At 42.8% G+C, this 262,541-nt stretch overlaps 2 protein-coding genes across 9 annotated transcripts in view; both read right to left on the bottom strand.

Annotated features, from left to right (window-relative positions):
- Nucleotides 1–36,086: 36,086 nt before the first annotated feature.
- mtcl2 (microtubule crosslinking factor 2) lies at nt 36,087–141,658 on the bottom strand. Of its 4 annotated transcripts, none has more exons than XM_080204792.1 (14): nt 140,862–141,658; nt 131,801–132,025; nt 123,967–124,125; nt 104,523–104,585; nt 101,360–102,649; nt 87,252–87,419; nt 83,668–83,793; nt 81,535–81,765; nt 79,707–79,871; nt 78,010–78,177; nt 57,508–57,759; nt 52,564–52,634; nt 49,937–51,392; nt 36,087–47,270 (listed from the first exon to the last, which is right to left on the bottom strand). In XM_080204792.1, exons 1-14 carry the CDS (start codon nt 141,639–141,641, stop codon nt 47,133–47,135), a joined length of 5,292 nt encoding a protein of 1,763 aa, XP_080060918.1. In that variant the 5' UTR covers nt 141,642–141,658; the 3' UTR covers nt 36,087–47,132. The 4 variants fall into 4 exon arrangements, with proteins under 4 accessions (XP_080060918.1, XP_080060919.1, XP_080060921.1 ...); XM_080204793.1 differs by having other exon boundaries at nt 87,252–87,416; XM_080204795.1 differs by lacking the exon at nt 57,508–57,759.
- Nucleotides 141,659–228,514: 86,856 nt separating this feature from the next.
- LOC145353875 (receptor-type tyrosine-protein phosphatase T-like) overlaps nt 228,515–262,541 on the bottom strand; it is a 1,296,999-nt gene continuing 1,262,972 nt past the window's right edge. For all 5 annotated transcript variants that reach the window (XM_080204786.1, XM_080204787.1, XM_080204789.1 and 2 more), the window contains 9 exons: nt 258,782–258,936; nt 258,358–258,493; nt 253,158–253,307; nt 250,753–250,926; nt 249,114–249,245; nt 246,744–246,869; nt 239,015–239,178; nt 236,678–236,813; nt 228,515–231,540 (listed from right to left, as the gene is read on the bottom strand). In XM_080204786.1, the coding sequence (XP_080060912.1) occupies nt 231,487–231,540; nt 236,678–236,813; nt 239,015–239,178; nt 246,744–246,869; nt 249,114–249,245; nt 250,753–250,926; nt 253,158–253,307; nt 258,358–258,493; nt 258,782–258,936 (1,227 nt within the window). In that variant the 3' untranslated portion in view covers nt 228,515–231,486. The remainder of the gene's footprint in view (nt 231,541–236,677; nt 236,814–239,014; nt 239,179–246,743; nt 246,870–249,113; nt 249,246–250,752; nt 250,927–253,157; nt 253,308–258,357; nt 258,494–258,781; nt 258,937–262,541) is intronic.

The following is a 262,541-nucleotide window of genomic DNA, read 5'->3' as shown; positions in this document are numbered from 1 at the left end:
ATCATTTTCACTGATTATTTTATGATGGGAACTGAACTCCAATTTCACTACTTATCAATAGATTTTATTACTTTGAAGAAATGAACTCCTTCTATTGTGATACAATTGTCGAGCCACTTCAATCCATCATCACAGACTGATAGTATTGTGGAGAGACAGTGTAGCAGCGAGATACAGTGGTAATCAGAGCCAGTATATTAATCAATTATGCTGTCTTAAGATACCTTTTCTGGAACCATATTGCCAGCAAAGGCAACCAGCCAGAAAAAAAACAATATCTCTGCTGACAGGTTCTATTCTTTTGATGCCGCTGGAATGGGAATAATTCCTGGCCTCTCCTGGTAGGACATCAACTGCTTCCAGGCCACCCCCCAGTGGGTGGGATCTGATTCATGTCAGACAGGAACATTTTCTCAGTTTCTCTTGGTGGGATAGGATCTTTCTATTCCCGTCTCCCTGCTCAGTTTGCCTGTGGCTCTCCCAGCATAGCTTCGGCTGGAGCTGGGCTTGAGGCCGTCTGCAAACAGTTGGTAAAAGTGCCGGGTTTCTGGGCCCAGCGGTGACCCCAAATTCCAGGCTCGGCACTCACACCGCACAATGTCTGCAGCAAGTTGCTGGGCTGAGACAGAGGCCAAGACCCGATAAACTCTCTGTTAAAGCCAAGTGAACTGGCAACAGACCTCTGTTTCTGACAGAACGAGCATCAAGAGTCAATAAGCTCACATCTGTGGTCAATGGTGACCCCAAAGCTGTGGCCATTTATTTTTGGGATTTTTTAAAGCTGATGAAAAGATGTCGTAAGTTTATTAGTTTATTTATTAATGTCACATGTAGGTTTACATTAATGCTGCAGTGAAGTTGGCGAGGTGATGGTCTAGTAGTATTATGGCTAGACTATTAATCCAGAACTCAGCTAAAGTTCTGGGGACCTGGGTTTGAATCCCACCACGGCAGATGGTAGAATTTGAATTCAATTAAAAGAAGTCTGGATGAAGAATCTATCGATGATCATGAAACTGCTTCCTTGGCAAAGCAGCCAACATAATTAAGGACCCCACGCACCCCGGACATTCTCTCTTCCACCTTCTTTCGGGAAAAAGATACAAAAGTCTGAAGTCACGTACCAACTGGCTCAAGAACAGCTTCTTCCCTGCTGCTGTCAGACATTTGAATGGACTTACCTTGCATTAAGTTGATCTTTCTCTGCACCCTAGCTATGACAGTAACACCACATCCTGCACTCTCTCGTTTCCTTCTGTATGAATGGTATATTTTGTCTGCATAGCGCACAAGAAACAATACTTTTCACTGCATGTTAATACACGTGATAATAATAAATCAAATCAAATCATTGTCAATTGTCGTAAAAATCCATCTGGTTCACTAATGTCCTTTAGGGAAAGAAATCTGCTGTCCTTACCTGATCTGGCCTACATGTGAGTCCAGAGCCACAGCAATGTGGTTGACACTGAACTGTCCTCTGAACAAAGACAACTAAGGATGGGTGATAAATGATGGCCAGCCAGCGGTGCCCATGTCCCATGAATTAATTAAAAAAAAAATTTTAAGTTTCCCTGAAAATGCCCTAGTCACCACACTCTGGCGCCTCTTCGGATACACTGAGGGACAACTTACTTGGTCAATGCATCTAACCAGCACATTTTTCGGACAATGGGAGGAAACCAGAGGTCTCAGGAAGCCCACACGTGAACGGGGAGAACATGCAGATTCTGCACAGACAGTGACCCAAGCTGGGAATTAAACCTTAAAGTGGCACCTTAACAACAGCATGAACCTCCTTCCATATTGGAGGGCTCCCTATTGGTCCTTCAGTTTCGACAGCCCGTCCACCATCCTTAATTAATGAGGGGCCCGTATGGCCACTAATTGGCCAATCAGATCACTGCTAGGTGACTGCCCCCTACACAGTGCGGGATCGGAATGCAAACCCAACACCAGGATTGTGAGGCAATAAACAAATAGCTGTCCCAATATTGTAGAGTTTTATAAGCATTAAATAAGCTTTAAGAGTTTTTATATTGATCAGTTTTATTCTTTTATGAGCTATGATACCTTTGTATTTCGTAGGCCATCTGTTTCTCTGTGTGTGTTGGGTTTTATTAACTGGATATCTAGTGAGTTTTCAACAGTGCATAACTTAATATTAATTCACACAATGTCAAGATTTTTTGTGTATTTGCCCAACTAATTAAATAGGTGAGAGGTTCATGTCAAACCATAAAAAGATTTGGAAAAAGTAATCATTCATCAAACCCCAAATATAGGAAGTTGATTGGAAATTATTGTTAATACATCACAGAGTTATAAAGTACAATACAGAAAATGCTCATGATTTTGGACACTTCTATCACATTTCCTCTTAACCTTCTCTGTTCAACTCCCAACCTCTCCAGTCTCTTCAATAACTGAAGTCTTTCAAACCTGATACCAAAGTTAGGCTGCCCCTTTCAAAGGCTTTTGTATGTATAGCGGCACGGTGGCATAGTTAGGTTGGTTAAGTGTTATTGCACATGGTCAGTGCACCTAACTCGGTGCATTGACCTGAACAGGTGCTGGTGTGTGGCGACTAGGGGAATTTCACAGTAACTTCATTGCAGTGCTAATGTAAGCCTTGCCTGTGACTAATAAATAAACTTCAAACTTTAAAGTTTTTAAACTTAAACAGTGGTTAGCACTGCTGCCTCACAGCATCAGGGATCGGAGTTCAATTCCGGCCTTTGGTCACTGTCTATGTGGAGTCTGCATGTTCTCCCTGTGTTTGTGTGTGTTTCCTCCGGGTGCTCCAGTTTCCTCCCACAGTCTAAAGATGTGCAGCTTAGATGAATTGGCCGTGCTAAATTGCCCCTTATTGTTAGGGGGAATAGCAGGGTGAATACGTAGGGTTGAGGAGTTAGGGTTTGGGTGGGATTGTTGTCAGTGCAGGCTCAATGGGCCAAATGGCCTCCTTCTGCACTGTAGAAATCTATGACTCACCACCAGGTCTCTGTTCCTGCAGCTCCTTTAACATTGCACGATTTAGTTCGTATTGTACCCCTTCAATTTTCCTATCAAAATGTATCACTTCATACATCTCTGCATTTAAATTTAAATCTGTTATGTTTGTCCATTTTACCAGTCTGTTTACATCCTCCTGATATCTGTTACTAACCCTATCATTAATTGCTGCATTTCAAGGTTCATGCAATCTATAAACTTTGAAATTATGCCTGTTATGCCCAATCCAAGTCATTAATATATGTCAGAAAGGTAGATGTCCAAATACTAGCCCCTAGGAAAGAGCATTGTAAACTTCCCTCCAGTCTGAAAAACAATCATGCACCTCCACTGTCTCCTTGAAGTCCCTGAGCCAATTTTGTCTCCATTAATCCCATGAGCTTCAATTTTTGCTAACAGCTCATCTGTCTTAACGTCTCATTATGTGGCTTGGTGTCAAATGCTTTTGATTACAACCCTGAGAGGCATTTTGGGACTACTTACTACATTAATTGTGCTATATAAATGCAAGGTGTTGTTGTTGATGTGGTGGTCTCAAGCTTAGTTGTCACTCGTGGGAAGCCAGCCCATGCTCTAAACACCATGTGTATGGAGAAAATGTCAGATTCTCCCTGGTGGTAAAATGGAAATAATTTTTCACTGTTTTCCATCATTTTAAAAGCCTTTATTAGAGGCCGGCTGCCCCTTAATCTCCTTGATTGCGGTGGAACTAAATTTTCAAGCCTTGCTTCATAATTGTATCATCCGTTTCCTGGAATCATTTTACTGATTCTTCACTGTACAACTACCACTGTTCAAATGTTCTTTGTATAACAAGGTGCCCAGAACTGTAATATTCCAACGATGGCCAAACCAGGATCTTAATAAAAAATCTACATGGTTTTCTCACTTGTACGTTTAATTCCCCAATCTATAATCTCATTTTTAAGGCTGCGAAAGCTCTGCTGCAGTGGTTTCAACTTGAGGTAAGAATCAGGCAGGAGAGGTCAAAACCTCTACCCCCACACCCCAAACACGTCATCAGTATTCAGCTCAGAGGCTCATCGAAGCCAATACCAAAAGCAGGAATGCAGCTGCCAAATTGAGGTTCCTTTACATTTGTGCTGTAGGCAGTAATGAGTCTAAAGCTTTCCCCTTGATAATCTGATACCTCTCTAGGTTCTGCTGGGGGTGGTCCGGATAGTGAGAGAAAGAATGTTCCTCTCCACTATCCTGAGGGAATATCTGACAAGGTTGGCCAGCAGCATTATCTCCAGTATATGCGCTCATTGTAGGAAAATACTCAATTCATCTCTCTCTTTCTACAGTCTCTGTGAACACCCCTATCCTTCTCAACAATTCTGAAAGACATGCTGTTTAGGTGCATTGGCCATGCTAAATTCTCCCTCAGTGTATGGGGACAGGTGCCGGAGAGTGATGACTAGGGGATTCTTACAGTAACTTCATTGCAGTGTTAATGTAAGCCTCCTTACATTAATAAATAAATTTAAACTTCCCTCCCTTTCACAACATCCTTTAGTGTATCATAACAAGGACATACTTTAATACCTCATTTTTTAATTTCATGTACACCTCTCCCTTTACTATTTTATCCTCTTATATCTGAGCGTTTAGAAGGCAGAAACTCCGCCCAGAGCTGCCTCTTCGTTTCACATTCCGCAGACCTGGCTTCCCATTGATTACCTCCCATCCTGAGTTCAGCACTCAACCCAAGCACTATACCCACTAGCTCTGCACATATTCACCTTCTTGTTCAAGGACCATTCACTAACTCTATCCAGACTTCCCATGGAACAAAGCAGCACACAATTCCAGGGAGAGATCCAAGGCAGGAAGGTATTGGCTCACCTCCAAATGGAGCAAGAAACCCTAGAGATTAATAGAACCATAGAATCCTACCAGTGCAGAAAGAGGCCATCCGACCCATCGAACCTGCACCGACTCTCCGAAAGAGCATCCCACCCATGCCCTCCTGTCTGTCCAATTCCTGGAAACCCATGCATTTGCTATGGCCAATCCATTTAATCTACACATCTTTGCATACTAAGGGGCAATTTTGCATGGCCAATCCATCTAAACTGCACATCTTTGGACTGTGGGAGGAAACAGGACCAGCCAGAGGAAACACACGCAGACACGGATAGGACTTACAAACTCCACATAGACAAGTCACCCAAGACCGGAATCGAACCTGGGTCCCTGGCACTGTGAGACAGCAATGCTAACCACTGTGTCACTGTAATTAACCAGATAAAGCCACAGGTATTGGAGTAAATAATGTTAGTGGCTTATCTGAGCAAGAAGTCTGTAAGCTACTTGCAAGCCTTCGTTCATTTCAGCAAGTGTTCAGTCAGATTAGTGGCTTTAAGTCACAATCTGAAGACTGTCAACTGCTAACACCCTGAGCTCCGTGGTTCTTCTCAGCAGCTGGACTCTGCAGAAGATGATGCCTCAGAGGACAACCCTCTGGAGGATTGCATCATCACGTGCTTCACCCATCTCATATCCCGAGACTGATATTGGTTTGCCAGCTGCCCAACCAGTACGTATCAGAGGTCAGCTGGGCTGACGCACCCTGACAGAAGTTGACGTGTACCAGTTAGCAGCCAAGCTTTCTCAGACTGAAGCATTAGTCAGAAGCATCTCTGGGTTCCATATGAACACAGTAAAAAGTCTGACAACACCAGGTTTTAGTCCAACCTATTTATTTGATAATATACTCACAAGCTTTCGGGTTAGCCCCTTCGTCAGGTGAATGGAGAGTTCATATTCCATATGAACAACAGTAGCCTTTCAATAACTTTGCTGAAGGATAGGAAAACACCTTGTGGGAGTAGCATACTCAATAAATCTTCTCACAAGAAGGGTACCATGGGTTGACACTAGGCTGCAATATAATTCAAGTCAATTATTGTGTTTGGGTTTGAGTTTGACATCTTTATCATGTGTTCTGGAAATAGCTTATAAAAGATTTGCTGTCGACATGTTTGATGAATATTTGCCTGCTGTCTTCAGGAATTCCAACCTGTGCACAAATGAAGTAATTATTCAAGGTACAAAGTACAATAATGCACAGTTATTGCTGTCCAATGAAAATAGCCAAAATACAAAATATGGTCTCCTTAGGTTGGATGTTCGACTGCATAATACGACAACAGTTTCATGAAAGCAGACAAAGTGAGTTTGATGTTTTGCTGTTACTGCTTCTCCTTCCATTCCTACAGGGCTGCAAAGAAATCATGTTGCTTCCAATTTCCATGGAAAAATAGCCTCACTGCTTGTATTCATATTCTCAAAGTGGTTACAAAGAGACCACCCTTGCAGTTCAGTGTTTTTAAATATATTTCTGGAGTTGTTTGTGCTTTCTGGTGTTGCTGTAAGTCAAACACTGCTTGCAGTGGCTGGCTGCGCATTATATATCCACAACAAGATTGAATACTATTGATTTTCATTTCACTCTTGAAGCACTTGCAGACTGTGTCTTATTTGCAGCAAATTAGCACAGGGCTTCTGAACTGCATTGTGAGTCAATTCCAGGAAGTATTCTCTCCAGTTGGTCTATCACTTAGGAAGTCAGCCTGTTTAATTTAAATAGAAGTGTAAGATTATATTTATGAGTAGCCAAAATGCCCAAGGATTTTCCATGACTGACATTTCCAAGTGATAATTATCCTCATTTCCAGTATTGGCAATGGCACTGGCTTTATCTTCACCACAAACTGTCAATGACTTCAATAATAAAATATTAACAATGAACCATGATGCTACCATTGAACTTTACTAATAACACTTCAGCCTGAATATAATTAATTATTCTCAAGTAGACCTCCTGTGGAATCGCTCATCAGTAGTCCAGAAGATGAGATGAGGATTGAAATACGCACTGTGGTCTCACTGCAAACTAAGGACTCCAGTTGTTTCCTATTGTTGTAGTGCAGCAAACTGACAAGCAATTCATCACATGACTGATATAATCACTCACTTTGTTTCCCATCATTAATGATTCAGCAAAGCCTGGTGTCAAGAATACTATTGGGTTGTGAATGGATTGGAATTAATATTATGGTTGGATGCCAATTAACCTTTAACAGCCAGCACAGCCTAGCAACATCACGCTGGGGGAAGCCTTTTGATTTGACTTAGTTTATTATTGTCACATGTATTAGTATACAGTGAAAAGTATTGTTTCTTGCACTTATACATACGAAGAATACTGTACGTAGAGAAGGAAACAAGACAGTGCAGAATGCAGTGTTACAGTCTTAGCTAGGATGTAGAGAAAGTTCAACTTAATGCAAGGTAGGTCCGTTCAAAAGTCTGTTGGCAGCAGGGAAGAAGCTGTTCTTGAGTCAGTTGGTATGTGTCCTCAGACTTTTGTACCTTTTTCCTGATGGACGAAGGTGGAAGAGTGAATGTCCTGGGTGCGTGGCATCCCTAACTATGCTGACTGCTTTGGAGATTCAGCAGGAAGTGTAGACAGAGTCAATGGGTGAGAGGCTGGTTTGGGTGATGAATTGGACTACATTCATGACCTTTTGTCATTTCTTGCGGTCTTGGACAGAGCAGGAGCCATACCAAGCAGTGATGCAACCACAAATAATGCTTTCTATGGTGCATCTCTACAAGCTAAAGGTTGGACTTCTGCCCCTCAGTCAAATGACGTTCCACCCTTGAAAACTACTTACTAATCTATTGGTCCCACAGCACTTTCCATCCCAGCAACACCAGAATGGAAAAGTGGGTGCTAGTGGGACTACAAGGAGGCCATGGGATGAAGAGGACATTGGCACCAGAAAGAGGCAGGTACTGGCTTTGGAATTGGGGACCCTAGGATGGGGTGCAAGAAGGGTGGGGGTTGTTAGTTTTGAAGGCCAGGCAGGGAGACACAAAGTGGAGGGGTAGTATCATGGGAGGGTGGATGCTTCTGAGGTGCTGAGGGTGAACACATAGAAGGTAACTCCTTTCCTTCCTGCTCTTTCACAAAGTTGCTCTAGACCACTGTCCGTCAGCTGACATATTGTGGGTGTTTCTATGCATCTGCTTCGGTGAATGTAGCTTGAAGACCACTCAAGTGACTCAACAGCATCTAGGACAAAGCAACTTATTTGATTGGCATCCCATCCACCTCTGTAAGTAATCATTCTCTCTATTACCAACGCAGAGTGGCAAAATGTGTGTACTATCTGCACTATGGCAACCCAAAAAAACCCGAAGGCAACACCTTCCAAACTTATGACCACTACCTACTAGAAGGACAAGGGCAACAAACGCATGGGAACACAACCACCTGGAAGTTTATCTCCAAGTCAAGGTACCGCATGGTAGATTGTTGTATAAGATTAAATCTCACAGGATCCAGGGTGAGGTAGCCAAATAGATACAAAATTGGCTTGATGACAGAAGACAGGGTGGGTGTAGAGGGTTGTTTTTCAAACTGAAGGACTGTACCAGGGGTCTATCTCAGGGATCGGTTTTGGGTCCACTGTTATTAATCATTTATATTAATGATCTGGATGAGAATTTAGGAGGCATGGTTAGTAAGTTTGCAGATGACACCAAGATTGGTAGCGTAGTGGGCAGTGATGTAAGTTATCTAGGATTGCAACGGGATTTTGATCAATTGGGCCAGAGGGCTGACGAATGGCAGATGGAGTTTAATTTAGATAAATGCAAAGTGATGCATTTTGATATATTGAACCAGGACAGGACTTATTCAGTTATCAGTAGGGCTTTAGGGAGAGTTATAGAACAAAGGGATCTAGGGGTACATGTTCATAGCTCATTGAAAGTGGAGTCACGGGTGGACAGGGTGGTGAAGAAGGCATTTGGCATGCTTGGTTTCATTGGTCAGAACATTGAATGCAGGAGTTGGGACGTCTTGTTGAAGTTGTGGAAGACATTGGTAAGGCCACACTTGGAATATTGTGTGCAGTTCTGGTCACCCTATTATAGAAAGGATGTTATTAAACTAGAAAAAGTGTGGAAAAGCTTTACTAGGATGCTACTGGGACTTGATGGTTTGAGTTATAAGGAGATGCTGGATAGACTGGAACTTCTTTCTCTGGAGTGTAGGAGGCTTAGGGGTGATCTGAAAGAGATCAAAATAATGAGGGGTGTTGATCAGCTAGTCAATATCTTTTCCCAATGGTAGGGGAGTCTAAAACTAGAGTGCATAGATTTGAGGTGAGAGGGGAGAGATACAAATAGGTCCAGAGGGGCAATTTTTTCACACAAAGGGTGGTGAGAATCTTGGACAAGCTGCCAGAGGTAGTAGTAGAGGTGGGTATAATTTTGCCTTTTAAAAAGTGTTTAGATAGTTAGATGAGTAAGATGGCTATCGAGAAATATGAGCCAAATGTAGGAAATTGGGATCAGCTTAGTTGTTAAGAAAAAGGGTGGCATGGATAAGTTGGGCCAAAGGGCCTATTTTTCATGCTATAAACCTCTATGACTCTAAGTCACCTATCGTCCTGATTTGGAACTATGTCACAATTCCTTCACTATTGCTGGACCAAAACCCTGGAACTCCCTTTCTAACTCACTGTCAGAGCTGGCAAAGGGTCACCCAGACTCAAAACATTGGCTCTATTCTCGCTCCACAGATGTCAGACCTGCTGAGACCTTTCAGTATTTTCTGTTGTAGTACAGAAAGAGACGTTGTTTAATGAAAAATAAAACTCCTGAATGGTAAGCTATACATGATGAAAACTCTAGTTTTTACTGAACGACTGAAGTAGCTTTTAAGTCATTGCTTGGGTCATCGCGGAGTGTGTTAACTGTACCACCCTTCCCATTGCACAGCTAATCTTTCTGTTAATCGGTTAATCAAGTGTAGGTTTACCTTTTTATCTACCTGTGGACTGGCAATGACATTCGGATCAGTGCGAATACAGAAAGGCCACAATGTTATGTTATGATGTTATAGAGAGCATGGCAATTAGGGGTGCATTGTAAGGTCGTACATGATCTCATCATGTATACACACTGCTGCCAGGACAGCACATTTATTGGCCCCATGAAGACCAGTGGCAGTCACAATGGTCCAGCAGGAAATTAGACTTCTTGTCTGCGCTCTTAAATGAAATGGCGATTTTAAAATCCATATGACTGTTGGGCAGCAGGGGGTCTGTGCTATGGGAAGCAATGGTTAAAGATCAGCAGAAAAATGGTTTGACTATTTCTATATGCCTTGTTGATGCAGAATATTGAGGAAAACCGCGAAAAATACATTTGCTACACAAACACTTTGCTCATTGTCGGCAGAATTAACATCAAAGAAAACTGCTGGGCTGTGGTCACATGACAGTTGGGCACTTGCATGTGTTGTTATGGTGATGGAGAGCAAGAGACTTGTTCAGCTGGTGCGGGGGGAGGGAGCGTTAAGAGATTGAAAGGCAACGTTGGCTCTTAAAGCTGCCGTATTCGTCTCAGGTGATGCCTTGTGAGACTGTCGTTGCTGGAAAATGGCCCCAGTTCAAGGATAGACGACTTGGCAGCAGTCTACACAGGCAGCACAAATTGTCTTCAAAATGCACAGCATTCTGCATTCAAATATCTCAATGATTTCATTTCCAAATTCTGATAAAGCTTTGTGCCGAATTGCTCCAGTTTTGATACCTCAGGTTACCGCTGAAGACGTGCGACAGAAGCACTTGCTCCGTTTTTATTAACAGCAACGCTCCTCCGGCTCACCCTCGTTCTGTATTGCACCATGGCAACAGATAACCGATGTTGTAAACGTGTTAAGTCGGGAGAAAATGTATGAACCTTCTCAGCAATAGATATACCCACCAGTGTGAGGAGGTTACCATGGCAATGAAACTAGAATGAACCATATTCTGGCACCTTCTCAGTTAACACACTAATCAGCACATCCTTTCAGTCCAAATTTTTCTCGGTGCGAATACAATTAATTACAAATATGTTGCATACTTCCTCTCTCGTGTTCCTGGTTGAGAGGTCAATTTGTTTGGATCCCAAAATAATGGAACGTTATGCTTCAAACCATTGCTCTGCAAAAATTCTATAAAAATATTTTTTTAGAATCGCTAAACTGGTACATACTAAACTGAGTACAGAACCAATTATAATTACAAAAAATGGTTAAAAGTACATCCAATTATAGCAATAAATATGTGTACCCGCAGCTTTAATAATTAATCTTTTAAAGAACAAAAACAGCCTGGGAAACAGGCCCTTCGGCCCAACGAGCCCACGCCGCCATTTTAACATTACCAGTCCCCCCCTCCACCCATGACCCTTATCTAATGTTTTATGGCATTCCACATTGAGGGAAACTAATTCAGGGACAATTTATTACCTCCAATCAGCCTAATAGCACATTTTTGGGGTGTGGGAGGAAACCGGAGCACCCGGAGAAAACCCACACAAGCACGGGGAGAATGCACAAACTCCCACAGACACTGGCCCAAATCCATGTGTCAGCACAGCAAACAGTGATAATTAACATGTTTGGTCACCCTAAGCAGAACTTCCCGATTGCAGGAAATTGTGTATTTTAGTTAGTAAAACTTCAACTCAAGGAAGCACATTGAAGAATTCAGGGATAACTTTTATAATATAAACAAGTGTACCCTCTGTAAAATGCATATTGGGATCTTGGGCTTAAAGGTCAATGTAGCTGCTTTGTGTCTACAAATATCTGCAAATTTAACGGATATAAAAAATCTTGTGGAATACAAACTGAGTGAACTGACCTTTGCACTTGCATTTCTGTACGTACATCTTTGGCACCGAGTTCCGCGATGGGAATGCTATTTGCAAAAATGAATCCCTCGGTGCTTAACTGGACCACAAGCTAAAAGTTAACTGTCAAAGTGTTGGTTTCCAATGGCTGCCAACCAAGGACTAAGGACAATAACAGTTTGTTGTACACTCTGAGCAGCTCTCACATACTGTGTATCTGCTCGAGATCTTGTGCAGAACCAACACATGACACTCCGCCCCCCCCCTTATGCACCCGCATGATTGCAGCATCCACACACCCACCCGTTTAAGTTGGGGCATTTGGTAGCACTGAGGTGTAACAGTGTGCAAGAACAGTCACTGGATGCAAACTATTTACAACCTACTAATGGAACAGGCTAACAACACGTAACTATTTACATTGTGTGAAACACAAGATGAGGCTACCATAGCTGATGCGTAAGCCCATTGCATCTCCTTCCCCTTAATCCAATTTCTTAATAAAAACAAGGCCAGTTACGTACCAGTCTATGACATAGTACTGGAACCTTGTATTTGGTTTTGTCATATACTCTGAGTGCTTGTTGGCAATGCTGTCAGGTTGGTGTCCTCAGCATGGATGTCTTCAAGTGTCCTTTCGGACTTGCTTTGTTGACCTCTGTACAAGCCTCCATTTCCACTGGTGTGGGGGAAGAGGGTGCAATTAGATTGTAGGCTGTGTGCCTGGGGTACTGTACTTGCAGCACAGCAGGATTAAAATGTAGCATGGCCTATTCTGCCACCAAGGGTCTATTAGAATATGCATTGGAATGTCAAAAGCTTCCAGTGCCCCAGTAAGTATGAGAACGGATGGCAGTACCACCCAGCATAGTAACATCAGTGACAATTTGCTGCAAGTGACACCTCTTTGGAAAGAGGGTTCCTCAAAATCTAGGCTAAATCTCTATAATGCAGTACTGAGGAAGTGCTGCACTGTCGGAGATGCCATCTTTCAATGCCATCTGCCTGTTCAGGTGGATGTAAAAGATTCCATGGCACCATTTTTGAAGAAGAGTGAGCCAGTGTCCTGGCCAGCATTTATTCCTGAATCAACATGACAAAAAACGATTGTCTGGTCATCATTATAGAATCCTACAGTGCGGAAAGAGGCCATTTGACCCATCAAGTCTGCACCGACCACAATGCCATCCAGGCTCTATCCCCATACCCCGTACATTTACCCTAGCTAGTCCCCCCTGTCACTAAGGGGCAATTTAGCACAGCCAATGCACCTAACCCACACACACATCTTTGGACAGTGGGAGGAAATCAGAGTGCATGGAGGAAACCCACGCAGACAAGGGGAGAATGTGCAAACTCCACACAGACTGTGACCCAAAGCTGGAATTGAACCCGGATCCCTGGTGCTGTGAGGCAGCAGTGCTAACCACTGTGCCACCATGGCATCATCACATTGCTGTTTGTGGGAGATGGCGTGTGCAGATTAGCCGCCACATTTACCATAATTCAAGTGACTACACTTCAATAACATTTCATCAGCCGTGAACCGTTTTCAGCTATCTGGTGACTATGAAAAGAGTTGTATAAATGCAATTCTGCCTGTCTTTCTCAAGTGAGTTACAAAAAATGAAAGAAAAGTGTCACTTGTGGGAAATGGTGCAATGGAACACCCTCTGTTTTCAACCTGAGGCATTTATATTCAATTCATTCATGGCCCCTTCTGAAATTTACTTAATCTGTTCAATATATTCCCTACCTGTTTCTGAGAATTGCTCATGCCCACAACCTTATGTGTTTCCATCAAAGCACACATCTTCTGTTCATCCAGAAAGATAAAGAATAATATAGGAGTGCCAAGCCTGAAATACAGGTGACCAGGTTCATCTTGGTGGTGAAGGAATGATTTCTCTTTTCACTGAAGTTAAATATAGAGTAATATGAGGATATTTGCAAGGAAGCTGATTGTACTGTGTAATGTAAAGTAAAAGGCTGTGTTTGATGACACCAAAGCAAGTACATAAAGATGATGACAGATAATCCTACCAGATCAATAAATGCCCAGATGTGCCTTTCAAGAGGTAGTAAACAGGTAAGGTTGAAGGAAAAAGGTTTGGATTGACATGCAGGGAATGGCTATGGACATCTTCTGCAGGACAATCTCCAGTTCACTGTCAAGAGAATCTAGAGCTGAACCCCCAACTCCGGCTGCTTGTCATCTTGTGCTAGCTCGGAACTTCAGAAGGGATTTAAATTCTCCAGAAGCATGAGATTTTCTTCACCCCAGTGCCTCACAATTGGAGAGCCTATTCCTGGAAGTATTGATGAAGTAAGCACATCCAACATTATTTAAGTTCATTTGGGGAACTTGGCTGGAATCTATAGTGCAAAGTTGGGATGATGGAAGTCCAACTTGTTGCTATGTGGGGCTGAAGGAGGATCCGCGGCTTAAGTTAAAACAGGGAACATTTTTTAAATCAATTATGGGACATGGGCGTTGCTGGCTGACCAGCATTTATTGCCCATCCCTTGTTGCCCTTAAGACCGTGGTGATAAGCTGCCTTCTTGAATCACTGCAGTCCATGTGTGTGGGTTGACCCACAACACCATAAAGGAAGGATTTCCAGTGTTTTCACCCAGCAACTGTGAAGAAACGGTGACATAATTCCAAGTCACGATGGTGATTGTCTTGGAGAGGAACTTGCAGGATATGGTGTTCCCATGTATTTGCTGCCCTTGTCCTTCTAGATGGAAGTGGTCGAGGGTTTGGAAGGTGCTGTCTAAGGATCTTTGGTGAATTTCTGCAGTGCATCTTGTTGATAGTACACACTGTTGCTATGGAGCGTTGGTGGTGGAGGGAGTAGATGGGGTACCAATCAAGCTGGCTGCTTTTGTCCTGGATGGTGTCAAGCTTCTTGAGTGTTGTTGGAGCTGCACCCATCCAGGCAAGTGGGGAGTATTCCATCACACTCCTGACTTGTACCTTTGTAGATGAGTGGAGAGGCTGTGGGGAGTCAGGAAGTGAGTTACATGCTGCAGTATTCCTAGCCTCTGACCTTCTGTTATAGCCACTGTGTTTATGTGGTGAATCCACTTGATTTTCTGGCCAATGGTAACCCCGATGACTGAAGAATTGGTAAGGAAGTAATGGGGAAATGTTCACCAATGATGACTACATGGTTTTCAAAATGCTGTTTGGCATTCTGCACTGTCCGGATAAACCGGATGCCTGCCGAATCTCTGAGTTATTTGCCTGCATGACCATGGTTAATGTAATATGTGGCACCACTATCGTTTAAATCCCTCTCCAGCCGCCCAACACTGAATTTTGCCTTCCACTTCCAGCAGAAAATACGAAGTGCTGAAAAACGGCCCATGTCCTCTTGTCATGGGCCCACCGTAATTCACCACCACTGTGCCACAACTAGTGTAAAAACAGTTTCTGGACAATAGGAAATCCTTCCCCTATTTAGGCAATTTAAAATCTTTGCTTTTTAGCGCAGTTTAGGATTGCTATTCCAATGCATATCCATCGCTTCACTTGCTAATGAATCATAGTCATAACCAGCTAGAATAAAATGCATACGTGAGGAATGTATTCTGCCTCTTAGGAAATTCTTGTATTGTGTTCTCTGTGTGCACACATGCAAACACAAGTTTGATAATTGAATCTTTTTGTTTGTTGATGCATAAACTCCTGAGGTTTAACTTGGACTTTCTGCACTCCTTCACTGCAGGATGCGAAGAATACTTACTAGTTTTACTGATGGATTTCTGTTAAAGTAGTTAAGTCTCGGAGTCTTGATAATGAGGCTGGGTTGCCACCCACCACCAAACAAAAATGCAAATAAATTGGTGACCTCGTATAGAAAACAGCCATTTGTTTGACATATTGAAAAGTCACTTTTCCTGTTCTACCGGAGTTATATGGACTCTGAGCAATGTGACAAATTACACTTGGCATTTGGTTCAAATCTTCCCCACCCCTTTCAATTCATGGTTGCAGATTATATAATAGACACTGACACTAATACAATGATCAATCTCCACAGAAACCTGCTGTGGGTGATAAAGAGGCAAACCTCATCCATCAGCCCAATGAATGGGTTTTTGCAGCTGTTTTGCTACTTTTGTTTTATTTCCCCTGTCCCAACTCGCATTTAATTGCATCTGCCTTTTGTTCTGCTCCTGAGTAATACCGAACAGGTTCTGGTCATTGGGTCAGATGTTTAGAACAAAGCAAAACTGTTCATTAGCTTTTTTATTGAGGGTCAACATTCCAAACTGTGTTTTGTTTGCAAGTTAATCTGCAGGATGGTCCAACATGCCGAACTCCACATGATGAGCTTTGGGTTACAAATGTGGCAGCTTGGATAGTTGCCAAGTGACTGTCGAAAGGAATAATACAGCTACTAAAGTGTTTTAAATATTAAAGTTTATATATAGTCACAAATAGGCTTACATTAACATTGCAACTGTGAAAATCCCATACTCGCCATACTCTGGTGCCTGTTCAGGTACTCCGAGGGAGTATTTAGCATGGCCAATGCACCTATCCAGCACTTTTTGTGGATTGTGGGAGGAAACCGGAGCACCCGAAGGAAACCCATGCTGATACGGGGAGAATGTACACTCTCTGCACAGACAGCAACCCAAGCCAGGAATCGAACTCGGGTCCCTGGTGCTGTGAAGCAGCAATGCTAACTACAGTGCCGCCTACATGAAATCTCTACTTGCTGTGGAAACATGGGGGTAGCCCATTCTTCTAAGCTGTTCCTTTACTTGTCTCTCTTGGATGGGTAAAAAAAAGTGAACATCTTGATTCTTGACTCTTGAAAAATTCCACAGATTACTAGACAGTAAATAAAGAACAGATATACTCAGGGCTGGAAATGGGGGGGAAACAAAGCAAGAATGTCACTTGGCCTATAAAAACAATTATTTCCTGTACTATGAACTGTTGATCCTGTTTGCTAAGCATATTGTACAAAGGTTTGATTTATGGTTAATGCTTGGGGGTGATTTTCTGACCTCGCCACACCTGGCATAGATTGCACCAATCCCAGAACTTAGCATGCGGGGCTAAAATTTGCTGTGCCCAGCATCAAACGGTTTCCAATTGCCCCAGTCCCTTCCTCCTGTTGCAAATCAGGTCCCGCCTACAAAGGGCACGAGGCTGATTAGCATAAGGTTAACTTGATTCCAATTTCATGACCGAGTTCGGCACACAATCCTTGCCCTTCTCCCGGAATGTTCCCATCTCTCTGACAGGACGTCACATGGGTGTGAATTAGTTACTGGTTTTCACAAGTGGGGACCAGGTGCGACGGCCACACCAGGGATCTCGGAGGCCATTGAGACTTCCAGGTGGTCAGAGGCATGGCTGGGCAGTGCCCAAATGGCACACTGGCAGTACCCACTGGACATCCCGGCAGTGCCAGTTGAGCAGTTGTGCCAGGAGCAGTTCCAAGGGGGTGGGGCCTGAGTGGGGGTGGGCCTGAGTGTGGGGTTATGACGGGGCGGGGGTGGGGTTCTATGCAGTCTCACTGGCGTGTTTAGGCACCCCCTCCCTTCCCCCTCCCTCCAGCACTGGTGGACAACCCACCAGTTTCCAAAACGGTGACCGAGTGTGGAACAATTGTGGCCCGGAACAATGTCTGATGGACTGGATCACTCTGGTATTCCTGCCATGATGACAGTAAAGCTGGAATCCTCCAACCGTTCACACTCCACCACCGCTGCAAGCGAGGAAGGAGAATTTGGTGCTCGACCAACTCTCCGATCACTGCAGCGGGACTGAAGAGTCTTGCCAGCGTGAACAGTTGGAGAATTCCGGCCTCATTTTATCTGGGGGAAGTTCCGGGGGGGATGGGTGGCTGGTGGCGGAGACCAAGTTCAGCGGCTGCTCACCTCCTGGGGTGCCATTGTGCAGGTGCCACGATCTCCCAGTGGAAGATTCCAGGAGGCCAGAAGGTGCCGTGCAGGGAGCAGGTGAGCTCTTTTAACTCTTGCAAATTGTCTTCGCATCCTTTATGGACAGAGGTCCCGTCGGAGGGAATAGCCAGAAAGCTTTGACCTGCATCTCCAATTCCCTTTTGAATGTTACCATTGGACGTATTTCCATTAGTCTTTCAGGCAGTGTATTCTACAAATCACTGCACAAAACAAATGATCCTAATCTCCCCGCTGGTTAAGGGTATGAAATGCACACATGTACAACATGTACTTAATTAGCAAGTCCCATTAGCTTATCCACTCAGTTACTTAGCTGATTGTGTAAAGTAAGTTGAAATAAAACCCTTTGATCTGTGTGATCTAATTTGAAGACAACCCATACAATCTCTTCTGAAAGCTTTTGCATGTCAGAAATAAAATTGCTTTAGACACTTTAAACTTAGTTCGTAATCGATGGAATGATGGGTGAAAAAAACTGTCCCAGAATTTGAAAATCTTTATCTCAGGAATGTTATTTGGTTAGGGAGCGACAAAGTATCAATAAAATACTGTGCTCACATACTGAAGCAAGTTGTCAATGGTTGCAACGGGATCTTGTATTGAATCTGCTTTTTACTCTATTAACCTGAATGTAAGTGACACATTCTAGAGTTCTTTTTTCTGGAGGATGTGGAAAAGATTTAAGTTATTTCATTATTATTGTCCCTGTTGCTGCTGTCACCATCAGAATCAGCACTGGCAACAATATTTACATAAGACCATAAGACTTAGGAGCAGAATTAGGCCATTCGGCCCATCAAATCTGCTCTGTCATTTAAGCTTGGCTGGGGTGGCATGGTTGCACAGTGGTTAGCACTGCTGTCTCACAGTGCCAGGGACCAGGGTTCGATTCCGGCTTCGGATGACTGTGTGGAGTTTGCACATTATCTCCGTGTCTGCATGGGTTTCCTCCAGGTGCTCCGGTTTCCTCCCACGGTCCAAAGATGTCTGGGTTAGGTTGACTGGCCATGCTAAATTGACCGTAAGTGACAGGGGGTTATCAGGGTAAAGTATGCGGGGTTATGGGAATAGGGTCTGGGTCAGGCAGACTCAAAGGGCCGAATGCCCTCCTTCTGCACTGTAGGGATTCTATGATAAGTTTTTCAATTCCATTCTCCTGCTTTTTCCCCATAACCCTCAATCCCCTTACCAATCAGGAGCCTGTCCATCTCTGTCTTAAATATCCACAATGATCTGGCTTCACAGTCTTCGGTGGCAATGAATTGCACAGATTCTCCACCCTCTGGTTGAAGAAATGCCTCAGTTCTAAAGGGTCATCCCTTTATTCTGAGGCCGTGCCCTCAGGTCCTAGGCTCTCCGACTAATTGAATTATCTTCCCCATGTCCACTCTATCCAGGCCTTTCAGCATTCAACATGGAAAGCTCCCCAAAATGAACTTGTTTCTTTGGAATGATTCATAGAATATGTGTCACTGTGAATCCTCCTGAATGCCTGCACTTGTGAAAATGCTAAGGTTTGTGAACAAGCCTGCCAATTTGTAGTTCCCCAAAATACTCCTGATGAATGAGACGCGTGCAATCCTCTTGCTGGTGGCATTCCTTTTACACACTGGTATGGATTTGCATTCCAGACATCCTAATATTTCTTTTCATGGTTGATAGCCATCTGCTGATAATTAGGAATCAGGAAGGCTATAATTAGAATCTGTCAGGCGTGAAATGAACCATGTCTATTTTTAATAAAGTTTTCATTAAATTTCTATTGCATTTAAAAATATTTCTGAAACTCTCAAACTCTGTTGAATCCCATCCTGAATTATTTAAACAGTGCATCAAAGGTTCCATTCGGGAGATTATGAGCCAAATGCACATATTCATTTCACATATTGGTGAAAAATGAACATTTTAGTGTTGTAATTGCTTTAGGATTCAGTGTAGCAATGCACCGCACTGCACATTACATACTGATGGTAATTGAATGAAATAATAGCTGGAATGACTTCTCACACCAGAGCAGTTAGTTCGAAAATCAAACATTTGAACAGAGACTTTGTTTTAATGATTCCTTAGTCAGTGTGGTGAATATTTCGTACCATCACAATTCTTGGCCAACCACCATTTATTATTCTTATAATTTGTTTAATTTGAAGTTTTAAACAAAGATAATCCTCAATGTAATTGGGAATAAATCAGTTAAAAATTCAGGACTTGGACAATTGGGAAGATCAAGAGAACAGGATTTCTAAAATGTTAAAATCAATAAATTGAAGTTGATTATATTAAACGATGGTATTTATTTTTGTAACTGGGGCGGCGCATTGGCACAATGGTTAGCACTGCTGCCTCACAGAGCCAGGGACCTGGGTTCAATTCTGGCCTTGAGTCACTGTCTGTGTGGAGTTTGCATGTTCTCCCCGTGTCTGCGTGGGTTTTCTCCGGGTGCTCCGGTTTCCTCTCACAGCCTGAAAGACGTGCTGGTTAGGTTGATTGGCCAGGCTAAATTGCCCGTTTGTGTCAGGTGGACTAGCAGGGTAAACAGGTGGGGTTGAGGGGATGTGGCCTGGCTGGGATGTTGGTCAATGAGATCTGATGAGCCAAATGGCCTCCTCTGCACTGTAGGAATTCTATGAACTTATTCCCCAGTTTGCTATTTGAATAGGTGTTAACCTATTTGTTATCAGATGTTGATCAAAAATAGTGAACAGAGTCATAAAAAACACTTCATCTGCTAACATTTTGATTTGGTTTGATTTCATTTGATTTACTATTTTCACGTATTAGTATACAGTGAAAATTATTTTTCCTTGCACACTACACAGATAGACATTGTTAATGGCTATCTGTAAGCTTTCCAATTCTTAACCATAACAGGTAAACAAATGGACTGTAATTGGGACTAAGATGATTTTCTATTTCAATTATTATGAAATAAATTTTAAAGTTAATGACCATGCAAGAAATCTCAGCTTTGATAAAAATAGGAAAGTCTTTGGGATGTCAAAAGTTGTACTTTGTCATCACTGGCTTTGGAACAATGTTAATCTGCTGCTTTTATCGTTGTTATAGTGTCTGAGTGTGGCTGAGTATTTGCTGCCAGGGCAATCCCAATATGAAGCAGAAGCAGCTACGCGTTTACTTATTTACAGCTGTGCTGTAGAGGCTGCCTATGGAATGGAAAACATGTATGGTATCTATTCAACTGTCATGCCATTGAGTCAGCAATAAAGACCTTGGGAAGTGCTTCACATTTATCTTTAAATGTAATGGGTGGAATTCTCCCAAGCTCCCATGCCGGTGAGTTTGATGGCGGGTGTGGGGAGAGAATATGGCGGAATTCCCAGAAATCAGTTTACAGCGGGATCTTCCACTGGTGCCTGCCATGGTGACTTGGAAAACCTGTCTGAGACTGGCGCGAACCTCATTTGCATCCCCTTAATTGGATGTAGATGAAGGCCCAACGCCCCACGCCTGAGTCTCCGTGATGCCAGCAGGCATGAAACTCGTTTGGAACAATGTGGCCTGGAGATGTAGGGATTCGCCTACGCCTCCAGAGTTCATAATGGAAGCGGCCAGCAACTCTGAACCTTGTAGAACCGTAGTAATGGGCCAGAGATCCATCTGCAGGTGGACCTTCCCGATTCAGAGTCCATCTTCCAGTATCAGAGATCCATCTTCATCCTCAGGCGGTCCCTCTTCTGTTCTTAGAGTGCTCCCAGAAACTAGGAACTGTCTTTGCATTCCAGAATGATCCTGGAACAGTCAGCAGGGACTAAAAGCAGGGACCTGTAATGCTTTATCTGGTCCAGCCATACCTGGTGGTGAATGCCTAAACGATTCACTTAAGTCTCTATCTCTTGGACTTTAAGAGAGTGGAAATGAGGGCCTTACTGGAAGGAATGTATTTATTGGAGACGAGACTATCAAATGTGGAGGAGTGGGTGTGGTTGAGTAAATCAGTAACTGAGAAATGTTATGGTGAATGGAAAACCAAAGGCTAAAAAGCCAATATTTTGAAAGTACAGTTGGAAGTACATTAGGAGTGAACTTTTCCAGGGACAGATGCAGAAGGGGGTAGTTTTAGGAGAGGAAAAGGGGATGAATTGGAGAATGATACAAGGAAGTGATCAGCGATGACTTCATCTGTGATTCATACAATGGGAGTAGTTAGGCCATGTGAAATGGCAAGGTGGTGATTCTGAATATGGATTGGGGAATTTAAATGGAGGGAGAGATTTAGAAGGATAAGAGGGCAGTGAACTTAGGGAGAGAAAGACAGAGGAGAGAGAGATAAAAAAAACGAGCACGATGGATTGAAATGGAAGTTGAAATCACTGAGAAAGAAAAATTGCATGGTGCAGAGAATGAGAGAGGAAAGCAGTAAAGTTCTCTCGGTGAGAGCATTATTAGGGTACTTGGGTGGGTAGTGGAAAACGATGAGAGGTGAGAGTTGTGGAACAAGTAGGATGCTCAAAGGAAGAGTAAGTGTCAGGGCAGGAATGGGACAGACCAAGATGTGCTTTGGGGATAGGAGCCATCCTGCCATTGTGATGACTTTGGCAGGGGAAGTGATGGAGGGTAATAGCAGATAGAGAAGTTTCATTTCAGGGGAAAGGTGTCATTACCCCTCAGCCAGGCTTAACTGTATTTATTTACTTATTTATTTCAAATATTGTACTATGTTTTAAAGATGATTGCAGCAAATTAGGTACAGTGCATCATTGCTATTCAGAATAGTTTGAATTTTACAATGGGTTGTACTGTGCAGAATTGTAAGAAATTTTTTAAATGTAAGTTGGTACAGGATGATTGAGCAGCAGAAGACATGGCTCAAGGTTGTTGACGCTTATGTGAAAGAGGGTTGAAACCCACCGATACTAGATGGTCTAAGGATTCACAAAACATCGGTTCAAAATAAAAAGAAACACAGCAATCTTTTAATAGTCAAGAATAACTATTTGTACTGAATATCCAAAACGTAATGTGACTGACACAGGAAGCAGCATCCTTTCTGTAACGTAGGAGTCAGCATGGGGACGGCACAAACTGCTCTTATATTAGCTGCTGTTGCTCACTGGCAAAGAGCAGGAACAGCTGGTGGGAGCACAATGCCTTTGCTTGAGCTGGATTAGCAGGCAGTGAATTGTCTCACATTGCTTGAATTTGACCCCAAGCACTAAAGAGGAGATTGTTTTCAGAGTGCTTACTGGTGAATTCTATTCTGCTAAGGCTGTAAAAATTATGTTTTTTTCAAAAAAAAATAGTGCTCTATTCTCCAAATAAATTCACTGACAGATGTCAAACTGCAGCCTAGACCTGGTGATTCAGATAAATTTAAAAGCTATTTGAAGAAGATCAGGGAGCATTGATCCTTCTATAAGCACTGCCATCAGAACAGTTAAATGGAGTCCTTCATTCTAGTGACGTCTGTCAAATGTTGATAGTGCAGAACGGCAGCCACATTTAATGTTTATTTATTTGCGTCACAAGTCTGCTTACATGAACACTGCAATGAAGTTACTATGAAAATTCCCTATGAAAATTTTGCCACATTCCGGCACCTGTTCGGATACACTGAGGGAGAATTTTAGCTTGGCCAATGCATCTAACCAGCACGTCTTTTAAACTGTGGGAGGAAACTGAAGCACCTGGAGGAAACCCACACAGACACGGGGAAAGCGTGCAGACTCCGCACAGATGGTGACCCAAGCTGGAAATCGAACCTGTGTCCCTGGAGCTGTGAGGCAGCAGTGCTAACCACTTTGCCACTGTGCACCGTGTTAGTGATGCAACAATTATCATCACTTCATGTGAAACCCATTGAGATAGTTTGACATGATGTAGTGCTTTTGAAATGCAAGAATTAGAGGATTATTCAGAAGAATGTAGTGAAGGGGACTTTGCCCCATCCCACTTTGCTGTCTGCAGTAATTTACAACAGGAACTAGTGTTCTAATCCTCTAATCAACAGTATTACAAATGGGGAATTGTGAGCCTATCGCCAATACAAAATGATGCTCACTTTAAAAGAGAAATCTTATTCATTTTTAGATTATTGGTACATCATCTTTCCTCAGATTTTGACCATTCTTGTTGCACTTTGCTAAATTAAATAAGGTGTGGATGGTTCATTAAAAACATCACACGCTGCTTCCAGTCAATGGTAGATTGGAAAAGGAATGTGGATTGATTTTTTTTTTGAGGGTTGTAAAATCCACATATTTACATTCTTCATTACCTCAAGTTGGAAAACGAACGTACGTTTTCATTCTGCAGCCTGTCAATAAAACACCAATGTTGCAATAAATAGGTTTGAAATGTCAGTGAGAAAGTTTATATTCATTTGGTTCAAACTGGAAGGGAAACAAAAATGTGTTTGCCAGTTGAGTTGAATACTGGAATTGTCAGCAAACAAACACTTTCATACAATCATATGACATTCCTGCTGTTCTAACAACATAGCTTAATCCATCCAGTAGATAATGGCAACCAAACTTTTTAAGCAACCCCCATTATCATCACCAAGCATAATTTCTAGCGCATAACTTTTTGGGAGTGTAATTTTTCTCTTGAAAGAAGTTTATGAGCTTATATTCAGAAATAAAATTTACCCATTAACAGTTTAAAACATGCTTTAAAACACTTCCTTATATAACACTCAGATAACAGCAAGATACTACAGATGCTGGAAATCTGGAATAAGTTGAGTAGTCATAAGATCTGTGTCCAAATAGTGGTTAGTGAAATGGAACAGCACAATAGCCTGTAATGGAAAGAAATCTAGTCTATTTGGCTGGTCATAGAGTCACAGAGGTTCACAGCATGGAAACAGGCCCTTTGGCCCAACTTGTCCATGCCACTCCTTTTTCTAAAAACTTCTAAACTAATCCCAATTGCATTTGACCTATATCCCTCCACACCCATCGTACCCATGTAAATATCTAAATGCTTTTTAGAAGATAAAATTGTACCCACCTCTACTACTACTTCTGGTATCTTGTTCCAAACACTCACCACCCTCTGTGAAAAAAATTGCACCTCTGGACACTTTTGTATTTCTCCTTTCTCACCTTAAAATTATGCCCTCTAGTTTTAGACTCCCTACCTTTGATAAAAGATATTGACTATCTAACTTGTCTATGCCTCTCATTATTTTATAGACCTCTATAAGGCCACCCTTCAGCGTCCTACGCTCCAGAGAAAAAATCCCCAGTCTATCCAGCCTCTCCTTATAACTTAATCCATCAAGTCCTGGTAGCATCCTAGTAAATCTTTTCTGCACTCTTTCTGGTTTAATAATATCCTTTCTATAATAGGGTGACCAGAATTGCACACAGTATTCCAAGTGTGGCCTTACCAATGCTTTCTACAACTGTAACAAGACATCCCAATTCCTGTATTCAACATAATAGATTCCCTCCCTGAAATATCCATCTAATTCTTCTCCAGCATATAAATACCTTCAGCTTTCACTACCTCTCTGAGCAGCACAAATTCAGCATCCTCTGCATAAACTTGCAGAAACTATTGTGCCAATACACCTTCAAACTTTTAAGCTCGAGTCTGTGTCTTCTGGTTCTAGAGTTTGTGGCGAGAAGAACTTAAGAGGTAGGACCAAGCAGAATCATAGAATTCTTATAGTGCAGGAGACCATTTGGTCCATTGAGCCTGCACCCACCACAATCCCACCCAGGCCCTATTCTTGTAACCACTCAAATTTATCCTGCTAATCCCTCTGACTCAAAGGTTAATTTAGCATGGCCAATCAGCCTAGCTCACACACCTCTGGAATATGGGAGGAAACCGGAGCACCCGGAGGAAATGGTGGAGCTGTGACTTTTACGGAGTGTCCTGACAAATACATGAATAGAATGGGAATGGAAGAATATGGTCCGCTGAAGGATATGGGGTTTTAGTTCAGTCGGGCAGCATGGTCGGTGCAGGCTTGGAGGGCCGAAGGGCCTGTTCCTGTGCTGTAATTTTCTTTGTTCTTTTGAAACACACATAGACACTGAGATAATGTGCAAACTCCACACAAACGGTGACCCGAGGCCAGAATTGAACCTGGGTCCCTGGCGCTGTGAGGCAGCATGCTAACCACGTTGCCACCATACCACCCGTCATTCAGCCTCTTGAACATGCTCCACCATTCAGTGAGATCATGGCTGATCCAATGTGGCCTTAACCCACTTTCCTGCCTATTCCCCATATTCTTGACTCCCTTTGTCAATCAAAAATCCATCTAGCTCAGCTTTGAATATATGCAGTGGCCAAGCATCCACTGCTTCCTGGAGAGAATTCCAAAGTCTAACGATTCTCAGAGGGAAGATATCCCTCATCTCTGCCTTAATTTTGAAACAATGATCTCAAATATACTTCCTTCAGCTCAACGTATCTGCTTAAGAATGTTTAGGTAATACTTTCTCTTAGCTTCCTCTGCTCCAGAGTAATATTAAGTGAATGGGTTGAGCATATGTTCATTAACATTGCCAATAGTAAGTCTAGGCTTTGAACGTCAGGACCATAGCAAATCAGAGGAAGACAGCAGGGAAATTTCCCAGAGAAAACAGCCTCTGAGTGAGCATGCTGTTGGAAAAGGCTATTAATTCTAACAACAACTTGCATTCATATGGCATCTTTAGTGTACTAGAACAAGGTAAGAAACTCAGCTACAAACAAATCTATCTGTATCCCATTGATCTCTTCCTTGTATTATTCTCCAATATGTCCCCTTTTCCCCTCCCAAAGCTATCCCCTTACTGGAATGCACTGCCAACTAGGGTGGGGGAGGCAGACATGCCAGGGTTGTTTAAGACTTACCTAGATAGGCACATGAGCACGCTAGAGATGGAGGGATACAAAAGAATGTTCTAGTTGAGGATAAAGAGCCTCAGGACGTTCCTGGGAATTAATAGATTTCTATCAGCCGTCCAACAAATTTTATGGCTCACCTGTTTCTTATGTTGGAGCTATTGGGAATCTTCCGTGAATGTCTGTATAGGCTGTTGTATGTTTGCTGATGTCTCTTTTTTACATCCACAGGCGACTCGGTCTGCCTAGTTGGTCAACAAGGGGCATACACGTGATGGGTTGTGCGAAGGCTGATCTTGGATGTTGCTTCGAGAGTTGCCTAGCGCTTCATGTCGTTAGTATACGCTTAAACTGGACCAATTGACGGGCAACACGACAGCTCAGTGACTATCAGTGTTTGCTGTGCAGTTACAGGGACCCGGGTGGGATCTCCGGCTTGGGTCAATGTCTGTGGGAGTTTGCACATTCTCCCCGTGCTTGCATGGGTTTTCTCCGGGTGCTCCAGTTTCCTCCCACACCCCAAAAAACGTGCTTTTAGGCTGACTGGTGTTGATAAATTGTCCCTAAATTGGATCTCTCTTAATCTGGTGTATATATAATTCCCTAAATTTGCACCCCCTTATTGTGGAGTCCACTAGATGTAGACGAAAGTCGTAGGTAGAAGAAGGATTGGAATGAGGCACTCACTGAGTGTTAAAATGGGCGGCGCGGGCTTGTAGTGCCTAAGGGCTTGTTTCCTATGCTGTGTTGTTCTTTGTTCTTTGCATCTGTCCCTGGGAAAGTTCACTCCTAATTCACCTCCAACTTCAAAATATTGGCTTTTTAGCCTTTGGCTCTCCATTCACTGGAACATTTCTGAGTTACTGATTTACTCAGCCATACCCTCACCTCCACATTTGATGGTCTAGGTACATTCTTTTCTCTCACTGTCTGTGTGGAGTTTGCACATTCTCCCCATGTCTGCGTGGGTTTCCTCCAGGTGCTCCGGCTTCCTCCCATTGTCCAAAGATGTGCGGGTTAGGTTGATTGGCCGTGCTAAATTGACCCCAGTGTCAGGGGATTAGCAGGGTATATAAGTGGGATTGCGGGAATAGGACTGCGTTCAGTGCAGACTCGATGGGCCAAATGGCCTCCTTCTGCACCGTAGGGAATCTATTCTATGAAATGTTCTGAAATGCTGAGAATCATTGACCATTGTTGACAAATCACATTTACAAACACTGCTGATTATTTCCTTTCACTGTACGCAGGTGTTTCACTGTTAATGAAATGCGCCCTCCATGACACAGAACAGAATTTCAAATGAAAACCGCTCCATAAATTTATGCGTGACAATGTGATCCCTTGACCACCTTGAACCCTCATTTCTGCTTAATAAAGAAACCACTCTCAGAATGGCACGTGAACATGCGGACAATCTTACCGGTGGCTTGCATGTTGCTTTTCCTTCAAATGATCGCATTGGCACTCGGGTGGGCGACTGTAGGATATCAATGTTTTTTGAGATGGTAAAATGAGAATAAGAATCATAGTGGACGTACCAAATTTATGACAAAGTAGCGGCGTTGATGGGCTTTCTTAACCACAGTGTTGGCACCTGTCCCTGAAATCAGTCCCTGAAATCAGTCTCCAGCATTTGAGTAAGGCAACAGATGACAGAATTCACAAAGCCAACAAAAGATTAAAAATTATAGTTAGATCATAACCAACAGTGATTCATGTGCATAGTTTGAGCCTGTATGATTTATTTCGGGGTAAGTAGATTTCGTATATATATTGCTTGCCCGAGTGTTCTTTTTCCTCCCAATTTCCCCAACAGCTTTCTCCCATCGCTGCTCCTCTCTAAAAAACAGAGCTCATTAATGGGAGCTGATTCCACAGAGACCGCTGTCTCCCCCTCCAGAGCATTACACAGCTCATGCGTGACAAAGTCACAAGTGAGCTTTGTCAGTCTCCTTCACAGTCTGCCAAATGTTGTCAGTTCAATTTTGTCACAAAAGTGAATAGATTTTGTTCTGGTTTTCCTTTGGCCACGAGCAGTTCTGTGACATGCGAAGCAGCTTGGTATGGCTCTTGCTGTGCCTAAGACAGCAAAAAAAGTACAGAGGATCATGAACGAAGCCCAATCCATTGCGCAAACCAGCCTCCCATCCATTGACATTGTTACACTTCCCGCTGTCTCAGAAAAGCAGCCAGCATAATCAAGGGTCCCACATATCCTGGACATTTTCCCTTCCACCTTCATCCATCTGGAAAAAGATCCAGAAGTCTGAGGACATGTACCAAACAACTCAAGAATAGCTACTTCTCTGCTGCCATCAGCTTTATGAATGGACCTAACATGCATTAAGTTGATCTTTCTCTATACCCTATCTATGACTGTATTACATTCTGCACTCTCTCCTCTCCTTCTCTATGTACAATATGCTTTGTCTGTACAGCATGCAAGAAACAAAACTTTTCACTACATACCAACACACGTGATGATAATAAATCAAGTCACATCCAATCAGCAACATTTATACATAAACATTTTAATATGCCTGTATTGTATTCTTGAGCATGCTATTTTAAGTTTAAAGTTTATTAATTAGTGTCACAGGTAGATTTACAGTAATACTGCAATGAAGTTACGGTGAATATCCCTCAGTCGCCACACTCCAGCAAGTGTGTGGATACACCGAGGGGGAATTTAACATAGCCAACACACCTAATCAGCATGTCTTTCGGATTGTGGGAGGAAATCGGAGCAGCCAGAAGAAACCCAAGCAGACATGGGGAGAATGTGCAGACACTGCACAGACAGTGACCCAAGCTGAGAATCGAACCCGGGTCCCTGGAGCTGTGAGGCAACAGTGCTAATCAATATGCCATCGTGCCGCCAGGTGTGAAGAAGAATGCACTATAATCACAGTGAAAAGTTGTACATGAAATTTGTCAGTTGGAATTGTGATTCTGATACCAGTTATGATGCAGTAAGTAAATCATGGAATTTCGCAATCTTTATTCAACATCAGATTTTTTTGAACATGTATACAAAATGTAAAAGGAATCAAATTGTTTTTCTTTCAAGCGCAAGTATATAAACAACATTACAGGAAATTTGCACTCCCGTGTACAACTTTGACTGCTGAGCCCACACATTCAGGAACATGAACATTACAATCTTCCATCAATTAAAATAAATAGACAAAGAAGCTTCTGAACTCATGTGTATGAGGAAGTGGGTGGTTACGCACATAATTACAGACATGCAGTCTCAGCATTATTGCTGAGTGTCAGCCTAGATTTTATGTTGTTACAAGTCTCTGGAGTGGGATGTGAACCCACAACCTTCTGATTCCAAGGCAAGAGTGAGCCGAGACCTTCTTTCAGCAGTTCATTTCACAGAGTGATTTTCTTAATTTGCTGCAAGTCCCCGTTTCCTTTCGTGATTTTTGTTTCCTTTTTTTCACCATAAAGGTTATTATGTTCATGTGAATCTTGCCTGTGTGTGTGAAGAAGCTATTTGCCACTGGGACAACACTGCCAAGCCTGACTCAGTTCTTAATCTCACAACCACATTTCATGTGATCGGCAGCAGAAGATGCTGTCTCATTTTTCCCTATCTGAGATAAGGGTCATTGAGGTCAATTGCACTGCTATTGACGCATTGATGGAAAAGGAAAAACACTAGGTTACATGCAGTATCTCAAACATATGTTGAGACAGCCATATGTTGCCTTTAGCTTCATAACTCAATGAGACTCAAATTTTGTCAGTGAATCATAGAATCACTCCTGTGCAGATGGATGTCATTCGGCGCATTGAGTCTGCACTGACAACAATCCCAGCCAGGTCCTATCCCCACAACCCCACAGATTTACCCTAATTCCCTGACACAAAGGGCCAACTTACAATGGCCAATCAACCTAACACTTGCACATCTTTGAAGTGTGGGAGGAAACTGGAGCACTCGGAGCACTCTGCCTGTTGAAGTGGTGGAGGCTACCTCGCTGAATATATTTAAGTCACGGGTAGATAGGTTTTTGACAGACAAGGGAATTAAGGGTTATGGGGAGAAAGTGGGAAAGTGGAACTGATCCACTTCAGATCAGCCATGATCTTATTGAATGGCGGGGCAGGCTCATAAGAACATAAGAAATAGGAGCAGGAGTAGGCCATCTAGCCCTTCGAGCCTGCCCCATCATTCAATAAGATCATGACTGATCTGAAGTGGATCAGTTCCACTTTCCTGCCCATCCCTTATCTTGAGGCTGTGCCCTCTCGTCCTGCTGTCCTTTCTAAGTGGGAAGAATCTCTCTACCTCCACCCTATCCATCCCTTTCATTATCTTATACATCTTTATAAGTTCCCCTCTCATCCTTCTAAACTCCAACGAGTACAGGCCCAGTCTATTTAGTCTCTCTTCATAGTCTAACTCCCTCATCTCCGGTATCAGCCTGGTGAACCTCCTCTGCACTCCCTCCAAGGCCAAAATATCCTTGTACAAGTGCGGCGACCAAAACTGCACACAGTACTCCAGCTGCGGCCTCACCAGTGCCCTGTACAGTTGCAGCAAGACCTCCCTGCTTTTATATTCTATCTGCCTCGCTATAAAGGCCAGCATTCCATTCACCTTCTTGATCACCTGCTGCACATGCAGACTGGGTTTTTGCGACTCATGCACAAGGACTCCCAGGTCCCTCTGCACCATAGCATGCTGCAGCTTTTCGCCCTTTAAATAGTAATCCCTCCTACTATTATTTCTGCCAAAGTGGATAACCTCACACTTGCCAACGTTATACTCCATCTGCCAGGTCCTCGCCCACTCGTTCAGCCTATCCAGATCAGCCTATCAAGGCTCGAAGGGCTAGATGGCCTACTCCTGCTCCTATTTCTTATGTTCTTATGTAACCCATGCAGCCACGAGGAGAATGTACACACTCTACACTTACACATTGGAATTGAACTTGGGTCCCTGACACTGTGAGGCAGCAGTGCTAACCATTGTGCCACCCAGATCTGTGATTGCTCATGTCATTGTATTCAAAATAATAAGCTTTTGTCAGAAAATAAATGATCATTCAGAAACTAGGAATACATGAGTTAACCCTTTGGTCTTTCATTTCTGGAACCCAGTTTGAAACAAGGCCAGAAAGAGTTGACAAACGTGCTCTCTCTCTTGGATGGCCGCAAGTGCTCTGTGCTAAATCAGCAAACTGCATTACTCTGAAGTCTCAAATCAAAGAACGCACAAGGATCTCTGGCACAGAGAAAGAGAGGGAGAGAAAAAAAAATCACACATCTGAGGCTCAGCAAGTTAAAACATGCTTGATCAAGGAGGAAGCTTTACATTGCATTCGAGCAGAGAATGCTTGATTCTGACACCAAGTGTCTGAAGTGGAAAAATAATTCCTTTCCCAAGAAAAGACAAGCACCAAAAACCACTTCAAATAAAATGGAGAATGCTGCAGACTACAAAGTTGATTTTATGATCATGGTGTGGCTTTTGATTCTTTTGATGTGGATTGCTGGGGATCTGTTGGCCTGAAAATTTTGTGCAGTGCCCATTTATAAGGTCAGTAGGAAGGTGGTGCGCAGGTTTGGTTTGAATACATCACCGCCGTGTTGGGAAGGATTTGAAAAATATTTTCGTGCCTGAAATTTTGCATAGACAGAGGGACTTGGGCTTTCTTTGCAATCTTTCTTGGGAAGTTGACATCATTGACAAGGCCAACGTTTGTTGCCCCCCCCATGAATAGTTTGCTCGGCCATTTCAGAGGGTGGTTAAGGGTTAATCACATTGCTGTGGGTCTGGAATCACGTGTAGGCCAGACCAGGTAAGGATGGCAGATTTCTTTCCCTAAAAGACATTAATGAACCAGATGGGTTTTTACAACGATTGACAATGGTATCATCGTCGCCACTAAACTTGTGTTTATTTAATTCAATTTCAGCATCTGCTTTGGTGAGATTAGAACTTGAATCCCCAGAGCAGTAGCCTGGGCTTCTGGATTACTTGTCCAGCGACAAAACCACTACGCCACCACTTGTTTGAGGCACCCCTCTTAAAGATTGCTCATGGAAATCGGACTGAGGAGTAGTGCCTGCTGGAATCAACCATTATAGTTTGCCACGACCGCACAGTAGAACTGTCCACATTCACTCCCTGCCTCAATCATAACTGCTCTGACTTCCACACTTTTTTGAACTTTGATCCTGGATTCAACTCTATTTACTCGAGGACCACAGTGACAGCAGCATCAGCTCCACCTTGGGCATGATGGGCTCCCATTGCTGCCCTTGCTCCGTTATTATGAGGTGCAAGTCCACAGTCTGTGCAGCTGCAGGTCTCCGAGTCACGCATGCACAAGCCTCTAGACTCATGAAGAATTAAAGCACTAAATGAAGGCAAAGTTCTCTTATTTTTGTTGGACTATCCTCAACTTTAGCAATAAAAATATCTTCCATCAGAGAGAGAATCTTTGCTTTCAATTTCTAACTTTTGCATTTGATACGTTTGAGGCACATTCAGATTCTTGTCAGGTTCGGAATCAAGCCTTTTCAGATTCACGAGGCTTTAAAAGATCCTGCCAGTTTAATTTGGATTTGATCTCTGGGCGCATAAGTCTCATGCTCCTGGAACCAGTGCTGGAAACCCATGAAATGCACCTTAACTAGGAAGATATAGAATCTTACAGTGCAGAAGGAGGCCATTCAGCCCATCAAGTCTGTGCTGACCACATTCCCACTTAGACCTATCCCCATAACCCCATGTATTTACCCTGCTCGCTGCCCCCCCCAATCTGCCTAACCTTGGACTGTGGGAGGAAACTGGAGCACCTGGGGAAAACCCATGCCGACACGAGGAGAACTTGCAGACTCTGCACAGACAGTGAGCCAAGTTGGGAATCGAACCTGGGTCCCTGGTGCTATGAGGCAGCAGTGCTCACCACTGTGTCACCGTGCCACCCCTAATGACTTTTCTTCCCTATCAGATGCACATCACATCTCACCCCTCTTTAGTATGAGAACAAAATACCACAAATTCTGGAAATCTGATGTAAAAACAGAAAATGGTGGAAATATTCAATGGGCTTGAGAGCACTTGTGTGGGGAGACTGGATTGTGGTAATGTCACTACACTAGTAATCCACAAGCCCAGGCTGGGATATGGGCCCAAATCCCGCCATGGCAGCCGGTGGAATTTCAATTCAATTAAATCTGCAGTTGGAAGCTAGGCTCAGTGATGGTAGCTATTTGTCACCCAGAATTGGGAAACCGGCTTTCCTATCTGTTCTGGCCTACATATGGCTCCAGACCCACATCAATGTGGATGATCCTGAACTGTTTTCTGAAATGGCCTAACTCAGGATAGGCCTTACCAGTGACCATACATCCAACGAAAGAATAGAAGAAAACAGAGCTCAAGTTGAGGAACTCTGATGATACAATTAATCCTTTAGGGGAATTCCCTATTACTCTCTCCACCGATGTAGCCAGAGCAATACCGCACCTCCCTAGTTTCTGCAGCAACTTTATTTGATTATAGATGGTGCAAATAATTTCAGAATCCTGTTTTACATGAAGGCAAACTTACTATTTAACTAGAATGAACTAATTTTCCATCCTGCTATACTTGTAATTACACTACTTGGCTGATTTTGATTAACAATAAACTGCAACTTATAAATGATAAGTAGATTATATATAAAGAAAACTGGAATTCTTTCTATGTACATCCTATCCTGGCTCTAATTTAGCATTTGAACTACTGAAACTACAGCGTACTTCAAATGGGTATCTTTACAGCCGACTCTTATTAAAAATACAGAAGTTGTCAGCAAAATGTATTTAGGAAATTTGCTAATTCACCTGCTGACTAACAGTCGCACGCCAGACACAGGGCTTCTTTACACAAGCGATTTATTTTAAATCTTTGAAATGATTATATGCTATTCAGGGGTTAATGTATTTTTAAAAAATGCGACTTGGGAATCTCAAACGTATTACCAAAATAACAGGAAGCAACGCCAAACCATTTAAAAAAGGCAGATTGCGGTTGCTATGGTGACGTAACCTGGTGAGTTCACTTCCTAAGGCTCAGCTGCATCTTTCTCTTTATTTCAATGTTTTCAGTTGAAAACACTCTGGATTGTGTTCAGAAATGTGCTGAAGCCCTATCCTTGCTGATTGAGGCACATTAAATAATCCCTTTGTTGTCAAGTTCCACTTGCCAGGGCTACAGCTATTGCGTCAGACACAACACACAAGCATCCTTCATTAAACTCTTTATTCCGAGATTTCTCTGAGCATTTCAGTTCCACGGCACTTACTATTTCAAATCACAACATCCATTTCCAGAGTCACAGAGTGAACCAGAGTCAAGTTCTGCTTTTCTTGTACAGAATTTCTTGTTTTCCTCTGGTTTGCAAAGAGGATGCTGTTTGAATCCAGGCCCACTGGCTGACACTGACAAAATAGGTCACCACAATTTTCATTACACAGGGTTATGAGGTTCTCCAGAATTGTTTTTATCAGTGTTTTGACTAACTGATAATAATCAGGATCAAATAAAAGGTATTGCATGAGGGGTAATGGCTTAGCCGTAAACTAAAATTGTCCAAGAGGGTATTTTTGTCCTGCTGCATCTATATTATTTGGAATCAAAGATTCCCTACAGCGCACAAGGCCATTTGGCCCATCAAGTCTGCACAGACTCTCTGACAGAGCATCTTACCCAGGCCCTAGCCCATAGTCCCACTCTTTACCCCACAATCCCCCCTAACCTATATATTTGGGATATAAGGGGCAGTTTAGCATGGCCAATCTGCCTAACCTGCACATCTTTGGACTTGGGAGTTGATTAAAAAAAATTCTACACAAATAAATTGGATCACGGGTGAAAATTTGTGTTGGATGTTCCATCAGATTTGGTGAGAGATTGTAAAGAGCAAGCTCTTGTGTTAAAACAAGCTTGCACTTACATCTATTCATTTAACAGGCTCTGCTTTTGGCCTATTTAATAATTAAACTGTGGTGACTGGACAAAATGTATGTATTTGGTGTCAAATAGGGCATTGCTTAGCCGCTATTTGCATTTTGACTCCCATGATCCATGTAGATCAGAAATAAAATGGTGATTAAAAAAAGCCTACCACGGCACTGAAAAATATCTGTACATGGCAAATTGCTCCTTAATTGAAGGGACATTAGCAAAGACGTGAGGTTACAGGGATAGGGAATGGTGAGATTGGGCAGACTTGACAGGCCAAATGATATCCTTCTGTATCGTAGAGATTCTATGATACATATCTCAGCAGGGAAATGGAGAATGATGCAATAGTTATTTAAATTATGTAAACTTAACATTCAAGAGGTTAGTAGGACAGCTATTTCTTAAGAGTGAGCAGAATGCTTGTGTTTTGGAAAACACCCTTTTAGAAGGGGGATTACCTACTTATAGATTTACTGAGACTAAACATTTCTCAAAGGAAAAGCTGCAGCAATAAACATTCAAACCCTGCTGACCAAAGCCTTGCTTGTTAATTATGTGCAGCAAAGATTCCAGCATTTTAATAGAAGCAGTTCACAAAAAACAAAAAATACCTGATTTTCAACAGAAATATTTTATTAAGAAAACACATTACATCAGTATAAGTTCTTGTACTGTGAACTCCTTGAATGTAGCGATCTTTACACGAGCAGAAATATCTATGGCTCTAAAGCAGCTGCCATCAAATTCTACTCCAAAATACCCGGATTCAAAGGTTTATTTCCTTTTTTTAAAAAGAATGCTTCTTTGATTTTTTTTCCCCAAGACATCAAAATAACATCAATCACAAATTTCACAAAGAGAACACAACAATTAATACATATTAAACAAATTGTAAACACTTCAATGTTATGTTGCACTGTGTTCCTGAAAATACAGCAAAATGTTAAGTTAGCTCTAACTTGTTTGTGCAAACAAGCCTCAATCTGTTTAAAATTTACAGGCATGTTTAAATAATTCACCACAAATTGACGTGTCTTGGAAATCATTTTTAACAACAGTTTTGAAATTAATCGTATTGTTCAGTTCAATGTCATTTCAAGGAGGTGACAGGGTACTGAGGACACGTGTGCAAGCAAAAACATGCAGGTGAAGTATTAGGCCACCATACAAAGACCGTTAAACGCTGGCATGGGCATGAATGACCTTTGGGCTTGTCTTTCATTTATTCATTTTCAGGTGTAATTTACTGGATTTTTAAAAATCCATTACAGGAATGACTTCTCCATAATTATCTGTCCTTTTGGGGGGTAAACATATACTACAAACAAGAGGTCCATACACAACCTCTTACTTAAAAAAAAAAGTAAGTTCTTAAAACATCCCTGCTGCAAATAAAAAGTCACAGCTTCCACTATACAGCTTCAAAAATACTGAAGTTTGTGCATAGAGTGTAAACTCAAAAATGTATAGAAAACAGCATTTTATAATATCTTTTTTCCCCAGTAAATGCTGCATTAAATTAATTGGTACATATTTTTATAATAATTTAGAATTTGAAAGCAGTTCACCCAAAAGCCACTGGTGTCTACGCCAGGATCCTTTATCTCTCCTGCATTCTCTAAATGTATAAACTAAGTACAAATGCCTAGATATATGTCTTCTTCAGTTATTATACACAATTTATTTTCTATGAACAGTATAAATAATTAAAAGGCATCTTTACAAACATATGCTGAACTTTCATATTAAAAGGTTACCTAAAAACAAACAGTTTAAAATCTAGTCCTACATTACAAAAATTAAAAAATACTGATGTTAAAAAAAACTTAAATATATCAAGAATTGAGAATGACCATCAGATATTTTGGAGTTTAAATAGTTTTCATATATATATGTACACACAACAAAGACGTAGAAAACAATGAAGCTTATAAAACTGATATACATTAATAACTTTTTAAATCACATAATAGATGTATGGAAAGAGCAGGTAAGTTGATATTGTCCCACTGCTTTGAGAAGGGCATTTGTACTACACCCTTTCTCACCTCATTCACTTAAATCACAGTTTTATAATCCAACAATATTCTTGACCATGTGCAGTCACTTGTCAATTAAAAGTGTCATCTAAAAACAGATTGAATCAGAATGACTGTGAAGTTGGATTATTAACCCTGATTTAACCAGCTGAAACTAGCAGTTGGTTATCTCAACAAACTGCCCCTTTTTTTCTTAAATGTTGAACCCATGTGTCTTAAAAGTTATCCAAAACGCTAAAACAAAGTTTGGGCATAATGGGATCCTTCCCTGTGAGTGCAGAAATACAACTTTAAATAGATGCAGCAATATCCAACTGAAACAATGGCCTTTGAGTTCTTACCAAAGATCTGGTGAACAATTGGTGAAGTGGTTAAAACGATAAGTTAAAACCATTGTGGGATGTCAAGAAGGCAAATTTAATTGCCTAAGTGGTTAAGGTAAAATCACTCCTTGACCAATCTAAAAAAAATCTAAAAAAAGATTAGTTTGGGAATGTTAAAGGGAAAGGGAGAAGACAAATTGGGAGAGGAAAGGTGAAAGGAACCCCTAGGGAAAAGAGGCAATGAGTCAGATTGGGAGCTGTAATGGGAAAGTGGTTGGGTGGGGAGTGACATGGGAATAAACATTTGCATTTGTATAGTGTCACTCATGGGACACCAAGAGGTTTCAAAGTGCTTCACAGAGTGAAACACCATTGAAGTGTAGTTGCAGCTGTAACGCATGGAAGCCACGGCAGCCAATTTACGATGTGGTGATGCCGGTGTTGGACTGGGGTAAACACAGTGAGAAGTCCCACAACTTCAACCTGGTGTTGTGAGACTTCTTTCTGAACCAATTTAAACACACAGCAAGTAAATGGTGATTTTGGTTGAGAGAGACATGTTGCTGAGAAAATCAAGTGAAAACTTTGGAGTGTTTCAAAAGAAAGTTCGAGATCACTTAAATGCGAGAGTGAGTTGCATTCTTAGTTTGTCAGAAAGATGGAATTTCTGATAATGAAGTGCCCCTTGAGTCCTGCACTAAATTGTCAGTCAAGCTTTTATGTTGAAGTCTCCAGAATGGAGATTCGGTACATAATTTTCTGACTCAAAGGAATCAGCGCTTCCACTGTGTAAAGGCTGATACCTGAAGGAAACAGAGGGGGAAGAGACATTAAAAAGAAATAGAGCAAGGTAGACTGGGAGAAGTAAACACCATGGACAGCAAGGAAATGTCAGATGGGGAAGGAAACTGGGTAAATATAACTGGTGGAGAAACCAGAATGTAACAGTTTGGAATGGGAAACTACATTGAGTTAGATTGAGTGGCCATAGTAAGATTGAAGGTGGGGGGGCGGGGGGCGGTGGTTGTTGTAGAGAGAGAGATGGATAATGAAAAACTGGGGTGGGGAGGGGAGAAATTATCATAACAAGTAGTTAATGAGAGGTGTGATAGCAAGGGAAGGCATCTTTAGAGAGGTAATGCAAAGGGAAGCCAGAGGAAGATGGACTGGTGGAAGTATGCATCATGAGAAGAATAGGCTGGTGGGATGAACACTGGGGAAATCAGGAAAGGTCATTCTAAAAGAGGTAAGGTCAACAGAGCTAGATTTGTAAGGCAAGGATCGTAAGAAACCAGGCTGAATGGAGGAAGCATGATGGGAAGCAGAGGACAGAATGGCAATGACAAGGATTCCAAGAACGAGCTGGAATGGGAGAAATAGTGGCAAGGGAGGTCAAAGTAGGTGGGCAATAGGGTGAACAGCCAATAGAAAATAAATAGGGAAAGGCAGTGGCAATGAAAACCAGCACATCACAAGCTGGAGGGGAACTAGCCAGAAAAGATGGATGTCAGGTTAATAGTAAGCAAGTCAGTATGAGAGTCAGAATGGAAGACATAAAAGGAAGGGTAACTAAAAACGACAGATGATTAGTATCATGAGAAGCAGAGACATTAGAATGGAGAGGGCAATGACTAAGAGAATTTTAAAAATTCATTCATGGGATGTGGCCATTGTTATCTAGGCTAACACTTATGCCCATTGCTAATTGTCCTTGAGAAGGTAGTAGCGAGTTGTCTTCTTGAACTGCTACAATCCATGTGGTGTAGGTACATCCACAGTGCTGTTAGGGAGGGAGTTAAAGGACTTTGACCCAGAGACAGTGAAGGAATGATGATATATTTTCAAGTCAGGATGGTGAGCAAGTTGAAATGGAACCTCCAGGTGATGATGCTCCTGTGTGCCTGCTGTCCTTATCCTTCCACATGTCGGTGGTCATGCATTTGAAAGATGTTGACCAGGAGCAGTTCTTGCAGTACATCTTGTAGATGGTACACACTGCTGCTACTGTATGTTGGCAGTGGAGGGAGGAAATGTTTACTGATGGGGTGTCAGTCAAATGGGCTGCTTGCTCTGGAAGATGTCAAATGTCATTAGAGCAACACTCATCCAAGCAAGGCAGAGAGTATTCCATCACACTCCTGACTTGTACCTCGTAGATGATGGACAGTCTTTGGAGTCAGGAGATGAGTTATTCACCACAGGATTCCCAGCCTTTGACATGGTCTTGTAGCCATAGTATTTATATGGCTAATCCAGATGAGTGTCTAGTCAATGCTCATCCACAGGATGTTGATAGTGGGGGTTCAGAAACAGTCATGCCATTGATTGGCCATGTTAAATTAACCCTAGCGTAAGGGCAGAGTTAACGAGGGTTACGGGAATAAGGTCTGGGTGGGATTGTAGTCAGTACAGACTTGATGACAGAATGGCCTCCATCTGTACCGTAAGTATTCAATCATTCTATGTATGTTAATGTAATGGATAGATTTTCTCTAGTTGGCGATAATCATTGCCTGGCACTTGTTTGGTGTGAATGTTACTTGTCAGCCTAAGGCTGGATATCATCCAAGCCTTACTACATTTGGATATGGACTGCTTCAGTATCTGGGGAGTCATGAATTGTGCTGAACATTCTCCAATCATCAGCCAACATCCTCACTTTTAACCTTTTGATGAAAGGAAGATCATTGATGAAGCAACAGAATAAGGTCAGGCCTAGGACACCACCCTGAGGAACTCCTACACCAATGTCCTGGAACTGAGATGATTAACTTCCAACTATCTCAGCCATCTTCAGTTGTGCAACGTTTAATTTTCCTGATTCCCACTGACTTTAGTTTTGCTGGGATTCCTTGATGCCAAAGTGGCAGAGTTAGTAGGGGTGGGCACAGAGGAAGACAGATTGGCAGGGATAAAAATCATAGAAGACAGAAAAGAACAAATGGGTAGAAATAATGGAAAGGGGAGAGAGATTAGTGGAGCAAACATTATAGAGGTAGTCACATTATGATGAAAGGGACAAAAAGGGAAGTTAGAGGTAAACAGAAGTTACGAATCAAGAGATGAAGGGTAATCAAAACGGGATGCCATATGGAGTTAGGCAAGGCAAAGAAATAAGGGAAGAGTATGAGCAGGGAATGGAATGGAATACAGTCTACAGAGGTCATGGCAAGTGACACCAGAGGAAGACAGAATATTCCATTAAACATCAAAGAAACACTAGAGTAGTATAATAATGAGGGCAGTCAGACAAGGAAGTGTAATGGGAAAGAAAATCATATCAGGTTGAGCAATGAAAGGGGAATCAAATTGAAGAGGTTAAAAAATGGAGAAAGAGTAGAGGAGACACAGAGAACCAGAGCTACATTGTGAGGGGTAAGGGGAAGGAGGGATAGGCTGAAAAGATAAATTGGAAGGGCAGTCAGACTGGAACAAGGAAAAACAAATTGGGGTAGATGAAAAGAACATAAAACTTCTGCTCAGTGAAGAATTCTTATTGGTTCAATAGAGGAGAAGGTGCACAATTTGGTTCCATCAGGTTTCCACCCCCTTACTTTCCTCCGGATGTAGAAAGGTTACATACCTCTGCCTGCATCAATCACAGTGTCTTAAGGAATTCAGGAATGTTTCTGGAGCTGTTCAGGACAACCCCAACAACGTTGCCTGAAATTTCTGATCTTAGCAGAACCCATATCTGCTGAGAGCAGGTGTAGGTCTCATTTAGAACTTACTGTGGTGGGCAAAGGGCAAAGCCACTCCTAAAAATGGAACAGATAACTCTTGATACAGAGCACCCATCCCAACAAAGTCATGAGGTAGCTAAAGTACTGAATGGAAGTCCTGCTCTACACAATCACCATGGCCCACAGAAGTTTTAGGCTGAGATGTGATATTAGATTGGGTTAAATAAATGAAGTAGATGAAAAAAGTGTGAAAATTAATGAGTGGAAGGGGGGAAACAATTGAGAGGAGAAATGGGAAGTCAGACTGAGATGGGAAGTCAGACTGAGATAGACAGTGGGAAAGATGCCAGATGAAAAGTCAAATAAAGGATGGACTGGGTGGGAAAATGGGGAGGGAGCCAACTCTGTACATGAACCAGACTGAAGGGAGTAAGGGGAAGAAAGACAAGTGAGACACAACTTGAAAAGGGAAACTGACAGTCAAACTAAAACAGAAGGGCCATGATGGGCTAAACAAACAAAAGGGCAATGTGATGGTTGACAACGTTGCAGTAAAGGTGATAAAAGGAAATAAAATAAGAAAGATGATAAGGAAACTGCACCAAACAGAGGGGGAATAAGTTTCGGAATGGGCAATAACAAAGATTGCCAGATTGAGGCAGGTCACATGAAGAGGAGCTGAAAGATGTAGATGGAGGAGCAGCAATACCAAGGCTATTAGATAGGAACAGGAAATGTCAAAGAAAGTCAGACTGAAAGGGTGAATGAGAAGAAAATACAGATTGGAAGGAAAATGGAAAGCGGGCACAGACTGGGAAGAGTCAGATCTGCAAAAAAGGGGATTGGGAATGGGAGGCAGACAGGTTGGGAGAGGAGAATTAGAGAAAGTTAGAGTTGATTGGATATGAAAGGTTGAGATAAGCAGAAGAAAGAAGGAATATAACAGAAGAGAAAAGGAATAGGGTCAGAACGGGGACGAATAGGCAGATACAGTGATGTGGCTAGAATGGAAAAATAAACAGGGAGGAAATGAAGAGGAAATAGGACAAAGAGGAAGATAGGCAGATATATTAGGAAAGGAAATTGGAAGCAGAGAATTTTTGGAAAACGAATGAGGTTGTGGGAATGTGAAACAGGTTAAAAAAAAGTGTGGAAGGGGGTGTGGTCTCAATAACAGATGGTGACACTGTGAGATGTGTAAATAAAGGGGAACAGACATAAGAAATATAATCAAGGAAGCGGAAAACTTTCAACTTCATTGTTGACCAGTAATCGAGGTGCAGCAGATCTGCAACCAATTGTAGAAAAAAATTCATTCCACTAAATCAAGGTTCTACAACAGCTGGCTGATTCACTCCCCTAGGGTAATAAACACAGTAAGGCAACTAATCTAATAATGTTATAAAGATATAGGGCTAGAAATTTATCTCAGGCTGTGGAGCTTGCGGTTGGCATTAGATCAGCAATATGCAATGCCCGATATTCAGTTTCACGGCTGTTAATGGAATTAAATATCAGGTGTCATGTAGAATGGGTCGCTGATGCAAAGGCACCAGTTTTATGCCACCGCCTATGGTGAACTACTAGTCTTGGATAGGAGGATAGGATTGGGGGAGGGGAAGGGCACTTTTGACATCTAGCACAAAGCCAGTCGAGGAGGATATGGGGTGGGGAGCAAAGAGCAGGTGTACATCTCATTTAGAACTGACAGTGGAGAGAGCAAAGCCATTCCTAAAAATGGAACAGATATCTCTATTGATACAGAATACCCATCCCAATAACGCCACAAGGAAGCCAAAGTACCGAATGGAAGTCCTGCTCTACTCAATCACCAGGGTCCACAGAAGCTTTAGGCCAAGATGTGATATTAGATTGGGTTATACAGATGAAGTTGATGAACAAAGTGTGAAAATTGGTGAATGGGAAGGGAGAACAAATGAGAGGAGAAATGAGAAAGCCAGACTGGGATGGACGGTGGAAAAAATGCCACGTTGGGAGTATTAGGGAGCAAAGTCAAATAAAGGATGGATTGGGTGGGAAAATGGGGAAGGCAGTCAATTCTGTACATGAACCAGACTGGAAGGAGTAAGGTGAAGAAAGACAAGTGAGACACAACTTGAGAAAGAAAACCAACAGTCAAACTAAAACAGAAGAGACATGGTGGGCTAAACAAACAAATGGACAATGTGATGGATGACAATGTTGCAGCAAGGGTGGTAAAAGGAAACAAACTAGGAAAGATGACATGAAGGAAACTGCACCAGAGGGGGAACAAGTTTCAGAAAGGTCAATAACAAAGGTTGCCAAATTGGGGCAGGTCACATGAAGAGGGCATAGATACAGGAGGAACGATATCAAGGCTATTAAATATGAACAGGAAATGTTAAAGAAAGTCAGAATGAAAGGGTGAATGAGAATACAAATTGGCAGGAAAATGGAAAAGGATATCCACAGGCTCACAGACTGGGAAGAGTCAGATCTGCACAAAAGGAGAATGGAAATGGGAGGCAGATAGTTTGGGAAAGGAGAACCAGAGGAAGTTTGAGTCGATTGAATATAAAAGGTTGAGATAAGCAACAGAAAGGAGGAATATCTACAGGCTGCATGCCATTGATGCTGTGCGGATGGATGCTCATTTACACAGACCCAGCAAGCTGCAGGGAGCACACTGGGGTCCAGTAGACCTCCATGTTTGTGGAATTAGTCCAAGCTAGGTAGGGTGGTGGGAGCACAGTGGGCTGGTTGGGCTGCATGTGGTCCAGCAGCAGGCTGAAATATTTATACGGTGTAAGGAGGAACATTGCTTCTTACCCCACAAAAATCAGAATCCCTGCAGTGCAGAAGGTGGCCATTCGTCCCATTGAATCTGCACTGACACTGCGAAACAGCATCTTTCCCTGGCCCACCCCTTGCCCTATCCCCATAAACCAACGCATCTTGGGACACTTAGGGTCAATTTAGCAATGGCCAATCCACCTGACCTGCACATCTTTGGAGTGTGGGAGAGACTTGGAGCTCCCAGAGGAAACCCACACAGACACTGGGAGAATGCACAAACTCCACACAGACTGTCACCCAAGGCCGGAATTGAGCCCAGGTCCCTGGTATTGCGAGGCAGCAGGGCTAATCACTGTACCACCATGAATGATGACAAGGCTTTGGGCAGTTTTATGAAAGAATGCCAGTGGCTGTTTTATGCTTCATTGGTTAAACCCCCACTCACTGCATCATGAGAGTCCTGGATGGTAGAAATGCCACCTCCAAACTCTCAGTCAAATGCCAGCAGCTGGTTTTTCAGATGACAAACAGGCTGGTGGCAGTTGAAAATCACTTGCTTGGATTTTCTCAGCATTCCTCTGTTATGGGACCCAACTGTTAAGAAAATGAAGCCGCCCCTCCCTCCTCAGGTGTTATACTGCGACTTGGACTACTCTGGGCCCATTTGGGAAGCTGAGGAAATCCTTGCACTGCATATTGTGGGAGATCAGCATTCCTCAGTTAATTTTTCCTTCCTCATGCAACAATACTGAAATTCAGCATTCTATACAATTTATTCTAAGTGTTGTTCAATAATCTCCCTCAGAATTTGTTTTCTGGATCATATCCAGGGTAATACAAAATGAACGGATGAAAAAAACAAATGGTCTTGAAATCTGAAGGTGCCCATAAATGTCCCTCACACCTCAAGATCATCGTGATAGTGAGCTGTGGACACCTAATGGATTTTCTTAGGCAACTCTTTAGCAAAGACAATGCAGATGCTGGCCAGCATTGGCTTGCGTGGTTCTCATGTGGAATACAGGGGAAACCCTTGTTCCTCCCAGTGCTACATGCAGGTTAAGTATATTTGAAGTACTTATCATTCATTATGAATGTGGCTTGCAGCTGTCACTTTTAGATCAACCTGCAAGGTTGAATAGAGACCTTGTTTTCCTGTACTAAGAGGTTCAGCACTGGCTGCATTCAGGGCAATCTAATACTGTAGAGGGAGCCTCAAACCGGCATTAGATCCCTTGAATATACCAAGAGTCTAACACCTGCTTCAGTTATGGGTCCATGCTGTCAATATTATTTTGCCAATGTTGATATTAATACTCATTATGAGTATTCACCTTCTGCCTTGTCTATTATAGGTTCAGAATTTGGCCATAGTCTTCACTGGTCATTTTCACCCCCTCCCCCTTACTAAACCTGCACAGGTACTTTTATGCCAGTGACCTCTGATTATTGCACAACCTACAATGCAATGTGGGTATATGGAACCTCTAATATACACTGTCACAAAACAGTAACATGAAACAGCTCAGATATAGAAAATTATGGAAGCAAATTTCAAATGGTTTCTTTAAACTAATTCAATTTTAAGGGATGTTCCTGCTTTGTAACACAATGGGCTGCTTTGTTCCTATCCAAGAGGAATATTAATTCCTCTTTTTCCAGTTCAGTGGTTTCCCTTTAAAGAGAGTTTTCAAATGATAGAATGCATCTTCAGGAATGGTACTGAATGACTAGTCTGATGTGGGCACCAAGTGCTTGGGCCAGAGGTAACATGGGGAATTATTTCACTATCACATTCAAGATATTTATCCATTGGACAAACTACTTTATTACAGGTGAAAAACAACTCTGAACACGAGAGAGAGGCTGATCAGAAGCCTGAACCTTGCAAGTTCTTTCAAATCTGCAAAGCGATCAGCTAATCAATGGCTGCACTAATTAATTAACACTTATATCCAATGCACACTGCGAGCTCTGCACAGTGGACACAACAATTTGGAAAATTCTGCTCTGACCGCTCACAACTATCTCTTTTGAGACACCATGCGTACTTGTGTTGCCAGACAAGGGAAATTTACATCCTGCACATTCCAGTGCACACTGGAAAAAATTTAGAGGGGATATTGCTTATAAGTCTTGTTCCCTAAAGGCACCCTGCCCCACCTTTGAGGAGCAGGGTGTGTAACAGGCAGCCCATGCAATCCCATTCACTTAGCTTCTCCACCTAAGTCAGATTTCATCCTTCAGACTTCCTGACAATAATGCCTCAGAGAACGCTACTAGTTTGTGATAATCTTTCTACACATTAACAAAGTGCAACTCAATTTAAGATGCTTGGTGAGTGAAAACTCTCCAGGTTTCCAAATGCGCAGTTTGAAATGCGCATTGCGAGTTTTGATTTCTTCTCAGTTAAATATATCTGTGGAGTGGGGGGATAATGATTGCGGTCCCAGATACATCGACAGATCACAAATGAGAATCGGAAGAAAAGCAGCACAAAGGTTGGAGGGTGCTTGCTAAAAGAAGCAGAGACTGCCAAAGATCACAATCTGGCTTAACAGTTGTCTTGCTGAATGAATATCTGCGCACCTTTGTCACAGTAGTTATTCAACCACACATGCGGTATAACCTAGACCGCTCAGATTCTCTTGATTAAAAACCAATCAATCCCCTCCAGCAGTTTGTACTTTGCAATCCACAGTGATCGCAACAATAAAGCCCCAAACATCTTTTCGAAGTGTCTCTGAGAATTTCACTTATGCTGTCAGATAGAGCAAAAGTTGCAGAGGTTATGTGAGCACACACAAAGCTGTCTCTTTGCCCCAGAACGTGGCATAGTTCTCATGATTCAGCCTGATTTTTCATCTGACATGTTGGGATCTGAAGGCAAAGAGCGTGATTTACACTGCAATAACGAATGGCGGACGGACGATCTGGATGGAAAGCAGGAGGTGAGTGACTGAGACGTACAATCACATGACGTTTCCTGCACAAGAACATGAACGAAAGTCAATGTGAATATTTACATGCCAAGCAAAAACAATCTTGCCAAATAAATGCTTTCAGAACTGAGAAAGAAATTCCTTAAATGATAAACCTAGAAACTACCGCTGGCGATGACAAGACTCAGCACTTCAACAGGCTGACGCGATGCTTCTAGAGCAACTAATTTTGCAGAGCTACTAACCTATTTAAAATAAACGTGTTCACGCTTGTATTGAATCAGCAGACAGAGAAATGCTGGACAAGCGATGCTAACATCACCAGCGGCAATTCCTTTATCAAGTAAAAAAAACTAACTGCTCATTAAGGTGAGGAATGAGAGCACTGGGCAAAGGAATGCCTTCCATTTCATGCACTCAGTGTCAGCTTCATCACCCCAGGAAACTGTGGGCACGAATAAATTCCCCAACTCTGCTCCCACAACATGCCTCAATCTCAGAAGGATGTATCCAAAACTGTGACTTCCTTCCCCTCCCCATTCCACACCAGCCAGTGACTTTGCCGTGATACTGGCAATTAGTGCTGATGTCAGGACATTTCAGGCTCATATTCCATTGAAATCATCCAAACATATTGTAAACTCGTTGGAGTTTAGAAGGATGAGGGGGGGGGTCTTATAGAGACATATAAGACAACGAAGGGAATGGATAGGGTAGAGGTAGAGAGATTCATCCCGCTTAGAAACAATAGCAGGACTACAGGACACAGCCTCAAGATAAGGGGGACGCAGTTTAGATCAGAGTTGAGGAGAAACTTCTTCACTCAAAGGGTGGTGAATCTCTGGAATTCTCTGCCCGTTGAAGTGGTGGAGGCTACCTCGTTAAATATATTTAAGTCACAGGTAGATAGGTTTCTGATAGACAGGGGAATTAAGGGTGATGGGGAGAAAGCGGGAAAGTGGAACTGATCCACTTCAGATCAGCCATGATCTTATTGAATGGCGGGGCAGGCTCAAAGGCCTACTCCTGCTCCTATTTCTTTTGTTCATAGGACATATTCAGTACCATGCAGAAGAGCCTTTCCTCCTATCTCAGGGTTTAATTTCTAACCAAGGCTGGAGTTTTATGTGGAGGCGGTGCCCCTAGTGCTCCCCATTTTAAAGGTCAGAGGTGAGCTGGCCTCTGCAAGGCCAGGAAGTCCCAAGCTGATTTTACTGCCATCAGGCTGTTAATTGATTCAGGGGAGACATCTGGGAGGAGGTTCCATCTCTGGGAGGTCCTACCAATCAGATTAAAATTTACTCAGAATTAAGGATTATCGCGAGTAGGTGGGTAAGTGGAGCTGAGTCCACAAAAAGATCAGCCACGATCTTATTGAATGGTGGAGCAGGCTCAAGAGGCTATGTGGCCTATTCCTGCTACTAGTTATGTTCTTCTTGTTGGTGCATACTCGATGGATCAAATGGACTACTTCTGCACAGTAGGGATTCTTAAAGTTTTAAGTTTATTTATTAGTGTCACAACTAGGCTTACATTAACACTGCAATGAAGTCACTGTGAAAATCCCCTGTCGCCATACTCCGACACCTTTTCGGGTACACTGAGGGAGAATTCAGCATGGCCAATGCGCCTAACCAACACATCTTTTGGACTGTGGCAGGAAACTGGAACATTTGGAGGAAACCCACGTGGACAGGGGGAGAACCTGCAAACTCTGCACGGGTAGTGGTGACCCAAGCCGGGAATTGAACCTGGGTCTCTGTAAGACAGCAGTACGTAGGTTGCAGATTGCCACCGTGCAGATAGCAATTAACATTCAGATGTCACCCCTGAATCAATTAACAGCCTGATGGCAGTAAAATCAGCTCAGGGCTTCCTGGCCAAGCAGAGGCTGGCTCATCTCTGACCTTTAAACTGGGGAGCACTAGGGGCACCATCTCCACATAAAACTCCAGCCTTGGTTAGAAACTTAACCTTGAGATAGGAGGAAAGAAGCTGTCTCCAATGGCAATTGTTGCTGGAACCCAATTAGGAGGCGACGGGGGCCTCCAAATTCCAGAGAGGAAAGGCCATTAACAATATAGTGGAAGTGCTGGTATCTGTATATCCGAATCAAAGAGCTCCTGAAATTTTCCATCAGGTCCAGGCTCATGAGCAACTTCAGCTGCCTTGACTTATTAAATACCTCCCTTCAGAGTTTTAAAGGCATTTTTGATTTACATTAATTCGATTTAGGACAGGATTTTCTGGCCTCCCTGCAGAATGTTGCCTGTGGTGCGAGGTGACCTACCATTTGCCGGTGAAGACATCTTCCAGTCCTGCCGCTGTCAACCAGATTTCCCACTGAAACCCACAGAGGGGGTGTGCCATCAGGAAACCAGAAGATTTCCTCCAGCATGAACAGCCAGAAAATTCTGGCCTTAATCTGTATTGTAACAAACCTGCAGTTTGTTGTATATATTCAGCTAGCTTCTTTTACTGTCAGTAACAGTAAATAAAAATGTTTTTTTGACATTGATAAATCTGAAAGGCACCAATTGGAAAGCACTCTAAAAGGGCTGACATGGGCAAAATGGGCTGAATGGCCTCTTTCTGTCCTGTAACATTCTTTTGATTTTACATTAGTGCATGTTAAATAGTAGAAGATCTAGAGTACAGAGTTTTAAAAATAATTTAATGACACATTTTAATGAGATGAAACTTCAGCTACCTCAAGTAGACCAGATGTTCCACAGGCATCCCGTGTGTCTGGATCTTTAGTTCCCTGGGCTGGATGGGATGTTGGTTTTTGGTCCTCCTTGTTCGGTTGCTTGGGAAGTCTTTTATTTACAATTCTGGAAATACTGTCCACCTGTGTCTGGCCCACTGGAGCAGCCAAATCTGTTTTTCTGACACTTTCTTCAGAGACAAGTTCTTTCCATGGTTTGTCGGCTCCATTTGTTGGACTCTGGGATCTGCCACAGACATTTCTGAAAAACTCCTGAACAATCCCATATCGTGATGTATCGCCTTTTGTCTTTGTTTCATGCTGGCTCGATTTCCAAACCGAGTCAACACTTCCAGATGTGTGCTCAACAACGTTAAATAAACTGGACAGTCCATCGTTGATCGAACTAAGCACTGGACTATCCCTCGTGGTTGTCGACCTAGCCCACGCCGACTCATTTTGTCCTCGATGAGACATGGCCCACGGACTTCGCTCTCTTGTGTGATCTATTTTTGATGAGCTTCTTCTCTGCAACTTTGGTGAACCATACTTGGGTGAACAGCAAGGTCGTTCAAATTTAGTCGGCACCTTTTCCAAAGATGAAGAGAGCTGTTTGCTACGGGAACTCTGGGTTGGCATCAGTAAGGAGCCCCTCGATGCCCATGACCGGTGCAGACTACTAGAGATAGATCTTGGACTGTCAGTTTGCAACCCAACACTAATACTTTGGGTCGTTTGAGTACCAACACTGATGAGTCCAACGGTCTGACTTGCAGTATTAACCTTCCTTTCCAATGAGCTGGTACAAATAACATTTCTGACACAATTGGCCACCTCCTTCATGTCATCACTCATGTTACCTGATATTTGCAGATCATGCAGAGCAGATGGAAACCCAGTAGTGGCAGCAGTAGCAGAAACGGAAACAGAATGTTCTCCAGTGCCACTTTCCAGCAGATCCCGGTGCTTGGAAAGGTTATTGAACCACTTGCTGCACACATTCTCAGAACGGGGCTCCGAATCCCCCGTTTGTTTGGGTTTCGCCATGGTGAACAAGAAGCCTGGCTCAATCATAACCTTTCCTTCATTGTTTTGAACCACAGAACCATCCATCCTGCGCACTACTGGTGGACTGTAATAAATCCGAATGCCGGTTCTGTCTGGTGCTGTGTAACTCCTCTGCATTTGTTTTTTATTGAGATGTGGGTTAACTAGATTTGCTGCCATGGTGAAGTCCCAAGATGAAATGACAGGCACTTCCACATCTGACTGCTCGATTAGTGTGCTTTCCGATTTTTCATTTAACAACTCCCCATCTTTGTTCATGTGCTTCCAATTTTTCTTGTTCAGCTCCTCAAGGTCCTTTAAACCTTTTGACAAGGGTGCGGAGGTGGGAGGTAAATATGGAGATGTGTCCAATAGGCTCTCAAACTCAGACATGGAAGAAACTGACTTGGCCCTAAAAATAATGCATTTAAAAAATGAGTTATTTGGTGAAATTAAAAAAAAAGGCAAAACCACAACATCCATGGTAACAAGAATGTTTGACGAAGAGTCAGCCAGACTGGAAACATTGGCTCTATTCTCTCACCACAGATGCTGTACGACCTGAGATTTTGCAGCATTTTCTGTTTCAGATTCCAGCATCCGCACTAATTTGCCTTTATTAAGCAAGAATGTCAACCATACTAATTTTCTAGTTAGGATGAAAGTCTTTGTCTGACATTTTAATATACCTAGAATTCAGACATTTAACAGCTTTGGAAAAATGTAACTTCACTGGCTCAATACCAAGAAACATCTGGGCCAATCATCAAACACAGATCACAAATTATTCTGTTCTTATTGAGGGAGGTGCCGGATGCATGCGTGAAACAGAACAAATAACAAGGAAATGCAGGTACCATTCACATCTGTATGGGATTGGTGTTAATGAATAAACTACAGGGAAATGAGTTGTGCTTGACTCAATGTCCAATGGTTGCTTCATTCTCCTTATCAATCCTCGATTCAGAGTTATTAATATCTCACTGCCTTCTCCAATTTACATAAAGTGGGGGCTGCTATTGTTCCTGCAATAGTTTGAGAGGTGAGTTAATTAAGGCTATTAAAAAGATTAAATGGATCAGTATAGAGAAACAAATTCTTCTGATAGGGAAAATCCAGAGTAAAGGGAGCATAATTTTAAAATTAGTCCAAAGGAAACACTTTTTCTGTAGAAAAGGTAGTAGAAATCTGACATCCCCTTCTGCAAAAAGCTGTGGCTGCTGTATCAATTGGAATTGTCAAGACAATGATAGATTTTGGTTCGGCATCGAGGAACATGGAGCAAAAGTGAGTAAAATGGAGTTGAGATACCAATTATCCATGATCTAATGGAGGTGCTGATTGGACTAACCCTGTTCCCTTCTTTCAAAAACGTCAATGTTTTGTCTGAGAAACAGCTCAAAGAATTTGAGATTTAAAATAGTTAACTTGTATTTTGATCAAACCTTAAAACTTCAAACAAAACTAGAAAACTAGTAAAGAAAAGGCCAACTAGAGCCTAATTCATGTTAAATTCTTATCACAATGAAATTTCTTGCTGGGCAACAAATACTTCATCTAAATGCAGATAATCTGATTTTTACCGTTGCAAATTAGTTCCTTTGGCCTCTAATTCATCTGAAGTTTCCTTCTCATTGCTTCTGTGTTGCAGCATCTGAAAAACACAAAGGATTTGACTTGTAAACAATTATGTGGGAGTTCGCAGGTTCTGGCGAATCTGTTTTAATTTCCTCATAAATATACCGTCTGTCACTCCAAGTCACTCCACCTTAACATCTGGAAAAAAACACAATCTGTCCCTGTACTATCTTAACAATAACACATTTCTTTGTCCCAATGTCACTGGATTATCACAGGTCTTTGATCTTCTGCGCGATGTAGTTGCAACAATGAGATGTAGCAGAGGTAAAGGGGCCAAGATTTCCCTCATAGATGTTTCACAAAGCCTGTAAACCATTCAGAAAGTGCACAATGCAAATTTTCCATCACGGTTTTAGTTAATTTTTAAATCCCTTGAAGCAGATCATGATACGCTCACTAAACACACTAAATTGCTGCAGGAATTTAATTTATTTAAGATCATGTGATTTGTGGGTGAGGGGATGCAATTCCAAATTTAATGATAAAAAAGGGAATGTTTGTTTCTCTCCTAAACTAATGAGCTACTAACAAAACTGCATTCTCCAAAATTTCAATTCGTTAGAGAAAAATAACCTTTTTTTTAAAAAAGAATCTCTAAACAAACTTAGAATCAGCAATATTCTGTACATTGACTGTGTCTGAAGTTCAAAATTGCTATCTTTTTGAATTAACAATCTGCACTTAAATGAAGCCCAATTATAATTTTACTCCTTTTCACTCAGTGATTCAAGATGGTGGCTCACCACCACCTTCTCAAGGGTAACTAGGGATGGGGAATAAATACTGGCCAACTAGCAACACATCTGTCCCATGGACAAAAAAATTCTCCATATTGTGCAGTTTGAGGAATGATCTCTCATTTTGCAGTTTCCAGACACAGGAACGAAGGAAAAGGAGTGAAGGGCATCAGGTCATTTCTCTGCCTCCAATACACCAAGCTGGAATTGCTATTTCAGTTGCAGCAATACAATAAGTGAGCATGAATCCGGGGTAAGTGCAAGCCGCGGATACTCCACATTTAAAGTTACAAAGCCAATGCTCAGAATGGCCCAGGCAAACCCAAATCCATTCCTTGCTTGCTCCAAAAAACAAATTCAAAATCCAACTGCATCAAATTCAAGGTCTCCCACAGGGGAGACAAACAAGATCCAAGCTGACAAGATGAGGCATTGTACCCCATGCTGAGCTTGATCTGAGCCAAAAGTTCTGGATACTCATGGATATGAGGCAGGAGGGATGATCTCAGATTGCTATCTGCTGGGTGCCACAAGATCCCAGAGGAAACAAGGCACTGGAGTCTGCCAAAGATCAAAAATTACTCTATCTATTGATAGTTACAATTTGCTAATCTTGCCTTCATGACAGTCCTTAGGTCTCACAGCCTTCTAATTGCTACTTTCTATCAGCAGTTGGAATGCTATGATTCCAATGCCAAATGCAGTGTATTCTTGCTTTCAACCGAAGTCCACGACATAGCTGCTTATATATATTTACATAAAAATGGTGCTTCTGCCAAGTACTTCCTGTTCAGAAGAAAGTGCACTATCAGATCTCACTGCAACACTATACAGAGCTACTGTCCCAGCTACCTGGGAGGGACAGTGCAATATGTCTGGACCTGTGGCATCTATGTTATTCCTTTCAGGAAGATCTCCAGACAACAGCCAAATGACCAAGAGAGTCACTTGTCCCTTCTTATTCAAAGTAATAATAAATAACTATGATGCACAATAAATTCAATTGTTCTGCCCATGATGTGGTGTCTAAATGCTGTCAGTTTGATATAACGTTGTGTTGCCCCTTTTTGACTTGAAATTTAACCTATTCTTTAGAAATTAGTTCCACGTGGTAGGGTAAGTGAGTGACCTGGCTGCAGGAGCTTGCTCAGTCTTCTGGGATATTGGTGGCCTTGTATTTCCTTGGGCTGTGCCCGGTGAAACTGAATCAGCTCCATCTGCTGCCAAAGTGATTGAATGGTCTTCCCTTGTATCTCCACCTCCTCCCACACCTACTATACCAGGCACATGTAGAGACATGACAGTCCCGTGTGTCCCTCCTGCATCCAGACTGTTCGCAGTATAGCTTCTAGTGCCTGACAATAATTATAATGCTCTAAATTTCAAATGTGGATGAGCCTCCATTGTGCTCTGTCAACCACTCCTATTTGCAATCAAATATTAGGATTATTGCCAATAAAAACTCTGTCTAATGTGGTGCCACTTACAATTTAAGCATTCTCATCCTATCCAAGCCGCCATTTCCCCACAAAACTGTGAGCACAGAGAACCAAAATAGCTCTTAATGGTCCTAAAAAGAGTGAATACATTCTTGGGTAGAATTTATAAACTAAGTGCTCTCCACTCAGGGCTTCATACCATGGCAGTGTTTTCTGGAAGCAAGTACATCCCACATGATTTTTTATTCATTGTTTGCAAATTGTGCATCCCACATTGACCTTCATAACAATTCCTGATACATGTTCCCTTTCTGTGAGGCTCTGTGTGGGGAACACTCATTCATTCGAAAAGTTTACCAAAATAACAACTGTTACTGTGAATTAGAAATGGATTTACTTTTTAAAAAAATCCTTAGAAGAAATGATAATTGTGGGCGGCACAGTGGTTAACACTGCTGCCTCACAGTTCCAGGGACATGGGTTTGACTCCCGGCTCGGATCATAGTCAGTGTAGAGTTTGCACGTTCTCCCTATGTTTGCATGGGTTTCCTCCAGGTGCTCCGGTTTCCTCCCGCAGTCCAAAGATGTGCAAGTAAGGTGGATTGGCCATGCTAAATTGCCCATTAGGGTCCCAGGATGCGTAGGTTAGAGGGATTAGTGGGTTAAATATCTGGGGTTATGGAGATAGGGCTTAAGTGGGTTTATTGTCTGTGCAGACTCGATGGGCCAAATAGCCTTCTTCTGCTCTGTAGGGATTCTATGAAAAGCAACTAAATTAACTGCAAAGAATCGGCAGTTTTGGATATTATGTTTATGTGCCTGTAAGACTACTATCGTGGGAGATGAATTAATGAACTTTTCTGTGAGATGGAAGTAAGGTTATCAGAATAAATACACAGATTTTAGATCAAATGTCATATGGAACACGACATGAATGAATTCTGTGAATACAACTGGCCACTGTTGAATGACCGGAATTATAATGCCACTTTAAACTTCCAGCTATTTTACTACAGGGAGACAATTTACAAAGCCTTATTTTCCAGAAAGTCTAATTTGTCACAGGAGCGTATACAAGTAGAGCTAGGCTCATGATACACAGTGCACATGATAAAGGAAATGAGCTTGGGGCACTGAATGATCTTTTATTCATTCCATTTTTATTATGTTTCTCTAAAGAAATATGGATACAGTAATGCTGAGTGGGTTCCATTTGAAGGATTATACTAATCCAGTGAATTAAATATAGATGAAACCACCAACGCTTCTGTTGATACCTTAAAAGCTGAACCTGGAGCAGGTCAGCACTAACGGCATCAGTCCCAATAGGAGAGAGAGATTTTACTTTTAACGAAAGGATTTCTCACTTAAGTAGTTTGTTGCTATGGAAAAGATTTAATCTTGTAAATCCCTGGTGTTGGATTGTGATGGTGATGTCACAAACTAAGTTATGAGGTTCCAGAGCACAGCCTTGCACTCATAATGCACAATAGCTAGGCTGCACGGAAATACATTTTTCCACAGGAGACAAAGCTTGGGAGTTAAGGGGTGATCTTGACCAGACTTTCTTTGCCTTTAACTTCTATCATGACCTACTGAAATGGGAGCTGGTCATCTGCCCACCCACTCAACAAAAAATAAACAAAAAGGATCAAAACAAAACACTGCATTTTTTGAAAGCAATACAAAAGTAATGGCAACATTACAGCATTCGCTGTAATGACATTAAGCAAGTTAAAAGAAGTGGGTGTCTTTAAATGGTGACAATAAAAAGTGTTATGCATATCTGACATTGATGCTAATAGTTGTAATACTGGGGCAATTGCTGAATACTGGCTGCAAAAATCCCAGGAGTTGTTGGAGTTTGCAGGGTCAGCAAAAGGGCATCCCCAATGTGCATACGGCAGGAGGTCATATCACCATTACTCATTTGCTCCATGCACCCAGCAGATCTGGCATCTGCCCTCCATTACAGGGAAGTTGCCAGGTTTCACTATAGAGCCTGGCCAGCTCACCTGTAGGCCCCTGTCTAAGGGGAAACAATCAATTTCTGTTTCACCAGAATTTCCTTTCTTTGAAGGTCCAGGATGCTTATCCAGCTGAGCTGAATAGATGCACCCTATCTCAAACAGTAACCCACAACATAAACTGGGTCCTGACGGAGGCCGTGACATTGGAATTCCTGGTATAGGGAATTCACGTTCTTTGTGCTACTCTCTCTCGTCCAGCATGATACAGAGATCAACACAGCCGCCTCATAGGGACCCTGGTTCATTCCAGCATTGGGTGACCGTCTGTGCGGAGTTTGCACATTCTCCAGGTGCTCCAGTTTCCCCTCAACAGTCCAAAGATGTGCAGGTTAGGTTGGTTGGCCTTGCCCCTTAGAGAGATTAGTAGGGATAAATACATGGCGTTACAGGGATAGGGCCTGGATTACCAGTGCAGGCTTGATGGGCCAAATGGCCTCCTTCTGCACTGTAGGAATTCTATGAATGATTCTAATTCTATTCTATAGCCAACATTTGTCTTTTAAAGGGGAGGTACTTTCCCCGCACGTGTCAGAAAATCCAGAAACCTTGCAGGGGGCAGGGTGGGGGGGGGGGGGGGGGGTTGGTGGTGGTGTTGGGTACTCACGTGCACTCGTACGATGACAGATTTAGAAACAAAATAAAAATGTTCAGGATATATTGAGAGGTTGTTTTGCATGTACCTGATTGATCTTGTGCTGCATTTCCTTCAAACGCTGCTCGCTGTGGTTCCGCTCAGTGTTAAATCGGTCCAGTAACTCTAATTTCTCCTGACTCCAGTTCTTTTCACTGATTTGAAGCTGCTGTGTTAGATCCATAACTGCACTGTAGGACTCTGCGAGGAGCTGCTGATGTTCTTCCCGCTCCCATTTCAAAGCCGTCTTCAGATCACCTGGAGATTTCTCAGAGGTCATTTTGCCAGCCTTACCTTCCAGCTGTTGTGGGAAATCAGTATCTTAGTTTGAATTTCCAGCAAGTTTCATAATTTATTTTTATTCACGGGTTGCCGAGAAAGCTGGCATTTACTGCCCACCACTCATTTGTTCAACTGATGACCTTTGAGGCCACTTAACAGTCAACCACATTTCTTTGGGTTGGGTCAAATAAAGCATGGTCTAGGAGAGGAGAGCAGGTTTCCTTCCTACTGTTGATACTAGCCTTTTAAATACAATTAAATAACTCTGGAGTTAACTACTTAGTGTTGGGATTCAAATTTATGTCTCCAGATCATTATCAAGGCCTCTGGATTACTAGTCCAGAAACATACTGCACCTACTGGGAGTCTTCTAGCCTAATTCTGAATGTTAATAATGCAACTGCAATTTTTGTAGCTTGATAAAAAAACAGTCATCTTGAGCTCAAGTTTATTTCTTCTATAAGGAGAGAAAAGAGCTGACATTTCAAGTCCAGATGACCCTTTTATCAAAGATCATCTGGACTCGAAACATCAGCTCTTTTCTCTCCTTATAGATGCTGCCAGACCTGCTGAGATTTTCCAGCATTCTCTCTTTCGGTTGCACATTTCTTCTCCTGTACTTCTGGCACTTGTGAAAAATATATCTTAAAAAGTACTTTTTTTTTTACTGTTAATATTCATGAAATGACTTCAGGGCTCAGATAAAAATGGAAGTATAAATAACAGTTCAAATACAACTAAAGGGGAGAGCACAGTAACAGTCGTAAACTTTGTTTTAGTTTTTTTTTTGTACAGGGAAAACTAGAAGATGGAAAGGAATTAAAGCGAGCTGAAACAAGCGGGCAAACCATTTCACCAGAACGGGGAGTCAGGGTGTGTGGCCCAGCTAAGTATTCTTTATATAAATCCAAAGAGAACAAATTGAACAAGCTCTAGGGACAAATACAAACTTGGAGAGTAGCCATTATGAAGACATAACTATAAGACAGGAAAGGTGCAGGCTTGATGCACTAAGTGATCTCTTTCTGCACTTGGATTCTATGAATGTATAACAGGGTTACAAGTCTTTAGAAATAAAGATAATAAAAATAGTAGAGTGAGAAGAGTAGCCTTAGCGGTTAAGGATTAACATTTTTCAATAAGAGAGGATATAACAAGAGATAAATGGGTAGTGGAAGCTTAATTAAGAAATGAATTTAAGGTTATTGAGGGAAATGTCTACAGCTTCCTAATAGCAATTCTGAAGGGGTAGATGCAGAGATTAGTCAAGCAGGTAGCAATGGTAGAATGATTTTAATCGGGGAATTTAACTTGCATAAGGACTACCCTAAGCTGACTAGCACATTAGAAAGGCAGTGATATTTCCCGAGAGTGTCCAGGATTGTTTTGAGTATGCATGTCCAAGAACCAACAAAGGGAGAATGCCTTATTACCTAACCAATATGTGGAAAATTGCCCAGATACATCCATTCCACAAACAGCAAGACAAATCCAACCTGACCAACCACCACCCCATCAGCCTCCTCTCAATCTTCTGAAAATTGACGGGAAGGCGTCACTGAAAGTAATGCTCAGTTTGCTCACTGATGCTCCCCAGGACCAGACAGTTTCCATCCCAGCATTTTAAAGGAAGTAGATAAGAATCTGGCTAAATTCCCTTAATTCAGGAACTATTTTTTTAATTGAAAAACTGTGAATATTATTCTGCTATTTAAAGGTGGAAGACGGAAACTAGAGAATTCTAGTTATTTGAACAAATATGTCAGCGATTACAAGAGTTTACAATTAAAGATAGAGTAACTGAATACCTTAAATTGTCAGGTAATCGGGGAGGTAAAGGGTAGGTCATGCCTATAAATTTGAACTTTTGAAGAGGTGATTCAAGGAGTGGAAAAGAGGAATTTTAAGAAGTTATTTCATGAGGTGTAGGCTTTGCAGACTATGCCAACATTTATTGCCCATTCCTAATTGCCCAAGATAGACAATAGTGAGCTGCCTTCTTGAATCATTGCAGTCCATGTGGTGTAGGTACATGTAGAGCTGTTAGATAGGGAGCTCCAAGATTTTGATCTGGCGACTGTGAAGGATATGGTTCCAAACCCGGTTGGTGTGTGGCTTGGAGAGGAACTCGCAGCTGATAGTGCTCCAATGTGTCTGCTGTCCTTGTTCTTGTAGGTGGGAAGGCTCCTTCTAAGTGAAGAAGCCTTGGTGAGTTGCTGCAGTACATCTTGTGGATGGTACACACTGCTGCCACTGCAAATTAGTGATGAAGGAAGTGAACGTTTAAAGCGGTGGATGGAGTATCAATTAAGCATGTTTCGTTGCTTTGGATGGTGTCAAGCTTCTTGAGTGGTCTTGGAGCTGCACTCATCCAGGGAGGTGGACAGTATTCCATCGCACTCCTGATTAGTGTTTTGTAGGTAGCGGACTGGCTTTGGAGGGTCAGGTGAGTTATGCTCTGCTGGATTCCTAATCTCTGACCTGCTCTTGTAGCCACAGTATTCATATGGCTGCTCCAGTTCAGTTTCTGGTCAATGGTTAATAATGGGGGATTCAATAATGGCAATGCCATTTAATGTCAAGAGGAAATGGATTGTTCTTTGTTGGAGATAGTCATTACCTGGAATCTGTGTGGCATGAATGTTACTTGCTACTTATCAGCCCAAGCCTGAATGTTGCCCAAGTTTTGTTGCATATGACATGGACCGCTTCAGTATCTGAGGAGTTGCAAATGGTGCTGAACATTGTGCAATCATCATCAAGCTTCCCCATTTCAGACCTTATGGTGGAAGGAAAACCACTGATGAAGCAGCTGAAGGTGGCTGAACCTAGGACACTATCCCTGGGACTGAGGAACTCCTGCAGTGATGTCCTGGGACTGAAATTATCGACCTCCAACAACCACAACCGTCCTGTGCTAGGTAAGGCTCCAACCAGGTGAGAATTTCCCCTTCAATTCTCACTGACTCGTTTTGCTAGGGCTCTTTGATGTCATCCTCAGTCATATGTTGCCTTGATATCAAGGTCGGTCACTCACAGCTCACCTCTGGTGCTCAGCTCTTTTGTCTACATTTGGTCAAAGGGTGTAATGAGGTCAGGAGCTGAGTGGCTCTGACGTAACCCAAACTAAGCATACGTGAGTAGTTACTGTTAAGTAAGTGCTGCTTGATGACACTATTGATGATGCTTTCCATGACTTCAGTGATGAACAAGAATATGCTAATGGAGTGGTGATTGGCTGGCCTATTGTGGGGAGGGCCCAACAGGGCAATTTTCTGCATTGTCAGGTCAAATCCAGTGTTGTAGCTGTACTAAAACAGCTTTGCTGGGGGCGTGGCAGAGCATAGGTCTAATCCATTGGTTGCAAGATCACTCTCCGTCTGCTGCATACTGCTTTCACAGTCTGGCATGCAAGTAATCATTTGTTGTAGCTTCATCAGGTGGTCACCTCAATTTTAGGTATGCCTGGTGCTGCTCCTGACATGCCCTCCTGCACTCTTCATTGATGTGGATATGCCAGTGTTGGACTGGGGTAAACACAGTAAAACATCTGACAACACCAGGTTTAAGTCCAACTGATTTATTTGATAGTAAACTCACAAGCTTGAGGTTAAGCTCTTCTTCAGGTGAATGGAGAGTTCTCCATTCACCTGAAGAGCTTAACCTCAAATGCTTTTGAGTTTACTCTTCATTGAACCAGGGATGATCCCCTGGCTTGATGGTAATGGTAGAGTGAGGGACATGCTAGACCACGACGCTACAGACTGTGGTTTTGTACAATTCTGCTGCTACTGATGGCTCACAGTTGTTGGATTTGTTCGCAATCTATTCCACTCAGCATAGCAGCAATGTCACCCAACATGATGGAGGATATCCTCAATGTGAAGGTGGAACCTTTGTCTCCACAAGGACTGTACAGTTCTCCTAAAATTGTCCAAGACAAATGCATCTGTGACAGGTAATTTGGTGAGAATGAGGTGAAGCAGGCTTTCCCCTCTTGCTGGATCCCTCACCACCTGCCACTCTAACAGCTATGTCCTTTGTAATTTGGGCAGCTTGGTCAGTGGTGGTGCCACTCATCTACTCCTGTTGATGGATATTGAACTCCCCTCAGTCAGTGTACATTTTGTGTCCTTGCCACCCACAGTGCTTCAACGTGGAGGAATACTGATTCATCAGCTGAGGGGTGCTGATGAATCTGAATGTACGTTATTTGCATGGACTTCTGCAAAGCATTTGTTAAAAGCAAAGATACTCAGGGGGGTGGTGCTGACTTGATGGAATAATTGGCCTCCTCCTGCACTGTAGGGATTCTATAAAAATATTTAATCATAAACTGATAGCTAATGTTGAAGCTGGTGCAATTGCAGACCTGGATCAGAAATGGGCTGAGCTAGGAGACAGAAAGTAGGGATAATGAGTATGGTACCTCAATTGGCAGGTGTGACTAATAGCGCCTTGCAAGGACCTGTAGTGAGGCCTTAATTATTCACCATATTTACTAACAATTTAGATGATGGAATAAAAAATCATTAGCGAACTAGCATACAAGGGATGGATGTTGTGCTGCAGTCGTGGCCGTCACACCTTAGGGAAGACATATTAGCCATTGAGGGAAGACAGCACAGATTTATTAGAATGATAGGTAGATTCCACAGGTTAAATTATGAAGAGAGATATGCACAAACTAGGGCTATATTCACCGAAATTTGGAAGGTTAACAACTCGATCAAACTTTTAAAGTAAAATGTTTGCTATCTGGCATGCTGTGGGAATCAGTGTTGCCGATTAATTAGTAAAGCTGATTAAATGCTGTGGAATCAGCCTAGTCAAAGCTGTGTTAAAAATCAAAATGTCGCTAGATTTGCAGTTCAGAATACTGACTGCATGAAACCACAGAGGGATCTGAACCTGGGGAGAACTTTATCAAGATGATCTTTCTCAATTGTGTGTTAAATACACGAGAAAGTACCACTCTGGCACTCAATCGCTGGAATTCTACCACTCCGTGGCCGTGGGAATTGGAGCGGGCGAGGGGAGGACAATGGGGAGGTCCGTTGACCTCCGGCAGGATTTTCCAGTCTCAGGTTGAGTGAGGCCGTAAAATTCTGCCCAATGTTCCCCACTCCCTGAACTCCACTGTTAATCACTGTTGTTTCAGCAATACATTTAATGTAATACATTTCCAAATTCTGCCTCAGACCTCTCCTGTTTTTAAAATCCTCCTGAAAAATCATCTTCCTAGCCATTCGTTCAGCCCACAACTGTATTGTTATTTAACTCTGTTCCTCTTCTGCCTGGTGTCACCTTTCTGCAAAGCACTCTGAGACTATGTTTACCATGTATGGAGCAAGGGCTACCAGCATCTCTACCAGAAGCTTGGCATGCTATGCAAGGATGTCCCGACAGCACATGTACATTTTATGGTTCTGGATGACTTTCTGGTAGCTTTTGGTTGATAAAGTGACAATTTGCATTAGGGAGAATATCAGAAATTCTGGTTAATATAGCATTCTAGTTGGTACAATGCCAAGGAATACAAAGTTTAGACAGATTGTATCTACTATTTCTGTTCTCGGCGGTTGAGTGTGTAGCACTAAGGCGAAGGGTAAGTCTAAAAATTGCAGCCAGATCTTTCAGAGATGAAACGTGAAAACAGGTGTACACATGAAAGATGGTAGAATTTTGAACTTCTTCTGTAAAAGGCAATCAACAGTTGCTAATTTGAAATGAGACTGGTGGATTTTCATTATCCAAAGAGTAATGGGACAAAGGTGGATAGGTGTAATTAAAATGCAGAATACCTGTGATTATAATAAATGGTGCAATATATTTACAGACTCAGTGACCTACTCTTGTTCCTATCTTCAAATAGCAATACCCCCCAATTGCAAATTATGATTTTCAAATGGGGCAGGGAGTTAGGGGCTGTTTTTCACTCAAAAGTTCTAAGTAAAACTTTAAATGATGTACCTCCCTTCAGTGGCTAATTATGTTCTATTCCTCAGACTTAACTTCTGAGCTCTACATATTAGTCCTAAGAGATTGAATGATGAATATGTTTCTAACCACTAATAAGGATTTAGTCATGTCTTGGCAACTTAGTATGATTTATATTCTTCTGTCTCAGGCTCTTACAATAACACTTTTTGAACACCTGGAGATGTTTAAGTTCCACATTTGGAAGTACTAAATGCTGGAAAAGAATTATAAACCACAATATATTGGTGGCTTTGCATTACTATGGATAAATGTGTCACTTTAGACTCAAACTGTTTTGGAGGGGAGAGCAGAAGGCGAAAACAAATCGATACTATCACAACGATTCTGAGAATAGAAAAAATTCTATGAAAATGGAGACGCAATGTTATGTTACTTGAAGGAGATCTTGCAACATTTGCACTGTTTCATATGACATGAGGGTTAGGATTAATGAGAGTAAAACTAGATTTTGCAAGACTAAAATTACTGCAATTAACATTAGAAGCCAAACAAGAAAATGTGCTCGATAAGCATAACCTTGCATTTCCACTCTGATGGGAAATATATACTTTTTTCCTTTGCCAGAATTGTTATGGTGGATGAATTCCCACTAACTATCCATCCCCCAACATAATTGGTGTTCACTCCAATATGAAATGAAAAAGGGAATATATTGTGTTCACAATGATGTAGTTAAATAGCACTTAGTTGTCATGGTAGCTGAATCTGAGAAATCCTAGATTATTTCATCTTCTGACAATTGTATTCTACCATTAGCTGCTATTAAGGTACACTACAGAGGGAAAAGAAAAGAGTAAAATGGGGAAATAAGAGTCTTGGTCTGAATTGACCTTGTATACTTTAAAATGGAACACCAGTTAAACAGAGCAATAAGATACTGGACCAAACTGTTTTTTTTTCCCTTCTAGGTGCACCCAGATTTTTCTGTTGAAATAATGGTGAGACTAATGTTAGAATTATTTATACACAAAAGTTACAGGAACTTCAGAAGAATAAATGCACATTTATCCTAGATCTGCAAAAGTTGCTGACCGAGTTATGCTGCTCTTCCATTAGCTTTGTGAAAACAACCTTTTGCTGCCTGCTTCATCATTCAAAAGCTTTGTACGGTGTGAAGCTAGCTGCTGTATTTGTGTGGTAGGTGTCAACTAAACTCTCAGACTGAGTTTGTCGATTTTAAATCACAGCACCCTGTAAATGTTGTGATGAGTTTTAACTACTGACAACCTCTTAGGCATTGAAATTGAATTATTATAATACGGAGTCTCATTTCTTCAGGTTTTAATTGTTAAGACATTTTCAAAATGTAAAACTTTTATTAAACTTGCCCTGTTAGCCTTTTTTTTCAGTTCTCTCTCAATCCAATCTCTCTTGCCCTCACTTCATTGCTCTTTCTGTACCTGATTTGACATTGAATTCACCCACTCCACGCTTCCTTCCAAGTCCGTGTGCTGTTAATTTCACAATCCTGCAATCTGATTGATTTGATTTATTACTGTCACATGTATCAGGGTACAGAGGAAAGTATTATTCCTTGCACGTTATACTGATAAAACATGCCCTTCATAAAGTATGTAGGGGAGAAAGAAAGGAGAGGGTGCAGAATATTGTGCTGGAGTTACTTTGATTTAATTTATTGTCATGTGCATTGGTATATAGTGAAAATTATTGTTCCTTGCGCTCTATACAGACAAAACATATCTTTCATAGAGTATGGAGGGGAGAAGGAAAAGATAGGGTGCAGAATATAGTGTTGCAGTTCCACATAGAGCGAAAAGAAAGATCAGCTTAATATATGATAGGACTATTCAAAAGTCTGATGGCAGCAGGGGAGAAGCTGTTCTTGAGTTAAGTTTAGTTAAGAACACTGGTCAAGTACACTTGCTTGCTTTGTTCACTCAGGTCCCAGGTAAGTTTTTGCTTCATTGTGATGTTATCTTTTTGTACTTTCAGCAACTTTCCAGGAATAAAAATTCAAAATCCAATCATGCAAAGGCACTGCAGACATCGTTAGATGCCATGCACTCACAAATTACGCTGCATAACTTCTGAACTGGTGTCTCCAGCACAGACAGAGGCGGCATAGCACAGTGGTTAGCACTGCTGCCTCACAGCACTAGGGACTCAGGTTCAACTCCTGGCTTGGGTCACTGTCTGTGCGGAATCTGCACGTTCTCCCCGTGTCTGTGTGGATTTCCTCCACATGCTCTGATTTCCACCCAATATACGAAAGACATGCTAGTTAGGCACATTGGCCATGCTAAATTCTCCTTCAGTGCACCCGACCAGGATGCTAGAGTGTGGCGACCAGGAAAGCTTCACTGCAGTGTTAATGCAAGCCTATTTGTGACAAATAAACAAACTTTACTTTTAGACAGAGCTTTGCTGGATGGCCACAGCAATTGAAATGAGGGCTGGGTAAACTGCTATTTAAATGCAAAGCTTTTTTCCCTTTTATTTTTCTATTCAATACTAACTGAAAATTCACAAATATCAATGCGTTTCTGTGAAAATATGAATATGATCTCTCTTTAGAGGGTTATTTCTCATGAGAAGGGTCATGAGACAATACATGGATTACACATTTCCATCTGAATCATAGCATTTTCATTCCCGGGGGCAAACATGCAGCTGTGTCCTGAGGTCAGTCTGATAAAGGAAACTGTGGTTTACTGAGCTGAAGGGTTGTAATGGTATGGCTCAGTTACATCAGCCACATCTGCGTGTCAGAGTGTTCAGCAGCTCAGATATTAGAAAGAAAAAAAGGAGGGGGAGGCAATTCCATGAATTGAGCTGCCAAAAATCAGTGATCCCCTTAAAATCAACTATTTGGTTAGATGTGCAAAAGCTTTGGAATTTTAGATTTGAATTTGGATCCTGAACACAGACTGATTGTTGCCACAGGTACTGCAATCAACAATTGTCAAGACCGCTCGTACTGTTAAAGTTATTTAAGTTGTTCCATCATTCTACAGCAAGTTGCTGCAAAATTGTGATGGTCTGAGAAAGATGGGGCCAGATCCTTCTCTCTAATGAATGAAGGGGCCAATGGTGCTCACCAACATTGGTACACACATGATACAGCAACTTCACTCGGGGGACTGATGCACAGTTCATCGTGAATGTCCAAAAGTACCACTACTTCACCACTGGCAACAGGAAAAGGTTATCTCACTGCTTGCCTCACAATTGAAATGCTTTGAATGATGAGAAGTTACTGCATTTCTGTGATTTTGGACTCACCGCAGAAAGTGAAAACCTGACATTTCAAGTCTAAGCTTCCTAATGATGTGATGACTGTTAATAACTAGCACTAACCTGCCTGACACTCACAAATTAATTAGTACAGGGATGGATTCTGACTTTATGAGGTGGAGATTTTTAAAACGTTAAACTTAAAACGTGACATTTTAAAAAAAAACTTCTCCTTTGTCTTTGTTTTTCATTCCCGGAATCCAATTTTTTTCCTCTTTTCATTTCTCTTTGTCTCTGGTCGAACATTGAATTCGCCCACTCATCTACACCACAATCTTTCGATTTGATTGCTTAAGGAGATAAGCAGCTCCTCTCGCTGCACCATTATCCGCTCAAATTTTCTGGAATTTGTCACGCAAAAATGTAAAAAACTGAAATTTGTAAGGGCAAGTCTAATAGCAGATATCATTACATTTGCTTTGACAGTATAATCTGGGCCATGGAATCAGTATGTTATTGTCACTGTCAGTAAGTGCAGTCCTGAGTTTTGATGAAAGGATATGAACCTGAAAAATTAACACCGTTAGTCTCTTCACAAATGGTTTCTGAGCTGCTTCGAGTATTTCCAGCATTGTCTGTTCTTATTTTTGATTTCCAACATCCACAGTATTTCACACTCATTTAAAGCTTGGTCTGCTAAACGGGGCCAATGGAGCTACCAGAGCAAAATATTCTCACGAATCACGTGTCACACATTTAATTGAGTTTTTTGAAGGAGTGACCAAGGTGGTAGATGAGGGCAGTGCAGTTGACGTTGTCTACATGGACTTTAGCAAGACTTTTGACAAGGTAACGCGTGATACCTTGTTGCATAAAGTTAAATCACATGGGATCCAGGGTCAGGTAGCCAATTGGATACAAAATTGGCTTGACAACAGAAGACAGAGGGTGGTTGTAGAGGATTGTTTTTCAAACTGGAGGCCTACGACCAGCGGTGCCTCAGATCACTGCTGGGTCCACTGTTATTTGTCATTTATATTAATGATTTGGCTGAGAATTTAGGAGACATGGTCAGTAAGCTTGAAGATGACACCAAGATTGGTGGCATAGTGGACAGTGAAGGTTATTTAGGATTGCAGTAGGATCTTGATTAATTGGGCTAGTGGGCTGATGAATGGCAGATGAGTTTAATTTAGATAAATGCAAGGTAATGCATTTTTGTCAATCGAAACAGGGCAGGACTTACTCAGTTAATGGTAGGGCATTGGGGAGAGTTATAGAACAAAGAGATCTAGGGGCACAGGTAGTAGCTCCTTGAAAGTGGAGTCACAGGTGGACAGAGTGGTGAAAAAAGCATTTGGCATGCTTGGTTTCATTGGTCAGAATACTGAATATAGATGTTGGGATGTCTTGTTGAAGTTGTACAAGACATTGGTAAGGGCACACTTGGAATACTGTGTATAGTTCTGGTCACCCTATTATAGAAAGGATATTATTAAACTAGAAAGAGTGCAGAAAAGATCTACTAGGATGCTGCAGGGACTTGATAGTTTGAGTTATAAGGAGAGGCTGGACAGACTGGACATTTTTCCCGAGCGTAGGAGACTTAGGGGTGATCTTATAGAGGTCTATAAAATAATGAGGGGCACAGATCAGTTAGATAGTCAACATCTTTTCCCAAAGGTAGGGGAGTGTAAAACTAGAGGGTAGAGGTTGAAGGTGAGAGGGGGGAGATACAAAAGGGTCTAGAGGGGCATTTTTTTTCACTCAGAGGGTCTGAGTGTCTGGGACAAGCTGCCAGAAGTAATAGTAGAGGTGGGTACAATTTTGTCTTTTAAATAGCATTTAGACAGTTACATGGGTAAGAGGGATATGGGCCAAACGCAGGCAATTGGGACTAGCTTAATGGTAAAAACTTGGCAGCATGGACAAGTCGGGCTGAAGGGCCCATTTCCATGTTGTAAATCTCTGACTCTACAACTCTTATTTGCATTTGAAGACAATTACAAACGACTGAACAATTTAATTCAGAACTTTATGCAAATAAAAAACTGAGATTCTACTAAATATACTTTACCCTCAAAGCTACACTAACATTATCTCAGAACTGATTTAGTCATAGAAATTACTCTTTCCAAAATGAGTGAATGGTATTTAGTGGGGTGATATGACATTTCTCCTCTTGCTATTTTAACACAGATGATAATGACTTGTACATTTTAAGTAAATTAATGTTGTGCTAAAATGCACATTACATATTCCCCTCTCCAATAAAATCAGGGAAAATGGTTCCTTGGCCACAGATATTTGTAGAGTCATTGAAAGGAGTTAATGGCTTGCTGGGTGAATCTACATTAAAGGTTTATTTTTAAAACAAACTGAAATACTGATTCAGATTTCAAACATAGCCTCAAAATACAGAAAATTAAAAGCACAAAACACAAGAGCATGCAGATTATGTAACTGGACTACATTAGTGAGCAGTAGTGGTAAAAGGAAACATTGCTGATGGTGTCCTCATCGCAGCACCAGTGACCTCCCTTACGTTTGCTGTTATCTGTGGATTAGTTCTATAATTGAACTGTAAACAAATGCATAGCAGTTTGAGAAATTGGATTCAGTTTTAAATATTTGTAAATAGAACATGAGCAAAGGTGAAACCATCAGACAGCAGGCTAATTTAAACAATACTAACTTCTCCTTTCACCACCCATCTGTAAACTGAAAGGTGTTTTTGGCACATTTCCCTCTTTAGAAGTGGGGGCACATTGCCCAACCTCTCAGCTTTGGTATGATCCAATTTTTGCATTAATAACTCCACAGCAAACTTAAAGTAGGATGAACTCAAAAGATTAATTTATTTGCACACACTCAAAATGTGGGAAAAAATAGGGTTTGTGATGCCTCCCTCACATACAGGTAGTAAAGAGAGAGGGATAGAGAAAGAATAGATTTACAGTTCAGAAACCACAGGGAAATATGGTTTCACATGGGTTACAGAGTCCAGAATCAAAGTCCAGTCAGGTATTGCTACATAGAGGTCAGTGGGCTAAAACCCAATGCTGAATAATTTACTCTTCTGGTGGTGTTGATTCCACATGCTGAGAGTCATGCAGGGATGAATTGTCGATGATTTCCAGCACAGCAGTGTAGATGGAGCCACGTATTCCACCAGGGCAGAGCTCCTCGTCAGTGAGGCTGCTAGTTAGATGGTAAAGAGCAAGCTGAGTTCCGCAGTTCCGCAAGGCAATGTTATTTTTTCCACAAGCCAGAGGTCCATGTCAAATGACTTCCAGCTCTCCACCAGTTCTTTCAGAAAGGTTGCAAAATTCATTGCCTGAATCCCTAAGACTGTCAAGTCTCTGCTATTAGGAATTGACAGGCAGGTTGCGGGGCCTTTGTCCTAGTAGATGACCCATCTCCTTCTGGCAAGGTCTTTCTTGGTTTAATAATTTGCCATTCCTCAGGCTCTTTGACAATGTAGGGCATTTCCCTCACTACTTTTTCTCATGCTCTGGGACTACTCTGGTATCTGTGTAATTCTGAGATATTCTGAGAATCTTGGCTCTTCCTGGTCCTCTTTTAACTTCACTGTCTGGCTTCGACCTTATTACATTCAAGCAGCCCTCTTTCAATGGTTAAATTTTACCCATTTGGGCCCTTAAACATTCCCCAGCCTCTACATTCCTGCTGGCTGATGTTGGCCTCTTTTTGCTAGCTAACATTTTGGTGCCAGTCAAATTGTTTCCAAGGAAGAAAGAGGATCTTTAGTGACTTTACCCATTTCAACTTACAATAGGTTGGCATGGGGTTCTTGCAAACGTTCCAGAATTGCTGGCGATATGCCTCCAGGACTAACTGGTAAACACTTAGGGTGGCAGGCCTGGTGAGCTCATAATTCACGGACACATCAGGAGCCAACCCTCTTGGGCTCTTCCGGACAGCTGCCTTTGAATGATAGGGAGTGGGATAGCTTGATCTTGGATTTGGACATAGCTCAGCACAACATCGAGGGTCGAAGGGCCTGTACTGTGCTGTACTCTTCTATGCTTCTATAATTACAAAGGTCCAGATAATTGATGGTCATTTTAGCAGTCCTGCTTTCTCAAAAGGGAAAAAAAAAACCCATACCATTCTTTTCGAACCTGGGAATGAATGTAGCATACTTTGAGGGCCTCAGAGTGTGGGTCTGGGTTAGTGTGATAGGGATGCCATCAAGAGAGGGACATTTTCCCTTGCAGTTTTCAGTCGTTTGGTCTCTGTCTCTCTTTCCATTTCCAATTTTTGGAGCTGGGATTCTTCTCTCTCTCATGCCCTTGCTCTCTCTCTTTCTTTGATTTTCTTGAAATTCTTGCTGTATTCTGAGTTTTGAGAGTTCAGATTTGCCGAGGGGAGGATATTCAGAGTTGCAGTTGAACACTTTATCTACCTTCACTAAGATCCAAATGTTCTACCAACAAATAAATCAGTTTCCTTCACTTTACTGGGTAACGTTTGCTGTACCTTCCTAGCTGCAGCTTTCAGCTCATCTTGTGCTAAGGGATGCTAATATTCTGCCATTCAGATCTCTTTGCTTGGCTTGCATCCAGGCATCAAAAGTTGCCAGTTTCTTAGGGAAAAGGAATTTGCTGCACAAAGTTACTTGTGCTTTAGAATTTGATCCAATCACCGAGTTTTAATTTTTGATTTCCAGTCAGCTCTTTTATATCAGATTTGGCCTGTGTCCTATTTGGACTCCTGTCAAATTCAAATGGGTGTTCCTGGATTTCTGTTACAGGCAGGCGTGGGCTTAATTTAAGCAACCTTAATTTCTCCCCTTGCCACTCATCCATAACCAGAAAAGGTGTTTATGATTGGTTTCCTCTTTGTAAGTATTTGCAAACGCTTAAAAATTGGTGCGACCTAATTTTTTTTATTAATTGTCCTAAAATTAACTCAAGATGGAATAAACTCAAGGGGTTAATTTATTTCCACACACTCAAAACATGAAAAGAAGGCTTGCAACATCCTCCTTGTATTCAGATTGTAAAGAATGGGAATGAAAAAAGTAAAGATTTACAGCACAGAGAAAGCAAATATGGTTTCCTGCGGATTCCAAAATCCAGAATCAAAGTTCAATGAGATATTCCTTCACTGAGGTCAATGGGCTGAAAACCGCTGTGGGATAATTCACTTTTCTGGTGGCGTTGATTGCATATGATGAGGTAGCATGCAGAGATACATCATCTTGTACATGATAGTACCAAGCTTCCAGCAGACGCAATATAGATGGAATCCGGGTGTTCCACTGAATAGAGCTCAATGTCTGTGAGGCTACTAGTTAGATAGTATAGAACAGGCCGAGGTATGCAGTTCCGCAAGGTGATATTATTGATTCCACAAGCTGGAAGCCCACGTCACATGGCTATCATCATTGCACTCGGTTTTTGATCCGTCTTCTGGGTTCCAATGACTGTTAAGTGGTCTCAGCCGTTACAAATTGAAAGGACGGTTGCAGGACCTTGTCTTACAGATGGTCCATCTCCTTCTGCTTAACTGGAATTATTAATTGCAGATGGCTTTTGTTCAGCTCCCTTTGAAGTTGGGATGTAGAGTCTCCACAGGTGGACATTCGTGGCTCCTTCGAGATAACGAGGTGCACAGTTTTTCCAAAACTGCCAAGTAGCTTCTTTTCATAGAATCCCTACAGTGCAGAAGGAGGCCATCGAGCCTGCACTGACAACAATCCCACCCAGGCTCCATCCCCGGAACCCCATGTATTTACCTTGACCCTGTGGGGCAATTTAGCATGGCCAATCAACCTAAACCACACATCTTTGGAGGAAATCGGAGCACCCGGAGGAAATCTATGCAGACAAAGGGAAAATGTGTAAACTAGACAGTGACCTGAGTCTGGAATTGAACCCGGGTCCCTGGCACTGTGAGGCATCAGTGCTAACCAGTGCGCTGCCCCTACAACAATGTCTAAAGTGGGGCTTTAAAATCGCATTTTAATCAGTAATCTCTAAACTGTCTGTGCTTTATATGCTCTGTCTGAGGCCAGAACTCTCCATTCACCTGACGAAGAGGGTAACCCCTCGAAAGCTTGTGAGAATATTATCAAATAAATAGGTTGGACTAAAACCTGGTGTTGTCAGACTTTTTACTGTGTTTACACCAGTCCAACGCCGGCATACCCACATCATGGAGGTCTGTCACCAGTGGTGTGCCGCAGGGCTCAGTACTGGGACCTCTTCTCTTCGTAATATACATAAATGACTTGGAAGAGGGCGTACGTGGTGTGATCAGCAAGTTTGCAGATGACACCAAGATGGCAGGATTGGCGGATAGTGAGGAAAATTGTCAGGTGACACAGCAGGATATAGATAGGTTGGTATACTGGGCAGATAGATGGCACATGGAATTTAATCCTGACAAATGCAAGGTGATGCATTTTGGAAGGAATAATGCAGAGAGGAGTTACATGATAAAAGGTAGACCAATGAAGAGTATAGAAATGCAGAGGGACCTGGGAGTGCAAGTGCACAAGTCTCTGAAGGTGGCAACACAGGTGGAGAAGGTTGCAAAGAAAGCTTATGGAATGCTAGCCTTTATAGGAAGGGGTATAGAGTATAAAAGCTGTCGCCTAATGCTTCAGTTGTACAGAATGTTGGTTAGACCGCATTTGGAGTACTGCGTCCAGTTCTGGTCACCTTACTACCGGAAGGACGTGGTGACCCTGGAGAGAGTGCAGAGGAGGTTTACCAGGATGCTGCCTGGTATGGAAGGACTGGGTTATGAGGAAAGATTGGGTAAACTGGGGCTCTTCTCCTTAGAAAGACAGAGATTAAGGGGGGGATCTGATAGAGGTGTATAAAATAATGCAGGGAATAGATAGAGTCAACAGTGGCAGGCTTTTCCCTAGATTGGAGACAACTATCACGAGAGGTCATGAGCTAAGGGTGAGGGGGGAGAAGTATAATTTGGATACTAGAGGGAGGTTTTTCCACACAGAGGGTCGTGGGGGTATGGAATGCGCTACCAAGTAAGGTGGTGGAGGCAGGCACGCTGGACTTGTTTAAGGTTTACTTAGATAGGCACATGGCTGAAACAGGGATGGAGGGTTATAGAAGACGGTTTTAAAAAGGGTCAGAGCCTCGGGACGATACTGGAAATGTAATACTCAATGTTAATGTTTTGTCTCTTTTAATCACAGGTGTGTCAGTCCACCTTGTTGTCAAACGAGGGGCATGCACACGGTGGGTCGTGCGTGGGCTGCTCTTGGATGTTTCGAGAGTGGCCTAGTACTTCATGTCATTGTGTGTGCTTAAACCTGGACCAGCAGATGGGCATCACAACAGCTCAGTGACTATCACTGCTAGCTGTGCAGATACATGGATTTGGGCCTGTGTCTGTGGGAGTTTGCGCATTCTCCCTGTGGTTGCATGGGTTTCCTCCGGGTGCTCCGGTTTCCTCCCACACCCCAAAGATGTGCTCTTAGGCTGACTGGTGTACCAAATTGACCCTACACTATTCTCCCCTGAATCTGGCTACAATAGGGGTACCATTTGCATACACATGGGGCAAGGTAGGTGTAGGAAAATGCTTTGTTAAAATGGCAGCGTGGGCTCGTTGGGCCGAAGAGCCTGTTTCCCGTGCTGGGTTGTTCTTTGAAGGGTACGGAATGGAGATCCTGGCACCTTTATATCTCCTTTAGATTAACTGAGGCTGGGAAGGAAAGTGCTCTTCCCCAGGTTTGAGCTTGGTGTCTCTACCAATGCTAACCATACCTGTTCAAACATGAAGTACTATAATATGAAGTGTAATATTGGAATCACCTTGGGGGTAATTTTCCAAGTTTACACTGAAGCATAGGCACAGCATTGTCTCGCTGGCTCTGCGCATCAGGACACACAACGTTCAAAAAGCTACAAAGCAAATTTCCTGATTCTTCCACGCTGAACAACACACAAAGCACACTTTAACCATTAACAAAAATGAAATCTTACACAGATGCCAGAATTGTTTTAACAATCTAAAACTGTAAATGCAGCACCGTAAGTAAAACTGCTAATCAACATTCTATGCATGAAAATATGGACAAACCACCCCACGTTAAAAGAAACTAACAAGCTTTTCAAGATGATGAAGTAGTCCTGACCCTGAATGCACACCAGCAGAGATTCCAAAATATAGGGAATGCATTCCAATCGAGCAGCTTCACTCACTATTTCAGTTAATCTGGTTCGAACATATCACATAGATCTGATACCAACTGACCTCTACCTAACTTTACTACATCACCGTGTTACAAACTCTGACAGGCTTCAGTTGTGTCAACTCAGATCCACCAAACGTGGAAATGGCAGGGCTAGATTACTAATTACAAAATGCTTCAAAGTGAAAAAACAAACAACGTTATGATAATGTTAGGCTAAGCACTGTCAAATTAACAATTTAGGCTTTGGAATCAGGAACACAATTTCTAAATTTGAGAATGACAGGAAAATCAAGTGTGCTTGTCAACACTGAGGACTGCGAGATGACATTGATAAACTTGCAGCTTCATGCATATGGATCCCATGTCATGCTTGGGATGTGTGCCATCATACATTCAAATACCGCCATCTGCTCACTATAGCTTTGCTTTCATAAATATGCTTACGTAAGATGACACAGAATATACCAAACAGAAATAGGCCATGTGGTCTAACCCGTGCTAATTATATCAATTGAAATTAAATATTGGTCGAAGGCATTGATTAGACAATTAACTGAGTACATATAAAGAGACATCATTATTAGGTCCAGGAAGCAGGGGATGGAGGGGGTTGTCTGGCCTGACAATTTGCATTCTACTGTGGCTATATTTGCAACTGGTTATCCCTGGAGAGAGAACATGCAGTATCCGCAGGCACCACTGAGGCCTTTCGTGCCCAGTGGGCATCATGGGGATTGGGGTGTTTAATCATGCCCTTTAGTCACATTTTGGTTTAACATTTTAAGTTTCCTTTGTGATTTGCTTTTGTCTGATCCCTTTAAGGAGCTACTCCTTTAATTTGTCCCTCAGTTTGTTAATGGTTACTCAATAGAGTATAAAGAGACACTATAAACAGACCCAGGCAACAGACGGTGGAGAAGGTCATCCAACTGACTGACTGCACACCTCTGCGGCTACGTTTGCGACTGGGTGGCTCTGGAGAAGGAGCATGCGGTGTCCACTTGTACACTTGAAACCTTCCATGACTGGTGAGTACTGCAGGGGCTGAAGTATATCATCATCATTCCTCGCACCCCCACCCCCCAGGAACACCGCTTTAATTTAAGTGACCTTTTAAAGTTTTGATTTAGTTACAGTGCCCCACGAGGGCACTGTCACCCACTTGGTAGTTTTTTTTTCAGTACGGTTGTTTAAAAAGAGCATATGTAGGGACACCATCTGTCTGAACTGACCCCCCTTTGGGATGGAATTTCACACTGGTCCCAAATCCCCCTCGGAAAGTTGGCACCATGATTTCAGCCATCTTGCTGAAAGCCCCCCCTCCCCTAACACCACCAGATCTTCTTGCACAATGGCACATATCTCTGCAACCAGCCTTCATCTACATTGGTATTCTGTCATGTTCAGACATGAATCTTGGGGTTGATATACTCTTATCTTGGGCTAATATCTTACAGTCTTCCTCACTGCCTCTAACTCCTGCCCTTGTCCCCTATCTCTGGCTGCATCTTGCTCCTGCTCATGTGCCTCTTTGACCTGTATATGGAATGGTATCATCTCCCTTTCCAGATTGTTTGGCACACTGTGTGCTCATCCCTTTATCTGGCACATCAGCCTTCCTCGTACCTGGATGCCAAAGTCAGGAGGGCCAATGAGATATGGCTTTCTAAGGTCATAGGAGGCCCGTTCCTCCAATTTCCTTGGATATCAGCCACACACCTGCATTGATGCTAGTGGGCTTTTAAAATTTTTTTTGGAAAGTGCAAAAAATGAATGTGCAGAGGTCATAAATTAGCAGAAGGTCTTTGGGAAAGGGCAAAAAAATTTAAGTTCAAATACAGATGCGTAGCTGATACACAAGGGAGTTGTTGAGGGTGGTCACATGATGAAAATTGCTTCTGGTTGTAGTCAGCTGCACGTCTGAATGTCCTGCTAGTTACTTAAAATGCAGATGCATGGAAATAATCCAAGCCTTCCCCACTGGTGAAAAGAGCCCGTGATGGATATGGGGGCAGAACATTCAGATCCATGGCAACATTCTGGATAAGGCAGAGTCTCTACAAATCCCTAAAAACCCAGGACCAGTGATGTGTGTTGCTACTTGTGGGGAAGAACAAAACTGAAGGCAATATAAAACAGTCACTGAGAAATCAATTAAGGAATTCAGAGTGGTGACAATGTGGAATTGTTAAGGTCAATGGAATAGATGCACTTAGGAGAATCTAAACAAACATGAGAGAGAAGGAAATGAAGGGCAAAACTGATAAGACTTAGACAAGGAAGAATTGAAGGAGACTTGAGTTGAGCATGTCTGCCAGCATGGGCTGCTTAGGCCTAATGATCTAATTCTGTGCTGTCTATTATATGTAATTCTATGCAAAGATGCCTAAGAAAGAATAGTTCTACTGAGCATATAGTGGCACTTAAGTGGATAATGACACACTTTCTAAGGCACACCCATATACACATAACTGTTAGTTTCAGAGTATCCTTTTTAGTTAAGCTCAACTCTCTCATTAGCATCCATAACAACTCATTTGATTTTTAAAAAGACCCATTAGAAACAATCATGACAATGTTCAATAGCATATATTTAACATTCATAATTATGTTCAGCTGAACAAATCTTTGAATGTGCTCATGATCAGTGAAACAGTTGGCATGATATTCTGTTATGTCCAATCTTGCTAATGTCCTATCATAGTATGGTCTCTGGTGCTTAATAAAAGCTAGGACGCAAATGTACCTAAATACCCCTTAGATAGTGATGACAGCACACTAGTCTTTGGACAATAGATGTAGTGAGAATAACTGTGGATTGCTGCTGACACAACAGAGCTGCCTCAAACATTGTTTTCAATTTCTGCTTACCTGTGCAATACGACTTTTCAGTTCCAACTTTTCAATCTCCCAGGCTGATTTGGCGTTTGCAAACTGGAGCTGAAGATCATTTGTTCGCCTCCTTTCCTCCTTTAATTCTGTGCAAAGGTCCTTTACAATCATTTTAATGTCTCCCACAACTCTGCTGTATTCACTTGACTGGAAAATATAGAACAAGCTTAAAATATTATTTCTGTCAAAGAAACAAAAACATGTTTGCTATAACGGACATGATCTTGACACAACTGACCATCAATTCTCAAACCTAGTGAAACTGAAATGTCAGTAACATTTTAGATTAACAATAGTAACAGCATTAGATAAAGGAAGTCGCTAAAACAAAAGGAAGGATGTAAGTTTATCAAGACAGAAATTGTATGTTCCCACATAACTGTCTGGCCAAGGGGTGCCAGAGGACTGGAGGATGGCCAAGGTGGGTCCACTTTTCAAAAAGGGTGGTACTGATGACCAAGGAATTACAGACCGGTGAGTCTCACCTCAGTGGTACAAAAACTATTGGAGAAAATTATGAAGGAAAAATTAATCTCCACTTGGAAAGGCATGGGTTGATTAGGGATCGCCACCATGACTTTGTCAGAAGGAAGTAATGCCCCACAAATTTGATATAATTTTTGGAAAAAGTGTTCAAGTGTGTGGATGAGGGAAACTCAGTTGATGTAATTTATAGGGACATCAGCAAAGCCTTTGACAAGGTCCCACATGGGAGACTGAGAAAGTTGAAGCACATGGAATTCAGGGAAAGTTGACAAGATGGATCCGAAACTGGCTTAGTAATAGGTCACAAAGCTTGATGGTAGGAAGCTGTTTGAGCGACTTGTGGCCAACTGGCCCACATCCTGAACAGCTAGAACAGACGCAGATATGTGACTCTATGACTGGCTATTGGATCTACCTGAAAAAAGCAATGTCAAAATTGCTAAGCAGTGCTTGTGATAGGTACAACCAGATGGGATAGCAGATGGGATGAGCAGACTGACTCCCACAGGAATTGATGACTAGACTCCTGCTGTTTCTAATCCATGCAAGTCATTTGGATTCCAAAATTAAATGCAAGTTTGCTGACAATGTGAAAAGAGGAAGATGCAGCAGCGAAAGGCATGCAAAATAATTTGGACTGATTAAATTAAGTTGCCAAAATTTATCATCCCATCAAAGATCACATGAAATAAGTCACATGAATTTTTAAAATTCTTTTGTGGGATGCGAGTGTCATGCAAAACAAGTATTTGTCGCCTACCCCTAATTTCCACTGAATGGCTTGCTAGGTTATTTCAGAGGGAAGTTAAGCTGTGGATCTGGAGTCACAAGTGAACTAGACCGGGTAAAGACAATAGACTTCCTTCCACCATTAGTGAGACTAGCTTTCAATTCCAGATAAAGCTCAGCATTGTCACAGCTCCAGATCCACCATGCACAATATTTTTGTTGAACTATCACACTATTAAAAATGAACCATCACAATAATAGCCTGTACTTTAACACAATTTATACAAACTACTGTTACTTATTTGAAAAACCATGGCTTAAACCCTTTTGAGTGGAGCCTTTAATGGAGATGAACCTTGTATTTTAATAGAACATAGTTTTAGCAATTAATTTTGGATATTATGCCACAGAAATGAACATTACTTTTCATTGCTGTAATTGCTTATAAAACATTGGCGTACCTGCTTTGAACATGATGTAGGAACAGATTTCCCCACTGGAACACTCAAAGCCTCCTCAAAGGTTTTCTGAGGCTGATCATCTGTGGTCACTGTCTTGTTGTCCACTTGGCGAGGGGTCAGCTCTTCTTCTTCAATCAGAAGATATAAATCTTTCACACTATTAACCTGTCAAATGCATTAAAGCACATGGACTGTTGAAATTAATGGAAATGAAGTACAAGCAAGTAACTTCTGTGCTACGCTAGTGCCAGGCAATGATCAGCTCCAAGAAGAGAGAATCTAACCAACTGTCCTTGACATTCAATGGTGTTACAATCGTTGAATCCCCCGCAATCAACATCCTGGAGTTATCATTCACTTAATTGGACCTGGGAATTCTGCAGCAAGTAACTCAATGCCTGACTCCACAAAGCCTGCCCACCATCTACAAGGCACAAGTCAGGAGTGGAATGGAATAGTCTCCACTTGACCGGATGAGTGCAGCTCCGACAACACTCAAGCAGCTTGACACCATCCAGCACATGCCCACCTATCAACTTAAACATTTACTCCCTCCACCAATGATGCACAGTGGCAGCAAGCGTGTGTACCATCTCCAAGATGCACTGCAGCAATCCACCAAGGTTCTTCGATAGTGACTTCCAACCTGCGACCTCTACCACTGTGAAGGACGAGGATAGCAGATACATGGAAACACCACCACCTACAGGTTCCCCTCCCAAGTCATGTACCATCCTGATTTGGAACCTTATCACCAATCCTTTACTGTCACTAGGTCAAAATCCTAGAACTCCCTCCCCAATAGCACTATGGGTGCACCTGCACCACACGGACTATAACGGCTCAAGGTGATGGTTCGTCATCACCTTCTCAAAGGCAATTAAGAATAAACAATAAAAGCAGGTCGAGATAGTGATGCCCACATTATGTGAACAAATTTTGAAAAAATGTAGTGTATTGTTACATAATGGTTAATCTATTGTTTAAAAAAATTAAAACTTTCCTACTTTGTGCTCCTCAGTGTCTACTCTTGCCAAAAGCACAACTCAAAAATTTCAATACATGTAATTATTCACACACTTTGATCTGAAATATGTGCACCATGTACACAGGACTTCTGTGGCGTGCTTTCAGTGGGCAAGACTCCCATTGTTGCAAGCATGGTTGCAGAAGTAACCCACTTTTAGCTGGGATGGGGACAGAATAGGAGCATTCGATTCCTCAAACCTGCTCTGCCATTCAATAAGATCATAGCTGATCTGATTGTGGCTTCACTTCCACTTTCCTGCTTGCCCTTCATAACCCTCGACTCCCTTGTCAATTAAAAGTCTGCCTAAACCACGCTTAAATATATAGGATACAGTTTCCACTGTTCGTTAGGAAGGGAATGCTAAACACTAACAACCCTCAGAAGAGAAATCCTTCCTTACTTCCAGCTAAAATGGGAGACACCTTATTTTGAAATTGTGCCTCCTAGTTCTGGATTTTCCCACGAAGGGAAACATCTTCTGGGGATCCAGCCTGTCAAGTCCCCTCAGAATATTATATGCTTCAATAAGGCTACCTCTCATTTTTCTAAGCTGCAAGACTATAAGCCCAAGACAGGTGCTCTATGCACTGCCCTTGTAATCGACTCGAAGATTTAATTTGTATGCATATATCCTTACTAATCGGATGACTTGACTTGCATCAATATAAAATTCCATGTAGACTGCATCTATTTTAGAAGTGAAATTGTGCGCTGTTGAAGTGGTTTGAGAGTTCAAGCATAAGCACTGGAACAGTGAGCAGATTATTAGATTTAAAGAAATAATTTCAAATACTGCACCTCTAGTAAATCATCACCATCATTATCCATCTTCTTGCCACATTTCCAGTGTTTCAGGAACCACTTCAGCTTCATGTAGAGCAGGAAGAGGTTTTGTTTGAACTGATCAGCTTCCTTCACAAAGAGGTTTTTCTCCTGACTCCAGAATTTCTGCTCAAGTCTACTCTGCAAATTCAGGCTCTGCAGCTCAAAATCTCTTCGTACAAGAGCTTTTTGTTGCTCTTCTTTAAGCTGTGGAAAGCAATTAAAGTACCAATGAGAAACATAAAAGCCTTAATTTAGATTAACAGTGAACCAAACCATGCATGTCTCCTATCAGCAACTCGTATGTTTGTGTCGTGGTTCATTGCACACTCACCCTCAACATAAAAACCAGCTGCTAAAACAGATATGCCCCATTAGTCTTATCAAATTCCATAGTGCTTGCTTCAGTACCTCAAGAAAAATAACATTAAAAAAGTCTTTCCAGTTCTTCCATTTGATCCTCAGATACGAGACTGGGTTTGCTAGTTTGGAGCTGTGAATGTGACATGTACCCCAAGGCCGTGTCAATGCCTCCATGTAACTAGTAAGTCAGCAAGACTGGCCCAGGGTGACTCATGCTCTCATTTCCCTGGCTTTTCCCAGAAGGCAGACAGGCACACACACACACACACACACACACACACACACAGTGCAACTGCATTAATATGGCATTTCTTTTCCAATGATTTCCTTTTCATTTCTCCTCATTGCTCAAATGATGCCAGCAGCCCTGTGGTCAAACCTCAGTCAAATGCCCATGCTTCGACTGGGAATGATGGATAACAATTGTGAGTGGTAGTCCCTGTCCAGGCTTGCTTTTTTTTTCAATTTAACATCCTTACTGCTTTACAAACAGTTCATTCAGCAGAGACCAGATACTACATCTTCCTCGCCCTGCAAAACTCCAGTCAATGCAAAATTATTTTACTCTGTATGCAGCAGAATCATAGAAGGAGGCCGTTTGACCCATCATATCTATGTTGGCTCTTTGATGGAATTATCCAATAGAACTAACCCCGTGCACTGCTCATATTCCCCTTCAAGGGGATGCCGAATTTTCTTAATGAAAAGAGCAAAGCTGAGATTCTTTAGCTGCCAAAGATGAATGTGAGGGGATATTATAAGGTACACTACACAAAACAGGAATTACCAAGTAAGGTTTTAAAAAATGATACGAAAAAGCTACATACTGATAGCCTATATTTCCTTAGGAATCAATCCAAATGACATTATTTATCCATTATTATTTTTGCAATCTTTGTTTTTAAGTAGTGTCAAATATCCAAACGCTGGATGCTGCCAATTGCAGAATTCCAGCTTCTACAGGAATTACAGAACATCTGTAGAAGTCCAATTTGACAAACAAAACATTTCATGTAAACAGAATCGAATCCAAGCAGGAGATCCTTGAATTGACCAATACTTTACTCTAGTTCTTCAAAGGTTCTCTATGCTGACTGCTGGGACAGCAATTACCTCTTCCCACAACCTCTAGCTTTCGTGCGCAGAACAAAAAGAAAGAGACAGAGACAGACAGATGGCAAACAGAGACACACGAACAGCGATAACCGATGTTGACAGTAAGCTGTAGGAAATGAAGTAGAGTCAGGAAAAACAGCAAATCTGAATACAAAATGAGACACAAATGCACTTTAACATGCATGTTTGTCAGTTTTATCAAAGCCTCAATTCAGCCCATAGCTGCCATTAAGTCTGAAACATGAACGAAACAGTGGATAGGTCTCTCTTTAAAGAGCAATCCTGCAAAATTCCCATTAGAGAGAGATTTGGGATTTGAAAATGAAGCAAAATAGTAAAGTGTTCAATTTATGACACTGCCCTTTCCACAACTGAATATCTTTGAAAATAACACCATGTTGAGTGGACGTTCCAACGATTAACAAGTGTCAAGTGGATGACAACATTTTGCCTGAACAAGATTTACCCATTTTGTTTGGTTGCATGATGTACATACACGATCTATTTAATTATTATTTACTCCAGAATTTGAACAGTGGCAATTTTTAAATGGTAACACTGTAATGTTAGGTTTCATTTTAAAACTCAAATTCCATTTCATGTGAAATGAATTATTCTTTTGACATTGACCTGTGACATCTTCTGTTGAAATCTCACCGCCTCTTCATTCCGAAGTTCCCTTTCCTGAACAAGTTGCTCCTGCAGTCCTCGGATAGTCTCCTTGGCTTCAGATAAATCAAGTTGCAGTTCCTTGACCTGGTTAAATAAGGAATCATAGAATTAGGAATTGCAACAGGGTCATGAGGAAATTTTTAGGTTGCCTTTACTCCCCACAATTTTCTCACATACTACACAATCTCACTCAGTGAAGAGAACAGGAGAGTGTTGACTTTCAGAATTGCCTCAGCCTCTGGAAAGTTGTTCTAAGACGATACGAATGAGTGACAGCACTTATGCTGAAATAATACTTCCCGTTTTATGACCAGTTGAAAACTAATGACAATTCCCTGAACAGGAGATATGAGAATTGCAATGCGAGCTCTGAATATCTGGGGCTGAATAGCTGTTGGGTTACGGAGGCACAGTTCAATGCACAAATAGCTACGTTGATTTCTCCCCTCCCCCATGGCAAGTGATTTTCCCCTCGACATTCCCAAATCTGTGTCATTTTCCACCAACCTTTTGGCACGTGCCCGTTGAAACCTGTTGTTAAAAACAACCCCCCACCACCCCCGCCGCTGAAATCGGGTTCCACGTTTTAAATGGGAATGAAAATCTGATTTTCTCTTGTATTTCACTTTCTTTTCGTGGTGGGGTTTGGTAAGCCCATTAAAAACACATCAAGTTTGACAGTTTGTGAAGAAAATGAAAAGCCCGCTGAGGATTTGCAAATGTTCTGACAGCAAAATGTCAAATATTCTGACACCGTCAAACATCATTTGTTGCTGTGTTGTAATGTCGATGTGTTTATTAATGCAGTTCATCGCAGGATCGGTCCTGCAAAGATAACTTGACCTTACATTGACCAACTTTGTATAATTGCTCACATGCAATGCAGTATTTCTACCATGGAAAAAGTATGGTAAAATTGTTAAAAGTATAAAACAATTCCTCAGCTGGGACTGGGAGTTGCAGCTTTTATTCAATCAAAAACGGTAGAGAAAATGATCTGGATCTGCTCTACTCCCATTGGTTGACAGGCACTCTGCTTGGAAATGGAAACTGATATCTATTTTGTCATTGAAAACCTCTGATGATACCTATTACATTATTAATGCTTGACTGGGTTTCAAAAACTTCAGCTCAGCAGGTGGTATTATTGATCTAAGAACTATTGAAAGTTTTATGAGCCTGACAGAACATGTCTTTGTTGTGGTTCCTTGTTTGTTTACAGACCTAATAGGCACTTAAAGGATGGCAATGTTTTATCCCCTTGGATATTTTTGGTCCAGTATCATTGATAGTGGGTTTGAATTCAGGGCTATCTTGGATTGTTAGCGCTTTGATGTTTTTTCAATTTATTTAAAATTGCATGGCTCCTGAGAACTGTATTGGTGCCTTCTCGGATGTTATTATTGAGGATACATGGGGATATTGAGGATACGTGGGGGCATTGAGGTCGCATGGGGAATGTGAGGGGGCATAGGTGTTGGTGACAGGTGAAATTTAGGGGCTTTTTGAATAATGTCAGGAACCGGACTGCTGTGTGGGAGAACCAAGGTAGTTCCAGGATCTAACTTGTCCATGTTCACATCCACACTCCTCACACACTCCACTGTGGCTTGCAAAATGCTCTGTAAACCCAACCCCTGTGTGAAAAGACAAAAATCCCTTCTACAGTCCCACACTGGTTGGGTGTGCATTTTGCGAGCTGCCAACGTGTGTCAGATTTTTCTGAGCCAGACAAAAATTCTACCTCCAGTGTAGAGGCATAATGAACAAAATCATTTGTCTGCAAAATTATCTGAAAATGGAACTCGGATCGTTTTGAGCAATACAAATCTCTTTACAAATAAAGAATAAAAACTAAATTCAGCAAGATTATCATTCAATTGCTTCGGGGACACATTTGCATGTGATAAAAACGCAAGAATACACAGAGGTAAGAAATACATTAACCAGCCGTGTACATCATGAATCAATGAGGAGTGCATCTGATTTTCAATAAAAGCTATTCAATGATTCTTGCAATAGTCCCTATTTATTTGCTTATGTTGAAAGAAGCTATGTGGTTGACAGGTACAAAAGGGAGCTGTGGACACAAAGGACACAAGCAGCAAAGCTGGAGGGCGAAGGCAGAGATGCACACACAAAGAAGAAGAAGACAGAAACAGAAAGAGAAACTTAGAATTCCTGTGAGAAGCAGCAGCAAATCACTCTCAGAAAAGGTGCTCTTCAAGACAATGTACAAACTGGCTAAAAAGGTCTAAAACCTGGAATGTTGTGTGAATAGCTTGAAGCTGCTAAAAAGCGGTCAAACCATGAACCTTGACGTGGTGGGGAGAGGAGAGGGAGAATGTGGTGCCATAGCCAAGGTTGGGGAGGATAGGTAGGGGAGGGCCAAAGAACTTACTGGAAGGCTGCCAAGCTTTACCAGGCAGTCTCACCATCTACCTCACTGTGGGTAAAATGCTAATAGCGGCAGGAAGAGACCTTTAACTTAATAATCCTTAAATCAATAATAGTGCAGAGTGACTCTAAAATCTGTTCTTGATGCCGGCGCAATCCCCTTACTGGCTGGGGTAGGTTTTGGTAACCTCTACCTCACCTTGCCCAACAGGAATACCATGGACATAGGCCATGATTACCAACCCTGGGGCAAAGGGCGAAAGCAGAGAAACACCCTGTACTCGTCATCAACTGCAGTCACCAAACAACTAAGATACCTTGGATCTTCCTTACCACTCAGTTCATGCAAAAGCAGCATGGACTCCCTTTTCCACCAAAATCAAATGCGTTTATGTAGGTTCAGCTGTAAAATGTGAAACCTTTGAAACCATTTAGAGTGGTGCATGCATGAACAATGAGGAGTCTGCTACTACTTCCAGTTGCTCTTTTAAACAAATTTTTACTCCATCCTTAAAATTACAAAGCCAATGCTCAGAATGGACTGGATAAACCTAAATCCATTTCTTGCTTGCTCCAAAAACCAAATTCAAAATCCAATTGAATCCAATTCATGGTCCCCACAAGGGAGACAAACTAGATCCAAGCTAACAAGATAAGGCATTGCACCCCATCTTGGACTTGATCATAGCTAAATGAATCAAATGATAAGTATTTGTCCTCAAAAAATTGTAAATCCTGAACTTTATATATGCCAATCAATTCACTTATTCTATTACAAAGCCAATCCATCATATTTTGGTCACACTTCAACTACTACACACAAATTTCCATGTTTAACTTGAATAACTTATCAGGAATGAAAATGCCAGATCCAGAATATCTGCAGTCTCTCAATTAATTGCTGCAGAAACCCATCCAGTTTTATTCACCAAGAATTAGACTTTTCACCTTAAAAAACATAACTCATAAGGAATATGTTCTTGTAAGTTATGAAATATCGCATCCTCTTCTCGGCATAAATAGCCCCACGGAGATTTGCTTTTTACATGACCATACTAATAACAGTGGGTAGAGAAATATTATGTCACATTTTCCATTATTAACTTGTAATTTTATTACAGACATAGATAATTCTATAAATTTACCTCTGTAGCATAGGAATCACTTTCCTGGTGGTTGTAGAGGTTATAATCCTTAGCGGTATACTCCTTGGAATTTTCCCGGTACTCCTTGGTGTCAGCATTGGTCGCACAGATCTCTGGGGTATGGCTAACATCTTGCTGCCAGTCCACTTGATCCCTAAAGTCAGGCTGCTGCATGCATGGGCAAGTTAATGAAAACAAAACAAAGGATAGGGAAGGAACAAAGAAACAAAAACTGGGTATAGTAAACATTGAAAAAACTACAAGACAAAGAAAAGTATGAAAAGGAAAAACATCTTTATTACAGTGGCATATGAGAGTGTCGTAAACAAAATTAAAAAGACAATGGGCAAAATTATGGGCTGATGTGTTTGAAAAAAAAGAGAAAAGAGAAGAAAAAGTGTGCAAACACCAGTTACGGTGCACATGCAGTGAGTGATGCAGGGATTAAACCAGCAACATGCAGGCAATAGAGCTCTGATTCAATCAAGGGGGTGGCATGCACTTCTTGGAAACATTCTCGGAAGCAATAAAAGGCTGTGAACCCAAATCGACTAAACTACAAAAGCATCTGACCAGTAAACTAAAAAAAGGCGATATCCAATTTACATTGCTTGTCTGATAATCAGATTGCGAGATGATAAACCTACTTGCACAATATCCCATTGCAAGTGTTTTATCTAGTGTCATTGTCGGGTATTGAAATCTTGCTAAGGTGCAGCTAATTCAAATGTTTTGTGCTAAAATTTCAAATTACTCTAAGTGAATTCCGCCATGAAATAACATTGTGGCATAGGAATTTAACGCTAAAAGACTGCTGGATCAGGTGTGAATTAAGTGACTTTGTATTAAAAGTAGATTACTAGAAATCCTCTATTAAAACATCTGCTACTCTCTACCTTTTTCATTTAAATACTTAACATCTAAATTACGGCAAAGCGGGCTGTAGAGATTAAAACAGCTATGCCTTCAGCTTTGCTGCTTTACTAATTTTTCGGCAAGTTACTGCATATTTTCGTCACAGTGTGAATGCTGCAGGAATACACGTTATGGTACTTTGTGCCCAAAGCCGATGCTTTCGTTTCCAAGGTTACATTGACTTTATTAAATCAAAAATTACATTTAAAATACCCTTTATCTTTACCAATTTTCTGCTATGCACTCTTGAAGCTTTTGACGTTTTGCTGTGGTACAATTACATTCACACTCGACTATCTTGCCGAAATGACAGTTATTCACATGTGGTCTCAACAGTCAATGTTTAATCGGGCTATTCTGAACCAGGATGTGACCACAGTGCAGTTTGATTCTATCCTCACCCAATGCCCATAATGGATTTTCAATGCAGGCCACCCAATATTGATCAAGGGCATAAACCTTAGGTGATTTCTCCATCCTTAACCAACCATAATGCCTCATAACAGTGTCAGGAAGACTTGGTGGACCTTAAAAGATGGCGAGCGGTACCATCATTTCCATGACGAAACAACTCCTGCCGTGGGGGAAAGGAGGTAGACTCTGATTTACAAACCGGAGGTCCATTTCTAATTAATGGAGTGTTTAAAGAGATGCAATTTTCACTGCTGACTTGCAGTGTAAGAGACACAGATTTGTGGTGGAGTCATAAGTGCTTCTGAATGACCCTTAAAAGGTTTGCTTCCTTTCTGCAGAATTATGCAAAATTAATATTTGAACAAGACAGACTAGCATTGGGCAGCAAAGAAAGACTACCTTTCTGCTGGATGAAGAATACATAGCAAAGGAATGAAGTTGAAGAAAGAGGATCAGGTACCTTCCCACACCTGGGCCATAGAGGAAGTGCAGCAGTAGCAACATGTAGCCAGGCTACCCGACCAGGAATTGGTAGAGTTACCACAGAGTGCAGTAGGGAGGAGGAGGGTGAGATATTACTCCAAGCAAAAGGTGAACTGCCTCCAAAGAAGTTATTTAACATGAATGAATTGCAGTGCAGGCAAAGGCTCCGACTGTCAACAGAAATGGTTAGAGATACCTGTGCCATGGTGGAGGATCAACCAATCAACCAATTGCCATGCCCTACTTCAGTGTTGCACTCAGTGCACCATGGTCTTGAATGTCTGTGCATTGAGCTCCTACCAGACTTCTGCAGCATCTCTCAATCAGCTGCCTATGAGTACATCACAACTGGCACTTTTTGTGATGTACAAAGGTGGGAAAATACATCAACTTGCCTGCGGATGCAGCATCCCAGACACACAGGCCAATGGATTTTGCCTGCACAGCCCACTCCCCTCAACTTCAAGGAGTGGTAGACAACCTACAACGCACCAACGCCACGATGCAGACATACATGACAGAAAATTGTTTCACTCCAATGCGCAGGTTGTGACAGACCATAATAGGACCTTGCTGCATGTAAGTGCACGTTTCCCTGGCATTTACCATGACTATTTTCTCAGGCATTCATGCCTGTCTCAAATTTTCCAGCCCTGACACAGATCATGGTTGACTTCTGTGGGACAAATGATACCTATTAAGAAGATGACTTCCTGCTTCTTGACACAACTACTGATGGGGCCCAATGTTGCTATAACAGCCGCTTGCGGATGAAGATCGTTATTGAGTAGACTACTGGCCTGAAGTAGTTACAGTTCAGATGTCTTGATCCCTCAGGAGCAGCGCAGTAGTACTTGCCTGCGGGGTTCAAGGGGATAATGGTCATTTGCTCCATAATATGGTGCAATGAAGGAGCATTCACATTCAGAGGACAGCAAAAGAGCTACAGTATTGGAGAAGAGGGACAAGAGGATCTCATTGATTTTGACAAAGATGATGTTGAGAAGGGTGGCAACAATGGGAGACATCCTGAGTGGCAATCCCATGCACATCTTCCAGGAGATGCCCAACCCCAGAGAATGCAATAGAGACCCTTGATATGCAATGTCATTAGCATAGCTGAATCTAGCAAGATCACCACTCTTGAATTTACCATTGGCCTCAGATTAATCTTGAGTTGTCCTTTCAAAGCTGGACTGGCAATTTTCTGCTATAGCACCTGACAAATAACCAAAAACAATTTCACCTTGAACCCAGCCAAAGTGTGTCCCCTATTTCAACAGTAAACCTAATCAGTGCGAGTTAAGACTCAAGGTCTGCAGATCCAAGTGCACGGGCAACACAAATGCACCAATTGGACACTGTGCAGGAATAAGCGATGAGTGTGCTTACCACATCATCCACTTCCTTCCATGATCTCTATCCACCATAGTAACATCGGTGTGTGACACCTACAACAGATAATAAGTATTGCAACTCACCAAGGCTCCTCAGGAACCCATGCCCTTTGCCACGTAGGACAAATGCTTCAATTGAATGGGAATTCCCACAGCATAAGCTTCAATGAAAAACACAATTTCCTGACTTGCCATCATCTGGAACACTCAAGTGTGTTTCATTTCCTTCTGCACAGCACTCAGCTTGGTACTACACAATATGAACAGCATCTTTATCAGCAAGCTGGGTCATCGTAACTGCCTCTTTGATGGACGGCAAATGCTGGAACAGTCCTCTACATATGTGAGAGCTTGCATTTTCTCAGGGAACTGTGCCAGATAGCCACACAACTGCTTCTCATTCTTCACGTACCGTGCCCCATTAGGTGACTCCTGAGGCCCTACCTCAATGACTACTGGAGTTCCATTGTGACCATCTTCCCCACTCCAAAGGGAACTGTGCACAATGTCTCTGATTTAGGAGCCTTTTCCTGCACTCAAACAGTGTCCTTCACATGAAACTAACTCTACACACGTACAATATCCCTCTGAAGTGCTAGCATCTGTGATGGCACAGGGATCAGACAGCCCTGAGTGGTCGGATGGGTGGGGGATTTGGTATTCACCAATGAGATGCCTGTGATAGAGCAAGTAATTAGAATGAGACCTGGATATTTTGAGAGCATGCCTGGATCCAATCCAGTGCATTAAATCATCTTAACTGAACCCTTATTGTGCAATCCACCCATCACACATCCCCTCAAACCAACTTTGACAAAGTCCCTCATGGTAGGTTGGTACAGAAGATTAAAGCTCATGGGATATGTGGTCAGGTATCTAGATGGGTAGAGAACTGGCTTGCAAAGAGGTATCAGAGAGTAGTTGTGGAGGGGTCTTTTTCTAGCTGGAGGTCTGTCACTACTGGTGTGCCGCAGGGCTCGGTACTGGGACCTCTTCTCTTTGTAGTGTATATAAATGATTTGGAAGAGGGAGTAGGTGGTGTGATCAGCAAATTTGCTGATGACACCAAGATGGCTGGATTGGCGGGCAGTGAGGAGCAGTGTCTGGCAATACAGCAGGATATTGATAGGCTGGTTGATTGGGCAGATAGGTGGCAAATGGAGTTTAATCCGGGTAAATGTGAGGTGATGCATTTTGGCCGGAATAACGTAGGGGGAAGTTATATGATAAAGGGTAAGCCCGTAAGGAGTGTAGAGTCACAACGAGACCAGGGGGTGCAAGTGCACAAGTCTTTGAAAGTGACAGTGCAAGTGGAGCGTGTGGTGAAGAAAGCCTATGGTATATTAGCCTTTATAGGAAGGGGTATAGAATATAAGAGCTGGAGTCTAATGTTGCAGTTGTACAGAACGTTGGTTAGGCCGCATTTGGAGTACTGAGTACAGTTCTGGTCGCCTTACTACCAGAAGGACGTGGAGACTCTGGAGAGTGTGCAGAGGAGGTTTACCAGGATGTTGCCTGGTATGGAAGGACTGGGGTATGAGGAAAGATTGAAGAAATTGGGGCTCTTTTCCCTTGAAAGACGCCAACTGAGGGGGGGATCTAATAGAGGTATATAAGATTATAGATAAACAGAGGTAAGCTATTTCCTATAATAGAGTCACGTAGGACAAGGGGCCATGGACTTAAGGTGAGGGGGGAGCGGTACAACACAGATATTAGAGGGAGGTTTTTCACAGAGGGTAGTGGGGGTATGGAATGCTCTGCCAAGTAAGATGGTGGAGGCAAACACGCCAGAGTCCTTTAAGAGTAACTTAGGCAGGCACATGACTGAGTTGGAGATGGGTGGATATAGGGGAACCTTTAAATAAGGGTCATTAGCATTGGGGTGTCCCTAGAAATGTAAATGGGTATAGTATGATAATAATGTTTTTCTCTTTTCATTCACAGGTTTTAAGTCAGTCCACCTCGTGTCCAACACTAGACTGACTCCTAGGTACAGATCACGTATTCTCTTACATCACTGCGCAGTGCCTTACTCAGTCCAACATTAACTTTAAATGCGTCAGACCGTTTTACGACCCCACAAGTCTTTATCCAATACATTTTCATCATTATTATTACCCAATCTACCCTTCAAATCTCTGAGTGCACAGGTTCAGGTGGTCTGGAGGCCTTGTAACCCTTCCATATCATGCTCACACTACTGTTGGAGGAATGGTAGGTTCGGTTGTTGCGAGTAAACTCTGTTGATTTGTGGGTTGTTCTGGTGTCTGGGTATCGTTTTATCTGCATTTTCCATTCCTAGGTATTGAACCATTCTGTTGATTAGGCAGCCGTGGTGATAGTTGGCTGTCTCTCAACCCCATTTCTTGGAGGTGATGAATATTGTGTTTTATTTCCATGTTTTTTTCCCTTCTCTTTCTTTTCATTATGTGGGTTGTGGTGATGACCTCTGTAATGGAAGATGGCCTTTCCCATTATGAGGATATCATTTTTTTTCAGTAAGCTCACCTTTTGAATGACCGTGTAATCTGCTGTCGGCAATGAACCACTGCCACTCGGTACCAACATTGTGACACTGGCATAGTAGCTGGAAGTTGTAGCATTTGCCCTGTGATCATGGCGTTGACTTCATTAGTAGGTGTTGGAACCAGAGGTCGAGTCTCTTCTGACTGTTGGTTGCTCCATTGTTTATCCTCCACTGGAAGTGTCACGCTAATCATCTAAGTGGTTGGCTGGTCTGACCAATGAAGGCTTTCCGATACCAGCAGCAAAAGTGGGCAAACTTGTTCTGCAAAGAAAGAAGATAGTTCAGAGCTGAAGCGCCAGTCAGAATATTCTTTCTTCTTTGAACTCTTGGGAACTTGCAGTTCTCAACAATGGTTGTTTTGATGGGGCGATACAGGCATCTTTGCTCAAGTGAGAAGACTGCTTATGGATTACATACAGTGGTTCAGAGATTTGTTTGTCGCCAAATCTTAATGGCTCCAGGACCATGTCTATGACCAGAGGTCAGATTCCTTCAGACCCAAAAAAGGGGGTGTCTGTTCAAAACTAGGGATCTATAAGAAGTTGCTGAAATTTGAGACGGCGCCTCAGTTTGTTTGAAGTGAAAGAGTTTACCTGCATCTACCAGTTTTGGCGGGCTCCCATTGCAATGGCACTTGTGTTCAGCCTTGAAAAAAATTTTAACAACTGCTTGGATCAACGAGCTACAGACTTCTACATTTGTGCTATGCTATAGGTTCGCAAGTGTTGAATCCCATCTTTAAAGCAGATTTTTCCAAATTAATTAACTATCCCACCCTCCTTTTTGAAGTGAGCTTGGACGCCATGTGTTCAGGTACAGACCTGGGGACCCTGTTTGTCCAACAGAATTTTAAACAGCAATTTCTCAGTACTAAACTATTTAAGTTTTCTCAGGACTTGCTGTATCATGGAATTTAGAGTTTTTAGCTCACCCTGTTAACTCTGCACTCTGGAAATTGTAGCTGGACTTCTAGGAGATCCTATGGAGTCTTCTGCTGTAGTGTGGAATTTTAAATTTCTGCCTTCAGCTTCCAACCCTTTTTTGGAGCATTTCCAAGATGATTTTCTTCTGCTACTTGAGCTTTCTTCAGTTCAGAATGATTCTTCAAAGTTTTCTTTAGTTTCCAGGATTTTAGGTTTTCTCTATTTGAGGGGTATGGGTTTTTTTCCCCATTTGTTGTCACCATGTTGTAGGCTGTTGGATACCTTTTGGTAGATCTTAATGAAGGCTTTGTGGGTTAAGTAGGTTAACTGTATCAATAAATACAAGAATTATGCACATGCGCACATACTCACGTGTGTTCAGGCTAGGAGCTGTCTCCATGCTTCCTTGTTCACATGGCTCTGCCCAACACTAGACTGATCCTTAGGTATGAGACATGTGTTCTTTTGCCTCACCATGTGGGTGGCACTGTACTCAGCTCCACACTAACTTTACATCAGCCCAACCTTCATACTTCAGGTAAGAGCGGCCATTCACATCACCCCATGACTGCTTCGACCTTTATGAATGCCTTGACCATTCAATGATCCATGTAATAGGAGTAGTATGTGCCAAGCATGCCCCAGCTGATGCAGCATTCAGCTGTCATCTATCACAAAGACATCAATGTGTTCCCGCAATTCACCAACGTCTTCTCACATACAATTAGGTATTTGCTCATCCCTAATTGTCCATTCCGTGAAAGAATTAAAAATCTCCACTTGGAGTGCAGTAAGGTGTGGATCCACTTATAGTACTGGTTCCATGAACTATGGTATTCCCTTGATGCTTTCACTGTGGGAGTAATCTCTGGTCAAACTTACTTTATAATGTTGGGAGCATTCTTCATTCCCGTGGATACAGAATGTCCTCTTGGTCCAGAATCCTGAAGTCCCAGTTGCAGAAACAGGTGCAGTACCCTTCCCTGAGGCTGTCCCCTTTTTTGACATGTTGGCATGACAATGAAGAAAACACACCTGCAACTAAGATTTCTTGTTTTGTTTCGTTCACGTGTTGGAAACCAGATTATCACACTTATTCAAAGTCTCACTTGGTCACAGTGAGGGCAATGGACAAGGCACATTTGGTCACCCACACCCTGACTGTGGGTTGGTGAATGGGTAAGTTGGAAGGGCAAAGATCGTGCATGTAGTATTTAGAATCCAGCTCCTGAGATAATAATATCACTGAATGCAGAGCTTGGGGACCTGCTGAATTGGCCAAAGATGCAGCCATCACTATAGCTGAGTGCTGTGAAGCTTCGCCAGCATTAAGTTAGTATCCTTCAATAAGCAAGATCAACAGGTCACATTTAACTATTTCTTATGGAAAGCCCATGATGGGCAATGTCTTCCAGGATACCTAACCAATTAGCCAACAATTGCTTCGCTTACTGATGGACATCTTCATCCACGACCCAGCAAAACTACAGCAGGTTCTTCTCTCGCAGCAGAAACTGCATCCAGGAAGGCCCAAAATGTAATCTCCTTCCTCTTGTCATTAAGGCCTACCTCCACACCTGATCCGTTTGTGAGACTGGGAAACCAGTTTCTATCCTGTCTTGACCCAGCATCCCTGCCCCACAGAGTGGAAAATCGTGTGCTTTGGGGCACTTTTATCAAGACAGTTCTGGCAAGTAGGGAATTTTTCCCAATTCGAGTTGCGCACATCAGTAGCAAAAAAAAAAATCGAGCCTTTGGACACTTCTACTCTGTCCCAATCAGAGTAAACCTGCTGATGCACTGTAGAGCTATTAAGTCGTGAAGAGTGAGGTTTAGGCAGAATAAGTGCACAACATGTATACAGATGTAATATTTTCATCTATTTCCATTCAAATTGGATTTTCAGCATAAAAGCTTTTAGAAACTTCATCAAATAACATGCACTTTTTTGACCAATAGCTGTTTGTATTGGATGTAATCTGTGATCTGATTGGGTACGTGCACCATTAGTTCAGTTGGCATGCACTAAAATGGAATCACACTTCTGCTTTATTGCTGATTCATCTCATCACCTCATCAGTAAAATTTTCCTACTGTTTTCTGAAGACATCACAACAGTTTAGTGGGGGCCGGTTACCTCAGGTGCCTAGAATGTGATCCAGACTGACACCAATAGCATGGGTTCAAACTTGCATTGGCTATACTAGATAAGAAGCCTGTCTCCTTATCGTTCCCCATGCTTGAACTGAGTGGTGCCCTCTCAAACTATACAACCAAATGTCTCTCTCTAATGAAGAGAAATACCCAAGGTACTTCACAGACTTTGGCTGATTATCATTATTAAAACACTCTACACATGCAGCACTTTTCTATTTATATATTATCATTGTTAATTGGGAGGTTCATGATTACTGATCCATTTGAAAACAAAACCTTCAACCACTGTCCTACATTACTTGGGTGATCACACTTTAAACAAAATTTCACTGGCGGGAAAGTACATTGGACTGCCTGGAGATTGAGAGATGCATTATATAAATCCAAGTCTTTCTCAACCCTTTTACTTTGTTTCAATTTTTGCCTAGTGTCCCTTGCTGTCCTAGTTCATTAATGAAGAAAAAAATATTCATGCACTAGGTAGTTCCATTCCTCTATACTGACCAGTACAGAAGACCCAAAATTAAATCTTTGCTTACAGAGTCTGTTTGTTTCTCAGTTAATGGTAACTAATATGCTTTTTGTTGTGTCAGGGTTCTGCTGGATGGAACCTGTGAATTCTCAATCCAGTCTAATGATAGCACATGAAAAAAAAAACAGACTTTATTTGCACAATACATACATGACTGTCTGGAAAATACATTTAAATAATCAAATGTTACCTTTCTGGTCTTAAGAGACTGAGACTCAAATCCCAATCCCATATCAGGTATCATGTACTGGTCTGTGTTCCCACTTCTTATTTTCACGGTTGACAGGGAACCTTCAGGACGCAATTTAAGAAAATACGAACGGAAATACAGGATGTGCGCAAGTATGGAATAAATGTGATGTACGTCAAGGGAATTCAGGCTCTGATGGTCATTTTACAAATCTGCAGGCTTCTGGTAACATTTCATCTGATGGAGTGCACACGAGGAATCTGGGCAGAGAGGACAACACACCCTACTTCCTAATCTGCGCTGGTATTGTCTGGGGCTCTGCAGCATAAGTACAAACATGACCCGAGCACAATCTACAACACAGGAACTGACACGAACTTTATAGTAACAGGATTCTGAGCGCTGACATCAATCCATATGATTTCAAGCTACTGGTAACTCTGTACAAACATACGAATTAGGAAGAGTGGGCCATTTAGCTCCTTGAGCCTGCATTGTCATTGAATAACATCATAGCCGATCTGACTGTGGCCTCATCTCCACATTGTCCCTATACCCTAATAATATTTGACTCCCTTGTTAGTCAAGAATCTCTGCCTTAAAAATATTAATTGACCCTACTTCTACTGCTTTCTGGCAAAGAGAGTTCCAAAGATTAAGATCCCCTAAGAAAAAATCCTTCTCGTCTGTCACTTATTTTTAAACCCCTATTTCTGGTCTCTCCCACAAGAGGAAAACATCCTTTCTGCATCCACCCTGTCAAGACCCCTCAGGATCCTATATTATTGAATAAGGTCACCTCTCAATCTCCTAATTTCCAATGGAAATAGGTCCAGCCTGTTCAATCTTCCCTCATAAGGTGACTGACGCCAATGGAGAGGTTGAATGAACCTTCTCTAAACTGCTTCTTTCACATTTACATTGTTTCTTAAATAAGACGACCAAAACTGTACACAGTACTCCAAATGTGGTCTCACCAATGCCCTGTACAACTGTAGCAAAATATTTCAACTTTTACATTCCATTCCCCTGTCAATGAAGAACAACATTCCATTTACCTTCCTAATCACTTGTTACACTTGCATAACAACTTTTCCTGATTCATGTACCAGTTCCCTCTGTACCTCAAAGTTCTGCAATCTTTCCCCATTTAACCAACATACTGCTATTCTATTCTTCCTGCCAAAGTGGACATATTCACATTCCCCCAAATTATAGTGCATCTGCCAAGTTTTTGCCCACTCATTAACCTTTGCAAACTCCTTATGTCATCTTCACAATTTACTTTGCAAATTATCCTCGTGTTGTCAGCAAATTTAGCAACTATACATTAGAACATAAGAAATAGGAGCAGGAGTAGGCCATCTAGCCCTTCGAGCCTGCCCCGCCATTCAATAAGATCATGGCTGATCTGTCGTGGCTCAGTTCCACTTTCCCGCCCTCTCCCCATAACCCTTAATCCCCTCTCTTATCAAGAACCCATCAACCCGCTTCTTAAAAATATTTAGCGAGGCAGCCTCCACCACTTCAACGGGCAGAGAATTCCAGAGATTCACCACCCTTTGAGTGAAGAAGTTCCTCCTCAACTCCGTTCTAAACCGCCTCCCCTTTATCTTGAGGCTGTGCCCCCTAGTCCTACTGTCTTTTTTGAGCGGGAAGAGTCTCTCCACCTCTATCCTATCCATCCCATTCATCATCTTATACGTCTCAATGAGATCTCCCCTCATTCTTCTAAACTCTAACGAGTACAAGCCTAGTTTATTCAGCCTCTCCTCATAGCTCAATCCCCTCAACTCCGGTATTAGCCTAGTAAACCTCCTCTGCACTCCCTCCAGGGCCAAAATATCCTTGCGCAGGTGCGGCGCCCAAAACTGCACACAGTACTCCAGCTGCGGCCTCACCAATGCCCTATACAGCTGCAGCAAGACCTCCCTACTTTTATATTCAATCCCCCTCGCTACGAAGGCCAGCATCCCATTCGCCTTCCTGACCACCTGCAAGCTGGGTTTTTGCGACTCATGCACAAGGACCCCGAGGTCCCTCTGCACCGTCGCCTGCTGCAGTTTTTCGCCACGTAATAGTCCTTCCTACCATTCTTCCTACCAAAGTGGACCACCTCACACTTGCCAACAATAAATTCCATTTGCCATTTCCTGGCCCATTCGCCCAGCCTATCTAGATCCTTCTGCAGACTCTCCACACCCTCTGCACAATTTGCCTTTCCCCCAATCTTGGTGTCATCAGCAAATTTCGACACTCTGCACTCGGTTCCCTCCTCCAGATCATCTATATAAATGGTAAATAGCTGAGGCCCCAGCACCGACCCCTGGGGCACCCCACTAGTCACCAACCGCCAATCCGAATAGCACCCATTGACCCCCACTCTCTGCCTCCTATTTGACAACCAATCCTCTATCCACGCTAACACCCTACCCCCAACTCCATGTCCCCTGACCTTCTGCAATAACCTCTTGTGAGGTACCTTGTCAAACGCCTTCTGAAAATCCAGAAAGACCACATCCACCGGCTCTCCTCTATCCACTGCCCTAGACACATCCTCATAGAACTCCAGTAAATTTGTCAGACACGACTTCCCTTTAATGAAACCGTGTTGCGTCTGCCCTATCAAGCAATTCCCTTCAAGATGCCTCGCAATTTCCTCCTTAATGACGGATTCTAACATTTTACCTACCACAGACGTTAAACTAACCGGCCTATAATTCCCCGCCTTTTGCCTGGCACCCTTCTTAAACAACGGCGTAACATTAGCCGTTTTCCAATCTTCCGGCACTTCCCCGGAATCCAGCGCCGTCTGGAAAATAACCACCAAGGCATCCACTATAACCTCCGCCATTTCTTTCAGAACCCTCGGATGCATTCCATCCGGTCCTGGGGACTTGTCCACAATCAGCCCCTCCAGTCTGTCGAGCACCACCTCTCTAGTAACAGTAATGTCATTAAGACCCTCCAGTCCTACCACCTTTCCATCGCTAACACCTGGCAAATTATTCACGTCCTCCTCCATGAAGACAGAAACAAAAAAGTTATTCAAGACCTTAGCCATATCCCCATCCCCTACCACTAGCTCCCCTTTCTCATCCTCTAAAGGACCAACGTTCACCCTAGCCAGCCTCTTCCTATTTATAAAAACTCTTGCTATCCTTTTTTATATTAAGTGCTAGCCCAGCTTCATAGCTTCTCCTACCCTCCTTTATCAACTTCCTTGTCAATCTTTGTTGACATTTAAACCTTTCCCAATCCTCTTCTCGCCCACTGCTCTTTGCTACTCTAAATTCCTCCGCTTTTAATTTAACACTTTCCTTCACCTCCTTCATTATCCACGGCTTATTACCTCTCCTCCTACTGTCCTTTTTGACCATCGGAATAAATTTCTGCTGAGCACCAAGAAAGGTCTCCTTAAAGATCCTCCACTGCTCCTCAGCAGACCTACCTTCCAACGCGCTCCCCCAGTCCACATTCGCCAATTCTTCTCTCATCCTACCATACTCCCCTCTATTCAAACAAAGGACGCGTGTCCGGGAGCCCACTTTCTCCTCCTCCATCTGCAACAGAAACTCCACCATGCAATGATCACTCTCTCCAAGAGGATCCTTCACCGCAAGGTCCCTAATTCTACCCGCCTCATTACATAGTACCAGATCCAAGATAGCTCGCTCCCTCGTCGGCTCCAACACACACTGTTCAAGGAAATTATCCCGGCAGCATTCCAAGAGGTTCTTCATTCAAGTCATTGACATAAATTGCAAATAATTGACGCCCCAACATTGATCCCTGTGGCACTCCACTAGTTGGACTGTCAAAATGAAAATGGCTTGGTTATCCCTTCTCTCTGCTTCCTGTTAGACAACGGATTCTCTAGCCGTGCTAATGTGTTACGCCCTGCATCACGTAGTCTTACTTTGCGCAGCAACCTTTGGTGTGGCACCTTGTCAAATGTTTTCTGCAAATCTAAGTGCAGCACATGCACAGGCACCCCTTTACCCATATTGCTTGTTACTTCCTCAAATAACTTCAACAAGTTAGTCAAACATGATATTCCTTCCATATTGACTTTGTTTGACTGCATTGAGATTTTCTAAGTGCTCCTCTATAATCTCCTTAACAACTGATTCCAGCAATTTCCCTACAATGGATGTTAACGAGCCTGTAGGTTCCTTAGTTTCCCTAAGAAATGAGCATTCAAAAACTCCAGTGCTTAAAACAATTCAATTAATAGTGCCTTGGCACTCAACATTTAACTTACCAACTACAATTATTATCTGTTGAAACTTTACTGACAATTTATGGCTATTTTTCCCCATTCACATTCGTGCATCATTTTCTTGTAGCACGCACACTTCATTGGTACAAAGCTCCATGCTGATGTGCTTGTTGCAATGCAATGGGTTGTTAGCTTTTCAGTAGTTAATTTTACTAAAAATGTAAATTGCGTGTTAGTTTGAGAAAGCTGTTATTATTATTTTGTTACTTCAAGTGTGCAGCATGACAAAGCAGGATGTTATCACAGGGAGTAAGAAGGCGAACAGCAACAAAAATATTCTCTTACCTTTAAATCCGGTGCAAATTCTTTTCCTACAGAATCCATGGGCAAGTCCTGAGACATTGTCGTCATAGTGGACAGGAAGCTTGCTGATTCTGTTAGATGGGGTAAAGGGGACACGCTCCTGCTTTCTTCTCTGATACTTTCACCAAGGCGGTCAATTTTCTCAGTGACAGATGCCAACTCCGTTTTTAAGCCAAGAAGCCTTGAATTAATGGAGCTCATTAATTTAGGATCATTGGCATTTGCAGTTTCATCATTCATTTCACTGAAGGACTGACTTGGCAAATCAATACTCGAACAAAGCGTGGCATCAGAAATAAAGCCACTTGTGTCTGAAATTAAGAGATCAATGACCTCACTAACAAGTTCGGCTTGATCTTTAATGCTAAACAGAACCTCAAGGTCTTTGCTTCCCAGCAGTTTAGCAGAGACATCATCATTATCAGCAATTCTGCTGCTCCCACTTCCAGAGGTTCTCTCTTGGGTTTCCTTGGAATCAGTTTCTCCTCCAACTGGCACTTCTCTCTGGGGCTGGGATGAAGAGATATCCACAGAATCACTAATATCTGTGTCAAGTTCTCGGGAGCATTTCTGGCAGTGATAGGATGCCAAGTCATAACGCTGAAGGTTTGAAATGAGCACACGATTCTCATATTCCAACTTCTTGACTTTCCCATTGAGATCGTTGATTTGGAGTCTTGCTGCCATGAGCTCTTCCTGGGAAGATTCGTTTAATGATGGACAACTATCTGACCATGCTGACTCCTGGTTGGACTCAGATTTATATCTATTCAGTTCGTTCATGAGGTGCTTATTTTGGTCCTCTAACTCGATTAAGGATCGCCTAAGAAGCTCAGCCTCCTCTTCCACAAACTGAAGGTGACGCCGGAGTTCCCCGACATTCTCCCCAAACTCGCCATAGCTGGTGCTGGTAATTCCTAATCGGATATCCTGGCTTGAAGATTCTTTCTCACCGTGACCTTTTAGGTCATCCATTTCAGCTTTTAATCCACGGTTTTCAACCTCCAGTTCCACTGTCCTCCTGCTCAAAATGTTGGCTTCCTCCTCCACCAACTTTAGATGCAGTTTTAGCTCAGCTTCTCTGACATGAGGAGATTCTCCGATTTCACCAATAGACACTGCATTGTCCAAATCACCGTAAAGAGAGCTGTACTTCACCAGTTCCTCTCTCATGTTTTCATTCTCCTTCACTAACTTGGTCAGCTTTTTGCACATCACAGCGGCCTCTTCTTTAGCAAAGTGGAGCTGGCATTTCAGATCAGCACTGTCCTCCTATTTTCAATCACAAAGAATTAATATAAACATACTCAGTTGCAAAACAAATTAGTTCAGAACGTGCCTTCACTCTATTATTTAAATTGCAAATTAAGCTTGCTTGATACAGCACATAAGATCAGCAAAACACTACAGTGAGCAATGTTGTAACATGAAAGGCACCACTGCCACCCAGATTTAGTAGTTTCCTGCTATGGACAAATTAGGACATGTCAGGTACTTGTTGGAGGAGAGTGAATCATTCCTGAGACATTATTCTGCAGGTTTGACCAGTTAGCTTTGAACTGGCATTGGCAGACAGTCATGAGGAAAAAAAACTGGAGGAAAAAAAGATAGGAGAGAGAGTGTGACTCTCACGGCACAGTGGTTAGCACTGCTGGTCTACAGAGCCAGGAACCTGGGTTCGGTTACAGCCTTGGGTGACTGTCTGTGTGCAGGCTGCACACCTCTCCCCGTGTGGGTTTCTTCCAGATGGTCCGGTTTCCTTCCACACTCCAAAGATGTGCAAGTTAGGTGGATTGGCCATGCTAAATTGCTCCTTAGTGTCCAAAGATGTGTAGGTTAGGTGGATTAGCTGTGGTTATGGGGATAGGGTGGGACTGGGCGAGATGCTCTTTTGGAGTGTCAGTGCACACTTGGTGGGTCGAATGACACATTTTATTCTTTTTTGTGGATATCCCTTCTTTTTTTAAAAAAAAAATAGGGATTCTTTGGTTCATGAGTGAAAACACAAAAGCAGCATCATTTAAAACTTTAGCTGCACTATTTTTAAAAGGATAAGAAGTCTGTGCAATAATATATGCAAGGAACACTAAGCTGTAATCTGAGAATCACTGACTTGCTTTAACATGCTAAACCTGAAGGAAAAGGCTGCAAGCATTGGCAAGTTGTTACAGATTGCCCAGTGTCTCAAATAACGCCTCTTATTTGAATGTGAAAAATGACTCCTAAATTTGAAGGCATGAATTCCTTTTCAAAAGACCCCTGGCACTTTCCTGGGTCTCACCAGCCATCATCACGCACGAACAGGAAGGACAGATTACCTACATTGCTGCCATTTACAATGATTTGAGGTACAGTCTGTTATCAAAGGGCCATAGTTGTATTTTAAAGAAATCTTCACAAGCAGCTCGCTTGTCTAGAAAAAGCTCTTGTGAAATGCTCTGTCTGGTCCTCACTATGTTTTGAACTGCAGCCATGATGTGGGTATGCCGGCGTTGGACTGGCGTAAACACAGTAAAAAGTCTGACAACACCAGGTTTTAGTCCAACCTATTTATTTGATAATAGACTCACAAGCTTTCGGGGTTAGCCCCTTCGTCAGGTGAATGCCCTGACGAAGGGGCTAACCCCGAAAGCTTGTGAGTCTTATCAAATAAATAGGTTGGACTAAAACCTGGTGTTGTCAGACTTTTTACTGTGTTGAACTGCAGCAACAGCTGTAATAGAAAAACCACTGTAATATGACATCCTTGAGACCATTTCCAAATATGGGCACAACTGCCAGACCCAACTTCTGTTCATTCAGTTTGAAAACAGTAGTTTTACCAAGATGACAATGACACTCTCTCTACGAAATACCAACCAGTCACTTGAAGAAAGTGCCTCAAATAGTCTTTGCAATTATACTCCTGTCACATTAGGTCTTTGCTCGAGGAGTTCTCGCTGGCATTTTCCTTCCATTTTAAGATAAAACTTAATGGCTACTTTACTGAGCCTGTACACATCTATACAAGGATCATCCAAACACTGCAGACGTCGCTTGTTTATTAGACAATTAAATACTTTCACTATGAGTTTATACAACCACAACTTATATCTGAAATGAATGATATCAAATCACTGAGTGAAACAAAACTGCCTCTCTGTACCTGTAGCAAGGGCTTCTTCTCTGGTTTTATAGCAACACGGCTAACTCTTTTCTTCAGGGAGCTCTGAAAGAACAGTAAAAGAGAATGTTCTTATTAAAATTGCAACCGTGTGTGTATGGGCTCATTTTACAATATGTAATCAGTTTCAGAATGACAGAACCTGTGGGCCATACTAGCTTTCCAGAGCACACATTTCCAGAACCACATGCTGAGTAGTTAATTGAGTTATACACCCTATTCCCTTCTTTCATTAAATCCTAATGCTTTAATATCATATGCATGCAATTATCTGTTAGAAACAAAACCACTTAGTTAGGGAGCACCAGTTAGTTGCAAACCGAACTGTTCTGCTGTGTTCAATAAACATAATATGAAAAGAATGATGGGTCAAGAAATTTATTTATAAAGCAGTTACTCATAATGTTCCTGAAAGGAAACAAAAGTCAATACTTATTTCAGGTTTAAGGTGATACTGACATTTATTTGATTTTGTGTGTACATCCCCAATAAAATGTGGTGGTCATGTTGGATGACATGGCAATTTGGATTGACCCAGGGTCAATTCAGCCCCACTTATCTCTGGACAAGTCACATTTGGCTACTGGGGCTCCCAGAGTGATCCGAATTGCTAGCTCCACTGAAATCTATGCTGGAAAATACCAGAATCCTCCTGTAACCTATAATGGGAAAACTTCAGAAAAGAATCAGTGTTTAGAACATAGGTCTACTTGAACCGAAAGAATATATTGTATCCAGAAAGGTAAGATAGTGTGGTTATTAAAAGCGTGGAGAAGTACTTTGTACTGATTGTACACCCCAGCTTTCTCCTTTCAGATGGATCATCATTTCACCCACTGGGGATTTTACTGATTTATAACACTGCAAGTGCTTTTATCCTATAACTCTTGCCTTTTATTCATTTCAAATGCATTGTAGGCAGCAATGTAAAATGATTCATTATCTGAACAGTATTGAATAATTTTGTGTTCAGCACTGCAACTAGGTGTCACTCAAAAAGATTCCACATTTAATTAATTTACTACTCACTATTCTCATGCCTGGCAGTGACATTGGCTCTTGGCTCACCAGTTTTTCAGTTTTAAAATCATCTTTATGTTCAAATCTCTCCATGGTCTCATCCTGTCTGCATTTCTGGAACCTCCTCCAACCCTCAAGAACTCTGTGCTGTTCCAATGCTGGCCTGTTGTGCATCGCTCACCACATTCACCACACTATTGGCATCTAGTCTTCAACTGTTAATGCCCTAGGCTCTGGAATTCCGTTGAAACCTCACCATAATGGTTAACTAAGGTAACTTGGAAAATAGTGATATTAATCATGCAAGAATTAAGCATGTTATTATATTGCCCTCTCTGCTGCGGAGAAAAAGTTAGTTTAATAATAGTCTGCAGTTGAGCACACGTCAGTCTTAATCAGTGGCTACGAGGATAAGATCGATTTTTTTTATACTTCATTAGCAAAATTAAGGACTAAATGCCACTGTGACACACTTTCAGAACTTCTAAAGTTGATTTTGTGGAAGGTTTGAGCAATCTGACAGCTACAGCAAGTGGATAAATGTCACAAAGTGAAGGTGAGTCTTGACACCCGAGGCAGGAAACTGAAAGAGTTCAGAACTGGTCAATAGGACAAGGAGATCACCATCAGGGTGATAAGGATAAGTGGGTGACTGGACTACGTGCATTCACATATCTACTGAAGACTGGAGATAGACTCCGTCAGTGTCATGCAGATCATTTGTTTGAAAGAGGAAATCTGACAAAGGAAGAACGTGATAAATCTCCTGAGTTCAAATTCCCCTGAGTTCAAAGCAAAAGTCTGAAAAAAAGCAGAAGTCAAAAAGAAACTGAGTCAAGGTGGTCAATTATGACAAATCAATGTCACAGTCCCAATGATTAAGTGGAGTTGGTAGTCAAAGTTCAGAGATGTTGAGACAGCAGAGTCAAGTTAATAGAAATAGAAGCAGATACCCAGGCAGAAGAGAAAGAAACCAAATAGGTTAATTGTAATTATGTGGGGAAGGAGAAAAAATTTCTTTTCACAACTTCTTGTCAATTCATAATTTTGTTCAATACACACTAGTATTAAGGAAAAACACAAATTACTTTGCAAATACAATTACAGCAAATAAATAAATATGCAACTCAACCTGTTAGATTTTCAGGTAGCATTAGTTAATCATAATAAAAACAGAAAGTTCTGTGGAATGGTCATTTAGACCTGCAAGGTCAACTCCGTTTCTCTCCACAGACTTGCTAAGTTTACCCAGCATTTCCTGTTTTTATTTCAGATTTCCAGCAACTGCAGTATTTTGTTCTAACTTGGTTTAGTGATATTGAATTTTGAAAATTACATTTATCTACCATTTTATATTTTAACGTACAGGTTGTATGTGAAGTTAAAACTGTGTGATATAATGCAAGATGTAGGCATTTTGTTATGTTGCCCTTTCTGCCACCCACTTTGTTGGGGAGGTGTAAATGAAGTTAGTTCAATATTGGCTGCCCGCTGTGGCGCATATGTTAATCTGACCATAGTGCAAACCAAGAAAAGAAATTATATGCCAATTATCTGTTTTTATTTAAGTTTCACTAACTAAAACAAACAGAAGAAGAAACAATAAAATCTCCACCCTCAGAGAATTGCATGATGCAAATCCAGAACAATTCACAATGAATCCAACTTTGATAGATTTTGCCATATGTATCGCATCTCCTTGGTTACATGACAACATGTGAGATGTCAGCCTGGCTCAGATCCCAGTACATTACATGGTTTTCCCCACGCATTCTTATGTGATGATGTTAAACGTAACGCAGGCAATAATTTAAACCTGAATTCCATTTCTTCGGTCTCTGTTAAACATTGAGACCTACACATAGGAACAAATGATGCATCGGCAAATAAGACACAAGATTAAGGAGTCTAATTTAGCAAATAGGAAAATTGCATCTCATGTCATTTCACATTAAACTTCCAGACTTTTTTTAATGTTTCAGTCCAAGTTTCATTTGGTGATTTATCGACATTAAAGGTTTGAAAGAATAAAGCTCCTTGACTTAGTTTGAGGAAGTTAAAGAACATTGGTAGGCCTTACAATTTATTTAGTTACTCCAATCATTTCTGTCAAAGTTCCATATGAAAGGTTTCCAATTTAGGTTATAGCTACAAGAATCCTCATGACTGGCAAATTTGGGAGAAGGCAATCAGATTACTGGGAGTGTTTTCTAAAAAGGGAACATGTATATTCTAGGTGTTGCTCCTCCAGTTTGGGTAAACTTAGTACCCCGGTCACTGGCTGACACCACAGAGAAGGATCTAGCTTGGCAACGTTACTTCCAGTGGAGAGTTGGGAAACTGACTGGCGTACCAGGAACAATGGAGAGCCAATGGGGAGAGTCAGGAGTCTTTGAGGCATTTTGGGGAGGGGGAGAGGGTGAGTGGGGTGTGCTCTGGAATTAAGGGCAAAGATATGGGAAAAGGATTGAGAAGGGAGAGAGAAACACTGGCAATTAGGTGTCAGGACATGGGGAAAAGGAATAGGGAGTGAGGAGACACAGTGAGGATAGGAATGGGGTCCCCAGAAGAAGGGGTGGGGGGAGTGGGAGAAAAAGAGAGATAGAAAGACAGTGCTCGAGAGAAAGAAGGACATCCACACACGATTACTAGCATAATCCACGGCCGCGATTCTCCCATCCTGACCTACAATTTTTCTGGCAGGTTGGGGTGAGATATGCACGTCACCAGCCTCATTCCAGGATTTGTGCATGTGTGGGAAGGCATGCGCATCTCCCACAGCCAGCGAACAGTCGCAGGCCAGACCATGGGGGAAACTGGTAGGAAGGCAGGTAAGTAATTTGAATCTATTTTTACTGTTTTAAATGTCTTTTACATTTCACTATCGGGAACTTACCGGTCCCTATCGAATCTCTGATCCCACCAGGAAGTTTTCATTCCAGCAGGGTTTAAAGTAGCTCCCCATGTTCGGGGGGGGGGGGGGGGCGCGCTAGCAGGAAACCCCGCCAGAACAGAGGGACCATCCAGGGGGATGGTGGAGGGGGGATGCCCCCGGGCATGGGCACTCTGGCAGTATCAGCCTTGCCCCTTGGACAGTGCCGGGGCACAAGTACCCATACTAGGGTGTACATCGGCACTGCCCACTGGACACAGGGCCTACTGTGGGCAGGGCCAGCTGCCACTCTGCGTGGCTATTGGTCTGGGATGAAGGGAGAGCAGTGATCGAGACAGGCTAGGGGTTGGGGGATATGGGGGGGTGTGGTCTGGGAATTGTTGGGGGATATGGGGGGGTGTGGTCTGGGAATTGTTGTGGGGGCCATGATCGGAGGGGCAGCACCGAAGGGGTCCTGGACTGGCCAGCAAATTGGGAGACTGACAGATCGGGGCCACCGCACATGCGCAGAATTCCAGAACTGTCAGACTCTGGAGCGAATAGGCCCCACACTCCCTGGGTTTTTAAATGATATTCACGATTGGGACCTCCGCAGCACACAGAGTGGGGAGATTCGAGTCAGAAGCTGAACTGACAAAACAGTCGGGATCTGGAGCAGTTTTCCTGCCAATTCAGCGCTTTTGGGAGAATCGCGGCCCAGGTTTCAGACCAGAAAATAAAGAGAAAAAATCTGCAACAAACACATGTTTCAAAAGAGGCCAGTGTGGGAATTGTGAGAGGAGGAAATGGCATATACAAATATATGGCATGAAATGGAGGATTTATTCTCAAAACATTTACTATTGCCAACCACTGATGTGATACAATGTAAAATTAAGCATAGTTGCCATGACAAAGATGAATGAAATCAGTAATCCAGTTACTAATGTTTGTACTGCCAAATACTTAGCTATAGTCTTCCTAGTATGTGCTACTCTCAGACAAAAACAACATAACATGCCCCAACATTCAAAAATCCATTTTTATGGTCTCTAATGCTCGAGAATTTTATCTGGCTAATTAAGAACAAGTCTACTGCTCCATCACAAACAATTACAAGTGGCATTTACAGGTGCAGTTTTGATATGAAGCAACAATACAAGTGCTCCACATTAACCATCTGCCTCTCATACAACAGGCAAATCAGCTTCATTTTGAACATAATCAAATTTCAATCAATAAAAGACTACAAGATTACCAGGCCCGAGAGAGACAGCTATGGAAGATCTCCACACAAACACCAGTACTTACGCACGGATCAGCTGCAATTCTTAATAAGAAAGATGCTGAAGCTTTGGCGGAACAATGTCCTATTAGTTTAACATTAATACCCAAAGCTAAAATGGCACAGAGTCAGGTACCAGCTGTAAGGCATAGCTAAATACTATGATATCTGTGAGCCAGAAAGAAGCAATGAATTTAATGTCATGCCAATTCTGATAATGGCCAGAAAAAGCCCAAAGATAAAAAAAGTTTTCAAAATATTTTTTGAGCCTTGTGGGAGCAGAATGGTTTCCTAGTTCTTGCATGCAAAGCTTAGAACTCCCTTGCTGAATCTCCTGTCTATTCCTTGCCCTCATCTCAAAGTGCAACATTATTCACTGATCAGCTCCAATGGGTGATCCTATCACTTACCTGTTTCTCAATGGGTGATTTCCAGGCTGCATAACTTTTCTACTTTTCTTGACAGCTTCCCACCTGGAATGGGTGGGAAGTGGGCCAATGGGATTTAAATTAAACCCGAGGAATAAAAACCCTGGGCCTCATTTCTGGAGCAGAGGTGAGCTTCCAACTGCTGCTACTGCTCAACTTGCCAGAAAAATGGGCCTGAGTTGTAACTGGTGCCCTTTGGTGAGATATTTCTTCTTCAGAGCCATATAGTGTTGAGTTTTCAAAGTAAGCAATGATATTCCATTTTTTTCTTCCTTTTTATTTCAAAACAAAAGGCTTGGGAACAGTAAATAATTGTGAAGTAAAGCACATTGTTTTTCTGCATCACAGTAACAACAAGGAGTCATAACATAAACATGTATGAATACAGAATTCATATAAAGATACTGGAATAAGAACATTTTGCAGCATAAATCTTTGCTACATTGAAGTTACCTTCACTTCAAACATAATTTACAGTGTGTGCCTGGGTGATCTGATGGCATGAAGTAGCATGATATATATGCTAGCTCTTTCTTTTTTAATCGACACAATAAGCCCATGCAGCACAAAGCTTTAGCTTGAATACAACATTGTCATGGATTTGAAACAAAGTTTTCCAAATATGCTTCCCATCTTAAATTTTGTATCCTCGCTTTACCTAAATAGGCATACATCACTGGTGATGGGGAGTGAACTGTCCCCCTGTATAGACAATGTGAAAATGAACATCAGGCACTGGTACGATCATTTGATTGTGAGAGAATGAGGTCAAATTTAAAGTGACAGTTTCTAGATTGGTTTGTGCACAGAATAACTGTGCGACACTCAAAACAGCTGTCAGATACGAAATATAGGCCCTTTCACTTGAGATAGTGCATTTAATTAAATATCCGGCAGGTGGGATACTATGCGAGGGCAGTATTTTTATATTGTACCTGAGAGAGACACAAGTAAAAATACATCACACAATGAACTTTATGCCTTTTTAATAGTGTTTTTACTGAAGAATGTGCAACTGACCTGATTTTTTTTCAATACCACATTTTTAAGAAAATTATTGTATCTCATTGGGACTTGATGAGGTTTTATGAACATAAAAGATGAGGGATGTTAGCGATGGGGGACATTAACTCAATTTTCCCGCCCACTCCCTGTATCACTTCATTCCCTGCGAGATCAAAAATCTTTCTAATGCAACCTTAAATATATTCAGCGATGGTGCATCCACAATCCTTAAGAGCAGAAATTTCTAAAGATTCTCAACTCAGTGAAGAAATTTATTTTTCTCAATCCAAATAATCGGTCTCTTATCTTGAAACTATGCCTCCTTATTCTAGATTCCCCAGTTATAGGAAACAACCTCTCAGTATGTACTGTTAAGACCTTTCAGAATCTTGAATGTTTCAATGAGTTTACCTTTAATTCTTCTAATATTCCAATCCCTTTTCCTCTTGCGAAAAAGGGCAACACGCCACAATTGCTTTCCAAGTCTCTTATGGTACCTGCATGCTAATGTTCATGTGTTCCTTGTATAAGTACACCATGTCTCTCTGAACATCAGCATTTACAAGTGTCATTTAAAACATATTCTGCTTTTCTATCCTTGCAACCAAACTGAATAACCTCATACTTTTTCATATTATACTGGCACCTTAGTACCCACTCCCTTTACCTGTCAATACATCTCTGCAGCCTCCTAAAACTTGAAATTTCCACCTAGCTTTGTATCAGCAAGCTTAAATACATTACTTTGCACAAATAGTTGAACACTAATCCTTAAAGCACTCCATTAATCAAAGCTGGCCAACTTGAAAATATTCCACTTATCTTAGAATCATAGAATCCCTACAGTACAGGTGGTGGTCATTTGGCCCATCAAACCTGCACCGACAATCCCACCTAGGATCTATCCTCTTAACCCCATGTGTTTACCCTGCAAGTCCTCCCACACTAAGGGGAATTCCAAAATGTGTTAAAGTTATGAAATTTCAAAGTCATTTTAATATTCAAATCTTTTGACTGATACAGCGACAGTGTAACTCCCTATTTTCAGGGGCTTAAGATAATTTCAACTCTGTCAGTGGTTTAAATTCTAAGTATCTTTAAGGGTGCATCATGTTCATATTCCTGCTCCTGGTCCCCTTCACCTCCTACAGCCCCAAAAAAATGGGCAGAGGACCTTCTATGTCTCCACCAATGCCTATTCGGAGGTTACTGGCAGCGGGGGCACAATAGCCCAGTGAGCGTTTCAGCCTCAATATCTTTTTCTCCCTCTCTTGCTGTGGGCATGTCCCTGGCTTCTGATGAATTGCTCATTTAGTAAATTAACAATGGAGCTGTTTAAAGGAGTACAGTCAGCTGTGTTTTTCAAAACAAAAATTCTGTTTAAAGAAACCAAGCCTCACTGTTATCACTGCAGGCGCCAAGGGGGTGGATGGGGAGGTGGGGGGGGGGGGAAAACGACTCAAAGAAAACGTCACTCAAAAATATGTAAATGAGATAAAGCATGTGAAAGCTTTAAGAGAATGAACCCTCACAGGATTAGTTAAGATTATCAAAATTGCCCTGAATTGAGCCAGGAAATGGTGCTAATCAAGCATGTTTTGTTAAAATGGTGCAGTGAGCCAGAATGGGTGTTAGACTGGAAAGTTGAAGGAAGTTCCATTGATTTGCAGCCTGTATATTGAACACAGGAGATTTCCTTTAAACCGGAATGGCCACTTCCTGTCACAAAAACAATTCACCCAACTTCAACTGTTGCTGGAGGTGACAGTTCCATAATATTTACTCAAAAAGAATGGAATATTATAAACATCATCCTGTTGCATTTTTTTCTACTCTGGTAACAGCACCGTCTATCCCACATTCAGTACTTTAAACAATGTTGTGCGGCGAAAGTAATTTCACCAGTAAACATATATGTCTGTACACAGAAATTACACTAGACTTAGTGTTGAATATTCTGGTTACATAAAAGTTGCTGATAACCTATGAACACTTAATGCGGTTTCATGACAATTTTCACAGCCTTAAAAGGGGTTGTTATCACAAAATTCTTAAAGTGGCGAACGTCTGAGTTACACTGCTGCATACGTAAGGAAGAGACGAATAAAGAGCTAAGAGGGCAGGGTGAGAAGAGATCACTAACAGGGGAAAAGACCCTTATGGAGTATAAAACAATGGCATTTGTCAGCTGAATAGCTGTTTCTGTGCTGTCTGATCATCAGATTCAGGTGGCAGAAGGTCATTGCCAGGGTCAACGATCCCCAGTACAAGGTGAGTGATGGGAAAGAAGTGGGTCACTTCCCAATTCCGTTTTAACTGCCTCCCCATTGACTAGTTTCTGTCACGAGATGATAGACAGAAAGTTGGATAAGATATACGATTTTTCTTTTAAACTGAAATTCTTAAGTCACAAGGGTTCTGACCTCGATGTTAACAAGGTATCATTTGGTCGTCCCAAGGGTTCTCTCCACACTACAAAACGGCTAATCTTTTTCTCTCAAAGAATTGCTGGAAGAAATTTCTATAAACCAATCAAATGGAACATATTTGCCAAGAAAAAAAAAACTACGGGCGAGATACCCTGGCCTCTCTGTTGTGCCTTTTTCACAGTGGGAGGCAACGTGCCACTTGCTGGCGGCGGGATCTTCTGGTCCTGCCGTTGTCAATGGGATTTCCTATCGATTCCATCCCATGCTGCCGGGAAATACGTGGCGGGGGTGTGCTGGTGGAACCAAGAAGGATCTGCTGACGTGAAAAGCCGAAAAGTTCCAGTCTATTGATATATATTAAATTGAGTATGTTAAACATGTATATATTAAAAGTAACCAAACATATAGATTAAGCAAGAGAGGTTTATGTTAATATAGGGGCACAAGATACTGCACTACTAACGCATGGCACCAGAGTGGTAGGATGCATTAATTCCTCCTAATTCTTTTCACACTGATATCCCAGGGCGGGATTTTCCAGCCACACTTGTCCTGAGACCGGAAAATCCCACCTGAGGTCAACATATCTTTCCATGATTCCTGCCCCCCCCACCCCGATACTGCTCGTTACTGGCAAGCAGGACAGGAAAATTCTGCGCCCGGTGTCACTTTCCCAGTTGCAATGTTAGAAATATACAGGCATTAAAACATTGCTGTGTACGTGAAGGGACGGAGAAAAGCACAGTCAAGATGATGTTTTCCTGGCTTGTACTCATGAATCTACTGACAAATGGCCAAAAGCAACACTGGTGATAGGTGGGGAGTTGGCTTCCTGCCTTGCCCATTTGGACTCAGGAAGGTACGTGCCTAATAGACCAGTAAAGGGGGAAAACAACATTAGACGGGTCAGTGGTTGGGGAAGAGAAGGGTCATACAGCTGCTCAGAAAAGAAAAAATGTCCAAGTTATGTAGCATATAAATTAGGCTTTATGGGAAATCCAAGAATTTCAAGCAAAAGCAAGATATAAAATATGAAACATCGCTATTTGGATCGCACTAGGGTCTTTGCATCTTTCATGGGATTTGGACTTCACTGGCAAGATCAACGCTGGCTGGTTTTTAATTCAGTAAGAAATCTCTCAACACCAGGTTGAAGTCCTACAGGTTTATTTGATAGCAAAAGCCACTAGCTTTTGGAGCACTGGCTGAATACTAGTGGCTTCTGCTACCAAATAAACCTGTTGGACTTTAATCTGGGTGTTGTGGGACTTCTTAGTGTGTTTACCCCAGTCCAATGCCGGCATCTCCACATCATGGTTTTTAATTACCCTTGAGAAGGTGGAGTGCTGCCTTCTTGAACCACTGCAGTCACATGGTGCAAGCACGTGAATGCTGTTGGGGAGGGAGATCAAAAGATTTTGATTGAGTGACAATGAAGGATGGCAGTCCAGTTCCAGTCAGGGTGGTGTGGCTCAGATGGGAACTTGCAGACAGTGCTGATTCTGTCTGCTGTCCTTCTAGGTGCTAGAGATTCCAACTGTGGAAGGTGCTAATGAATGACACTAGGCGAGTTGCTGCTGTTCATTCTACGTATAGTCCATATTTGCCACTGTGTGTCAACAGTAGTTGAAAATGAATGCTTAAGTTGGTGGATCTGTGCTGATCAAACAGACTGCTTTGTCTGGATGCTGTTGAACTTCTGAGTGTTGCTGGCAAGTGGAGAGTATTCTATCACACTCCTGATTTATGCCTTGTAGATGATGGATAGGCTTTAGGGAGTCGGGACGTTGGTTACCTCAGAATTCCCAGTCTCTGATCTGCCAAATAGTTTGCTGGTTAGTCCAGATAAGTTTCTGGGCAATGGTAGCCCATGCGGTGGCAATGCCACTGAATGTCAAAGGGAGATGTTAGATTCTGTCTTGCTGGAGATGGTCATTGCCTGGCACAATTGTCACTTGCCAGCCCAAGCCTGAATGTTGTCCAAGTCTTCCTTCAGTATCTGATGAGCTCTGAATAGTGGTGAACATTGCACAATCAGCAAACTTTCCCACTTTCTGACCTTATGATGGGGTGACAGTCACTCATGAAGCAGTTTAAGGTGGTTGGGCCGAGGACATTATCTCAAGGAACCCCGCCTTGCGATTTTCTAGATAATTAAGTCCAACAACAACAACAACCACCATCTTCATTTGTGCTAGGCATGGTTCCAATCATTGGAGTGTTTTCCCCCATTTCAATTGACTTCAATTTCACTTGGGTTCCTTGATGCCACATGGTCAAATGTTGCCTCAATATCAAGCATAATCACTCTCACATCCCTAATATTGAGGAGTCGGGGGCATTTTTGACAAGGTGTGCATTATCAAGCAGTGTAAGCACTTTCACTGGGATGAAACTATGCTGTATTGTGGTTGATAGCACTGTTTAAAACAAGGCAAGTTAATGAACTGAAGGGGTGTGTTTTCAGTTCATGATGAGAAAAGGGGAACATGCCTGTGCTGGAATTAAGCTCAATGATTGGCTGCCCAACTCTGTTCATTCCTGTTGGAACTGCCATCGGAAGGTATGAAGGATCCAGTAAAATGGTAAGCGAGCAGATTAAAATTGCAGTCAGCGTCGGACATACCCTCTCTGACACTGACCAGAAGATCTGGGCAACAGTTGCCTTGTAACAATAGGGCCCATCTGCATTGGAATAGCATTAACTGTAGAACCAGCTCATGGTCCTGTGCACGTAGTAATGTTCCATTTGACAATGTGTAATATACATTATCAATTGGGATTTTCCTGTCTTCTTCTCTTTGTTGCAATCCAGGAAATCCTACATCAATGCGAGCACAAGGAAAATTTAACCATGACCATTTTGTTTTAAAACCACCTGCAAAATAACCATCCTTTTGCTCATCTTGCCATCATTAAGTTTGAACAAATGCTAAAAAGCCATATCTATTTTGCAGGAATGAAGTGATGGAAAGAATATTCTTAAACTAATTATGATGAGAAAAACTCACTGAAAGAGGAATGTCTCTTAAAGGTTGGGTGGAGGGGTGGGTGCTAGAGGAACTAAAAGGCACCAAATAACAGAGAAATAGTTAATTCAGGATTAATGCATGCCTGATTCAAGCATCACATTTCAATTCACCAAACTGCCCTTTCATTTACTCTTTCTGCAACTATTTACTGACCAGGGTTGACGATTGTTTTCAACCATCAGTTTCTAACGCTCAATGTAGCAGAAATTACAGTTGTCACTGTTATTCCACAATCAATAGATTCCTCCCTATGCTGTTGCAACCCATTAATTTTAAGTAGGATCACATCTTTGCTTAAATAACTGTGGCAAAAGATTTGGCACAGCCATGGTATGGATATTTATGATAAAACTGCCATTAACAATGTTTAAATTTGTATTGTCATTTTCAAACTCCAGGGAGTAGCACTTTATCCCGACCTTATCGCTTGGCATCCCAGAATTTTGGCCATTTTTGTCTAGACTGAATGGCTGAGTGCCTATTTATAAAGTCTCTGGTACAAGGGTTTTCAGTTGGCTATTTTTATCTGCTGTTTACAGAATGTCTAGTTGAAGTGTGCAATTATGTGGCAAACTAATCATGTGTTTATCGGGATTTGACTGCACTGCAGTCCTGTGACTTATATCACAATGCTTGTATTCTGTACTCAATCTGTAGATGCAAATACAAAAGGAAGAGAAGTATTCCAGGAACCCACCAAATATTTAGTGCAAAAATCCCATTGTTGTAGGAATAAGAGAAGAAAAAGGAGGACAGTAAGGGACAAAGGAGTGATAGAAAGACAAAGATGGCAGCAAAGGCTGAACAGATTGAGAAGATAGGGGAGAGGAGAAATAAGGAAGAGAGGCTGGAAGAAGAGGAGGACAAAGGATAAAGAGAAAATAATAAAGGAATGTGAGAAATAGAAGACAAGAGGGAGAAAGAGAAAGGGGAAAGCAGCAATGATGAGAGAAGGGAGGAAAGAAGGGAGAGAGAAAGAGAATAGAAGGTGAGGTAGAGACAGACATGAGGAGAGAATTGAGACAGACATAAGAACAGAGAATGGCACAGTGGTTAGCACTGCTGCCTTACAACACCAGGGATCTGTGTACAATTCTGGTCTTGGGTGACTGTGTAGTTTGCCATGCTAAATTACCCCTTAGTATCCCAAGATTATAGGTTAGATGAATGAGTGTGGGTTATGGGAATGGGACAGGGTTGTGGGCCTGGGTAACATGCTCTTTTGTAGGTTCGGAGCAAACGATGGGCTGAATGGTCTCCTTCTGTACGGTAGGGATTCTATGGAGAAGTGAACAGGAGAGATGTTTTTTTCCCCATTTACTAGGGCCAGCATGATTAGTCATAGTCATAAGGGACTCTGAATTGGTGCAGCATGTTGTTAAAAAAAAAACTTCTGTTTACCTTTTTAAAGGATGACATGTTGCATGAATAATCGGTTAAAAATATAGATTTTTAAGATTATAGTTTAAGTTGTACTCCAGAACTAGCCACACTCCTAGTATTCCAGTACAGCTACAACAGCTGCAGTATAGCTACAAAACTGGCATCTATCCGTTAATGTGGAGAATTGTCCAGAGGTGTCCCGTCCATACAAAGCCGGAGAAATCTGATTGAGTCCATTTCCTGCCTATCAACTCTACTTTTAATCATCGAGAAAGTGATGGAATGCACCATCAATAATGCTATCAGTGGCACTTACTCAGCAACTACCTGCTCAGATGTTCAGTCTGAATTCTGCTGTGGTCAATCTGCTCAGATCTTATTGTAGCCTTGGTTCAAATGTGGACTAAACAAAGAGCTGAACTCTAGTGGGGAAGTGAGAGAGACTGCCAATAGCATCAGGGGGTAGATTTGACTGATTGTGGCATCAAGGAGCCCAAGCAAAGTTGAAGCCAATGAAAATCAGGGGGAAACTCTCCAATGGTTGGAACCTTACTGATGGCTACTGTTGTTGGAGGCCAAGTCACTCACTCCTGCAGGAGTTCCTCAGGTGCTCCCAATCACTTTCAGTCATTAATACGTTTCCTCCAACTTAAGATCCAAAGTGAGGATGCTTAATATTTGCACAATGCTCAATCATCTGCCCTTGATATTCAATGGCATTAATGTCACTGACATCAACAACCTGAAGTTTGCACATTCCTCTTGTGTCTGCATGGGTTTCCTCCAGGTACTCTGGTTTCCTCCCACAGTCCTAAGATGTAATGGTTAGGTTGCTTGGCTATACTCAATTGCCCCTTAGTGTCAGGAAGATTAGCAGGGGTAATGGGAATAGGGCCTAGGTGGGATTGTTGTTAGTGCATGTTCGATGGGCTGAATGACCTCTTTCAGTGTTGTAACGATTCTACGATTTGAACATCTGGGCTCACCAATGACCAGAGATGTAACTGGACCAGCCATATAAATATTGTAACTACAAGAAGCTGAGAGTTAAGCGGCAAGAAACTCACCTCCTGACTCCTCAAAACCTGTTCACCATCTACAAGGCACAAGCCAGGAGTATGCTGGAATACTCCCCACTTGCCTTGGTAAATACATTTCCAGCAACACAGGAAATTACACAAAATACAATACAGCCACATTCCTACAAACACTTTGTCAGAATTGTTTATTCAAATCACAATGAAATTAACTTCTGCCAAGAATATTTGGTTAACTCTAAAGGTTTTGCATCAGGGTGCCTTAAACACAAGTGCAACGATTTTGAAAACGGTTCAAAAACATTGCAGATCCATTCGCCTTGGAACAGTCTCAGTTGTGGATTCTTGATGGCACTCTTGCATCTGAGTCAGATGGTTCAGGGTTCAAGTGCCACTCCAGAAACATCTAAGCTGGCACTCCAACTCTGAGAAGTGTTGACTTTCGTATGACATGTTAAACTGAGGCCCATCTCCACTATCAGATGGATGCAGGCCGCATGAGTGGCCCTCCTTCGTCTCAGTGGGCTGCAAGATTGAACTAGTTAACAACACCGTTCATGTCCAAATAGATTAGGTTGCCATGAAATCCCCTCTAGGCTCAGTTCTCGCAATATCTTTGTCGGTTTCCACAAGAAACAGGTCTTCGATGGAATGACACTCAACCACCTACCCTTTGTATATTTCTGATTTATAGATGATAAATGTGCTATATTTAAATCTTCAGCTGTATGTCAGAATTTCCTTACACCTTAAATATGTTCATCGTAAGTTCAAACTCACCTTTAAAATGCAGCAGTCAAACAAGCTCCTGTTCTAGTTGTATATCATTCAAACTCATGAATGGGCCTAAGGGCACCACTTTCAGTCCTGATAAGTGCTGGGTTTACCTCAGGTTACCCTGGAAGGGTAAGGTGTCTCAAAAAGCTAAGCACCAGGTGAACACAGCCTCATGGTGCTATTACGCAGCAGCAGCATGAGTGGTATTCACCACTAACATCAAGCCAAAAAGACATTCTATCATCACATAAGTGGAGTACTGTGATATATGGATTTCAGTGTCAGTGTGATACCAGATATATAGACCTTGCATCCCAACAACTGATGGATCATATCAGAAAGCACATATCTGCAGCTATTCAGAACAAAGTATTGACTATATCCAACTAGCCCCTGTTTGCAAAACTCAGTATTAGATGTAGTTTTGCGATTGGAGAACACTGGCTAAACAATCCTGATTGTGCTAAAAGGTACACTGACAGCCAATTTAAAATTGCCAGGCTTGCCGTGTCTCTCAGTTAAATATGCTCAAAGCTACAAAGGTTCACACACAAGGCAATATCCTTTGCAGACAGAAGGAGCATGTCCACATTTTGCATCCTTTCAACTGTACAAAACTTAGGGGGGCATCAGGTTCATTCCCGAGGTTAATACCTTGACCATCTAGAGTTGACCTGCCTGGTTTGAATTTTAGTGCTTGGCAGTTAACTGCTCCCTGGTGCGCTCCCCACAGCAATGGCTCTACCTATCAGGGTTCACTTGCCAACCAATCAGCACATTTTTCCCCATGAAGTATAAATTGTTGTTCCCTCTATAATTGATGCCCATGCGCATTCGGTCCCGAAGGACGTGAGACGAAAAGCAAGGCAACATGCCTCTTTCTTTCAGGGATATTAAAGTCTTTTATCTTTCTAGATAGGTTAAATATTGGGGGTGATTTTTAATTGCTACCACCTCCACACAGGTGACTGGCAACGGAAAATCAGGAAAGGGGCACTTTGAATGCCAAAGGGCCCTCCCGGTTTTCAAAATAGAATTGGGCAGGCCAGTAAATTAATTCACAGCACTTCTACTAGGGAGAATTTAGAGGAACAAAGGGGTGAAATGTTCTTCCTGATCGCACAGATATGTTGCAGTTTACTGCTGACCACTATAAGCAAAATTCAATTCTTACTGATGCAACCATGGCTACATACTTTTGATATTTGTCTATTGTAACATCATATTATTTTAATAAATCTGCTTTTATTATTTTTCATCATACGTTTATAACATAGTTTTGCAACCATTCAATCAACTATAATTCAGGACAATGAACATTACACTTGGCTGCTTGTATTACCTAAATGATGGCTACGCTCTGCCTATGATATGACTAGTGAACAGATCAGTAGTTTGCAATGTCCCACAATGGAAAAATTACAACGCTTTAAACATGAAACGTGTAGCTTTAAAACAGACAGGAGTAAAATCGGTGCTTAGTTATCACTCTGCAAGGGCTTATTCTTACCCAGATACATTATGCATGATCTGTGAACATAAATGAAAGAGAAACCTGCTAAATGCCATCAGCATCAACTCCAGAGATAAAATCCAAAGGTCAGATATCCAAGAGGTTAAGAAACAATTGTCACAAAAGGATTAACAGAGTCATATTCTACAACTATAACCCCTCAACATTTTGATTTTGCTGCTTGGGTTTCTTGCTTAGATTAGAAGCTCCCAGTTAAAAGATTCTGCAGCTGACTGAAGGTGCAGTAAATGCTAAAAAATAAACAAAGAAGTCGGAGACTCAACAGTAAAATGCAAAACTGCCTACACCATTCTAAGTCCTCATTATTCATTCTAATTCCTGGTTGTATTTTACTCAGTTCTATGACAGACTTCATTCTGGTTCCAGCTGCAAGGGCTTCACAAATGCATCCCAGGGTGATCTAAAGAGAATGATTGTCACTAAATCTGGTTGGTTTCACCAAGGACTGCACAATATTGACGTGGAGGGGGAGGGAGTTGAGCAAGTCAAATTATCAGTTTTAGTTGCATATTTAAGTAGTAAAGCTTTCCCTGATAATGGAGTCAACTCGTCACCATCCTGTTTGTTTTAGCAATACAGAGTCAGAACAGAATACTGATAAAACAAGCCAGTTTGTTTGTTTTTCTGGAATTGCCAGCAATTAAAAGGATAATAATATTTACCTTGTTAAATACACAACTACACCCATTAGATCATAAATTAAGAATATACGTTGTTATCAGTCCAAGTTGTCACCTCAGCTTTCCTGATGGTTTCTCAAAACCTATCAGCAGTCGGTAAAACAATGCTGGATCGCATAAAACAAGGAAGGTGTGTAGACTTGAAGCTTATTTGTCATTTTCAGTTGGATCATGAAGTAGCAGAAATCTTATCAGCCAACTGCAGAGGAGAAATTCCATGTGAATCATCTCAACTCTGTCAATATTTCGTAAGTAAAAAGTCTGACAACACCAGGTTTTAGTCCAACCTATTTATTTGATAATATACTCGCAAGCTTTCGGGTTAGCCCCTTCGTCAGGTGAATCCTGACGAAGGGGCTAACCCGAAAGCTTGCGAGTATATTATCAAATAAATAGGTTGGACTAAAACCTGGTGTTGTCAGACTTTTTACTGTGTTTACGCCAGTCCAACGCCGGCATACCCACATCATGAATATTTCATAAAGCAGTCTGTGCTTTTTACATAGCATTACAAGGAATGTACGGCAGAGAAAAGGCCATTTGGCCTCATCACTCCACTGTGTTCATATTGTCCTAGAGTCTCCTCCCATCCTTCCTCATATATCTATCAGTATAACCCCACATCCCGCTCTTTTTAATAGGTACAAACAAAGAAACTGAGCCTCCTCTTAAGTGCATCTAATTAGACCATAAGACAGAGAAGCAAAATTACATCATGTGGCCCACTGAGTCTGCTCTAACATTCAATCATGGCTGATATTTTTCTCATCCCCATTCTCCTGCCTCTTCCCCACAACCCCCGATCCTCTTATTAATCAAGAGCCTATCTCTGTCTTAAAGACACTCAATTACTTGGCCTCCACAGCCTTCTGCAGCAAAGAGTTCCACTGATTCACCACTCTCTGGCTGAAGAAACTCCTCCTCATCTGTTTTGAAGGGTCATCCCTTAAGTCTGAGGTTGTACCCTCTGGTTCTAGATTTTCCTACTTGTGGAAACATCCCCTCCACGTCTACTTTATCCAGACCCCGCTGTATCCTGTAAGTTTCAATAAGATCCCCCCCCTCATCCTTCTAAAATCCATTGAGTACAGACCCAGAGTCCTTAACCTTTCCTCATACAGCAAGTTCTTCATTCCAGGGATCATTCTTGTGAACCTCCTCTGGACCCTTTCCAAGGCCAGCACGTCCTTCCTTAGGCACGGGGCCCAAAACTGCTCACAATACTCCAAATGGGGTCCGATCAGAGTCTTATACAGCTTCATAAGTACATCCATGCTCTTGTATTCTAGCCCTCTCGACATGAAAGCTAACATTGCATTGGCCTTCCTAACCGCCGGCTGAACGTGCAAGTTGACCTTAAGAGAATTTTGAACAATGACTCCCAAGTCCTTTTGTGTTTCTGACTGCCTCAGGGTTTTCCATTTAGAAAGTAGTCTGTGCCTCCATTCCTCCTTCCAAAGTGCATAACCTCACACTTTTCCACATTGTATTCCACCTGCCACTTCTTTGTCCACTCTCTGACCTGTCCAAGTCCTTCTGCAGCCTCCCTGCTTCCTCACTACTCTACAATTCTTTGTATCATCTGCAAACTTAGCAACAATGCCTTCAGTTCCTTCCTCCAAATCATTAATGTATATTGTGAAAAGTTGTGGTCCCAGCACTGAGCTGAGGCACAGTCAGCTTCCAGTAGGCATAAAATGGACTTCATAGGATCTGTTCTACAAATGACATTGTTGGTGTGAGGTTTTGCCTGCTGGGACTGCATATTCAGATTAAAAAAAAATTGGATTAAAACCATGGGGAATGTGCTGTGAATTTTCAATAAACGCTCCTGTGGAAAAGTTCCTTAATTAGCAGTGAGATCATGAAAAATCTGCCCATACGTGTCTGTCTGATCATGTACAGTATTTCAAGATGTCATGAGCCAACTGAAAACAGCATTACCTCTTTCATTTTGTCCACTTCGTTCTGCAGCACCTGCTTGGAAACGTCCATTTCAATGAGTTTCTGTCGAAGATCTTCATTTTCCTCTTCTAATTTTATTCTTTTCTTCTCGACAGCCTCCAGTTCATTGTGAAGCCTTACAGACACGTCTTTTGAAACCTGTTATATAGGAAGTCAATTCAAAGTATTCAGAACATGCACTTGGCACGCTGCCTTTTTTTTCAAATAATGCCTCGTAAAACCACACTTGTTTATTGCACAGCAATGAAGTTTAAATCTTTTGCACCCGTAAGCGAATTTCATTAGGCATGTTGTCAGCAGAGGCATTTTGCAATTCTCACACACTGAAATTATTTGTTGTAAAAGATTCACTGAGAAGAATTGTTATCCTATTGCCAAAAACTGGTAAGCAATGCCCTATCTACTGTATGAAAGGTGTGTTGTTGTATTAGAACATCACTACAAACATCTGTGTTTCAAAAATTCTTTTCAGGGAGATGTTGAGAATATGGCATTTGTGTAGCTTCAACATCGCTCCGAAGGAGCATCCTTCCTGAGAAAAAGCTACCAGCAGACATTATTTGGATCAAGGAATTGGAAACATGAAAAGGCACTAAAATTCCTTGTAACAAAACCCATCTATCAAGTGGCGAGTTTTGAACTACGACCGGTGAGAACTGTCCTTGCGAAACAGGTTCAGGACAGACCAGGCTCAGCCAACCTCCACCACTAGAGCCTCAGTACACATTCTCTTATATATTCCTGGTGAGACACAAACAGTGCATTACTGATAGCGTCCCCTCTGCAGACTAAACAATGGACTAAGCATCTTGAACTCAGAAAATGAGGAGACTTTTGCTCGGCATTTGCTAAACAAAATAATTTAAACCACATCAGTTGACCAAGCTGCATGGCATTTTTGAGTCAGGCCCACACCATCCTTTTCTTCCACACGAAGGGGCTTGTCAAGGTAGACGCAGGGATTAAAAGCAAAATACGACGGATACTGGAAATTTGATCTAAAAACAGAAAATGCTGGAAAAACTTTGCAGATCTGGCAGTATCCGTGGAGTGAGAAATGGAGTTAACATTTTAGGTCTATTCAACTCTTCAGAGCTTTTTTTCCTCCCAGCATTTTCTGTAGACACAGCTTGTTTTCTGAGGCTGAAGAATCTAGAACGTGAGAGCACATGCAGACTCAAGTTAAGGGGTCAGTTAGGACTGAGATGAGGAAAATGTCTTCATTCAGTGGGTTATGAATCTTTGGAGTTCTCTACCCCAGACAGTTATGAATGCTCCATCATTTAAAGTTGAGATCAGTGGATTTTTCATCTCTGAGAATCAAGGAATGTGGGGAATGGAAAGGAAGTGGAGTTAAGGCAGAAGATCAGCCATGATCATATTGAAAGAGACTTTAGGGACCATGTGGTCTCTTCCTGCTCCTATTTCGTATTTATGTTGCCAACCTCAGGTACGACAGACTAGCAATCACACAGCAACACTGCAGGCTGCACCATTTAGAGGTCATCAGTTAAGCCCTTATGCTAAACACTCTTACGTGATTGTCTCTCTCTGAACAGTGGAAAATTTTGTAATAGAAACAGGCTTCATGTCAGTCCAGACAGAGGCACTGCTCATTTCCTCTCAGCCCCTTGTGTAGCAGCTGTCACAGGGAAATCCAGACCAAGACACCATAATCTCCCAGTTAGAAGAGGTCAAAATGGGGTAGTGAAAATAAGGGAGCTGGAAAAAGTCACTGCAAGTAGAATGGTGTGGCAAGAGAAATCAGTCACATGTACAGAATTTGAAGTAGACAAATCCAGTAAAGAACATAAACTCAGTGAGTTTCAAAAGGATTTGGGTGTTGTTATTAAAAATCTCCTCTGTAATTAGTATCATATTCAAACTTGGTTGAGTTCTGCTCCTATAAAGTGTGATCTACAAGACTTTGCAATGATCTGTACACTGATACCCGACTTGAAGTTAAACAGAGCAATGACCAGGCGCTCACTGTATAAGAAGCTGCACATTGTGATTTGATTGTATTAACATTTCACATGTCCAATTTTTTTTTGTCAACTTAACATTAAATAATAATTAGCAGGCGGTCATTCAGCTCACACTATCCTTGAGCTGGAAGTTTCATCTTCAAATGATGCATGTGCTCAGCCACAGTTCTGTGCGGCATTGGCCAAATTTAAGAAAACCTTCTATGACCCATTGTTAAATGATGCAGCACATTGCCAGAGGCAACGAATCAAGGGCTTAACAACGACTGAAGACAGAAGCACTCAAGTTGAAACAAAGATTGCACGGCAAATGATCCAGTCATCATACGGAAAATCACATGTTAATATCAGTAATTGAAGGAAGTAACATGCACTACTGAAAACCTCACTAACTTCTGGTGTGGAATTTTTAACAATTGGAAAGCGTTGAAATGAACCTGCTCTTCTCCAATGTACAAATGACTGTGTTTGCCAAAACCTATAAAATGGGACAAGTCTTCGATCCTCCAAGTTGTTCTTTGGCTTCAGATTCTGGATGCTATTTCATCAGTATAATTGATAGACACATTAATTATTCACCACAAATACACAATCTCTTCTGCAATCAGCCTGCCCGCCTGAAACATTCCAAAACAATTATAATCCAAAATGTACAGCCGACTGGCTTGCCAAAGGGGTATTAAGCTGGATTGGACAACCAAGCCCAACAGAGTGGCAATTGGCTCCACCTAAAGGTTGTGATGTCTTTGAACTGAATGATTACTGTGTATTCGAAAGCTAATTTTTCAATGCAATCAAATCAAGATGTATGTAGGTCTGATGCTATACTGCAAAGAGAAACAAAGGTTTTCCACTTTGCGCTAGCGACAAAAAGGCAGTTTCCATTAACAGAATAATCAATGAGGATAATTCAATTGCTTTCTCTTTCTCTCTCAAATTTAAGAAAATCTTCTATGACCCAGTGTTAAATGATGCAGCACATTGCCAGAAGCAACAAACCATAGGCTTAACGATGATTGAAGACAGAAGTACTCAATCATTGCGGGTCCCCTAGCAGAGATATCTGAATCATCGATAATCGCAGGTGAGGTGCCTGAAGATTAGACGGTGGCAAATGTTGTTTAAGGAGGGCTGCAGGGAAAAGCCTGGGAGCTACAGGCCAGTGAGCCTCACACCTGTAGTGGGTAGGTTGTTAGAAGCATTCTGAGAGGCAGTGTCTACAGGCATTTAGAGATGCAAGGGCTGATTAGGGACAGTCAGCATGGCTTTGAGAGTGGAAAATGTCTCACAAATTTGATTGAGTTTTTTGAAAAGGATAACAAGAAGGGAGATGAGGACAGTGCAGTTGATGTTGTCTACATGGACTTTACCGCATTGTCAGTTGATGCACAAGGTTAAATCTCATGAGATCCAGGATAAGGTAGCCAAATGGATACAAAATTGGCTTGATGACATAAGCCAGAGGGTGTTGTACAGGGTTGCTTTACAAACTGGAGTCCTGTGACCAGTGGTATGCCTCAGGGATCGTTGCTGGGTTCCACTGTTATTTGTCACTTATATTAATGATTTGGATGAGAATTTAGTAGGCGTGGTTAGTGAGTTTGAAGACGGCACCAAGATTGGTGGCAGAGTGGACAGTGAAGGAAGATATTCGGGATTGCAACAGGATCTTAATCAATTGGGCCAGTGGGCTGGCCCATGGCAGATGGAGTTTAATTTAGTTAAATGCGAGGTGATGCATTTTGGTTGATCGAGCCAAGGCAGGACTTACTCAGTTAATGGTACAACGTTGGGGAGAGTTATAGAACAAAGATCTAGGGGTAAAGGTTCATATTTCATTGAAAGCGGAGTCACAGATGGACAGAGTGGTGAAGAAGGCATTTGGCATGCTTGGTTTCATTGGTCAGAACACTGAATACAGGAGTTGGGACGTCTTGTTGAAATTGTACAAGACATTGGTAAGGCCACACTTTGAATACTGTGTACAGTTCTGGTCATTCTATTATAGAAGAAAGGATATTATTAAACCAGAAAGAGTGCAGAAAAGATTTACGAGGACACTACTGCGACTTAATGGTTTGAGTTATAAGGAAAGGCTGGATAGACTGGGACTTTTTTTTCTGGAGCGTAGGAGGCTTAGGGGTGATTTTATAGAGATCTATAAAATAATGAGGGGCATAGATCAGCTAGATAGTCAATATCTTTTCCCAAAGGTAGAGAAGTCTAAAACTAGAGGGCATAGGCTTAAGCTGAGAAGGGAGAAATACAAAAGAGCCAAGAGGGGCAATTTTTTCACAGAGTGTGGTGAGCATCTGGAACAAGCCGCCAGAGGTAGTAGTAGAGCTGGGTACAATTTTGTCTTTTAAAAAGTGTTTAAACAGTTAAATGGGTCAAATGGATATACAGGGATATGGGCCAAATGCTGGCAATTAAGATTAGTTTAAGGGTTTAAAGAAAAAAGGCGGCATGGACAAGTTGGGCTGAAGCGCCTGTTTCCATGCTGTAAACCTCCATGACTGTATGACTCAAGATGGTGAGTGATTTCAGGTAGTGGCGTTCTCAAGTATCTGCTACTCTGTCCTTCTAGATGTTAGTGGTTGTAGCTTTGGAAGGCACTGCCCAAGGAACCTTGGTGAGCAGCAGATGGTACACTCTGCTGCCTTTGTTCATCAGGGGTGGAGGGATTGAACATTTGCAGAAGGGGTAAAAATCAAGCAGGCTGTTTTGTCCTGGATTGTGTCAAGCTTCTTGGGTGTTGTTTGAGTTGCACTCATCCAGGAAAATGAAGAGTATTCCATTACACTCCTGACATGTGCCTTGTGGTTGGCAGAGGGGTTTTGGATGGTCAGGAGGTGAGTTATTCACTGCAGGCAGGTACAAGTTTTTTACTTCTTGGTAAACTGGTTTCATCTTTGTTTCCTACATAACATACTCCATAACAATTTCTTCATATCATTGCTTCTGTGTAAATAAATCTATTGTTTTAAGTTTGTACACTTAGTTCCAATAGTGTTGTAATTACTCCCTTTCAAAGGGAAATAGGAGGAAATGATGTTACCCTATGTGATCTTCACTATAACTAGGAATACCAACCAACCCATGGCATGTTAGCCCACTTGTGACATGGATAATGGCAGAGATTTTAGTTCACAGGAATCATACTCTTACTTATGAAAACTGACATTTTGCTGAGCACAAAACAAAGTTGAGGAGTAAACACAGAAGCATAACTCTAGAGTTTCTTGTAGCAATAGCTCATAGGATCCCAAGTGCAGTAACCATGATCTAATATGACTCAACATAGTGCCCAATGGGTGTGACTCAAGTGGAGACAATGGTGTAATGTTAATGTCATTGGACTAGTAATGCAGGCTTATACCCTTGGGGCATGAGTTCAACCCCACAATGGCAACTGATTCAGATAATTAAAACAATCTGGAATGAAAACTGGTCTTAGTAATGTTGATCATGGAACCACCATCAGTTATCACAGAAAACCAGCTGCTTCACTAATGTCCTTTCAGAAAGGAACTCTGCCAAATTTACCTGGTCTGGTCTACGTGTGACTCCAAACCTACAGCAAATTGACTGCAAAGGACATTTACGGATAACAACAAATGTTGCTCTTGCAATTACCATTTCCCATGATGGCTTCAGAGGCAATAAGGCAGCGCGCGGGGGAAGGGGGGGATATCTGAAACTTATCTTAGCAACACTGAGACTTTATCACCTTAAGACAGTTTACGCACATTTTTTTTGGAAAAAATTGTTACATTCCTTCACTATGAAGCACATTGTAGATTCAAACATGGGAGGTGAGTTAGTAACAAAAATTCTTGAGTATTATATCCATCAGATTTGCCAAGGAAGACATTAACCACATAAAAGGGAAATGCTTTGGTCTGAAATTTACTAAATAACGCACATAGATATACTCATGTTGTCACACAAAGTCCAAAGATGTGCTGGTTAGGTAGATTTGGCGTGCTAAATCGACCGTGGTGTCGGGGGATTAGCAGGATAGATGCGTGGGCTGTGGGAATAGGGCTTCGGTGGGACTGTAGTCGGTGCAGACTGAATGGGCCAAATGGCCTTCTTCGGCACTGTACAGATTCTATAATTTGTCTCTGGTGCCATTCAAAGCGAAACCCTGAACTCATTTTCACTCCAAATACAGTTACCTAACCTAAATTCAACTTTTCCCAGCAAAGGAATGAAAAGTGTTTGATCATTAGGAATCAATTAGATGAATTTGAGATATATTTGAAGCAGCAAGGAAGATAGAATGACTGGTTGTAACAAGCAAAATTATTTTTATTATCATGGTGCTAATATCAATGCATGAAGTTAGTATAAAGCAGTTTTGATAATTATCCTCCAGAGAGCTGCTACCCAGATGATTTGGCTTTATATATACACAAAACCCCCAAATTAAAGCTGATATGCTTTGGTGAATACCACAGAGTTTTGGTAATGAAATTCACATGCCTGCCACTCCATGATCAATCTTAAACACTTTATGGACTCTTCAAATCTCACCCCCATTCTTTGGGGTGTGCATGTACAAGTACGAAGCTACAGATATATTATATATTAATAAACTTTGGATTAGAACAATTTTTCAATGGCCAAGGTTATGACTGCCTGATTTTGTATTTAAGGTCAAATTTCAAGATATATTCTAAAGCATCAAATACGTTGAAGTAAGCAATCTGCTTAGAACATGCAGCACAACCACATTACGTGATTGCTTACAATTGAAGAAAAATTTTGCACCACTATTTTACACTTAAAAAATTGATATGTATATTCCTGAACCACAAAGTATGCGAATCAATACAAATTAGTCCTCAGGCTTTAGAAAAATATAAGCAACAGGAATATGCCATTCGTCCCTTCAAGCTTGCTCCACCCTTTAACAAGACCATGGCTGATCTTCTTCCATACCTGCACCTTTCCACACTATCCCCATATCCCTTAAAATGCAAAGGTCTATCAATCTGGTTCTAAACATACCGACCAAGCATCCACAGTTTTTCTGAACCATTCCAAAGGTTCATTACCTTTGAGTGAAGAAATTTCTTCTAACCTCAGATATAAAAGGCCCATTCCTTATTCGGAGACTCTGACCCCATGTTCTCCATTCCCCAGCCAGTGGAAGCATTTTCTCAGCATCTGTTGCATCAAGCTGCTTAAGAATTCTACATGTTTCAATAGAATAATCAGAAAAGAGACAATTTAGAGCCTCACTGGCAAGTCCCATGAGTGGTGGGGGAAATTGCAATGGTTGTGGAGTTGCGGGAGCATCACTCAGGTGCCCTTAAAAAACTGTAATTTTTTTAAACATGAATCTTAAACATTTAATTCATGCTACAGAGATGCTGCTGAAACGAAGACGGTCATCAGCCAAAGTGCTGTAAGTTAAATATGATTCGTATTTTACTTTTAAATTTCAACTCATTTCAAAACTTGATTCTCAAGCCAACAGAAAAATAAACCTGACAGCTGCTTAGAAAGACAAGCCCTATTCTCTTGGAGTTCCTATGCACTTCATTGCATAATGTCCAATGAACATTCCTGTGAATTTACTCATGGTAATGCAACTTCCTGATCAAACTCATCCAACCATTCTTCTGGCAAGAAACATCAGATAGGAAGACATTACACTGGAGGATTATTACACAATAAACTATGACATTTGAAACATAAGAATGCAACTTACAGAAAGTTTCCATAAGACATGATACAGTTGCCACCAATCTCCTAATGTAGTCTAACAATATTCTGGAAAAAAAAGGCTCAATGAAAACATATAGAACAAATACCTTCACGTCTTGCTCTAAACTTCGAATTAGCTCTCCGTCAACTTGACCTGTCTGAGCTACTCTTAGGCTTCTTCGTTCAGTCTTTCGCAATCGGTACTGGAGGATCCTGCACGTTTTGTTTGCTCTGTCTAGTTCTTGACGAAGTTCCTGCAGCTGGTAAACATCTTCTTCTAAATAGATATCCCTCATTTCCAGCATTTCAGCTCGAAGCTCCTCAATTTCATCCTAATATGAAGAAACAGTCACATCTGTTATATTTTTGCGCCAGTTTTTTTTACAAGGCAAGACAACAAATGAAAAAGCAAATAAATTCAGTTAGCCTCCACACAACAATGAATCATATGCCACATAGTTGCTACTACAGAAAGTAGTAGAAGCCAAAACATTGCGTATTTTCAAGCAGCAATTAGAGACAGCGCTTCAGGCGAAGGGGACCAAAGGATATTCGGGGTTTGGTGGGGGGGTGGGATCAGAATATTGAGCTGGATGATCAGCCATGATCGTAATGAATGGCGGAGCAGCTCAACAGGCCGAATGGTTTCCTCCAGTTCTCATTTTTTGTTTCCAAATCTAATTTGATATCTGTTGTTTCATTGTTGTGTGAGGTTTAATCAATATTCATAATGACTGAAATTTAAAACTCTTACAGATAAAACAGTCTATTTTGTGAATAGAAATGAAGCAGCTAACGCTAAATGCACTAGTACTTAAACAACTGATCATTCTTAATTGTGCTTTAACAATTGAATTTGTATGGTACAGTTGTAAAGGAAAGAACAGTTCATTGCATTCAAAAGCAACTGCAGCATTTTCTAATTATCGATTAGGAGTTTAAGAAGTACAGTTTATCATGTATCAATGTACCTTCCGTATCATTCTGTAGTCAGCTTCCCGCTGACATGCCAGTCAATAAACAAGCACATAACTGCAAACACAGTACAAACAGCAGATAATTTACAGTGAGTGGGAGCTGGTGTAATATTTGTCTCAGTTTGGACAATTATCTGTAATTCCAGAAATTCAACAATGCATGACATAAACCTTCACATTGTAAAACATTTAGGGCAGTTACACCGCTGACTGCACTTCCAATTTCTCTGTGCTGCATAGAAACACAAAATAACTATAAATAACCCAGTTTAGTATTTGGGATGGGTTGAAACTGCCTGAATCGCAATTAAATAATTGTGCAGGGTTTGTCTTTTTTGAATTGTTGATTCAATGATTAACAACAAGCATCATACAAAATGAGCTTCAGATGCACCAAATCCCACTGAGAAGCGGGGCTCCTGCATAAGAACGGACGTCACTGTCTCTTGTGATTTTCCCAGCTGTAGTCCAAGTAATTCAGCATGCTTCCATTTTACAGCAACAAAATAGAACTTATTAGAAAAAAAATCACAATTATTTTCAGCCTGATGATTCATTACATAAAAAGATGTAAACGCAATCTAATTATGGCTGCAACCCAAGTATGATGGTGACTTTCACTGTGTTTGAGATGAATCCAGAAGAGAACAGTGAAGCATTATGCACCGAATTCCTCCATACGACAAGAATTCAGTGTTACCCGTTATGCAAACAGTACTGAAATACTGATTTTCCAGCTGCATGGTGGGGCCAGCTGTCCACACATTAAAGCTTTGTGTTGGAGCAGATGGGACACAAGTGACCACAGAGGGAAGGATCAAATGACTAGCTCACATCACTTCCTGTGGGTGCAAGGGGGTATTTCAGGGACAAGCATGGGGTTAATTGATGAGGACTGTTCCACATTGAGCTGGAAATCTGGCAAAGATAGATTTCAAGTGATTAACACACTGCATTTAGGTTTTATCCTATATTTTTAGGCCTATTAAGCAACCGTGTGTAAACCCATTGTGGTTGCTAGAATAAGATCTCGCTTTTGAGAGAAAGAAAAGCAGTCTGCTTCACAAACAAGCTTTAACACAGAAAGTTGCATCTTTCAGTGAGACCTTGTGCTATTCTAAGTAGTATACTAAATAAGCTTATCATCCTGTTTTTTTTTCGGTTCTTAGGATGTGAGCAGTGCTGGTACAATGCATTTACTACCCATACATGATGCTGATGGAAGAAGTGGTAGTAGTAGGCATTCTCCTTGACCACCTCAAGCCTCATAGTAATGCAATTCCCGCAATGGAGTAAGGTCCTCTGGATGATATCCACCCAAATCAGGATATTGCAAGGCCTGGATATAATCGTCCAGAGTGCTTGAAATGCAAGTTGATAACACTGTGGTGAGGACGACACAGCATTTGGACCTTGGTGACAAAGGGATGAAAAAATCTATCTCCTTAAAAAAAAAATAGATTTAAGGGCTGGGACAAGTAAAAAAGCTTGTGTCAATTCAATGTTAAGTCAGGCATATAGGCTGGAATTCTCTGGCCGCTCTCGCCAGTGGGATCTTCTGGTCCGGCAGTTGACAAACGCCTGCACAGGGGTTGCAAAGAACAGGAAACCCTGTTGACAGTGGCAGGATCTTCTGATCCTATTGCCGACCAATGGCAGGCTGCCTCCACTGCCGTGAAACACGGCAGGGGGGAGAGGAGGAAGGAGGAGGAGAAAGAGATCTGAGCCATGAAGAGAAATAAATAAAAAAGGAAGATTGGATTAGAGGCAAAAAGCGAAGCAAGATTTTTAAACCTTTTTTTTAAATCTCCAAAAACAATTCACAAACCTGACGCAGGAAATGTTGTTTTTGCTATGCTGATGGAAGAACATGCAAATTAGTCTGCAATGTAACACATTGCAATCCATGGGGCATCTTCTCCCCCTTCCAATTTGCACATTAATAGCACACACCTCTCAGACCACTTTATTGTTTCAGCAAATCTGGCCCAATAAGTGGAAAATCTAGCCAATGCTATATGGATATGCTGTGGAATATAACCAATATTACTCTTTTGATTTTGGATGTAACCACCAATGAATGAACAATGCTGAAAATATTCCCAAAATTCAAACAGGTCAAACCAGCAAACAAGAAATATGAACACAACTGGAATGGAGAAGTAGACCTCAGGTCCACAACACCACCTTGGATATTTGAACACTAATGTGGGGAGAAAGAACTACTATTACTTGTAATAAACAGTTCACTTAATTTCCCCTTACTCCTTAATTAGATATGAACATATATATCAGGAGCAGGCCATTAGGCCCCTCAAACCTCTCCTCCATTCAATAAGATCATGACTGCTAATATCCCCCCTACCCCCAATTAACTTGCATCCCCTTGGTTAGAAATTATCTATCTACCTCTGACTTAAAAATATTTAAAGATTCTGCTTCCACTGTCTTTTGAAAAACAGAGTCCCAAAGGCTGATGACCCGCAAAAGAAAATAATTCTCCTCATCTCTGTACAGTATGAGCAATCCCTTATTTTAGATCCCCCCACAAAAGAAAACATGCAATCCAAATCCACTCTGTCAAAACCCCTCAGAATCCTCAAGGTTTTAATCAAGTTGCCTCTGACTCTTCTAAATTCGAGCTTGTTCAACCGTTCCTCACGAGAAAGCTTATTCATTTCTGCTGTCTAATAAACCTTCTCTGAATTTCTCCTAATGCATTTAAATCCTCCCTTAAATAAGGAAACTAATATTGTATACACTACTCCCGATGTGATCTTACCAGAGTCTTAAACAACTGGAGCATAAGCCCACTACTTTCGAATTCAATTCCCTTCACAATAAATAACATTCCATTAGCTTTTTTAATTATAGGCTGTACCTGCATACCAGCCTTTTGCGATTCATGCACCAGTACACCCAGATCCCTTTGCATCTCAGCTCTGCAATTTCTTACTATTTAGATATTACACTTTGCTTTTAATCTTCCTGCCAAAATGGACATTTGCACATTTTCCCACAAAATACTCCATTTGCTAGTCTTTTGCCCACTCACTTGACATTTGTATGTCCATTTGTAGCCTCCATATGTCCACTTCACAACTTACTTTCCTATCTTTGTGTTGTCAGCAAATTTAGCAATCATACCACCTGTCCCTTCCGCCAAGTCATTTATATAAATTGTTATAAGTTGGAGCCCCAGCCCTTGTCCCCACAGTAGACCATTTTTTACATCCTGCCATCAAAAGAAATACCCATTTATGCCCACTGTTTCTTGTTAGCTAGCCAATCTTCTATTCATGCTACCAGCTATACCATGAGCTTCTATTTTCCACAATAACCTTTGATACAACACCTTATCAAATGCCTTCTGGAAATTGAGGTTCAGTACATCCACTGGTTCCACTTTATCCACAACACATGGGACTCCTTCAAAGAACTCCACAAAAGTGGGGAAACGTGATTTCCTTCTCACAAAACCACGTTGACTCTGCCTTAATTTTTGAACTTAAATTTTTCTAAATGCCCTGCCTAACATTCTCAATAACAGCTTCCAACATTTTCCCTATTGCAAATGTTAAGCTAAACAGCCTGCAGTTTCCTGTTTACTGTCTCTCTCCCTTTCTGAACAAATGAGTCACATTAACTATTTTCCAATCAAATGGAACCTTCCCTGAATCTTTCTGGAAATTTACACCATCGACTCTCTCACCAGCCACATCTTTTAAGATCCTAGGTCGAAGTCCATCAGGATCTGGGGATTTTTCAGCCCAGGGCTCCAACAATTTGCTCAACATCACTTCCCTGGTAACTGTAATTTTCCGAGTTCCTTCCTTGCATTTCTTCTGTCTGAAATTCAGCACTGATGCATATCATGTCATATAACCATTACAAGTTTTAGCTCCATAATTTTATATAAGAACAGTTAGTTGGATAGTCGGAAGTCTTTTTCCCGGGGCGGAAGAGTCAATTTCTAGGGAGCACAGATGTAAGGTGCAGGGGGCAAGGTTTAAAGGAGATGAACGAGGCAGTTTTTTTTTTACACACAGAGGTGGTGGATGCCTGGAACTTGTTGCCGGGGAAGGTAGTGGAAGTGGATACGGTAGTGACTTTTAAGGGGTGTCTTGACAAATATATGAGTAGTATGGGAATAGAGGGATATGGTCCCTGGAAGGATAGGGGGTTTTAGTTAAGTTGGCCAGCATGGTCGGTACAGGCTTGGCAGGCTGAAGGGCCTGTTTCTGTACTGTAATTTTCTTTGTTCTTTAATTTGAAAAAAACCAACAGTTGGAGAAATAAATGCTTGCTTGTTGCTCCAGATTTTATGCAGCAAACCTTGAGGGCAATGGGTCAAATGAAGTTTAAGTGGCACGCTCAAATGTTGTTTCTGTGTAACCGACAACTTTGAAGCTTAATAGGTATTTTAGGTATTGCATCAAAGAAAGGACATATTTTCTAGTTTAGTTAAAATAGGCGCAATCTACTCATTCAATATTTAACCCACAAGGCAATCAGATGTGGAGAGCCGTGCAGAGCATCTCTTATGAAATGAAAATAATCTACTCCATTAAAAAAATAAAGCATTCATCACTGGGGATAAAAAAATGGAATGGCAAAGTGAAACTACCTTGTTTTGATGGAGCTAATCATGAAAATCAGACTAAGTTCTGTGAACAGAAATCACATTAAGAGGGCAGCACAGTGGCTCAGTGGTTAGCCCTGCTGCCTCAGAGCACTAGGGACCCAGGTTCAACTCCAGCCTTGGATCACTGTCTGTGTGGAGTTTGCACATTCTCCCTGCGTCTGTGTGGGTTTCTTCTGGATGCTCCGGTTTCCTCCCACAGTCCAAAGATGTGCAGGTTTGGTTGATTGGCCATGCAAAATTGACTCTAGTGTCAGGTGATTAGCAGGGTAAATACGTGGGGTTGCAGGAACAGGGTCTGGGTGGGATTGTGGTCGGCGCAGATGCAATGGGCCGAATGGCTTCCTTCTGCATTGCAGGGATTCTATAAAGAGATTCTACTTTTCCTTATTGTGCCAATGTTCTGCCAAAATTCTGTTGTGAAGTCTCTCTCGAATCTTGGGATATTGAGACCAAATGTACAGGTTTAGCTGAGATTAACCAACTTAACATGCGAGAGATTGAACCTAGAGTACTCTTGTCCATATCATGCAGCCATCATAGAAGCAAGAATAAAAGTTGTGCAATGTAAGATGAGTAAGAAAGACATTAATGATTTTCATTAAAATGACAGCCACTGGAATTGTATCTGATATGTTTGTTATTAATACTGCACAGTACCATTTCAATTGCATAGTTGTGGTTTTCTGATTACTGTCCACAGTGACCTATGATGCTGGTGTATTTTGATTTTGTGATAACAGTTAATATTAAAGTTGTATGGATCACAAAATAATTCATTCTGTTTTTTTTAAATGATACAGCTACCCATTTTTGGCACTGTTAACATTATTTTTCAACAGATAGGTAGGTTTTAAACTTGGGCACTTTGAATTAAAGCAGATTATTCAAATTGTTAAGTAGCTTAGTAAAACTCTTCAAAATCAGCTAAATTATGCATGTAATGCAAGAGATCCTGCATCATCTAATATTTTAGTTAACATACATCAGGGCAGGATTCGTGTTCATAATATAAAAACATTTGACATTTTTAAACAAACAAAACTATTTTATGAATACTGGGTCTCCTGCAGTGTTGCTTGCAGTAGATTGTACTATACTGTTGTAAGAAAGACCTAGGTGCTGCAGAAAACACATGCACAATGCATTATTCTGTTTAGATCCCTTTAATTGTTAAGTAAACACAAGACAACGTGACATCTGAAATACCAGTGTCACCTTGCATTTAATTTAGTAAAAGGTTCCAAAGTACTTCACAGGAGCATTATCGGACATAATGTGACACTAAGCCACATCAGGAGATATCAGGCCAGGTGGCCAAACCCTTGGGTGAAGAGATAGGATTTGAGAAGCATTTTGAAGGAGAGAGAGAAGGTAGGTAAAGAAGTTAAGGAAAGGAATTCCAAAATTTAGGACTCAAAGCTGAAAGCACATCACTGAAAGTGGGACAAAATAAAGCTGTGATGCACGAGGGGCCAGAATTAGAGTTCTCTGGTTTGCAGGGCTAGAGGAGGTTACAGAGATAGAGTGGGTTCTGAGCTCAGTAGTGAAGGTTAGTTGGATTGGCCATGCTAAACTGCCCCCGAATGTCCTAAGATTTGCAGGCTAGATGGATTACTGAAGGGTGAATGGAATTTGGTGACAGCTACGATACAAACAACAAAGCTCTCAAGTTTATGGAGAACGGAAGATGGCAAGATCACTGGATGAGTTGGGACGGGGAGGTAACAAAGGCATAAATAAGGATATCAGCAACAGACCAAACAACAAATAGGAACGTAAAAACTTTACACCACATGTACATTCATGGAATACTAACAGAAATTCTTTGCAGCTTACATAGTTCAGAAATAGCCATTTTCCTTTGCTACTGATTATTATACCAAGAGGATGTCAATAGGTTTGCCCCTTCAAATGAATAAACTGCCATAGAATATAACGCCAATCATAGCATCAAGATATTGTGTGCAGTTCCTCATCTCACAAAAGAAAGAACAGAATTAAGACAATGACTTGCAAAAATTCAACAATATAATGATGTATTCATTACATGACTCAAATCTTCCAGATGCCACTGAGAAGTATCAAAATATATCCTGTTGTTGTCTGTCAATATTCTTGAAACACCCTCTCCAGAACTGTCATGGGTGTGACCTTACACTACAAGTTATGCCAGCCAACTGGCAACACCAATTCCTTTTGTCAACAGCAAATCTACTGATGGTTTGAATGAGGGCAATCCTTGGATGCATTTGTACAAGCAGAGATTATTAAACCCTGAAAGGGAAGATAAATTGGTACATGAGGCTGAATAAGTACAGGCAACTGAACCATCCACTGAACCCAGTGCGCAGCATCCTGTCACCTGGAGGTTGCTTCAATTCATTCCCCGACATTCTCTCTTCCACATTCTTCCATCGGGAAAAAGATACAAAAGTCTGAGATGACATGCCAACTGACTCAAGAACAGCTTCTTCCCTGCTGCCATCAGACTTTTAAATGGACCTACCATATATTAAGCTGATCTTTCTCTACATGTGACACGTATAGCGTGCAAGAAACAACGGCTGGAATTCTCCAGCCTCCCAGTGCCATTTTTCCCACCAGCAGGTCATGGCATGTTATTTGCCAGCAGCAGGATTCTCTGGTCCTGCCACTGTCAATAGAATTCCCACTGACATCACCCCACGGGCAGAAAATCCCACTGGCAGGAGCAGTCGGAGAATTATGGCTGATGCTTTTCACTGTATCCCAATGTATGTGAGAATAAATCAAATCAAAGTCACTGCAACACTATATCCTGCACCCTCTCCTCCTCCCCATGTACTCCATGAACAGCATGTTTTGTCTTATGGTATGCAAGAAACAATACTTTTCACTATGTCCCAATACATTGGCCAACAATAAATCAAAGTAACTGCAACACCATATCCTGCCCCCTCGCCTTCCTCCTATGTACTCTATGAACGGTATGCTTTATCTGCAAGAAGCAATACTTTTCACTGTTGTCCCAAACATGTGGCAATAATAAAAGCAGATCAAAATAAATGCAACACTACAGCTACACCTTCTTCTCTCTTTCGATGCTATAGACTGCACCTTCTCCCCATGTACTCTACGAACAGTATGTTTTGTCTGCAAGAAACAATACTTTTCACTGTATCCCAATACATGTGTCAATAATAAGTCAAATTATAATAACTGCAACACTATAGCTGCACCTTCTCCCCAATGTACTCTTGTGAACTGGGTGCTCTGACTGTTTACTGTGCAAGAAACAATACTTTTCACTGTATCCCAATACATGTGTCAATAATAAATCAAAAATAACTACAACACTATATAGTCTGCACCTCCTCCCTTATGTACTCTATGAACTGTGTGCTTTGTCTGTATACCGCGCAAGAAACAATACTGTACATGTTAATACACGTGACAATAATAAATTAAATCAAATCACTGCCAGCCAGTTCAGGCATAGCCACAAAGCCATAGGGACAAAGCTGATGGTGCCCAAGATGAATGACAATGTGAAGCCACCTCGCCTACCTTCAGATAATCGTTTTCGGAGCGCAGTTCCTGGATTTCCTTCAGGAATTCCTCCTGGATGCTGTCCACGAATTCCTCGCTGAAGTCGGAGAAGGCCAGCGAGTTGCTGACATGGAGCCGGCTGTCCGCCGCGTCCGACTGCCCGCTGCCCGAGGCCAGGGAGGTGTCCTCGCCGGGGGGAGTGGGGCAGGCATCCCGGGAGCCCGGAGCCGGGGCCTGGCCCGAGGCCGCCTCCCGCTCGGGGGACAGCTTGTCCTCGGACAGCGGCTCGGAGGGGCAGTCCGACAGCTCGGAGCTGCTGTCGGTGCCGCTGGCGGGGGCCGGGCCGGAGGCCGGAGCCGGGGCCAAGGCCAGAGCCAGAGCCAGGGCCGGGGCCGGGCCTCCACCCGCCGCCCGCTGTGCCTTCCTCTTACCGCCGGCGCTGCCCCTCAGGCCTCCGGCTGCCCTGTCCGGCTTCTTCCCCAGGCGGCCGGAGGATGAAGATGAGGAGGAGGAGGAGGATGAGGATGAGGATCCTCCCCCCGCCGCCGCCACCGCTGCCGCCGCCGCCTTGCCGGCCGGCAGCTTCCCCAGCTTGATGTCCTTGAGGGCCGGGCTGTGGCGGGACAGCCGGCACTGGGCCAGCCCCGGCTTGGAGCCCGGCCCGCACTTGGATTTGGCCACCGACCAGCCGCGGATGGCCTTGGGTCTGGCCGGAGAGGGGGCTCGGTGCGGCCGCTTCTTCTCCACTGGCGGCGGCCGCGGGGGCGGCGGCGGCGACTCTCCGTTCACCGTCTCCATCTCTCTCCCCCCCCCCCCCCCCCTTCCTCCTCCTCACTCGTTACCGGCTCTCACTGAGGAGAAAACACCGCAACAACAACACAACAGCAGCGCTGCTCCTAATGCTCATCCCGGTACGGACACGGCATCCATCCCACTGCACACAAACACACACACACACACCGCCCCGCTGCTGGTTTTGTTTGAGATGGAGAGTCTCGTTCTGTGTGTGTGTGTGTGTGTGTGTTTTCAGTCAAACTCTCTCCTCCTGCTCAATGCGCCACTCGCCTGCTCCTGGAAAATAGCATCCCGCACCGCCCACAGCAACTCAGCCACTGACGCAGGCAGCCCACCCTGACACACTGCCCCCACCCTGGAATCAGACTGCTGCCACTGGAAATAACACCCCCCCCAAAAAAAAACACACACACACACCCCACCCTGGAATCAGACTGCTGCCACTGGAAATAACACCCCCCCAAACAAAAACACCCCCAAAAAAAACACACACACACACCCCACCCTGGAATCAGACTGCTGCCACTGGAAATAACACCCCCCCCCCCAAAAAAAAACACACACACACCCCACCCTGGAATCAGACTGCTGCCACTGGAAATAACACCCCCCCCAAAAAAAAACACACACACACCCCACCCTGGAATCAGACTGCTGCCACTGGAAATAACACCCCCAAAACACACACACACCCCACCCTGGAATCAGACTGCTGCCACTGGAAATAACACCCCCCCCAAAAAACACACACACACCCCACCCTGGAATCAGACTGCTGCCTCTGGAAATAACATCCCCCCCCAAAAAAAAAACACCTCCAAAACACACACACACACCCCCCACCCTGGAATCAGACTGCTGCCACTGAAAATAACACCCCCAAAAATAAACACCCCCCCCAAAAAACACACACACATACACACCCCATCCTGGAATCAGACTGCTGCCACTGGCATACCCCACTCCCAAAAACACACACACACTTCAGCCTGCTGCCACTGGAATAACACCCCCGAAAATAAACAACCCCCCCCAAAAAAACACACACCCCACCCTGGAATCAGACTGTTGCCACTGGAATAACACCCCCAAAAATAAACAACTCCCCAAAAAATACACACACCCCGCCCTGGAATCAGACTGCTGCCACTGGAATACCCCACTCCCCAAAAAATGCACACATCCCACCCTGCTTCAACCTGCTGCCACTGGAATAACACCCCCAAAAACAAACAACCCCTAAAAAATGCACACACACCCCATCCTGCATCAGACTGTTGTCACTGGAATACCCCACCCTGCTTCAGCCTGCTGCCACTGGAATAACACCCCAAAAAATAAACAACCCCCTAAAAAATGCACACACTCCCCATCCTGCATCACACACACACGCCACCCTGCTTCAGCCTGCTGCCACTGGAATAACACCCCAAAAAACAAACAACCCCCTAAAAAACACACACACACTGCATCAGACTGCTGCCACTGGAATAACGCCCCCCCCCCTCCAATAAACGCACACCCCACCCTAGAATCAGCCTTCTGCCACTGGAATAACACCCCCCAACCCCAAAAACACACACACACACTGCATCAGACTCTGCCACTGGAATACCCCACTCCCAAAAAACACACACCCCACTCTGCATCAGCCTGCTGTCACTGAAGTAACACCCACCCCCCAAAAAAACACACACACACATCCCACCCTGCATCAGACTTCTGCCACTGGAATCACACCCTCAAAAAATAAACACCCATCCTGGAATCAGACTACTGTCAGTGGAATAATCCCCCCAAAAGTAAACACCTCCCCAAAAACACATACACCCCACCCTGGAATCAGACTGCTGTTACTGGAATTACTGCCCCCCCAACCCCAACAAAAAACATACACACACACATCTCACCCTGCACCAGGCTGCCCCACCCCTCATCATTGATGCTGTCACTGGAATTACTGTGTCCCCCCCAAAAAAGTACACACACATATACATATACAACTGCCACCACCACCCCCACCCACCCCTCCCACCACCCCACCAGACTGCTGACACTGGAATTACTGCTCCCCACCCAAAATTATAAACACCCCCCCAAAAAAAACAAATAAACACACACACACACACACACATACAAAACCACCCCCACCCTTTATCAGGCTGCTGTCGCTGGAGTTACTGCCCTCCAAAAAAAAATCCCCCCAAAAAACACACACAAACACACACATACACACACAACCACCCCCACCCCCATCAGACTGGAATTACTTTCCTGCCCCCCAAAAATAACCCCCCAAAAACACACACACACAACCACCTCCTCCCCCCCCCAACCCCCCACCTGCCGGGTTTCCACAATGGGTTTCCAAAATGCTCTCCTCCATTTGTCTTCCTTTTATTAGTTACTTCTTTTTGTACCTCTTAAATCCAGATCGTTTGATATGTGACAAGACACCTTTTTATAACAAAAAAGAACAAATGTTGTGAATCTGAAATAAATTGGCTTCAAACAAAAAGGCAATAAAGGGGCACAAAGACAAACAAAATGGGGCAGAATTTTCCCCCACCCAAATGCCAAACTGTCAGGTTCTGACTGAAAGTCTACGTTTCTCCCAGACACATCACCAGGTTTTCGCACCTGATCTCATACCCACCTCACTCACCCCACCCATCCCAATGAGGCACATCCCTCCCCCCACCCTGCCCCAAATCAACCATCAATCCCTCCCATACATTAGGCAAATTCCTGCAAAGGGGCTACCCAGTGGGTCTATTCCTGTCACTGCCAACTTGGCAGGTTGGCATTGCCAGGATTGCAGGGGCTGAGAGTGTCAGGGCACTGCTCTGTCATGTCCCTCACCATCCGGGGACTATACTCACCTCCATGCCCCAGAGTGGTCACCGTGAATGATTTTTATATTTGGAAACCAGCCGTAATTCCCAGTGGCATGACGTTACACCGGCAAGGGTTGAAGGGAGCATTTAATGCTGGTGGAAGCTATGGCGATAAGCTATATAATTATATTTAAATGAATTTAAACTCTTGGAAATCAGATTCATGCACTTTCTAGGTGTGAACCTGATTATGTTGCCAGCAAGAGGTGGCGAAGATCCCAAAGTGAGATTTCACTACCACAAATCCTGTCAATGTCCTCAAGCAAGGTTTGGAAGCCATAATGGGACTTGTGCCTGTGGCAAACAGGCCTTTCTAAATCCTGCCCAAGGTTGGGGGAGTTTTCACCTGAATCCTTACACACTAAAGCGTTGTTTGTTTTAATTTGTCTGCCGTGAATTCACAACTATTTCTGTTCTCACAGTCATGTTTTTTATGAAAATTATATTCAGTCAAGCACCTATTATAATTAAGATTCTTTTCAGGATGACCATTACACAAACACAAGTTGTATCCTTACTTCATAATCCTTATTTTCAGCCTAAGTGGGTATTTCTGAAAATAAAAGAGATTCAATGGATGTAGTGCCCAGTCCCCTGCTCCAGGGAATAGTGACTTAGAGAACATAGAACATTACAACTCTGTGCAGGCCCTTCAGCCCTCAATGTTGTGCTGAGCTATGTCCAATCCCAAGATCAAGCTATCCACTCCCTATAATTCAGCTGTGCACCATGTGCCTATCCAATAACCGCTTGAAAGTTCCTAAAGTGTCCAACTCCACTATCACAGCAGGCAATCTATTCCACACCCAACTACCCTCTGAGCAAAGAACCTACCTCGGACATCCCTCCCATATCTCCCACCATGAAGTTTATCGTTATGCATTATGGTTCCAGAGGCAACAGCAGTTTCTGTGCCTCTTTTATTTGCTAATAGAGAGGCAGCTTACAGGGTCCATTGCCACCAGAACAAAAAAAAACCTCCATGGTGGCACAGTGGTTAGCACTGCTGCCTTACAGCGCCAGGGATCTGGGTTGGATTGTGGCCTTGGGTGACTAAATGGTCAGAATTTTATCGGCCCAAGAGTCGTAAGATCATGCCCGAGGCCAACAAGGAATGCTGTTCTGTGAGCCCTGCCCACCCTGATGTTGGGGCAGCCATGCCAGTAAAATAAGGGGCTGTGTGTGGAGTTTGCATGTTCTCCCTGTGTCTGTGTGAGTTTCTTCTGAATGTTCTGGTTTCCCCCCACACACCAAAGATGTGCAGGTTAGGTGCATTGTCCATGCTAAGTTGTCCCTTAGTGTCAGGGGGTTTAGCAGGGTAATTATGTTTTAAGGGACTAGGGCCTGGGTTGGATTGTTGGCAGTGCAATCTTGATGGGCTGAATGGCCTCCTTCTGTACTGTAGGGATTTTATAATTAACAAGTACTTCCCTCAAGAGGATGGCACCCACATGTAAATGCTATAAACACAATCTGATTATCTGTATCAACAAGATATGGTAAGTCATCAGTATCTATTGGTTGCCAAAAACATCAAATCAACCAATGGACATCCTATGATCCTATTCCAAACTCAATCATGAACGCCTAGGTCTCAGAAGAGTGTCAAGCAGTAAGAGCAATTATCTCCAGGATTCTACCCATCCTGCACCTGTGGCCATTTTTTTGTGCATAAGAGACATGTAGGACAAGGGGCCATGGACTTAAGGTGAGGGGGGAGAGGTACAACACAGATATTAGAGGGAGGTTTTTCACACAGAGGGTAGTGGGGGTATGGAATGCTCTGCCAAGTAAGATGGTGGAGGCAAACACGCTAGAGTCCTTTAAGAGTAACTTAGACAGGCACATGACTGAGTTGGAGATGGGTGGATATAGGAGATCCTTTTAAATAAGGGTCATTAGCATTGGGGCGTCCCTGGTAATGTAAATGGGTATAGTATGATAATAATGTTTTTTCTCTTTTCATTCACAGGTTTTAAGTCAGTCCACCTCATGTCCAACGAGGGGCATACACACGATGGGTCGTACTGGGGCTGCTCTTGGTTGTTCGAGATTGGCCTAGCACTTCATGTCGTTAGTGTGTGCCTAAACTGGACAAGATGCTGGGCAAGACGACAGCTCAGTGACTATCGCTGATTGCTGTGCAGACACATGGATTTGGGCCGGTGTCTGTGGGAGTTTGCGCATTCTCCCCGTGCTTGCGTGGGTTTTCTCCGGGTGCTCCAGTTTCCTCCCACACCCCAAAGATGTGCTGTTAGGCTGATTGGCAGGAATAAATTGTCCCTAAATCAGTTTCCCTCAATCTGGATGGCCATAAAACATTAGACAGGGGTTGTGGGTAGAGAGGTGGACTGGTGGTGTTGAGATGGCGGCGCGGGCTCGTTGGGCTGAAGGGCCTGTTTCCCGGGCTGATTTTGATCTTTGTTCTTTGTTGTTAAGTCTTGACCGTGTGAACAAATTTATTAACCGATGGAGACTAACACATCAGTCAAATCTAATCCTATAGTCTGAGGTTCAAGCATTCTGACTTTCAGTGCCTAACTAAAAAATGTTCTTCTTGACCTTTTTTTATATAGATTATTTCTATTGCTGTATAACGTTTACAACAGACATTACTTCCAATTTTAGAATGTAACCACCCAATTGCTTGGTAGTTAATGTAACGTTATGCTGCGGTTACATAAAACTGTAGGCTGCAGGTTCATACCAGTGGTTTCTTGCACGAGGGTAATTATAATCAATTATACTATTAGAGAAGAATGTAAAGAGAATGGTGAGCTGAATCTATTCTTACATACTTTCTGATGACAATATTTTCCAAACATCTATCAAGAACTATTTAAGGTGACCTCTAAGTGATTTGCTTCCTGATTGTCTTCCTTTGTGGATAAGTACCTCTCTGACTTGAAAATGTATCACTGTTCCTTCACTATTGTTGGGTCAAAATCCTGGAACTCCTTCCCTAACAGCACTGTGGGAGTACCTGCACCACATGGTTCCTTGTAGATTTGTGAATAATTCTAAGAGTCAATAAAGACTTACAATTAATCTGTGTATAACTATGAAGACCTCTTCAGAAGTAATGAACTGTAACCAACACCCTACAACAGGAGATAATGCAACTAATCAAGTCAGTAGCTAGTGAAATGTTAAGTTGGATGCAGCACCAAATTCTAGCCAGTTGGGATTTTGAAAGTGCTGTTATATGTAAAGTGGATGATAGATTCTCCAAGGCCAGGTACAGAATGAGGCAGAATTGGGGCATGGAAAGGGATGCAGTTTGTATGTGATACAAGCAAATAGTGAGAGATTATCTTATCTGTGATTGATACGATGCACAAAAGGTTTCCTATCATTTACTACATCACAACACTCACTGTATTTCAAATTATTAGTATTTACAAAGAACAAAGAACAAAGAACAACCCAGCACGGGAAACAGGCCCTTCGGCCCAACGAGCCCGTGCCGCCGCATCACCCTACACCTATTCTACCCTGCATGTCTACGAATGGAACCCCTAACTTAGCCAGATTCAGGGGAGAATAGTGTCAATTTGGTAAAACCAATCAGCCTAAGAGCACATCTTTGGGGTGTGGGAGGAAACCGGAGCGCCCGGAGGAAACCCACACAACCACAGGGAGAATGCGCAAACTCCCACCGACACAGGCCCAAATCCATGTATCTGCACAGCTAGCAGTGCTAGTCACCGAGCTGTTGCAGCGCCCGTCTACCAGTCCAGGATCAAGCACACACACCGACACGAAGTACTAGGCAACTCCCGGAACTTCCAAGAGCAGCCCACGCACGACCCACTGTGTGCATGCCCCTCGTTTGACACGAGGTGGACCTCCACCTGCGGAATAAAAAGATAAAAATGTTAATCTTACAAGCCTGCTTTTCCGGTGTCTCCTGAGGTTCTAACCTTATGGTATTTGAACAACGTTGAACTTTTTCCGCAAGGTAGAATAATGTTTTGTTTAAGTGTAAGTCTGTTCTCTTTTCACTTTGTCCTGAATCCTATATACTATTCTGCGGACTGAGTAATGAACTTCCAGAAAGAATGAAAGCAAAATACTGCGGTTGCTGGAGTCTGAAACAAAAACAGAAAATGCTGGAAAATCTCAGCAAGTCTGACTGCATCTGTGGAGAGAGAATAGAGTCAACGTTTTGAGTCAGGATGAACCTCCGTCATGAGCTGGAGACAAGGAAAATCAGACAAAATTTATACTGTGAGGGTGAGGGGATTGTAATTGCTAGGAATGGCATAGCGAAACAGACAAAGGAAATGTAAATGATAATGATGAAGGTAGGATTGTTGCAAAGAGCATCCATTCAGAGATTGGAATGTGCAAATGTGCAGAGTGTAAGAATGTGGCAGGTGGGCCCGGGGGAGGGCGGGGGGGGGGGGGGGGGAGGTGGGTGGCAGGAGGTGGGGGCGGTGGTTGGAATGAAACAAGATGGAAAGCGAGATTTTAGAAGCGGAAAAATAAAAAACACAAGAATATAATGTAATAAAAATGGATGAGTGCGATAATAAGAAATACAATGACATAAAATTAGGGAAGTACTTCTGATGTAAGCTCTGATCAGACCCCATTTGGAGTATTGTGAGCAGTTTTGGGCCCTATATCTCAGGAAGGATGTGCTGGCCTTGGAAAGGATCCAGAGGAGGTTCTCAAGAATGATCCCTGGAATGAAGAGCTTGTTGTGTGAGGAATGGTTGAGGAATGGTTGAGGACACTGGATCATTATTCGTTGGAGTTTAGAAAGATGAGAGTGGAGGTAGAGTGAGATGGAGTGGACGTGGAGAGGATATTTCCACTAGTAGGAAAAACTAGAACCAGAGAGCAGAACCTCAGGCTAAAGGGATGATCCTTTAAAACAGAGATTAGGAGGAATTTCTTCAGGCAGAGAGTGACAAATCTGTGGAACTGTTTGCCACAGAAGACTGGAGGCCAGGTCATTAAGTGTCTTTAAGACAGAGGTAGATAGGTTCTTGACTAATAAGGGGATCAGAGTTATTGGGAAAAGGCAGGAGAATGGGGATGAGAAAAATATCAGCATGATTGAACAGTGGGGCAGACTCAATGAGCTGAGTGGCCTAATTCTGCTCCTATGTCTTATGGTTTTATAAATGGAGATGGAGTGGAGGTGGAGAAGAATATTTCATTTCACTCATGGTGCAGGCTACCCAAATATTTATAGTTACTGTTGGATGTCAACATTTAAAAAAAAGTTTGAAAATTTATGAGAAGAAGATCCCAACATCCATAAAAAACTTAATAGCCTTTAAGTTTATGAATTGACAACAGTCACTTTACACACAAATGTACTTATTCAGGACAGTGGGATTATAGTAATTTTTAAACATTCATGTAGCACAAATTGTTTAAATGTATTATTTTGCCTTCGATTTTGGCAACAGAAAGACATTATTAGGAACATAACAATTATTTACACTCTGTGTTTGGGAAGCTGGTATATTTTGGAGATCTTTAGATTCCCACAAGGGCTACACCACCTTAATTCATTCTCGTTAACTGCAATGACTCAACTGCCTTATTTCCTTGAACTTGTTATTTTACTTGCAACATTGTCTGCATACGGGTGCATATCCATACAAGTTAGAGGAGTGTTGATTCTTGCAAATCAAAATGATTCAGATTTGGTTGCGCTCTTTTTTGATGATCATTTTGTCAAATGTTTGTCAAAATTCTATTCAGCTGGTTAGCGAGCCAGTACCTTAATAATCGATTCCAGCATTTTCCCAATGACAGATGTTTGACTAATTGGTTTATAGCTTCCTGCTTTCTGTCTCCTTTTTTGAATAGAGGTGTTACATTTGCGGTTTTCCAGCCTGCTGGAATCTTACAACCCAAACAAAACACAACCAAAAGAAAATGTAATGAAGACAGAAATGGCATGATTTTATTCTGATGGTTGCTGCAAGCACAGAAAGGACTGCCTCATATGATCTGGGTACAAATAGGAAATCCCGAGTTGTTGTCAGATCTTGAATACGCTTCAGCAGCCCTGGTTCAGCAGAAAGTTGTTTATTCTATATTTCAACATTCATAAATAAAGAGCAAAACCCTGAGAAACAACTCCATGTGTGGGAGCAACAATATTTAAGATGTTAAAATTTTGCTGTGGGGTGGCACAGTAGAACGGTGGTTAGCACTGCTGCTTCACTGCACTGGGGACCTGAGTTCAATTTCTGGCTTGGGTCACTGCACCAGGGACCTGGGTTCAATTCCTGGCTTGGGTCACTGCACCAGGGGACCTGGGTTCAATTCCTGGCTTGGGTCACTGCACCAGGGACCTGGGTTCGATTCCTGGCCTTGGGTTACTGTCTGTGTGGAGTTTATACATTCTCTATGTGTCTATGTGGGTTTCCTCTGGGTGCTCTGGTTTCCTCCTACAGTCTGAAAGACATGCTGGTTAGGTGTGTTGATCTGAACAAGTGCTGGACTGTGGTGACTAGGGGAATTTCACAGTAACTTCATTGCAATGTTAATGTAAGCCTTACTTATGATTAATAAACCAGCTTTAAAAAAAATTGAGGTGCTTCCCTTGTAAGATTGGAATTTTGAATTAACCACCAGTGACAAATTTTGGCGACAGTTCCACATATGATCTTGTGGAAGACGGGCAAGGTTATAATGGTATGGAAAATTAACACCAGCCAAAATTACCAAATATATTAAATGAGTCTTTTAATCTGGATTCCAATTAGAGCTTAGTTTCGGTGAGCTTGCTCCTGGCCCTTACATTGAGACTGGCAGCAGGTCAGCAGACTCAGGGAAAGTGGATTTATGTGTCTCCTCCCCGATCTAAGGGAAAACATAAGGCCCAGGATTTTTGGGCCTCGTAAGTGGCAGGATCCACCGTGGGAGATTCGACAGTCTGCCCAGAAATCCATTGATTTTCAGCGGCAGGACTGGACAATCACAGGGGTGGGTGGGTCTGGAAAATTCCACCCCAAGATTGGAAGTTGGTTCCTGGATGCTGGATTTCGAGAACCCAAATTAGGAAGTGATCAACTTGACAAAGGCTTTAACTATGACCAATACAAGAATATTCTATCACTTGACATGGATGTGTTTAATTTTTAATAAAATGAAGTGTGATGCATGGCAGGTAGTACCAACATTTCTTGAGCTTTTTCACTTGCCTGCCATCTATTTTAACCACTTTCATAACTTGCCTATTCCAACAAAGCTCAGTAGCGATTCCCGAGCTAAGGAGCTGAATCCTGAAAAGGGAAATGTACAAAACCAGGATCAAGATTTCTTGACAGATATCCAACATATTCTCAATTCCAAATATGTTACACCATGGGATGTGTAATAACTTTGAAGGGGACTCCTTATGACTTCAAGTTAGGAAGGGTTTATTACCAACTATTTATGTACAAGCAATGGATTGAAAGAACTGTGAAACACTCTACCCTTTACACTCTTGCACTCCCTGCTCCAACTGAAGTTCCTCCCCAGCCTTGGATGTGCGCCCTTGTACCCGATTGGCTCAGCATTCCATGCTGCCTCTCCATAGAGTCTGGCCTGATCACGTATCCTTCAAGGATTGCCCCCTTAAAGGGGTCATGTTGCCACATGATATCATTTTTTTTGTTCACGTTAACAAAAAGTTGGTGTGAGTATGAAGCAAACAGCGGAATGAGTACGCTATGCTGTAATCTTCCATCATTCTTTTTTGGAGGTCGAACTGTAAGGAAAAGGTGGGCATAGCTTCCACTCAACTCAGTAAAACTCCCCTGACACTAGCTGATTTTTGGCCTCAGGACCATTGAAACAAAGTGAGAGTAACTCCTCTTGACATCAAAGGAACATTTCACCGGGTGTCTTCAAGGAGCCTCAACAAAATTAACGTTAAAGGAAATCAGGGCAAAGTTTGTTACTGATTGGGCTCATACTTAGCACAAAGAAAGACAGCTGTGATTGTTGGAAGCTAATTATCTCAGACCCTGGACATTGTTGCAAGAGTTCCTTAGTATGGTTGTCCTAGGTTCAGCCACCTTCAGCTGCTTCATCAATGACCTTCCCTCCAAACTATGATCAGAAATGGTGGTTTGCTGATGATTAGACTATGTTTAGCACCATTTGCAATTCCTTAAGCAGCCTGGTGTACTCCTGTCCACATGCAACAACAAATGGACAGTGTTCAGGCTTGGGCAGATAGGTGCCATACAATATACAAGTTGATGACTATCTCCAACAAGAGAGAATCTAAACATTTCCCCTTGACATTAGATGGCATTAGCATTGCTGAATCCTGGGATTACCATTGAATAGAAACTGAATTGGACCAGCCATATAAATACTGTGGTTACAAGAGCAGGTCAGAGGCTGAGAATTCTTCAGAGAGTAACTTATTTCCTGACTCCCCAGAGCTTCTCTATTATCTACAAGGCACAAACTAAGAGTGCGATGGAATACTCATCTCTTACTTAGATGAGTGCAGCTCCAAAAGCACTCAGGAAGCTTGACACTATACACGACCAAGCATCCTGCTTGATTGGCACTCCATCCACTGTCTTAATCATTCACTCCTTGCACTGGAGGGATCGCACAGCAGCAGCAGTGTGGAGTGTTTATGTATTGCACTGCTGCAGTCCACAAAGCCTCATTAAACAGCATCTTCCAAAGCCATGACCGCTACCACTTCAAAGGACACGGGTAGCAGATGCATGGGAACATCATCACCAGCTGCAAGTGTGATGATATTGTGCTATTAGTATATTTCACATTTGAGGAGAACTGCTTTGAGATTCAGCGTTTTTCTAGGAGCAGTCGGTTTGTCTGGAAAGAATGTAGCAGATGCTGGAAAGCAGAATAATTACTCATTTAGTCACATGTGATTATGCAGCAGAAGGCTTAATGTGCTTTTGTTCACAAAAGAAAATGACCCCTGCGGTGTTCGTTTTGATTAAAGTAATGAAAGATGAGTTAGATATACAGATATCATATAGTCATGTGATATTAGATTTAGTTTCTTTAGTATTTAGTGTCACAAGTAGGCTTACATTAACACTGCAATGAAGTTACTGTGAAAATCCATTAGCTGCCACACTCCGGCGCATGTTTAGGTACACTGAGGGAGAATTTTGATTTGATTTGATGTGATTTATTATTGTCACATGTGTTAACATAGTGAAAAGTATTGTTTCTTGTGCATTATACAGACAAAACATACTGTTCATAGAGGAGGAAACAAGGCAGTGCAGAAGGTAGTTTTACAGTCATAACTAGGATGTAGAGAAAGATCAACTTAATGCAAGGTAAGCCCATTCAAGAGTCTGACAGCAGCAGGGAAGAAACTATTCTTGAGTCGGTTGGTGCGTAATTTCAGACTTTTGTATCTTTTTCCTGACAGAAGAAGGTGGAAGAGAGAATGTCCAGAGTGTGTGGGGTCCTTAGTTATGTTGGCTGCTTTGCTGAGGCAGCGGGAAGTAGACAGAGTCAATGGATGTAAGGCTGGTTTGCGTGATGGATTGGACTATTTTCACAACCTTTTGTAGTTTCTTGCGGTGTGGGCAGAGCAGGAGCCATACCAAGTTGTGATACAACCAGAAAGAATGCTTTCCATGGTGCATCTGTAAAAGTTGATGAGAGTCATAGCTGACATGCCAAATTTCCTTAGTCTTCTGAGAAAATAGAGGCATTGGTGGGCTTTCTAAACTATAGTGTCAGCACGGGAGGACCAGGTTGTTGGTGATCTGGACACCTAAAAACCTGAAGCTCTCGGCCCTTTCCACTTTGTCCCCATTGATGTAGGCAGGCGCATGTTCTCCTTTATGCTTCCTGAAGTCGATGACAATCTCCTTTTTTGTTGACGTAAGTGCCATAATTTAGCATGGCCAATGCACCTAACCAGCACATCTTTCAGTCTGTGGGTGGAAGCAGGAGCATTTGGAGGAAACCCACACAGACATGAGAATATGCAGACTCTGCACAGACAGTGACCCAAGCCGGGAGTTGAACACACCTTGTGAGGTAGCAGTGCTAATCACTGTATCACCTGCCAAGAAGTGGGAGGAACTAGTTTTGTAGCAGAGAGAAACAGCTTGCTGTTCAGTTACTGGAAAGTGCTGGTCAAAGATAAAAGCCTACGAGCTGAGCTCTCTCTCTCCCTCTCTGAAAGCTCCAAAGTGAGGCTAAGTTTATCTGTATTTGCTAACTATTTTAGAGGTTTAAGTCTATAAGAGAAATATTGCTTAATTGGAATACAATCATGATAAGTTAGAAGTTATGAATTGTTTATTTTTATGTTTAAAGATCGTTCAATGGTTGAGTTAAACTGTTTCATCTTGTTAGAGTTTTATACTTAAAACTGTGTGATAAATAAAACTTGTTTTGATTTTTAAAATCCCTCATTTGTCAATGGAATCACTCCTGAGGTGAAACTCCCTTTCCTCACATTTATGCCAAAATAGAAAAATTGTTGGTGTTTCATCTAGCTTCATAACATATCTTGGAGTTTCTGATCTAGCACCCTAGCACAAGTTACCCTCCAAGCCACTCACCATCCTGACTTGGAAATATATCACTCTTCCTTCAGTCGTTAGGTCAAAATCTGTCCCAAACAGCACGTGGACTGCAGCTGTAGAAGAAAGCAACTGACTACCATCTTCTTAAGGGCAATTAGAAATGGATAGTAAATGCTGACCAGCCAATAAAGCCCACACCACTTGAATGAATTTAAAAAAATGCTGAAAGTTTAATGCAGGTAGGCAGAAACTTGGGCTACAAGGACAATTTTTCTATTTTATTTTGACTATGTTTGCCAATGCAATGACTGGAGGTGACTCGATATTGCTCCAACAACAAAGGGGTTATTAACTAATGTAACTATGTACAAGATAAAGGATGGGGTTTTCTGGTCATGCTCCCCCAAAACCAGAAAATCCCACCTGAAGTCAACAGACCTTTGCATGGTCCGCCCCCCGCCCATTACGATCCCCGTGGTGGGAGGGACAGGAAAATTGTCCCCCAAACAGTCTGACAAAACTTATGCACAGGTTTACTGTCTTCACTTCCTTGGTTCCAAGTGAAACATCCTAGGGTACACCCCCTCGCTCCACTTGGCCCAGCTTTCCACATGGCCACTCTGTAGGGCCCGGCCTGATCACATGGCCTGTAAAGAATCGCTCTTCAAGGGATCATGCTCTCACAACCATCAATGAGTCACTCATTGCTTCCAGATGATGACCTGTGCAGAATTATGTTACCAGTGGAACAGTACCATTTTTGATGCCATTCACAGATCTGTCTGTGTCTGTAAATAAAGCAGAAGTGTTAATTTAAGTTTGCTCTTTGGAGTGTTCAAGTTGCAATAAATAATAATACTTCAATTTACATAAAGTACCATTTGTCAAAACACATTTATTGCTTTATTCAAAAGTAATTAGTTTTTATGGTCATATTTTCACCCATTATTAATTTAAATAAAACAGAGTGATTCCAAGATCATGTATGGTGATGATTGTTCTGATTCCAGGTCTTGAGTTGCAGTTTGTGTATGAGGCCAAGTTCTATTTTTGAGAAGTTGTGTGTCAGTGATGAAATTAGGAGGTTTCTGTTCCTTGTCAGTGGATGTGGATTTTACAAGTGGGGATTTATGTGGCACCATCTGTGCATAGTTTTTAGTTTGCAGGACTGACTGCAGTAGAATCAGAGATTTCTCTGCCACCCATTTTAGAAGATTTGGATATGAGAACATGAAAGGCCATGTTTCTGGCATGGTTTGTGAAGGTTTGGCGGGGTTTTAGAAATAATTTCAGATTAATATTTATGGTTTTCTCTGAATATATCTGTGAATTTATTTCTTTCGTGCGTACAAAAAATACAGGTACTTTCAAAAATTCTTTCTTGAGGCACAGACATCATTGACTTGTCCAGTATTTCTTTTCCATCCCTAATGGCCCTTGAGGAGGTGGTGGTGAGCTGCTTTTTTGAATTGTTGCAGTTGATGCAGAATAGGATCAGCCACAGTGCTGATAGGGAGGGAGTTCCAGGAATCTGACACAGTGACATTGAAGAAATGGTGATACAGTTCCATGTCAGGATGGTGCGTGACTTGGAGGGCAACATGGCGTTCCCATGTTTCTGTTGCCTTTGTCTTTTGAGGTGGTGAAGACTGCGGGATTGGAAAGTTCTGTTGAAGGATCCTTGGTGAGTTGCTGCCACTGAGTACTGTTGGTTGAGGAACTGAATGCTTAAGGTGGTGGATGGGATGCCAATCAAGCAGCTGCTTTGACCCGGATGGTGTCAAGCTTGCTGAGTATTGATGGAACAGCACTCATTTGGACAAGTGGACAGTATTCCATCACATACTTGACTTAAGCCTTCTAGATGGCGGAGAAGCTTTGCAGAGTCAGGAGGTGAGACATTCTTGGCAGAATTTCACCTCTGATCTACTCTTGTATCCGCAGTATTTATATGTCTGGCCCTGTTCAGTTTCCCGTCAATGGTAACCCCCATTGACAGATGGTATTTCAGTGAAGGGAATGCCATTGAATGTCCTGAGGAGATGATTGGGCCCTGTCTTGTTGGAGATGGTCATTGCCTGCCACTTGAGTGGTGCAAATATTACTTGCCAATTTTCTGACCAGGCTTGTATGTTGCTGTTTCAGGATCTGAAGAGTCACGAATAGGGCTGGAAATTGTGCAATCATTAGTGCACATGCTCACATCTGACTTTATGATGGAAGGAAGGTCATTGATGAAGCAGCTGAGGTTAATTGGGCTGAGGACACTACCCTGAGGGACTCCAATTGTGGTTCCTTTGGAACAGAGACTGATTGACCTCCAAACACCACACTCATCTTCCTTTGTCCAGGTATGAGTAACCAATGGAGAACGTCCCTTGGTTCCCATTCATTCCAGTTTTGCAAGGGCAACTTGATGCCACTCTCAGTCAAATGCTGCCTCGATATCAAGGGTAGTCACTCTCCCCTCATCTCTTGAGTTCAGCTCATTGTACATGTTTTGACCAAGACTATAATGAGATCAGTGTTTTGTTGGATTGTCAAAACCCACGGTGCTTATTGATTAGAAATCATTAAGCTGTCTTGTAGAAGTTACCAAGAAGTATTTAATAACAATACTGAACTAACTACATAGTTATGGTAGAGGGTCCAGATTTTGAGCTTATTATCCCCAATCAGGGGGCAAGCCATAAATCAGAAACAAAGCAATAGCAACTGAATCCTTATGGAATTAGTGGCAAATGAGAGCTTGAATTATTAGAACAATATTTTTATAGCATCTTTAACATAGTAAACATTCCCAAGTTCCACTAGAGAATTGTCAAAGGAATTTTGGCACCAAACTACTTAAGAATGTATTAGGACAAATGACCTAAAGCTTGGTTAAATAAGTAGTTTTTAAGGACCTTACAGGAGGAGAGTGGAGTAGAAAGGTTAAGTACATAAAGGGTCATTGTGGGGCTAAGTACAGTTTCGTTCACACAGTGGTGTAAGAAGACACATGCCCCAGAGCCAGGTTCAGTCTGGAAGTGAACACAGTTGGGCTAAGACCTAGAATGGGATCAGCTCCATATCTATGCCTTCTACTGTAATTATGTGCATAGCTATGAGTTGTTAACAAAGACTTGATGTCAACATACAATCACTGTACTGGCCCTCCATGTACACAGATGTGGAAAAGGAAATCTCCAGATACTCGCTGTGTGGTCACTCAAGCCGCATCAGGCAAAAGAGCTGCTGCATTTGCACATGGCCCCAGACCTCCTGTGGTCATTCACAGCAGCTGACAACTTTAACTGGAACAGCAAACAAACACTTAGTCTTAGCTGATTCATGTTCCGGGTGGGTTGAACTCAACGAGCTGCCAAACATGATGAGTAAATCAGTAATCCTCAAGGTTAAGAGACGCTTTGCCACACCCTGAATCCCACAAAGACTCATGACAGACAATGCTTGTCACCACTGAATTTTGAAATATTGCAAGCACATGGGACTTAGAGCACACCATGCGCAACACCCTATATCCACAATCAAACAGTCTGGCAGGACTGGCAGTTCCCTCAGCTAAGCATCTTCTCGGAAAACGTGCAGGGAATCAAACAGATGACTATGCTGCACACCTCAGCCCGTGAAATCCATCATGACAGGGCAAGTCCTTGTCAGAACAGTGACTTTTTTCCAAGTACAAAATAACCATGATGCCTCCTGCTCAGGCTCTGCTGTGACCTAAACTTGAAACCAACATGAATGATGCCCTCATACGATATGGATTGAGAAGCAAAACACACTGTAACTAAGATGCCCGCAGACTTTAGGAAAAAAATGTGTTCAATTCATGCTGTCCTGCCTCTTAAGTAAATTTCACAACACCAGGTTGTTGTCTGGTGGGTTTATTTGGAATCACGAGCTTTCGGAGCGCCTCTCCTTCATCAGGTGAATGCAGTCAGCTGAGTGAGTCCCTCACCTGATGAAGGGGCAGCGCTCTAAAGACTCATGATTCCAAATAAACTTGTTGGGCTTTAAAGCTGTTGGGCAGTCCAATGCCGGCATCTCCACATCTTAAATAAATTTTGCAGAAATCTTTGTTGAAAGCCTGTTGAATTTGGTTGGCATACTTTACAAGTGCAGAATTTGTCGCATTGTAGCGAATAATGAAAATTGGATTCGATCATGCAGTTGCTGTTCCACTAAATCAAACGGACATTGCACCTGAACTTCTAAAAGGGAGGAAGCTAGCCTCCTCCAAAGAATACTTTATTTCACTCCATCTTGTGGTGAAAATACATTTAAAAGAAAGCATTGATTTGAATGTTGTAACTATACCATTCTTCCTAAGGTGACATACCACAGGCTGCAGCCAGAGTTGGTTGTAGCAAGGACACCATTGTCTCACATTATTAAATAACACCAAAAAGACCCATAGCTGCCAGAATTCTGAGAGAGCATCATAGAATCACCGCAGTGCAGAAGATGCCATTTGGCACATTGAGTTTGTGCCAGGTCTCTGACAGAGTATCTTACCCAGGCCCTCCCCACCCTATCCCTGTAACTCCACACATTTACTATGGCTAATCCACCTAACCTACACATATTGGGACACAAAAGGGCAATTTAGCATGGCCAGTCCACCCAACACCCATATCTTTGGACAGTGGGAACAAACCAGAGCACCTGGAGGAAACCCACGGAAACACAATGGGAATGTGCAAACTCCACACAGACAGTTATCCAAGACTGGAATCGAACGTGGGTTCCTGGAGCTGTGAGGCAGCAGCGCTAGCCTCTGTGCTACCCATGTAGCATAGGTGTAGGTTCTACACTGGGAACATTAACTCATATTTTATTTCTATTGATACAGTGTGTTTCCAGCATTTTCTGCTTTTGCTGTTTCAGGTGCTTCATGAATTGATGTTGATTGCTTCAGGCAGGATATTGTAAATTAAGGTGTGGAAAACCAGAAAGTTCTCCTGTTCCTGTTTCTTCTCCAGTGACTTTGGCTTAAAGAACACGTGAATGAAGATTCAGATGTGCGCTCCCTACAAACAAAGATCCCAGCAACATTCACCATCTCAGCTCACACCTGGATAACTGCAGCAAAAATAATGCTTGCTGAATGTAAATCTTGAATGCTGAGTTGGATGTTGGAGGAATGATTCATTCGGACTGCAGCTTCAAGGCATTTCTGAAAGCACACGCAGCAAGGAGCCTGCAGAAATAATGAGTGTGACTGCTGACGTCTTCAATAAATTGCTTATGTTGGGTCACTTTGCAACTTGCTATAAAATCAGCCCTGGCCACAATTGTCCGCAAGCCAGATAAATACTCAAGTGACTTCACTAACAGCCAATCAGCCTGTGGATTGCCTGGGAAAGTGGATGGGGAAAGGGGTTATATAATGGGTGGGATTCTCTAGAGTACATTTGCACCACTGTACGTATGCAGCGGGATTCTCTGGTCCCGCTGCAATGAATGGAGATGAAGCTTAAAGTTCACTTCTTCGTGTCACAAGCAGGCGTACATTAACACTGCAATGAAGTTACTGCGAAAATCCCCTAGTCACCATGCTTTGGCCCCTGTTTGGGTACAGTGAAGGAGAATTTAGCACAGCCAACGCACCCAACCAGCACGTCCTTCAGACAGTGGGAGGAAACCCGCGCAGACATGGGGAGTATGTGCAGACTCTGCACAGACAGTGACCCAAGCCAGGAATCGAACCTGGACCTCTGGCGCTGAGAGGCAGCAGTGCTAATCACTGAAGTGTCAAATTCTCTGTCCTCGTTGGCAGTGGCAGTGAGGTGTGAATGGCTGGAGAATTCAGGCCAATGTCTTTAATACCACTTTTGAGATTATTTACTTCTTCAATTCAGGCCAAGCGTGGTCCATGAGAGGACAAAGCACTAGTGACAACACCAGCACATCCTCAGAGCCTTTACCAACAACAACCTTCATTTATATAGCACCTTTAATGTCGTAAAATCTGCCTCGCTGGAGCTTTATCAAATTTCATTTGACACCGAGCCACACGAGGAAGTATCAGGGAAGGTCATCAAAAGCTTGGTCAGCGAGATAAGTTTCAAGGAGGTTTCTAAAGGAACAGAGAGATGTAGAAATGTGGAGAGACATAGGGAGGGAATTCCAGAGTTTAGGGTCAGCACATGTTTGCTATTCTTCAACAGAATAAGGAACAGGATGCATGGATTGAGTTGCTGGGAGCCACAGAGGCACACTGGTCAGCATGCCTCATAGCACCAGGTACACGGGTTTAATTCGTTACAGTATGTGCGGAGTATGCACATTCTCCCAGTATCTGCATGGGTTTCCTCCAGGTGCTTCAGTTTCCTTCCACAGTCCAAAGGGTGTGCTGCTTAGGTGAATTGGCTGTGCTACATTTTCCCTCAATGTGCCCGAACAGAGGCTGGAGTGTGGCAACTAGGGGATTTTCACAGTAACTTCATTGCAGTGTTAACATAAGCCTACTTGTGACTAATAAATAAACTTTAACTTTAAAAACTAACCAATAATAGAATTTCCCAGATATAGCTGTCTGGAAAGACATGGTCTGGATACTGTCCACCTCAATGTTATCGTCAGGCCATAAGTTTGGCTGTGTCAATTGCAAATTATCTCTAATAAGAAGCATAAAGTCAGCCTCAGAACTTTCTTCAAATTGTAGAAAGTCTATCTTTGACCATTTCCGAAATAGAGCTAATCAGCCTTACGCACAGTGAATCAATGAACCTTTGCAATAACCCAGGTCTATCAACAAGGGCAGTATATCATTTATGGTAGTGTACCGTTACCCATGCTTTATTGGCTCTACCTCTATAACGCTGGTGGACACAAACCAACAGCAGGCCACTGGGACTTTCACAGAGTTGCCTGCACAAGGCAAGGACAAAATTGCCATTATCAGGGTTGATAAATTAAAATAGGTAGCACTTACCTGGTACACTTCCATCACCGCACATATGTTTTCGCAGAAGCATACAGACCTTAGCTGTATTCAGTCACAGAGACGATTATGGAACAGGGGTCATCTGAATAGCACCAATAACCACACATGCGTTATATTGAGTGACACAGCAGACTTAATGTAAAATGCAATATGAAAATCCTAATACACCATAAACCATCTTCAGCTAGCTTCAAATGTTACTAATATCTTCTCCTGTTTCTGCTTAATTATGAAGTCTGTTTCCTGGCAGCACAGCCTGAATTCAACACGCTAACTCATAGCAGAGCTTTTAAAAGGTGTTTGACACCAAATAATTTTAAGCTTGACTTTCACTCATTAAATGTGATTTTTTAAAGTTTTGAATCTACCAAGTTATTGCATAATGCATCAAGCCAGTTAATACAGACATGAGCTTTTTGTGTTACAAGTTAATTGATTTCTGGTCATGCTTGCTTGTTACTACGAGAATGGTAGTTTTTCATGTTTAAATGTCCAAACTATCATAATAAATCTCTTGTAATGTTCTTACACACTTCAAATTATCATTTCACTGTTTACTCTGAGCATAAATTACTCTGAGCCATAAATTCTGAGCTCTAGGGCAGTGTGTTGTGTATCTGGACGGTAGCCCAAAGATGCACAAGGAAACAATGACCACCTCCCCCCACCCCGCCCCCCACCGCCGCCGCCACCACCACCACCACCAAGTCCCCTGAAAATTCCCAGGTGAGGATTGTACAGCAATTGCCCAGAAAAATCAAACTTCCTCTGGACAATTGCCCTGCATTGGAAACAATCTGAAAAATGTGATTTAAATCATAAATTTTGTATGTTTCCAATTGTCTTACAGCAATAGTGATCCAAAAAAAGTTAGAGGAATTAAAAGCACTTCTGGGTCACCATTGTAGAGACTCGCACTCATCACCGCACTCCCCCTGAGCACTCATGGGACTCACCCCACATTACCGCCCCTTCCATATGATTCCCCCACCACCAAACCCCCCAGCGGACCCTTCCCCATCCCTGGATTATACCCAGTCAGGATTACTGGGCAATAACTGCCCCTCCTCCTGAGATTCCCCCACTCCCTGAACTCCTAGGGAACTTTCCCCGCCCCATTCGACAAACCCCAAGACCCCTCTCCTCCCTGACTATCCCCCCATGGGGCTCTCCCACTCCCCCAACAACCCCCATTGGTCCACCTTCTTAGGACTCTGCTTCTTGAGCTCCCCCCAGATAGGGAGACTCGATTGCCCCGCTGACTGCCCAAACCTTCCCCCACCAACTTCCTGACACCCCCAAATGCTTGACCCCACCCCCCGCCAATTGTCTAAACCTCACCCCAACTGTTATGCTGTCTGCATCTCCGATCCATCCCCAAATGTCCAACACCTACCCCCCCCTCCCGACAATCCAAACCTCCCCCCCAAATGTCTTGACCCCCTCCCGATTATCCAATCCTATCCTCTCCGACTGCTGCCCCTCCTGGACTGTCTGACTACCAATTCCCTCCGCAACTCCCGAAACTCTAACCCCTTTGCCTGACAAACCTACCATCTCCTTGACTTGAAGATGGCTGGACCTTTAAACTTACTTGAATAATGGCAGCCAGCGTCTTAGAAAAGGGACGAGGCCTCCGTGCCTCCAACTCTGAACCCTTAGACAGAAGGTGCTGCATGGGAATGTGCTGCACTGCTCACAAGGATGGGAAAAATTTGACGCTATAAAAGTAAGAACAGACTCTGATTGCACTCCATGGAAGTTCAGGCCCATTGCATACTTTCCTTTTTCAGTTAACACACACATAGTTCCTCTTCAATGAACACTCATTGATGAAGAGGATTCAAGCACTAAGCATAGCAATACCGTCTCTTGAATGTTTGTTTTCTTTATGCAATTATAAATTTGACTAACATTTTTCACTAAAAGCAGCATTGCCAGAAATAATTGACATGGTCAACTTCTTGAAAATAAACACCTAAGAGCATTGTAGGGGCACATTCACCTCACAGGCCACAGTGGTTCAAGTAGAATGGCCACGACCGCTATCTCACAGACAATTGGGAATGGGTAAATCAGTGCCGGTTTTGCCAGCAACACCTATAGCTGAAGAATGCCCAAACTATCTCTTCCTTGAAGATAGCCAGATGGGCAATAAATGCTGGCCTAGCCAATTTCACCCACATGAAGAACAAAATAAAAATCTTGCTCTGGATTGCTCATTATCCTTTTCCATAGCCAGGCTTATGATACAATGATCACTTTCCCCTGAATGTTCTCCGACAAATATTTGATCTACTTGGCCTACCTCATTCCCAAGAACCATTTCTAGTGGTACGTCCTCCCTCACTGGGCTGGAACCATACTGCATTTGAAAATTCTCTTGAACACACTCTCGGGCTCTTGCTCCTCTCTGCCCTTTCCACTACCATTATCCCAGTCTACATGTGGGCAGTTGAAGTCCCCCATTATAACTGCTTCTCATTTTTTGCAGGTTTATCTTCTCAACAATTGGTGGCCTGGAGGCTGCAGTGAGAAGTGTAATTGCACCTTGGGGTGGGGTCCTTTACTCAGTGCTGGTCAGGCAGCTGTCTACAGCCACAGGGATGTGGGGTGCGGTGAGGGACTGCACTGAGTGCTGGTGTTTTAAGGATGTGGAATGGTACTGGGATAGTCACAAGCAATGACATGTATCTATCAATCTCTCTCTCTTTAACCCCCACCGTGCAGAATGGATTTCAGATTTATTGGTCTGGAGTTGGCCATCATGGTGGCGGTTCAGGAGGGGAAGGTGGCACAGGAGGCAGAGGGTGTAGCTAGGCCACTCCAGGAGCAGCCAGTGGCAGACCGAGGGTAGGAGGCTGCCAGTAGTGCCCAACGTGGGAGAGCAGACTCCCAAAAGAGAGACCAGGAGAAGGAGAATGTGGCATTGCAGAGCAGGAGGTCCTTTGAGGGGCCCATCAGCGATCACGTACCATCGCTGGCTCTGCCAGTCTAAGGATATGATCCTGCACTTTGTGACGTTCTAGCACACCTGACACCTCAGGTAAGGGGAGGCCACCCGCTCCCAATGGAAATTCAGGTAACAGCGGTGACTTGACCTCTATGTTGCAGGGTCATTCCAGGCACCTAGAGGGGATATTTATAGATGTGCTTGTCAGGTCACAGAAGTCTTGTATGTTTGGGCAGGCGAATACATCTGTTTTCATGTTAGCCAGGCACAGTAGGAGGCCCGTGCTGCAGGCTCCGCCGCCATTGCGGGGATGCTCCATGTCCAGGGGGACAGATGAGACCCTGCAGTCCCTGTGAGGTGAGGGGCAAACTTTCATCAACAGGAAGGGGTTCGATTCACTTAATGTTCAAATTGTGGAGAAGAGGCACCATCTGCTGTACTATGAGTCTGGGTGAAGTTGTCGAGGCCCACAGTCAGGGCCTACTGTGTCTACAGAACCCCACCGAGAGCCCTAGCCAGGGCCTGCTGTGTCTCCAACATTCCCCTGTGGCCCTGGGCTGATGGGCCTCCATGATGCCTGCGACACTCTCATCGTGGCCTGCTGTGTCTCCAAGATGGCATGGACTCTGTCACCCATGAGGCCAAATCTCTGTGCCAGACTTTCGACTGCTGACGCCACACTTGCAGTATTGGCCTAGTTATCATATTGTGCTGGCACCACCTCCTGCAACAGCACTCTGCTTGACTCCTCTAAACAGTCTTGCAGTCGCAGCATGGTTACTGACAGCGCATCTACAACTCCCTGGGTTTGCTGATGCATCTCCACCAGCTTTGGGACGAATGAATCCGGTGGCATCTGGCTTGGGACATAGTAAGAAGTCCCACAACACCAGGTTAAAGTCCAACAAGTTTATTTGCTAGTAAACCCACAAGCTTTCGGAATGCTGTTCTGAACTTTCCACTCACCTGACGAAGGGACAGCGTTCCGAAAGCTTGTGGGTTTTCTATCAAATAAACTTGTTGGACTTTAACCTGGTGTTGTGAGACTTCTTACAGTGTTTACCCTGTCCAACGCTGGCATCTCCACATCTGGCTTGGGACCAGCTGAATCCTCACCTCTGACGGACTTGCGTGTGCCCGAGTCCTCGGATGTGCCCACCTCCATCTGATGTGCATCAGTGGCTGCGATGCGCTCACCAGTAAGTGGCCCGCAAGCCTCAACACTAACATGCCCCGCTGTCGGGATAGCCTCTATGTTGGTGGGCTGTGTAATTGATGCCTAGGCTGAATCACTGATGCTGTCCTTGGAGGATTCTTCAGGGCCTCCTTCCGAGGTATTGTCTGAGGTATCTAGGGACATCTGGTTCAGAAGCAGTGGTGTGGGGTGAGGTTGGGGGGGTGGAGAGGGTGGAGGGGGTGCATTTGGAGACACTAGAAGGGCCGGGTGCATCAGCGTCCAGAAAGACCACACACCAGGAGAACAGCCCATGCTTCAAAGACTTAGAAATAGGGTTCAGCTGTTGCTCATTTGTATGCCACACGCTGATTTAGCTGTCATTTACCGTTCTAGGCATCCCCCTGCCCCCCACACCGCTATCCCCCCCACCCCACACCCCCCCTACCAGCTCGAGGGCACACTGCTCATAGACTGGCAACAGCTGCAGCTCAGGAACTCCCCCACCAGTCTTTTCCTTCTCATGGCGGTTGTGCGCATTCTTCCCCTGTGGGGACATAAGGGGGATTGAAAGCATGACGTATGGAAGGATATGGGGTGCAATTGGTGTCGGGATTGGGGAGCTTGTGTTGGCCATTTTGGGGAAATGGGTCCCATTGGGGAGCGCTGATGGGGGTGGGGGGGGGGGGCAGGTGCGGTTGTTAGCTGATCATCCCTTTGTGAGTTTGATGAATTGATTGTAAGCTAATTTACATTATTTAGTAATTCAGCAGGAATTTATGAGGACTTTTTAGCAGACTGTAGGTGATTTTGCAGCAATTGTTTATCTGTCTTTGGGTAAAATGACCCCCAGACAAAGGACCTAAAGAGATCACTTCAATCTTTGGTATTCAATGTGTGGTAGCAACTCACATTACCTCTCAACTGTAAAAAATTATACTAAAATTAATTTAAAGTACAAGAAAACAAGGAGATGTTGTTTGATTTCACAAACTACAAGTTATATCATTGAGCTTCAAGTGCCATAACTAAGTCTTGGTTAAGGAGATATTTGAAGTGCTTCTTCCAACAAATGTTGACTGACTCTGTCTTTGGTGAGTGCCACTCCATTCTTAGCCCTCAGTGGGGTAGGTCCTTGGATGCTTGGGTCATAAATGGTTTTGACTGCACAGTTTCCACACTTGTCATTGCTGTTGGCAAGTTGCTCATTTACAGACCGACATAAACCCATTCACAGCAGAACTGAGCTACCTGCTATATTGGATCGGGAAATTTGGCATGTCAGCTACGACTCTCACCAACTATTACAGATGCACGATGGAAAGCATTCTTTCTGGTTGTATCATGTCTTGGTATGGCTCCTGCTCTGTCCAAGGCCGCAATAAACTACAAAGGGCCATGAGTGAAGCCCAGTCCAACACACAAACCAGCCTCCTATCCGTTAATTCTGTCTACGCTTCCTGCTGCCTTGGAAAAGCAGCCAGCATAATCATGCATCCTGACATCCTCTCTTCCACTTTCTTCTGTTGGGAAAAATATACAAAAGTCTGAAGTCACTGATCAACTGACTCAAGAACAGCTTCTTCCCTGCCACCATCAGACTTTTGAATGGACCTACCTCACACTAAGCTGATCTTTCTTTACACCCTAGCTATGACTGTAACGTTGCATTCTGCACTGTCTCGTTTCCTTCTTTATGAACATATGCTTTGTCTGTAAAGTGCGCAAGAAACAATACTTTTCACTGTATAATAATACACGTGACAATAATAAATCAATCAAATCAAATCCCCCCATAGGTGTCCAGGGTGCAAGGTGGAATTATTTTAAAACATTTAACATGAAAATGGTTTATCCCAATGCCTGACTCAATGTGATGATAAACTCACTTAGCAACTCATGGTGCTAATAGACAGGGTGACCCCTTCAAAGCCCTCTCCAAACTACTCAGTACTTGGCCTTTGGCAATGTTCCAGTGAATCCAATGCAAACTGGAGGAACAGCACCCTATCTTCCGATGGGGCACTTTACAGCCCACTGGACTGAACACTGAGTTCAACAACTTCAGAGCTGGCACTCTCCCTTCCATCTTTCCTTCACTTATTTCACTTCATTCTGTTTCTTCCTATCTTCTCATTCATCCTTTTTTGTCATCCTACTTTCTCACTTCCAATTTTCCACTTCTCCATTCCTGCTCTCTTCCTTGCACCCCTCATTGCTCCAACGCCCCCCCGCCCTTAACCTCTGTTTTGCCATTCACACATTGTGATCGCCTTATGGACCCTTTTAATGCCTCTCACAGCCTTATTCATCCTCATTTCCATTCCCTTTGTCTCATTATAGCACCCTCCACCCCCCACCCTCATGGTATGAATCTTTTCTGATTTACTTTGCTCCTTGCTCTGATGAAGGGTCATCCAAATGTGAAAGATTGGCTCTGTTCTTTTTCCACAGATGCTGTCAGACCTTCTGAGATTTTCCAGCATTTTCTGTTTCAACTCAGTACTTGTTGGCTTGAACAGTTAGATGGTTGGTTAACTTTGTGGCGTTGGAATAAAGTTTCAACTTCCAGATGGTTTTACTCAATTTTATTCTAGATTCAGGTCAGGCCTCAACTCTTGAGTCACATCTCAAAATGTTTGCGTTGGTGCAAAGTGAAACTGGAGTGAAAATACACTTAGAGTCATAGAGTCATAGAGGTTTACAGCACGGAAACAGGCCTTTTGCCACCAACTTGTCCATGCCACCCCTTTTTTAAAATCACTAAGCTAGTATCAATTGCCCATGTTTGGCCCATATCCCTCTACACCCATCTTACCCATGTAACTGTCTAAATGCTTCTTAAAAGACAAAACACTTGAAATGTTTCCTATACTACGAGCTGCTTAGTGTTGATCAGGTCACGTAAAGATGCAATGTTTCATGAGTTGTCCTGTAAGGTTACTTGCTGCAAAATATAAACACTAACATGCAAGTCCAATGGTAACTGATCAAATCTATAGTTACAAAGGCTATCTTCCTTTTGTGTGATGGTGTGGTTTTCAGAATTGTCAAGCCTGCAGCACCACCTAGTGTGCACAGATTGCACTCCTGTTATCTTACTTTTATTTCAACTTCACTGCCACATTTTCAGACATACAATTTGTTGCCTAACTTTATCAGCGTTGCACTGTTTTCGGGCGGTGGGGGAATGGGGAGAGCTTTTAGCCTTCAAAAATGCTTGAATTGATACATTCTGGTCTCAAGACCATGACCTGTTTACAATTGCTGCAACCTCCGAGGTTGACAGATATGGGTTTGGATATTTGAATATCCATCACAGCCAGGATCTTAATTAGTGCAAGTGGGGAAGCAGTTATGAAGCAATTAATTCCCAAATGCAATGCTAATTAGGTACTTTTCACTGACCTTTACATTTAATGGGTGGGATTCTCCGGCTTCCCAGCTGTGTGTTTCCTGCCGGGTAGAAGTGGCACGCTGTTTGCTATCGGTGGGATTTTCCTGGCTTGCTGCTGTCGATGGGCATTCCCATTGGCTTCACCCCCATGCCTGCAGGAAACCCACAGACGTGACTGTGCTGCCGGCAGGACTGGATAATCCCGCTGGTGTGAACAGCCAGAGAATTCCAGCTAACAGATTGTTGAGATTCACGAATCTCACCAGCAGAGAGCTGAGATCGAGCTAAGGTAATTAAACTTGTGATTGTCCCATCTGAATAAATAGTCACGTGGAGCCTCAGTTCCCTTTAGCTAATATTTGGAAGTGAGTCCTCGTGTTGATGCTGCTTTCTAAGACCTTTGGAGCTTTTTAAGCTGACAAGATCAAGATGGGGCATGGTGTGTGTAATGTGTAACCGGTGTATTCGAGAATACAGTGGAGAAGGAAAGCAGTGGCTTTCTTTGTGCTGTGTTCGGGCTGCATTTCCACAAAAGAAAGGTGCACAGCACAGATATGAAGGACAATGGAGAGAAGGAAAGAGGGGATTAAGTCACAGAGGAGCTACTGAGCAGCCTGTTTGTGACCACACGGGCTCATATTGAGTGGTTGCAGACATTTGGGCGGCACGGTAGCAGAGCAGTTAGCACTGCGGCCTCAAAGTGCCAGGGACCCGGGTACAATTCTGGCTTTGAGTCACTGTCTACGTGGAGTTTGCACGTTCTCTCTGTGTCTGCGTGGATTTCTTCCGGGTGCTCCGGTTTCCTCCCATAGTCCAAAGATGTGTGGGTTAGGTTGATTGACCATGCTAAATTGACCCTAGTGTCAGAGGAGTGTCTTGAGGAGAATTGTTTGGTAGAGCAGACGCAGCACGGTTTCGTCAAGGGGAAGTCGTGTCTGACGAATTTATTGGAGTTCTATGAGGATGTGTCTAAGGCGGTGCATAGCGGAGAGCCGGTGGATGTGGTGTTTCTTGATTTTCAGAAGGCGTTTGATAAGGTACCACACAAGAGGTTATTACAGAAAGTCAGGGGGCATGGAGTTGGGGGTAGGGTGTCAGCGTGGATAGAGGATTGGCTGTCAAGTAGGAGGCAGAGAGTGGGGGTCAATGGGTGCTATTCGGATTGGCGGTTGGTGACTAGTGGAGTGCCCCAGGGGTCGGTGCTGGGGCCTCAGCTATTTACCATTTATATAGATGATCTGGAGGAGGGAACCGAGTGTATGGTGTCGAAATTTGCTGATGACACCAAGATTAGTGGAACGGCAAATTGTGCGGAGGGTGTGGAGAGTCTACAGAAGGATCTAGATAGGCTGGGCGAATGGGCCAGGAACTGGCAAATGGAATTTAATGTTGGCAAGTGTGAAGTTGTCCACTTTGGTAGGAATAATGGTAGGAAGGACTATTACTTCCACGGCGAAAAACTGCAGCATGCAACGGTGCAGAGGGACCTCGGGGTCCTTGTGCATGAGTCGCAAAAACCCAGCCTGCAGGTGCAGCAGGTGGTCAGGAAGGCAAATAGGATGCTGGCCTTCATAGCGAGGGGGATTGAATATAAAAGTAGGGAGGTCTTGCTGCAACTGTACAGGGCACTGGTGAGGCCGCAGCTGGAGTACTGTGTGCAGTTTTGGTCGCTGCACTTATGCAAGGATATTTTGGCCTTGGAGGGAGTGCAGAGGAAGTTTACTAGGCTGATACCGGAGTTGAGGGGGTTGAACTATGAGGAGAGGCTGAATAAACTAGGCTTGTACTCGTTAGAGTTTAGAAGAATGAGGGGAGATCTCATTGAGACATATAAGATGATGAATGGGATGGATAGGATAGAGGTGGAGAGGCTCTTCCTGCTCAGAAAGGACAGTAGGACTAGAGGGCACAGCCTCAAGATAAAGGGGGGGCGGTTTAGAATGGAGTTGAGGAGGAACTTCTTCACTCAAAGGGTGGTGGATCTCTGGAATTCTCTGCCCGTTGAAGTGGTGGAGGCTGCCTCGCTAAATATATTTAAGACGCGGGTTGATGGGTTTTTAATAGGCAAGGGGAGTAAGGGTTATGGGGAGAGGGTGGGAAGGTGGAACTGAGCCACGACAGATCAGCCATGATTTTATTGAATGGCGGGGCAGGCTCGAAGGGCTAGATGGCCTACTCCTGCTTCTATTTCTTATGTTCTTATGTTCTTATGTCAGGGGGATTAGCAGGGTTAATATGTAGCATTATGGGATTAGTGTTTGGTGGGATTGCGGTCAGTGCAGAATCGATGAGCTGAATGGCTTCCTTCTGCACTGCGGAGATTCTGTGATTCTATGATCTGCAACTTCCTTACAGACAAAGCCTACACAGATTCTTTAAGGTCACCAATGCCCTGAATTTGCCTCTGACTTCTTGAACAATTGAAGATCACATATTCACTACTGGAAGGAAATGCATTGAGTGGTTGTGCCTATCAGACAGGTATTGAAGTATCGGGGTGAGTGGTAGCAGTGGGTGACCTATAAAGGGGGGGCAATTCTCTGACCTTGCCACACCTGGTGCAGGTTGCTCCAATCCCAGAGGACAATGTATGGGCCTAAAAATTGATTTTGTGCCTGACGTGTGGATTGAGGAGTTCAATATCCAGCACCTAGACTGACTCAGTCACATCATTATTGACCAAGCTGGATGAGGTATGAAGGACATGTCAGTCAAGTTGAAATTGGTGAGCGTTTGTAAGGGTCTGTTTCTTGTCTTTGCAAAGAGCTGTTGATGACTTGAGTGTTACAGACTGGCATATTCCAAGGTCCAGGGCTGTGTGGTTGGGGCAGTACCTGCAAAGGCTCAATGGGAAAAGTCTAAGGTCTTCCAGCCATAGTACATTGAGAGCTTGGAAACCATGTAAAAATCCATCACAATTTATGCACCAGAGAATGTATGACATAAAATTTAAATGTACATTATAGGTGTAACCAATGAGTCACCACTACATGAAGCACCTCAATTCTATTTAATCTGTATTGCACTTTATGTAATGTTAACTTTGAACTATCATGTAAGATACCTTTACAAATTTTAAGAATAAAGTACATTTGGAAGCAATGATGAACTTTGTCATCGATGACTGCCTTTGTCAAGATGATGCTGCCAAGACATGGAAAAATTGTCCACATTTTCCATGATGTTGCTGTTGATTAAATTGCCAGAGGGTTGGGGAGGGGAGGTGGGGTGAAGTGCAGGAAGGGGTGGGTATGTGCTGGAGGAACTTGTTACCTAGATCAAAAGCTGGGGAATTTTCCCAAAAAATTGATTAAATAGAAGATTTACATTAGCTAGGATCCTGGACCTGAGTTAAAGGAAGACTATTAAGAAATGTCCTTGAAATATAGGTAGGGATGTTGCACCATACAATAATATGTCGAAAGAATTTGCAGGCAGTAGACTGATTTGACTGAGGAATGCCAATGGTGGGGTGGAGCAGAAAGAGACAGGTTTCAATATTTGGGATAATTTTTCATTAACATACAAACAGTGTGGAATTGACCATGCTTGTATTATCTTTAATCCAAATCTGAATTGAATATTTTTCTATTTGATTTATTATTATCACATGTACTAACATACAGTAAAATGTATTGTTTCTTGCATGCTATATAGATAAAGCATACCTTTCATAGAGAAGGAAAGGAGAGAGTGCAGAATGTAGTGTTACAGTCATAGCTAGGGCGTAGAGAAAGATCAACTTAGTGTGAGGTAGGTCTATTCAAAAGTCTGATGGCAGCAGGGAACAAGCTGTTCTTCAGTCTGTTGGGACATGACTTCAGACATTTGTATCTCTTTCCCAACAGAAGGAGGTGGAAGAGAGAATGTCAGGATTGCGTGCGGTCCTTAAGTATACTGGCTGCTTTGCCAAGGCAGCAGAAAGTGCAGGCAGAATCAATGGATGGGAGGTTTGTGTGATGGATTGAGGCTACATTCACAATTTAAAGGGTTACATATAAACAAAACAATTGATTTGAAAGGAAGAGGAGAGGGCTGAAGTGTCCTGAAAATTTGCATATTAATATAGTTCCTCTTGCTGTTGAAATCCAACTTCTTTTAGGAATCATTCTCTTTTTGATGTTAAATACTTCCCATGAGGAATTGTGAGGTAATTCACTTTGGTAGGAATAACAGATGTGTTGAGTATAGGGCTAACGGGAGGACTTTGAATAGTATCGATGAGCAGAGGGATCTAGATGTATGTGTACATAGATCCCTGAAAGTTGGGAATCAAGTAGATAAGGTTGTTAAGAAGGCATACAGTGTCTTGGCGTTTATTGGTAGGGGGATTGAATTTAGGAGTCGCAGCGTTATGTTGCAACTGTACACAACTCTGGTGCGGCCGCACTTGGAGTACTGTGTGCAGTTCTGGTCCCCACATTACAGGAAGGATGTGGAGGCTTTGGAGAGGGTGCAGAGGAGGTTTACCAGGATGTTGCCTGGTATGGAGGGGAGGTCCTATGAGGAGAGGCTGAGGGATTTGGGGTTGTTTTCGCTAGAAAGAAGGCGGCTAAGAGGGGATCTTATTGAAACATATAAGATGATTAGAGGTTTAGATAGGGTGGATAGTGATAGCCTTTTTCCTCTGATGGAGAAATCTAGCACGAGGGGGCATGGCTTTAAATTAAGGGGGGGTAGTTATAGGACGGATGTCAGGGGTAGGTTCTTTACCCAGAGGGTGGTGAGGGATTGGAATGCCCTGCCTGCTGCAGTTGTAAATGCGCCTACTTTGGGGGCGTTTAAGAGATCCGTGGATAGGTTTATGGACGAAAAGGGATTGGTTTAGGTTAGTGGGTCATTGTTTTTTTAACTGGTCGGTGCAACATCGTGGGCCGAAGGGCCTGTTCTGCGCTGTAATGTTCTATGTTCTATGTTTTCTATGACATGCCTTTGAAAATTTACACTTAATTTTTTTCTCATTCACTGTGGAAATCACAGAATATCGCAACATTTACCTTTTATCTGAATAGTGCTGAACCAGTTTTCACTCTTTAAACCTGTTATACTGATGTCAATTGGTTGCTGCTTCCTGGAGCTTAACTTTCACCCAACCAATGGCAACCAAAATTTAAACCAAGTGTAATCTAAATCTGCCACTGTGACAATTCGACATTTTGCAAAGAGTGTCATTCAAGCAGGCACATTTGTAAATTAGGTAGGTTTGCATTAAGTTGATGCTGAATCAAATCTGCAACGATAACAATATCTCTCAGGCCCCATCACCACAACCCCACACATTTACCCTGCTAATTCCTCTAACATACACATCCCATAACATAAGAGGCAATTTAGCATGGCCAATCCACCTAACCTGCACATCCTTTGACTGTGGGAGAAAACCGGAGCACCCAGAGGAAACCTATACACACATGAGGAAAATATGCAAACTCCACACAGACAATGATCCAAACCAGGAATCAAACACAGGTCCCTGGTGCTGTGAGGCAGCAGTGCTAACCACTGTGCCACTGTTCTGCCCTCAATGTTCCAGTGATGAGAGAATAGAGTTGGAGGATAAAGTAGATGGTGCTGTTGGTGCTGCTCCTGATCAATTAGTCCATTTATGTTTAAAAATTGCATTGTGAGCATGATGCAGCTTGGACGTGGATACGCCACACAGAATTTCACTAGGTGTCAAGTTCCTGACCCCACATGGATCCTTATCCCTTAATGAGATCATTCCACTTGTCCTACCCAAACTGTCAAGATAGAGTGTGTCCCATTCAAAGATTTGTACCATGATCTCTCTCTCTCTTTCTCCCTCATGCTTCCCTAGTGTCAGCTCCTTTTTTTCACCTCGCCTTTAGAAATCCTCATTACGATTTTTTCAAACCTCATTCTGAGAATGGATCTGTTCCCGGCAAAGCCAAAATTATTATCCATCTCTTAAATATTAATGGGCGGGTCTTCTTGAATCACTGTGTGTGTAGAGAGTTACTCTGTTACTGTGGGCTTGTCTCAGGATCCCTTGGTTTCTTATTCTAGAAGAGATCTCGCCAGGGGCGATAATCTTTCATTCAATGTACCTTTACTTACATCGCTGATTATTTACAAGATTGTAGAATATCAGGACATCGCGACAGATCCTTTCTAGAGTGCTTCTCATGCACGATCTCTCAAATACTGAGCTCTCCTGACAAAGCTACCTGTACACATACTCATAGAACTATAGCTACTATAGAATTAACCATTGACTGTGCAGTTACTACACCAGGGTAGCTTGGTGGGGCATTTTGAAGGGTAGACCAACCAGGCGGGGTTTCTCTCCCAAATGTAATAACGTTCTTGAAAGTTGAAAGTTTATTTTTAGTGTCATAAGTAGGTTAACTTTAACATTAACACTACAATGGAGTTACTGTGAAAATACACTAGTCGCCACACTCCAACGCCTCTTTGGGCACACTGAAGGAGATTTAGCATGGCTAATGCACCTAGCCAGCATGTCTTTCGGACTGTGGGAGGAAACTGTAGTACCCGAAGGAAACCCATGCAGACACGGGGAAAACTTAGAGTGCGCACAGACAGTGAACCAAGTCGGGAATCAAACCTGTGTCTCCGGCGCTGTGAGGCATGGCGTTAACCACTGTGCAATCATGCTGCCATTCTTGCAACCTGGCTGCAATTTAAACTCACTATCCTGAATGGACAGTCCACAGCGAGCTGCCTGCCAGACCTGCATTAGAAGAATTTCAGGAAGATCAGTACCTTGCTGTCTTTTGCTTTACATGTAGGGATAACAGCAGCAGGAGTGAAACCCCTACAGGAAAGGCCAGTAGCAAATCCCACCGTCTGGTCTCAGTGAATAACCTGCGTGCTATGTGAATTTCTGTTAGTTCCCTCGTAGGAGACACATCAGCTGGTAAGATTTAAATAAGGCTCAGGAATTAAAGTACTATGACCTAATTTCTGGAGAGGCAGGTTAACTTCCATTCAATCACCTGTCAAAGGTATGCCTTGGAGTTTTAATTGGGTTAATGATCCTTGTTTCAACTATATTGTATCCTTTGTATCAATTCCACTCTTCTCCCCAACCACTATCCCAAACTGAGCCAGGCTGTGTGGAACCTTCATCATTTACCCAACTTTGAACTGTGCTTCCGGTTGACAATTTGCCCATTGCAAAGTCTGCCCCCATCTGTATAACATGGCCTTTCTCCCCTTCATGAGACCCGTCCGGCTCTGTCACTTTTTTTCCAGTAAAATCCTAGCCATTCAAACCCTTTTCGTAACGCTACCCCAACATCAACCTATCTGCCACTAAAGGTTTTGTCCATGCCTTTGTCATTCCCCAGAATCAATGATTCCTGGCTGGTTTTCTAACCTGCACTTTGGGGGAGCTCCACAGATGATGGTGTAGGAGCAGGAAGAAAAGCCATTCCTTCCCTCCATTGGCCACAGAGCCTTCACGTGCCTGGATCCAACTTTCTGGAATTACCTCCTTCTGCCTCTCTAGCGCTCTTTCTCTCTCTCTCTCTTATAAAAGCTTCTACAGCAGACCATTTCTTTAGTCAAGCATTAATCGCACATCCTCATCTCTGTGAAGCATTTGCACTTCAGCAGCCACATGAAGGCCAGTGAGGTGATCAAAGCACTCCTCAACAAATTTATGGTGGTGGATAATCCCCGCAAATTCGCCCTGTTTGAACGGGTCGAGAAAGATGATCAAGTTTACACTTGGAAGCTTTCTGATGATGAGCACCCCTTATCCTGATGTCTGGTTTTCATTCATCCAATCGGTGAATTGTCCTGGGATATTTTTACATTAAAGCCACTATATTGATGCACGTTCTTATTGTTCCTCATCCATTATATTCTGCAGTGCTAACTAAACGCATGTCCTCTGAAGAAAAGTGCACTGATCAACTCCAGGTACCAGTACAAATAATGCTATAGTTTAATGCAACAAAAAGTATTGTACAATTCTGTCCACTGAACACAGAATAAAAATTTATCACATGGAAGTTATTTAGTGGTTTTTAGCTGGAAGATAGGATTATTTATGATACCACAACTTGGGCTCGGTATGCTGTTGTTTTTGCTGAGGCAATTATTGATCCCTTCTTTGACAGATTTACAAAGTCCATCAAACACAAGGAAGACGAAAAATAAGAAATGGTAGTGCAGTTAGTCTAACATCTGTTGCAGGAAAAAATATTTGACAGCATAATGCTGGGTGCTATCAATGATAATCCAAGGAATTCAAAGGCTATAAACAGTAATCAGCAGAGCTTTAGAAGGTATTGGTGATACTTCATTAATCTAACCTGATAAAGGAGTAGTACTCCGAAAGCTCAAACCTGTTGGATTTTATCCTGGTGTTGTGAGACTTCTTACTGTGCCCACCCCTCAATCTTCTGAATTCCAATGAATTCAGAAGAATGAGGAGAAATCTTATAGAAACACGTAAGATTATAAAGGGAATAGATAAGATAGAAGTAGGGAGATTGTTTCGACTGGGAGGTGAAATTAGAACTCGGGGGCATAGCCTCAACATAAGGGGGAGCAGATTTAGGACTGAGTTGAGAAGGAACCTTTTCACCCAAAGGATTGTGAATCTATGGAATCTATGCGCAGTGAAGCAGTTGAGACTACCTCGCTGAATGTTTTTAAGGCAAGGATAGATAATTTTTTTGAAAGTAAAGGAGTTAAGGGTTATGGTGAGCGGGAGGGTAAATGGAACTGAGTTCACAAATAGATCAGCCGTGATCTTATTGAATGGCGGAGCAGGCTCGAGGAGCCTGATGGCCCGCTCCTGCTCCCAGTTCTTATGTTCACCCAAGTTCAACGCCAGCATCTCCACAGCATGAATCTACTAAGAGGTCACATTCTTTCTTCCTAAATCAAGGATTAAATGTTATCCAATGGATTTCAGTTACCTGGACTTTCAAAAGAAATATGGTAAAGTTCCATATGTAAGATTTTTGAAAACAATTTAAAGCTCATGGAATTTATTTCTTATCAACTAACAGCTAAAGGAATGGGTTGGATATTGAAGGCAAAAGGCGAGAAAAATAGAAGTGTGGAAATCTATAAGCCACAAGTGAGGCAAAGTGTTTGAAAATACTTCTTATCCCCTCCCTCTCTCCCCAGCACACCCACAGTGAATGGTGGATAGGGTGGAACAGATTCCCAACAAAGACTATGTTAATAAATGATTTTAAGGAATCCAGATAAATAGGGTTTTGGGAAGGTGACTGGAATATATAACGAGAAGAACAGACTGAGGTGGTGAAATTATCCATAGGACGCGATGGCTTCTGTGCGTTTGATGGGTGGACTTAGGACACTACTCTAAGAAACTCCTGCATTGATGTCACGAGACTGACAAACGCAACTATTTTCCTCTATGCTAGGGATGAATCCATCAAGTGGAAAGTTCTCCCCCCATTCCCATTGACTCCAATTTTATGAGGGCTCCTTGATGCCACACTCAGTCAAATGTGGCTTCGATACCAAGGGCATTCGCTCTCACCTCACCTTCAAAGTTCGGCTCTTTTATCCCTGTTTGAGCCAAAGCTGTAATGAGGTCAAGAGCTAAGTGGCCCTGGCGGAACCCAAAGTAAGCATCAGTGAACAGGCTATTGCTAGGCAAGTGCCACTTAATTGCACTGTTGCTGGCTGCTTCCACCATTTCACTGATGATCAAGAGTAAACTGATGGGGTAGTAGTTAGCCATGTTGGAGTTGTCCAGCTTTAGGTGTGCAGAACAAACCCGGGCAATTTTCCAGTGTTGTCAGTGTTGTAACTGTACTGGAACAGCTTGGCTAGGGATGCGGAAAGTTCTGGAGCACAAGTCTTCAGGACTATTGACATAAGAGTGTTAGGGCCCTTAGCCTTTTTACAGTATCCGCTACCTTCTTGATATCATGTGGAATAAATTGATTAAGCTGTAGACTGGCATCCTTGATGCTGGGGGCTCTGGAAGAAGCCGTGATGGATTATACACTTACTGCTTCTGGCTGAAGATTGTTGCGAATGCTTCAGTCGAATGATTGGCACTGATGTGCTGGACTCCCCTATCATTGAGGATGGGGATATTTGTGGAGCCTCCTCCTCCAGAGAACTGTTTGATTGTCCACTGCCATTTATCACTGGATGTGTTAGGACTGCAGAGCGGGTTGGTAAGCTCTGTCCATCACTTGCTAGTTAAGCTGTTTCGCCAACATGTACTCCTATACTATAACTTCACCAAATTGATACTTTATTGTTAGGTCTGCCTGGTGTTGCTCCTGACATGCCCACCTGCACTCTCCATTGAACTAGGGTTGGGTATGCTGGGACATGAGATTACAGATCATGGTTGAGTACATTCCTGCTGCTGCTGGTAGCCCACAATGTTCCTGTCTTGAGTTTCTCGGTCAGTTTGAAGTCTATTCCATTTAGCATCGTGGCAGTGCCACACAACACGATGAAAGATATCTTCATTGTGAAGGTGAAACCTGTTCTTCACAATGACTGCGTACTGGTCATTCCTATCGATACTGCCATGGACAGGTGCATCTGCAGCAGGCAGTTTGGTGACAATGAGGTTGAGTATCCACTTTGTTCACTTGCCGCTCACTGCAGACTAGCCCAGCAGTTATGTTCTTTAGGACTTGACCAACTCGGTCAGTCGTGGCTACCGAGCCATTCTTGGGGATAGACACTGAAGTCCCCCAGCAAGATTACATTCTGTGCCCTTGCCAATCTCAGTGCTTCCTTGAAGTGATGTTAAACATGGAATACTGATTCATCGGCTGAGGGAGACGGTACGTAATAATTGACAGGATGTTTCCTTGACCGTGTTTGACCTGATTCCATGAAACTGCACAAGGTTCAGAGTCAATGTTGAGGATTCCCTGGGTTACTCCCACCATGCTGCATCACCACTTTCCTGGGTCTGTACTGCCAGTGAGACAGGACATTCGTGTATGCTCTGACGAAGGGTCATTCAGACTCAAAACATTGCCACTATTCTCTCTCCACTGATGTTCTCAGACCTGCTGAGATTTTCCAGCAGTTTCTGTTTTTGTTTTGGATTCCAGCATCCGCAGTATTTTGCTTTTATCTTAGAGAAATAAACTTGCTTGAGTGCCTGTGGCCATGATCACAGATCTTAGGATCATACAGCGCAGAAGGAGGCTATTCGGCTCATCGGGTCTGCACTGACCACAATCCCACCCAGGCCCTATCCCCTTAACCCCATGCATTTACCCTATCTATTCCCTCTGACACTAAGGGGCTATTTAGCATGGCCAATCCACCTAACATATGCTGAGTTGGCCTGAGATTGTGCTTCCCTTTGATGGCCCATGTGTGATAATAATGATAAAAGTGAAATACTACGGATACTGGAAATAAGACCGTAAGCTATAGGAACAGAAGTAGGTCCATTGAGTCTGCTCTGCAGATCATGGTTGATCTGATATAATCCTCAACTCCACTTTCCCACTGAACATACTTAAAGACCTGACCTCTGCAGCCTTCTCTGGTAAATAAGTCCATAAATTCCCTCACTACCCTCTGAGTGAAGAAACCCCTCCTCATCTCTGTTTTAAATGGACAACCACCTTACTCTGGGATTATGCCCTCTGGTCCTAGACTTTCCCACAAGGGGAAACAACATCTCAGCATCTCCCCTGTCAAACCCCCAAGAATCGGTCCATCTCATTAAGGTCGCCTCTCATTCTTCTAAACTCCCGGGTGTACGTGTCCAACCTACTTAACCTCTCCTCAATGGAAAACAGAAAATGCTGGAAAACTCCATTTTGGAGTTATCGCAGGATCGAGTTTTTCCAGCATTTTCTGGTAAAATAATGTGCACGTCTGAATAACATCACGACCTTGACTCTTTAATTGGACTCCTGATTCCCTGGAGCACATGGGTGGATAGTCCTCCCAAGCTGATCTAAGCTAAATTAAGACATTAATGGAAATATGACCCAGCCTGCCATCTTAAGCCCTCCCTTAGTCACAGTGGCAGGCCAGGAGGCTTGAAGTCACTATTGCACAGTTTTGGTCCCCTTATTTGAGGAAAGATGTAGTGGCATTTGGGGACAATTCAGAGGAGTTTCACTTGGTTGATTCCAGAGATGAGATGTTTGTTGTATGAAGAGAGATTGAATAGTTTAGGCCCATACTCTCTGGAATTTAGAAGAATAAGGGGAGGTCAAATTGAAATACATAAGATGATGAAAGGTATGGATAAAGTAGACGTGGAGCAGATGCTTCCTCTTGTGGGGCATTCTAGGATGAGACGTCATTGTCTTAGGATAAGGGGTAGCAAAGTTAAAACAGAGCTGAGGAGAAACTACTTCTCCCAAAGGGTTGTGAATCTGTGGAATTCATTAACCCAAAAGTGAGGCGGATGCTGGGACAGTGAGTAAATTTAAGGAGGAGTTAGATGGATTTTTAATTGGTAATGGGTTGAAGGGTTATGGGGTGAAGGCAGGAAAATGGGGATGAAGAGCATATCAGCCAGATCGAGTGGAGGAGCAGACTCAATGGGCCGAATGGCTTAATTCTGCTCCTATATCTTATGAACTTATGAACCTACGGGGTAATGTTGTCTGCAATATTGACATTGGCTCAGTAAAATTGTGAAGCTGCGGAGAAAGATGCTTTTATTCTCTCCAGTTTGAAATCTGTAGGCACCTCTACCATCACATACAGAATTCTTACTGTCTGTGAGCAGTAAGCTTTGCACGTAACCATGTTTTCTTACCCTTGTCCCATTTTAAATAAGCCCAGCAGCAAGCTAAATCTAAGTTATTTTAAAAAACGATTATTTATTATCACACAAGTTTAAAACATGATGTCTCACTCACTCAACTCATGCCCACTATCTCGCTAAAAAATCTTAGAGACAGTTAAGGGTAAAGCAATACATTTGCAACTAATGATTATCTCAATCTCTTTTGGGGAAAACCTGTAGCTCCCTGGGTAATTTGATGCTTGGCTTGCCGTGATGGTCTTATTGAGTAGAGGATTTTTGGTAAACTGTGAGGCTTCATGCAGTCAAATTTCCAGGAGGTTAGTTCTCAGGTGAACTCAAACATGATTGTGGGAAATGGGGTGGGGGGGGGGCGGGGGGGGTTGGTGGTGAGGGTGGAATCCTTCTCCCACTTTCACTGTTACAGTTTATTACCATGGCTGCTTGGATATGATTCACAGCTTTCTGATGAATCCCCGTCATTGCAGAGCAACCTTTTGCTCTTATTTGATTAGAAGCTAACGAAGTGTATTAGGGGTAGTGTGTTGATCACATATCCTGTGTTAACACCTTAAAATTCACTAGCCTAGGCTGGATAAGGGAACATCATAATATAAAGGTTGGCATGGTGGCACAGAGGTTAGCACTGCTGCCTCACAGTGCCAGGGACCCAGGTTCGACTCCCAGCTTGGGTCACCACCTGTGTGGAATCTACATATTCTCCCCGTGTCTGTGTGGGTTTCCTCCGGATGCTCCGGTTTCCTCCCATAGTCCACAGTGTACCTGAACAGGCACCGGACTCTGGCAACTAGGGGATTTTCACAGTAACTTCAGTGTTAATGTAAGCCTACTTGTGACAAATAATTAAACTTAAAAAACACATTTCGATGAGATCCATTCATGTCTCTCTAATTCACATTGGGTGGGATTTTACGACCTCACTCGTAAAACCCCACCTGAGACCAAGAAGAATTCTATTCTGTGACCCTTGCCCACCCTGGAATCGATAAGGAGGCAGTAAGATTCCCATCATTGAGTTTTGATGTTTCCTTTGTCCAGGATGAAAGAGAAAGACAGTCTGGCTGGAATGCTATGGTTATTTTGTTAATGGTCCATCCGCAAACAAAGGGATATATGAGTTTCCCTGGCTGGCTGTATTTAATAATATCTTTACCTGATGCTCAAGGCTGTCTGGAGTTCAGCATGCCAAAGGCCATGTGGTTTTCAGCAACTATTTTACAGAGAAATACTGGAAAGTCTCAACAGGTCTGGCAGCATCTCTAAGGAGAGAAAAGAGCTGATGTTTCAAGTCCAGATGATCCTTTGTCAAAGCTGAAAGGCATAGAAAGTGGGAGGGAAAGGAAGATGAGTCATAGCCACAGAAACCAGGGGAAAAGACTGCTAATAGCTGTCCACAGACAGAAAGGGTATGAATGGCCAAATGGCAGAGAAGCTGTAAGCTGTGACAGATGAAGATGTTGGGGGAAACGGGACAGAAGTAGAATATAGAAAAGGGGAAGCAGGGGGAGAAAGGGTAAGGAAAGGGGGCTGAAGTGGAAGGGAAAGAGTTGGGAGGAAGAAAAATGAAGAAAGGCAATAAAGAAATAAAAGGTAGAGAACAGTAAAAAATTAAAGAAAATAGAATGAAAACAAAGGCGGCCTTAGGTGTGGTGGAGCAAATCATTTGAAGTTGCTGAATTTAATTGTAGAGACCGGAAAGCTGTAAAGTGCCTGGTCGGAAGATGAGATGCTATTCCTCCAGTTTGTGTTGAGCTTCATTGGAACATTGCAGCAGGCCAAGAACAGACATATGGGAATGGGAGCAGGATCGTGTGTTAAAATGGCAAGCAACGGGAAGGTCAGGGTCCTGACTGCACACAGACTGAGAGTGCTCAGCAAAGCACTTGGTAGCCCAAGTGGACCAAGCACAGCCCAGTTTACATTTGGTCTCTCTGATATAGAGGAGACCACATTGAGAGCAGTGTATGCAATATCCTAAATTGAAAGAGGTGCAAGTGGAATGTTGCTTAATTTGGGGTGAGTGTTTTGGACCTTAGATGATGAGCATAGAAGAGATAAACGAACAGGTGTTTGTGTTTGCATGGGAAGGTGTCATGAATGACAGGAGAGGTATTGGGTATAGTGGAGGAGTGGAGTAGGTTATCCTGGAGGGAATGGTTCCTGTCGGAGAGAAGAGCAGTACTTCTTCAGGGTAGGTATTCCTGGAAGAGAAGTGGCAGTGAGTTAAACTGCATGGGTCCTAGCTACGCTTGTTTTTTATGGGATATGTGGAACATTCCTTGTTTCAGGCCTATCCAGGTCCCCTCCCACAACTCCTTTACTGGTACATTGATGACACATTCCAGCTTTCCCTGTAACACTACATCCCTCAGCAACACATTTAAACCATGAATGGAGTGTTGGTAGGTGATTCAGAAATGGGGAAAATTAAACAAAACTGAATCCTGTTCTCACCAAACATTCACTGACCTGTACTTTTCAACCCCCACCCACTGCCCCCCCACACCTCCCCCCCCCCGCCCTGCCCCCCCGCCCCCCCCGCCCCTGCCCGCACCCCACCAGATGCATCAAAAAATGAACCAGGGAGCAAGCATGAACACCATAATATTAAGACAAAATGCTGCAAATGCTGGAATCAAAAACAAAAGCAGAAAATGTTGGAGAAACTCAGCAGGCCTGACAATATCTGTGGAGAGAGAGTAGTTTAAAGTTTATTTATTTATCAGTCACAAGTAGGCTTACATTAACACTGCAATGAAGTTACTGTGAAAATCCCCTAGTTGCCACACTCTGCCGCCTTTTCAGGTACACTGACGGAGAATTTAGCATGGCCAGTGCACCTAACCAGCATGTCTTTCCGACTGTGGGAGGAAACCACAGTCTGGAGGAAACCCACACAGATGTGGGGAGAAGGTGCAAACAGACAGTGACCTAAGCCAGGAATCGAACCTGACACCCTGGCACTGTGAGGCAGCAGCGCTAACCACCAATGTTTGAAGTCTGCTTGACCCTTTGTCAGAGCGGGCATGACCAGTCTGCTCAGTACAGCAGCATTTAGATTAGATTTAGATATAGATATAGAAATCACCAGAATGCAAAACGTGTTTTGGTGTCACCAGATTCCTAGAAGATTGGTGGAAAAGTGTTAGGTACCTGAATGAGAATAGTAATCGTAATGTGCTCAGGTTAAAGTTGCAGCCAGAAAGGAAAAACATAAACACAAAGTTCAGAGTCCTAGAGTAGATTCATGCAGAATTTGGAGGTGGCGCAGTTTGATAAAATAACTAACAACATGTACACTCAGAATGGAATTGGGCTCAGTGCAATGGAAGGAAGGGATCTATTCTCTCCCTACAGATGCTGTCAGACCTGCTGAGGTTTCCAGCATTTTGTTTTAGATTCGAGAATCCACAGTATTTTGCTTTTATATTGAGATCTGTTCATAAAGAATTAAACAAGCGGGACAGAACAACATTTCAGATTCACAAGATCATTAAAACGCTGTGGGATAGTTTTGTCACAAAGGATAGAGTATCTAAAATCCGCGGGATAATGATAAGTCGGCTTATTACCTTAATAAGATCTCAGTTAGGGAACATTGTGGAATTGGGGGTCCATATTACAGGAAGCTTATTTAAGGTTTTAGAGGGGTTTACTCAGATTCACTGTGATGCTGCCAGCTATCAGTAAACACAAGCATGAAGAAAATCTCCAAAACAGGTGCATTTTTTCATTAGAGTAACGCAGACTAGAGAGTGAAATAATACACGTGTTTTACATTCGGAGGAAATGAAACAGCCTCTATAGCAGCACACTGTTTCCAGTAATTGGTGGGTCTGAAGGGTCACACATCAATGATTAAATGGAAGAGAGAAACTTTACATCGGCAGAGGTGAGGTTGTGAAATTTCGTTTCAGAATCAGTGTTTTTGAAGCAGCAACTATTTCATCTTGAATGTTGAAATGGGATAGGTGAGTGTGCAAGGGCAGATAAAAGGATGCGGGAACAGGGTGGGTAAATATGATTCTAACCATTTGCTCTTTATGAGTATCAACGCTTGAGTACTTTTATGTTGAAGAACTCATTTCCATGTTGTATCTTCTTTGTATTTTATTTAAATGTGAGCGCTATAAATAAATGTCACTGTCTAAAACGCAAATATCTGGGCCTTTCCCAAGGCTTTAACTGCAATTTCCTGATCAACTCCTTTTAAAAAAGCAATGATAGAATCATAAAGTAACTGGGAATTCTGCCATTGTGCCTACTCTGGTATTTTTATTAGTTAGTTGACCTAATCCCATTCCTGCTTAAATGTAGAACGAATGTATATCTGCTTCAAGTAGCTTCAGTAGCATCAGCTTCTCTTTTCATAGAATCAAGAGTCTTTGGAAGCAATCTTACTGGCTGTTCATGCCACGCTCCAACTGCAATGAGGTTGGAGAATTTGGAGTCCAGCCAAATCTCCGTTCACTGCAGCGGGATGGGAAAATCCCACCAGCGTGGGACCATTCTGGCCATACAGTTTTATAGCACAAACAGAAGCCCTTTGACTCCATTGTGTCCAAGCCAGCCATCAAGAACCTAGAACATAGAACACAACAGCGCACTGCAGGCCCTTCAGACCTCGATGTTGCATCAACCAGTGGAACGAATCTAATGACCCTCTAACCTAAACTATTCCAATGTTATCCATATGCCTATCCACTGACCATTTGAACGTCCTTAAAGTTGGCGAGCCCACAACTGCTGCAGGCATTCCACGTCCTTACTACCCTCTGAGTAAAGAACCTAGCTCTGACATCCGTCCTATAATTACCACCCCTCAATTTAGAGCTATGTCCCCTCGTGTTAGCCATCACCATCCAAGGAAAAAGGCTCTCACTGTCCGCCCTATCTAACCCTCTGATCATCTTGTGTGCCTCAATTAGGTCACCTCTTAATCCTCTTCTCTCTAACGAAAACAACCTTAAGTCCCTCAGCCTTTCCTCATAAGACCTTCCCACCATACCAGGCAACATCCTGGTAAACCTCCTCTGCACCCTTTCCAGTGCTTCCACACCTATCTATTCTAATCCCATTTTCCAGCACTTAATCTGTAGCCTTGTACACTATGGTGTTTCAATTGCTCACATAAATGCTCCCTCAATTTTGTGAGGGTTTCTACCTCTATTAGCCTTTCAGGCAGTGAGTTCCAGATTCCCACCACCTTCTGGGGAAAAATGGTTTTCCTCATATCCTCTCCAAATCACTTGCTCCTGGTTATTGATCCCTCTACTAAGATGAAAAGTTCCTTCCTACCTACTCAATCTATGTCCCTTATAACTTTGTACACCTTGATCAGGTCCCCCCTCAGCCTTCTCTGCTTTAAGGGAAACAACATCAACCAGCCTCTTTTCATAGCTGAAATTCTCCAGCCCTAGTGACATCATGGAATCTCCTCTGCATTCTCTCTAGTGCAATCACATTCTTCTTATAGTGTAGTGACCAAAACTGCACACAATACTCTAGCTGTGGCCTAACCAGCGTTTTATACAGGCCCATCATAACCTGCCTGCTCTTACATGCTGTGCCTTAGCTCATAAAAGTAAGTATCCCATATGCCTTCTTAACTACCTTACCTATCTGTCCTGCTGCCTTTAGTGATCTATGGACATGTACCCCAAGATCCCTTTGCTGCTCTGTACTTAGTAGCATCCTATTGTTCATTGTGTATCTGACCAACTTGTCTATATTGTTGTGTAATCTTAAGATTTTTCTCTTTACTATTTGCCACACTACCAATTTTTGTATCATCTGCAAACTTACTGGTCATGCTTCTTACTTACACATCCACATCATTAATATACATTCCAAACAGCACCGAACCCTGTGGTACACCACTGGAAATAACCCTCCACCATCATTCTCTGTCTCTGGCCATTAAGCAGATTTTGGATCCAATTTGTCAAATTTCGCTAGATTACTTGACCAGTCTCCTATGCAGGTCCTTGACAAAAGTCTTACATAAGTTAAAGTTTATTTATTAGTCACAAGTAAGGCTTACAGTAACACTGCAATGAAGTTACTGCGCAATTCCCCTAGTTGTCACATTCCAGAGCCTGTTCTGGTCAATGCACCTAACCAGCACATCTTTCAGAATGTAGGAGGAAACTGGAGAACCTGGAAGAAACCCACACAAACACGGGAGAATGAACAAACTCCCCACAGACTGTGACCCAAGCCGGGAATCGAATCCGGGTCCTTGGCACTGTGAAGCAGCAGTGCTAACCACTGTGCTACTGTGCCGCCCCACGTGTAGACTACATCAACTGCACTGCTCTTACCTACACAACTTGTCACTTCCTCTTCAACTATTAACGGCCTGCTTTTTAAACAAGTTGATGCACACATCTCTATATATTAGGTTGCAGAACCTGGGAGAGCCGTAATCTCTTGATTGTGGCTTTGATTGGAAAAGTTGGGGCTACTGTCCCCGGAGAAGAGGAGATTTCTTGCGGTTTGAAAATGATCGGGAGTCTGGACAGACTAGACAGAGAAAAACTATTCCCATTGGCTGAAAACCAGAGGGCACAAATTTCAGGTGAATGGCAGAAAAGGCAAAAGCGATTGGGTGACATGATGGCACAGTGGTTAACTCTGCTGCCTCACAGCTCCAAGGACCTGGGTTCAATTCTGGCTGTGGGTGGACTGTCTGTGTGGAGTTTGCACATCCTTTCGGAGTCTATGTGGGTTTCCTCCGGGTGTTCCAGTTTCCTCCCACAGTACAAAGATGTGAAGATTAGATGGATATGGAGTTGCTGGCATTGGACTTAGGAGGCACACTAAGTAGTCTCATAACACCAGGTTAAAGTCCAACAGGTTTATCTGGTAGCACGGTAGTTCTCCGAAATCTCGTGCTACCCAAATAAACCTGATGGATTTTAACCTGATTTTGTGAGACTACTTACTATGCCAAGATTAGCCATATGAAATATATGGAATCACTGGGATAGGGTGAAGGAGAGGACCTGGGTGAGATATCTATCAGAGAGTCAGTGCAGACACAATGGGCCGAATGGCCTCTTCAAAACTGTTAGGGGTTCTATGCTTCTATGATATGAGCAAAACTTACACAGCAAGTGGCTGGGATGTGGAATGTGCTGCCTCAGAGTACAGTGGCATACACTATGGCTTTCGGAAGGGAATTGAATAATTATCTGAAGAGAAAATTAATTGCAGGGCTACGGGGAAAAGATTAGGGTGTGATTTGCTGATTTGCTTTTGAAGAGAGGTGGCACAAGCATTGGGGGCCAAATGGCTTTTGGTGCTGTAGCCTTTCTAAGGTGTGGGAGCAGGAACAGCTGATTTTCCTTCTAAAGAGCTGACGCAGACCCAGAGTTGCATGGCCTCCAGTAACCATTCAATGACTGTGATAAAAGACACTTGGCACACTTAGCAAAATTTCTGTTTCTGTATGGTTACAAAGGTTAAAAAAATCCTCTTTGGCAATCCCACTTCAATAAGCCTTTTTTTTTGATTATATCCAACTCAATCCAATCAAAGTCCAATTCAAAGTCTCAACAAGTGAGACAGTCCAGATCCAAGCTGACGAGACAAGGCTGGCCTCTCCTTGTCTTGGGCTTGATCTACAAGATCCAAGCTGATTGGAACAGACATTGCACCATCTCCAAAGCTCGATCTCATTTGCATCTTAGCCAAAAGGCCTAGATGCTGCTTTTAAAAATTGCTTCAAATGAAACCTCAGTGTAACCTCAGGACTTCAACCAAGTGCAGGACAACAAAACTACTCTTGATCTTAACCAACTTCAGAAAGCGTTTTACTGCACAAGAAAGATGAACTGAGAGTCGACGTTCTCCCCTTCAGCTCGTCGCTGCCTGTCTTATATATAACCCGTGTTTGTCCTTTTCTTCAGAAGCCTTCCTTCAAATATTTGCCGCGTCAAGGAGTTTGTTAACATGGATGTTCACAATGTCTTCCTGAATTACCAGACATTGCTCACAAACTGGCCATTGTGTGGGATCTGCGCAAAACGACAGCTCATCTGCATTTCAATTCTCTCTGCCTGCCTGTGTATCCATCACTCAGCACGGGGCCTTTGTAGAACACTGACTGACACCTTTTGAGGCAGTTTCCACTCGGAATGACTATTTAACCACAACTGTCACACTCCCGATACACTTTAATATTCAGCAACGAAATCCCTTTTAAAAGAAATTATAGACTCTGACTGCTTCGACAATGGCTCGTGGCAACGAATTCCACCTTCTGTGTGATGGTTTTTTTAAAATCTTCTTTTTAATCTACACTTGAATGCAAAAAAAATGTTCCAATCAAGCTTTGTCACCAAATCTAAAGTCTCGTCTTTTGTCCATTTAAGAAATGAAATATATATGTGAACACACTCGAGTTTCTACTTCAGTTCCTGCTGTTCTAATAATTTTTCCCAAATGCTGTGACACTACAATGTGCAATAATGTCACTCACTTGCTTTCATTTCCAAACGGAACATTTGCTGCTATTTCTTCAACGATGGCTGCTATTTCTTTACCGATGGCTGTTTGATATTCTGGATTACACTATTGTGCATTAAGCAAAATGTATTCAGCCTCTGAGCAATTTCACGAGGGTTGCATTGCATAACAATCTGAAACCAACAAGGCACTTGATAACAGTTCGCGTTGCCGTCTAAAGTGTGTTGTACTCCGGCTCTGTGAATTACATGAGATCACATCACTTCAGTTGCTGTGTGGCGCTTAATGTTCAGACTCTCTTTCTGTCTGCGGCGTTTGGGAATAGAACCATCAAAATGTAAAGCACAGATAGAGATTGGAATTTTTTTTGGGCGGCGTTCACAAGCAACTTTGTGCAGGATTCAAAAACAAAAAATGCTGGAAAATCTCAGCAGGTCCGACAGCATCTATGGAGACAGATTAGAGCCAATGTTTTGAGTCTGGATGACCCTTCATCAGAACTCGAGGACTATTTTTTGTAAAATCTTTCCCACCACTGAGGCTTGGAGTTGCCTGGTTTATACTCACACCCTCTTTTCTGAATAAAGTTGTAACGTTTAGCCCTCTGGCACCACCCTGGTATCTGAGGAGGGTTGGAATCTCCATGCTGACTTCCCTCAGTGTCATGCGATTTTTCCTATCCAATATATACAAATATAGAATCATGGAATCACACAATGCAGAACAGGCCCTTTGGCCCAGCGAACCTGCACCAACACAAGTGAAACACCTGAACTCCCACCCAATCCCATCTGCCAGCACTTGGCCCATCGCCTCAAATGTTATGATGTGCCCAATGCTCATTCAGGTACTTCTTAAAGGATGTGAGGCAACCCGCCTTTCCCATGCTGCAACTTTATAAGACCCTTGTCAGACCCCACTTGGAGTACTGTGCGCAGTTCTGGTCGCCTCACTACAAGAAGGATGTGGAAGCTACTGAGAGGGTGAAGAGGGGATTTACAAGGATGTTGCCTGGATTGGGAGGCATGCCTTATGAGGATAGGTTGAGGGAGCTAGGTCTCTTCTCCCTGGAGAGACGAAGGATGAAAGGCGACCTGACAGAGGTTTATAAGATGTTGAGAGGTATAGGTAGAGTGGATTCTCAGAGGCTATTTCCCAGGGCTGAAATAGAACATAGAACATAGGACACTACAGCGCAGAACAGGCCCTTCGGCCCACAATGTTGCGCCGACCAGTTAAAAAACAATGACCCACTAACCTAAACCAATCCCTTTTCGTCCATAAACCTATCCACGGATCTCTTAAACTCCCCCAAGCTAGGCGCATTTACAACTGCAGCAGGCAGGGCATTCCAATCCCTCACCACCCTCTGGGTAAAGAACCTACCCCTGACATCCGTCCTATAACTACCCCCCCTTAATTTAAAGCCATGCCCCCTCGTGCTAGCTTTCTCCATCCGAGGAAAAAGGCTATCACTATCCACCCTATCTAAACCTCTAATCATCTTATATGTTTCAATAAGATCCCCTCTTAGCCGCCTTCTTTCTAGCGAAAACAACCCCAAATCCCTCAGTCTCTCCTCATAGGACCTCCCCTCCATACCAGGCAACATCCTGGTAAACCTCCTCTGCACCCTCTCCAAAGCCTCCACATCCTTCCTGTAATGTGGGGACCAGAACTGCACACAGTACTCCAAGTGCGGCCGCACCAGAGTTGTGTACAGTTGCAACATGACGCTGCGACTCCTAAATTCAATCCCCCTACCAATAAACGCCAAGACACCGAAATGGTCGCTATGAGAGGACACAGGTTTAAGGTGCTGGGGAGTAGGTACAGAGGAGATGTCAGGGGTAAGTTTTTTACTCAGACGATGGTGAGTGAGTGGAATCGGCTGCCGTCGGCGGTGGTGGAGGCGAATTCGTTGGGGTCTTTTAAGAGATTTCTGGATGAGTACATGGAATTTAATGGGATTGAGGGTTATAGATAGGCCTGGTAGGTAGGGATATGATCAGTGCAACTTGTGGGCCGAAGGGCCTGTTTGTGCTGTAGTGTTCTATGTTCTCCCACTCTGCCAGGCAGCGCATTCAAGAATGTCACCACCCTCTGGGCCAAGCTCACATCCTCCTAAACCTACTGCCCCTAATCTTGAACCTATGTCCCCTTGTGACTGAGCCTTCAAATAAGGGGAACTGCTGCTCCCTATCCACCCTTCCCATGTCCCTCAAAATCTTGTAGACCTCGATCAGGTTGCCCCTCTTCTCTGCTTCAATGAAAATCGTCTATAAGTACACCCAGTTTTTCTAATAATGATCAGGCAGGGCGACTGCAGAGAAGGAAAGAAAAGGAAGCAAGTCCTGCACTTGGATTCCACTAATTCACGGAATGCCCTTCCTCGTGTTCCCAAATACCAATGATTTAATTTGATTTGATTTATTATTGTCACATGTATTATATATAGTGACAAGTATTGTCCCTTGCATGCTAAACATACCATTCATAGAGAAGGAAAGGAGAGGGTGAAGAATGTGGTGTTACAGTCATAACTAGAGTGTAGAGAAAGGTCAACTTAACACGAGGTAGGTCCATTCAAAAGTCTGATGGTAATAGGGAAGAAGCTGTTCTTCAGTTGGTTGATACATATCCTGTAGCAGCCCTGTAAGAAACAGGCCAGCAGAAAGTTGGCCAATACACCACAGCATGCTGGGAACTCTCCAATACCAGAGACATAAGTCACAGAATCAGTCCTACCCGCAATAGCCCCTGTACCAACTTGATAAAACAATAAAAGTTTTATTATTCATTCGTGGGACAAAGGCACCTCTGGCTGGCCAGCCTTTATTGCCCATTCCTAGTTGCCCTTGGAGGGCAGTTGAGAATCAACCACATTGCTATGGCTCTGGAGTCACATGGAGGCCAGACCAGATAAAGACAGCAGATTTCCTTTTCTAATGGACATTAGTGAACCAGATGGGTTTTTCTGACAATCGGCAATGGTTTCGTGGTCATCAGTAGATTCTTAATTCCAGATATTTTTTATTGAATTTAAATTCCACCATGTGCTGTAGTGGGATTTGAACCCCAGAACATTAGCTGAGTTTCTAGATTAATAGTTTAGGGATAATACCACTAATCCATCACCTCCCCTTAAGTTAGGAATGCGTAAACCATATTTGCAGACATGAAGAGAACTTAATGCAGCAATAGAATCAGAAACTTACCTGAACACAGTTAGGAAATAATCAGACCCTCATTGATGAAATGAGCACCTTTAGACACTGCATCATATAAAATCAATAAGAACAAAAGAGCATATTCCAACCCAAAAACAGGATGTACAGGCACCAGGACAGTAGCAAACAAAGACCATCGAAATGCATTAACAAAGTTTTGAGGTGGCAAAACTAATCTAGTAAAAAGTCTTACAACACCAGGTTGGTCCAACGGGTTTATTTGGTAGCAAACGCCATGAGCTTTCGGAGCGCAGCTCCACCTGATGAAGTTGTGAACCTTCTTACTGTGTTTACCCCAGTCCAACACCGGCATCTCCACATCAAAACTAATCTAGTCAGGGCGCCCGATTGGACGAAAATACCGGCAAGTTCAAGCCAGAAAGGTACAAGGCCCCCAAGTTCAAACAGGGTGAGTTGAGATCCCCCTTCTCCGGCCATCCCAAGGCTGGACACGGTGAAGAGAGGAGCAGCTCACCTTCTACACTGAGAGAGAGAGAGTGAGAGAGAGAGAGACCAAAGACCAGAGACAGAGATAGATCGACAGTAATAGGCTGCAGGAATCAAGCAATTGGAACCAGTGAATCGATAAGGAACCAAGATCTGGGAAGTTTCCATATTCCAGTGAAATGGGCAGTTAAGGTAGACTGTTAGAGGATGAATTCTGAGAATTAAATTGTGCTGTCCTACCTTAAAATTGCCTGAAATAAAGTTGTGTTGGTGAAACAGCTGTTTGCACCTCTTTGCCAGTAACTTGCTGAAACACCTGGGTAAAACTTATTGGACAAACACATTGGTTAAGTGGAATCTGCAGGGTCCTAGTGCGCCCTGCTTTTCAACCATCCTCAGACTTATGAGTAGATATCAGCCTTGAATTGAGAGATAACCAACAACGATGATAGTCATCCTTTTTCATTCATCCTCCTTATCAAATCCTAGCCCATCCAATATCCCACATCCTCCTCTTTTACTGTGATATTGGCAGCATCTTCTTCCTTGGTAAAGACAGATGCAAATATTCATCTTGTACTTCATCCATGCCTCCATGCATAAGTCCCCCTTCTGCCCCCCTTCCATGCCTTTCCTATCTGTATGCTTATAGAAGAATTTCGGATTCCCATTACAATCAATTAAATACATTTGAAGTATCATCATTGTTGCAATGTAAGAGATGCAGCAGCCAGTTTTCACAACTTGAATTCCCCCCTCCGAGCTGCACAATGTCCTGACCTGGAACTATATCACTGCTCCTTCACTGTTGTTGGGTCAAAATCCTGTAACTCCCTCCCTAACACACTGGGTGTTCCTGTATGGAGTACAGCACTTAAAGAGGGCAGCTCACATTAACTTCTAAAGGGCAATTAGGGGTGGGTAATAAATGCTGGTCTAGCCAGCGAAGCCCACATCCTGTGAAAGAATAATAAAACAGACCAAGCTTCCATAATCAGAAATGTGATAATGATCAGACAAGCAGTTGAATGAGGGGTGAATATTGACCAGACACCAGGAATAATTCCCTTGTTACTCGAAATAGTGCCATGGAATCTTGTCCATCCAGCTGAGAGGGCAGATGGGGACTCAGTCTTGCCGGAAGGATAGCACCCTGTAAATACTGCGCTGGACTGATTGTAATGTTCACGCCTTGGAGCAGAACCAGAATCCTCATCTTCTGACTCAGTGGTAAAAGTGGTGCCAATGAAACCTTTCACTCGATAAAACATTCTAAGGAGCTTCACAGGAGTAATTATCATAGAAATCATAGAACCCTACAGTGCCAAAAGAGGCCATTCAGCCCATCGAGTCTGCACCGACCACAATCCCACCCAGGCCCTATCCCCATATATTACCAACTAATCCCTCTAACCTATACAACCCAGGACACTAAGGGGCAATTTAGCATGGCCAATTAACCCGCACATCTTTGGACTGTGGGAGGAAGCCGGAGTACCTGGAGGAAACCCACGCAGACATGAGGAGAATGCGCAAACTCCACACAGACAGTGACTTAGTGGTCCATAATTTAATATTGGGCCATATAATGGACTGGATTTTATGAGGCACCATCGTCCCACCAACCCTCCTCACCACTACCATCACGCTGATTAAAAAGTTGGGAAAAGCCCACCCATGATCCTGATGGCTGCCTTCGACAATTTAAAGCTGGAGGCAATGTTAATTGCTTTAAGGTGAGACGTTCATCTTGGTGGGATAGCCCTCCTTCATTGAATGGTCAACAACTCTGTAGTCCCAGCAGTGCCAGCTGGAAGCAATGGCCACTGCCGGAACTACAGGCACTCCCACCGCGGTGAAGCGCAGAAAAGAACGAGGCTGGGGGGAGGGTCTCAGCATGGTGGGTGAGGGGGTGTAGGGGGCGGGACAGGTTCAAGTGGCTGAGCTTCAGGTCTTGGGTGGTGGGGGTGGAAGGTGGTGGGGTTGCCTCCTATGGACCCAGATGGGTTCGCCCATTGCCTGATGCAAACCTGCACAGCTAAAAGTGCCAGGCTTTCCACGTGATGTGGAGATGTCACCGTTGGACTGGGGTAAGCACAGTCAGAAGACTCACAACACCATGTCCACATGGCCTGGGACCTCCCTACTGCAGGTAAAATACTCGTGCTGGTCCAGCACCGGTGGGATGAGGTCTTTATTTGGCCTCCCCCCTCTGCTCCTCCCTCTTCATCTTCAAACCTGCCCCCCAGGGGAGCTCAAAATCCAGCCCTCGGAGTTACTGGAGCAGGGGACCAGAAGCTTGGACAAAATGGTCGATTTGACGTAGTACCTTAAAGGGTGAACAAATTGGAGAGGTTTGGAAGGGAATTCCAGAGTTTCAGACCTAAGCAGCTACAGGCAGAGCTGCCAATGGTGAAGTGAATAAAATCAGGGATGTAGGTAATCGCTGTTATAGAATCTCTGCAGTGCAGAAGGAGGCCATTTGGCTCATCAAGCCTGCACTGACTACAATCCCACCCAGGCCCTATTCCCGTAACCCCAAATATTTACCCTGCTAATCCCTCTGACACTAAGGGGCAATTTACCATGGCCAATCACCCTAACCCGCACATCTTTGGAGTGTGGGAAAGAACCAGAGCACCTGGAGGAAACCCACGCAGACACAGGGAGAATGTGCAAACTCCGCACAGACAGTGGTAACCTAAGACCAGAATTGAACCTGGGTCCCCGCCACTGTGAAGCAGCAGTGCTAACCACTGTGCCACCGGGCTGCCCCATGAATTGCATGGTCATGTGCATAATAAACCACACAGAGAAGTAAAAACAATACTTTAACAAGTCTCAGGATTGAGAAAACATTGTGAATTTAGCATTTTTTGTTGTAACTCACTAAATAGTTGCCAAAAACCTTTCATTGCTTCACAATTGACCTCATACCGACATATCTGGAAGGATGATTCCCCAAGTGACAGTATACACAGTAAATCGTTACATGCAGCTGTAGAATTCTGTTTAATTATAAAGTTTTTCTCAATTTTCTATCCTGAAAATTATTTGACTGCAATGAGATAGTATAAATGTTACATATCCCCAACGGTCACTGAGCAAATGATGCATGCAGATATGAAACGCATTGCCAGGAAATTCTAAATTTGAGATTTTTTTCTTGGGGTTTTTACAAAAAATAATGGTACAGAGCCACCAGGTGGCGCCAGACAACATGGGATTGGAAAACAGGGTGAAAATGGCTGAACAGATTAGACATGAAGAAAGTCATTGCACAAAAAAATTGTGAAAAATACAAGCAGGCATTAAAAGACAAGCAGCATTATCTAGGTAATGTGTTTTTTTGAGCTGTTGTCCAAATGAACCTAATGTAGTCTGACTAGAGCATGGTGCAGGCTCAATGGGCTGAATGGCCTCTTTCTGCACTGTAGGTGCTCTATGACTCTATGATCAAGGCTTCATCTGACTACTCTTCGAATGTGTCAGTTCTGAAGTTCAATATTCTATTGATTTTGTTGCATGCTGCTTAGAAAGGGGAGAAATCAGCTTTGATGGCATTGCAAAGAAAGGCTTTGTGTTTGTCTAATAACTGTCACAACCTCAGCTCCTCTGAAAGCTTCCTATAGTCAATGGAATAGCTTTTGAAGTTATTGCCAGCTGATTCTGACAAGGTGGCTGACCAGCTTGAGATGGGGGCTGGTGTGGCCTCCCCCCCTCCCCACCCCCACTCCCTCCCTGCAGTCTCCTTGGGCCCTGTTTACACTGGAACCAAGAAAGTGCTGTGACCATGATATCGCATGGTCAATTTGGTTCACGTGTTGCACCCGTTCCAAATTTGTACCAGGCAGGTCCAGTCAACGAATTTGCACATCACACAATAATGATCAAACATTCAGCGACACAATGGTCCTGTGCATCGAGGTGCGGGTGAGATGCTTTTGACTTTCTGCTCAGGATGTGTTTGTGGAAATGCTGTGTTGTGGGTGGCACGTTGGCACAGTGCTTAGCACTTCTGCCTCACAGCGCTAGGGACACAGGTTCAATTCCAGTCTTGCGTGACTGTGTGGAGTTTGCACATTCTCCCTGTGTCTGCTTGGGTTTCCTCCCACAGTCCAAAGAAATGCAGGTTAAATAAATTGAGGGGAGATCTCATTGAGACGTATAAGATGATGAATGGGATGGATAGGATAGAGGTGGAGAGACTCTTCCCGCTCAAAAAAGACAGTAGGACTAGGGGGCACAGCCTCAAGATAAAGGGGAGGCGGTTTAGAACGGAGTTGAGGAGGAACTTCTTCACTCAAAGGGTGGTGAATCTCTGGAATTCTCTGCCCGTTGAAGTGGTGGAGGCTGCCTCGCTAAATATTTTTAAGAAGCGGGTTGATGGGTTCTTGATAAGAGAGGGGGTTAAGGGTTATGGGGAGAGGGCGGGAAAGTGGAACTGAGCCACAACAGATCAGCCATGATCTTATTGAATGGCGGGGCAGGCTCGAAGGGCTGGATGGCCTACTCCTGCTCCTATTTCTTATGTTCTTATGTTCTTAAATAAATTGGCCATGCTAAATTACCTCTTACAGTCTCAAGATGTGGAGGTGAGGGGGATTCGCTGGGTGAACATGTGGGATTATGGGGATACGTTCTGGATAAGATGTTCTGCCGTAGAGTTGGTGCAGTCTCAATGGGCTGAATGGCCGCTTCCTGCAGTGTAGGAATTCTGTGATTCTATTATTTCACAACTATTAATAGTTTATTCAGAGCGACAGTCAGGAAGGACAAAGGGACAGCTGACTGAGTTATAGGAGACATGTGGTGACTGTCCCACCTGATCTGCAACATGGCCAGAAAATGGAGTAGAAATGAGAGCAGAAGCTCTGTGAGGAGAAAGGAGGAGGAGGACTTCACAGAAAGCTCTACTCACCAATGGTTTTTCAGAATCACAGCTAAATACCTAATACCTAAATCTCACTCAGGAATCTACACAATTACATTAGAACTCACAACAAATGATGCATGCAACAAATATATCTTATAAAAGCAAACTGAAAAACAATTGGAAGATAAACAGTTAAGATGGCACAGGGCAGGAGCAGTAGAATGGGACAATATCAATTGCTCTTTCAGAGAGATGGGCGAGGCATGATGAATGTTTCCCTTCTGTCCGATAAAATTCTCGTGTGGTGTTGATTGAGGGGAACACCTTGGCCACAAATCTAGCCTGCCCTTCTTCAGATAGGATCTTTATTGTACAGGCTAACAGATAGTGGTCAAAAATCTCAACCAAACAGCTACATCTCCTGTGATGCAGTGGATATCAATGCTGTTACTGTCAGCCTAGATTGTTGTGTTACCACTTTAAATAACAGCCTGGGCGCTAAGTATGTTCAAGGCTGAGATATGCAGATTTTAAATCGGTAAGGGAATCAAGGGTTCTGGGGATAAGGCAGGAAAGTGGAGTTGGGGATTATCACATCAGATCAGTTATGGTCTCGTTGAATGGCAGAGCAGACTTGATGGGCCAAATGACCTATTATCTGCTCCTATGTCTTATGGTCTTTTGGTCTAACCTTGGGATGTTGGAAAGAGATAAGCAAATATAAAATAACTACTTTCTTAGAAGACTAAGGAAATTTGGTATGTCCACTACAACTCTCACCATACAAAGCATTTTTTCTGGTTGCATCACAGCTTGGTATGGCTCTGTCCAAGACCACAAGAAACTACAAAGGGTCATGAATGAAATCCAGTCCATCACGCAAACCAGCCTCTCATCCATTAACTCTGTCTACACTTCACGCTGCCTCAGTAAAGTAGCCAGCATAGTTAAGGACCTCACGCACCACGGACATGCTCTCTTCCACCTTCTTGCGTCAGGAAAAAAATACAAAAGTCTGAGGACGTTACCAACTGACTCAAGAGCAGCTTCTTCCCTGCTGCCATCAGACTGTTGAATGGACCTACCTTGCATTAAGCTGATCTTTCTCTACACCCTCGTTATGTCTGTAACACACTGCATTCTGCACTCTCTCCTTTCCTTCTCTATGAACGGTTTGCTTTCTCTGTATAGTGTGCAAGAAATAATACTTTTCACTGTATACCAGTACATGTGACAATAATAAATCAAATTAAATCAGATCAAATCAAATCAAATTAAATGAACCTTCAACAGTTGCAGAATCTGTAGGAGCTTCACAAATCTACTGCTTTACCAGGCCGCACACTCAGGGGAGTGAATGAATTATCCGATGAATCATCTGAAGATGACTCAGATGCCATATCTTTCCCATAACAGAAAAATATATACTAACATTTCAGAGTTTAAAAAAACAAACACATAGAGAAAAATTGAAATGTAACCACAACATAACACACAATCACAAGTTATAAAGTCAAGAATGCCATCTATCAAGATGGATGCTGTGACATTCTCTCAGATCTAGTTATTGGTGCCTGACCACCAGGAATTTTGGGTGTAGCAGTTGTTGATTTTTTTCTGATTTCTGTGGATGGTTTAGAGGTCTGCTGAAGACCTTTTAACACGACCTCATCACTGTGTATCAATTGTTGATTCCTGCACTGTGATGAGTCTCCAACTGCATGTTCAACTTCAAGATTGCACCACAAACATACATGTTTGAAGAAATGGAACGGACCAAACAGACATCCCACTTTGCAAAGTATTGTTTAACTTCTGTTGCACCCTTGGTCAAACCAGGCTGTCCATGGACTCTGCAGACATAATCTTCAACATTAATGTGTGTGCTAATGGGTTGCTGGCATCAATTCTTTATAAATCAATGCACCGGGAGTTGTTGTCCTTTGAAAGTCAATTTCCAATTCCCCCAGGACAGTTAGTTTCGTCTCAAAAATCAAAGTAGGGATAAGGCTATTCAGGTACCTCTAATTTGATTCCATGGTTCTTGCTGAAATATTGCAGTATGATTAAGTTCCTTCAACATATCCCTTAAGGTTACATGCCACAACATTAGAATTGAAACAAATGACTTGCCAAGTCTAATTGGGTACTCTCCCTCAATTTGTCCTACACCCTCACTGAATACTCAAGGATGCTTTGGTATTAGTTAGTGGCTTGTAGGTATTGATTGTGCAGACTGTTACTCCAGGAAATGGTGCTCTAAATTTCATCTCTGTCATTGTACCTGCAACACTTGTGATGTGATCTTCATCCTTTGGCAAATGTCAGACAAATGCTGTGAACAACAGATGGAACTGTACTCTGTCTTTGTTGACATGATGAAGGCCTTTGATAGGGTAAATAGAGAGGCCATGTGGGAAATCTGAGCCAAAGCTGAATGTGCTGATAGAGCTGTCAATCTGACACAGCAGCTTCATGATGGAACGGAGGCCAGAGTTGCTGACTGTGGCAAATCCCTTGTATAAAGGGGTTTATACCTTGTTTCCTCCACAATCTCTCGTGTAAATGGGCAAAGCATGATCTTGACTCTGGGAATTCTATTTGCTACCTCATTGACATTTCTGGAGCCTGGGTTTCTCCTTTGACTCATAATAATGTGAAGGAGGGATTGCCCCTGTGCTCTTGAGTATGTTGCAATGCTTTCTGGGGCAGTTGATCGAGCCCATGCTTCCAAGATAGGTGAAGTTACCTGCAGCATTTATTTTGCAAAGTATGATGTCTGGTTCATTCCACGCACAATTCAGAACTGATTGCAATCTCTTCAACCTCAGATGACTGAAATCCCAAATTAAGGTATCAGAGATGATGGTGTGGGGAATTGCTGTTTGTCAGTGATTATGTCCCTCCATTAGACTCTAAGCATGGCCTTCAATGGATCATGGACGACTGATGGCTATGGGCTAACTATCAGCTTAAGGAAGTCAGAGAAACTCCACCAACCACCACCGAACTCTGACTATACTAAAGCTATTAATGGTACAACTGTTAATGCTTCAGTTGTAACTTCACCTACCTTGGAAGCATGGGCTCCAGAAATGTCTGCATTATAAGTGAGGTAACAAATCGGACTACCAAATCATGCTTTGCCCATTTACACGAGAAATTGTGGAGATAACAAGGTATAAAACTCGAAAGAAAAGTTGCTATGTACAAAACAGTTGCTGTGGTACCTGCCCTCACAAACACCTGAGAAACATGGATTACCTACCTCAGGTATGTTAAGCAGTTGGGCAGGTTCCACATGAGATGCATTTATAACATCATGGGCATCAGATGGGAGGATAAAGTGCCCAACATTGAGATAATTCACAAACGGCAGAAACGTCTGGAATTGCAGAACATCCTCACCAGAGCTCAGCTCACACAGGGTGGGCATGTATTATGTATGATCGACCATAAAATTCCTCATGTAGGTCATGTAGTCACAACTTAAACTTGGACATTGCCTGCAAGGTAGGCTGAGGTTAAAGATCAAAGACTCTTTGAAGGTAAACCTCAGGAAGTGCGGCAAGTCCAGCACAGACTGGGGAAAGAAAATGCATTAGAAAGAGAGAGCAGTTTCAAATCATTGTGATGCTTCCTGTGAACAGCATAGAATACAGGCAGCTATGGGTGAAAAGCAAGTGAGAAAGACTGGGCAATACCAATAAAATTGGGCTCCCACAGCTACTTTAGAACTCACAACAAATGGCACATGCAACAAACAGCCATCTTTGAAAATGTCGATAAATTGATGACACAGATCATTCTACCTAGTGATGTCCATATCCAAAGAAATCTTCCTCACTAGAGGTCACATTATTGCTATTGATGAGTTACAGCCCAGCTTACACTTACAGCCACAACACATTAGCATTTGTCCTCTAATAGGAGACTTGTGCTGACATAATCACAGACTTACATGGTTCCACTTTTGCTAGACAATTATTTCTTGTTTGTGGAGCTGATGTGGAGGTAGGTTACAATGTGTGCCTGTGCTAATTTGAAATTTTTGTTCGTTACCTGACCTCAGGTTAAGAGTAACATACTTCAATTTCTCCAAATAGGGTAATAGGATAGGCACCATTGATGATGAATTTTCTTTTCTCTTTGGTTCATCATCTAATGTTGTACTATTTATTTTTGGCTGGGCAATTATTTTCCCCAACATTTCATCATAAAATGGATTTTGTTGCATATCTTCCTTAAGGTTGGGCACAGCACTTTCACGTGGAACTCCCTGGAGTTTCAGCACAGATGGGATTTTGAAAATTCTTTAGTCTCCTGAAGCTGATCATTGTTGCTCCTCATGGTCCCTAGACCTTAAATACCACATCCACAATCTATCATTTCAGTTCATTCATGACTGAGTTGCGTCACTGTGCTTTCTACAATGTGATAAATCTCATCCGTTGGATTAGTCTTTCAAAGCTTTTTTCCTCACACCTTCAAATTTGCAATTCCAAACCACAAGACTCCTGGTGTTATAGTGTCAAAGTTATAGCCTTTGTTGAGTTTTTACAGTGCTCTATGGTTACTGGTTGCATGTTTCAAGTATTGTGCATTCTCTGGTTGTATATATATCTTGCAAAAACAAAATGTTTAGTTAATAGTAAAAGAGCTTCCTCTGCACTGACTCTCTCTTGGTCCTGTCTCCAAGAATGGCCCAGTCTGTCTCCAAGGAGTGATTTCATGCATTTCTTTGCTGATTTTAAAATTCATTCAGGAAATGTGGGCTTTGCTAGCTGGGCCAGCATTTGTTGCCATCCCAAATACCCTTGAACTGAATGGCTTGCAGGGCCATTGCTGTGGTCCTGGAGTCTTCTGGAGTAAGCCAGACCAAGGTAAGGATGGCAGATTTCCTTCCCTAAAGAACATTCATGAATCAGGTAAGTTTTTTTTAATGACAATTGCCAATGGCTTCTTGGTCCTCATTAGACTTTTAATTCCACATTTTAAAAGATTGAATTCAAATTTCACCATCTGCCATGTTGGGATTTGAACCCTGGTCCCCAGAGCATTATTCCGGATCTCTGGATTACTCGTCCAATGACAATACCATTACATCACCTCTGTGAGAACTGCCACTACCCATGCTTGTGATGTCTTCTGCTCAAGGTCCATCGCAAGGGAATAATTTTGCTAGACTCTTCTGAATTTTAGTCAATTTTTCACAGCACTCACTTTGTGAATTTTGAGGTCCGGGGTAGTGGTGTTTCACTCCAGGTATGATTCGATTGAGCCACTAAGAAGGTTTCATTATAACAAATTTTATTTAATAACACAGTTAAAATATGAGCAAAAGAATTAGCATAAATTTTATCAATTGAAATACTTAAACATGACAAGGTATAATTCTTAACAGAATTTCCAACTATTTCTATAGTGACAATTTAAGCAATATCCTCATAAACATACATCCTTTTTCCGAATCACTGCAGGCCAGCCATGAAGAAGCTGCAGTGGAGAAGTGGAGTCCCCTGAATTCATGGAGACTCTTCCTTCCATTGGGATCCTCTGTGAGTGCTGTTCTAAATTGTGTGAACTCATCTCCAGGTTCCCCCCAAAGTTCAAGTAGCCAGATGCACTGCTTTTAAAAGCAGTTGTAAGTGAATGTGTTCTAAAGTCACGCTGATGTGGGATTTCAATTTGAAGTGGGGGGAGGGGAGGTGATTCTGGAGTGTGGCCATGATAATCAGATGCTTCCAATGTTTGGTGGTGGGAAATATAGCCTGCCATTGGTGGGAGGAAGGGACCAATTACTTCCTGGATTCAGGTTGCCAGGAAATGCATCCAGGCTCTTCTCGCGAGATTGTCTGATCTTGCCACTGAGCCTGCCTGTCCCAAATAAGTCATGGGGCGAATTTTACTGTCCTGCCTGTCATGGGAATCAGAGCGGGTGAGGGGTGGATCTTGAGAAGGTCTGTTGACTTCGGGTGGGATTTTCCAGTTTCGCGGTGAGTGAGGCTGGAAAATGCTGCCCGTACAGTCATAGAGATATACAGCATGGAAACAGGCCCAAGTCGCTCATGCGTTAACTGGCCCCATTTGCCTGCGTTTGTCCCTTATCCCTCTAAACCTTTCCCATCCACGTACCTGTCCAAATATCTTTTAAATGTTGTAATTGTACCTGCCCCGACCACCTCCTCTGGCAGCTCATTTCATACATGCACCACCCTTTGTGTGAAAAAGTTGCCCCTTGGGTCCCTTTTAAAGGGTGCACAATACCCCGGCCTGTGACTCAGAATTGTATCACGGGTGACGTCCTCGAATCTTGGAATTAGGGTGTGAAACAGTAAACTGTTTAGACTCAAAGTATTATCAACGGAGCTCAGCAGAGATATTTTAAAGCCGTATGCTGAGTCCTGATAAACACATAATGAGTTTGGCCAGCGATGCTAGTCTTCAAGCAGAATATTGTAACTATCCAGTTATAAATATTGTATCGAATAATGGGTACCATGGCGAGAAGTACTGCTGTAATTCAGCTGAGATTTTCTGATACACTCTGAAAATTCACGGCAGTCAGCAGAGTTTGAAGATCGAATGTAGCTGGCTCCGTAGCCTCCGGTATTTTACATTGTACATACGGAGCCCCTCTTCCATTCTGCTGCTGATATTGCATTACTTCTGTCACTTTGCAGTTGTTTGCAGAACAGCAGCCTTTGGGCCTTCAGGGCCACAAACCAACTTTGGGAATACTTCTAACAACGTGGGCAAGTCAACATTTTGATTCAGCAGCTCAATTCTCGACGGTTTACATTTCATTGCTGGCTTTGAAGCAAAACCGCGAGGTGTTACGCTGATGAGTTTTGCAGGGAAACGTAGCCAGTTCTGGGAGTGCGGAATTAGTTCCACTCCAGTCAGACCAGCTGTGTTATGAGTCAGTTATATTTAAGTCAGGTGTGCTTGCATAGGGTTCACGTCATTGCATAGCTGCAGCCGGACATGGAAAAACCCCTAATAGCCCAGGGGCAAAATACAGCCAATGCTGGAGGTCTGAAATCAAGACAGAAAATGCCGGAAATACTCAACTGGTCAGGCAGCAGCTGTGGAGAGAGAAACAGAGTTAAGGGGCCGGATTCTCTGGCTGCGCTCGCCTCCAAACAGGAAAATCCTGCCCGAGGTCAATGGATCTTTGCATGATCTGCCCCGCCACTCTCACTACAATTCCCCTGTGGCGACTGGGACGTGAGAATTCTGGCCAACGTTTCAGGTCAAAATATCCAAAGATGTGTGGGGTAGGTGCATTGGCCATGCTAACCTGCTCCTTAATGTCCTGGGATGCATAGGTTAGAGGGATTAGCGGGGTAAATATGTGGGGTTATGGGAATAGGGCCTTGGAGGGATTGGTGTCAATGCAGACTCAACGGGCTGAATGGCTTCCTTCTGCACTGTAGGAATTCTGATTCTATGATTCAATAACCTTCCCTCAGAAAATCTTTTACTAGTTGAAAGAGGAGAGGGTGGGAAAAAGAGGACTGGGAAAGTCAGTGATCTAGGTGGAAGGTAGGTAATGCTAAGAGATAAGAGCTAGTGGTGTAGGGCCAAAGGAAGTAAGACAAGTAAAGAGACAGACGATATATCTAGAGGAGGTGTTGGTGGCAGAATATCAAACGGCCACCATCCAAAAGCCGAAACCTGGGAAAACAAGATTAAAACTGAAACCTGCAAAGGAAAGGACACAAAATGGGGTTGGAGATTATTGGCCAAAATGTGAGTCTGGAAGCTGCTCAGTATTACTGGGCAAAGCTGCTCTTCCAGCTTATGTTGATCCTCAATGCAGGAAGCTGAGAACATAGAGGGCAGCATCAGATCTAGTTGGAGAATTATAATGATGGGTGGCAAGTAACACAGGGTTCAACTTGCTGACTGAATGGAGGTGTTCCAGAGTAGTCACCCGTTATATTCATGAGGGTAAATTTTCCAATCCTGCCCACTGCAGGAATCATCGTGGATAGGACGGAAAATTTGGTGGACCATTTAAAGGTCCGATGACCTCAGGTGGGAATTTCCGGTCCTGGGGTCTGTCCATCTATTGTGTCCCCAATTTAGAACAGACCTCATTGTGAGCAATGAATATATTACACTAAATTGAAAGAAGTACATATAAATCCACTGGGAGGTGTGTTTGGGGTCTTGAACACTGTGGATGAAGTTATTACAACCTTAATACCTCCGCCTTTAGGTAGCAGGTATTAAAGTTGTAATAACTTGAGGAGACTTGATGTGGTAACAATTAACAAAAAGAGTTTATTAACAATAAGAACTATAACAATAAGAACTATATACATGAAGGGTTCAATAACATGACAAAGCATACATTCACTCCTAACAATGCCCCAACTCCAGTTGAAGCACTCTAGCCCTGAGACTGCACTCCCTCACTCCTGGTCGGCTCAGGTACGTGTATTCCAGCTCCATTCCTGCCAGGTCACATGGCCTGTGATGGGTTGTCCATAAAGGGGCTACACCACCACAGGGAGCATGAAGGTGAGTGAGGAGTGGCCCAGGAACACTTTGGCGAATGCTGAAAGGGGAAGGGGTGGGGGCAGAGATGATGTGTTTGATGGTGGCAGCACATTGGAGGTAGTAGAAATAGTGGAGGTTGATCTATTGAAAATGAATGTTGGTGGAGTGGAAAGTGAGAGCACCTGTCACAGTTCTGGGAAGGAGAGGAAGGGGTAAGAGCAGAAGCGCAGGAAATGAGACAGGTGTGGCTAAGGGCCCCGTCAACTATGGGCAGGAATCCTTGGTTAAGGAAGAGGAAAGACTTACCTGAAGTGTTGATGGAAAGTTTGGATCATCAGAAGAGATGCAACAGAGATGTTAAAAATAGGATTGAGTGGAATTCTTACAGGAAGCAGAGTGCGAGGAAGTGTATTCAAGGTAGGTCTGGGAGTTAGCGGACTAATGCTGAATAGTGGTTGAACAGCCTATCCCCAGAAATGGAGACAGAGATGTTGAGGAAGGGAAGATAGACCAGGTGATGGTGAGAGATGGAAGGAAATTGGGGGCGCAGTTGATGAAATTCTCCAGTTCAGAGTAAGAACGGAAAGTACTTGAAAGAGAGTTGTGAGAGAGAGAGCCTGAGTAGGACTGAAACAAGGAATGTTCTCCATATCCCACAGGAAGGAAGGCCTTGCCAGGATCCACTTGGGTAGCAACAGCTTTCATTTGGAGGAAGAGAGTGGAGTTAAAGGAAAAATTGTTCACAGGAAAAGTTTAGTCAAGCAGAAAAGGCTGCTGGTGGTGGATGGAGACTGGTTGGGCTTTTGTTCAAGGGAAAAAGTGAAGAATGCCCAGACTGTCCAGCTGTGAGATAAAGGTATGTATTAAATTTGAGATTCTAATGAAGATTGATTGATTGATATGTTAATCAAAGTTTAGGGGAATATAACATGTCACACAGAAAAGACATTTAACCATGCCAAGTAGCAAGTATTGGTCTGGATCAGACAGGACAGTGTTTAGTTGAATAGCTCTTTCTTTCTCCCTTCTTTTCTCTGCATCTCATAGCTTGTTGAATTTTCAAACTACCCAAGAATGTTTACATGGATCAACCTGTAGGAGTTTCTCTCCATTGCCTAACATCACCTCTTACTTCATTTCATTTTCAGGGGCGGACCTGGATAGATTATTGACAAGGTCTTCTTTCCCTCATACAGATTTATTTTGTTTTGAAATGTATGTTTCTTTGTCTAAACCTGGGCTTGAAAACCCCACCTTTAATGACTCTGTCCTGCCCTTAGCATCTTGAGCCTTCACACGTTCTTTCTTCCCTGGATCAATCACTCTTACCTCATCCTTTCCTTATCATGTATCAAGCTCTGTTCTCAGCGACCAGTTCCATTCTCCCCAATAACATTCCATCTCCAGTGTCAGGGTTGGCACTGTGTTGAGCACAGTGCCCGGTTTCGATTCGAGGCTTGGGTTACTGCCTATGCGGGAGTCTGCACGTTCACTCTGTGTCTGCGTGAGTTTCCATCGGGTGCTCTGGTTTCCTCCGGGTGCTCTGTTTCCTTCCATAGTCTGAAAGATGTATTGGTTAGGTGCATTGGTCATGCTAAATTCCCCCTCAGTGTACCCAAACAGGCACCAGAGTGTGGCGACTAGGGGATTTTCACAGCACCTTCATTGCGGTGTTAATGTAAGCCTACTTGTGACACTAATAAATAAACTTTAAACTGCAATCTAAAAGTTTCATTCTCTGTATCTGCCTCATCACCACTTACTGATACTGAAAGCTGTTCATAAAGCCTGTGAATGAACTATTCATAAATGGCCATTCAATCCCGTCTAATGAACTGTGGTGATTCACTGAAGTTACTCCTATTCTATTCCTACCTAACAATTAACTTTGACATTCCAGCAACATCCTAATTAAGCAAGGTTAAATGAAAAGCTTAGCACAGCTTTGTTGCATGGCTATCTATTCATGCATTGATCGAGATAAGGCCTCCTGTTCCCTAAGAATAATTATCTCACTAAACCTGTTCCTAGGAAAACAAGACCATAAGCGGTTTCTAGTAAAATAAAACTTATTGCATTGACCTATGTATATAAGTACGAGATAAAGACAGTTAGAGCCAGAAAATTGGGAACCATTAAGGTGATGAAGGGTATTGAATGAGTCATGGATGTAGGTGGGAAGAGAATGAACATGGGGGGGAAAAATGGAATCATGATAGGAAGAAATCAATGGGACAGGAACAGGCTGAAACTTTCTACCTGAAGTGGTCGAATTTGTGTGGAAGGTAGAAACAGGCTGTTGTGGGGTGGGAGGCTATAATTTGATTTGATATGATTTAATTTGACTTGATTTATTATTATCACATGTATTAACATACATTGAAAAGTATTGTTTCTTGCTCACTATACAGACAAATCATACTGTCCATAGAGAATGAAACAAGAGAGTGCAGAATGTAGTGTTACAGTCATAGTTAGGGTGTAGAGAAAGATCAACTTAATGCAAGGTAAGTCCATTCAAAAGTCTGATAGCAGCAGGGAAGAAGCTGTTCTTGAGTCGGTTGATATGTGACCTCAGACTTTTGTATCTTTTTCCCAAAGGAAGAAGGTGGAAGGGGGTATGACCAGGGTGCATGTTGTCCTTAATTATGCTGGCTGCTTTGCTGAGGCAGTGGAAAGTGAAGACAAAGTCAATGGATGGGAAGTTTGCGTGATGCATTGGGCCACATTCATGGCCTTTTGTAGTTTCTTGCAGTCATGGGCAGAGCAGGAGCCATTCCCAGCTGTGATACAACCAGAAAGAATGCTTTCTATGGTGCATCTGTAAAAGTTGGTGAGAATCGTAGCTGCCAAATTTCCTTAGTCTTCTGAGAAAGAGGTGTTGATGGGCTTTCTTAACTATAGTGTTGGCATGGGGGTACTAGGACAGGTTGTTGGTGATCTGGACACTTAAAAACTTGAAGTCTTGGCCCTTTCTACTTCATTCACGTTGATGTAGGCAGGAGCATGTTCTCCTTTATGCTTCCTGAAGTTGATGACAATCTCCTTTGTTTTGTTGACATTGAGGGAGAGATTATTGTTGCCAGGTTAGAATCAGTGGAGGAAAGATTTCCAGACGAGATGGGGGTCAGTGAAAGACCTTGAGATGATAGCTTGATATTTGGTGGTGGGAACATGGTCCAGGGGAGATTGGAGGAAGTGTTACAGAGTGGGATTTTGGCCTCTGCAAGGTAGTACATGCTTCGTCAGGCAACACAGCACCAACCTTAAAAGAGGGTTTGATGACAACATGATGGTGTGACGTAAGAGAATGGAAGGCCACAATTTCAGAGAGAGATTTGTTAGAGTGAATGAGAGGAAATTGAAGTCACTGATATCACACCAGCAGTTCTCAATGAAAAGAAAGGAAGAGGCCAGGTGCTGTGGGGCAGGTTGGAGGGAGAATGCTGGATATAGATAAAGGGTCTGTTACACTGGCGGAGAACTCCTGGCCAATGTGGTGGGCATGGAGTCAAAAGTGATGGAGGAAAAGCTCATCATCACGCTGAGCTTAAAATTAAATTTGGTGGGGGCCGTAAATGAATGAAGATGAAGCCTTTGCTAAAAGTTAGGGCCAGGGAGTGAAAGCTCACAGGGCATCATGAATAGGGCGGACGCAACACGGTTTCATTAAAGGGAAGTCGTGTCTGACAAATTTACTGGAGTTCTATGAGGATGTGTCTAGGGCGGTGGATAGAGGAGAGCCGGTGGATGTGGTCTTTCTGGATTTTCAGAAGGCGTTTGACAAGGTACCTCACAAGAGGTTATTGCAGAAGGTCAGGGGACATGGAGTTGGGGGTAGGGTGTTAGCGTGGATAGAGGATTGGTTGTCAAATAGGAGGCAGAGAGTGGGGGTCAATGGGTGCTATTCGGATTGGCGGTTGGTGACTAGTGGGGTGCCCCAGGCGTCGGTGCTGGGGCCTCAGCTATTTACCATTTATATAGATGATCTGGAGGAGGGAACCGAGTGCAGGGTGTCGAAATTTGCTGATGACACCAAGATTGGGGGAAAGGCAAATTGTGCGGAGGGTGTGGAGAGTCTGCAGAAGGATCTAGATAGGCTGGGCGAATGGGCCAGGAAATGGCAAATGGAATTTAATGTTGGCAAGTGTGAGGTGGTCCACTTTGGTAGGAAGAATGGTAGGAAGGACTATTACTTACGTGGCGAAAAACTGCAGCAGGCGACAGTGCAGAGGGACCTCGGGGTCCTTGTGCATGAGTCGCAAAAACCCAGCTTGCAGGTGCAGCAGGTGGTCAGGAAGGCGAATGGGATGCTGGCCTTCATAGCGAGGGGGATTGAATATAAAAGTAGGGAGGTCTTGCTGCAGCTGTATAGGGCATTGGTGAGGCCGCAGCTGGAGTACTGTGTGCAGTTTTGGGCGCCGCACCTGCGCAAGGATATTTTGGCCCTGGAGGGAGTGCAGAGGAGGTTTACTAGGCTGATACCGGAGTTGAGGGGATTGAGCTATGAGGAGAGGCTGAATAAACTAGGCTTGTACTCGTTAGAGTTTAGAAGAATGAGGGGAGATCTCATTGAGACGTATAAGATGATGAATGGGATGGATAGGATAGAGGTGGAGAGACTCTTCCCGCTCAAAAAAGACAGTAGGACTAGGGGGCACAGCCTCAAGATAAAGGGGAGGCGGTTTAGAACGGAGTTGAGGAGGAACTTCTTCACTCAAAGGGTGGTGAATCTCTGGAATTCTCTGCCCGTTGAAGTGGTGGAGGCTGCCTCGCTAAATATTTTTAAGAAGCGGGTTGATGGGTTCTTGATAAGAGAGGGGATTAAGGGTTATGGGGAGAGGGCGGGAAAGTGGAACTGAGCCACAACAGATCAGCCATGGTCTTATTGAATGGCGGGGCAGGCTCGAAGGGCTAGATGGCCTACTCCTGCTCCTATTTCTTATGTTCTTATGTTCTTATACACGGCAAGGGGTAAGATTAGTAGAAGGGAAAAGGGTCAGATTGAATTGAAGGGAGAAAAAGATTCGAAGGGGCAGGATTTGCTGATGCTCTGATCCTTTACATCTGCAGGGAAGAAACAGCTTATTGTTGCGTGTGGCAGACACAAGAATGATTGTCAATTCTTTAAGAAAATGCACCAGGAAAGCCATGTCACTTTTCCACTATTATCTTAATCACCCATCCACTCCATTTGCATCAGGAGTGATGAGTTGAAATTAGAGCCTGACTGCTTCTACTGTGAATTCACTTTTGCTTAATTGCATTCCAGTACAATTTCCATGTTATAGTTAAGGTCAAATCCACTTGAGGATCAATTGGAGTGCGGTAAAATCTGCTTTGTTGCCAGTCGGTATTTTTTTTCTCTCCTGTCATATGGAAGACTTTCCAATCTCTTGTTGTAAATGTGAAAAATTAATACATACACAGACAAAACTGTGACAATTACTGAGCAATTACTGGCTGATGTACCTTTTACACTCAGTTCCTTTGGTTGCTGACAATTAAACATCTGCTACCATTCATCATCCGGCATTGTCCTGCTCCAAGCTGACATAAACTCGTGAGCAAGCTGATGGCACACAGCGAGCTGGGGTACAAGCTGTTGCTATGGCAGCTTCGGAAGAAGCGACGGGGCACGTCAACCTGACGGTCCAAAGTATATTTTAAAAATTGCATCCCTGTTTTGGAACTTATTAAACATTTAAATTGCAACCTCAAACCAGCTCCGAGTCAACTTCGGAGAGGGAAGGTGCAGGATCGTATTGACTGCAGGAAGAGGGAGGCCGGTGATTGACCTGGCCTCATTGACTTACACAATATGTGTGTCAGGCTAAAAACACCCACCGACAGGCACGGGAGATGGCCCTGCTGATAATGGAACGCACTGGAAAACAGCTTTGCTCAGCTAATTAAAAAGAAGAATCAAAATCTTGAAACCATTACAGCAGAGTCATCAATGCCATGATGCGGCAAGCTGAAAGAGGATCGCGTAAGACATAGGGGCAGAATTAGGCCGCTCGGCCCATGGCGGATGCCCTCTTTGCTACGCATGACCTGCGGCTGTTGGAAAGCGGCACCTTCTCAGTTTGAGTGCCGGCATCATTCCGGGATTGATGCAAGGAGGGAGCTGGAGCCACGTTGCCTGCCCACGCCCTGTGGAGTTGAGTGCGATTGATCATTACACATGAAATAATGGGACTCAGGCCTATCACTTTAATTAGGTAACATTTCAAAAGTGATCTGTGCCCTGTGAGCTTTTCTTTAAATTGGAGCTTTTCCTCCATCAGTTCTTGGCTGGGGAGAGATCCCATCATGCAGAAAGTAACTGGAATACTAGATATCAAACCCACAGACCATGTGATCATTTGATTTCCTGAAGACTCACAAGAGGGAATTTCCAGCATCTCTTTCTTCCCTTTCTTGGCCCTAAGTTTGTTTGCTTCACCTATTTCTGTCTGTCTGGAATTTGTACGTTCTCCCCATGTCTGCAAGGGCTTACTCCGAGTGCCCTGGATTCCTCCCACACTCCCAAGATGTGCAGGTTAGGTGGATTGGCCATGCTAAATTGCCCCTCAGTGACAGGGGGATTAGCAGGGTAAATACGTGAGGTTACAGGAATAGTCCCTGGGTGAGATTGTGGTTGGCACAGACTCTCTGGGCCAAATGGCCTCCTTCTGTACTGTAGGGCTTCTATGATTCTATGAGCAGTGCCATCCTGGGCAGTGTAACCTACAAGATGTGTGGGTTAGATGGATTAGCCTTGGTGAATGTGTGGGATTAGGGTGGGAGAAAGGGCTGGGGTAAGGTACTCTGTCAGAGAGAGTTGGTACCAACTCAATGGGTCAAATGGCCTCCTTCACAGTATAGAGGTTCTATGATTCTATTTCAGGGAAGATTACAAACTGGATTTGTGTGGGGGTGAGGTGGGTGGAAGGAAGCATCTGATCATCTAAATGTGGATCAAGCTTGATGGTCATTTGCTGCCAATATTTTCACACACTTGTATTCATACATTAATGCTTAATCCATTTTTGCCTGAACTCAGCTGGTCCAACACAGATGCTAACCTGTTTCAACTGAATGGATAAATGCCAAATAGCAAAGAGAGGTGAATGCATGAGCTCATAGGCGAGAACTCATGGTGCAATTTCAAGGCTGTAATGTGCCACCCAATCTGTGTTTTGCAAGAAGAACATTCGATAAACAAGATTAACATCCAAAAAGCCATCTCAAAGATGAATAAAGGTTACAGTTTCTTATTTTTAGAACTGCAAAAACAAAATAAATATTTGCATGCAATCTCATACTTCCAGACATAATAATTTGTAATAATTATTATCTATGTGCCAAAGATAAATAGTTTTGCATAGGTCAGTGATCTGAATGTTTCCCACACTTGTACTTATGACTATCTTTTAATAAGCATTTCAAACTGGAAAATTAATATGCAGATTAAGATTTATATGCAGGGGACTGACAGCATTGTGGCTATGCGGTAGTTCATAGACTCATAATCAGAGGAGCCAAGGATAAATTATAGACAGAACAGATGTTTAAGCTTGGCTGCCCTTTATGAGACGAATGTTGCAGCTCTCATTTGGGTTCTGAGATTCCCAAGGGACATGAACTCTGTGGCTCCAAGTCTTGTGCTGAGGAAACACAGCTCCTGTTTGAGAATTATGAAATAGCAATGACAGTGTTGATGGAGAGCTCCACAGATCCAGGGTAATAAAAATGAGTTGCTGTTGCCATTGTCAGGCAAGAATGCTAAATACTTTAGATAAACTTTGACCATCAACTCAAATCAGTGACTGTTGAGACCACCACTAGGGCAGCACGGTGATTAGCACTGCTGCCTCACAGTGTCAGAGACCTGGGTTCAATCCCTGGCCTCAGGTCACTGTCTGTGTGGAGCTTCCACATTCTCCCTGTGTCTACGTGGGTTTCCTTTGGGTGCTCTGGTTTCCTCCCACAGTCCCAAGATGCGTGGGTTATGTTGATTGGCCATGCTAAATTGACCTTTAGTGTCAGGAGAATTAGGAGGGTAAATACATAGGGTTACGATTATAGGGCCTGTTTGGGATCGTCGTCAGTGCAGGCTAAATGGGCCAAATGACCTCCTTCTGCACTGTAGGGATTCTATGATTCTATTGTGACTATGATGCATGTTTAAGATTTTTATGAATGATGCAACTGGAGTAGGAAAGTGACCCAGATAGATTGCTGATTTGCATAGCACGGCCAGCAGATTCGAATTGTACTGGGTGCTGCAAATCCCTACGAATTATGACAAAGAAACTCCATTCACGTGTGCTTGCTTCCTAATTTCAGAGACTCACCTGAGGAAGGAGCAGTGCTCTGAATGCTTGTGATTCCAAATAAACCTGTAGGACTTTAGCCTGGTGCAGCACTGTGGTTAGCACTGCTGCCTCACAGCGCCAGGGACCCCAGTTTGATTCCTGGCTTAGGTCTGTATCTTTGTGGCATTTGCACATTCTCTCCATGTTAGCATGGGTTTCCTTCGAGGGTGTTGCGGTTCCCTTCCACGGTCCATTGACGTGCTGGTTAGGTGCACTGGCTATGCTAAATTCTCCCTCACTGTACTCGAACAGGCACTAGAATGTGGTGACTCAGGGATTTTCACAGTAATTTCATTGCCGTGTGAATTTAAATCTACTTGTGACACTAATAAATAAACTTTTTTTTTAAACTTTGTTTACTGTGTCCTTTCAAAGTTTTAACTTTTTTTGGGTTGGTCTAATTAAATTTTCGGGTACTTTTAAAATGCCGATTTGCACTAAAATGGAGTTAGAATTTATTTGGTGTGTGACAGTTTTTGAGTGAGCTAATGGAGGGTCTCAAGCTATTTTGTACAATTAAACATTGGACTGACTCCTGAGATAAGCTTTGGCACAGAAAGGGGCTGAAAAATGTTCTTTCAGCATATTTTTTGATGAACATAATTATGAATATTTATTTTGCTATGGTTTTGTTTGTGTGGACAGTTGGAAATTAGTTGGATCCATTGTGGGTAACACAGCTGGCTGGCAAAGATGATCTGCAAATCACATCTGGCTAATTTTTCTGCTAAATTTTGCTAAACCAACTGGTTTGTGAAAATGAGGGTAATTGATGCTTTGGGGTCCCAAAGTCAGAATTTGAAATCCATACTTTTTTGAAATATCTCCATTAATTTCCCTGGAAAACTGTTCTAAAGTATAACTAAAACTGATTTGCATTGAAGCAAAATTAGCAGTAGAACTGCATCTAAATGTAAACAAACTGAAAAGGGGAAAAAAAGGGAATCTATACATTAAGTACATCAAGAAGCGGCTTGATATAGCAATTGGAGTGAATGGGATCAAAAGTTATGGGGAGAGAGGAGGATTAGGCTAATGAGTTGGACAATCAGGCATGATCGTGATGAATGGTGGAGCAGGCTCGAAGGGCCAAGTGGCCTCCTCCTGCTCCTATCTTCTATTTTTCTATGATTGAGTTACACCAGTTTAGCTTGGAGAAGAGTTGTCTTTTGGTCTGGCCACCAACTCATTCCCTGAACGTTGATTCCATCCCTGGCTCCCAGGCCACTCCCAGCCTGAACCAAATGGTTTGCAGCCTTTTTGTCCCACATGACCTTGATCTGAGTTTTCACTTGCTAGCCTCTCCATCACCAAGGCAGTCTACTTCTGCCTCCGTAACATTGCTTATCTGTGCACCTGCCTCAGCTAATCTTCATGGTGCTGCGGGGGGGTGGGGCAGGATTTTTTCAGAGAGCTGGAGGCTGCTTTGGAGACGGGCAGTCTAGTGAACCTGTGCCTGAGGCTGGCATGCCAGTTTCCTGCCAAGATGCTGCCCGCCCACTGTGTTCCTGGACAGGACTTTATAAAGCTGACAGTTTCCTGGAGAGCCTCAGTGGGGTCGCCACCAACCCAATGAATGAGTTACTTAGTGGCGCTAACTGACGAAACACGGCAATTTTTCTACTGTGGCACAGGGACCGCTGCTGTGTCCGCGCCCCAGAAAGTGAAAGGAGAGGCTGTTGCACAGCAGGTGGGAGAGGCTGCGTTCCATAAATAACAACAGCAGCACATGGAAGGACTTCCCATCCTGCTGCTTTGGCCTCAGGTTCTTTCTCACTGGCCACATATTGAGGGCTGCCGTCTTCCCTGGTAGTGGGTCAGGCTGTCTTCAACCCCTGCCCACCACTGACTCTAATTGGCTAGTAAATAGGGGGGCGACTTGCTAATTGTCTGTCTCCCATAGGATTGTACTGGTGGCCACACTACTGAGGCACAAGTGGGACCTGGAAATTGTCTGGAAGTCTGAGAATTTTTTAAATCTGGAAGATTCTGATCATTTATCCCTGTCTTTAGTAACTGCAGACTTGACTACTCCAATACCCCTCTAACAGGCTTCCCATTTCCCCAAAAAACCCAGAGGAAATGGAAGGTAACAAGGTGGGCAATGCTGTACCTCATAGGATCATAGAATCCCTACAGTACAGAAGGAGGCCATTCGGCTCATCGAGTCTGTGCTGACCACAATCCTACCCAGGCCCTATTCCCATAACCGCACACACCCATCCAGCTAATCCCCCGATACTTTAGGGTCAATTTAGCATGGCCAATGAATCTAACCCGCACATCTTTGGACTGTGGGAGGAAACCAGAGCTACCGGAGGAAACCCATACAAACATGGGGAGAATGTGCAAACTCCACACAGACACTGATACGAGGCCAGAATTGATCCTGGGTCCCTGGCACTGCGAGGCAGCAGTGCTAACCACTGCACCACCGTACCGCCCTATAATGTTGCACCCCCTTGATTGTACCCATGTTGCTCCTTTATTGTCCCCATCGTACCTCTTCCTTTAAATGATGAAGATACTCTTTTCAGCCAGTAATGCAATTCCACTCATACGACTGAAAATGCCACAGGGAGCTTGCCCAAGAAGGCTTGTCCTGCGATGGCCCACATTAAAATAAACAGATCATTCCTAACAGCTGAGCTGTCAGTGGGAGAACACTAAACACAGCAGAAAGCAAAAGAAAAGCAAATTTCATCTGCAAGTAAATTAAAATGCAATTCAGCAAATTAAAACACGACAAAAAAATTAATTACAAAGCAAGTTCAGAATCATATGTTTTATGATGAGTTCTTACAACATGGTTTAATGACTCAATTCTGCATGTCTTACTGGAATCCAATCTTAAGCTTTGTCAGCCACAGATTTGTGAGTGGGTTCTGCATGTTACAAAAATGTAAGTACAATTGCTTGAATAAAAGTCAGCGCTGTACTGAGAGATATTTAGGCTATGGCTGGTCTCTGTTTAAGATGAGACTGTCCACTCAGGTAGATGTCAAAGGTCCTATTACATGATTCAAAAAAAAGAGCAGAAGTGTTTTTCTGGTACTCTGACCAATATTTCTCCTTCAACTGCCGCAGAAAAGATCGGGGAGGAAATTTGCTTACGTTGAATTACTTCTAATGGTGCTGAACAAATAATGTTGATTCTCTGGGGGTTAGCATGGTCATGGGTCACTTATTGTGCAACCTGTATGCCTTTCTTCAATCATATCACTTGAAATACTATGAGGGGCACTCAGGCAGTGGCCCATTGTACTGTCTTCCCTAGGAATCAACGTAAATCTGCATAGTGATGATTCACAATCAGATCTCCCCCCCGTTATCTGACCATGTATTTCATTTCTGTTTGTCAGGCCTTCCTGTGTGCAAATTGGCTGCCACATTTTCCTGCTGTAAAGCACACTGGGGAGGCTTGAGGACATGAAAGGAAAGATATAAAGGCAAGCTCTTTTTCTTAAATAAACTGGAATCAATGGGTATCAGGGGGCAAACTCTCCACTGGATGGAGTCATACCTGGTACATAGGAAGATGGTTGTGGTTGCAGAGGGTCAGTGATCTCAGCTCCTGGACATCTTTGCAGGAATCCCTCAGGCTAGTGTCCTAGACCCAACAATCTTCAGCTGCTCCTTCCCTCCATCATAAGGTAGAAGTGGGGATGTTTGCCGATGATTGCACAATGTTCAACACCATTCGCGACTCCTCAGATACTGAAGCAGTCAATGTTTAAATGCAACAAGGTCTGGACAATATTCAGGCTTGGGCTGACAAGTGGCAAGTAACATTCGCGCCACACAAGTGCCAAGCAATGACCATCACCAATAAGAGACACTCTAACCACTGCCTCTTGACATTCAATGGTGTAATCATCACTGAATCCCCCACTGTCAACATCCTTGGGGTTACCATTGACTATAAACTCAACTGGACTCACCACATAAACACAATGGCTACAAAAGCAGGTTAGAGGCTAGGAATACTGTGGCGAGTAACCCACCTTCTGACTCCCCAAACCCTGTCCCCCTTTTACAAGGCACAAGGTGCAAGTCACGAGTGTGATGGAATACTCCCCATTTGCCTGGATGGGTGCAGCTCCAACAATACTCAAGAAGCTCAACACCATTTAGGCCAAAGCAGCCCGCTTGATTGGCACCACATCTACAAACATCCACTCCCTCCACCATTAACGCTCAGTAGCAGCAGTGTATACTGCAGAAATTCACCAAAGATCCTTAGACAAAACCTTCCAAACTCATGATCACTTCCATCTGGAAGGACAAGGGCAGCAGATACATGGGAATACTACCACCTGCAAGTTCCCCTCCAAGCTACTCACCATCCTGACTTGGAAATATATAGCCGTTCTTTTGCAGTCGCTGGGTCAACACTTTGGAATTCCCTCCCTAACGGCATGTGGACTGCAACGATTCAAGAAGGCAGCTCACCACCACCTCCTCAAGGACAACTAGGCAATAAATGGTGGCCAGCCAGCGACGTCCATGTCCTATGAATGAATATAAAAAAAAAGCAGGCCTTCAATACTGATGGAAGTGGAAAGGGTCGAGAGCTTCAAGTTTTTAGGTGCCCAGATTGCCAACAATCCACCCTGGTCTCCCCATGCCAACACCATAATTAAGAAAGCCCACCAAGCCTCTACTTTCTCAGAAGACTAAGGAAATTTGACATGTCAACAACGACTCTCACCAATTTTTACAGATGCGCCATAGAAAGCATTCTTTCTCATTGTATCACAGCTTGGTATGGCTCCTACTCTGCCCAAGACTGCAAGAAACCACCAAAAGTCACGAATATGGCCCAATCCATCACGCAAACCAGCCTCCCATCCATGGACTCTGTCTACTCTACCCACTGCCTCAGCAAGCAGCCAGCATAATTACATACCAACCAACTCAAGAACAGCTTCTTCCCTGCTGCCATGACGGATGCTAGCTCTGATCTGGCATTCTTCCCAAATGATCCCCAGAATTTGATGCAAGTACCATTGATGGAAGTTCTCAAGGATCATAAAATGACTTTGATTTGATTTGCTTTGATTTATTATTGTCACGTGTATTAGTATACAGTGAAAAGATTGTTTCTTGCACACAATGCAGACAAGGCAGAATGTAATGTTACAGTCATAGCTAAGATGTAGAAAAAGAGCTTAGTGCAAGATCGGTCGTTCAAAAGTCTGATGGCAGCAGGGAAGAAGCTGTTCTTGAGTTGGTTGGTACGTGACCTCAGACTTTTATATCCTTTTCCTGACAGAAGAAGGTAGAAGAAAGAATGTCCAGGTTGAGTGGGGTCCTTAATTATGCTGGCTGCTTTCCTGAGGTAGTGGGAAGAGTAGACAGAGTCAATGGATGGGAGGCTAGTTTGCATGATGGATTGGGCTACATTCATGATTTTTGGTAGTTTCTTGCGGTCCTGGGCAGAGTAGGAGCCATACCAAGCTGTGATACAATGAGAAAGAATGCTTTCTATGGTGCATCTGTAAAAATTGGTGAGTCGTTGCTGACATGTCAAATTTCCTTGGTCTTCTGAGAAAGTAGAGGCTTGGTGGGCTTTCTTAACTATAGTGTTGGCATGGGGAGACCAGGGCGGGTTGTTGGTGATACGGACACCTAAAAACTTGAAGCTCTCGACTCTTTCCACTTTGCCCCCTTTGATGTAGACAGAGGCATGTTTTCCTTTATGCTTCCTGAAGTCGATGACATTCTCCTTCATTTTGTTGACATCGATGAAAGTCCAGGATTCCCTACCATGGAAATTCTGTAGAAAAACTTTAGTGGAAAATTGTTGAGTGAAATCCAGTTCCTTAACTTTACCATACTGTTTATATGGAATTTTAATTCACAATCTATAGAGTTCTAAAAAATTAAAATCATTTTGACACTTTTTTGTTCCTTTCTTATTTGCTCATACATTGTCAGGAAATCTTCAGCTCCTGGTATGTCAGACAGAATGCCCATTATTAGCTGAACAGGATCATATCCTGTGACAGAAGGGAGGCTGTATCCTCTACCATGTTGCAAATATGTTTTTTCGTAAGTATTGCAGTCAGGCCAATGTGATCTAATTGTTAAATTTCAACACTGGCTGCTTTGGTTGATAAATTTTCCTTTGTTTAAAGTTTGTTTCATTAATGTCACAAGTAGGCTTACGCTACAATGAAGTTGTTTTGAAAATCCCCTAGTCGCCACACTCTGGCGCCTGTTCAGGTACAGTGAGGGAGTATTTAGCATGGCCAATGCACCTAACCAGCACTGTGGGTGTAAACTGGAGCACCCGGAGGAAGCTCATGCAGACACGGGGACAACATGCAGACTCTGTACAGGCAGTGACCCAAACCAGGAAGCGAACCTGGTTCCCTTGTGCTGTGCCACACGAGTAGTAGTTGAATCAAATATATAATTCTCAGGAGCCATTGTATATTTATAATACAAAAATCGGTTCCAATCTGTATGTCATATGTAATCATATTCACACAATGAATCAAGTTCTGCACTCATCAGCCCCTTTTTGACCCATCACAACAACCACTACATTTATGGGCAACGTTTAAAACATTTCAAAATATCTCAGTTAAAATAAAATCATGAATGGAAGCCCTCCCCGGCAATGTTACGTATACAGTAGGGCTGTCACGCTGGACTTAACATCCCAATAGGTTTCATTTCAACATGGTGAATGGCACGGTGGCACAGTGGTTAGCATGGCTGTCTCGCAGCACCAGGGACCTGGGTTTGATTCCTGGCTAAGATCACTGTTTGTGTGGGGTCTGCACGTTCTCCCTGTGAGTGGTTTGGTTTCCTCCCACAGTCTGAAAGGTGTGCTGGTTAGGCGCATTGACTTGAGCAGGTGCCGGAGTGTGGCAACTAGGGGAATTTCACAATTACTTCATTGCAGTGTTAATGTAAGCCTTACTTGTGACTAATAAATAAACTTTAAAATTATGTTTAACTTCCTAAACATCCAAGTAATATAAATTTTATTTCATTTACTTTTGTCTACTTTGAACAATCTACTTAGAGATTCAAAACTACATGGATTGTACATTAACCACAACCTTTTCATAGAATACCTCCAGTGCAGAAGGAGGTCATTTAGCCCAACGAGTCTGCACTGACAACAATCTCAGCCAGGCCCCATCCTCATAACCTCACATATTTGTCCTGCTAATCCCTCTAACCTCCACATCCTGGGACACCCGGGGGTCAATTTATCATGGCCAATCAATTTAACCCGCACATCTTCGGACTGTGAGAGGAAACCAGAGCACCCAGAAGAAACCCATGCAGACACTAGAGGAATGGGCAAACTCCACACAGACAGTGACCCAAGCACGGGAATCGAACCCAGGTCCCTGGAGCTGTGAGGCAGCAGCGCTAAACATTGTGCCTCCGTGCCTTTCGTTCGATCTCCCTCTTAGGGGAGATGGAACTGCTTGTAAGTAGAAGTGTGTTCTGCATGGAGTGAACAAGTGTCGCAATTCAAGGGTTTTGCTTAGGATACCAATAGTTCAAATGCTGTTGGATTCAAGTAATATTGATGAAATTCAAAAATAGTAATTTATCTATTTAATCATTTTGTTTCAATATAAATTTACATCTTTCAATAAAACAACTTATTTGCTAAATATATTGAGATAATCAGGAAAGCCTGATCAATGTCCAATAACTTGAGTAAAGGGCATCCATTAATTACTTACCCATTTACTCGGCGCATAAACTGCATTTCATTCGGTCTCTTGGAGGCATGACAACTGTCGATAGTGATTGCCTTGGATATTATGACCGTGAGCAGAGTATTGGGAGAAGTCAGAATTATAGCACCATATAAATGATTTCTGTTGCAAACATGGTACATAAACGCAAGCTTCTGATCTAGCCATTAAATATATCACAATTAATACGAAGAAGCGGACCTTCCAGTCACCTGGGAATTAGTCACTTCAAGTTAATTCCAAAAATTATATTGTGATGAATCTCTCTTTATGGGTGACGATGCTCTCGGCTGTCCTACCACTTTCTCCTGCCAACTCTACATTGAAATATGGGCAAAAATGGGGCTAAATAATATTGTAAAACAACTAGGAAGTCTAGATCATGTTATTCTTGTAAAAAGTGCATTTTCTCTACAATCTTAGTATTTAGTTCTAAGATCAATGGGGTACTATTACGAGGGTCCAGCAATTCACACATCTCTTAGACCCCAGATCGAGCCCACCCAAACCCCTTCTTCTGCAATCTGCCAGCAGCAGAAGGGCAAATGGCCACTGGACCTACCTCCTTGAGCCCTCCTCGGGGCCTAAAGTGCCAGTTCATGGTGCCAGTGCCAGGTTGCCAAGGGAAGTCAAGGTGCATGGCATGGCCTGAGGAAGCTGGAGTGGGGGGGGGATGGTCTGATGGGGTTGAATGGGAGATCTGACGGGGAAAAGGGGCCTGTGGAGGTCTGGTAGGGGAGGGAGGCTGTGTAGGGTGAGGTCAGTTCATGCCTCCAACATGCCTGTATGGTATGGGGGGGTGGTGGGGGGGGGTTTGTTACCTGTTATTTTGTGAATGGAGTGGTCCATTTTTGGTGAGGGGTTTATGGTGTTTATGGTGTTCTGTGCTGAATGTGCTCAGGTGTATAAACTTTGGTCTTTTCTCCTGACACTAGCCAAACAGGTCCACAATGCTGGACAAGCATGCACCTTCTAAAACCATGTCTGGGCAATGCAGGAAACCAAGGAAGTTAACCTTTCAGCTTGGGAGCAGGAAGCACATACCTTGGCATGAGCAACAATCCACACCCCTCACCAACTGTACACAAGACAGCTCACTCCTCAATCTGTAGGATTTTAATTTGAACTGATGAGTTTTTGATTAAAGTTAGGGTTGAATGGGGGTTTTGATTTAAAAGTTTCATGCAGAAAGATAACACTCTCTGAGCACAGGTAGGCTGAAAACCAAGGCATCAAAATCTTCATAAATTCTTTGTGATTCCTTGAATTATTTAACAATACGCTCCAGAGATTTTCAAGGAAAGGTCGACACTTCTTAAAGCGAACTTCCTGACAGAGAACGGCTACTCCTGCTCCTATTTCTTATGTTCTTATGTAACAACATCAAACAATGTGAGATAAATGACATATTATTTAACATATCAGCATGAAATTCCACTATTTATGATTTAGAATCCCTACAGTACAGAAGGAGATAAGACCATAAGAAGGAGACAAGACATAAGACCATAAGACATAGGAGCAGAATTAGGCCACTCGGCCCATTGAGTCTGCTCTGCCATTCAATCATGGCTGATATTTTTCTCATCTCACCCTGCCTTTTCCCCATAATCCCTGATCCCCTTATTAATATAGAACCTATCTATCTCTGTCTTAAAGACACTCAATGACCTGGCCTCCACAGCCTTCTGTGGCAAAGAATTCCACAGATTCACCACTCTCTGGCTCAAGAAATTTCTCCTCATCTCTGTTTTAAAGGATTGTCCCTTTAGCCTGAGGTTGTGCCTTCTGGTTCTAGCTTTTCCTACCAGTGGAAACATCCTCTCCACATACACTCTTTCCGGGCCTTGCAGTATCTTGTAAGTTTCAGTAAGATTCCCCTTCATCCTTCTAAACTCCAGTGAGTACAGACCCAAAGTCCTCAACTATTCCTCGTACAACAAGCTCTTCATTCGAGGGATCATTCTTGTGAGCCTCCTCTGGACTCTTTCCAAGGCTAGCACGTCCTTCCTTACATACAGGATCCAAAACTGCTCACAATACTCCAAATGGGGTCTGACCAGATCCTTTTACAGACACAGATGTACATCCCTACTCTTGTATTCTCGCCCTCTTGACATGAATGCAAACATTGCACTTGCCTTTCTAACTGCCGACTGAACCTGTGTGTCAACCTTAAGAGAATCTTGAGCAAGAACTCCCAAGTCTCTTAGTGTTTCTGATTTCTTAAGCATTTCCCCATTTAAAAAATAGTCTGTGCCTCCATTCCTCCTTCCAAAATGCATAACCTCACACTTTTCCATATGGTATTCCATCTGCCACTTCTTTGCCCTGAGACACACCGCTAGTTACCGGCTGCCATCCTGAGAAAGACCCCTTTATCCCCACTCTCTGCTTTCTGCCAGTCAGCCAATCATCTATCCATGCCAGGATCTTGCATTTAATACCATGAGCTCTTAATCAATTTAACAGTCTCCTACACAGCATCTTGTCAAAGGCCGTTTGGAAATCTAAATAAATCATGTCCGCTGATTCTCTTTCATCTAACTTCCTTGTTACCTCCTCAAAGAACTAACAGATTTGTCAGACATGACCTCCCCTTGACGAAGCTGTGCTGACTCCGTCCTATTTTATCATGCACTTCCAAATACTCCACAATCTCACCTTCAATAATGGACTCCAAAATATTGCCATTCGGCCTGCACCGACAACAATCCCACATTTTTATCCTGCTGATCCCTCCAAAACTAGGGTCAATTTAGCATGGCCAATCCACCTTACTCACACATCTTTGGACTGTGAGAGGAAACTGGGGCACCTGGATGAAACCCACGCAGACACAGGGAGAAAATGCAAACTCCACAGTGTGACCCAAGCCGGGAATCAAACCTGACTCCCTGCTGCTGTGAGGCAGCAATGTTAACCACTGTGCCACCCATATGAATTCTTTGTTGAGCCTTCACTGAATTAGTAAATAAAATCAGCAAATCAAATTCTAGTAAGGCCTTCACCTGCTTCCAATTAGCAGAGTGCAAATTAGTTTCATGCTGACTTCTGCTGGGTTTCCCAACCCACCAGGCAGGCACCAGCGGAAAATCCGGTGAGAAACTCACACCAGCGTGAAACCAATTTCTGGGCCTCCCGCCATGATACCTCTCCCCCACAACATGCCTCGGGTGGGAGGCTTTGGGGAATTCCACCCCTGACTTTCATTAAGAAATCAATGGATGCTGTGGTGAAAGGAATGAGCTACTTTGAGATTCTGATTTCCTAAGCATTTCCTCATTTAAAAAAGTCTATGCCGCCATTCCTCCTTCCAAAGCATCCATTGATTTCTTAATTAAAGTCAGTGGTGGAATTTCCCCATGTTTCCCACCCAGGCATGTCAAGGGGATGGGGGGGTGGGGGGAGCCATGACAGGAGGCCTGGAAATTAGTTTCACGCTGGTGTGAATTCCTCACCGGATTTTCCACTGGTGCCCACCGTGGTGGGTTGGAAAACCCACCAGAGACCAGCGTGAAATGAATTTGCACTCTGCTAATTGGAAGCAGTTGAAGGCCATATCAGAATTTTCCACCCATGCCTGATTCCCCGTGACATGGGCGGGAAAATACTCTGGTGCAAAATACATTTAAAACAAGATGGCGCGCAAACGTTGGACTCTGACTTGAACAATGCCTGGGTCTGCCTCCAGAGTTTGGAGTGGAGGTTACCCACAACACAGGACCCTGGAACATCACAGTAGAGGGTCAGGGATGGATCTTTAGATTAGGTGTCTCGGAGAGGGTCCATCTTCCTGCCTCAAAATGTATCTGGAGATTCATCTTCTTTCCCAGGAGGTCCAACATCTGGTCTCAGCGTTCTCCCCAAGATTCACCTTCACTTTTAGGAAGTTCACCTTCTTTCTTCAATAGTGGGTCAGTGATGTCGGGCGCCTTTTCAAAATGGTGCCCAGATGTGACAACAGACTACATGCTATCAGGACTCCTTCGCCATAGAACATGGTGTGAAACACCTGATTGCATAATTAATGATGTCAGGGCTGGAAGATAATTTCCTGCAGGCATTTGTGGGAGGAATTACGCCACGTTACACCCCCCCTGTCATGGGACTTGGTCCCAGAACGGGAGGATTCCACCCCAGGATTCTACACTGTCTTATGCTGGGAGCACATTCTACTTTCTAATCAGTAATTCTGTCACATTGAACTCATTTTAGCTTTAGATCCAGAGCAGCTTAAGCCATCAGAATCGGATCAGCAAGTTTTAGTGACAGAATTCATGAAACTTTGAAATAAAAAATGAAAGTATTTGAAAAACCCAGCAGGACTGGCAGCATCTGTGGAGAGAGAAACAGTGTTAATGGCCAGGATTTTACAACCTCGCTTGGGCGAGGCTGGTAATATCCCATCCGAGGCCAAGGGAGAATTTCGTTCTGCGAAATTTACATCGGCAATAAAATTCCGGGCAATATTTCAAGTCTAATGTGATTCCTCTTCAGAACTTTTGAGGTGACTTCCGGCTTTTGTCTCTGGAAGTTCCACACGTCCACATCTAGGCCATATTTCACGTCAGATATCCAAATCAGCACAGGAGGATACAGAATCTGCATCACATATTCCATTTATTTTATTATACAGATGGCACAAGGCCCATTTTACAAACATTTCCTGACAACATAGAAGAATAAATTAGTCAGATGGCATTACAGTTGTAAAAAGATCACATTACTTTTATGTACTGTCAAAAATATATTTCATATATATTATTTGACTTAACATAACTCACCACAATTTAGAAAGCTAGAAAAGTAAACTGCTACAGAATATTACACAGTGAAGCTATTCAAACATGCTTTCATCTACCAAACACAGAAACTGAGCTGAGAAGGGAACAACGAACACCAATGTGCACAGGGGAAGAGACCTGGTTTGATTATTTGCTTGCTTGTACAGTGGTTCAATTTTCCGATTATGCAGTTGTTAGTATTTAAATTAAGGAGCCTACAGTGTATAATCCAGGACGTTTTATGCTGAAATGGGGTGGGTGAGTAGATGGTTGGGTGGTTGGGGGGGGGGAAATGCTGGCACAAGCACAGTTTAAAGAACAGTGCTTGAATTAGATTACAGCTTACTGTTACAGCATAAAGCCTACCAGATTGTCCGCAAGAGCCACTGATGCATGGTTCAACATGGGACAGTTTTAATTTGCTTCAAGTAGCTAGTGTCAAACGATTGATAATTCTGAATGGTGTTTGTTTTTACAATAATGTTACTTTTTTTTGCCTTTGCTTCTTGCAGTTAAAAAAACAAGGAATTCTGCTTTTATATTTTATGGTCAAATAATAAGTTAGAATTTGTCCTTCATACGCCAGGGCCTTTGCAAGGGATTACTGACTTCGGTCAGCCAATCATGATTTCAGATATTATTCAGCTGTATATTAACAATCCCGTGAACTTTACTGAGATTTAATACTGTACCAGAGATTTGACTTACAAGTTTGGAGCAAATCTTATGTGAAGATTTGGCCTATTGCAACTTTTAATTGGATATATATATATACACTTTACATCGCTGGGACAGTTGTCTCAATGTTTATGTAGTATCCATGTATTCTCTTTTGGTAAAGCCAAACAAAGTCAGAGAAAATAATTTTGTACTGATTAAAATTGTATAAACGATGCATAATCACAGCCAAGTGAAATAAGTTATAAAGGAAAAGAAAATCAGACAAACTTGCATCTTTTACAGATATTCTTCAGTTACTGAAGAATGCTATTGAACTGACAACCCAAAAACCTTACAGGAGGTAGAACTTCGAAAGTCCTTCTAAAGTTTAAGGACTTTGTTTAACTCAATTCTTGTTCCTCTCTTACAAATATGTGTTTAAGGAGTTCATGTCATCTACAAGAATTGTAAGTTAACAAACAGTTTATAAAGTTTTGCAGAAGTATGAGAATGATGCTGCGACAAGAGATGTACTTGGTTTATGTTACAGTCTTGCTTTCTGTCAGTAACAATGAGCTTTGATGAAACTGACACCAAAATACAGCAAACCACCTTTACAAAGCCCTCAGGTACTACAACCTTCTGATCTAATGCATCTTACTGTTTGCTCCATAAATCAGAGCGAACACATAAAATACCCAGGAGTTTAATTTTCTCTGCGTTATTATTGATGCTCCGGCCAATGCATTTTTGTTAAATTTCTCTCTGGGCTATTTCAATGCAGTCATTCTAATCTGTTTATTTTATCTTTTTTGCAGGTTAATGAATATGTTAGAATAGCAGACAGTTTACTGCAACGGTCTTAACCAATGAATTGAAAGCAGTGCCTCAGATGAAATGTATCTCCTTAAAATTAAAGTCGGCAATGCTGGAAATACCCATTGCAAAATCTGCAAAACGGACAACAATGGGTTAACCGTAGGGTGAGAATGTTCATCATCAGAACTCCTATTCCTAATGAAGGGCCACATCAAAAATTGTAAATCTATTCTTCTCTTTCTGTGCTTTTTAACCAGCTCTTGTTCTAGTTTCAGGTTTCCAGCATCCACACAATTTATCTGTCTCTGTATCACTCTCTTTTTTAACAAAGCTTGGAATATTGAAACAAAGAAAATTACAGCACAGGAACAGGCCCTCTGGCCCTCCAAGCTTGCACTAACCATGCTGCCCAACTGAACTATAACCCCCTACCCTTCCGGGAGCATATCCCTCTATTCCCATCTTCTTCATGTATTTGTCAAGACGTCCCTTAAAAGTCACTATCATATCTGCTTCCACTATTTTCCCAGGCAACAAGTTCCAGGCGCCCACCACCATCTGTGTAAAAAAAAACTTGCCTTGTACATCTTTTTTAAACCTTAATATTATTGTGAAAGGTACATACTCAGCTGACTCCGTCACATGTAACTAAAAGTTGCTCCTTTGTTTAAAGGTTAGATACCTGAAGAGTTGTTGGACATATGACTGTGGGCTCTTTGAAGGTTGCATTGCTGTTTTAAACCCTTATTCTCACCAAACAACTTGCGCACCCAAACTCTACTATTTGAATGGAAGTTGTGGATATGGCAACATAAAAATGAACAGGAAATCAAAAGTCAACAGGGATATTATTGCTGCATTTTATTTAGCATTTCTAATCTCAATTGTTTAAAAATGCTTAATGAAATGTTGCAAATAATAGATTTAAGACAGCAGTTATTAGTACTATGATGCAAACAATTTATGCACCGTGTAATGTAATATACAAGGACAATTGACAAAATGAACAGCTGGCAAAATCCTCATCCAAGCCAATGATACCAATTTACTTCCGACACAACTCTGGTGAACAATGGAGTTGTCCAACGCTTTGACCCATGGCCAACCCAGGTAGTTCTTGTGGATAATGTGTGTGATTAGTACAGAGTTTCTGCTTGCTTTCCTCTCTGGTGTCAACACGATCCTCGAAAACACAAATTTATGCAAATATTTTCCAGGCGCACGTGTCTTTTTTTGATACAGGATGTGAAGATTTCTTTTGTTGATAAAATTATCATTGTGCCACCACAATGAATCTTCTCATTGCAAACGTTCAAAATGAATTCAAATACTCCAGTGCCACATCATAGCAGAATTTGTATTGTTCCTAGAAGAGGAAAAAAGACACAGAGCCCATAAATTACGCATCTTTCACATGATTAATAGCATTGATAAATATCCCAAACTAAAGACAATAGGGGTTTGGAGGAAACCTCAGCATTGATTGCAATCATGTCAGGTACAAAGGAAGATTGTTACATTTGCGAGAGGTCAATCTTCTCAGTTTCACAAATGGTCTGCAGGGATTTCTCCTTGGGTTGTCACATGAAGCTTACCTATCTTCAGCTGCTACAAAATAACCTCAACTTCATAATATGCTCAGTGGGGCTCTTCACTGAGGATTGTATAATGTTCAGCTTTGTTTGTAACTCTGCAAAAAATGATTCAGTCTGCGCCCACAATGAGCAAGACTGAAAAAAAAATCCAGGACTGTGTTAATCAGCAGCAATAACATTCACATTAGACAAGTGCCAGAGAATGACCAATTCCAAGGAGAAATCACTAAACTGTCTTCCCCATAGTATTCAATGTCATTCAGATCACTGAGTTCCCCATCAAGCTCCTGTAGGGTCATCATTAATCATGAACTGGACCAGCCATGTAGAACACAATTTTACAGCCACTCTCCATCAAGTTTGCCGGAGGTGGTGCCTGTAAAATTTACTGGGTGACCTTCCCACCATGTACTCCCGCCAACTTGTCAGACATTTAAGGGGGAGCGGGTGAGGCCAACCCAATCCTCTCTCCCCACTATTGTAGCTTCTCCCTACACAACACCCCGACCCCTCCAATCCCAATCCCACTTACCTTTCTCTTGGGCTCCCAGCGCTTAAACACACAGAACTAGGTTTAGTCTCAATTGTGGCCACTATTACTGGTGGCGCTGATTGACTGGCAATACTCTCTGAGGTGGGACTTCCTCCTGAGTGAGCAATGGAAATCTCACCTCCACCCAATTCATGTTGCACAGAGCATTAAGTGGCTCTGAGGTAGCCAACATCAACCAGGATGGATTCCTCACTGATTTCATCGGTGGGCACAGTAAGAAGTCTCACAACACCAGGTTAAAGTCCAACAGGTTTGTTTGAAATCACAAGCTTTCAGAGCGTTGTTCACCTGATGAAGGAGCAGCGCTCCGAAAGCTTGTGATTCCAAACAAACCTGTTGGACCTTGATCTGGTGTTGTGAGACTTCTTACTGTGCCCATCCCTGTCCAATGTACCATCTCCACATCATGGCTTTATCAGTGGTGAGGCAGGAAAACCCGCCATCCACAAAATCCTCCCTACAAATACAGTGATTGGGTGTCAGGTGTGGCTCTCTCCCTGACTCCATAAAATCATTCTGTCTCCTAGAATGCACAATCAAGAATGTGATGAAATTCCCTCTATTTTTCTGGATGGGTGCATCTGTAACAACACTCATGAAGCTCAACACTAGCCAGGACAAACCAATTTTCCTGATTGGCACCTGATTCAATGGGTTAAAGCATCACCAAAGTACTGTGGCTGCAGTATGTACTATATGCAGGATGCATTGCAACAAGTCACCAATGCTTCTTCAGCAGCACCAGCCAAAACTGCCCTCCAACACATCGAGCACGAGCACCTCCAAATCTCATAACATCTTGGGACTTGCACTGGACAGACAGCAGCAATTCAAGAAGAATGCTAACAACACAGTCTAAAGACAGTCCAAAGATGTGCAGGTTAGGTGCATTGGCTAAGCTAATTGTCCCTTAGTGACTCGGAATGTGTAGGTTACAGGGATTAGTGGGGTAAATATGTGGGGTTATGGGGATAGGGTATAGGTGGGATTGTTGCCGGTGCACACTCAATGGGCCAAATGGCCTCCTCCTGCACTGTGTGGAGATTCTAACACCTTGTCATGGACAACAAGGGATGGACTGTAAGGGCCAGCTTTGCCTATCATTTCTGCATCCTGTGAATGACTATTAACCAATTCTGTTAATGCCATATTGTGATATTATAATAGTAAATTAACATGGATTGATCCTTGGCCAAAGATAATGTATTAGAAAATATTACGCTGTAGTAGCAAGTGAATGCTTAATACTTTTTATTTTTCATGGATGTGGGCATTGCTGGGAAGGCTAGCATTCATTCCCCATCCCTAATCACCCTTAAGAAGGTGGTGGCGATCTGCTTTCTTGAACCGCTGCAATTTACATAGTGCTGTTATGTAGGTAGTTCCAGGATTTTGATCCAGCAATGATGAAGGAACAGTAATGTATTTCTAAATCGGAATAATGTGGGGATGCCGGGGTTGGATTGGGGTGGGCACAGTATGAAGTCTCACAACAGTGCTCTGAAAGCTCCTGATTCCAAATAAACCTATTGGACCTCAACCTGGAGTTGTGAGACTTCTTGCCAAATCAGAATAGTGTGTGACTTGGATGGAATTTAGAAATAATGCTATTCCAATGCACTGAGAGCCCAGGTCTTTCTAGGTGGTACAGGCTGTGGGTTTAGAAAGTGCTGTTGAAGAAAACTTTGGCAAGTTTCTTTAGCACAAGTCACTACATTAAACTGTCAATCAAGGAGGTTGCTTTGCCTTCTTTTGCCTGAAGTTATGGAGATGACGGATAGGCTTTTTTGAGTTAGGAGGTTAGTTAGTTGCTGTTGATGACACAACCCCTTATTACCACAGGTAATGGTCCCATTACAGTTTGGTCAATGGTGGCGCACGGAGTGCTGAAGGTGGAACTAATGCTATTAAATATCAATGGCAAGTGATTAGTCCCTCTCTTGCTGGGGGTGGCTATTGCCTGATACTTCGTAGATGTTGTGAATATAACTTGACGCTTACCAGCACAAACCTCAGTGTTGTCCATAATTAGTTGCATGCAAGCACAGACCGCTTCAGTATCTGAGGAGTTGTGAATGGAACTGAACACTACACAGTCATGAACAAACATGTCTACTTATAGAATCATAGGGCGGGATTTTCCGACTGTACTTGTCCCAAAGTGGGAAGATCCCACCTGAGCTCAGCGGACCTTTGCACGGTTTGCCCCTGTGCCCGTTATGATTCCTGCGGCGGGCGGGACGGGAAAACTTTGCTCTTAGAGTGGTTACACTCACAAAAAGAGGTAATTTGGTGCATTATATCTATGCTGGCTCTCTGCAAGAGCAAATTACCTAGTCCCGCTCACTCACATTACCCTGTAGTCTTGCAATACATTTCCTTTTATATAATGGCCTAATTCTACCTTGAAGGCTCTGATTGAATCTGTCCCCAACTACACTCTCAGGCAGTGCAATCCAGATCCTAACCATTTACTGTGTAAAAAGATTTTTCCTCATGTCACCACTGCTTCTTCTGAAAATCACTTTAAATCTTGGTCTTCTGCTAATAGATCCTTCTGTTTTCAGGGACAGTTTCTCTCTATCAACTCTGTCCAGGTTGAACACCTCTGCCAAATCTTCTCTTAGCCATAACTTCTCAAAGGAGAAAAGCCTCAAAGGAGAACAGCCCCAACTTCTCCAATCTATCTACATAACTAAGGCTCCCCATCACTAGAACCATTCCCCTCAACATTTTCTGTACCCTTTCTAATATCTTCACATCCTTCTGAAAGTGTGGGGCCAGAGCTGGACACAATACTCTAGTTGAGGCTAAACCAGCAATTTATGTAGGCTTTTCATAATTTCCTTGCTTTTGTACTCAGTGTCCTGGCGGTACAGTGGCACAGCGGTGAGCACTGCTGCCTCACAGCGCCAGGGACCTGCGTTCGATTCCCAGCTTGGGTCACTGTCTATGTGGAGTCTGCACGTTCTCCCTGTGTTTGCGTGGGCTTCCTCTAGGGGCTCCAGTTTCCTCCCACAGTCCAAAAGATGTGCTGGCTAGATGCATTAGCCAGGCTAAATTCTTCCTCAGTGTACCCAAACAGGCGATGCAGTGTGGCAACTAGTGAATTTTCACAGTAACTTCCAAAGATTTGTGGGTTAGGTTGATTGGCCATGCTAAATTGACCTTAGGGTCATGGGGATTTACAGGGTAAACATGTGGGGTTACGGGAATAAGGCCTGGGTGGAATTATGATTGGTGCAGATTCGATGGGCCAAGTGGCCTCCTCCTATACTGTAGAGATTCTATTCTATGATTTATTGCAGTATTAATGTAAGCTTACTTGTGATATTAATAAATACACTTTAAACTTGTTACAAAGTCCAGGATCCAGTAGGTTTTACTAAATACTTTCCAACCTGTCCTACCACCTTCGATGATTAATGCATACATACCCCAGGTTCACCAGGTTCACCTGCTTCTACACCCCCTTTAGAACTTATTCTTTATTTTTTATTGTCTCTCTTTATTCCTCCCACCAAAACAAATCACTTTATACTTCTCTGCATTCGATTTCATCTGCCACTTATCTGCCCACTCCACCAACTTGTCTATGTTCTCAAGAAAGTTATCATTATTCCCCTATTGTTCACAATGCTTCCAACTTTTGTCTCATCTACATTCTGATTTTATGATGAAGCAAAGATCTTTGATGAAGCAGTTGAGAAAGGGTGGTCCCTAAAACACTAGCTTGAGGAGCTTCCGCAGTAATGTACTGGGATTGAGATGACCAGTTTCAAGCAAACAGCTTTCTCTCTTTGTGCCAGGGTATGATTCCAACTATTACAGAGTTTTCCCCTTGATGACCCTTGACTTCAATTTTACAGGGGGTCCTTGACTCCACATTCATTAAATGCTGCCTTGAAATCAAGGGTAGTTACCATTACCTTGCCTCTAGAATGTAGCTGTTTTGTTCATGTTTGGATAAAGGCTCTAATGAGGTCTGGACCCGAACAGTCTTGGCAGAACTCAAACTGAACATGGGTGAACAGGTGAGTAAGTGCTACTCAATAGCATTGTCAGCGGCATTTGTTCATGATTGAGAGCGGTCTGATGGGGTGATAATTGGCTAGTGTCCTACTTTTTGTGGTTAGGACCTTCTAGGGCAATTTTCCACTTTAATTTTTCAGCAGTGAGTTTTTGCTCAATTAAAATAATTAGGTTAATGCCAGAATTATAGCAGTAGATAGGGGACTATCATTGAAAAGAGTTAAGCATTCATTGGCTAACACGTAAACAGCAATTTCCAGACTAAAACCTTTAGAGAAGTCCTCATGCAATATTCCAATATACCAAGAGATATTCAGTCTTACCAGTGTATCTACCATGTTGGATTTGTTGTTTCGTAGAGTTTTGACTGTGTGAAAAACATCTATTATGTTCTGTTGTTGAATCATCTCACAGATACTGCGAACTACACAAAATGTTCCACTTCGCCCACCACCATTGCTAAAAGACAAAAGAACAAGCATTTTTAGCGCGCAGGTGATAAAGTGAGTTAGCACGTTATCCCTAGATCCTATGATATAATTTGGTAATTTAAACGAACTTCATTCATTCAGTAAATTGTAGTTATCTTCTCCATTTGAGTTGGGAGGTCCCCTTAACCTGACAGTATATCCTGTGATCAAAATTGGTTTGCAAATTCTGAGCCATTGAATGCTGTTGTCTACAATTGAAAGTGGATAAGATTATTCCTTTTTCCAATCTAATTTTGGAATACAAGTTTAAAATAAGAATGACAAAGATTGAAGGAATGAAAGGCTCTTCTCTCTCTTGGGATGTAAGACTTATATAAAAAATATGACGATACAACTTCAATACTGAGAGAATCCATGCACAAATTTACTTAAAATCTGTACAAAATATTCATCTCATGGAGACTGTAAAGATGTGATATGGGAAGTGGAGGATTTATGATATGAAGGTGTAATGGTGGTGGGGGGAATTAAGTTACTGGTGTTTGGAAAGCTTTACATTCCATTTCAGTTGTGCCAAGTGTTCCACCATCTGGATTTATATCACAGAAGTTGAAAAGTACAAACTCCTTTTCCTGGGTAAAGAAAAATGAATAATAACTGGCTGATCTTCCATGGTTCCCATGGGGCAGCATGGTGACACAGTGGTTACCACTGCTGCCTCACAGCTGTAGGAACTTGGGTTCGATTCCTGGCTTGGGTCACAGTCTATGTGGAGTTTGCACATTCTCCCCATGTCTCCGGGTATTCCACTTTCCTCCCACAGTCCAAAGATGTGTGGGTTAGGTGCATTGGGCGTGCTAAATTCCCCAGAGCAGAGAAGCTACCACATCTTCTCCGGAGCCTTCAACATGTCATTAATGAAGATGAACATCTCACCAAGGCCATCCCCACACCCCCACTTCTTGTCTTCAAATAACTGCACAATCTCAGACAGAACAATGTTCGCAGCAAACTACCCAGCCTTCAGGAGAACAGTGACCACGACACCATACAACCCTGCCACAGCAACCTCTGCAAGGTGTGCTGGATCATCGACTTGGATGCCATCATCTCACGTGAGAACATCATCCACCAGGTACATACACAGTACATATACTTGCAAATCGGCCAATGTTGTCTACCTGATACTCTGCAGGAAAGAATGTCCCGAGGCATGGAACATTGGGGAGATCATGCAGATGCTACAACAATGGATGAATGAACACCGCTCGACAATCACCAGGCAAGAGTGTGCTCTTCCTGTTGGGGAACATTTCCGCGGCCATGGGCATTCAGCCTCTGATCTTTGGGGAAGTGTCCTCCAAGGCGGCCTTCACAACACACGACAACGCAGAGTTGCTGAGGAGAGATTGATAGCCAAATTCTGCATATAAGGACGGCCTCAATCAGGATCTTGGGTTCATGTCACACTATCTGTAATCCCCACGATTTGCCTGGGCTTGCAAAATCTCACTAATTGTCCTGGCTGGAGACAATACACATCTCTTTAATCTGTGCTGAACCCTCTCTCCACTCACATTGTCTGTCCTTTTAAGACTTGATTACCTGTAAAGACTCACACTCCAACCATTTTGTAAATTGAGTTAGTGTCTTTATATACCCTGTTTGTGAACAGAACTCCCACTCACCTGATGAAGGAGCAGTGCTCTGAAAGCTTGTGGCTTGTGCTACCAAATAAACCTGTTAAACTTTAACCTGAGACTCCTTACCATGCTAAACTGCCCCTTAGTCTCTCGGGATGGGTAGGTTAGAGGGATTAGCGGGGTAAATATGTGGGGTTACAAGGATAGGGCCTAAGTGGGATTGTTATAGGTACTGACTTGATGGGCCAAATGGCCTCTTTCAGCAATATAGGGTGTCTATGGTTTCACACAGATGAATGATGAGCAAGTGTGGCATTCAGGTCGGGTATGGTTGGAGGAATGATTGGACATGTGAAGGAAAGTACAAAGGGAGATGAAACAAGGGGGGAGGGAAAGGATTGGAGGGAGGAAGGTGGCAGGGATGGGTGAGGGGGAAAGCAAGGGAGGGGTTAACTACAAAAACAGGGAAGGTGAGAGGAGGTACAGGATAAAAAACAATAATGGAATTCACTTTGTGTTAGTAACTATGAAAGATATATTTTTATTTAAATGGAAGTATTAACACCTGCATGACGTGAACACTCACAAGCAGTGTACCACAGTCCGACCATCACCCCCGTCATACTCTTCTTGCCATTTCTCCAGACGCCTGATCAATTTCAAAAAGGAACGCTTTGACACTGGTGTATCCCGGTATGATGGCCAACCAATAAACTGGAACTGCTGGACAATGCGGTACCCATCCTGAGGCTAGAAGACAATTTATAGAAGGAAAAAAAAAGTTTTATGGAAGGATTTATTGACAATCTAAGACATTTTGCAGTTATAAAACAGTTCATGTATTCAAATGTTCTTTTTACCAAGAATACTGAAAAATGTATAAAACAGTTCAAGAATAAAAACAAATTACTGTGGATGAGAACTCCCAGCCACCTGACGAAGGGACAGCCTGCCCCGAAAGCTTGCGGCTTTTGCTACAAATAGACCTGTTTGGACTTTAAGCTGGTGTTGTGGGATTTCTTTCTGTTTTACCCCAGTCCAACGCCGGCATCTACACGTCATGGAAAATCTCAGCAGGTCTGGCAGCATCTGTAAGGAGAGAAAAGAGCTGACGTTCTGGGTCTAGATGACCCTTTGTCAAAGCTTTTTCAAAGGGTCATCTGGACTCGAAATGTAAACTCTTTTCTTTCCTTGCAGATGCTGCCAGACCTGCTGAGGTTTTCAAGCATTTTCTCTTTTGATTTCAAAACTAGAAATGCAATGTAACCCAATCACAAACTTAAAAAAGCACAGCGGCATTCAGGCTGTTTACACATCTGATGGGATCCATATTTGCTGCACATTTTTAGCAAGTGTACAAGAAGAGGTGAAATATGTCCACATGGGAGTTTATTAACATGACGTGGCCTGGTTGCTTTACAGGGGAGAGAGAAGGTATTCATAGAAACTCAATAATCACCTTCAAATAATCTCAGCACAGACGTGTCAGCATGCCATGGCAATGCTATAACTCATTATCAAGACTTCTTTAAAGGATGAAGGATTGGTAGATATCAAATCCTTTGCAACTCCTAATGACTGATTCACTTAAAAATAATCAGATAAAACTAAGTTGAGAGGGTGAAATTAGTCTTAATCAGTAGAATAAAATCAGCACATGGTGATTTGGTAGCTGCTTTCTCACTGTACCTTCTGCTGAAGTTCACAAAAAGATCATAGAAAGACTTCTTCATGATTGTTCAAGTTTTAACATGCGTACTTAGCTTGAAATTAAAAATCTTGGCAATATTTTCCAAGTCAATGGAAAGTAACTGTTGCTGTGGTCGATTCACTAGCTTCCATTTCACGCTACTGGACTAGACCAATTTTACCCCAATTTTTAATGATTCTGAAGGGTTAACGTTATAATCTGTGGAAAATATCATTTCAAGACTTCTCTCAAAAGGTCCTCGATGTTTTTCTGACAATTGAATATTTATAAGGATGAGCACTGAATTCAGTCATTATCCTATTTTAAATAGCTGGGAGATAATGCAGCAGAGTTTGTGGGCTAGTTTAATCCAGGAATAGGGATTGCCAAATCTTGCAGTGCTGACTGTGATGGAGGAAGGTATTTTGGACCTTGTGTGTGAGCATGAAACGAGATCCGCTTGTGGAGGAGAGTCTGAGGTTTCGGAGAAGGGTAAGAGTGAAATGGACACAAATTAGATTGGGGGAGTTCCTTAGAAATAGAGAGCAATGAGTGAAGAGGTGACACCCATTTATTCTATAAGTTTTTGCATAAGGAACTCTTTGATAAGCCCTGTATCCAATTGCAGAATCGAGCTGAGTTTACCTACTCTGAAACTCAAATGCTCACAGATACTTACACTTGTATTTGCTCCATCTGAGAGGGACCATCTTCAAGAACAGTTAATGATCCACAAGGCCCTCCATTAACATCAGAGGAAGAGGAACAGTCAGAAACACTACATCACATCCTCACTTTCCCCTTCCATCAATATAGCACTCAGGCTGGTTTGGGCACTCCGGCTGCACACACTAAGTGAAGGCATTTCATATTCATCTGAGGGGCTGTCAGAGATAAATAGGTCCCAGGCCTCTGACAATCAGACAATTCGAGACCAGGATGGTGCTGAACACGGGGCTGATAAGGAGCCTCTGTAGGCGTCCATTAGTTGACAAGTGCTGGATGTCCAGCGGAATGCAGATGGAGATCTTGCGGAGATTCCTGAGGGATTGGGTGCCATGGTTTGTAGAATAGAAGTGTCCACGCAGTGAATGAGCACTGTGTTGACCTTTAACCCGGAACACAGCTGATTTTTATGGAATTGTCAATGTGAGAGATGGGTGAAGTACCTAGTGACTCTACTTGTTCATCGATGGTGAGCAGGGCAGTTTCAGCAAGCCTCATATTAATGGAGGACGTGCAGCTCCCTGCATCTGGGGGCTCCTCTCAGGGTGCTCCTGATGACAACAGAACTTCTTCCGGCCCTCTGCATCTGAGGAGCCCACACTGATTCCGAGTGTTCTGCCATTGTGAAGGACTCTCTCACCCAGTTGGGGACCTCATAGTGCCAGTGACCAGAAAATAGCCACCAAAGTCATCCAGGCCAAAGAGCCATCAGAGTCAGTAGTCTGACTCCAAATCAGCGACTGGAGAACACCAAGACTTAGCACTGGTCAGCAGATCATGAAATCACTGGAAATACACAAGGGCTCTCTCAGGTGGGATCTTTACCATTGTTACTTGTCTCACGTTTTATTTTGCTGTTGCACATCACTGTGTTAAAATGTAATCCCATGTCACATGAGTTTCCAGTAAGATTCCTTCATCCCAAAGCTAAATGGAGATTGGGCATACCTGTTCATTTCAGAAAGAGACACAAGAGAAAGACTGTACCAGGAGGGTACGGAGGGTAACATAACTGCAGCTTTCCAATGATGTGGAATATTAACTTCAGGAAGCTCCTTTGAATCAAGGTGTCCCTGTTCTGCCTGATTCATAAAGCTGCCTCATTGCTGATGACCTTGTGGTTTTGCAGCTTCTTCCTCAGAGTCTGTGCGGGAAGCTTCCTCAACAGATTGTGGAAGCCACACCGTAGTCTTCACCCTCCATCTCATCGACCTGAGAAACTTGCAGCATGCAACACACCACCACAACGAATGACCTACATCCTGGAGGATATTGAAAAGATCCTTTAAACAGATCCCAGACAACAGAACTTCAATTTCAGAAGGACTTTTGCCCTCTCAGTTATGGTCCCCATGTAGGCATGGCTTCCGTCGTACCATTCCTCTATGGTCATTCTTATTGTCTGATTAGTGCCACCTTATCAGAGGATATTCCTTATCCCTCGCTAACCAGCCATCCGCATGGGAAGGGGGGATGGACATCCTTGGAACTTGGAAGTGATGGGAAATGTATGAACTCCCTGGATACCTTGCACAAACCTGGAGGATCTGTTCTTGGCTATCGCACGCTCGCTGAACATCGAGTGAGTGGAAACCCTTATGGGTCACTCCAGCTGGTGCCTTGATGGGCGCATGAGTGCAATCAGCAGCTCCTTGAATCTTTGGGAAACCTGCAATAGCTGTAAATCCTCTCGTAAACTCTGCCTGGCCACACTCATCAGTTTTTAAATGTATGAAGGTAGTTTGAAGAGTGCACCCATCACAAACTTTATGCTGCTGTGTGCTGCGGGTTGTGACACACTACACAGACCATCAACAGCATCCTGGAAGGAACCTAAAGCTTACAAATTGAGGATGACAGTTACTTTGAGCACCACTGCCATTGAGTGGCTGCATACATAGTTGGATGTGATTTCAGCCCCTATCATCTCACAGATTGAGGTTACTGCCTTTCTTGAGAGCACTCTCCTCTTGTGCAGTGCACCTCAGTCATCTCAAGATAGTTGGATCGAACTCTGCAGACTCTTCCAGCCTGGTGATTGGCAACATCTCCTGTCCTTCTCCCTGGCAGGCCTTGCCGGGCTTCTAGCACTTCAGGTTATGCTGCTTGGCTTTGTGGACAGATTCTCTGACAATGTTGGCTGGCATCCTCTCCCTCCTTGTCCTCTCCTCCTCCCATCTGAGTAAGTGCCTCCACCTGAAATGACGATGCCCATTTTTCACCGTCTGCTTTACAGAGGTTCTACCTTTATGATGATGTTGCTGGTCTGTAAAAGTCAGCCTAAGGTTTTAAACTCACTAACTTACCTAAGAAATGAGCAGATAGAGCCTGGGTAAGATATCCCATTAGAGAGTCGGTGCAGACTTGATGGGCTGAATGGCCTCCTTTTGCACTACAGGGATTCTATGATTATTCACCAAAGAAACAGCACTGCTCAGACTTTCAAATAACATGTGTACCCCTATTTCCCCAATCCTCCATTCATCCTGAGCCATAGATCCTACCCTGGATGTAGAAAGTGCAAAACATGCAATCCCTCTTGTCCATATTTCCTGTGTGAAGACCATAAAAATGCACTGGCCTCTCACTGCAGTGTGTTGCTCCTTTAATTGGCTCAATTGGCCCTCAGATTGGCATTGGGCAGGATGCCAACATTTGGGCACATCTGAATATTGTGATGCAGTGTGATAACATCAGGAATCCCTGCCAACATTGTCCCATCCTATTTCAAGTGACGCTGGGAATGGCGGGCCTCTGCACAGGTGCCACCCAATTCAGGCCTTGGTCTTTATTTACCACACTAGGAACATAGAGTAGAACCATGGGATCCCTATAGTGCAGAAGGAGGCTATTTGGCCCATCGTGTCTGCACCAACCACAATCCCACCCAAGCCCTATCCCCGCAACCCCACATATTTAACCTGCTAATCCTGCTGACACTAAGGGGCAATTTAGCATGGCCAATCAACCTAACCCGCACATCTTTGGACTGTGGCAGGAAACCGGAGCAGCCGGAGGAAACCTACGCAGACACGGGGAGAATGTGCAAACTCCGCACAGACAGTGACCTGAGCCGGGAATTGAACCTGGGTCCTCTGTGCTGCGAGGCAGCAGTGCTAATTACTGTGCCACCGCGCTGCAATCATATTCTCTGCCAATTTTCCAAACATGATTCGAAGGATACATTGCCAAACAAAGTCTATAACATCATACTGTCAGTGAATTGTCAAGGACAACTGTTAAAAAGAAATGATTCACCACTCATCTTTGGCATTCTGCAGGGATGGTGGCATTGTCGGGATGTCAGCCACGACTGGCATAATACAATTTAAATAAACAAGATTTTTTTCGTTAATTATATCCAATCAAAAGCCAAATTGGTCCTATCAAATTCCCTACAAGAGACATTACAGATCCAAGCTGACAAGAGAGGGCCCACTTTTCATGTCTTGGGCTCCATCAACAAGATCCAAGCTGATAGGAGCAGACATTGCACCCCCTCCTGGGTTTGATCTCATTTGCATCTTAGCCAAAATGTCGAGATGATGTTTTAAAAAATTGCTTCAAATGAAGCCTCAGTGTAACCTCATTGACTTCAATCAAGTGGAGGATCAAACCTCTGCACTTGACTTAACCAAAAGGCCGAGAAACAAAATTATTCAATCATTTAAATAAGTTTTTTTTATGCTATATCCAATCAAAGTCCATTTCAAAGTCTCAAGCAGTGAGACATTACAGATCCAAGCTGACAAGACAGGCTGGTCTCTTTCTGCCTTGGGTTTGATCTACATGATCCGAGCTGATAGGATGAGGCATTGCACCCCCTCCCGTGCTTGATCTCATTTGCATCTTAGTCAAAAGACCGAGTTGCTGTTTTAAAAAATTGCTTCAAATGAAGCCTCAGCGTAACTCATTGACTTCTATCAAGTGCGGGACAGCAAAACTATACTTAATGTGAGTCAATAGGTCGAGAACTTAAACAAATAAGATTTTACAACTAACAGGGGCCAGGTTTTCTGAAAAAGGTATATGAATCATATCGTTCTGGGCCTTATCTTGAAGGCACTCCTTTTAAATGTGTGCCCATAAAGTTTTATATTCATTTTAGAGTGAAGGGTAATTTTTGACCTGCTCTCATTAAAATTAATAATTAGGGGTAGAGCTTTTGCATTAAATTCCTGACCTCTGCCCCTGTTGAGCCCCTTTCGCAGGGGGAGTGGAGCTATGCAAACATTTCTTTTTCATATTTATTCACTCGTGAGGTGCGGGAGTCACTGGCTGGAGCAGCATTAACTGTCCATCCCGTATTGACCTTTGGAAGGTGGGTGATCTGCCTGATTGAACCTATGTATTGTAGGAGCACGCACTGTGCTACTGTGAAGGGAGGTCCAGGAGTTTGACCCAGCGACAGTGAAGGAATGACAAAAGACTTCTAAATCAGGATAGTGTGTGACTTACAGGAGAACTTGCAGGTGGTGGTTTTCCCAAGCATCTGCTGCCCTTGTCTTCCTAGGTGGTACATATCTTGGGTTTGGAAGGTATTATTGAAGGAGCCTTTGTGAGGAGAGGGTGATGCATATATCGAATGAGCTGCCAGAGGTGGTGGTACAGGCAGATATAATATCAACATTTAAAAGACATTTGGACAGGTACTTTGACAGGAAAGGTTTAGAGGGATATGGGTCAAATGCAGGCAAATGGGACTAGTTCAGTTTAGGAGACCTGGTTGGCATGGATGAGTGGACCAAAGGGCTTGGCTCTGTGCTGTTTATCTCTGTGACTCTATCTTGTAGATGGTACATATTACTGCCACTGTGTGTGGAGGGTGTGAATGTTTAAAGTGGTGGATAGGATGCTGCTGAAGCGAGTTGCTTTGTCCTGGATGTAGTCAAACTCATTGAGAGCTGTTCATTGAAGAAAGTGGACAATGTTCCATCATTCTCCTGACTCTTGTACCTTGTAGATGGTGGACAGGCTTTTGTGAATCAGGAGATGTTTTACTCTCCTCAGAATTCCCAGCCTCCTCCCTGCTCTTATGGCCACAGTAGTTATGTGTCTGGCCCAATTAGTTTCCTGGGGGGGGGTTACCATTCACCAGATGGACACGGCCAACTTCAGTACCTGATGAGTTGCAAATAGTGCTGCACGTTGTACATTCACAAGTGAACATCCCCACTTCTGACCTTCTGATGGAGGGAAGTTCTTTGATGCTGCAGCAGATGGTTGAGCCAATGACACCAGCCCAAGGAACTCCTGCAATGATGTCCCAGGACTGAGATGATCGACTTCCAACTACTACAAAAGGGGAGAGATACAAAAACGTCCAGAGGGGCAATTTTTTTTACACAGAGGGTGGTGAGTGTCTGGAACAAGCTGCCTGAGGTAATAGTAGAGGTGGGTACAATTTTGTCATTTAGAAAGTGTTTGACAGATACATAGGTAAGATGGGTATAGAGGGATATGGGCCAAATGCAGGCAACTGAGACTAGCTTAGGGGTTTAAAAAAAAGAGCAGCATGGACAAGTTGGGCCAAAGAGCCTGTTTCATGCTGTAAACTTCTATGACTCTAACATCTTTTTTGTGCTAAGTATGACTTTAACAACGGAGGGTTCTCCCCCTGATTCCCATTCAATTCACTTCTGCGAGGCCTCCTTGATGCCATACTTGGTCAAATGTTGCCTAATAAGTAACTGACTTGTAATAGCCACAAGAACGAATGGTTAAAACCCCTAAGGACAGAGAACAAATTTATTTCAAACATTCTAATAACCAGAGTTCACAGAAGGGTTATTTTAAGGAAATGTAAATGTTTTCTATATGATTTTAATGTCTGTACAATTTAGACTACAAGAACGTCCACAATGAACATACGTAACAGTATTCAAAATGTCAGCCTTACTCGTGCCATATTGTAGATCCGAAAAACTCGAACAATGATGTCCTCTTCAAAGTCTGCTGAGATGAACTCCACTTGGATAGGGCCATAGCAACATAAACTTTTCTCCGGCCAGTACTGAATGCAGAGCTGGGTAAAAAACACAAGAAGTTATGGACTTGACACAAAAACTAAGACTCAAAACATTGAGTTTCATTAGTGTCACTGTCAATATAGAATTATCTGTGGGTTCAAATTTGTCCACTTTTTAAATACATAGGAACATATATAGAAACTGGAAGCAAGAGTAGGCCATCCGGCCCTTCGAGCCTGCTCCTTCATTCATTATGATCATGGCTGATCGTCCAATTCAATACTTTGATTCCGCCATATCCCTTGATTCTTTTAGCCCCAAAAGCTACGTCCGATTTCTACTTGAAGTCACACAACGTTTTGGCCTCAACTATTTTGTGTGGTAGTGAATTCCACAGATTCACCACTCTTTGGGTGAAGAAATAATCAAATCACTGATGTGTCTTCTTACTCCAAACATTTCCCTATCTGCTTCAAGAAGACAACCATCATCCTAGTAAAAGAAAAGCCAAGCTTATACTTAATAAGTATCGTCCAGTGGCTCTGACATCCATCATTATGAAGTGTTTCAAAAGGCTAGTCATTTAACGAATCAATTCCAGCCTCCCGGATTGCCTGGACCCACTACAGTTCGTTTATTGCCGCAATAGGTCGACAGCAGGTGCCATCTCTCTGGCCTGCACTCAACTCTGGAATACCTAAATAACAAAGATACCTATGTCAGACTCCTATTTATTGACTACAGCTCAACCTTCAACACCATTATCCTACGAAACTTGTCCCCAAACTCCATGGCCTGGGCCTCGGCTCCTCCCTCTGCGACTGGATGCTGAACTTCCTAATCCACAGACCACAATCACTAAGGAGAGGCAACAACAACACCTCCTCCATGATCATCCTCAACACCGGTGCCCCACAAGGCTGTGTTCTCAGCCCCCTACTACACTCCTTATACACCAATGACTGTGTGGCCAAATTTCCCTCCAATTTGATTTTCAAGTTTGCTGACGACACCACCGTAGTGGGTCAGATCTCAAACAGTGATGAGACAGAGTACAGGAATGAGACAGGGAATCTGGTGAACAGGTGCGGGACAATAATCTCTCCCTCAATGTCAACAAAACAAAGGAGATTGTCATCGACTTCAGGAAGCGTAGTGGAGAAAATGCTCTTGTCTACATCAATGAGGACAAAGTAGAAAGGGTCAAAAATTTCATGTTTTTAGGTGTCCAGGTCACCAACAACCTGTCCTGGTCCCCCCATGCTGACACTATAGTTAGAAAGCCCACGAACACCTCTTCTTTCTCAGAATAGTTTGGCTCCTGCTCTGCCCAAAACCACAAGGAACTACAAAAGGTTGTGAATATAGCCCAATCCATCATCATGTAAACCAGCCTCCCATCCATTGACTCTGTCTACACTTCCTGCTGCCTCGGCAAAGCAGGCAGTATCATTAAGGAGCCCACGCACCCTGGAATTCTCTCTTCCACCTTCTTCCATTGGGAAAAAGATACAAAAGTCTGAGGTCATGCACCAACCGATTCAAGAACAGCTTCTTCCCTGCTGCTGTCAGACTTTCGAATGGACCTAACTAACATTAAGTTGGCCTTTCTTTACACCCTTGCTCTGACTGCCACACTACATTCTGCACTCTATCGTTTCCTGTTCTATGAACAGTAGACTTTGTCTGTATAGTACACAAGAAATTATACTTTTCACTGTGACACATGTGGCAATAATAAATCAAATCAAATCAAATTTCTTCACTTCTGCTGCTCTCTGCATGAAACTGTTTTGGTGTAAATAATTATGACAGACGCATGGCAAAGTCTAGAAATCATGAGTAACTGTGTTGGCTGGATGAATATTTAACACATCTGAATTACCTACATCCAATGTTTTACCAGAGATTTTCCTCTGAAATCTATTGTAAAGATGAGGAACATTTTTTTTAAAAGTTACAAATGTTTTAATCCACCTATGTAACAATGTAACTTTTAGGTGGCTACATCTCTTTAAATTCATGCCTTACCTCTTTAACGATGGCTTATCTGCAACTTGCCACTTAGTATGAGTCCCAACATGATCCAAGAACCTGACCCCAGTGTTTAAGTTAAGCTAACCACATAACATCAGATAGACTCAGTGCATTAATAATTTAGAGAACGTTAATAAGGGCAGCCCTTGCATACACTCCCCCCACCCCCAAATAACACCCTATCAAAACTGCACACTTGTAACTTTTCCATGTTGCAGAGGAAACTAATGGAGATGGATACAGACCTTGTTCATTTTCCCTACCTGTGCAGCATCAAGTTCATTCAACATTACTATTGCTGAGCAATGGTAATCGAACACTAGTCTCCAGAAATCGGTCACAGTATTTGGCAAAGGATGCTGTGTGACAATGAACGCTGCAGGCTGCTTGTGGCTCTGAGAAAGTGACAAGAAGCAACGTTCTTAGTTGACTCGGTCATATGTAATTATGTGTTTATTTCAACAACACAAAATACATCAGCGACATAAATTTAACTTCAAAAAATAATGCCAGAAATTACTTTTTCTCGGTTAGAGATAGATTTAAGAGATCCATCTGAAGTCCAGAGGTAACTGTGAGAACAAGAATATTGACAGATGAAGAACTTTGAAAGGTGGAATCCATTCAGATGAAAGATGTTGACTAGACTCGATCAGTCAGGATGTGTGACCCGAAGGGCATTGATGAATGTAGGACAATATTTATTATTTAAAGAGTGGACAGGATTGGCTGATGGCTGGAACAAATTTTTGAATAGAGATGACAAGGGATCTCTGAGTAACTGGAGGACTGCAGAGAAAACAATTTAAATGGAAAAATTGACAATCAGGAGCATAAACTTGTTGGAATGCCATTTGACGATAATGTGTTTAGAAATGCAGAGCTCTTGGCCCTATCACAGACTGGGAGTAAGGAAGGCAAAATATTGGAAAGGGATACACCCAAGGGCATACATTTGTAGATGAGAAATCTGCATTGGGACTTGCTGGTGTCGAAAGACCCAGGATCTCACAGGGATTCAACCTGATGCCAGTCATCAGAGCAGCACACAAACCAGTTCATATTTACTCAGATTAAATAAACTAGAGTCGGAGATATGAGAAAGCTGGATGGCAGACCTCTTTGCCATTACTATTGCATCACAGTATTACTGGCTGCAGGTTTATCAGAAAGGGGTCAGTCTTGACCACTGTTTTATAATTACTTTCTTGCAGGATCACTTCAGTTCTAATACAATTTGTCAAGAAATCTGTCAGGGAAACCCAAGAAATTGTAATATTTTTCTGTTGGTCATATTCTAGCTGTTTTTTTAACTGTTAGGGAAAGGCTTGAAACAACTAGCTTTGAGGGTAGTTAAATGAAGGCTGTTTGGAACTGTTTGAAGTATTGGTACAGTGTAAAACCATTAACTGGGAGTTACAGACACTTTCACTGGTGGGATTCTCTGATCCCGCTGCAGTGGATGGCGATTTGGCTGGGTGCCAAATTCTCCAACTTGGCTGCAGCGACAGCTTGGCATGAACGGCCAATAAGATCGCACACGTTGTCTTTTTTTAAGCGTAGTTCTGCTTTTGTTCATTGTTTACCTGATTTCTTAATAAACATTTACTTTGCTATAAAATCATCACCAGCAGTTGGGGGACATCATTTCTGGGTTTCAAAACCTCTCCTCATACTGTACAAATTGCAAACACAAACATGAGGGCAGTTGGTCCAAGATTCTCTTCTGGGATTCCCTTAACAAAAGTTACACTATATTTTTTTAATAAGATTAGTGTAGAAATATCTGTTTTTATACAATCAGCATTTGATGTATTTTCACATTAGTATAGCCATACTCAGTAAATCAAAAAGTCAAGCTGCAATGTTTGAAACAACAAGCAAAATAATTTTTTCACTTACATCCATGAGTGCAGCGTTCATGTAGTTGTTTGTTTCACCATCTACAGAAATAAGGAACGGGAGACATCTGTCTGGAGGGAGCACGTCCATATTACGGTTCTTGTCATGATTGCGAGGTAATAGACCAACACTGCAATCCTCAGCTCGGACACGAGGAGTTACAATATTTAATGTCTGCAAATTAAAGTTCCAAAGGAGGAAACTGAGTGAGTGTCATTTTTCTTCTCATCCTTTACATAAGCTAAACTGACAGACGGATTTTTGGCTTCAGTTGGCCAGGGAGGACTCTGGAGCAGGCTGCAAGGCCTGGGGGTTGGGGGGGAGAGGGGGAAGCAGGGCGTAGTGGGAGGGGTGGAATTAGTATGATCTGATCCTTAATCACAGCTGTGATGTCTGGGGCTCCAAAGACTCCAAACCACAGTTGCGTAATGTGTCCAATTATGGTGTGCAGTCTGATCCTTGACCATGAAGGAAGCAAGAAGTGTGATCCAAGTGGTGGTGAAGGTGGGAGGGGGGGCATTGGTGGGGGAAGGCTGTTGAGGAGAGTTGATCCCTGACTCAGAGGCCTTTTGTTGTGTGTGGAGGTCTATTTGGAGGGTGTTGAGTAGCTGCAGCGGATACTTACACGGGCTGAGGGAAAGCAGTCCTGTTCCCCAGGCCCACAAGCTGCGCTGCAAAGACTTCTCCTGAAGCTGTCTTTGCCTGAATTCAGCTGTTGGGTTTTCAGAGGCCACGGAAACCCAGCAAGTAACAGATAAACCAAGAGAAAAAAAGATTAAATAAGAATCTGCCAACCTCATTAAAATATTCAAATTGTTGATTCGCATAATGGGAGTGGTGTTGCCAGCCCCTTGTGTTGCTTCTGGAAGTCAACAGGTTGGACTTGGGTTGAAGACTCTTCAACTTTTAATCCTGTTACCCTAACCCAACCCACCCATTTCTGGTTGTGAAATTCCAGCCCATAATGACTGGAGCTTTTCGTCCTCTACGTGGAAGGATATTTCTAAGGAGATAGTGATTTTTTAAACCACATGATTTCTCCTGTTTCGGTACAGATGCATATGCTTTACTGGAAAGGAAAATTGCTCAAATTGCTCATTTATATTTAAATTCCTACAATAATTAGAACAGTTTTGCAGAATCTCAAGCGCGCCATTTTCCCAATGTTTTAGTCCATTCTTAAGGGCTTTTAACTATGATTTGCCACCAAGGGACAGTGTGATCATTTGCTTTTCCCCAACTGAGCAGAAAAGAAAAATTCACAGGCATTAATCTTTAAAATATAGAAATACTCTGCGTCTTAACTAGCATACTCAATACCTCCCCATGAAATAAGATTTTATTTCTACTTAGAAGACCACATGTTGGTTTGCATGAAAAGCGTATTCAAGCTCACACTTCCAAATAATCGATTCTATTTTTTCTGAAATGACTCTCATGCCCTGGTCTCAATCATCCTTCTTGGCAATTCAGGCCAGCTACTGACCGACCTCTGTGCAGAGAATGCTTTGATATTCACAACGATGAATCTACTCATTTTGTCTTGTTCCCATGTATGTTTGAGAGAATTGTACTGGGTTTAAGTCCTCTATTAAGCTAAGTATCTTATATACCTCTGCAAGTTGCTCTTTATGGCCCCTCTAACATCCAGTTTAGCTCCACTGCCGTGCCCTGCACTGCTTATGGGTCCTGAATGGCTTCCATACATTTTGGCAACCAGGCTATGTACAGAGCACTATACAGATTTAACACAAACTCAATTGAAAACTCAGCATTCTGTTTGTTTTGCATCTTGCCAGCAATGCATTGTTTGGACAGAGGGTGCGATGAATCACTCTTACCTTTGCCTTCATATCCCTGCCCTCCATGAACAAGAGAAAACCCAACACTGGACACCCCAGTCACCTCAACCACACACAAAAATAAAAAATGCTGGAAAATCTCAGCAGGTCTGACAGCATCTGTGGAGATAGAATAGAGCCAGCTTTTCCAGTCTAGGTGACGCTTCAAACGGCAGATCTATTCTCTATTTTTTGTTTTAGTTTCAGATTTCAGCATCCGTGGTATTTTGCCTTTACCCTAGTCACCTCTTCAGTTGTACGTTAGCTCCCGTTAGAACTGTTACTAATCTGCATCCATGAATTAGTTTTGCAATACAGAATCTCAATATAGCCAACACCATATGGCTTTCTAAACTATTCAGAGTGGAACCCTATTCAAAACAGTCAATGATGGTGGTTGGCCTAGATCCATTCCAAAAGTCAAGTTAGCTATCATCTATCAGGCTCTCTACCATTTTGTTTATAATCCTGATCCTCCATTCATACATAAACTTCATAACTTAAAAGCATCTACTTCATCAATTTATTTTCTTTTTGCAATTATGTTTATTAGATCTTGGTCACCTGAAACTCGTCTTTGATCTGGCTGGAGTTGGTTTGTGGGTCCACTTTGCTGATGTTATAAAACATAGCTCTGAATTCACAGACTGGTATCGTTGTGTTTCCACATAAGCATGCCTCCAAAATTGCATCATGGACAAAGACATATTGCTCCTACAGCACAAAAGCATAAAAGAAATACAGTTTAGATATAACTGCATCCAATTTTTTACATTATCCGTTTCCGTGTTAGCCCTGAAACACTGTATCAATAACACTTTCAGATTTCCCAGTTATGCTGTGGGATATTAATATATAAACACTTCACATGTATCTCTGAAATTCCTCTCTACTTTAAGCAGGATTATCCTTCCACTAAGCAAGTGGAGAGATGATTTATCAAACTTGTTTGAGTCTGTTCTTCCATGAGGATCAAAACACAGTAACTTCATTGCAGTGTTAATGCAAACCTTTTGTTTTTATTCATTCGTGGAAACTGAACATCACTGGCTGGCTATCATTTATTGCCATCTCTAATTGCCCAAGGGCAGTTGAGAGTCAATCACGTTGCTGTGTCTCTGGAGTAACATGTAGGCCAGATCAGGTCAGGATGGCAGATTTCCTTTTCTGAAGGGCTTTAGTGAACCAGTTGGGTTTTTCTGACAATCGATGACGGTTTCACAGTTATCAGTGGATTCTTAATTCCAGATATTTTTAATATGAATTCAAATTTCACTATCTGCCGTGGCAGGATTTGAACCTGGGTCCCCAGAACATTAACTGAGTTTCTGGATTAATAGTCTAGCGATAATACCACTCGGCCATCTCCTCCCCTCCTACTTGTGACACTAATAAATAAACTTAACTTATGCTTAACTTAAAACCCATAGAATCTTGTGACTGTTTTCAGTGACCAAGTGTTTTAAATCTCAAACTTTGTCCACTTTAAGCAAAATGTTATTGGTTCTTAACTGGGTCGTACCAACAACTTGGGGGTCTGGCCAAGGATCCTAGCCAGGTATCAATGGAGAGAGTGTCTAAGCACAGATATAGATTCTTGTACTGACAAATTGACAGGCAGTGCATGTGCAGAATAGCAGAGCACTTCAAAATATGAGACAATTTTAGCATCAACTCCCTGCGGTATTCAAAAGTGATGGTATCTCTCAAGTTCTGTGCTCCTGGTTCATTCCAGCCATCTGGCAGGGATTTTGCAAGGTTCAGTCAATCTGGCATGTGTAACATCAGTCCCCAGTTAATGGATGCAGTGACCAAACAGATGGAATATTTGCTTCATTGATTGCGGTGCATGAACAGCAAGAGCAAAACAGATCTATAATTTAACTGGTTTTGTAAAACTATTGATGGCAAATGAATTGATTAATGCTTAACTGCAAAGACCTTTCATTAAAGATGAAGGGTATTCTACTGATAATCTCTACATTGAACGGAATAAGTTGTCTATTCTCGTTGGGTTCAACTTAATGAAACCAGGATGCATTGCCAGTGCAAATTAGAAATTCAAGCGTGCAGGTCTCCCGATTTTCTGACAATTTTATCACCTCATAGAATCCCCACAGTGCAGAAGGAGGCTATTTGGCCCATTAAGCCCACGCCGACAACAATTCCCACCCAGGCCCTATCCCCGTAACACCACATATTTACCCTGACACTGAGGGGGAATTTAGCATGGCCAATCCATCTAACCAGCACATCTGGAAACGGAGCACCCAGAGGAAGCACATAAGAAAACATCCAAACTGCACCCAGGCAGCCACCCAAGGCTGGAACTGAACCCAGGTCCCTGGCACTGTGAGGAAGCAGTGCCAATCAATCGTGCCACCTTATCTTTCATTGTGCGCTTAACACCATAAGATTCTGAGATGGATCTCGGGTAAATTTGACAATTTAAACTTCCTGGCACACTGCTGCATTCAGCAGGAACCACATATTGGGAATTAAGTTGTTATTGTCATATTAATTACTATGTATACTTGTGTAAACGTCCATATTTGATTTGATTTATTATTGTCACATGTATTGCGGTACAGCGTAAAGTATTGTTTCTTGCGCGCTAAACAGACAAAACATACCAAATAAAGAGTACACAGGGGAGAAGGAAAGGAGAGGTCGCAGAATGTAATCTTACAGTCAAAGTTAGAGTGTAGAGGAAGATCAGTTTAATATAAGGTACGTCATTTCAAAAGTCTGATAGCAGCAGGGAAGAAGCTGCTTTCGAGTTGGTTGGTACATGATCCCAGACTTTTGTAAACTTTCCCTTATGGAAAAAGGTGGAAGAGAGAATGTCTGGGGTGCAGGGGGTCCTTGATTGTGCTGGCTGCTTTCCCGAGGCAGCGGGAAGTGTGGACAGAGTCAGAGCCAACTCAAGATTTTTGGCTTAGAAGTTCGTAATTTTTCATTTACTTCATTTACTTTAAAGTCGACCTTAGTTTTTCAGGGATCAAAGCCCAGAAGTTTTAAGGCTGAAGTATAATCCTGGAGATGTTTCAGATGCTCAAATCACAAGAACTGTCAAAGGAACATTATCAGCAGTGCAGATTTTCCAAGGTAATAAAAATCCTTCTGATGCTTGAAACTTGGTCTCGCTCGATATTAGTTCAAAGATGTGCTGGTTAGGTTGATCGGCCATGCTAAAATTGCCCCTTAGTGTCCTGAGATGTGTAGGTTAAAGGGATTAGTGGGTAAAATGTGTAGGGATATGGGGGTAAGGCTGGGTGGGTTGTGGTTGGTGCAGGCTTGATGGGCCGAATGGCCTCTTTCTGCACTGTAGGGATTCTACGATTCTATGATATTTAGCATCTTAACGGAGAATTCTGGTATCATTATTTGGCCCATCTCCCTGGGGGTTATAACCAACAAGATACTTACATTTATGCAGCGTTTTATCCAGCCATTAAATAACTTCGAAGCACTTCACACAGTGAATTGCTTTTCTTGAAGTTGAGTGGTCATTATTATGTAGATACTATTATGAAATAACCATTCTGCGACTGTAATGTCCTGGAAACAGTAATAGCTTGAATGATCAGTTAATGCAGTGGTTGCTGTTATTGGCTGAGGGAGGCAAGATTGCCCAGATAATGCAAGGACTCCTTTGCTTTTTTTTAAAAGATGTCTAACAGCTGTATGAACAGTGTCTTGGATTTAATGTCTTATTTGAAGGCAGGCACCACTGATAGTTCAGTGAGCCTTCAGTACTGTAACGAAATATAGTGAATATTAGGTGTCTGATATCAGACATAAAACAGTGACCTTCTAACCCAGAGGTCATAATTTTACCAACTGGGCTTAACTCAGTTGCTTATTTCACGCAGAGGACAAGCTTGCATTTCCAGGAGGGAGAGACCATTTTCAGATTGCCTCATCCCGCTGATTGGAACCTCTTCCTTTCATACTCCCGTAGATGTCGCAAGTTATAGAACAGAAAAGAGCCTATAAGCCACCGAAATGTGGTGGTATTCTGAGACAATGGTCTTCACCTCTGTGTTAAGCATCACCTGGTGTAGTTCAGCCTCCACTTTCGTATTGCAGTCTGTGCTGCACTTTCTGCACAGGAAAGCAGTGGGCCGGGAAGGTGCATGATTCACTGGTCTCTGTTTCTCCGGGTCCATTTTTCAGCCGGCTGAGCTTTTCCTTTCTGCTCGCCTCTTCCAGTGCCTGTCCAGTCAGCCTCCAGAGGTTACAGCTGTTGGCGACTGTCTCTCAGTTGGCAGTGTCAATGTCTGCCATCTTTATATCTCACTCATAGCTGTCCCAGTAGCAAAGGTTTGGATGTCTAGGGGGTAATGGCCAAGTGGCCAATTCACCATACAGAAGCTCTTTGGGTCTATGGCCATCACCCTTCTGGTGAATATGACCAAGCCAGCACAGGTATTGTTGGCTTCGGAATTAGTGCATTTTGATATACGTTGTGATAAGCATGCTCTAAGGCACCTTGTCCTATCAAGAGAATACGTCTGAGGTAGAATATGTCTGAAGGTGGAAACTGTTTAGCCTTTTCTCCCCTAACCCACTGAGAAGAAAAACAACCTGATGGCACAGTGGTTAGCATTGCTGCCTCACAGCGCCAGGGACCCGGGTTCAATTTCTGGATTGGGTCACTGTCTGTGTGGAGTTTGCACATTCTCCCAGTGTCTGCGTGGGTTTCCTCCAGGTGCCCCGGTTTCTTCCTACAGTCCAAAGATGTGCGGGTTAAGTGGATTGACCATGCTGAATTCTCCTTCTGTGTACCCGAGCAGGCGCTGGAGTATGACGACTGCGGGATCTTCACAGTAACTTCATTGCAGTGTTAACGTAAGCCTACTTGTGACACTAATAAATAAATAAATAAAATAAATTGAATGGGATGGAACGTGTCAGTTATCTACTTCCCTTATGCAACAATAGCATATAGTACGAAGTTGCAGGTACGCTATCTCCAACCTACAAAGAGAGGGTACAGAAAAGGTTCAGCAGGATGTTGCCTGGTTTGGAGGATATTAGCTACGAGGAGACATTGGACAAACTTGGTTTGTTTTCACTTGAACGTCGGAGACTGAGGTGGGTGGGTGGGTCGGGGGCGACCCGATAGAAGTTTACAAAATTTTGAAATGCATGGATCGGATGGATAATCGGAGTCTTTTTCCTAGGATGGAAGTGCCAGTTACCAGGGAACATAGGTTTACAGTAAAAGGGGGAAAGTTTAAAGGAGATGGGAGAGGCTAGTTTTTTGCACAGGGGATGGCTAAATGCCTGAAATATGCTGCCAAAGGAGGTGGTAGATACAACAGCAATGTTTAAAAGGCATCGTGACAGGTATATGAATAAACAGAGAGTAGAGGGATACAGGCTAGGTTGGTTGGCCATGCTAAATGACCCTCATGTCAGGGAATTATCAGGGTGAAAATGTGGGGTTACGGCCTATGTGGGATTGTGGTCGTTGCAGACTCGATAGGCCAAATGGTCTCCTGCGCTTTAGGGATTCTGTTCTGTTCTATGATTATAACAGAAAAAATCATTTTGGAATGGGCTGAAAATCTATTCGCTTTCGGTCAAGATGCAATTCAATTAACATTTCTACACTTTTCCAGTGACAAAAATATACTGATAACATTTACTACATTAATCGAAAGGGAAACTTTTACTGGACAAAAATGAAAGAGCAAAATCAAAGGTAAAATCTCACAACAGTGAAATCATTCTGAATAAATCTCATCATCAATACCTCTGTCTGTACCATGTTGACTCTCTGTGAGCGAAGTTCTCGGACACAATTGTAAATGTCCACGACACCTTCACTTTCTGCCATGTCAAGCATTATGTCAATAGCAATAAAACATCCCGTCCTCCCTGCGCCCGCACTGAAACACAAAAATGTCACAACAATGAGAGAAAAGCAACACACTGCTTAAAGCAATCTGGATGTCCAATTGTAACACTCATTTTACTTTTAGCTGCATCAAAATAGAATAAAATTCAGGGACATTAAAAGTGGGTTTCACTTTTACTTCATTTTTTTCCACTTCTTGTAATCCTTAATGCAACTGCATTTATTTTTGGTACAAACAGTATAAAAACGGTAATAGTCGAGTGATAAATGGATTGAGTGTCAAGTGGTGAATAAAATGTATACTTTGGCTATGACATACCTGCAATGTACTATAATGGGACCAACATCAGTTGGGTTCAGGAACTTCACTTGTCTTACAAATCCCAATAAACCTGTTGCATAGCATGGTACTCCGTGATCAGGCCAGCTAGTGAAGTGGAACTGTCTAATCTCCCGGATTTCATGATTACCCTTCTATAAAGGAAAGAAGTCAAAATGAGATATTCACATTATAAAAAAAAGGTTCTCTTCTACTTATTTCATTGAATGCCCACTTTATATAGATACAAGCAAAGACTTGTATTCATATATATTTATATTCATAGTCTTTGCTTGTATCTAAATAAAGATACTGGGAAGATCCTGCAGTAGCCCAGCAGCCAATGTTTGTCCTCAGAGCTCACTGCTCTTAAGTGATTGGGGGAAGGTGGGTTCAGGATATTGAATTTGATGATCAGCCAAGATCAAACTGAATGGTGGAGCAGGCTCGAAGAGCCGATCGGCCTACTCCTGCTTCTAGTTTCTATACTCTGAAACTGAAAAATCAGGCAGTTTCGATATCATCCAGCCAATCGCAATGCCCACGGCAGCAAGGTGAATACTCTACCCCTTTCTGTCTTTCAGTATTATGTTTTAACAAGTTAATATTTGAAGGATTCTGCAAGAGGTTTTTGATTTGAAATGTTGACTGGAATTCTCCAGCTGTTCACGCCAATGGGATTCTCAGGTACTGCTGTAGTGACGGGAGATTTGGCTGAGTGTCAAATTCTGCATTCTCACTGGCAATGGCAGCACGGTATGAATATTCACCTTGTTTCTCTCTCCAAAGATGCTGCCAGGCCTGCTGAGCATTTCCAACATTTTGTTTTTATTTCAGATTTCCAGCATTCGGGTGATTTTGTAGGTGTAATTTTCAAACACAGCTAAGGTTTACATCCTTCCAGTGCCTGTTCACTCAGCTTCATGTAGCAGATGATGTTGCATTCGTTAATTAAAGTGTGCAAGCACTTACTTTCACTCAATGATGCCCCAAATCATAGAATCTCTACAGTGCAAAATGAGGCCATTCGGCCCATCGAACCTGCACCAACAACAATCTTACCCGCGCCCTATTCCTGTAACACCACGTATTTCCCTGCTAATTCCCCCGACACAAAGGGGCAATATACCATGGCCAATCTACCTAATATGCACACCTTTGGACTATAGCACCTGGAGGAAACCCATGCAGACACGGGGAGAACGTGCAAACTCCACACAGTCACCCGAGACTGGAATTGAATCCAGATCCCTGCAGTGTGAGGCAGCAGTGCTAACCAACTGTGCCATCGTGCCGCCCCTGCGTATTAACACTAGGATAGTATTCTTCCTTTTCTTTGTTGCTCTTTTTCAAATGATAAAACACCTTGTAGTGGTGGACTTTGAGTTGATCTCTTTGCTGATGTATAGCCAGGTTTATTACATAGAGCGTTAGCTTGAAGTTGACAGCCTTATCAGTTAAGGTCAGGTTTATGAAAGAATTTTAAACACTTCCTTCTTCGTCTATTTTACAAGCCCTCTGCAAGTTGTAGCTTACGAACGAATAAGCAATTTTTAAACTGGTTAACTAGTAATTTAGGTGCCTGATAATTGTGAAAGGTACATTCAGGATTAGTTTACTTCACCTTTATTAACAGTGACTTGATTTAATTTTTATTAAAACTCCAGAAGCAAAGTTGTGAATATCAGCCATCAGATTGGTTTTTGTTATTTTCTACAATCTGGGAGGCAATCAGCCATGCACTGGTAAAAAATGTTTACCCCCATAGTCTGTCACGTTTGCCAGATATTGGTAAAGTTTCAGGAAAATGTGGTGACGTCTGGGTCAGTGCAAAATGCAGCATGTTGTTTTGGTGTAGAATTTAGTCCAAGTTCCCTTTAGGTTCTGTGTACATTGTGTACAATTGTTTTTATTGTTGTCAGGCGATGGTCTGTAAAGGCTGCCAGTACAAAAACATTTAATCTGGGTGTACATTTTTTTAATTCATTCCTGGGACATGGGCTTGCTAGGCCGTAACAGAGGGCAGCTGAGAGTTAACCACATCGCTGTGGTCCTGGAGTCACATGTAGGCCAGACCAGGTAAGGACGGCAGATTTCCTTCCCTAAAGGACATTACTGAACCAGATGGGTTTTTCTGACAATGGTTTCATGGACATCAGTTGATTCTCAATTCCAGATATTTTTATTAAATACAAATTCCCCAACTGCCGCAGTGGGATTTGAACCCCGGGTCCCCAGAATATTAGCTGAGTTTCTGGATTAATAGTCTAGCAATTAAACCACTAGGCCATCACCTTCCCAAGACAATGTGATGTTATGTGTCATTCTGTGCCAGTGGTACCAGGTAATTATTGCTCGACTTGCAGTGCCTCCAGTTCTGCTTGCTCTACAAATCAACACTTGTATAGAAAATTATGGCACTGTGCTTGCGGCAAAGTGTATTCCCATGTTGGGGAAAGATAGTGTAAAGAAATACAAAGCTCCCTCGATGATGAAAGAGATACAGACTGAGAAGAAGCCGAAAAAAATTGCATATGGCAGATGTCAGGTGGATTATACAATTGAGAACTAAACTGAATATAGAAGCTCTCAGAGGGGAAATTTAAAAATAAATAAGAGAAGCAAAGACTGAGTATGAGAAGGGACTGGCCTAATGTAAAAGGGAATTCAAATGTCTTCCATAGGCATAAAAATAGTAAAAGGATGGAGAAAAGAGAGGGGGGGAGGTACTGATTTAGGGACTAAAAGAACTCACACAGGAGGCATTGGCTGAGATATTAAATCAATACTTTGCATCTACCTCCGTCAAGGAAGCAGATTCTGCCCTGGTCACAGTGGAAGGGAGGTTAAATTTTGTGGGGCCAATGTAGATCTCATCCACGGTAGGGGAACCAATGAGAAACACCAGTCAGTTCCACGGGTGAAGCCCGATAGAGTATGGATGGGATAGGAATCATGGGGTGGGGGTTGCAGAATGGAGATGGGGCAGGGGATCAGAAGCAAGGACAGGGTGGTGGCATTTTGCAGCCCCTCTCCTTCTTGCTGCTAAGTCTCTCAATTGTTAGAGTAATGCGACTCCTGTTAAATCCCTGACTTGACAGCAAAGTTACAGCCTATGGAATCAATGTGACACTAGTAGCTTGGATTCAAAAACTGGCTGAGTAACACGAAATAGATGGTTGTTTATTGGACTGGAGGAAGGTGCACAGTGGGGGTCTCTGGGGGTCGGTGTTAGGAATCCTGCTTTTCTTGATACATGTTGATGACCTTGACATAGCCTCATCGGCTACAATTTCAAAATCTGCAAAAGGCACAAAACTTGGAAGTATTGTGAAATGTGAAGAGGATGGTGTAGAACTTCAAGAGGACATAGACAAACTGATAGAATGGATGGACACGTTGCAGATTAAATTTGATTCATCTGATGGGAAGTATGAGGGGAGGCAATAGAAGGTAAAAGATATAATTCTGAAAAGGAAGTGCAGGAGCAAAGGAACAAACCATTGATGATGGCTGAGAAGGCAGTTACTGAAAACTTTGAATACAAGATTACTTATCTCTACTGAGACTGCAGCATGAGGTATGAGATTTTTGTGGGGATTTAATGAAGAGTACATTTTCTGCAGTTTAGAGTCCAGTAATTTTGGATTAAAAACAGCTGCTGGCGAATGAGACTCAAGGGCTGAAACAATTGAGTTGGAAGTGAGAGAACATGGAAAGCATAGGCCTAATTGGAAAGACTTTGGCCATGATCCTATCT

Source organism: Carcharhinus amblyrhynchos, chromosome 16 (genome assembly GCF_965287045.1).
Source record: "Carcharhinus amblyrhynchos chromosome 16, sCarAmb.v2.hapA, whole genome shotgun sequence".
Taxonomy (NCBI): domain Eukaryota; kingdom Metazoa; phylum Chordata; class Chondrichthyes; order Carcharhiniformes; family Carcharhinidae; genus Carcharhinus; species Carcharhinus amblyrhynchos.
This window is presented reverse-complemented; position numbering and strand designations above follow the sequence as displayed.

Excerpts from the sequence above, each read along its gene's own strand:
- mtcl2 (XM_080204792.1), bottom strand. The coding sequence starts at position 141,641 with ATGGAGACGGTGAACGGAGAGTCGCCGCCGCCGCCCCCGCGGCCGCCG. Across the intron at positions 81,766-83,667 it reads TTCAACAGAAGATGTCACAG|CTTAAAGAAGAGCAACAAAA; the intron begins GTCAATGTCAAA and ends TGCTTTCCACAG. Across the intron at positions 47,271-49,936 it reads GAACATCTGGTCTACTTGAG|GAAACGTCATGTGATTGTAC; the intron begins GTAGCTGAAGTT and ends GTTCTTGTGCAG.